Source organism: Anoplophora glabripennis, unplaced genomic scaffold (genome assembly GCF_000390285.2).
Source record: "Anoplophora glabripennis isolate ALB-LARVAE unplaced genomic scaffold, Agla_2.0 scaffold19, whole genome shotgun sequence".
In the NCBI taxonomy this organism is placed as follows: domain Eukaryota; kingdom Metazoa; phylum Arthropoda; class Insecta; order Coleoptera; family Cerambycidae; genus Anoplophora; species Anoplophora glabripennis.
In genome coordinates, this window is record NW_019416327.1 from 469654 (window position 1) to 758011 (window position 288358).

Sequence of the window (288358 nt, forward strand, 5' to 3'; positions counted from 1 at the left end):
CAAGTACCATATAGTCCCGCTTCTTCTTTACCTCGATACCCATCAAGTATCATGCCTTTAAACTCTGGAAACCATAAAGTCTCCTTAAGTATGTCTCCAAATCAGTATATTTCAGAGCAACCACTAGACCTTTCTATTAAAAAAGAACTCAAATCAAACGAATCAACCCCATCTAGTTCTCCACGAAGGCCGTCTTCTGCCAATCTCCACTCGGAAGGCATCGATGAGGTTGTCAATCTCAGCAGAAAGACATCCAGGAGCCCTACTCCTTACATGCATTACCAGAATCACTACCACAGCTCGAATTCCTCCGAGCCCCGCCAGTCGCCTTCTCCTCTGGACTTCAACAGTAGCCGTTTGGCTCAAATTTTAGCACAACCAGCCCACAAACTTGCCTTACCCGGCATGGGTCTGGTACCCATGGACCAATTAATGCAGTTTGGAGCTACGGATCTTCCAAGCCTCTCTCAACTTATTAGCAGTAGGATATCTAGCCTAAGTCCCAACTCAGATAAGAGGGCATGGAGCGAAGGAAGGGAGATTCAAAACAGTATGTCCGAAGATGACATGTCGAATGCCAGTAAGAGGAGTAAAATGTCACAATTCGTCCTGAAGAGCCTCGGCAGTCCAGTGTTGGGAAACCAAGAAGCTGAAGTTGAAGGCCAATTTACCTGTGATCAATGTGATAAATCCTTCTCGAAACAAAGTTCACTCGCTAGACATAAATACGAACATTCAGGTAATTTTTTTTTCATATTTTTAGTTTATTTCTAAATTCCAATGTTAAAAACAATCAACAAAACTCACTATTATTACTTCATTTTAAAGCTAGTTCAAATAAATTCAAAACTTTATCCTAAAAATCCTGTCAAATGAAGTCGAACAATATTCTTCGATACCAAAAAACTCGGTATGTAAAGGATATGTAATTAAGACAAGGTTCTTAACTGAAGGTATTGCGGGAAATAACTATACTCCGCAGTCAAAATTATAGAAAGTGACTCAGACATAATATAAAAACACTATTACCATAACGCGTATAAAATATAAAATGATTTTTATAGGGTTCAATATTATTTATCTTTGTGCCGCTCGCAACGCACATCGATAGAATCTATAATCGCCTATAGACTGAGTTATACTGAACGCCGATCTATATTCTATCTCTGTCTTCTGCACTTGGTAGGGAATAGGGAAATGCTTTTTTAGTTGGGTGTAAACGGACTTGATTTACCCGTCCTGAGAAACGTCATAGCATAAGCGTAGACGAGGGGTCTAATTCCATGGCTATAATAAATTTAAAAATTAAAAAAACACAACTGGAGCATTTTAAAATGCTGTAATAATTAAAATGGATCAAAGTGCCGGTTCTAGCAAACTGTAAAAAATATTAGATGTTATGTTTTATTATCTTTTTTCAATATTTTCTATATCTTGTTGCCTTTTACGCAGACACGCCAATGGATTTTCGTTCCCGGCATGCTTCATCCCCCTTACTAGTCCAACAGCTAGCGATGAGTCACTCTCTATAATTTCTACCGCGGAGTATAGTCTATGGGTTACATGTCCCAACTAACATTGAATTATACCACAATGGCGACTCGCCAGGTGACGCAAGCAATGCACCACTTCATCTAAAACCGTTTGTGCAATTTAAAATTATTTTTAACTTTGTATAAATTTTATAATTTAGGTATAATTCTATATTGAAAATGTATTGTGTTTGTTTATTTAATACGCAGAAATAAACAGAATAGTTATGCGGTGAACGCCTTCTAAAAAAGCATTGCCTTCGTTGAGCGCGAACATCAACCTCGTACCATACAACGTATAGTATAAGCAAGTGACGCAGATCAAAATCAATCTGTATTCCGCTTCTCTTCGTAGCGTTGTTTGAAGTAGCATTGTCAGACAATGTGTACATTGGAATGAATGGTTCTTTAACACCAAAAATTTAGAGCCAAGTACTCATCTAAGCTCCTTATCTGTATTTATATTATGTACTGTAACAAATTTATAATGTGTATATCTTGCGCTCCGTGTTTGCGAACAAGCTGCGCTCCATTTTGGCAATCCGAGCGTCTGTCGGTAAACACTGTGAACACAAAAAGGAGCAGAGCAATAGTGTGGACAGTTCGTAGTATGAGCACAAGTTAGTACAATGCCAGTGTATCAATCAGCGTTGCAGTATTTATTCTGTAAATTTTGGGTGCGATCATGGATTGGAGTGAAAAAAAGTGTTCAGATTCAATCGAAGAGTACAAAAATGCCCCAATTTTGTGGAATCTGGAAAATAAATACTTTTATAAAAAGCATTCACGAGAAGATACCTGGGTGGCTGTAAGTGATGTACTAGGTCCGCCTACAATGGCTGCAAAGTGTAAATTAATATGTTATATGTTCCTTGAGGGCTTGACAAACTTCTGGTATAATGTTTCCTATAGCTTGTTTGGAAATATGAAACAAGTATTGTAAACTTGTAAAAGTATCTCCACTTGCCAAATATCTCAAAGTCACAGCAAATCTGTCTTCACTGAAATAGCTTCCCTAAATTTAGTATCCCTTTTTTGAATTCTTAGTCGCACTAGATTGATTAAATATTCAAAATGCTTGTGAAATTTTTGTAATGGCAGCTGATTGATTGAAATTTCAAATTTTGGAAGTAAAGCAGTCATTTCCAAAATATTCGTGGACGTTTATATTATGTATAAGTATATATAAGCAGCACTTGCTATCATAATAGAATCGTCTAGAGACGACATAATTTTACGGTGAACATTCTTCAAATACTGTGGATAAAGATGATCGCAGTACGATACACGCCTCACATATACATTGTAAGCTGATACTGTATCTGAGCAATGCATGATACAAATACAGATATGGAGCACAGATGAGTACCTGGCTTAGGTATGAAAAGATATCTAACCTCAAGATTCTTTTATTATATCAGGTAATAATTAACGAATTACGAAATAAAAATTGATGGAATTTTTAGAATAATTTATGAATTTATTTGAGTTAGTTTAAAACTATTAAAGTTAAAATGGAGAGCCAATAATAAAATATATATTTAAAAAAAACTAATTTCCTATTATCAAACTTCATTATTTCGCATTCATTCACAAAATAATTACATAAACATTTTTTAAGGTGTTTTATTTTCACATAGCATATTTTTATAGGCTAATATTTTTGTTACAGGTCAACGTCCTCACAAATGTGATGAATGCCCCAAAGCTTTCAAACACAAACATCACCTTACTGAACACAAAAGACTTCATAGTGGAGAAAAACCATTTCAGTGCAGTAAATGTCTAAAGAGATTTTCTCATTCTGGTTCATACAGCCAACATATGAACCACCGGTATTCGTACTGTAAACCGTACAGAGAGTAAATAATGTAAAATTGGTGTGATGTACATAAGCCAAGTTAGTCATTGTACCTACTACTAACTAAAAATATGTCTTGCCAAAATAATATTAATATTACGTTTTGTACATATTGTTTTAAAAAACTTAAGAGAGATTATACAAATATTTATGACTTAAACCTAACAGTAATTTGAAAAAAATATATTTCTTTTTTTTTATAGTAATTCAAATGAAAGTGTTAACTTCTAGAAGGTGCATAGCCATAAATGTGCAATTAGTATGTGTCACAAAAATATTTTCTTAATCAGAGTGTTCGTGCACCTTTTGGAATGAACGGCATTACCCATTAACGTTTATTTTTATATGGTTTTTATGTAAATTTGGACATTCTGATAGAAAGACGTTTTATTAATGAATATTTGTATGAGAGTTAATTTAGTATAGCTTGTAAATAACTTGTCTGGTACCTGTATAAGAATACTCATAGTATACAGTCGAGCAGTGCCAGAAAATCAACCGTCTTCCACCACTTGTATCTGTAGTGGTGTAACAGCAGGCAATGGGGCACCAAGGCAATGGTCGAAAAAATTAATAGTCGTTACGTGCAATTGATGAATTTAAAACAATTTAAATGCCATAAGTTACCATTAAATTAGTCGGGTATATATTATAAAAAAAAGTTTATTGTGATTGGAAGATTTGAGATATTATTTTTTTATTATTACCAGTATGTAGATATGTAATATAATTCTTGCTTTATAAGTGCCATATACCAACGAAATTGTATAGCCCAAATGTAGCAAATTTGGTTTCGATACATCGATAATACCGTAGAATATAAGAAATTGGTAACCTGCCTATATAGTTTGTAAACAGTACAATAAGAGGCGAGCCGCAGCAGCCACTGCATTTAAGGTGTTACTTGACAATACGTAGTGCTGATAGTTTCAACAATACAATGAAAAATGGTGCAAGTCGTTACTCACTAACTTTTATAAGCATTTAATTAAAAGAAATTATATTTGTAAGTTAACGGTGATTTAGTTACCAATTTATTTACTGAGAATATATTTTAGAGTACTTTAAAAGCAAAACATAAATAAGCATCATTCCAAATTATGTACCTAAGATTATTTCCAGTGTGTGAGTTTATATTATAATATATGTAAGGTTTTTTGACAATAACGTAGTCATTTGATATAAAACTATTTACTTAGTACTGCTAATGTTAACTGATAAAAAAGTAGCATTTATTATATAGATATCTCAAGGTATGTGAGAACAAATTCGAATAATAAATATATATTATATATACAATTTATAATATTAATGCATATAAATTTTAATAATTACTTAAGATACTCTATGAATTTCTGTGTATAGGTATTCTGTAAATACTGAATGTTTATTCCTTCTTCTTGTCTAGACTTTCTATTTCCTTTCAGACACGTGTTATGTCTGACATATAAAGTTTATCTAGATTTAATCATCTATTATACAAATTAAATTCTCTTTATTTTTATATTCTATTTTCTGCCAAGATTTAGTCATTTCTTTGGTGCATATTTATTTTGCATCTTATTGTTGTGTGGATTTTTTTGTTAATATTGTATTTTTTACATTGGCTAGTTTTACCAAAGAATCTGTAATATATTTAGCCATAGAGTTTAAATTGAAATCCATTTTTGTTTATTATTTCTTTTATGTTTAAAAGTTTTTTATTGTATTTTTTATATATAGTTGGTCTTGTAAAAATGGTGATTATAAGGGATGTCTGTGTAAATTCTATTACGAAAAGTTGGAAAATGTATTTTATTCAACACAAATAAAATCTAAAAATTCTTTCATGTTTTTCTACCTACTTCCTTTTTCATGTTAAACTAATTCTGATTCTCGATAAAAAAAATATTTATTTCTAAATAACATATTATTTTTCGATAAGCCATCGCAGTTTGTCACTAATTTACATAATACACAATTGTAATACAAGTTTCAAAGTAGTAGGTAGGCTACTTCTTTCTCATTTTCCATAAAATTCATAATTAATAATTAATAAGTTAACGGAATAACTGATGTCCATAAGTACAATTACTCAAATTATTTAAAAAATATTTTTCTGTTGATTATACTCATGGTGTCCAGAGCTTTCAACAACCCTTAAATTGTTAAGCAAGGATCTTCATCATGGTAAGTTTAATATATTTTGAAAAATACAGGGTGGCTAAAAAATCGCATTACAAACCACCGCGGTCGAAATTATAGAGAGTGATTCAGACATAATATAACACTATTACCATAATGTGTATTAAATATAAAATGATTTTTATACGGTTCAATATTATTTATCTTTGTGCCGCTCGCTACGCACATCGATAGAATCTATAATCGTCTATAGACTGAGTTACACTGAACGTCGATCTATATTCTATCTCCGCCTTTTGCACTTGGTAGGGAATAGGGAAATGCTTTTTTAGTAAACGGACTTGATTTATCCCGTCCTGAGAAACGTCATAGCATAAGCGTAGACGAGGGGTCTAATTCCATGGCTATAATAAATTTATAAATTAAAAAAATACAACTGGGACGTTTTAAAATGCTGTAATAATTAAAATGGATCAAAATGCCGATTATAGCAGACCGTAAAAAATATTAGATGTTATGTTTTATTATCTTTTTTCGATATTTTCTATATCTTGTTGCCTTTTACGCAGACACGCCAATGGATTTTCGTTCCCGGCACGCTTCATCCCCCTTACTAGTACAAAAGCTAGCGATGAGTCACTCTCTATAATTTCGACCGCGGAGTTATAGTAACACGTTCAAATAAGGGATACAGGAACACTCTCTCTAATATATGGAGTTGGAGCCACTTCACAGATAAATTATATTTTTTTTATTTTACCACAGCTGTTAACAAAATTCATATTTCAAGACAAATAGAAGCTTCATTAGATACTTTTAGGCCTTAATTCAGAGCATTTATAATAATTCATAATATAGTTACTAGGTTTTGCCATAGTGTGGCATATTCGACTAATAAATTTTATACATGTTTCTAGATTGCACTTTTCTGGCAAATTTGAAGCTTTTCATCACAATTTGTTTATTTTCAACTTTTACCAAATTCTGCTTGAAAATTCGACAATTTTGGACAACATTAAAATAAAAAAGATTCTCTTTTTGGGTATAAATAAATGTACGAGGCACATCCACAAAGTAAGAGTACTCAATTTTTAAAAAATCGAAACGGCAGTATGCAGGGTGTCCGCAAATATCACCAACAACGTTTGACTGCATATTCAAGACCATAAATATCTACGAAAAAAAAGTTAAATAAAAACTCTGGTTTGTGAGTTACAGACCTTCAAAATTGTCAAAAATAAAACTAATTTAATTAATAACTTCATAACCTTCTTGCCGGTCGCGTTAAAATTTGGCACTATTATGGCGTATTATTTCTTAAAGCTTTAGTCAAATCGATATACTGGGTGATAGTTTTCTCCCTTTTAGTGGTCAAAACTTTTACAGTGGTCGTATTTTTTTAAAACTGGCAGCAACGTTGAAAAGGTTGTTTCATTTAAAAAAATTATTGCCCCTTGAGAAAATCGCCTACAGAAAGCCATTCTTGAGAAAAGTGGCATTATTTGCAGGTCTGTACGTTTCAGTTTGCATAGCAGTGTCACGGATTTAATACTATGAGTTCAGTAGGCTTTGAAAACAAGATGTCGGTTGCTGTGGCTACCAGGTAATGTCATTATTGTCGTGTTTCTTTAGGATTCTCATCACTCCACACACGCAGATTATGAAGTGTCTGCAAATTCAATTAAATGTAGGTAAAACTAATGTGCACAAAACTTTAAAAAGCAACTTCCTCGGAGATTTCATTTAACTCCTGCTCAAGAAACTTGAAAATTTAGATCCCAACACACGTTTACAATTCTGCCACTGGTTGGTGAATGGCTTCACAGAAGATAATAATTTGCTTAAAAAATAGTTTTATACCGATAAACCTTCTTTTACAAGGAACGGAGTTTTTTTTCTGGACCTCGTCAAAAATTTTCAAAAGTATCCAGACCACCTAAAATTACTTGCCGACCCCTGCTCTATAAGTTGTGTTTTTGGTTGCTCCGTTGGATTTAACTTTTGTGAATTTTCATTCATTTGAGGTGGAATGTAAAATTATAAAATTGACCATTTTCGACTTACTTCTTTTTGTTTTTATTCGAGACAGGGCTAAAACTGCTCAAACTGCTTGGGAAACTTGTGCCATATATGGTGATGATGTGATAAAGAAACAATAAACGACCTTTCGATGGTTTCCATGTTTTAAAGAAGGTAATTTCAACCTTATATAAAGACATGAATCATTCTGGATGCCTTGGTGAATTTGATACAGAGCAATTGAAAATTCCTTCACAAAATTCCAAGATAATCAACAAAGGAATTGGCTCAGGAGATGGGATGTGATCACAAAACAGTAGTAAACCATCTGCATTCGATGGAAAAAGACTAGGTGCTTAAGTCCCACATATTTTGAACCAAAACAATAAGAATTAACGCTCGGCAATTGCTCTGTCATCGATCAACACGTACTCATAAGGAACGTTTTCCTCATGGGGACGAAAAATGAAGAACACAGAACTCCAATAAGTACGGTGACTCCACGTGGCTATTCAACAAAAAAGGCCTGATCATCTATATGACGTTACAACATGACAATGCATGACCACATATCGCCAATATGACCATTCGGAAGTTAAATTGGGAAGTTCTGCCCCCCACCCGCTTTACTCTCCTGATTTTGTGCCTTCTGATTTTCACCTCTCTCACTCTTTGTCAAACTCCTTAAGTGATATATTCCTTTTAACAATGACAAAAGAGCTTAGTTGGATTAGTTTTTTGAGTCAAAACTGTAGGATTTCTACAGAAGAGGTATTAAAAAATTTGTTGAAATGTTGGGAGAGTTAAATAGCAATAATGGAAAATACATCACTGATTATTAGCCTATTGATAATTGTCGAGTTAAAAATAAAATATCTCAAAAGAATCTACTAAGTTCCCTTTACCTACTATAGGGTAATTAAATTACTTCACTACTATCTCAGAACAATAATTATTGTACCTAGTCAAAAGCCAAATACATTAAAATATGTAGTATCGATACCAGATCATTGGTTTAATAAACCACACTATTATGTTCCAGATAACTTTGTTTTATCCTTATCCCAGATCTAAAATTTGAAACATTTTCTATTGATAGATACTTATCTACTTGTTAAATGGCATTAATTTGAACTGTAAGCAGTACGATATTGCATATGCTTATGAAAGGTTGATGTGATAATATATTTCCGATTTATTCTCGAAAATTACTAAAAATGAAACAAGCAAATACAGTCTTACAATTAAAATCTATCTGAAACTTACTTACTTACTTACTTTTAAACAGGAAAATAAATCATTTAACTTATTGTACCCTTAACTATGTACATAAATTAAATAGATTAAATAAAAAGACAGTGATTAATTTCTTGTATTAGAGAGTAATACATATGTATAGTATGTTGCTTAAATTGTAATAGGAGGAGTGACTACTGACTGCAAGAGTTTAAAATTAAAAACAAGAATTACATTTAGAAATGATTATTTTAGGCTAGTTTACATACCTATCATCAACATCTATTAGTAGCATAATTTTACACCATTTCAGCTAAAACAACTAAAAAATGCTATAATTATTACACTATTATACACTATAAAAATATATACATTAATATTTTGCATTTTACATATCAAGTAAGCTTTCAAGTTTTAAATATCTCCAACATGCAACATAAAATTGAAAACTACGTACCAATACCAACATTGAAAAAAAAAATATGCAGGCTTCAATTTCTATGATCTATTATTTGAGATAATTATTTTAAGAAAAGTATACACTTCTTGAAAATTATTTTTAAAAGCTTAAAAATTGTTACCTTTCTCTTTAAATTAGTTATAAACTAATACCAATCAGTCAAAAATATTGAACGGCCTTTTCAATTCAATAAAAAAAACCGTTTTAAAGAAAATTTCAATTTTGACATTCATACGCTACTTCTTATGCATATTTATAAATTTTGACACGGCCCCATTCAATATTTTTTAAAAATGTAATTAAAATATACTTTTACACTATTAAGTGTGATGTAAGTTACATAATCATACTATTTTCAGATATATGCAACCCACAATGTCAAGAAGTGTATTGTATAGCCTAAAACTCGAATTGATTCTACGTTTTGTGGCGATCTTAACGATTGCTATCAGATCGTGATCGTATTGTTCAGATCACATAACTCTGATCTGAATCTTAGAAGTGTAAATTTATATCTACAGAATTACCAAGAATGGTATTCCGTGGTTTAGACTAGAGACCATAGATCTTGTAAACTAAAAACTAAAAACTGTGCTCTGTGCTAATAAGATCTATGCTAGGGAGCTAGAGACCTATCCAAAAATAAATTATATGCTTTGAGGTTAGGTTCAAACGATATTTTTAATATTGGTTTTATGGGATGTTAATGTTGTTACGTGCTGTTTATTAATTTAATAAAGAACGTGTTCTTTCCCACAATTAGATATATAAATATTTTATGGTGTCATAATACTATAAGGAAGCTTGTATACAAACTTGTTTATTATGGGAAGAAAAACAGCAGCTAGTTTAGCGAAGAGTAAAAGAAAACGCCTTCAACGGAAAGAAGAACAACATAAGCTTCTCCAAGCTAAGGCAGCTGTAGCACAAGCAAACTCTTTGGAGGATCCATTGGCCCCATTTCCAGTTTTTCGCAAATACAATAATAATGGCATTGAAGCCGAATTATTTATTAAACGTTCAATCAGTTTAGATGACTCCATTATTCAATGGGCATTCAATTTGACAAAAACAAATTTAAAACTTAAATATGAACAGAGCTCATTCGGATGGAGTGACGAAAAGAAAATGGAAGAATTATCTGACGAAAAGGCTTGGTACTTGATAGCGAAATCTGTAGATGGTACCTTGTTGGGATTTTCTCACTTTAGATTTGATATCGATGAAGGATATGAGGTTCTTTATTGTTATGAACTACAACTTGAAGCAGCTGTTCAGAGGAAAGGTTTGGGAAAATTTATGATGCAAATATTAGAATTAATTGCCTTTAAAAACAATATGAGGAAAGTAGTATTAACAGTTCTTAAGAATAATCCATGTTCAGTTTTTTTTAAAGTAATGAATTACGATTTAGACGAGTCCTCGCCACAAGACGGTGAAGAAGAATCTTATTCATACGAGATTTTAAGTAAAGTGAATAAAAGATTAGCTCATGCCACAGCATTGTCTGTAGATAATGGGAAAAAATTAAATGAACACTGTTGCTGTAATCATTTTGATCATGAACATTGATTATTTTAAATAAAATATTTGTTTATAACTAACATGCAAGTTTTTAATATAATTTTTTCTTATCGAAAATAAAGTTTGTATTTATTTAAACACTAAAATCCCGTCTTTAGTCAAACAGAAACGATTTTATGTATAAATAAATAGAAATATTGATTTGGAACTATAAAAATGTTCTGTACTTAAACAGTTAATTTTTTTTTAACGTGGGTAAATGTTAAAATGAATACTCCATATATTTAATAAATAACTTAATTTATTTTGAACAAAACATTTACATTTTTTATATAATAACATCAACAAATTTTACAATATAGATAAATGAATAGTTTTATAACATAAAGGTACATAGAAATAAAACAAAAAATTTAATAATAAAACATAATCTAGAAACGTAATTCGCTCCTAATAAATAGGTTCATTACGATTTATGACCTCAATCGTGCCATACCATTTCTATGAATAAATACTTTCCATAATATTACAATTAAAATTATAACTGACTAATTGGGAGCATTTATTTTAAAAGTATTTAAAAAAAAATATTCATGTCACATGTTGTAAAGGATCAGTTCATTACGTTCGTCTCTAGGTAAGTATGTTGCTCTCTTATATTATTTGGATAGTTCATACATAGTCTGTGGAACTTATGTTTTATTATTTATTTACAATCGTCAACATTGAATTTAAATGTTACTTTAGAGAAGAAATATTTATTATTAACACAGACTTAAGTCTAAAAAACTTCTTAATATGCTAGACATATGGTTCAGACCAATATTTTACAGAGCTAGTACTATGACGTTCGAATAAGTTATTAGCCTTAACTTTGGAACGAAGCTTCACATCTTTCGGTTTCAACATACTCTTGTGATTACTTAACAGTCTAGATGGCGTTAATATGGATTTTGAGCTCAATCCAGTGCACTCCAGGAAATGTTCATAAGTGGGTTCATTCTTGCCTCGAAATGAGGAACTATCTTTAATAACTTGTTCCTTTTGAATTTGATTCTTCTGTAATTCTAATTGCTTCTTCAATAACTCTATGGAGTTTCTGTTTAGAGTAGGGGTTAATACATCATTTGTGGCACGAATTAGTTCTACCCTCGTGGATGATTTACTATTTGTTGGAGAATTTAAGCTTTCTGCTCTCACTTTGTCTATATTTATCTCAGAATCTTCTTCGATTTCTTCTTCCACATTGTACTCTTCTATCTCACAGTCATCTAGCTTAAACTCTTCAAAATTTTGACTCAAATCAAAGTTATCAAAATTTGGAGTTTCGGAAGGTTTCTCTTTAATCGAGTTTGATTGTTTATCTAAGTTTTGTAGATCTTCAAAACTAGAAAACATATGTTTTTCAGGTTTGACCTTTTCAGGCTTCATTTTAATTTCAGATAATAGTTGGTGGTTATTAAATCCTGTAATAAGGCTTGATACTGAAGATCCAATCATAATCGGCCTGCGGCTTTGTTCATTACGAGTAGTTTTTAATTTAAAAATTTGAGAATTGTTTTTCACATAGTTATCTTGGCTTATTCGTTCCTCTTTTTCTTTCTCCTCATTTTCATCTGGAATTATTATTTCGGACACTTGGGGTAACTTTGGTATTTCAGGTTCATTCTTTTTTGGAGTCTGTAATTTTATTGCAACTTCAGATCTGATAGGGGTTTGTTTGGCAAGTTGGATGTTTAATTTTTCTACACATTTTTTAACCACCAAATTGTCATTATTAACAGAGACTGGGTCGTAATCACATGGACTACGATTAACTTTATTGTTGATATTGTTTCCTTTATCCACCCTGGGCAATTCATTTGGAGAGCATAATTTATTTAAAACATCTTGGGAAGTTGGAGAATTTATTTCAGCAACTACATTAATTTTCTTAAAGGAAATATTTCTGTTTTGTGGTAAGTTTAACTCCGATATCGAACAGTAATCAGGTTCACAGTCTAGTAAACTATCGTTGCTTTTTTCCGATGGAGTCTTTTTGCCAATATTTTGGATTTTGTATTTCGAAACAAGATTTGCAGGTTTCGGGGGCAATGCTGGAGGGGTGCGTAAGATTTTACTCTTCCTAATGATTTTTTCCTGTTCCCCAGTTTCTACTTTGGGCTCCATATCCATGTAATAATGAGGTTGTGCGATTATGTTTAACTTATTGGTAAATTCTTTGTCTTGTGCCGATTTTGTTAAAGGAGAATTAGAAAATGTTTCGCTGCACTTGCTTAAAATTTGCTCGTAATCATTGCTGTAAATACTTTGGGGTGTCTCATAAAAGTTCGGGGTTTTTTGTATTGGTGTTTCATAATAATCGTGAGTTGATGTACCTTTCTTCTCATTTAAATTTTCTTGAGTAAGTGTGGATTCTTTTACGTCTGGTATTTTATTTTCTTCTTCATCACTAAACTTTACACGTTTATTCTTGACAGATTTTCTTTCCATATTAGGTGTTTTAGGTGGCGAATTTAAAGGATCACTTATGTTTTGTAATAAGATTTGATTCATACATTCCAATACTGGATTATTCCTGTATATATCCCTGTGTTCTTCGTCTTCCTGGTCACTAGCACTCGCATACCAATTATCATTGGTTTCACCGTCAGCCTCAAACACGGGTATTGTTTCAGTGATTTTTGACAGTTTAGATGTACTTTGCTCAATGATGTCTTCACTAATTTCATTTGCTGTATCATTTTTAGTTTTAATTTTACTCAATATGATTTCATTGAAATTTACATCAGAACTTTTATCATTTTCAACCACTGTTGTTATGCTTTTATTGATAACAGTGTCGTTACACTCTGATATGGAAATGTTTGGGCTCGACTCCGCTTCATCAATAATTTCTTCATTCTTTTCAAAAATTAGTTCTATGTTCTCAGACACAAGACTTATTTTATCTGTTACGCTCTCAGATGGTAATGAGTCTAAGTTATCGTAGTCATTACTGGTATTATCTTCGTTCGATATGGGACTAGCATTATCATTTCGCAATTTTAAGACCTCAAAATAAGTTCCTATACTTTTCCGATGTGGGATCTTTCTAGATCTCCTTCCTAAGGAATCCTTGTTTCTATTCTTCTGGTAAATATTTTTCACAGATTCCGTTTCTGACTTAGAATTATCTTCGTTATTGTATGACTGATAAGTACCTTCAGACTTGTAGCCTTTTTCTGATATGGTAGCGTAGGTCTCACTACTACTATCTAATGATTCAAAATTGGATGATTGGTAATCTTGATAATCAGTGACTACGTACTCCGAACTGCTGTCTAAGCTTTCTTGAACTGGGCTTGAAACATAGTACTGGTTGCAGTTTTTGCAATACTGATTCGATAGCAGTTTCTTAATGTCGCTGCTTTGTTTCTTGATTATATAATCTTTTTCGTTAAGCTGATGGCTGATATACTTTTGTTCTTGCTTAAGTCTAGCCTCAAATATTAACAATGCCCTTAGGACTTTTGCCAACTGATCGTCTCTAAGAGCTTTTTCTGAGCGATACTGTACTTCTTTTTCTTGGAGTCGCCTGGTGTATTCTGCAACTAGTTGCCGACATCTCTTTGTCTGAAGTTTTAGAGCTTTCTGTACTATTTCTAGCTCGCCCCTAATGGAGGACATCTCCGACTCCGTATACGCCATCTAAAAAGAAGAAAAAGAAATAGAGAGATATTTTTATGCAAGGTGGGTCTTATTTAATGTCAATTGAAAGTAAATATGGTTTTTCATATGAACCATATATATTTATGTACAGGGTGTTTTGGAAAAATGTACCACAAATTTAAGTTGTGAGAGACACAGGAATTCAAAGAATTTTTTTGTAAATGAAATTTTAGCCATCTTCTCCAAAAAAACTGCATAATTTGTTGAAATTTGGTACAGATTAATTTTCAAGAGTATTAAATGCCTTAATGTTGTTAATTTTTGACCATCTGCTAGAGAACTTTTTGAGGTTAGATTTTTTTATGGTGTATTTTCATATTACAAGGTAAAATTTAATTCCATGTAAAAATTATACTTTTGTTGAAATTGCTGTGCCTATTTTTTTAGAAAAACGCAGGTGACTGATACCCCAAAGTACACCAGCTTCGATTCCTTGGTGTCCGGAAGTAAATAGTCCAGATTTCACAGATATTTTCCTTGCATGGAAAACTACAGGTTTAGATAGATTGCCTTACAATTTTACATATTCAAAAAGTTATTGGCATTCTAATTTTTTTTATTGAATTTTTAACTAATACTGACATAACTTTTTAAGGAAACAAGTCTGTAATAAGGTAACTTGATCTAAATCGGTTTATTTCAGTTTATTTCCATATATGAACACCATATGCGTAAAGTATAGTATACTTCTGGTCACCCTGTATATTACGGAATAGAAGCTGGTGGTTCAACTGAGTTTTTCTTGTAGCTCTTTCCAAAATACTTTATATAAAAAATATATAAAAAAATTTTCAAGTAATAGAAATTTATAAACTTAAAATTAGCGTGATGAGGTAAACTAGAGTATTTTTAAAATTCAGAATAATTTTAGTTTCTTTTTTTCCTGATGATGGCGTAAAGTCGAAACTAGATGAAAAAAAAAACAAAATAATTGTATTGAATTTTAAAATGGTCAGGAAGTTAAATGTAGTATTGTTTTTCAAAAAATTGATTCCAACAAGAAATTAGTTTCATGTTTGACCAAGCTTACCTCATACATTAATGCAAATTAAAAAAATCGAATTGAATTTGTGAAAATACTTTCACAAAATCTAATTACATTTCAAGTTGTTAAGTTTTTGATATTCATTTATTTTCCCATTCAATAATGTATTGCTTTTTGCAACGCCTTTAATTGAACTTTATTTTAATACATTTTGAATGGTTTCACTGATTTCTAATGTGTAATCAAATATTACAGTAGAGAATATCTTAATTTATTTTAATATATATGAACATAAATTGTATTTTGTCCGTATGGGACAAATGCTGCTTCATCATTCGTTTTAAATAATACATATTTTCATATTTGATTCTCATGCATGCATCAGTTACACATCAATGTCGACGATATGTAACTCATGAATCTTAAAAAATCCATAAAAAGTTTGCTCCAGGCAAAAGCCAGGAAACGTAAAACATCATTAAAACTTAAGACGACAGCTTTCCATCGAGATAAGTTGTGGCATTAATTATAAAGTAGGTAATTCAAAAATATCGAAAGTATTGTTGAACCGTTGATTGAGAAATACAGGGCCGGATTGGGCTTAAAATGTCGTTTACTTTGGAATATTATTTATTATTCCTATAGCATTTACATTTTTATAAAAATATTTGTTCAAATTAAATAATAAAGTTTACCGTTGCTCATTTTAAAATTTGTTATAAAAAAACATCCACACCTATTACCACTTAATATTAAAATAACTAATTTTGCCTTACAATTTGTATTTATCTATTTACTAAATTAATTCCTGTTGATTTGGTTTCTTCAATACTTAAAAAATGGATCTATAACTTCAATAGAAGTGGTGTCATACGATTTAATTAATGTTTCTCTAATAATTAAAAAAAATATATTAATTTCTTTATACTAGTTTTGTTCTTATTAAATTCTTATTGTTAAAAAAAAATAAAATATATATCTAGTGCATTTGTTTATTATTTGTCGGTTGCCTTGACCTTTTCTCTGTATAAGTATGTAGTATATTTCATATTTTTGACATATTTAAGAAGTAAATAAGGCGCGTCCGACTCTGTTACAGTCAGATCAGTGACCGCATTCCTTGTAGGTATACAAAGCGAGAAGTCATTTTACCGATCCCAAATTCTTTATAGCTCCCCACTGGCAATAACAAATTATAATATTCGATTCGATCTTGGGTAATTAAAAACGTAGTTTGTGTTCAAAATTCCAAATGGTAGGGTTTGGCGTCAACTGAAGAATGGTAATAATACAGCTCTTTCCAAACTATTGTAATTACGTATAACAAATATTTTCCCCATTTAATGTGTCAATATAGAATTCAGGTATATTCTTACAAACGATTCAGCCTTTCTGAGGTCACTCAAATATCCTTAAACCAAAATTCAGAGAATTAGAAAACTTTCTGCCAATACTTTTGTACTCCTGAACTGAAATTTAACAATGAAACATTTGTAACAATAAAACATATCGAACATAAAAGAGCATTTTCATCATTCAATTTTTTTTCCAGTTTAACACCCTTTATTTCAAGAATAATGGTTTCAATGTATATATTTATATAAAAATTACTCTTTCATACAAATTTGAACGAGGAAATCGCTCCTTTGTTTTTGACGCGATGTAATGTTACATCCTGTATATGTTCATTTTTAAAACAACTAACTACTGCTTACTGTTACTGCTACTGTATTAAATACATACTCGTACCTATTTACCAAATAAAATTGAAATTGGCAATGCAAAACATCTTTAGAGGAATGTCTGTAGGTATTTGTTTAATTTAATTATTTTTAATTACTTGTGCACTGCTGTGAATCAGTGAACAATATTAACTACTTTTTTCAATACTTGTGAATAAATTGATCTCGAGATTGATTTGCAATCGTCATACAAATTTTATTTTGTTAATAAGCGACATCAGCTATATGTAAGATATATTTTTATTAATACATACATCAATTTTATTAAAATAAAAATAGAAAGTGTACGTCATTTAAATACGAATTTGGTACGTAGGTATATCTCGTGGGCTCGTGGGCACCTGTTGGTCCCGAAATTCAGAGACCTTTCGTTCAATGTTGTCAGTTTGACAAAAAATACTCTAAAGAAAGGAGAAATTTAATTATTCGACGATGTATAATTATTTATTTGAAAATATCTCATTGTTATAAGATTACAAATTTTTCGTTTATGAGTAACAAGGATATGCATTTGTAATTTAATTGTTAAAGAATTTTATTTAATTTTAACATGGGTCTAGATCGTATATGATCGAAAGTTTGAAAATATCAGTGTCGTTTATATAGATGGAAACTTTTTTTAACCAAACTGTGACATAGCACTTTCACGACATATTCAATATAAATTATGAGATTTTATATGCTGCATGCTCTTTGTAGATACGTATGCCAATTAACACTTGATTGTTAATGGTAACTCAAATAAAATTGAACAACAAAACTTGCAGAAATCAGTTTAATATTGGCCTAAGTGGTATTGGTACATAGCAATATTAAGAAAATAAAATTAAAAAAAAAACAAATATTTGAATCTTAGTGTATAATTTAATATAGTTAGAATAAAACACCAAATATATGTGTAAAATACTAAAGCTATGTGTCTACCATCATTTGTAAATATAGTTAATACAGAGCCTTTCATAAATGTTTACAACTCATGTGACCGCTGAGCTTAGACAGTCCAACATTGCACGACTGAACAAGAAAATGGGCTGCGTGGGATCCACATTTTCATAGCCACCTTGATAAAAATTATGTCGAATTTTTTTTTGTCTCTTGGAAATAGTTGTAACATGGAATGAATTGAAAAATGTTGCTACAAGTCACAATTATTATCAAGCACGTCAAAGAAACCTGTGATGTTCACCTTCAAATACAAATAAATGTTTTAACCACTAAAAGTGACTACTTAAGATTAATTAATTTGTATGCATTATTAATAGGTCTGGTATAGACAAGGCGAAAACCTCGCATTCGAAGGAAAAATTTTCCGTCTCGATTTTTTTGCATATTCAGATTCGTGAGATGTTCCTTAACATGAATCAAGATGATGCCGGCCGGAAATCTGGTACCCATTTGTTTAATCAAACTTTTCTTAAACAAATTGTAAAAATAGTTTTTTTCACCCCTGAAATTTTTTTTTTTAGGTTTTTTGGCACATAAACCTAAAACAAGTTTTTCCGGAGTGAAAATTGTACAATTTGTTTAAAAAAAGTTTGTTTAAACAAATAGGCACCAGATTTCCGGCCAACATCATCTTGATTCATGTTAAGGAACATCTCACGAATCTGAATATGCAAAAAAATCGAGTCGGAAAATTTCTCCCACGAATGCGAGGTTTTCGCCATGTCTAGTATTACTTATATGTTAAATATGCATTACATATAAAGAAAAATATTATATTTTATTTTACTTTATATTTTTCTCCTTTTTAGATTTTAAATAGTCATCTTTAGTGTATCAGGGACATTATGATTTATATTTACATAAAAAAAACACTGCCGATAGATCATATCCAAGCTGCTACATCGCAAGAAGTAAAAAATAACTCTTAGTTAAAGGTTAAAAAATTAAATTTGCCGCAAATAACCGCAAAGCTATCTAAAGCCGTGACACCCTATTCGAAGTTCTTTAAAAACATGTTGTCATTTCCTGTGCAAAATGAAACAATGTGGCAACATGGCGGGCATGGTGTCTCGGTCAAGAAAGGCGCGCACGCTCCTATCTGATGGCATGGCTATTCGGCTCGCCAGAAATCTCAGGAATGCTGTTCTGCTTAATCAGTTATTAGGTTTTTTTGACGGTAGAGATCATCATTTTAACGACCGTACACCCTTTCACTTGGCGTACACACACAAAATTGTTGGGTGAATTAATGCCGACGGTATCCACCCAAAGAAAAAAAAAAGGGAACGGATGCCTTGGCATTGGCAGACCGATACTTTGTTGCGGCTATGCGGCTTTGTTTATTTTCTATTTTCAGTAATATTTTTTAAGTGGTGGTTGATGCATTGTTTGACTCAGAAGGATGGATGTGTGTTAAATAATATGTCCAGGTATGTCAGGAATCCTACCGCAGGATGACTCATTGAAACAGGCTGCTTAATAGGCAAGGAATTTCGTCAAGAACCGTAAAAAGTTCGTCCAAGAGGATGGACCATCTTATTTTTTATATTTTAATAAATATGTTGTTGGTATGAAAGCAATAATTTTACACCTAGCAATTTGAGGAAAATGGAAATCCTGGAATCAGTTGTATATTTCGCCAAGGAATTTAATTAATAGAGACTGAAAAATGACAATGTCATAACTGGAAAAAATTAATAAATATTAGGGAATTCTCAAATATTCATGGATATTTTTCAATTTTTTTTATTGTGATGCTATCATTGAATATCACGTCATTGGAAAACCAAATTTAATTAATTATCACTACACAACAGAGACCTTGGAAACTATTAGATATACAAAAAGCCACAAAGGACAAATCATTGCATAATTCAATATTTATCAACATGCCACTTACTATTCATATTCATATTCAATTAAATATTATTATCAAAAAAATCTCTCTTTTTAAACATCAGCGGTAGTTCAGCAGTTCAGTTGAAAATATTCTTCGATCTCGCCTTAAATATTCAGTAACTTTTGATATGTTTTAATATTACAACAATAATCCTTTTAAATAAAATCCAACATGGCATCCATCCGAACGAGTTATCTTCTCGAACTGTTTTGAAAAAGACGATTTTTACTGTTTATAATAAAATTGAAACGAAGAGAAGCTACTTAAATTCTGCACTACTTTGCCCAAGTAAGCTTTTCAGTATCCCCATAGTGACAACTAAATTTGGTTCACCCTGTATATCAGTATAAAAATTGACATCAAACGAGACATTTTTTTATACATATTTTACAAAAAGACGCATCTAGTAACTTCTGATCATCAACCTTAATGTACGGGTCAATTTTTTTTTGAAGTAGTGTTATTTTGAACGATTAAAATTAAATGTAATGCCTGAATTTTTTAAAAATATGGAGGTGTAACGGCCAAGTTCTAATACAGGGTGTTAAAAAAAGAGTGTAAAATATTTAAGGAGGTAATAGTATGAACCAAAATAAGCAGAAAAGTCTCAATAAACATGGGTCCGCAAAGTAACGGTTGCGGAGATATGGAATGTTTTATGTTTTTTAGCCCCTTTTTTTATTTTGCAAAAACGTTGTGTATTTTCTTATAATAGTTGGTTGATGTTTAGTGAAATAAACAGTACGTATTTGACAGTTGTTCTCAGTGCACAAGTTTTCTTTCGCTATGGCTGGTTACTCTAACGCAGAATTAACAGACATGCATTTCATGTATGGTCGTGCTAATGGGAACGCCACCGAAGCGCGACGTCTTTATGTTGACGCTTATCCAAATCGCCAGATTCCTTCACAACGCATGTTTGGAAGAATTCACCAAAGATTGCGTGATACCGGTTCCTTGAGCAAACAGTGCCATTTATCCGGAAGACCAAGGTCGGTATCCACTCCTAGAGCAGAAGAAGAAATTCTAGCACTGGTAGAGCAGAATCCAGGTACGAGTGTGCGGAGAATATCAGCCGAGGTAGGAATTAGTGGTCCTCTTGTTTGGAGAATCCTTCACGAGCAACTGCTTTATCCATACCATGTGCAACGAGTACAGGCCTTAAATCCAATAAATGATCATCAAGCACGTTTGGTTTTTTGCCGCTGGTTTCTACGTCATGATGCTGAAGACCCTCGTTTTCTTGCAAACATTCTTTTTACTGATGAGGCCGGGTTCACAAGAAATGGAGTGTTTAATTTTCACAATACGCATATTTGGGCCGACGAAAATCCTCATGCTCTAATAGAATCTGGACATCAGGCACGTTTTTCATTAAACATTTGGATGGGTATTGTAGGTGACAGGTTTCTAGGTCCTGTTGTTTTACCAAACCGATTAACAGGCGCTGCTTACCTCAACTTTCTGCAGAACACACTGTATGAGTTTTTGGAAGACATTCCTTTGAATCAGAGGCAACAAATGTGGTTCCAGCATGATGGTGCTCCAGCTCATTTTTCCATGGCCGTTAGAGAGCATTTACACCAAACTTTTCCACATAGATGGGTAGGAAGGGCCGGACCTGTTTTATGGCCTCCAAGATCGCCTGATCTGAACCCTCTAGATTTCTTTGTTTGGGGATATTTGAAGACATTAGTGTATGGTACTCCTGTAAATAGCCTGGAAGAGCTGCAGCTACGGATTAATCAAAAGTGTCAAGAAATCCAAACCAAGGAGGGTGTTTTCGAAAGAGTTCGAATATCGTTGAGACGAAGATGTCGTGCCTGCTTGGAAATGGACGGAGGGCACTTTGAACATCTTCTGTAACTTTGTTTTTTGTTTGTTAAAAGCTTCCTTTGTCGGTTTATTCCTAATAAAATAAAATGTTTGAAAAACGAATAGTGGTCCATATCTCCGCAACCGTTACTTTGTGGACCCGTGTTTATTAAGACTTTTCTGCTTATTTTGGTTCATACTATTACCTCCTGAAATATTTTACACTATTTTTTTAACACCCTCTATACTTCATTTATTTTTACTAAAAATTGAATTGTACAAATTTTCTATTATTAATTAACATATTTTTCGAAAAATATTTTTTCAATTTTTGTCCAATAAAATAATGACATTTTCTCCCACACTAAAAATCTCTTTCTATATATTGAACATGGCCTTATTTAGTATTCAGTAAAGCAAAAATTATTAAAAGAAAAAAATCTTTCTAAAATCATAAATATAAATATTCTCTATTTGGTGCAAAATTTATATTATAATTTTTTAAATGATCGTACTTTGTTAAAAGATTTGAACATTGCAGGAATTGACAAAATATTTTTTAGAAAATTGTGATAAAAAAATAGAAACTGACAGCAATAAGGGGGAAACTTCATTAAAAATATCTTCTAATAATCTACTTTATTCTATTCTAAATTTGTTGTTAAGGGACTGGTCATTGTGTGATGTCAAGGATTTCAGGTTTGGGTGTGCTGTTATGTAATTATTCCAACGTCTATAAATAATTCCAAGAAATTCTACATATGAAATTAATAATAACTTCTGCAAATATTTCCGCAATTGATTCGACAGATCTAAGGACAAAGCATTCATAACACAGTATTGACTAATAGTGAATACCTGATTAAAAAAAAAATAGTTGACCAAGTGAAAGTAGGCGGCTGGTGGTCCTGTTTTGAAAATGAAGCATACGACCTATAACCGTTCTTTAGGAGATCATTTATTTATATGTTTACAAAGAATACTTTCATGACGAAAGTATTTTTTGGAAACGAGATTTGCGAAATAAAAAATTAAAATTGGGGTTGTCGACCCTGAGATCTTGAAAAGGGTACACATATTTGTTAATTCTTTTTCCAAAATTAAATGATAGACAAACGACCTTTTTTAAAATTTAACCCATTTAAATTTTAATTTCCTGTTATCATTCAATTTTTCAAACTTCATAATGTATCATATATGTATCTGTCAGATTACAAAAAAGATTGTTTACAGGTACATGTGTCAACTTTTTCGACATCCCAAGGTTGGCAACCCTTAATTTAATTTTTTAGTTTCCAAATTTTTCCGAAATTTTTTCATCATGAAAGTGGTCTTTGTGAGCCTATGGATGAAAATATATAAAATATAAAAATTTGTTGCATTTCTTAAATAGCACATAATTCGTAAATTTGTTCAATTAATCATTTCGGCGCAGTGGTTTATTTGCTACGTATTTTTTCTTAACTTGGCAAAATGCTCCAAAAATAAGAAAATATTGTACAAGTATTGCCTGTGTACAAATAATGAGACTATATTGAAACTGTTAATGCAGAAATTAGTTAATATAATTCAATTTCGTAGTCTTTCGAATCAACACTGCAATGTTCAACATTTCAAGATTTTTTATAGCTAACATGAAATAGTAAACACTATAAAATTTCACGGTTTTTTTTTTGTACCATTACCAGTTACGCTTGAAATATTTACGATGAATGAAAGAATGTTCGTCTTGGTGACCATTACAGTAAATATTTATCGCACAACCACAGCTGTAACATTGTGGTCATGGGTAGATCTAGATCCAACTTTACCCAATGATGAGACGAAGCAGTTTGAGGACGCTGATGCAGAAAACCAAGAACAATAAAAACGGTGAATAGCAATTATTGTCGTAACTATGTCGGTTAGTTTAAAATCCTATTTTAAAGGAATGTTTTACAAATGGATCTTTTTATGTGACATTCTGAGTTGTCTAGATTATCAAAAAATATTCGCGTTCCCATTGAATCACAACACACCACATTTTGCTGCCTGTTTTTTTGGATTTTCTGGGTACCAGGTGGTGTAGCTCAGTTCTATGTAATACACAACATACCCGAAAATACGACGATACTTAAAAAATCAGTAGCAAATTGAAAATATTTAAAGGCTATGAAATGACGTCAAACAGTGTTTTTTTTTTAATTTGTTATTTAATTGAGTATATTCATTGCAATCCAATTTATACTATATTCTAAATCTAACATACTACATATTAGGTATATTTTTATGGAATATAATTTTCGATTTTTGTATTTGGGAGCAGCCTTAACCAAAGTTCAATTTCAATGTTGTTGTTGGCTGTCTTACTGAATGTATGAATGTTAACATTGATTCCACACCCACAGAAATTTGAAAATCATTAATCATAGTGTGTAAAGACCATGTACCGACATATGTATACCACTTTAACATTTGTTACCATGGATTTTTAACAATAGATATTAAGATATATTAAAATTTAAAATAATTATAATTGGAAAAAGCGTGCAAAACGAAGAGGCGAAAGGTAAAACACTTCACTGATTCATTAGAACATAACATTTGCACCTTTATAATTTTTAGTAATAACGGTGGTTACATTGCATGAAAATTCGTACGAAAATGTGTTCGTACGATATCGTATGGATTCATTCAAAATATACGATTTTCTGATGCTGATGATAATTTGTTTACGTAAATTTAGTTCGTATGACCAATATTAAATTTGTGACAATTAAAATGGATTCGACTTATGCATAACGAATTCGTATTTACTGTAACCGCTTCGTCCTAACGAAAGATTTTATATGAACAGATTTTGTACGAATTCGGGACCAGTCTGAACACCGCCTACTTCTATGTTTAGCCACTTATTAACAATAAATTTCACAGGCCGACAAAAAAAAATTGTGTTTTTGAGACGCGACCCTATCAATCTTTACTAAAATATTCCGTTGAATTCGAAAATGATTAAAAACAATTTCTGACGTGTGGATTTCCCCCCGCACACTCCCAATTCCCCCAAAAATATTCCTTCCAAAATGTCAAAATATCCAAACTGGCCACTTAACCTACTTAGCTTTACTAAAATTTACCGCTAAATCTGAAAATGATAAACAAGGATTCTGACGTGTAGTTTACCACCCACACCCCCTCAATTGCCCTCAAAAATTAAAAAATCCAACCTACCTATCTTTAGTAACGTTCGCTTAATCCGAAAATGGCAACAATATTGTTTGGATGTGAGGGATCCCCCTACTCATTCGTATCTCTACTTCATCCTTTCAAAAATAAAAATAAATACAAATCAGACGTGACAACCATTATAACTTTTATAAAATCTGTCGGTAAAATCAAAAAATCAAAACTAAAAAATATTTTACGTCAGAATTTTACTAAAGACAGGTGGGTTAGATGGCTAGTTTGAATGTTATAAATATTTGGGAGAAATTGAGGGTGTGTAGGGGGGAATCCACACGTCAGAAAATTTTTGGATTCAGCGGAATATTTTATTAAAGATTGGTAGGGTCACGTCTCAAAAACACACATTCTTTTTGTCCGGCTGTGTTATTAGTCTCTAGGAATTTTTAACATTTAGATTTAAAAATAATTCTACTAATCGTATTTTACAATACAATGATACGGATGAATGCGTTGCTCTCCAGGAACAAAATAAAACAGTCTGCATTAATCATATACATATTCTGTTGTAGACTCTGAAAAACTACGTATTATTTCCAGACCCTTGAAACTGCATAAATAACTTTTATTAGCCGAGCAAGGGGTATCGACCCAGCAAACTCATTAAGTCTTATTTATTGCTCTATATTTAAAAACAACTATTACGGCAAAGTTTACAATGCAAGAAGCAAATTATTAGTTAATGTAACTGAACTAAATGAATGTCTCATTTCTTTGTCTAACGTCTAACATTTTTCTGTACAAAATATTTTTCATCAATTCATATACATGTAGGTATATTGGATGGTTTGAGGAAAAACTATTTTTAAAACTAATAATTTCCTACAAAAATGCAGGAATAGGTCAACTTTGCAAATATATCTATTTTTTTTGAGCTTATACTAAATACAAGAAAAAAATGTTTGGAGACAATAAAATATATATTATTTTATAACTTAATGACAACATTAAATTTATAAATCTTCACAACAATGATCTTCCCTTTTCAATAGCAAGTAGCGTAACACCTTGACATAGTTTGGGCAGGTTCAATGAGGACAACCTGTATTTACCTCAAGCCATATCGCTGTATTGACTAGGGTCAGATAAACTAATTTGAATAAGCAACGTGTTATTTAGCTTTTTAATCACGTTGAAGCGTTTTTATGTGATTAATATGAGGTGAGCTATGACACGACACCACTAGTCATAATGGAAGGTGGTAAACAATGACGTCAAAGAATAGTTCTAAGATTTCTAACTCGCTATTAAAGATAAAATTAAAGTAAATTCAGAATACGAAATTGGCCTCGGGATTTTTTAATTAAGGAAATCGAAATTAAGCCAACATATCTGAAACGAAAAAAGGAATTACAGCGACAAGACTGGATGTCCAGGAAAATGATGGTGATGATGCTTATTATGTTGCTAAGGGAGCAAAAGCTAAATGGGTCATTAGCGGTTAGTTACTTAAATGTACATCAAGAAAACACTAAATTTAATAATTGTATGGAAACGTTATCATAATCATCTTACTCTGTTAACAACTCTTCCTCTGTGGAAGAATCGTCAGCTGATTAAAAAAAAATTGACATTTGTGCAAAAATTTTATTTTATTTTAGTTCTCTTAATTTTCGCTTATTCTAAATAGGAAGGTACCTCACTCGTTGTCAAAGATTGGACTTACGATAAAATATATATGTACCTATAGGTCTAGTACGTAATAAGTACCAGCAAAATAATAATTTCGAACTAATAATAAAAGCGATTGTAGAAAATAATTAACAGTTGTCCTAAGTGTTCCGCGGTTAATCGTCTCCGGCGATCGGTAAATACCCATTTTGAAAAACAAAAATGACCGTTCAACATTTACCGAGGTCACAGGCGCATATCTAAAATAGTCGATGTTTTTAATAGATGCTGTTCTGATTCTAATCCCACTATTCGCGTCACTATTCAATAACATGTACATTGTACATGCCTGCCTCTGATTTGAAGCTTCGCATCGATCAATTTATTCGATAGGTATCTAGCGGCATGACATTAATTCCGACATTAAGCTTTTACAAAAATTTGGGACTACTTTATAATAGTTTCGAAAAATTTTGCGGTGTTGCCAAATTTATTAAAAAATATTAAAATATCGATTTTTGGGGTTGTTTTTGACATTTTCTCTTACTTGTATTATATCATTGAAAAGCCAACAAAATGCTCTATTTGCTCGTAAGCGCCCGTAAGTAAAAAGAAAGTTGATGATGGTTTATCGCAACCGAAACATGGCAATGAAAATCTAAAATATACAGGGAAATACAGTGAAAATATACAATTCTTCGGAAAAGACTTGCTGTGAAAATGTGTTTTCAGATTTTAAAAATTCCTCTAAATAAAGAAAAATACAGACGATTTTCGAAAGCGCCATTAAGTTAGCAACATAATTGTCTAAAATTTTCCCCATTTAACCATTTTCCTATCTCTTACAGTTTCCAAGATACCAATACATGCATCATCAAAATGGTCTACACTGTATACTTTCTTAAATAAGAACATATAGCTCACATATTATTTACCAAAAGACTACAGCAATAGAAAAATCATTTATTTACCTATAAAGTATAATTTATTACTTTTTTTGGAAGTAAATTTTCCGCTTATTTCAAAACGATATTCTACAGAATGTTTCACAGTTAAATGTATTACTCTCAAGAATAGTAACTTTTCCGTAAAAAATTAAGTGTTACATTGTAACAATGTTGAAAACTTGACCCCAGTAAAGGTATAATATAATATTCTGATGGAAAAGATCGTAACTAGCGACTTTAAAAATGTGCTTTCTACAAAAACAACAATATAAATTCTATATTTCTTGTATTAAACTTGTGTAAACAAACAGTAATTTCCAGGAGGATACGTGATTGTTTATGTTTAAGATTTTGTCTCTCTGCCATAAATTATTATTAGAGCTTGCTGGAAAACTGGTCTATTTTTCGAAATTCTAGTACCTAAACACACCAGAAATACCTGCCCTTCAAGCTTACAAATATATATGTTAAACATTTTCCGCAAATCTTTTTAAAAAAATTGTATTAAGATAATCCGAATCGACCTTACTTAACAATTACTTTTCCACGTACAACTGGGTTACAAAAATTGAAACCACAGTCGCAATATGCAAGGAGACATGCCACCGTTGATATTCAGATTGTATTTTGCATAAACAAGCGAGCAGTAATGCGGAGCACGTATTGTTTCCAGTACTTGGACGAATATCATTACAATAACTTTGTTTTCCAAACCTCAGCGCGAAGATAAAACGACGAGCTCCGCTTAAGTGTGACAACAGCACACAATCGGAGAACCCCCTAAGGTACGACCGTCCTACTTCCGTTTCTTAGTCACCTCCATACTGATCGATTCTCTTATTTAAGAAGATTGTAGCAGAATAAATATTATCTCGAATCGCAAGTTACTCATTTATGCGTGGTATGGTGCGTTGTTGACAGACAGACCAACATTTGCGATAGCCAGACGAACGTGAATATTAGATAATTCTGCTTTGATATAAGCGACAGCCTCATTGTAATACAGACACCGCGTCTCTAAAGTTTGGAATAAATTGTTTTAGAATGCTTATTTTTCTAAGAAACGTTTAAATGTGCCCACGTTTTTGACTGTTTCTGCAGGCATCTAATAACAGGCACATACTTTAGGACACTAGTCAGTAATCTACTTAACTGGAGAAAGTCGCCGGAAAATCTAAATAATGTGTCGTCTATGAAGTGCCTAAGACCAAATCATTTTTGCAACACTGACTTCTGTTAAGTCTTTAATCTTATTCTTTTTTCTTTCAATTTAGGTATTTTCCACATTCAAGAAAATTTAATCAAATGAACTCTTTTTCCAAAAGTATCTGTGAAGTGTTGTTTTTATACAGGGATGGCCAGAAGTACGAAATAAAATTCATATCTTTTGAATGAGTTATTTATTTTTAAACGCCGAATCACGTTAACTGATTTTGGTTTTTTCCCATCTTTCGGTTATATAATAATTAATTTTTCTTCAACCCCCTTACCCCCAGCTATCCCTACTTTTCTTTTTCAAATGGAAACATAAGGCATGAGAGGGCTCGTTGAAAAGCTTATAGACAATCGAATCCAACCATACCAAATAAACAAGTTTTATTTTTTCAATAACAAGTTTTTTTTCATCTAGAAATTGAAACAACTAGATAATTTATAAAAATAAACTAAATGTCGCAAATGCTGAAAATGTCCTCCATTCATTATTTCATTCTCCAAGACGATAGTAAAAGCTGTTCACAGCATTCCGAATGACTTCAGCTGGTAAATTATGCATCTCCGCCCTAATCTTGTTCTATAAATTCTCAATATTATCCGGTCTATCCTGGTAGACTCTTTCTTTCAAATATCCCCAAAGAAAATAATCCAAGGGTGTTAAGTCGGGGGATCTTGGTGGCCATTCAACTGTACTCCGTCTACCAATCCGGCGATTTGGAAACATTTCATCTAAGTATCTTCGAACATCAATACCAAAATGTGGGGTAGCGCCATCTTGTNCTCGAATCGCAAGTTATTCATTTATGCGTTGTATGGTGCGTTGTTGACAGACAGACCAACATTTGCGATAGCCAGACGAACGTGAATATTAGATAATTCTGCTTTGATATAAGCGACAGCCTCATTGTAATACAGACACTGCGTCTCTAAAGTTTAGAATAAATTGTTTTAGAATGCTTATTTTTCTAAGAAACGTTTAAATGTGCCCACGCTTTTGACTGTTTCTGCAGGCATCTAATAACAGGCACATAACATAAAAAATTATCTAACCTGGAGACCTTACCATGCTATTTTGGTGCTCTGAATCCGAATCCGTTGTAAGATTTCTTCGGCACCCAGAGGATTTGAATAAATCGCTAAAAATGGCTGAAAATCCTGGAAAAATGATGGTTAACGTACTTTAGGACACTAGTCAGTAATCTAATTACTAGAGAAAGTCGCCGGAAAAATATGAATAATCGCTAGAAATCTGGTTTTAGCTTCCTGATCCCTACGATAGTAATAATTAAAACAAAAAATCGAAAATGGTTGAAGCACCAGTTTGGTCATTTATAATTTGGAATCTTGACTGGAAAAATTCAAACTCCAAATTATTTCTTTGTTGTTATTTGTTTGTAACATACTCTTTCGTCCTAGAACCATTACATTAATTTCTGAAATATTTTTATATGCTTAATATAGGTACATCCTGTATATACAGAGCCAAATTTCTGGCTAACTTTCTGAAAATTTTATCTGATGGAAGTTGTCTCTGCAGAAAAAGCCTGGCAGCTTTATCGTTCTTTCGGCACTCTCCATAAATTATAATTAAATCTAGTTTTTCTTGGTTACTGTAAGCATTCATGTTATAATTAGTTATAGATAGAATGGGTGGGTACAAAATGTCAATTATTTTGAGAAACCGCGTTTAGAAACGTCAAAATTCAGTTGTATCCGCAGCTGGCAATCAATTTTTATAACAAAACTACTGAATGTAAGGTTAATCTTTTTTCTGTTTTTCTAGCAATATTTCTAATGAAACTATAGACTTCCTTACACAGCTGAATGCAGAAAAAAATATCTTCCAGAATTGATAAAAAATATATAGTATGCCATTTGAACAAAAACATTTGACTGTAGCAATTTTGACATATGTTACCATGGAGACGATCTACGATCTAGTAATGTCATTTGATAGAGTTTGAGCAGCGATTTAAAAATATACGGGATTTGTTATAGCTATTTGTTAAAATAAAAGAGATACGGGACCGCGAACACCAAACTTAATCACCCAGTATACTTGAGTAATAACTAGTTTTTAAATTGCACTATAATTCTTGTGTACAATTCTTGCCAACTGTTTTTAAATCAAATTACATTGTGGGCTGTGGTAATGCAAAATAATTTAGTAAAACAGAGTGCATTTGTATAACTTAGCATGGTGTTATATTTTAAAGTCACCATATTTTTTTATACTGTGATACACTGTGATCGAAACTCCGAACATTAAAAACAAAACATTCTATCGTTTCTAAAAAAAGAACTTTTACAATGTTTATTAAATATTAACTAATATTGGTACAGAGATACGCTACCAATTGTAAATAATTTTTTTAATCAACTGTTAGACAAAAAAACTAATTAAACACAATTTTGTGAAAACACTCAATAATACAACGACTTGTTATTTTCAAGTCGCCATATTCTTTTTATGTTAATGTGGACGAAGCGCCGAACACTAAAAAACCGCTGTTCTGTTGCGGTATGCCATTGAAGGGGATAAGCCGACTGTCCTCACACCTGGTGTAAAACAGGAATGACCGAAAACTGCACTATTTTATTTGGTTACATATTTGTTTAGTCTTCAACTTTATTGGTTTGGTAACTATTTATTTCAATGTTCAGTGAGGATATAGTGTAATTTTGTGTTTTAATTTCAAGTTTTTGTACTTTATGAAAAAGCATGTATACGAATCAAGAAAGAGTTGATACGGTTAGAGCCTACTTTTTCTCAGAAACAAAGAAGACGATATCAGATAGATTACGCCGACTTATAAGTACCGAATTATCAGATTGCTTCAACATTTAAAATACTATGGGATCTTTGAACCAGAATTTTTAACGCCATGTAAGAGGATCCTGGTACCAGTACTTGAAGATTCGCCACAAAATGTTATAAAAATCAAGTGAGTAAACAGATTATTTATTTATTTTTTCTATTTTGTTTATTTATTTATCATTATTGATTACTGTTTCAGTTTGCAGTTAGGTTACTTGTTAAATACTGGTTTATAGTTTATCTTATTTAAAAGAATTAAACTTTAGTTTTTATGGGATGGTAGAGCTCGTGATGAACACCCTCCCCACTCAACAAAGGTAACGTGCTAAAACTCACGTCGAGTGGTGTGGAAATTTACTTTTTAATAACCTTTCCTTAAAAAATAATATTTGACAACAATGCACAGCCTATTTTCCAATTGTGCATGCTTTGCGACTAAAGCGCGCCTTAGTTTGAAATATTACGAAAACGAGGATAAAAAAAAATAAATTTTCACGACGGAATTTGAAAAAATAAACTATTGCTACATGTTTCTAAAAATCAAAGGAAGCTTCTGTAATAATATGACCCCCACTCAAAGTTACCCCTGTATAAAGGCAACAGAACAGAAATAAAATCACATTCGAAAAAGTGAATCTGACCTCAAAAATTATTTTTGTGGTTCGTATTTGCAATGTTAATTATTAAACTGTTAATAGGAAGTGCCTAAGACCTAATCATTTTTGCAACACTGACTTCTGTTGAGATTAATTTTATTCTTTTTTTCTTTCAATTTAGATATTTTCCACATTCAAGAAAATTGAATACTTAATCAAATTAACACTTTTTCGTCTGTGAAGTGCCTAAGACCAAATCATTTTTGCAACACTGACTTCTGTTAAGTCTTTAATTTTATTCTTTTTTCTTTCAATTTAGGTATTTTCCACTTTCAAGAAAATTGAATCAAATGAACTCTTTTTCCAAACGTATCAGTCAAGTATTGTTTTTATATAGATATTTTTATGAAACTACGTTTCAGCACCACTATTTTGAGATCAAACTATTAGTATCAGATATTCAATACATAGTTTATGTGAATAATACTATAATTGCCTCAAACATTTATTACACATTTGTTGTTGTGAAGACGATGTAATTTTCAACATATCCTTTTTCCATTTATCCATTGTGTGATAAATTGCAAAACTCCAGACGGCATGCGAACCGGATTTTGTTTATAGACCGTAATGCAATTATCGTCACATCCTGAGTCTAGGGAAAGTTAATAACCATAATGTTTCATGTAATAATGCGATGCAAACGCAATCAAAAATGCCCACCAGGGTATCGTTTTCATACACAGTATACAATTTAATGTTTAGCCATTCCTTCATCTGTCATCATAAGTCATTAATAATTAAAATCCAGGTTACAAGAAAAAATAGGTAGGTAGGGTGTAATTTTACAAATATTTTGTTTCTAGTGAAAACAAAATTGTCTGTATTGAATATTAAATATGATGTGAAAAGTAAATTAAAATAGATAAAACTAATTGCTATAATTATACTAATACGCTGTTCTTTATTAATATGAATGAGGAAACATAAATTAATGATGGCGTTAAAATAATACGTAACAAGTCAAACTTCCTATTTGTATAGAATATCAATTCAGCGTAACGCAAGAACTGTAATTTGAATTATTTGCCTTTGTTCAAAAAGCTTCTTCACTGTTGCAATGGATAGGTATTAAGAGAAAACGGCATATCAATTAAGTACGTTATTAAAAATTAAAACGGCGTTTTAATATAATATTCCGCATAGTTTTGTAATTAGGAAATGTACCGACTGATACAAATAAGTTTGCGTCTGAGACAGCGGCGCCGCCCACAAATGCACACTGGACATGGCAAGGAAAACACTTTTAACCCAAAATTGCCGCGCCCACGTCTTATTCTTTCTAGCCGAATGCGTTCTATCTCAACCCTATCAGCAAACTAAACTTATTTGTATCAATCTGTAATAACACTCTGAAAAAAATATAATTTAAGAATAGCTAATTAAATTTTTTAATTATACCGGGTGCCCGTTTTTCGAGCTGCACCATGTGATCTCGATTATCTTAAGAGACACAAGACTCACAAAAGTGAACTTTTTAACTCAAATATTAACACTTTTTGTGCAGGTGATATTGTTTATATTTTTGTTTTTGCCGAAATATCAAATTACCCGCCTCTACAAATAATATTTTGAAAACAAAACATGCATTTATTACTAAAAATAAAGTTTTAACAGTTTAGTTAAATTTTCATTGACAATGTCAATGTTTAGACAACTAAAATCGCAATATTTACATGAAGAAAAGCAGGGTACGACTCAAATCTATTAATTAATTAATCTGAAATACGTTTAATTTCCTAAACATTGACGTTTCAATAAATATTTCATTATAAGTAACAATTACATGTTTTTGTTTCCAAAGCACTTTTGATAAAAGTAGATAATTTGATAGTAAAAAAAATTAAATCACAGATAAGACATCGTTGCAATCTGAAAAATATCAAGAGTTAAAAAATTCGTCTTAAGAAAATAAAAATTGAATGTCGTTTCTCCGTTCTGATACGGGCCATTGCTAACACAGCTGAATTTTCATTTCAAAATGAAAAAATATAGTTCAAATTTCTCTTCAAACTGAAATATTTTAAGTGATGGGGTTATTTTAAAAATCGAATAAATAAATATTTGAAGATTCATAATTTTTAAGGAAATATTTTGGTATTGAAGTAGGTATCTTCCGATTAATTGTTTTGTTTCGATCAGAAGACACTGTGGTAATTTTTTTTACCCTTTTATGGCTCACCCTGTGTGGCAGATTGACACATTCTATAAAATTAAACGCGTTGAATAGAGCAGTGAAATAAATATAATGTTTCATTTTTATCTATTTTTCGAAATTTTTTAAATGATTACAAACATAAAAATAAAAATATGGTTTTGTTTGTTCTGTGTAGATAATAATGCTAAATTGAATAACATATTTGAAAAACGCACGAAAGGTATGTTGTATGATAGAAACATACTGATATTTATAGTAATAATATGGTACATATGGCGAATTCGGAAATGTACTCACATTTGTATGTACCATATGCATGCATTCAATGTCGTATAACAATTTCTCAGGATATCAGTTACAGCTTCATTTGTAGGAACATATGACGATGTTTTGTCACATGTGAAACTAAATTAAATGTTCACTAATTATAGTCCAGGAATTCTGTTAAATAAATCTTTAAATTAAGAGATAATTAAATCTATTCGAGATCTCTTGAAAAAAACAAATACCTAGTTCTGCTAACTTTGATATTTTGTATTACGGTACTTCTAAATATGAAATCTCACTTTGTTTCCATGTATAAATAAATTTAAATTTGTACCCAATATTTTATATAAAGAAATATAGCTAGCAACCGATTCCTGTTGGTCAACAAAGGATGCCTTCTTTGCCATGAAAACCGCATATAAAAATATAAAATACCACCGATGAGCTAATTTCCTTGTATTACGACAGCTGTTATGAGGCTGATTAATATTAATTAAGACTTTAATTAATTCAATTCAACTTAACATTGCACACGGTAGGTATAAAAACGGCTAGACTCGTGGAAAGTTGTAGAAATGGGTATAGTATGTAACTCGTTTAAGTTGCAAAACAAACATAGCCAAAGCATAATTATCAAGCCGGTAATTTAGTAAATATTTTCATAGTTACATGTTCTTTAGTTCATTGTTTGCATAATTATTATATTCACATGTACACACAATAGAGGCAAGTTTGAACAAGTTACTGCGCTAATGTTGTTTAGTCATGTGTTCAAAAAAAGCGATGACAGTACACAACTATTATTATAGTTTGCTTTTGTAAAAAACTATTTTACTCGTACTTGTCAAATGAACCACTAAATATGAGAAATTGATCGGTCTTACACTGTTAGCAAATGACCATTTTGCTAAAAGTTCTAAATGAAACGTACATGCATGTAGCTTTTGGGAATATTTCTAGCATTCACAAATATTTGTCGAGATAAGTATACGACGTGTTTTACAACGAACTGTGTACAGGGTGATTCACAAATGGCGACCAAAAATGAAACCTCGTGAATTGGTGAATTTTAAGAGGAGTCTTTCCTATAAAGTTTTTATCTAGGACGCTTCGTTAAAAAGATACAGGGTGTTAATCTTCAAAAAATCTTTTTAATTTTTTAAAATAATTTAAAAATTAGTAAGTGAAATAATATTATTTTTGATCACCATTTGTGAATCACTCTGTATTGTAATGGCAGGGTCATTTAGGCCAGAATGATCACTTAAAAAGTTATCTCAGCCAAAATGTGTGCTGGTTGGTTCTATGACAATGTTGGCATCCGCTGTGAAGGGTCATTCAATGAACCAAAATATTGTACAAGCTGTAGAAGCAAATATATAACATATGGGACTGAAAAATTAGACGATTCCAAAAGGTGATAAAATATGATGATTTAAGTTTCACTAGAACTTACTATATACCACTGGAGAAAAGCCAATAGATTGTTGAAACCGTCATTCCAAAATTTCAAAACCATACCTACTGGGGAAATTTCTATTTTGTGACCTCTACAAAAAATAAAAATGTTTTTTTATTCAAGGAAATCAGCTGAACTATAATTATTATTGAAATTTTTTTGTCCAAGATTTTAGAAAATCTAAAAAAGTTAGAAACAATATCTCTTATCTGTACCAGTTATACAATTTTTCTTCAAGGTGCCAGACAACTGACAATACATTCAAAATAAGGTAAAAAGCATATTTTTACCTCGCACTTTTATCTTACGTTTGCTGAAGTTTGCACGCCTGTTGAACGTACAGAAAATTCGCGTACGGTATTATAAACATAATCACACCCTGTATAATGCTTTTAGGAAACAATTATTCAGTATTTTCATAAATACTCACTCACTCCGTGATCTTTCACTAAAAAAAACGTGGCGAAAAATTAAAGGAATTATATTTCAACATTTTTATAGTTTAAATGAATTTTCTTGTTTTATAATTGCCTTGCTATTATCTATAAAACGCCTGTATTAAAGAATTATCGAGTTTAATCCTTTTATTTATTCTTAATGACATTTATGCACTTTAAACAACGAACATTCAATTATTTCTCAACGAGTACTTGATCCTTCCACCGCTAACATGATTTTTAGGTGGTAGGTATTTCTTTTGAGACTTTTTAGGACGATATTGCTTATAACTTTTAAACGATAAGTACTACAGAAAAATTTCTCTAATAAAAGTTTATTTGAAAAAAAAAGTTTTTAACAGGAAAAAAATTTGGGTATATTTCTGGATAAAATATAATTGATGACGTCATTAGTCCTTTCTGTCAAATCCCAAAGATAATACTTTCGATTGAAAATGGAGCTTACCTCATCCCATTTAACACCACGTGTCTCAAATGTTATTTTTTGCATCCTCACAGTAGGCCAGTACTATAGAGTTTGACACACCCTGTACAACATCATTACAGTAAAAATTCAAGTCATTCTGTATATCGCCAAATTTGAAAGATGAAGTATATAATAAAATATTTGCCATTTACAAAATAAATACATATATTAATTACCGAAAAAAGTTGTTATGTTTCAAATAGCAGATGCAACAATAATTGCAATAAATTATTACCAATTATTTCTTAAGACATCATCAAAAAGGGCCTAGAAAATAACAGCTTGTATGATTACTGTCAACGTTACATAGACTTTATAAATTACCTGTAACATAATTAGGTACCATTTTTTTAATATCTACACCGGTTCTTCATGTTTTCATACGCTGTCAATTATCTTTGTATTCAGGTCTAACTGACTATATTTCCATTACAACTATCAACCAGTATCATCTTTTATGATTGCATTTTAATTACTTTATGAGAAAATATTTTGATGACTTTTAGAAACAAAATTGTTCACATTGATTCAAAAAATATATTATCTACAACGATCTTTTCATATTTACACATTGTATGCCTAATTCATTCCTCACTAAGTGGTATCCCAAATTACACACTGAAAAAACTGATTAATAATAATAATTACACATTATACGACTCGCAGGAATTTAAACAGTGGGTGGGAAAACCAGGTTAGAACTATGGAAAGTATTCAAATAATTAGACGTTGCGTAGTTTGAGAATACGCTAGCTTACATAAAAATTACCATAAAGGCAATGCCACACTATTAAGGCGGGTATCCACTTGTGGCAATGCTCCGTAACGTAACAACGAACATGTTACGGCCTGTTGCAAAAAGTGACACGGTTCGCTGCGAAAGTATGTGTGGTTTTGGTCGTATCATTCATTCCGTAACGTAACAAAATAAGGTTACGAGACGACACAGGAACATAAACTCGCAGTATGAACCTGACTGCAATAATGGATTCGTCACTGCAATTGCAGTTAGCAGCAGCGTCATATATTTTTATTCATCATACAATTTTGAAGAATAAGAAACGGAAATCTCCGGAAATATTTTCTTTACTCCATTTCACGGCACAAACACAGAAAAACACACTCTTCCTAGTAACTGCAGAAAACAGACTGACCCCAGACTATATATAAAAGACTGACGAAACAAAAAATAAGACAAAATCACATGTGCAACAGGCAACGTTACGGCCAAAAAGGTAACCCCGACTCAACATGTGGCAGAAAGTACTTTGATGCGACGACTAAAAACCGACAACTGATGGTTCGTCCCAGATTAGTTACGAGTATCAAATTTGTTACACGTACCATGCAACAATTTTCCGTCTCCACTAGCTGTAACGTAACATGTTCGGTGGTACGTTACGGGGCATTTGACACAAATGGATACCCGCCTTTAGATGTATAGGTTAGCGGGTGGCCAGTAACCTACTCGCAAATGGTAGAGTAAAGTGAATGCGTAGAAAATTAGCTATTTTCCGAGAATAATAATTGTTTTTTCATACATAATTCGAACTTGTTGCTGTAGGGAATGTGCTAAAAATAAAAAATCTCGTGCATGCATGAATCAATTATCTGCTATAAGGCAAGAAGGCGCCTTATGTATCAATAACATAAATGAATTATGGAATGTTTTTTAATCGGTTATTTGCATCACCGATTACGAAGAATTATTTCACTGCCACTTGTATGAAAGCAAGAAACAAATACAATAATGTATGTTAAAAATTCACAAATAAACGTTGGACAAAATTATCTTCATTCAGAATATTGGGTCTTCCAATAACTTCAAATTTGATAAGATCTACTATAAGTAATAATAAAATGTAAAATATTTATTTATATGAAATGATAAATGAGTAGTTCTGAACAAAATTAATTATTTGTAAAACATATTTCACAGAAATACATCTGATTCAAGGAGTTTTATAAGAAAATCTGGAAAATACCGTGTCCTTTCCAAAATTCGAAAAAGCTAACCGAGTTCTCCCGGATATGTCTCCTGCAAGACTAGTCACCACTATTTCCTGTCAGCAATTCTAGGAAATGATAAAACAAAATTAACGCAACAACGGGCATTGCAAGAGAATTAACTTAAATGATGATAAGATTGTCTATAGAGTTCGGCGACCTTCTGGAATAATACTTATTAGCATATTTATATAGAGCCTATAATTGCTATTGTGAATGGTGTTTATAATAATTGTCAATCGTCGAATACCGATCAGATTTATAGTACAGGCGACCCCTCAGAAGTAAATGAATGAACTATAAACATGAACAATAATCAAAACGGAAAATATGATGTGAAAAAATCATAATGTGCAATTGATTATGCACTATCGTTCATTTTTTATACCGGTAATTAATATTTTAGAATAATAGGCAATATAAAGTTGAATAAAAATGCAATTATTAGTATTGTTTATTGTATTGCACAAGAAACTTGTCGCAAAAAGTCTTAAATAAAACACGTTTATTTGTGAGTGAAAATCATTTCTCAAATTTATCAGTTATTTACTGCATCTTTTCCAAATGCATGTCAATTTAATTTCAAAAAATGTTATTTGTATTTGAGATTAGTGGTTTATACGAGGACTGTTCAGAAAATAACCGATCTTTTTCTTATTTAGTTTTCGTGATATTGTTATTTGAGTGCAACGTGTTTAAGTGTTAGTGACGATTTTTTGCAACAACGAAACAACGTAAAATTTTGCGTGAAACTAAGGAAAATTTTCACGGAAACGTTTGAAACAAGTTTGCGATGATTTCAGAAAGTTATGTTTTACATCAGAAGCGGTAGAATAATGAAATCCATTTTAATTTTTAATGTTTATTGGTCTAATTCTTGTAACATAATTTAATCTGATTGTTTATATTAAAATGTATGATGTGACATAATCTGAAAAAAGGATAGACTGAAATACAATTTAAATTTTCTTAATCAAAACTGACTATTCTGAAATACAACTTACTCTTTTTGAAATAAGTACATAAGATTACAATAAATTTAAAATACCAAACTGAAATATAATAATCAACGTTTTTTTAAGTAAATCTAGAAAATATGTAATAAAATAGTTAATATTTTTTTACACAGTGACATGTTACTGTGTTAGTTAAATATTTTTGATATAACGTGCACTGTAAGAAAAATTTGACTTATTTTCACTCAATAATGTATCAATTTCTGTCCACCCGGTTGAGTGAAATTTTCCTCTAATAGTGTGAGTAGGTACAACTAAAATTTTATGAGTGAAACTATCACTTTTAGTTCGAATATTATCAAAAATGTGTAAAATTATCAAAACTCACAATGTACTCAATAATTAGATTTAGTTACAGTATGTTATACCCATATATTTGGTTGATATAAGCAGTGTAACACTTACTGGCACTGATTAATTTTGCAGTAACCCAAGTTCTACTAACCCAAATAACGACGTTCGATTTTGACAAGGCTCTACTGCAATTTTACTTGAACTCGTTATCTTAAACATCAACACTTTCAAGTACATCGCAAACTATCAACTAAAAATGTAAACGTAATTCCACTTCTGATTCCAAAAGTAGTGATAGATCTTTGAAGATATTCTATCAATTTTTTGTTAGAACTATATTTGTGGAGAAGGACCACTCTGTTTATAGTATATGCAACATTTTTATAATGGTTTTCCTTCCTTTTAAATTTTCTGTACTTATAATAAATAAAGAGCAAGCTTCTGTACAAAATATGTAAATCAGAGCGCTAAGTCCAAACCAGCTATTCAAATGATTTCAACTTCAGCATCTGCCAATACCAGTAAGTTTTCACAAAACATACATTCCATATGTTATAAAAAACCCAGACGGTTGACCATAATCTACATAAGATGCATTGGTATGAGGTGCCCCTGAATAGTTTAAACATTGCACAAGTTTAAACAAAACTACAATTTGCCGTACTCGATTCCATTGAAATTGTTCGAAAATGAACTTGTGGAAATCGCATTTAACTTTATATGTATATCATTAACCTAAACACCAGATACAAGTAAAAAATGATGAGCACATTTTAGTATGTTCCACACTCAAACGTATCAAGTAAGTGTGAGTTAATTAAACACTTGTTTCAAAATAATTACGTAGTGCAAGTCAAATATGCTGCATTTACGCCGACAGTTTTGTACTGAGAGTCGGAATAGGGTACTTTTTTAGTGAAATTTAATATAAAATGTTAGATAAATATAAAATGTATAAAATTACTTCTTTTGTTTTTAGAAGCTTTTATTTGACTGCACATTTTTTTATACCTATGTTGTTTGTTTTTAGTTCAAATCTTGTAAGCCAAATTTTAACCACTTCCTCTAAACCTACGACTTTGAAATTTTGCATGCTTGTTCAGTTCTGATGATAATACGCTAAAATGATAGATATAACCTGATGATGCAGCCAGGATTTGGGAAAAAAATTAAATAAAAAAATATGAGTATCGACCTGTCATGTCGTCTTGAAAAATTAATTCATTAGAAATAAAATAAGTCGGAACAGTTTAATTTAATGAAATTATATCATTACCTTATATATGTATTTTCTTAAAAAAACTGCTGCGTTTGCAAAATAATAAGGGTCTGTCTCTATTTCTAAGACTTATTAAGTAAAATACAGATTCCACATTTTTCAATGATTTCCATAAAATATTGGACAAAGCCTACGAAAGCGAAACATAGGTACAGGACAATTAAATTAAATAACATACCTCATGAAAAAGAACGTGGAGAAATAGTTAAGTGGACAAGATGATATATATTACCTACTTACTCACTATAAAATTCGTAGAGAAAATAAAATAGTATGGAGTATAATTACACTAAATATGAGAAAATAATAATGAGCACAATAAATATCTCAATAAATGGAGAAGTTGTGCAAGGTAATATTTTACAAAATGCCCAACAAAGGATAATATTAATAATATATCGTATATCAATATTCTAATCATTATGTGACAAATTAGTGACATAAACAAGTTTATTAATTATGTTGTTCTTATTACAATCATTCATAATTTGCATAACTCGTATTGCCGGCTACTACCTTAAATACTTAGACTAGTAATGTTATCAGAATCATCTACGAATGTTCAGACTTCAGAGATTAATTTGTTGAAAAACCAGCAATATATTTTATATACACCGCGTACTTTCGCGTTCGCAGTGTTAATAACAATATGCATTCTGATATTAACAAAGCAAAAGAAAAATAAAAGAAATAAATAAATTATAAGTACTCTAAGTTTGAAACTAATATAGTTTATTGTTTGTATTCAGGGTCAAAAATTATTTAAGTGGAAATGAATGTTCTTTCGGAAGAATATTTGATTGTTAGATTAAAATTCCTGTAATACGTAGTAGATAAATAATAAATATACATCGTAATAGGGATTTTTTTATTAATTGCCGTTAATCTACTGATCCAACTAAAAAGATAATCTCGCATATTTTACAAATGTAATTCTTTTATTGATATCACAGCACTATCTTATCGAAATTCTAAAGAAATTTATGTCAAATAACATAACCCTTAATTGACAGCAGGTAATTTGTAACAAAATATTTTATTAGAAGTTCTTTAACAGATTTCCTTAGGTTGTTCTTAGATTTTTAAGACGGCTTGAATTTAAAAAATGTTAGACATGTAACAATTATCATTTTCTTTCTTTATTTGGGCAAAAAATTAAAACAAAATTGAATAAACCATTGCGCCAAACGAAGATTCATTTGGCGCAATGGTTTATTCAATTTTTTTGACAGATGTCAAGGACTATTTTTATGAAAATAGATTTGGTTAATCAAAAATCTCACGCTAAAAAATGCAGACAAATAAAAAAATACACTCACTGTATACAGGGTGATTCAGGTTTAGTCTTTTGAAATAATAGGTACTATTAAGGATGATTTTTAGTTATTGTGAGTTTTGTTTTTCATGGGTTGCTATAACGCTTCTGGGGCGTTGCACTGTCTCGGATTTTATTTTATTGAATATCTCGGAAACAGGGCCAAATACAGAAGAAAAAAAAAAACAAAAATCGAAAAAGTTTCGAAAATTAATGAGACAAAAGTGGTGTGCAGCTGTTTAATTGAAATTACTAAATGTTTTTGAAGTTTTGAAATACTGTAATACTGTAGGGGGGGGGGGGTAGCACACAAAATGCACTACTAAATGGGGTAGGTGGTTCAAACTTAAGAAGCTTATGTAAGATCATAAGAAGTGTTTGTGTTCCGAATTTCACCTCCATGGGATAAGTTCAAAAGTGAAGGAAAAGCGGGAAAAAAAATCTATTTCAACGCCGTCATCTCCGAAACGATGAAACGATGCGATTTAGGAAATAAGTTTATATCATGAATGAACATTATTTTACCTGTTCTATCGATTTCTGAAGTTATCCAGATTAAACCTGAATCACCCTGTATAACAATTGTAGACGTTTCGAACCTGTCTTCGTTTAAAATTAATCTTTACATTTTGTTTGTTGATATGCCTTTATGGATAAAACCATTGTTGTTAAAGAATTCTGGTTCTTGACATTTGACATAAACTTGACATTTTAGAGGTCTGCTTGATTAGAAAATAATCTGTAACGTATTTTTATTTCTGAAAGATTAAATAGGCCTTGTGTGGAGAAAAAAAAAATGTTTTTGCAGATAAACTGCCTCTTTTGAACAATATATCAAAAAAATTCAGAGGTGAAACCTGTTTTTTTCCCTATCCAAATTTGGAAGCTATCAACCTACTACTGTTTTTTTGAAAGCTTTATAACCTCAGCCTACTATTAATTTAGATACATTTAAAAAGTGCAACTCGCAACCAATTTACTTTTACTTTCTAATGCGACTGACTAATTCTTCCTATACAATGTAATAGATAATATGCGAAAGGGAAAATACATTTATTATTAGTACTTTATTTTTTTTAATTTCTCCATGTCGTGTATGTCAAGCGACATTTTCATGGAAAAGATAGAGAAAAATTATATTAGAAGTTTTTTAGAAGCAAAGTATGTTAATGTTCTAAATGTTGTGACACTCTACTCTTAGTACTACAATTCAAAGATTTATAAAAACAAAATATATCAAAGTAGACCGTTTGAGAATAACTTTTCGCTCTATAAAGCCTACTTAATTTTTCAGAAGTAAAGTATTTTTTAATTATACTTGATCATTTCCCAAAATGCCAAAATTTCTGTTTAAAAATTTGTCTCAATCACACTTACGGTCAAGACTTTATATTGACACTGTGTACTTAGAATAATATGTTTACAAAATGAGAAATACTTATAAAGGTTTTTTTCAACTCTTCCCTGGACACACTGTATGGTCTATTTGTGTCGTAATTTTACATTTTTCATTATTTATTATGTCTTGCAGCGGCAGCTGTGAATATTTAAGGCTCAGCAGATTTTAAAAGCCTAAAAAGAGTTTCAGCTACTGAAAAAACCTCGGAAAAAACTAAAACTAAGAGACATTATTAAAGACTAAAATTCAAATTTAATACTTTTTTGTTTAAGTCATGCTCAATATGTTCACTAATACAGTTAAATTAGATTTAGGGCCAATTCTTATACCACTCCCATGCGTCAAGTCATTTTCCTACCTCTAAAAGTTACCAAGCTTCCAAATGGACCTTTCTAGCTTAGGGTACTTAGGGTACCGCCATAGACAGTCAGATACAGATGGACAGACAATCAACAGCTATGTGCGTACATCGTGATACCACTATAGCCGTGCAGATGCTAACGCATATGTTTTAAACCTCATAGATGTGCTTTAGCCTCTATCTCAACCTGAAGCCTCGACTATCCACTATCTACCCTTAAGCAGCTTGTTGCAGGTGTCGTGTGAAAATCGTGAAAGGCTTTAGAGTAAACTGACCTTTACCAGATATAGATAATCTTAATCAATTTGTTGTGGAATACCATTTGTGGCTAATTTAAGAGTTAAGCATACATTTCTCGAGTTCAAGACATATGCTGACATCGTTTCATAAAGGGACGTAAAAAATAACTCTTGTATGGTGGTCTTTCTACTGGAAACGCAACCGCCTGTTTAAAATTTTAAACAGCAGCAATTAAAACTAATCGCGTCATATTAAACGATGCGGGTAGACCCATTACGTCATCTGTTTGTTAAAACAATTAACCCATTAGAAAGCGGATGTTACTTCCTAATTAATATATCAAATATTTGTGTCACATTCATACGTAAGTGCAAAATTTAACTTAAATATCCTTTAGCCACTACTTTTCTAATAGAATATAATAATATATATTTTTATTAGATTTTTTCCACATTATTTCATTTTATAACATCTGAAAACGCGATAAATCTCCTTCCTATAATTCATATCAAAAATAAATGAAATATAAAACAATACTATTCTTAAAATCATAATTATAAAAACTTAATATAATAATTGTAATTGACAACCGAAAGATATTTTCATAAAATGCAATATAAAATAATGTGATTGTCATTGTTTTGTGTACAAGACAACCTATACAATAGAAATGCAGAACCAATTAATGCAGTTTTTTCCAAGCTTTCGTTAAGTGTTTAATCAATTACCGAAACTGAATGTAGTTTTTAAGCAATTTTTTGCATCAGTTACAATCACTTCTTAAAATAGGATTAGCCTATCAACGTATACACTTCCTGTTGTGTGTGGAATGAATGCATGGAATTTAGAAATTTCTGCATAATCTTCATATTAAAAAGGAATTAACTTTTATATTAAATAATTTCTCAAACTGAGGTCACGAAAAAATCTAATCCAATACATACGTTTTTACAATCCTTTTATTTATTGTATTCTTGAGAAATTAATATCATCATTTCAAGGTGCTTCTACATAAATGGCATAATTTTGCATCCTTAATATTGAACAAGTTAGACGGATGATCAATCCGCAATTCAAGAGGGGAATTTTGAAAAATCGGATACGGCGAAAAACAGAAAATCCAAGGAAACTATGAGGCGTTTCTTTAAGGAAGGGGATCTGGAACTTTACGTGGGTGCTATACAACAACAATCCATTTATTTAAGTTGCAGAGGAACTTATCGATAAATATAAATTTCTATTAATATTACACTTGTACTATTTTTATTATTTTATAATTACTACTGACCGTTTCGTAAATATCTTTACATTAATTAATCAAATTCTTTACAATTTCTAGAGTATTAATAATGTTGCTTTATTCATGAATGTTTTTAGAACTTGTACAGAGGGTAATACTTCCTGAAAACTGCTTCGTTCAAGTTTTCGCTATGATTACGTTTTTTTACTAATTCGTACGAAATTTCTTCAACTTATTTAATGAAATGTTCTTTCTTTTGTGATTTGAATTGTTTTATAAATGAATATAATGTATTTAACTGGTTCTGACTACAATACAAAGAAGCTGATTTTAAAATATAAATAAAGTAAATATGAAACGTATCAATTAAATCATTCCCTCAATTCTAGGACTTTGTAGGTCGTCCATCGTATCAGCGTACTTGAAAATGACAAATTAAGTCAGAAATTTCTATCACAATTACGACTTCATTGCTGTAAATAGTAAGTATATTCCCAATAAGTAAATTTTTAGAATTGAAGGTGGTTTGGTGTTCAATGAATATGCATTATGTTCTGTTAACCTTATTTAATAATCTACATCAAGTCCGCATATAGTATTTATGCCATTAAAGACATAAATGAAGTATATAAAACATTCTAATGAGCCATTTCTAAGTCGTTGAAGACCCAGGGATGTTTACCACACAGTAGTTTCTCATGTTTAGAAGGTTAAGTGATTATTATGCAGACTATAGCACACCTTTTATATAAATCAGCATCCTGCTTTAATCTATACTCGTGCTGTATACATTGATGCAATAGGCACGAGTTATTAATATTTTGAATTGGATTGTATAGGCGGTCAAAAAAAAAACAATTGTCATCCAACCGAGCTTCAAACCTCAAATGAGAACATTTAAAGAAACGGGATCGTCAATCCATTGTCCCACTAACACATATAAATTTTTAGCTCATCTGCTGACATTTGACATACACAATATTAAGATGTAGCACAAGAGGTACAAAAAAACAGGTTTTCCCTAGAAACAAAAATAAGAAAAAAGAAAAATTTCGGAAAAAATTAACGTATTCTTATCTAGAATATAAAAAATGTTTTAGAAGAAAAGAAGAAAAATTGTCATGTCGATGTTCGCTGATAAGGAATATTGACCAAGAGTTGCCCAATGATGTTTTTTTCAGAACGAGATTTTTAATTTTGTTTTACGTTGAAATTCGTTCAAAAAATTCTTTAAGAGTAGATTTTTTTTAGTTATAGAGAACTGGAATTTTATTTCTGTTTACTCATGAAAAATTAAGAGTTTGCTTTTTTGCATTATTTGCCTTTTGATAATTTATGATTGTGCTCTTACTAATTGAGATTTAAAGCCCTCCCCAAACGTATAAATTTTGTTCAAATTTAGTACTTTATTCAATTTTTTTCATATCTTCCAAATTTTTGCTCGAAAAAAAACGAAAAAAGTTAAATTTTCCGTTTTTTTTTCCAAACTTCCAAATCTCTACACAGCACACCCATTCATGGTGATGCAAGATAACAACAAAAACGAAGAAACTGGGAATTACACATTTTTTATGAGTTACTTGCCAACAACTGGCAAAATATTTTAAAGACACTGAAACTGAAGATGCATCGTTTTAGACATTCTAGGAATTTATAATCCATATTTTATGACCACCATCAGTAAAATTGAAGGGAAATTTCTAGGATCCGGGATACTACTGTCTCTTGATTGAATAATTTATAGGGTATTCCCTTACTTTTACATTATTTATTTTTCATTAAATATCTTTAGCAAATTTAGCTTAAAATGGAATGCGAACCTATATATCACGTGCTATTGTTACAATTATTAACAACCGTGTATTGGTACAACAATGCCGGAACATGGTGTGGGCAGGAACTTATCACGATACAGCCATTGTGCTTGCCTATTTATAGGTAATATGATGTGAGAACCCAATTCTTGCGAAAAGTATTTACACGCGGCTATATAAAAAAAAAGATAAAATCAACTTTAAAAGTGAGGTAATTCTTAATTATATTACTATTTCATCCGTGAAATTAAGCAGATAATGAAATTTTAATTCAATATAAGAGATATCACATCCGAGTTTCTTAACTCTCTCTCAACACTCTCACAAAGTGTATGGTACTTTCAAAAAAATTTAAAAAAAATACGTTTGCCTGGTTATTTTGGTACTTATTTCGTTTCTATACACTGTGTCCCAGAAGTAACGCAAAAAATTCGTATTCTATTTTGTGTTGCGTTTTCACAAAAACGCTAAAACACGTCAATAGGAATTGTCATTTTGTCACGTTGCTTAAATCTTTTTTGGGCTATGTTTCATAAACCTATGAATCGAAATTTTTTTTAAATAGCACTACCTAATTTTTTAAGCATAAATGAATGGTCCTTTTGAAGGGAAATACGTGGATATAGGGTTTGGCCTACTTTACTTTGACAGGAGCGAAAAAAAAGTTCATGAATGGAATGGACATGGTTTAAAATGACAACAAAAAATAGGTATCATAAACTGATGCGAGAATTGTGCCACAGCAAAAAAATTGAAATTTGTGGACGTTCTGTGTTTTGGTTGATTGTTGGTACGTTATGTATTCATATGTTGGCATTTTCGGCGATACGACGAACGGCAGTGTGTAGATTTTCAGTGACAGCTGAACATAATATTTTGCCTATCATTTTCTATCACTGTCATTGCCATTGCCTTCCAGATCTAAATAGATCTCTAACATGTCCAGCGTCTTCAATTTTGCGTAGAGTTGTTTCAAAATCTTGTGAGCTTTGACTTTGATATGAGCAGAAACATAATTCCGACCGTCGCCTAAATTATTCTACGTCCTAAAAACATTTCGTCCTTTATTCACAGTCTATCTCGAGCTCTCATAGCGTAAACAAGCCTTTGCTCCGTTTACAAATATAATGAAAGGCTCTATTCTTTATTATTTTAATTTAAGCAATAAAAAAATATATAACGAATGTTCGCCAGTTGACTTTATTGATGCCCGAGCGCCTTAGTTCATTTCCCGTTGTAACGAGACACGTGGTCTAATTCTGAGTCAATGTTTTCACAACGTGCTTATTAGAAGAATTATGTGGATACGCCACGCCTTTCGCGCATTTCGCGGCTCATGAGATTTTGAAACTACTCTACTAATCTGCATACTGTAGACGGAGGTATTGGTTGTTCTGGATACTTGGCATTGAATGATTGACATAGGTACTTCATCATAACTACGGATCCTATCTCCGTATCCAGCCATAATTAGGATTTCAATTTTTTGTTTCTCATTTAAACACAACACCATCGTAATGTAAAGTTATGGTATTTATAACGGTCACAATGATATGAGGCACTATTGCATTCGCTAACTGTCGTCTTCAAAACAATACATAGCCACTGTGATCGGGTATATCTATCCAATCTACATGAAAACATGTACCTACAATCAATCAAAAGACATTTTTTGCTATAGCACTGTTCGCGCATAAGTTTGTGATACCTACTTTTGTCATTAATTCAAACCATGTCCTTTCCAATCGTTGGCTTTTTTTTCGCACCTGTCGAAGGCCAAACCCTATATCGACGCATTTCCCTTCAAAACGGGTATCCATTTATACTTAAAAAAACAGATAGTGCTATTTTAAAAAAATGTCGATGACGTCATATGTTTATGAAACATAGCACAAAAAAGGTTTAACCAATGTGACAAAACGACAATTCCTATTTACTAATTGACGTGTTTTAGCGTTTTTGTGAAAACAACACAAAATAAAATACGAATTTTTTGCGTTACTTCTGGGACGTACTGTATATATTTTCTTTTATATGTACATTTTCATATAAAGAAATAACAGAATTCAAAATTACAAGACCAATAGAAATATTCAAATTGTTTTTATTTCATTTAAAACAGCATTTTGCATACCTGTAACGAAGAATTATCCACCACTTTGAGGGTAAATACTGTCAATATGAACACATTGAAATGTTCCAAGTAAGGATCCAACAAAAAGATATGTACCGTGTTTCAGATTTAAAAGGAACTATTATTACACCATGATTCCCACAAATATCACAACAAATTACATCACATCACATAGGAATACTTCGCTTATCTACGGAGGTTCATAAAAGTTTCCCTATATATAAACGTTTCCACTACGCCGTGACAATATCATTTAGTATATGGTTGCTAATTACAAAAAAAATCCTATCAAAACACTATCGATAATATCCTTCCTGCAGAGATAACATTAATCAAGACGGATAAAACAAACATTTATCTTATTTTTCATGAAATAATCTAAAAATAATAAAAGATAAAATGTAGCAATTTTTTTATATAAATATGTGACCAAATAACAATATCTGTAGGTCACGTGATGATGTTAGAACCTATATTAGAACTGATAGAATAACGACTTCATAAAAAAAACAAAGGTCGAATAAAAAATTACCGAGAGAAGGCAATCCTTTAAATATGAGATATGAGGAAACGCATATACAAAGATTAATTCTTAAATGAAAGTTCTACTAATGGTTCCTTCACGTTATCCACATCCGGGATCAACTGGACTTACTATGGTAACTTAAAAAACTGTGATCACACATACTTGTTTAACAAATCCTCAGTTATTTCCAACTTATTTTTCACAAGGGCCAATAACAATTTTTAATTGTGAAATATCCAAATAAAGAGCTAAACTCAAGATTTATGAAGAAGGGTACTTGACATAATTAGGTGTCAACAGAATTAAAGCCACTATTAATTTTGCTCAAAAAAATGCCATATTCTCTTCACATATTTGGCAGAAATTAAATGCTTTGTTATAAGAGTAAATAAATATAAATCCAGATAGAAACCACGATTAAAGCATCTTAATTTAACCAATACGAGTATTTAATAATGCATACTTCTTTTTTGACAAAATAAACCATTCTTCGAATACAGCCTGATAAGTAATTACAAGCCACGTGACCAGTAATTTTATTTGGAATGCTAATGTTGTTTTCTTCATGTTGGCAATTAAATTTCGGTAAAATTAAAACAATAAGATCAAGATTACACTAAAATACGATACAACGAGATTCTATTCAACCAATCAGCGCTTGCATTATCTCGAGCGTAGACGTAATGGTGTGTCATTGCTCATTGTAAACGAGTCATTGATATTGGTGACGCCAAGTTTTAGGGGATTTTCGGTCACTACGCAGCAACTCGGTATTGAAATATTTGAAAAACTTTCCCATATTTACTTTTACTTCGTTCGTATTTACTTCGTTCGCCATATCCGTTATAGGTCTGGCCGAACTAAACATGGAGGTGGTAGAAATGTTTACGCCTAGTTGAAGAATGCGCACACGGGCAAAAAGCGTCACACTGAGTGACTGGGCCATAAATTTCAGTTGTTGACAGTAATAGTGCAGTGCAGCAATGCGAAATTTGGTGTGATTCAGGTAATTTTAATTTATTATAGGTACCTTCTATTAATCATTCATATTACAATTGCGAAAGTGAGAAATAAGAGGGATATTTTGTTTACTAATATTATTACAATATGGCATTTTGGAGACCTTTTGAAACGGAATAAAACGAAATACCGCCAGACAATATTTAACTAGTAGAACCAGTTGTTGATGAAACAGATTTAGAATTTAAAAATAATGATTTACATATTCAATGTCAGCGTCTCATTTTAAATATTTACGATTGTTTAAAAAAAGAAGAAAATATCAGATAATCAGATAAATTATAAATATAATCATATTAACTAAAGTTTCAGTATCCACGTGTTATTAAACAAGGTGTTATAGATCACTGTGTAGAGAGGAAGCGAAAAGAAACATTTGTCGATGACATAACGAGAGAATTCGGCGGGCAATTTATAATTTATATAAAGGAAATAAAGTATCAACTTTAGAGATGATTAAAGAAAAATTGCATTCTTGCCGAACAGCAATATACAGGGTGTCCCATTGAAAACTTTGCACCCGGTTTATTTTTAACTACGTTCCAAAATATTAAAATTGCCGCGACACGTCTATTTTGTTTTCGAGGGGGACACATTTTAACGTTAAATACAGACTCCCCAGAACAACCCCCTTCGCGGTATACCACCCATTTAACTTTAGAATCTTAAATGGCACTCTAGGTCGAGTGACACCTCATTCGAAAGTGCTTTTAATTCTGGTTGTCATCATGTATTTTTTTTTTATTTTAGTTCATCTGTTATTGGAAAAAAAATTTACTTATGCTTAGAAATAAAAGACAATTTTGTATTAATCATTTAATTAATTGTTCAAAATGCCAAAGGGAAAACTATAAAATGTTTCAATTTATTTTCACTGTAAAAACTGTTTACAAATAAAAGGTATTTCAACAAACATTGTTAAGAATTTCGGGGGTAATGATACGCCGCCTGAGTTCTTCTAGAGACTGAGGCTGAGTAGCATAAATTTTAGACTTTAAATGTCCCCATAAAAAGAAATCGAGTGGTGTCAGATCAGGTGATCTGGGTGGCCACTCAGTAGGTCCGCGGCGACATATCCATTGATTTGAAAAATTTTCATTTAAAAACTGTCGAACTGCAACTGTAAAATGCATGCCATCTTGTTGCACTGTCTTCTAAAATGTTGTCATCGTTTTCCATAGTTTCAACAATCATTGGATAAATGTAGTTATTCAAAAGCTCAAGGTACATATCCCCATTAAGATTTCCTGGCAGAAAATATGGTCCAATAATCTTATTTCCGAGAATTCCTGGCCACACATCAAGTTTTTCCGGATGTTGAGTGTGTTCCTCTCTAAATAATGTGGGATTGGTGTCACTCCAATAACGGCAGTTATGACGATTAACCAAGCCATTCAGATAAAAAGTGCAATCGTCGGAAAAACATTGAATATAAAAAATTTTGATCGTTTGCCAATTGGTAAGTCATCTCTTTCGCAAATTGCAAACGACGGTCAGGATCGTCTTCATTCAGTACTTGAACTAATTGTAGTTTATAACTCCCGAAATTCAGGTAGCTTACGAATGCTCAAATTATGATCCGCTTCCACATGACCAAGAACGGCAATTTCGGTAGCTTCATTTCTAACAGGACTTCGAAATTGTCGTTTTTTATTTTAAACATCGGAGGTGTGTTTATTTGGGTGACGCTGATTAAAAATTGTTGCCGTAGGCCGTGCATTATCATTGTTTTTAAAATAGAGGGAAGTTATTTCAACCCTTTCGTCTTTCCAATAAGTCATTTTTAGAATTAATAATTACTTAACACACTTCTGCTAAACACTTTTCTTTGAGAACTGAGTAGTGACTAAAAGATATTGACTGATAAATTTGTTATCAGTATCTACCAATTATTTTTCATTATTAAAAATACCTTTTATTTGTAAACAGTTTTTACAGTGAAAATAAATTGAAACTTTTTATACTTTTCCCTTTGTCATTTTGAACAATTAATTAAATAATTAATACAAAATTGTCTTTTCTTTCTAAGCATAAGTAAAAATTTTTTTTCAACAACAGATTAAATAAAATTGAAAAACAATTACATGGTGACAACCAGAATTAAAAGCACTTTCGAATGAGGCGTCACTCGACCTAGAGTGCTATTTAAGATTCTAAAGTTGAATGCGCCCCCGGGAAGGGGGTTGTTCTGGCGAGTCTGTATTTAACGCTAAAATGTGTCCCCCTCGAAAACAAAATGGACGTGTCGCGGCAATTTTAATATTTTCGAACGTAATTCGAAATAAGCCAGGTGCAAAGTTTTCAATGGTACACCCTGTATATTAACGAATATGGAAATGTTTTTTGAGGATATAAATAATTAAAATATACAAATTATTATTTTTACCTTTAGCAGAAAACTTTTTAGGGACGCCTATGAAACTCATTAAGTTTTATTGCTAGGCGTTTTCATACATGTTCAACTGACTTCAGAAAGACATACCAGTCGTGCAATGTTAGGTTGCCTAAGCTCGGTGGCTTGTAAACATTTATGAAGGCTCTGAAGGCCCAATCCAGACATTGAAAAAAGGTGGAAAAGGCAAGACACATTCATTTATTTACCAAGATAGTTTGTACAAGCTGTTTTCTGTCAAATAAAATACAATAAGAAATAAGTAGAATAATAGAAACATAAGGCTAATGTTATTTTCTAAGAAATAACTTAATTAAAAAATTCATGTCAACAACTGGTGCTAATTTCTATTAAGCAAAGTACCCTTTTTCAGTTAAACTTAAAATAGTGTAAAAATGCAAAAGTGATTCATGCCCACTTTATTTTTACAGAGTTTAAGGACGCTTGGCGAAATAAAACAACAAACTCTTCAAATGTTTATAGTTCAAAATATAATTGTAAAAAACACGTGCATATCGGCAATGGCAATGGACGCTATTGACACATACTGTATTTAAAACTAAAATGTGTTTCTATAACTATATAATTTCAAAATAATTTGGAGAAAATTACCTACTGCTCTTATAGGAATATCAAGTGGAAGAATTAAAGGGAGCATTTTTATGCGCAATTTTCAGGAACTATAGCAATCTTAAAATCAATCATAAAATAATAATATTTACAAAATATCTTCAATTTTGTATAGGTTGTTTTATTAATAGGCTTAGGAAACTCGAAAATTTTAATATATCGGAAATAATACCGGGCCTCCTGTTCCTATTTACCTCCAACGTGTCTTACTTTTAGATTTTAGATTTTTTTGAAGAAAAAAAAATCATTGCTAGCCAATAGGTTTGCTTTGAATAATTTTGATTTTCCACACAAATGGGGATAATTTAGTGTACAAGCTTGAGTAATATTCGAGTAATCCTTTAGTAATTTAAGCAATTATTTACGTCACGTGTATCCCTACAAAAATTACTCTGATCTAATAATTTTCGAGATTGTGAGTACAAAAATTAGTTGCGCTGATATTCTTTGATTAAATTTAGTGTTTACGGTCACACTCATTTGTTGGAATACCCAGGGGCCAATCCGTAAAATCTACCGTCCAGAGAAGTAGGCCTTGGCCTCGATTTTTCAATGGGAAATTTGCTTAGATGAAACCATTACCAATATTATTGTGATGCATCTCTTTTATATTCAAGAAAAAACCCGCAACTGTTAATAAGTACCTTTACGTAAAGAGCTATCAAAGCGACAATCAGTATATCATTTATTATGCAAATATATGCGGAGAACATAGTTATTACACATTGTTAATGCAAATCTTTTAATTGCAATGAATTTCAGTAATAAAATAAAATGTACATCGGTGTAATGGAGGGTGTAATATAGGTATCTAGGTAAACGTCTTCTATCATAAAATCTTGGACAGACGACAAGGTTTCACCGCAGGCGATTTATCAGACGGTAAATATTTTGTAAAAAAATTTGGTTGAAATTATATTACCTTGTTAAAAATATTTGCATGTGTATAGATATTGTAAACAGTTATAGTACCACTTGATTTAAATGGATTTTATTTGCTATTCTTCGAAATGTTTACACATTTACATAAGGGTAAATGTTGTAACAAACTTTTTATTTCTATTTTTTACCTAAGCTCGAAAACAATTAAAGCGTGAAACTGTCAAAGCGGGTAGGTACCTAAATGCCATTTCTTTGAAAATTAATAAGTATTTGCTCATTACCTGTCAAAGATAGAACCAAAATAGTCGTTAAATTATTTTTTTTTAATTTTAATATGTGGATCTAAATATACAGGGTGTCCTGCATAAGAACCGACACAGAGCAGGTGCATGTAGGGGTGTCCAAAATACCGAACTTGAACTAATATTACTATTTTTCAATTCGGTCAATGAAAAAAAGTTCGGTACAATTTTAGGGGTAAGTCATCCCCAATGAACACCTTGTAGTGCTTCAATTAACTTTAAATCATAGTCAAAGAAGACCAATAATAAACCTAAATCATGTACCAAATTTGGTTCTTCCACGGAAAAGTGTTCCAAAGATATTCATTTTTTTTTAATTTAGGGTCCCACTTTGAGGGCTAATAATAATCAGGGGTGCAACTTTGTATATAGGTATGGTTGGTTAAATTACAAAATTTTGGACACCCCTACATGCACCTGCGCTGTGTCGGTTCTTATGCGGTACACTTTGTACAAAAAAAGTGGTAACTTTAGCAAATAATAAAACCTGAGATAATAACAATAAAATATTAAAAATCATATAAGACACTTTAAAATGTTAAGATAACTGAAAAGGAAAGACAAAAAAAAATTCTGACACTAAACAAAAAGTATAAAATTTTTTACATATTTAATATTTTGTAATGCACATTTTCAACTCGTTTTGTAATGTTTTTCATTTAAATTTAATTATTATTATTAACACATTATCGAATACCGCGAAGTCATTCTGTACGCAAGAAATATTTTATATTTTAGTCCATGTAAAAGATTAAAGAAAATTTCGGGCATTTCCGTTTATTTCCCTTTTTTCCTGGTATTCACTCATATTCCTATTCATTTCCCATATTCTCTTATAATTTTCTAAATTCCTTGTTATTTCCTGTAAATTTCATTTGAAATGGTCATTATTCTTTCACTAGTTATTCCCTCGGAATACAGGGTATTCTCTTCGTTTCAGATTGTTGTTCGTTATCTCGAATATTATTAATTGTAGAAAGAAATTTCATATATAGGGAACTAGACAGTAAAATATTTTAAAATATGTTAACCACAAAATACTAAGCTTTCTTATATTGACTAAAACACCCTGGCAACACCCGATACAATTTTTTCCCTTTAGATCCCTAATCAAAATGCAAATTCTCTTGTGTTCAACTAGGCCATATCGAGATCTTAAACTTTTTGTAAAAAAAATAGTCACGTCATTAATTCAACAAATTTCTTATTTTCTAAAAGTGTTCGTATATAAAAATGTTATTTTTTTTTCCTAAAAGTTTTAAATTTGTATGTATAATTTTGTTCTATTAATATGTAATGATAACATTTGCAAGGAGGCTACCTGAAGAAAAATCCTAATAAAATGTGGAAATAGTAATATCTTTCTTTAATAGCTAGGGTGGAGGTGTTGGTTTTTGTCAAGGGTTAAAACAAAAATACAAGACATTTCTTCGAAATATTACGTTATTTAACAATTTCACTATGTCATTTATGTGCTTTTATATTAATAATATTTTGACATCATTTTTATTTTGGATAAATTTATTAATCATTCGCTATTTACTAGATACTGTTAGCGTAACTTAATGCTATTTGGGGCATATATCCCATACAGTAGTTTCCTGCAATATCAACAGTTAGGAATCTGATCTAGTTTTTTTGTATTAAACATTGTTTGACTTCATTTAATAGGATTTTTTTAGAAAAAATTTGAATTTATTTGAATTAGCTTACTACCTTTATAATAAAAAAAATAAGATAATCACTTTTGGTATATAGTGAACACATTGCACAATATTTCTTCATTAAATTTTTAAAATTTATATATACATGGTGTTCGTAACATTATTACTTTTCTCTATATCTTGAAGCAGCAATACCTCCTTTATGATCATATAAATTTTATCTTAAAATAATAACTTAAATCACTTAGATAAGCTTCTAATCGAATAGCAGAGAAGTAATTCATATTCTCCACATCTACTTCCACCTACCACACCCTCCCACACTTTAGTATCAGAGTAAAGATAAATGGAATTCCAGAGGGTGGAGAAATACTTCATATACCTTTTACATTATATACCCACCTAGCATGTACTTATTAGAGATACTAGCCTTCAATAAGCATTCTTGTGATAAAATAAAATAAATAGTTAAGATAAAACGATACCAGTAGAAGTGACACACACGTTCATAAATCTAATTTACATGTTTTGATATAAGTATCCCACTTTCCTTCAAGTGATTCCTTTTTGATACAATTTTATAACCAGTTAGGCATAGGAAAGTTTTCATCCTCTCATTGAGCTGGCCAAATAAGCCGTTCTTCCGCATACCAAACATTCCAATCAAAAGACATAAAGGCAATTTACCTACCACATATCTCCGGAGCAACAATCGCTGCGTGTATTTTATTTCATCAATATCTGTCGATGCTAAACAATACATCAATCATTTACGCTTACATTGAGATTGAAACAAGTTGAGTCAGATATTAAGGTTATGCATAAGAGAAGGGTGTTTCTCGCGTGACACGAAGGAAAAAAATAGTCCAGACAGAAGTATTTACCTTGTTGTGCGATATATCCATATCTGCATATATAGTTAAGGTAGACTTCTTCCCCTCGCTCGCCAAACTGCTTGTGCTGATGGTGTTGTACTTCATTTTCAATGGATCTGTATCAACACTAGGTACCCAACTTCCAACTTCACTTTCAGTCAAAAGATCACCTCAAGAGCACTCGCAAACAATTACACATTACAATGTTTGGCTGCACACCGAAATTCCGAGGGACACAAACAATTTTAAATTCACGAGACGTAACGGACATGCCGTGAAGTTCAAGACCGGCAAAGGAGGCCACCGGATAAAAATAAGACGCAGTGGTACACGCGAGAACAACTGAGCTTTATTTTACACAGTCCCAATGCCTACTAGATTCGGCACGACGTGGTCTATGTCGCGTTTGTTTGTAAAGTAAACGTTGCATGGAATTCCAAGCTTCGACGGAGTTGATTGTGAACGGTTAGAGTCGTCCCCGTCCCCTCCAAGTTACCTGACCGAAGAAAGCTGGCGCGCAAAGCATTCGTACGAAGGTACTGCACTACGTCAGAACTAAGGTTGAAGTAAGGGCAAGTTTGGCAAGGCCACAGGTAAGTGTTCTACCCTCGTAAACGTAAACCCGCTCGTCCAAATCGACAAACGCGTCTTATATTCGTAAGAGCCATGAAATTTAATAGCCGATGTACTCCTGTTCTAATTGCCTGTGTTAGTCGTTCCGTTGTTTGCTCTAGTTGTATGTAATCAGCTGACTGGCATGAATAAATAAATAGCAGATATGCAGGTATATTTGCCTTTGATAAAGAACCAGCTGCCAGATAAAGTATATGGAGGTACAATGAAAAGACAATGTAGAATTGATAACATATTTATTTATGTATATTACCATAAGGACAGTGAGTCATTAAAAATACAAGCCATTTTTTATACAAGGTAATACAAACTCCAGGAAAATTTATCTAAAGTGTATTCTCCTGTACTGTTAATGAACAACTCCCAATATTGTAGATTTAAATCCCGAATAAGTCATGTAATAAATCAAAACAATCGAAGAGCAATTTCATTGACAAGTCAGATTTTTCGGAAATTATCAGGGAACAAAGAGCGAAATCAAATGAAGAATGAAACATGGAACACCATAAACCAAGATGTGTGTGAACAGAACCTCCTTTATAATACCTGACGTGTTAAAAATGACCATGAAGCAGATGTCATAAATGATAGTACCCAGACTATTATTTTACTAAAAGAAAATATAGCACACTTACACTGAATTTCTTCTAGATCGAAATATGAAACACCAAAAATCAATACCTCAGCAGAACCTCTTTTGGAATATTAAATGATAATCAGCAAGAAAAAATCATAAATAGTATAAAGCTATTATTTTACTAAGCTCTTTTACACACTCACACTGAATTTCTGAACTTTGATCATAATATACGAGTTTGGCAACTATTGACTATTGGTCAAAAACTCACGATATTGATCAAATTGATTATTGTATTGTGAATTGAGGAGTTTAAATAAATCAAATGGTTTGCCTAAAGTGGATTCAGGACACTATGTAGGTACTTTCTTTGTCAGTATGTTTTATAACTACCAAGTAAGTACCTTACATAAAATTCAAAGTGTTATTGAAATGAGAATAAAGGGACTTTGTGTCATGTCTTCATGGGAATATTATAATATTACATTTCCAGAGAAGGTTGTACAACTTTGTTGTTAATTTGGAACATCTTGTTCATTTGAAAAGGGGTAAAGATATCACGTATTAAATAAAATTTGTGTAATATTGTGTAATTATTATATGGGATATCGACTGTAATACGAAAAACGTATGAATCTTACAATTAGAGGTTTTATCAACAGGAACAGAACAAACTAAAAGCTTGTTTACGCCAAAATTGGCACAGGTACAATTTTTGGGAGCGTTTTGCATTTTATGTATTAACAACAAATTTAATATATTTTTTTAAAAAGATAAATCTTGGTTTGGGTAACTCTTAAACCACATAATAAACAATATATTTACATGGAACGATATTGTTGATATAGAACTGCTGAATGTAAAGATGTTTTACGTCAAAAATATATTTCCAATAGCAATTTAAAACAATTCAACAAAAATAAACTTTCGTAGTCTATGAAATTCTGAGATTATATTAATATTTACACATTTAACTCTATTATAGTATGTGTGTCACAACTTATATTTTCTGAATAAATTATAGTCAACAGTGCTTCAATTGTGTAAATTTTTAAAATATATTTTTTCCGTGTTGCTTTACCTGATGTTGAAAATGTCAAAGAAATAATTAACAATATAAAATCCAAAATCATGGGAAAGTATGGATTATGGATGTTCTGGGTGTGAAAAAAATATTTAATATTATTGTATCTATATGTATAAATATGTGACTGTTTTGTTCATTCGAAAAGAAAAAGATAGAATAAAAGAAGAACCTGTCTCATAAATTTGCATTTTGAACGACAATTTTTTTAAGAACTTTTCTTTTTCAAAAAGCTTTTTTTTTGTTTAAATTTTTTTTATAAAACTACGTCTCAAAACGGACAAAATTAAAAAAAAAGTTTATGATATCTTTAGTTTTTGCCAAATTACAGGTAAGTATATGAAATTTTTTTACCTAAAATATTTAAATGCTCATATCTTCTTGAGGGGTTGAAATAAAAATTTGAAAAATTTCATGAAAGCTACTCTAAATAGGTACTAAATAATACCACAAAATGGGGATAATAGTCCAGTCACGACCTCAGTTAGACAAGGCGAAAACCTCGCATTCGTGGGAGAAATTTTCCGACTCGATTTTTTTGCATATTCAGATTCGTGAGATGTTCCTTAACATGAATCAACATAATGCCGGCCGGAAATCTGGTGCCCATTTGTTTAAACAAACTTTTTTTAAACAAATTGTAAAAATTGGCTCTTTCACTCCGGAAAAATTGTTTTTAGGCTTTTTGGAACATAAACAAAAAAGTTCCTATGCACTATGCCACTAAGTTATAAACAATTTAAGTTGCNTTTACCTGATGTTGAAAATGTCAAAGAAATAATTAACAATATAAAATCCAAAATCATGGGAAAGTATGGATTATGGATGTTCTGGGTGTGAAAAAAATATTTAATATTATTGTATCTATATGTATAAATATGTGACTGTTTTGTTCATTCGAAAAGAAAAAGATAGAATAAAAGAAGAACCTGTCTCATAAATTTGCATTTTGAACGACAATTTTTTTAAGAACTTTTCTTTTTCAAAAAGCTTTTTTTTTGTTTAAATTTTTTTTATAAAACTACGTCTCAAAACGGACAAAATTAAAAAAAAAGTTTATGATATCTTTAGTTTTTGCCAAATTACAGGTAAGTATATGAAATTTTTTTACCTAAAATATTTAAATGCTCATATCTTCTTGAGGGGTTGAAATAAAAATTTGAAAAATTTCATGAAAGCTACTCTAAATAGGTACTAAATAATACCACAAAATGGGGATAATAGTCCAGTCACGACCTCAGTTAGACAAGGCGAAAACCTCGCATTCGTGGGAGAAATTTTCCGACTCGATTTTTTTGCATATTCAGATTCGTGAGATGTTCCTTAACGTGAATCAAGATGATGCCGGCCGGAAATCTGGTGCCCATTTGTTTAAACAAACTTTTTTTAAACAAATTGTAAAAATTGGCTCTTTCACTCCGGAAAAATTGTTTTTAGGCTTTTTGGAACATAAACAAAAAAGTTCCTATGCACTATGCCACTAAGTTATAAACAATTTAAGTTGCTAAAAATGCCAAAATAACGATTTTCAACGGCCGATTTCTGGGTTAAAAATTGTTATTTTTGATGTTGCCAGGTACCTGAATTAAAGTTTAAACATCCCTCTACAAGATGCTGAAGAGTTTTTGGGACTCGGTTATTCTAAAGCCTTGTTTTTTAATTGTTAATAAAGCGTTATGAATGAGCCGCTCGCGAAATCAGCCGTTGGAAATCTTCATTTTCGCATTTTTGGCAACTTAAATTGTTTATAACTTTAAAATTATCAATTTTAGAGGCATAGTGCATATTGTGCCAAAAAACCTAAAAAAAAAATCCGGAGTGAAAAAACCAATTTTTACAAATTGTTAAAAAAGTTTGTTTAAACAAATGGGCACCAGATTTCCGGCCGGGATCATCTTGATTCATGTTAAGGAGCATCTCACGAATCTGAATATGCAAAAAAATCGAGTCGGAAAATTTCTCCCACGAATGCGCGGTTTTCGCTTTGTCTAAGTATTTATGCAAATGTTGAAGAAATATCTGATGTCTGGTAAAAAAAATTATAAACAAAGTGAGGCTGTATATTACCACCACTGTTCCCTCCTGTATTCTCCACTGTTTCTTATTCATTTATCTGTAGGAAAGTATTGAAACCTTTATTGAACAATACTTGTACGTCCTTAAAAAGTGTTGTGTAGGAATTAGTTATTACTAATCCAAAAGCAACATTAATCTAGCACAGCTTTGACTCATCTGGGCGATGAGTCCAACGTATCTGACCATACGAAATTGCGTAGTAGTACCAACAAAGAATAGCTAATGGTAGAAATATTATTAGACCCTGTCATTTATTTATTTTTAAACCGGTCAGGTAATCAAGAACACGTAGTCAATTTGTAAACAAAGTCAGGATGATGAAAGACGAACAGCGTTGATGCTAACGGTAACTTTATTACATTACTAATGAAACCATTTTCGCAAGATTCGATTTTAGTAATAAAGAAAATAAGAAAACCGGGGGATATTGCGCGAGCCAGAAGAAGGCTATGAAGTAAATGCACAAGAACTAATTTGCATAGTGATAGAGAAAGTAAGTTCTTCATGTTTGTAGACTGACTGCAAACTGCAGTGTTAAAGCACTTGTTATGAGTAGGTAAGTAAGATGAACTCGTTGCTTTTTTTATTAGTATTATTTCACTATTTAACTGCTACACTTGTAATGGAACAATAATGTACAAATGAATTTATTGTTGTTCTTCGAATAAGTATACTTAGATAGCCTATTTATGGGACATAAAAATTAAGAAAGAATAGTGAATCTATTCGATAGCTAAATGTAACCCATGCTGACAAAACATTTTTTACCGATGTCTCCGTAGTTCCCCAGGCTAATGTAACTCTATGTTGGGAAACACGGAACCAATACATTTTCTGAGGTCAAAAATGCAAGCAACTGATTGTTATATATTCGTTAAATACAAAACAAATATAAATTCGTATATAAAAAATACTAATAATAATTCAATAATTTAATAATTAAAAAGAAATAAGGGATCTAGGTCTTAATGAAACTAGTAATAAGATTAAAACTGGGCAAATGTGTCAGAACAGCTGAGTATAGGATGAACAATAAATAGGATACCCTCCACAAAAGGTTTGTACATTTTTTATTCTATAAGCGTACTTTGAATTCCAAGAGCTACCATATTTTTCGAAATTACGTAATCGAGAACACCTAATTAATTACAATGATATAGGGTTTGGTAAATGCGTGATTTGCGATTTTTTAATTTGTATATACTAAAATACTAAAAGGAAGACTATTGTAAATTATGTATTATTGTTCTTCCAATTACGTAGTAAGAATGTACAAAAGTCGCAATAGGGCCAGGGGATAAGGGTCTTGAGTTTCTGACTATGCGAACGTTAAAGTCTACGAATCTTTGACCTGCCCTTGTTGTTCTCGGGCTAAGCTCCGTGTGGGCAGTAATTATTAGAACCCGCCCATTAGCTCTTTTAGGTTCTTATTGGGTCTAAGGTCGCGACGGACGGAACCGTTTCTCAGATAATGTTGATCCTCTGAGACATTCCACAGTGGCCTCTGCAACTGGCCCCATCCAGTGCTTCCAAACGTGTCGCTGTTCTTCACTTCCGGCATCTTCAGTGGTGACTCACCAAAAGCTTCGCCGCGATTGAGGATCTCGGCGACCAGGTAAAATCACTGTTACAGGATTAAAATAATGCAAACGTCACGTGCTTAAGTTTTTTTGCTAACAGCAAAAGCAAAAATAAAATTGTCAATTTTACTATTTTCTTAATTAAATTCTATCTCTGTTGATAACATTTTAATTGACACATATCATCTATGTGACATCGACAGTTTTGAATGAAACTAGTATGTTGTAAATCATTCGTCAGCAGAACCATCAGACATATACAAGGTTATACAACATATTAGTTATATGTATATACAACTTATTGGTTCTTATCATATTATGCTATAGGTGAAACAAACGACGAATGATCTAGCTATTTTGACGTCTATGTAGTTTCTTCTCAAATGATCGCTGGTATTCAATGCCTGAAAAAGAACGAAAAATTACCCGTTTTTCGACATATTTTCCCTGTAACATTAAAAGTAAGCCCTAAATAAAAAAACGTTCTTTTCACATGCTTGCGTGTATCTGAGGACAAATTTTATGTATATGCATCGTACCATTCCCCTCTGAAAGCTTATTACCTAATTATTACATTTCAATTATTACAACATTTGTTACAATTCAGTGCCAGTTATTAATTTTTAAGAACCACGCCATACCAATTACAACATACTTCTGTCTGCTTAGCCACAATCACTTCTGGGCCTATTAAATATTTATGGAGTGTTCATTTTAATGACTGAAATATTTTAATAACTCGAAAATTAATGCATGACTTGTGTTTAAAAATATGGAGGTACTTTGTATCTTCCACATTTTTCGGTATGTTGGTAAAAAGATACAAAATGCTCTATATTTTTATGTAAGTACATAAATGAAAAATTTTTATTTTGAAAAATATATACCAGGTTTGTCAGAAAATAACAGAACTTTTTGAATTAATAAAGATATTTAATGATAGGCGGTGGGCAGCATTGCGATGCGCATAACTTCCTTTGTAACCACATGCTCTTGGATTGTTGATACCTTATTTATTTTTCATGATATTGTTATTTGAGCGCAACGTGTTTCAGTGTTTGTGACGATTTTTGAAATGTGCGATTTTCTGGAACAACAATGCAACGTAAAATTTTCCATGAAACTGGAGAAAACTTTCACAAACTTTTGAAACAAGCTGACGTTGATGATGGTTTGGGTCGTACGGAATGTTAAGAATGGTTTTTCGCAATTTCAAAGCGGTCGCCAGTCAATTGAAAATGATCCTCGAGGCCTTCGAGTTCAACTGATAACTCCTAGTTTCAGAAAGTCAAAGATTTGGACTTCAGATTCGTAATCAGTGACCCAGAAAACCTAATGAACCATTGGGAATTAGGTGTTTATAATTTAGTTCATTTCTTTGTGTATTCACCTAATGCTAATCAATTTCCAAATATCGACGTGTACGCCAAATTAATCAATTTCAACAAAGATTTTTCGAAGAGGAAAAGAGAAATTGGAAAGTTTCTTCAAAATGGCCTTTGAAGAAGAAAGTAATGCTTTCAGATGCCGCAACGAGTTTTCTGGAGAAAAATTACCTCGAAATGTAACATAACCACAAATAAGTATAGTGAAATACCATTTTCTCACTTTTAGATTAAGATATCTCGAAAATTTGACGTGATGAAACAATTTTTAGTTGGATTCAGATTGAGAGCGTTAAAAATCTCAATAAAAAAGTAAAGTCTGGTTTCCAGTTTGAAATTTTCTCGGTCAGTCTTATTATTGTAGATCTTTGTTAATAGTTTTTCAAATTTTTTATGCAAGTTCTGACTTACGACATTGAAACAAAAGTTCAATCAACACAATGGATTGGCAAAGGATCTTCACGACCCAAGTAACCACGTCAGTCTCGTATAGATCCAATGTCAAAGTGATGCTCACCGTTTTTTTTTCCAACTTTAATAGAATTGTACATTTTGAGTTCTTGCCTCAAGGTGAAACAATGTACTATCAAGGCATTTTACAACGGGTTTCGTCAAAAAAATCCCCAAAAAGAGACCAGAGTTGTGGCGAGACAACTCATGGTTCTTGCACCATGACAATGCGCACATACTCAACTTGGTCAATTCGTCAATTTTGTGTCAAAAATCAGATTACTATCCTCCCTCACCTTCCTTACTTGCCGGACCTAGCTCCTTGCGATTTTTTCTTCTTTCCTAAAATAAAATCAGTGCTGAAAGAACGCCGTTTTCAGGCTATTGACGACATCAAAGCAAATTCGTCACTTTAGAGACCATATCAAATGAGGCTATTCAGGAATACTTCGCGAAACGGAAACACCGCTGGGGAAACTGTGTGAATAGGGGAGGGGAGTGATTTGAAGGAAACAAGGACCAATAATATATAAAATTAGTAATAAAGTTTAAAAAAATAGCATAGTTTGCAATTAAATATTTCAAATGCTTAATAGAAGGTTTTTCGTAAAAAAAATGTCTGTCCTTTTTTATGCTATCGATATTGATACTCGTATAAACTGAGCGAAGTATAAAGAACAGCAATTTATGTTCGAAAATACGACTAGATAAAAAGGTGAAGGCGAAGGTTTTTTTACTTAAATTCGTTTTTACGAAAATAATTTTGTGTTATTCATAATTATATTCCTGTTCATATATTATTCATAATTATAGTGTGAGACTAGATATATTAGACTAGTAAGGAATTAAACCTGTCATTTAATACAGTATCTTTGGCCCTGGGGCCAATAAACAACAATTTGAAGGAATAGCGGGTAACGGTACTACAAGAAATCTAAACGAGTCAATCAAAATAATGAATATGATTGATGGACTTGAATTCTTATAGAAAACATAAAATGGCTGGATCCGTTTTCATAATCATCTATATTTTATAATAGGATGTAACACGGTAATACAGGAGACCTAAAAAATTTGGAAGAATTGACAATATCGGAGTTAAAAAAAATCATTTTTGCAAAATTTTCAGAAAATGGAATAAATTTTAAATTGATACAAAATACACTTGACGTTATTTACTATCCTCTTTTACATTATATTAATACTTAAGTTCTTTTCTGGAAATTTTAAAACATTTAATATGAAGAAATACCCGAAGAATTTAGGACTATAAGCATTTTGTTTAGAAAAATTATTCTAACTTTGTTTATAAACAATTAACATATTAGAACAACACATAAACATTGCTTTCCCAAAATCAATCAAGTTTTCGAAATGGAAAAATAATTAATTATTCAACTATACCACTGACAAGGTCAAATTATTATAATAGTTTTTTTATATTTATGTGTGGCCTTTGAAGTTATTAACAAATGCATTTTTAAAGTAGGTAAACTTAAATTATAGTTGGTTAAACGAAAATAACTTGATTGCTTCACATTCAAGTACTTAATATAGATAAAAAAAAAGTAAAATAATAGGTAGTATATCTAAAAAATAAGAATATTGACAAGGTAGTGTACTTGGTTACTTGGTACAATTCTAGTCTTATATGAGTTAAAATTCATTTGTTTGTTGTTCTCTATAACATTGGTAAAAATATGAACAAACTAATAGCATCTATGAATCAATGTCTTGTATAAGTTACTAATTTAGTAATAATAAACTAATTATTAATACAAAAAATTGTAAATATATGAATATAAAAGTAGACATTCATATAAAAAAAATACTTCATTCATGTTATCGAAGGAAACTTAATTTTACTGAACCTATTGGTATTAAAACTGCTAGATTCACCAAATTACCTGCCCCTTGGCTTACTGATAACTTAAAATATATGATCAAGTTAAAGAAAATACATAGCTTACCTATTTAAAGTATAAACGCTCTAAACCTGAATATAAGGTCCTTAGAAATTTTGTCAACAGATCTGTGATGTTTGAAAAAAAAAAGGATTCTTAAATCATCAATTTAAAACTGATCCTAAAAACTTTTGGAAACTTCTTAAAACTCCCCTTTGTCTCACCCTTCGCTGAATACTAGTACTCTTATTTCGGATAGCTATATTAACAAGTCTTATGGTGAATCAGGTATTTACTGATGTTGCTGTGGATAAAATTGACAAAATCATTCGTAAACTTAGATCTTCTGCTAAGGGCTGTGATGGTATTGATTTTAAAATGATATCTCTTGTAACTCCATATTTAAGCAATCATATTACTTTTCTTATAAACAAATGCCTATCGCGAAAATTAGTAGCCCCACAAATATCTCAAAGTTTCGTCCAATTAGTATCCTTCCTACCTTATCAAAAATCCTGGAAAAAGTAGTCTCTGAACAAGTGAGCAACTATTGTAATAAAGCCAATATACTGCCTGATACTCAGTCTGACTTTCGAGCTCAATATACGAGTAGTACTTGTACTGCTCTGCTTAAAGTTACAGATGATCTTATAAGTGATATCGATAAAAATAAATGTGCCTGTCTTATTCTTGTTGATTTTGGTAAACCATTCCACACTTTGGATCGTACAACACTCTGTATTAAGTTAAAATATTTCGGTTTTAGTGACATTGCTGACGCTTTCTTTAAAAGTTATCTGTTGGACCAGACCCAGAGGGTTACTTTGAACGATGACGTAACCAGATTTAATCTTATCTCTGCTGGAGTTCCCCAGGGTAGTGTTCTGGGTCCTCTTGTCTTTTCTATTTATACTGCTGAGTTATCCGTTATTGTCAGTCCCACCAGTATGCGATGACACTCAATTATAATTTTCTTTTTTCCTTTTGACATTTCTTCAACAGTGGCCCTGATCAATACTGATCTAAACTCTATCTCTGATGTATCTTTGGCTCATAATCTTATTTTAAATGAATACAAAACTCAAATGTTAATTTTTAATTTTTGGATATAAAAGGAACGTCATTGTAGATAACCCAGATTTTACTATTATTTTGAATGGACATACTATTGTTCCTACTGAAAACTGCAAAAATCTTGGGTTGAAGGTAGACAATTCTCTTAGATTTGCCAAGCATGCATGTCAGCTTATCTTACTCAGAAATCTTTTGGCAAGCTGAAAGTCCTTTACATGCATAAAGATCTTCTTAGTACTGAAATTAATTTAAAAATCTGTGATTCGCTGATATTATCCACCATTAAACACTGCATGGCCAGAGAATGTCTCCAAAAAGTTCAAAATGCTTGTATCCAGTTGTCCTGTTTGACTTTTAAGTTATTATTATATCATAAACCTGAATATTTAACCTCAAAGCTCATTACAAATTTCAATGTGCATCATTTTTGCCCACGCGTAACAATTGTAACTTTTGTGTTCCAAAGCATAGGACTGCTCTGTTTTACCGGACATTTTCTTACAATGCTATAAAAAATTATAATTCTTTGCCTAATGATGTCAGGTCCCGCAAGTCTATTCACAATTTTTAAAAAAGTCATAAAATATTTTTTAGTTAATCAGTTGGTTGTATTATTTTTATTACTACTGGATTGATTTTTGTCGTAATATGAATAATATGTGCATTTGGGTGTGTTATGTATTTAAATAATTGTTTTTGTTTCTCTTTTATGTTTGCTACTTTATTTGCTATAGCGTATGTTTGTAATGCTTCCTTATTTTCCTGGATGGTTATATGGAAGAGCACCGTAAGGTGAATACTGCTATGCTTTAAATACTTTGTATAAAAAAATTTTTGTGATAGAAATAAAGGCATTATTATTATTAAACTTGACCAAAAAGATATCGAAAATTATTTCGATTAACTTGCATTTATTGCTGTCAAGTTATTATATTATGTAATTATTATATTATTATCTGCAATTTTATTTTACCGACAAACATCTATGTACCTACACAAACAATATTAGCTTTGCTAATTAAATAAATCATATTTACCAAGTTTATTCACATATACATAGGAACAAATAAATTATGAACTATTTTTTTAATTATGATGTTTTTCTGAGGGGATATATGGACTGTTCTCAAAATTTTTTCTCATTCCGCATATCCGATTTACTAAGACTGATGTCTTCACAAAGTAACTGTTTATAATTATAGTGTATCTAGTTCTTATATTTCTTTGACTTTTTTGCGATTTCCAGTATGCAAAATTATAGACCGTACAAAAAAACTGACATAACTAGCGTTTTCAGCAAGTCTAAGTACATGTATATATGATTTCCTTCCGAAAATAATCATCCAGTAACTTTTTTATTTATGAGTTTAGGAAAAAAGTTTTCCATACAAGTTGTGTGGTCTTTTGAGTGTTTAAAAAAATCATTTTTTAAAAAGTGTTCAAGTTATGTAAACGGAATAAATTTCTCTTTTTTTTTCTATTTTTAGATCTGTACGTTTTTCTGATTTCAAAATACACAGAAAGAAATTAATTGTTTTGAATCAAGAATACTATTATTTAGTGTACCTATTCAAACACATGATAATTTTGAATTAATGAAATCGCTCTTCAATCAAGATTTAGCCTAGTCAAATAATTTTTCTAAATTTTACTTAAATAAATAAATATTGACTGAAGAGTAATTTTTATAAATATAGAATTATGTATATGTTATAAATTTATTTAATTTAAAAAAGCGATATAATATATAAAAAAAATTACAAGTACCTATTTTATTTCTCTCGCATTGTTTAAACACCGAATCATATTTCTTTGTCTCATAACATCAGCCTTCCGTTCTACTTTTTACTTCAAATAATTAACCTGATTCGAATAACCTATTTTGTTCTTTAAACCACATCATATACCTATAATCTTAATATTCTTAGGCGCCGCAGTAGATTATACTATCATGTAATTTAACAGCGTTATCGACATTGCTTCGTTTAAAGCCATAGATTTTTACGTAGAACTGAATTAAATATAGACAGAAAAAAGTTAATTGACGCTAATAACCCTAATGAACGTATTAAGCGTCATAGTGATTAGAACTGTGATCTTGGCTCGATTTTAAAATCACTATAATCACGAGTCTACGATTTATGATGGTAGGTATATGAGGTTTGATGAGGAAAACAGATATACACAATAGACAGATATTCATATTCATAACGCCAAGACAGGACGATTTTTGATTGAAGGGGGACATGTTTTCACATAATTTTCTTGTTACAGGCGGTACCCCCTTAGGGAGGGAGTGCAACCCCCAAAAATTTTAATAGAGAAGGATTAAATGAAATCGGTGAAATTCAAAAAATAAAACAAGGTTGTGTAGACAATTTGAATACCGTTCAAACGATCTTAACCCTCCTTCGCTATTAAGATTTTTCAATAAAAAATCGAAATGTTTTGGCGTTTTTCGGAAAAATAATTTTCCGATAAATAATAAGAGTTATTCGCTGTTTCGTTTTCAAGAGCTCACCCTATACTTGAATATCTCCGCATGGGAACAGATGAATGTTAAAATTTTAGAAAAAAAAATAAATAGGTACCTATATATTTTTACGTATAAGAGTGTAACAGAAAGAAAACTAGAATTTAATATCTATACCATTATCTATAATGTTGTTGAAGAGAATAACGGCTGAAAATGTATTGAATTTCATTTATTTAAATGTATAAATAAATAAATAAACTAACTAGAAGTAGGTGTTCCACCTAAGATGGATTTTTCTTTAACTCTGCAACTGTAAAATTTATATAAAAATGGTTTTAATAAAAGTTGCCTGGAATCATGTGGATCATGTAAAGAAAATATTTTTAGCTTTACAGGGTGTCCCATTTCGCGTGGGCGCTACATAACTATGGAACACCCTGTATATTATTGTTTTTTTGAATTCCTAGGTTAATATTATGTAAAGTTTATTAAATGCACATGGTGTTTAAAACTTACCGTTTTTGAGATATTCAGTTGTTTTTGAAGAAAATCACAATTTCAGCTCTCTAAATGAGGCCAGATAGCGTTTAAACCGTAAGAGCTAGAAACCTGTAGTTTTCACAGTTCGTTTTGGCATAAATTACTCTATCTTGTCATCTGTGAGCAAAACGTGTACGTTATTCAGACTCGGAAATACTGAGACCTACATTTAATAATCTTACAAGTTGAAAAGCTTTTTTTTTTCAAATGGAATGACCCATATTAATTGTCAAGGATGAATGCAAAATTGAATGCCCTTTCGACTGGTATAAGGTTGTCCATACTTATATTTAATAGTTTTCCAGAAAAATCAGGTTCTTTTCTAAAGTCCAAAAAAGTAGCTATGTAACAGCGTCAAGAAGAATAGGTACTTAGACTGCTGATTTACATCAATTGCTCGAAGTGTCCTCCATTTTGATTAACGTAATTTCTTGAAATGCTACTCTAATGCGCTGCCACATATATCCGCGGTAGTTGGTGGTGTAACGTAAACTTTGCTTTTTATAAATAAAATAAGTCGCAACTTGTCATATCTGGATACCTTGAAGGCCAACTCACTGGTCCCCCGCGCCCAATCCATCTGTTGGCAAAAGTTTCGTGTAAAAACTGACGAACCGCAGCGATATTGTGATGTGGAGCACCATCGTGTTGCATCCACATTCTTCGAAGTGTAGCTAAATGCATGTCCCCTAACAAATCTTCTAGAGTGTTTGTTAAAAAGTTTAAATAAACTGCTCCAGTTAGATGCTGGTCAAGAATGAATGGTCCACTGACATGGGTTCCCAAAATTGCTTCCCACACGTTCAAAGACTATCGTTGGTTATAAGTTGTTCGGAATTGCTGAGGATTTACTGTGTCATAATAATGGCAATTATGACTATCAATGAAATCATTTTTATGAAAAGTAGCCTCATCGGAGAACATGACCCGTTTAAAAAAATCATCATCTTGATTTAACGTTTCAAGTGCCCACTGACAAAACTCCAGTCTCCGTTGAAAGTCTACTTTTAGTAACTCTTGGTGTAATTGGATGCGATAAGAATGTGCTGTGCTTTTGTAAAATCTTATGTATCGACATTGTACTAATACAATTGCAAGGCCTTCTTGACGCTGTTACATAGCTACTTTTTCGGACTTTAGAAAAGAATATGATTCTTCTGCAAAACTGTTATTGCGTGTTTTCGGCAAATTATTATATAAACTTATAGAAATTCAAGTCCTTATTTTAGTTCAACCGTCATTAGAGGAGATTACTTGTTTAAATTTGAATAAATTGGAATTTACATATAACGAAGTACCTAATAAAATACACATTATGATAAAACCTCAAATATATTTCTGTGGCTTCCTTGATATTTTTTATAAATATGTATCTGTAATTAAATTATTGTAGGGCAATAAATACAAGGTGCGTTTCAAATTGAACAGGAATTTTCAAAAATAGATACTTTTAGTGAGAGGCAATTACATTCGTCGGAAAGGCGGATCCTTCACTGATGTACTGTAAAAATTTCATGACATTTGGATTACTAGAAGCAAAGTTATCGCGTCTGTGTCATCGTCACAAAAATGAGCATCGAACAAAGAGCTAATATTAAGTTTTGTTTGAAACTCGGTAAAATTTTTATAAAAAAGTTTCAACAGATGAACCAAGTTTATGGCGATGATTGTTTATCCCGTAGAGTTCATGAGTGGGATATGCGGTTTAAAAACAGTCATGAGGATATAAATGATGAGCAACATGTTGGCCAACCGAAATCCGTGATCACTTCCATTAAACTGTGCCTGAAATCATCAAAAATTAGCCAAAATCTTCATTGAAATTCATGGAATTGGAATTGGCATCTCAAAAACATTTGGACTTATCGAAAAGTATGTGCACGGTTTATTCCGCACAAGTTGATTGACGACAAAAAATTGTTCAGAATTCAGCATTGGAAGGGCATCATCAAGAAGACCAAAAAAGGCAAAAACTAATAATATGATCCAGAAACCGAGCGACAAAAATGCCAAGTGGAAGGTGCCAGACGAAACTCAAAAAATCTCTTGCGATTCCAGGGGCATTGTCCACAAAGAGTTCGTTCCACTGAGCCAAACCTTTTTACCTTGTATATGGTTCTGTGAAAAAAATACAGTCCACTGATACATTATTTTAATAATTTTCTGAAAATTGCGGTTTTAAAAATGTGTTACCTATCGTATTATTATTTATATTGTAGTGTAGATACATAACATTTTTCATGGGTATATTTATGAATATCATCATTATTATTTATGGAAATTACTTTCTAATTATTTTTATTTCGACAGCTATGACACTGATGAAACATTTTTTGTATGTGGAAAGGGAACTGGTTTTTCACTTAGTACAGATTCATCATGTTATTAGTAATTTGATACAACTTAAATTATAAAAGCTCTAAGAAATACTTGCTAAATATAATACTAAATTGTATAATTTATAAATAAATGAAACAATTAATTGCAATTCATTATTCTTGTAATCCTGTTATTGCTTCTTGAGAAATTCCCATCTATATAGGTAATGTAACTTTTAGCACACATTAATTACACAGTATACAATTATGTAATATTATTTTATTTTGTTAGTTAATAAGTACATTTTTCTACGAATTAAAATTATTGCATTTCTTACTTTTGTATCCCATCGTTAAAATAAAGTGGTATACATTTTATAAGTTTCGTAACTTTTAATTTTTTTTTATTATTCAGTTTTACTATTTTGATAAAAAAATTTATAAGTCCATCTAATAACCTTCCATTTGTAAAGTATAAACAGAACGGAATCTATTTTAGTTGTAGCCATGACAACATAACGACAGGTAGTAAACAATGTAATGTGACGCAGTATCAATCAAAAACTTGTTATATTGACAGTTATGACGTTATGACGGTGGGTAATTGGGAATAAAATTATTAGTTAAGCAAAATTTATATTCGTGAGTCCCACGAAAAAATTTAGTGATGGAACTAATATCATCCCCCAGTCCACACTTTATTCCAGGGTAAGGCTGAAAACAGTAAAATATTTACATTTTTTAATATATTAGAAAACTGTAAGATGATTTATCAAACTATTTGTTTGCTGCAAATAAATGCGCATAAAAGTTATAGTTTCGATGAAGATATATAAACAAACAACTCATTGGTAGGTACCATTAACCAAATAATTTTAAGTAATTACTGCCATGATGCATATCTAATTACTTCATGCTAAAAAAAATGTTGAGTTATAGTTATTATAATTAATATTAATTACTTCCTTATGATACCTACTTTCCCCAAAACCAACAAGAAACCATGCATAAAACCAAACCATAGATTCTAATGAGAAGAAAATTGCACATACTTAAGTTAACTGTTTGTTAATTGGTTTTGCATCTTCAGATACACTGGCTTTTGCCCCCAGTATAAATATAGATTAGGAGATACTTATGGCACCACAACTCACAAAGTACTTTTGGATCCCACAGTACACCATGCTGAAAAGCTCGTGCTGTCCGATAGGACAGCAGATGATTTTAATGTAAGCAATACAAAAAAAAACTTATTTTTAACTAAATATTGTTATAATTTAAGTCGTTCCGACCATCTATCAGAGACATCGATATAGTGAACGATAGACATGGAGACACCATATACAAGCATCCCATAGTACCTGGTTATGAAGGTAAATCAAGTACCTAACTGTGAGATAAATATCTATAGGCACAACTGTTCGTTGCAGGATTCGTGCCCAAGGAACATGGAAAATTTGGACAAACTTACACCGTCCAGGCCACTGAAGCTTTGGCCGATTTTGAGAAACTCCAAAATTCTAACAGAATCGCTCAGAATCAGATAACAAAAATCGGTTACCTCCAAGATAATAAGTGGGATCCAAAAACATTAGACGACAAAACTGTAAGTATTCTTTAAAATATAATTCCATTTTTTCTTTCTTTACAAAACTGGCTTCGAGATCAACGATGTGTGTGGAGAAAGAGGCGGCGTATTAATAGTTGTAAAAATACTTTCTAGTTGACCACTAGTCAGTTCAAGCTGCCTTTGTTGGAAGTGAGGCCAGAATGTTCAGGGTTTTTGCGAAATTTGCTAGTACCAGAACCTTGTCTAACGCCACCGACCCATTCCCTAAGCCCGTATTTCTCTGACAACACAGATACTGAAAAATACTTGAAATCAGGTGACTATAATAACATAAACATAAGTTAAATTTATACGACAAACCTAAGAACAACCTAATATAAACAATAATGGTAAACCAAACCAAACTGGTAAAAATCCTAAAAAACTGTAAAATTCAGCAACTAAATAAAATGTTGCAAAGGGTGTCCCTGCACAATGCTGCCAACTCTTCGTAATAAAACTGGTATACAATTCAAATTCTGCATTACTTTTGGTACACCCTTTAGTTGTTGAAATTGTTCGCAGTTTGGTATTATTCTATCCAGTATTTAGAGGCTTTATAGTTTTTTTTTACAGATAGATTTTTTTTCTTCAAATGTCAGAAGTGTCAGAATGCCACTTAAATTTTATTCAGTATAACCGTTATGTGCATATATCTAATTATTTTATTTGTTGATCAAGTAAATGCTATATCGAAACATTTAACGATTCACAATGTACGACAGGTTGTATAACTCGTTTTTGCAACAGCACAGATATACAGCAGGCCCGGGAAAACGTAAGTAAATACTGATTAAATGTAGGAAAGAAGTAATGTCAGTGTATCACAAAAATGTAAAAATAATGTGGTTTTAGAATTATTGCTTTCATTAGAATGTTACGTTTCATGATACACAATATCCCACATCTGTCGTTGTCATTGATATTGACATTTCAATTCAATTTTAGTATTCCGTCAAATTGACATTAGCGATTGGGACAATTGAGGACTTAAGAGCATATACTACATGGAGGAAGCATGCTTACGAGTGAAAGAGAGAGAAAGAAATAGTTTGGATAGGTACTATTTTACTCTGTTGTGCAGGCACGTGATTGGCTAACGCTCGCCGCCGATTGGGCGAAGGACGGAATCTCCCCACTCTTCCTCAACGATTAGAGAGAGAGAGCGAGTACCCAAACTATCGCCTTTTCTCTCTACAGCATCTGCACCTTTTAACGTGCGTTGCTTCCTCCATGTAGTATATGCTCTAAGATTAAAGGTTAAAGAAATTAGTGGTGAAAGAAAAAAACATGCAAATAATATCAATGAAATACCAAGGATGATTCTTATGAACTAGTTAGGAAGGAATTGTTATGCTATCAATTCGGCATAATGTTTTACCACCTTATCCAATGCTGATCTCATCTGCAATAAAGTGATTGACGTAGTCCTAACCCTATAGGAAATTTTCGTTTCTTGTGGTCTTCTGTTTCAAAGTAAAAAGTCATCGTAAGCTTAAACTTTCGACATCTAAATTGCACATTTTTCTTCTGTGTTCCTAAGACGTTTTGGCTCAAGAATTACTGTTAATATGGACCCAAAATTTGAAAATAAAAATGCAGCAAAGGCAAAATTTAATGAAGGTAGATAAAGAATAACATATTTTTGCAGGTTTCACCGGACATGTGCCATTTGGTTACGCCACGCTGGGCAAAACCAATCAGCAAATGACAAACAGCGCCCTATGCGATTTCACATCGTCCTATAGAAAGAGGTTGAGCAATGAATGGGCCCCTGTTCAGATTGATAGGCCCGAGCCACCATTACTGATACAGCCTGCTGAAATTTATCACAGACACATAGGGCAGCTCCCCAATTACGGTGGTCACATACCCGGTGCGATATTCAGGTAAAAAACATTAAACATAAATAAGAATTATGATTATGGTCGATAAAATACTTGGATATAGACGGATAGGACGTTCTAAATTGGAACTTTTGAAGACTGTCGATCTGGTTTGGTGGTTATTAAATCACCATCCAATAAATAAGCCTCAGATAAGGATCGATCGTAACAGTTGTTTCTTTTTAGTAGAAAAATTTGTTTATATCTTTTAACTTTGTTTAATTTTTAGATCTTTTGATATTTCTAGATATACAGCGTGTCCCACTAGTGCGGGAAAGTCCAATATCTATGTTAAAATGAGGAATATATGAAATTTTCTTTTTACTGTGTTGCCACATTTCTCGGAATGTACAAATTAAAAATATATTCAACTATACAGTGTGTTCCACTTTTCCTGGACGGACACCAACTTTGGTTTTTTAAATGGAAACACACATTTTTTATATTTTTTCAGATTCTACATCAAAAATAAAGGGTACTTTGTGTAGAATAGTTCTATTCAAATATTCACAGTTTTTGAGATATCTCGGATACAGAGCGTTGCATTTAAAAAATCGAGATTTTTCAATTTTTCAATTGGCAATTTTGACATGATATTTTGGTCACCCTGTATAACGCAGGCCAGTTTTTGGAGCATGATTCGGAAGAATCATCCTTACTAAACATTTGATAAAAAAATGGGCTTAGTAGCTATTAGTATAACCTGTCAGTATCAGAAAATGTAAGCAACCAATATCGACTAGAAAAACCTTTCAAGCGAGATATCTCAAAAACTGTGAATATTTGAATAGAACTATTCTACACAAAGTACCATTTATTTTTGATGTAGAATCCGAAAAAAATATAAAAAATGTGTGTTTCCATTTAAAAAACCAAAGTTGGTGTCTGTCCAGGAAAAGTGGAACACCCTGTATAGTTGAATATATTTTTAATTTGTACATTCCGAAAAATGTGGCAACAGTAAAAAGAAAATTACATATATTCCTCATTTTAACATAGATATTGGACTTTCCCGCACTAGTGGGACACGCTGTATATCGCCTTTCCTCAGAAAAACTCTGAACTTGAAGAAATTATCCAAGCATCTTTAAACACTTTCAAACTAAACTATTTATTTCGCTTTATTTCTTAATTCCTATTTTTTATATAACAGTAAAATGTATTTTTTGAAAGGTAATATAACATTGATTTCATTATTTTTAGATATGGCAAGACCTATGGCAACGACACGAGGGACGCGAAAAGGTGGCTTCGTGGAGATTTTTCTCCATAAAAATTGTTTAAACATTTTGAGATATTTTATTAACAGAATAAAGGTATCAACTGTTTAGGTAGTTTTAATTATTCAATTTTTTCAACAATTCGGCAGCTTTCTCCAAATTTTCTTGTTTCTGAAATCAAAATTATTGTTTTGTAGATAACTTTGATATTGAAACTTGGTAACTCACTTTAATATAACAGAATCGTACATAATTTTCGATTACTTCCTTGTTTTTTTCGTTATAGAATGCTGATGGTGGTATTCCTCCAAGTCCAATGTTTTTTATCAACCATTTCGTAAATCGCTCATCTTTATTCTCACCTTTCTCCGAGCTTAAGTTTATGCGCGATTCTGAAATCACAAAATTATATAATGCTTGCAATTGATGGACAATGTTTTGGATATACATATTTGGAAAACTGGCAAAACAATAAAACACAAATACAGGGATGGCGTGTATAATCTATAAAAGTTAAACTACAACTTCCTGATGATATTTGTAATAGAAAAGTCTTATACGAAAAAGTTTTATCTTCCCGTTTTTTTTTTTGTAAATTAAAGTTCATTTATTCAACGAAAATGAAGGCCGATTCTGTGTTATTTATTAAAAACTTTAGAAATATACTAGTAATACTAAAAAAAGGTTAAGTTACATTGTCAAAAAATTTTTGAAGTCAACTGATTTTGTATTAGTATCTATTGAATTCATTATTCACTTAATTATTAAATATTAAGCATCGTCCATCGACCCATCAGTGTTAAAAAGTGAAATATTCCAGACAAAAGTTTTTATTTTGTAATTCCACGATAGCGACTGTAATTTTTATAAATAAGTTAAAAATAGGAATAGCGTGCCGATTACATTAAAAACGAGATTCTTATTTCTTACTTTGCTTAATTTTTTAGTTTGTACACAAACTAGTTTTACAATTAACCGAGAAAACAATCGTGTCGATATGGTGTTAGTGTATGGTGCAGCCGGAGAAAATGCGCTCTCGGCGACTAGATTTTACGAGGAACGATGGCCACAACGTCACCTCCTATGTGCAAATACAATTCTACGGTTCAACGGCTCCGAGATACGGGAAGTGTTATTTCTCGATGAGAAGGACGTGGTCAGTAAGTGAACCTTAATGTTGAAGATGCAGTGTTGAAAAATCTTGACGAAGACCCCACAATTAGTACTCGACGACTCGCACAGCAAGTAGGAACCTTATCTCGTACCATACATTGCATCTTAAAGCGCCAGCTGTTGCATTCCTATCATGTGCAACCAGTTCAACAGATTTTACCCCCGTATTGTGATCAACGAATCCGTTTTTGCAGACGGTTTTTACGGCAATGTGCCAATCAAGTGGACTGGGTGTGTCGGTGCCATGCCTGTATCCGCGCTAATGGGGATCAATTTGAACATTTTCTCTATAAATGGTAAGTTTTATTTCATTTTGTTCCATATTTTAATGGAGCTTGTTTAGTGCACGCAGTTGACAACTACAGACGCTTACGGGTGTGGTTTTGTTTGCAAACTCTTGCACTAACAGCAATACATTTAAGATAGTAATTACTATTAATTCACAGCCACACAAAAAAAAAGTTGGGTATACTTTTTATTCGACATATATTTTTCGTAGTAATTTGGCCTCCTGAACACGAATCTGGGATCAGAATTGGCCCATCACGTCACAATTTTTTGCTAACCTCAAAAAACTTGTGAAAAATAGTAAAAATTTATGAAAATTTACTAGGAAAATTTGGAAAAATATTTATTTCCACATCAAATAGTACATTTTTATGTAAAAGACTCTGCTGAATTCAAATCCACTGTCAGAATTGAGCTAGAACCTGTGGTTTTTTTTCTAACCTCAAAAAACCGAGCAGGAATCGCTATTTTCAAATTCTGAGCGGATTTTGACCAGATTTTGTATAAAAGGGTTTTTTGGGTCGCTGATTACGAATATGAATTCACATTGTAAAAATTCAAGATAGCTGATCCAATATGACGGGTGTACTTTTTTGAAATCCACCGATTTCAGTAAAATTTGGATTGATCATAAGGATTGCTGGTTGATCTCACCTTCATTAATCACACATCTGGAGCCAGATTTTCATAAATCAAGGTAAAAGATTCCACTCCGTCTAAAAATGTGACTTCGCTTAAAAAAAATGACTTAAGGACTCTACACATGTAATGATGTGTAAGGTTATTTGCTTGTTTCCATGGGACAAGACAAAAAAGTTTCTACTTTATTCTTTCATTTATTTAGTCGTGCATGGGCTTATGGTTTTCCAATCAGATTTTTTTAATTACTGTGCAGTTTTCCTATGGCATTTAGATGCTTTTATTTCTTAATAATTTTAAAGTTCAAGGAGAAGGACACATTACTGCCACACAGCATATCACTGCATCTGCTTATGCCTTCAATCTAAAAATGTGACTTTGCCGAAAAAATGCCGCCTACTCGGCCTAAAATTATGACTGCCTACAAATTTGATTCCACCAGAAAATCTGGCTCCAGATGTATGATTAATGAAGGTGAGGTCAACCAGCAATCCTTATGATGCCAAATTTTACTGAAATCGGTGTGGATTTCAAAAAAGTACACCCGCCATATTGGATCAGCCATCTTGAATTTTTACAATGTGAAATCATATTCGTAATCAGCGACCCAAAAACCCCTTTAAACAAAATCTGCTCAGAATTGGCGATTCCTGCTCGGTTTTTTGAGGTTAGAAAAAAAACCACACGTGCTAGCTCAATTCTGACAGTGGATTTGAATTCAGCAGTCTTTTACATAAAAATGTACTATTTGATGTGGAAATAAATTTTTTTCCAAATTTTTTTCCAAATTTTCCCAGCAAATTTTCATCAATTTTTACTATTTTCACAAGTTTTTTGAGGTTAGGAGAAAATTTTGACGTGATGGGCCAATTCTGATCCCAGATTCGTGTTCAGGAGACCAAATTACTACGAAAAATATATGTCGCATAAAAAGTATACCTAACTTTTTTTTGTGTGGCTGTGTTATTATAAGAAAATATCAGTTTTCTTTAATATCTATTTTTCTTTATATTTTTGCATTGAAAAATTCACCAAAAATTGATAAGTATCTTTCTATCTTTCAACGACGATTTGTTTACGCGGCTGGTCTACAGCAAGTAACTCATCGCACAGCACACGAACAGGACCATTCCAGAGAAAATATTTTGATCCATAATTGAACTTTAATTTACCAAAAAAAAAGCGGAAAAATAGAACTTTTTCGCATAAGACTTTTCTATTACAAATATCGTTAGGAAGCTGTAGTTTAATTTTTACAGATTATACACGCCACACCCTGTATAATAGGTTACCTAATTGAGACCAGTCTGCTATTATAAGAAATCCCCCATCAGGAACTACGGGTTTCATATTAGCTTCACAAAGTTTCTTTACAATGTAGTCTCGTTTTTCCTTTAATTCATTTTGCAACGTGACGAAATAAGAATCTGGCTCCCCAAAACGGGATAATTCCTGTTCCACTGCTATAGCTATGGCTTCCTGAAATAAAAGAAATGTACAACTTTTGCACTAAAGTATCTTTTATCCAGTGAACAAATTCGTTATGATATTTACTTCAGTAGGAGTGCTTCCACCATATACTGAATAGTGATGAACAATTTGTAAGGATCTTAATAAATTAGCAGATCCATATACCCATCCCACTTTCCAACCTGTTGCACAGAAGGTTTTCCCTGCAGATCCAATGGTTACGGTTCTTTCCCACATCCCGGGTAGAGATGCTAAAAGGCACACTTGAAGTTAAAAAGTTTTAAAAATACAATCTAATAGATAAGAAAGAGAAACCCTTATGTTAAAAAGTACCAGTAAAGCGACATTTAAAATTATATACGAAAAAGTATACAAATTTTAAATATTTTTTACATCTAAAAATTTGAAAAGTTAAGTCAGCAAATGTAATTTCACAGACATATATCTTGACTATTTCTGCAGGGAGTAAGAATTGAAAAATAATGTGTATTTCTATTATCTATATACCTATTCTAATATGTTCATTTGGTTTATATACCATAAATTCGTACACCTCATCAGATATACACAGAACATTCCACTTTTTGCACAAATCGGCTATTAAAGTCAATTCCGACAAATCAAATACTTTTCCTAAGGGATTGTTGGGAGTGTTCAGGATAATAGCCTTGGTTTTATTATTAAATAAGCTTTCCAATTCCTTCGGATCAAAAACCCAATCTGCAGAACTAGAAATCCCATCAGATTTTGATTTCTAAAATTAGAAGAATGGTTATTAAAATAATTGCTTCATTCTTTACTTTAGGCTTTAACACAATCACAGACAGAAGCAAATATTTACAAAGCCATATACAATGAGTTACATTTATGCCTTGGAATAATGCAAATAATTATCTTTCTGAAAAAATATGTAAGAATCAGTTGTCTAATACAACTTATACAGACTGTTACAAATTCGCTTCTCACTACAGGGATCTCAAAATGCGTGGTGGTAATAGTTTATATGACTAAATGTATTTCACAGGGTCTAACGACACTTAGAGTGTCGAACAAAGAAATCTAAATAAAAAATTTAGATAAATTTGGAACGAATACAATGAAGACAAATTTTTCGAGACAAAACGTCTGAATCTGGTTCGGGCTGAGGCAGTACAGTATTGGGGGTCATGAAGGCTTGCAAAAAATGTAATGAAATTTCCAGGGTCGTATTTAAAAAAATGATTTTGATGATGGTCCTAGAAAGACGAAACGTTACATATAAAATTTGATTATGCCATTCGATAGAAGGAAAAAAGCATCTCTTACCGTTTTCGAGATCCCTGTAGTGAGAAGCGAATTTGTAACAGCATGTATATTATATAAAATAAATATTAATTTGATACGGGAACACGCAATTTACTTGTTTATTTGTATGTAGATTATTTTAACAGACGATATAATACATTGAAATAAACAAAAAACCTTATATGACATGGCTCATAAACTCAATCATTTCAGAGAAAAAAAATTATTAAAATCTCCAACTTGATGTACAAAAGTTCGATTAATTAAGGAATATTGACATAACTGCGGGCATAGAATACCATAAAATAAAATGGTTACCACTTTTTTGACTCTTTTATGCTTAATTCTAAAAAATAATTAGCGTTGTAATAAAAAAATTTGATAAAATTCATATCGAGCTGTTTATTAACACGAGGTACTAAGGTGTCTAGCAAACACCAAAACGCAATTCAGTTGGTATCTGGATTCGACCGTGTCGGAGTGTTTTTTGCATACAACTATTTCCTTTTCTTGAGGTGTTTTCCAGCAAGTGCGCGAAAATTGGATTCGAAGGTGTCGTGCGTGCATCGAAAATGGTGGTGGACATTTTGAGCATATATTGTAGTTTGTTTTGTACTTGTGCGTTTAAAAATTACCGCATTTTGTTTATTGGTAAGTACCTAAATTATTTTTAATACATACGATTATTTGGACGACGTGAATCTTTGGGTACTTTAACATATTTTTCAAATAGGTAATTTGATTAAAAGTTAAGTTCCTGCTTTAAGAGATTCGTAATTACTAAAATTCAAGCTAAAATTTAAGCACAATACTATCTTCATACTACAAAATCGATACATTTAATTTTATTTATTTAAAAACGGGAAAACAATTGTCTTGAAATTTACTAAATGTTCCACAATAATAGCTGTTTAAATTTTTTCCGTAGGACAAGTCTGCCCCGTGTACACGTGGTGTGCAGCAGCAAATTAAACGCTTCTGTCACGTAGTGGTGAAACTCCCTAATATTAATACTCGCTGTATTTTGAAAAGTGTTAATCTTACGCCCCTGTAATATACTCTATCTCATGTCGAAGTAATGGCAGTCAAACTTCTTACACCCTGTATACATTTTATTTAATTAATCGGATATGATTATGTTATTCAAATTTTACAATTCTTTTATTTCTAATGTCCATAAATTACAGCACATATCTACATATTTTAGAAAACGTAGGTATATCGTATTTCAAACCGATTTTATTCCAGAAAATTTATATTGTAGTTAAGTTATTGTATTTCAAAAATGTAAAATGAGATATGTGACCATGTTCAAGGATTGATGCACTTGTATTATGGCTATGAAAATGATTATGTGAATGGTATTGCTCCTAAAATACACGATGAAAGGCTTGATTTTACACTATTCTAAACTTCCTGAATCTGTTTCAATGAATAAAATAATTGCTCTAACTTTGCAATCACTTACAGTAAATAAAAAAAAATAAGAAAACGCCTACATTTTTTTGAATAAGTCAAGTATCAAGTTGAAATAAACATACGAACAAATAACTATACTCGTATCTCCTTTACCAGAAGAATATTTTAAAAATTTTAAATTATGAACTAATATAATTATTCATACTGTGTTTGGGCAACCGCACGGAAGAAAAAAACAGTAAAAATTTTATCAAAAATATATGCTGCAGTAGATGTATGAAGTTGAAACCTTTTTTTTTTCCTCAATTCAAAAATATCCAATCATCTACTTTGTACTTTGTACAATATTCAAATATTTACTTAAGATATTTAATATTTAAAGATAAACTTTCTGACATAAAGTGCCTCATTTCATATTTCTACTTACAATTAAACATATTTGTTACAACAATAGTTTCTTTTTGTCTACCTCAGGAACATCGTACTTGTATCTTTGATACAACAATACTTTTTGTCTTTAATCTCTAATGTACCTACTTTAAGTATTCAACATTGTATTCGTAGTATATTGTGATTACTTGAATGCAAGTATTCTGGATTCGAGTACGTAAATGGTAGGTCTTTAAATGCTGTATTCGGTACTCATGAATACTTTCAACAGAGTATCAGTATTCATGGACTGAATACCTTTTCCGAATTCACACCCGGCTCTGATAATTATTATTATTTGGTTAAGATCCATCTGACGCTTTCTGAAGTATAAATGATGTTTTCTGACTTTCTCTGTAATATAAAATTTTCTGAAATGGAATAAGATATACAAAATAACTCCTTCCAAAAGTAAATTTACAGTTCCTGAAGTACACATGGAAAAACTGCGGTGTAATGTAAATTTACGAGTATACATACTGTTTACTACAAACCTACCGGTTTCAGTGCAACGAACTTTGGCACACCTCCAGCTATTTTGATCAATGGAACATACACATCAAAATAAGGCTCTATGATAATGACCTCATCTCCGTCGCCAACTAGTCCAGTAACAGCGCAAAATAGTCCTTCACTTGCTCCCAGAGTGATCAAAATTTCTGTTTCTGCATCCACATCTCTCTTCAGCAGTTTGGTATACAACTTCGCGAGTACGTTTACCAGATGTAGGTGGCCCTTTCAAGTTAAAATTATGTAATACAATTCAAGAGAATAAATTTAACGACTTACAGTTGGCCTGCAATACTGATGCAAAAGTGGATCGTCTCTATTCAAAACTTCTTTCAGAGCGTCTGTGACAAATTTCGGAGGAGAGAAATCTGGAAATCCTAAGCCTAAGTTTAGAGGTTTATATTTTTCAGCTAATTCGGCATATTCCTTCCTAGAATTAATTAATTAAATGTACAAAGAGTCAATTAACAGTACTACACAAATTGATACGAGGTCTGTTTAGAAAATAACCGAACTCTTTGAATTACCTACGCGCTAATGGAGATACGTGTATTTAGTGATATGCGGTTGCCAGCATGGCGTTGCGCTTGCGCATAACCTGCTCTGTAACCATATATTCTTGGATTTATTGATATCTCATTTAGTTTTCGTGATATTGTTATTTGAGTGTAATGTGTTTAAGTGTTAGTGACGATTTTTGAAATAGATATAGAAATGGATACAGTGAATTAATTTTTTTAGAAATATTTTTGATAAAACTTTTTAATACAAGAAAAACAAAAAATATTTATAAATAACTAAAAAAATTAAGAAATTCAACGAAAATTAATCTCGGATTTTTTGAAAATTTGTCGACCACTAATAAAATCTTCATGGTTGTCAGAAATAAGCTAAAAATTAAAAACGTTCTTTATTCCCCCTATATAAAATTGGTGCGTTACATATAACTTTAGTTGCACACTGTTAAACTTTTATTCTGAATCCGATAGATAAAAATTTATTTTTTTAATTTAAAATTCCCGATCTAAATTTTTAAAATATGGAAATCTATTACTTTCTAACATAAAATTATATATTTTTAAATTCTTTTGTCAAGAAATATTTATACTAATTTATTACAATTATTGTTTTTTAAAAAAATAAAATAGTGTATTAATTTTCAAAATTAAAGTTTAAGTAAATAAAATATTTTATTAAAAATGTTCAATCTAATCTAATATTTATCTGGTACAATTAACAAAAACTGCTATCAATAAAAACATTTTTTTTTCAGTACCTAATTAAGTACGTAAGTAATTTCTGCAGACTTGAAAAATACCATTTACACACTCCTTTAAATTGCAACACTCGCGTTCGGCTAGCGCCGCGACATTTTCATACAAATAAACAGGACTTTTTAAAAATAAGAACAATAAAAAGTCGGATGTCCTTCAGGATGTCGGTACAAGCCTTTTGGATAGTTTTTACGTCCACATAACGCTTTCCTTTCATCGGCAAAGGCATTTTTCCGAAAAGGTAAAAGTCGCACGATGCCAAATCAGGCGGATACTGGGAGTGGTTGACAGTTAAAATGCTATTTTTGGACAAACAATCGACATTCTGGCCGAATACGACGAATACGATGCACGAAACACTTCCAAACGCCAAGATAAACGTGTGCCTTAACGGTTTAGCCCGATGGAATGAACTTTTTATGAACAATGCCCTTGGAATCGTAAAAGCAAATCAACATTGTCTTCACTTTTGACTTCTCCAAACGAGATTTTTTGAGTTTTGGTTTGTTTGGCGCCATCCACTCGGCATTTTGGCGCTTGGTTTCTGGATCATATTGAAAACACTGCGTTTAATCACGTCACAGTATTGTAACGGAAATTTTTGTTCTTGATGATGTCCTTGGAATGTTGAAATCTGAGCAATTTTTGGTCGTCAGTCAACTTATGCGGAACAAACCGTGCACACACTTTTCGGTAGCCCGAATATTCAGCCAAAATGCGATAAATTGATATTTTTGAGATGCTCAATTCCAATTTCATAAATTTCAGTTAAGATTTTTGTTGATCTTTGATGAATTTACGCACAGTTTCGTTGGAATCTGCGGTGATCACGGATTATAATAAAATATAATTTAATAATAATGATATAATTTAAAAAAATAAAGTTACAATTAAAATGTATGTACATTTTTAAGATCCACTCTGTATAAATATTATAATTATATATATTTCAAAAGCAGAAAAATAGTTATTCTCTTTTCTAAATGCGTTAAAANTTATACATACCAATTTATTACAATTGCTTTTTTAAAAAATAACCTAGTGTATTAATTTTCAAAATTAGTTTAAATAAAATATTTTATTAAAAATTTTCAGTCTATAATATTTTCTTAGCTTTAGAAAATGTTTGTACTTTTTTCGAATTTCTGGAAAGAGGCAGCTGCCCCCTTGGCGGCGCTCTTGGAACAGTGTGTGAATAGGAGAGGGTAGTACTTTGAAGGAGACAAGGACCAATAATGTACAAAGTTAATAATAAAGTCTAAAAATGTAAAGTTCGCTTATTTTCTGGACAGACCTCGTATGTATTATTGTATTCTAAATAAAGTAAAAAGTCTAAAATTTAAATGGAATATCAAATAAAGCCAAAAACCATACAAAAGATATCCAACCCCAACTACTCTGTAAGCTATATACTCCAACTAACGTTGAATTATATCATAAATATAATAAATTATTTACCTAAATAAAAATTTAAAATGATAAATTTAATTACACATACCTTGCATATTGAAATTGTTAAATAATGTAATCTTTCAAGGAAATATCTTGTATTTTTGTTCTAACATCACACTTAAAAAATATCAACAGGTATAGTCTTTCCGATATCAATTGAAGCACCAACAAGATGACAGTATGTACCAAGTTCGGTCGTTGTCACAGCAACTCGGCATTGAAATATTTGAAAAACTTGTTCCCATATTTATTTAGCCATAGCCGTCTGGTCGAACGAAACGTGCAGGTGGTAGAAATGTATACGCTCAGTTGAAGAATGAGCGTGCGGGCAAACAGCAATACGCATTGTTGTTCTGGTTCACTGCGTCATAAATTTCAGTTGTCGACAAGTCACCTGGCAGTGCAGTGCAGCAATGCGGAATTTGGTGTGATTCAAATAATTTTAATTTATTATAGGCACCCTTCTATTAATCATTCAGAGAAAAATAAGAGGGATATTTGATTTACTAATATTATTACAACATGGCATTTTGGAGACCTTTTGAAACGGAACAAAACGAAATTTACCATCAATATAATAAAATTGTTTGAGGACATAAACATATAACAGAAATTTTCTACACATTATATACAAATTATTATAATTTTTTACCTTTAGCAGTCCCTTAGGGACGCCTATGAAACTCATTAAATTTGATTGCTTGTTTTTTTTTATACATGTTCAACTGACTTCGGAAAGACTATAACATAAAGTTGTTTTTCATTCGTGATGTTGCTCTACTTATCAGTAACAGTTTGCGAACAAATATTCATTCAGGAAGAAAACATTTTTGTTGCAATATAACTATTAAAATAAAATTAATGATTTGATACTACATTTTCAATATTTTTAATCAAGTTTGGATAAACTTATTATGAATTTCTATTAAATCAACTGCAATTTCCATTCCTTATTTACATTTGCAAAAAAAATAATTTCTAGCATTCAAACAAGCTGTGCTAATTTTTGTGCTATAAAAAATTAAAATAACACGCCTACTTACCAGATACTTTTTTCTACTCCTTGTAGCCGTGGCAAAATAGCTAGTTTATCAGACATTTCACTATAAAACTTAGTTCATTCCGTTTAAAAACAATGCTGGCCTTATAATTCAATTTCGCTGTACTGTTCCGTACTTTTATTTTGGTAAACAAGAACAATGATAATTGCTTTCACGATAAAGTTATTTAAGATAATTCTCCTTTTTATTTACAATGAGTTTATGAATTAATGTTGTTAAACATAACAACGTTGAGACAATAGTGTCGTTATTAACGATTTGGATTCAATTTCGACCGTATCTGAACTGAAACTGGCTATTTTCAGAACTTTAGATTTCAACATCGGTTGTCGAAAGCCTGAAAGACGTCGACATGGCAGCAGTAGAGATAAACAACTAAAAAACTATCATAAGTTGTACGGGGTGTTTTAAGTTTTCTACGTCTCAGCTTTGCTACGAAGAAAAAAAAATGTATGGTCTCAAATTTGGAATAAAAATTTCAGGCCAAAGTATAACGTCAATGTTGTTTTTCCAAGGAATATTTGTTATGAAAATTTATTGCTCCATCTGTTTAGAAGTTACGTACAAATATAAATCAGAAAAATTATATTACACGTATGTCGAACAAGTAAAAGATAGGTTAACACATTCCAATAATTTTATCGTTAATTATTATCATAAAATTGTGGCATTTTTAAATTTGATCAAAAATTCAATCACACTAAATTGGAGTATTAAATAATGTTCTTTATTTTAGTTAAGTTATCACAAGTAATAAATATTTATCAAAGATTCTTTGTTATTTATTAAAGTTTGTGATAATTTTGTTCTACATTTTTAATAGGTACACATTCTCGTATATATTTCTCAACAATTTTTTAACGTCAATTTAAAACACCCTGTACCTATAACGAAAACAAATTTTGGTTACATTTAGTTATAAAGAGTTCTTCTAACGTTATCAATAATATGACAAAGCAGAATAAGCATGGTAGGTAAAAATATCGTCATATTTCGTGGGGTGCTTTAAAAAATACGAGATAACTACCTACCTTTAGTTCTTTTTTGGTTATAACTCACGCAAAAAGCAACACCGAAAGCTGTTTAGAAAATATATATAATAGAAAACAGTTCTGACATAGAGGTTTTTAGTTTATTGCATGTAATGTAGCCTTTAGAAGTGAATTTAGGAGAGTCGAATTTAGACAAAAACATCTAATTGTACATATTTGGTAATCTTGAAAAATCTATAGATACGTCTTGATGAAACCATCTTTAGCACAACTGCTTAAAATGTATTTATTAGTACGCTGAAGTTTTAAGAATATATAAGTTTTAGTTAACTCTAGTATTAAATAATAATGTAAAAAATTTACTACGCTGTAAAGAGAACAACTATTTTTTTAATGTGAAGATTATGCTACCAAAAATATGTAAGCAAACAAAAACAATGACCGAACGTTGCACAAAAAAAACATTGTTGTCGGCGTTTTAAGAACTGCAAGTTTAAGAAGACTGAAATTGTTTTTATTTTATCTACCTACATAAAATTATATCCTGAAAGTCGTCATTATAATTTCATCTTGTCATCTCTTCCATCATTTTCCCTTGACGTTTCGGACAATAATACCCCAAGTTGGGCGCCGTGTTATCTGTCACCATTTTCCTTTGGCGTTTTGGACATTCGAGCTCACGTTGGGCCCTATCGTCTTTCACCGTCATTATTGCTACTTCAGGAATAACTTCTAATATGGGAGAAACCGGCATATCAAGCTCCTGGTGTATTGCCTACGGAGTTGAGACTCTCGTCTCCCGCTTAGCGGCAAAAATGTAAACGGGGTTTTCGGACGATTTTCTCATCACACCAATCACAATGGACGTTTAGGGGACTAGGGGTGCGGACGTCGCGTTGGCCGATTGTCCTCGAACGGACGAGATAGGTTCCTGGATATTATTTATTTTGTTTTTTTCAACTATTGTGCACCCTCGGGATGGCACAGATTTGGAGGCTTTCAGCTGAACCTAGTTGAAGGTGCCAATTATGTTCTATGGGCACTTCGAGTATGAGTACTTTTATATCTATTATCTCTGGACTTGCCTTGCCTGAGAGAACTTGTGGTTTTGGAAGTTTCTAGGAGCCTGTGTAAGCCTCCTGAGAGAACCTGTGGCTATGGAAGTTTCTAGGGCTTGATGTATCCCGAGAGATCTTCACCGTAGGACAACGCTTTGGTTGTTGGTTGGGTCTATGGAACTTAGGTCTAGGTTGGGAGCAATATAAGCTCGCAAAAACGTGTGAAAAATGTGTTTAACAATGTTTTGAATTGTAAAAGAATGCAAATATTAATTTTGTGTCGTACTCTATATACTGACCAGGTATCTGTCCCTGGTTATCGAATTGCAAAGCACTAAGGTCGACGTTTGATCACCCTCCTTGACGAGTCCGCAGAGGTCCTGTAGTAAACTCTACCTTGGTGGTCTGGTTTGGACAAATGGCCACTCTGGATTTTTCGCATCTTTGCCTTGTAATCTGTTGGAACGGTGAGGACTTGTAGTATGACGTATGATTTTGTATTGCTATTTCCCAGTTCGAATTTCGCATTTTTCGTTTTTGATTGCAAGTTTTTTTTCCCGAAACCCCCTTGGACGTGGGCCTCTACTTTGGCCGGAATTAGCCCTGGGTGGAGTTATTAGAGATGGCTGTGTGGTTTCGATTGAAAATTTCAGCAAAAATTTGGGACCTCAAGACCTACCCCAGTTTCGTTTAAATATCAAATTTTTTTTTATAATATTTTGCCTTTTCAATTTACATTCAAAGTGAGGGGCCAATACATTTGAAAAGTATAATACTGGTGTTTGTTCTGTAGGAAAAAGTGGAACTTCACCCTAAATAAATAAACAATAAAGCAACAATAAAATAATTACTTTCTCTCTAGGAACTCCGATTTCAGGAAATCGTATCAAAAGAATTCGAAATTAGGTTGGGATTACTTGTGGAATAAGAGATTTTAGTGCCACGGAAAAAAATATTTTGGAAAAGAGCAAACCTATTTTTTTCAAACTTCTACTAAAAACAGATTTTAGAAATAAATTTAGCACGGGATAGAGGTAGTCTAGCATAATTTTTTTCCAAACAAATATTTTCTGAAGCTGTTGTATTCCATGAAACTTCTAAGAAAAAATTTTTAAAATATAGAATTGCATATAATCTAGATAAAAACATCTAAACATACATATTTGGATCAATGAAAAATGTACTGGCATAATTTTTTATCTACATATTACGGTTTAGACAAACAGATGAAAAAAATATAATTCCCTTTACCATAATTATACATAAATTAAAAAAAAATGTCAATATGGAACCACATTTTTTTTAGGAATAGAAAACAAATCAAAAGTACGGAGTATTTGTTTTGAATTAATATTTCTCCCTTTATCAAGATATGATATTTCTTCTTTAGTCTTCATTCTTTAATGTAGTTTTTGGAGCTTTTACAAGTTTTTATGAAAAATCGCCTACATTTATATTGACATTTTTAATATTTCTTATTTCTTGGAGTTTAAAATTTAATTTGAAAAATTATTTAAATAAATTTTGAGCATCAGCTAAATATATACTAAAATATATATTATTTTTAATTAGAAGCGATTCAAAAGATGAATATGGAAATTAAGAACCAAAAATAGATAAATAAAATTGTTTTATATTACACACATAAGAAGGCTATAATATAACAAATTATTTTTGGCCATTTTTCCATTTCCTTAATAATTCTGCGGCTTGCTTCAAATTTTCATCTTTCTGAAATTGAAAAACTTTATTAAAAAAAAAATACACCTCAAGGTCAGAGTCCTTACCTTAATAAAACAGTATCTTACATAATTTTCCGCCAGTGGTTTATGTGGGACACTATAAAATGCAGTAGAAGGTATAGCCTGAAGTCCCACATTTTTTGTCATCCATTTTGTAAAACGGTAATCGCGGTATTTGTCCTTCTCAGAATTCAAATCAACCTTGGATTCTAATAAAATATACAAGTAAATACAAAGATACTGAAGAAATATTGAAAAATGCCATTTTCTAATTTATTTAAGAATTAAATCGGTGAACATGGGAGCCCTTAACACGGAATCAATTTGAATAAATAACATGATTTTACCTATGTCTACAGTCTGCATAGGAAAAGATATGTACCATATTAAAATATTTGAAATTGAATCTAGCACATAAAATAATTTTGCATAACTTTTTTAAGTCTATTAAATTATGTCTTAAAGAATATTTGATGACAAACTTAGGGTACAAGCACCAAGATTTTTAAGATAATTCCAATTTAGCGATAAGTTGAAAAAAAACATACTTAATTCTTTTCTAGTTTTTGACTTGTCATAGGCATGTGTGCCCCTTTTCTGTAAGCAAAGCTATTGGTGGAGTCGGCAGTTCCAAAAAAGTTTTCCTCATCAGTGTAGTAAGGTATTAAAAAAAAATTATTTGCAAATATTTCTGTGCATCACCTTTTCCTACCTCAATTTGTTTACTCTTCAAATATACTTTCCAAGTTTGTAAACATTCTATATACATACCGAGAGGAGACCAATCGGCTATCATGAAGTAACCCCCTTCTGGTATCACCGGCTTCATTCCTGCCTCCTGCAGAAAATTGGCTATATAATTCTTCTTTGGCTCTAACTCCACGGATATAGAATTAAAATAACACTCATCATCATTTAGACGTGTAAGTTCTTTTTCAAAAGCAATAGCTGTGGCCTCCTGACAAAAAATGGAAACAATTTGCAATTCACTTAAAAATTACAACTTTTTGTTTACAGTTAACATTTATTTTTAATTCCTATGAAGAAAAATGTATGAAAAAGTATACTGTTCAGTTGTGATTGCTGTTCTAAAAATAAATTTGGTAGTTCTGTTGGGGCTAAAATAAGTCCTCTTGCTAAAATGAAATAAAATATAAAATGACTAATTTTAATTTAAACAACAAAATATCATCCATTAAAGGAATTAAATAATAAGAATAAAATAAAAATGAGAATTAAAAGTTCTTGAGACAATGAAAAATAGAATATATATACGGTACGCGCCTAAAGTATGGAATAAATTCAGTAAAAACGAAACAAATTTTTTTTGGGAAAAATCCTCGAACAGGTCGATTTTTAATTTAAAAAATACATATTTTGGTATAAAAGGCGATTTTCAACCGTCATTTGTTTTCGAGTAATGACGTCATCGACATTTTTTTTAAATAGCAACCCCCTATTTTTTTTCTTGATTCTGAAAGATCGTTTCATTGTCGATCCGACAGTATTAAAATGTTGCCATCTTACATAGGAAAGTTTTCGAGTAAATGACGATTGAATGTTAGAAAACCCAAATCAATTAAAATAAAGCAAAAACGTTATCAAATTTAGTTTTTCGAAATGCCTGAAGTTTTTTATGGATCACGTAGGTGTAAATCTTTACAAAGTGTCACTGTCATACCGACTTTCTAAGTATTGTAAGCGATATAAAAATTATTGTTGAATTTAAAGTATTATGGCACATTTAACTGTCACACAAAGAATTGAAATTTTAATTCTTATCGGATGCGGGGATAAGACTAGAACGCAGCAGGAAGTTTGCGATTTATTTAATGAAAAACATCCAGATCGCCGTATCAGCCAATCAACAGTCAGTAAGATAGAATCTAAATTTAGAGAAACTGGCAATGTTGTAGATATTCCAAAACCTGGACGTCCAAGCGTTAGTGAAGATCACAAACAGAACATTTTGATAAGTATGGTAGATAATCCTCATAATACTTCACGATTGGTTGCATTAAACAATGAAATTAGTCAGACCACAGTGCTACGTATCCTGAGGCAGGAAAAATATCATCCCTACAAAATTCAACTTGTGCAGGAACTCAATGAAGACGATCCCGACCGCCGCTTACACTTTTGTGAAATTATGATGGATTTATGTCAAGTAAATAGAGATTTACACCGGCAAATACTTTTTTCAGACGAGGCCACGTTTTGTCTCAATGGTACAGTGAACCGTCAAACTTGCAGGTATTGGAGTCGGGAAAATCCTCATTGGATGGCAGAGACACATACCCAACACCCACAGAAATTAAATGTGTGGGCTGGAATAGTTGACAACAGAATAGTAGGGCCTTTCTTCTTTGAAGGAACCCTTGCAGGAGAAAGATATTTAGAGTTTTTACAAAATGACCTTGTTCCAGCGCCTGCAGTAATTTTTCCTAACGATAATGACCCTGATATTTCTGATGACACCATATGGCTTCAGCAAGACGGTGTACCTCCGCACTATGCGTGCCCTGTTCGAGATTTTCTGGACAATTGATTTCCTAGGAGGTGGATCGGCAGACGAGGACCGATAGAATGGCCCACGAGATCCCCAGATCTTACACCCCTGGACTATTTCTTATGGGGCTACTTAAAGTCCAAAGTGTACGTTAATAGATCACATAATTTAGAAGAACTCCAAAATTGTATTATAGATGAAATACACAGTTACCCCAGAAATAATTCATAATGTGCAAGAAGAATTTCTACACAGACTTGCGTATTGTCAAGAAGTCGGTGGGTGGCAATTCAAATACTTAATTTAGGTAGAAAACTTAATGAATTGTATTTGCTTGACGTAGGAATTGTTATTTTTTTAAAGAATAAAATTTACGTTTTCTAACATTCAATCGTCATTTACTCGAAAACTTTCTTATGTAAGATGGCAACATTTTAATACTGTCGGATCGACAATGAAACGATCTTTCAGAATCAAGAAAAAAAATAGGGGGTTGCTATTTAAAAAAAATGTCTGTCATTACTCGAAAACAAATGAAGGTAGAAAATCGCCTTTTATGCTAAAATATGTATTTTTTAAATTAAAAATCAACCTGTTCGAGGATTTTGCCCAAAAAAAATTTGTTTCGTTTTTACTGAATTTATTCCATACTTTAGGTGCGTACGGTACATATTTACCTGAATAGGAGTAACTCCAGTATAAACAGAGTTTTGATGGATTATTTGCAAATTAACTAAAAGGTTTGCTGGACCATAGGCCCACCCTAATTTCCACCCAGTCACGCTGAAAGTTTTACCAGCTGATCCAATTGTAATTGTTCTTTCCCACATGCCCGGTAACGTTGCTGAAATCAGCAATATGCAATTATTTACTATTTAAAGGTTAAGAATAATTAATTATACTTAATTAAGACACCCAGTATAAAAAACATATTAAATTACAGTCTGAACAAATTTATAGATGATTTATGACATCTGTCTGTGTAAATTACATTCTACGTTTGAACCATAAAATAATGAAAACTAGGTGCAGTATTATTAAAATTACTATAATTTTTAAAATAATTTGTATCTAGCGATAAATTTTCTCACCAATTCTGATATGTTTGTGGGGCTTGTAAACTATCCATTCATACACTTCATCAGATATACACAGCACATTCCACTTCTTGCACAGGTCAGCTATATGAGACAATTCTTCTTCAGTGAATACCTTACCAAGTGGATTATTTGGCGTATTTAAGATAATTGCTTTAGTTTTGCAATTAAATGTACGTTCAAGGTCATCTTTGTCCAATATATAGTCAGCTGAAGAAATAGATCTTCCAGATACTTCTTCTTTCTAAGAAAAAAAGTATAATTTCTCGAAAGATAAACAAAATTTTACTTTTATAAGACTTACCAATCTTAGTGGAATAAATCTAGGGACACCACCTGCATATTTCACCATTGGTTCATAGCAGTCAAAGAAGGGTTCAATTATTATAACTTCATCCCCATAATCAACATGCCCTGAAATGGTAGAAAACAGTGCCTCATATGCCCCTAAAGTGGTTAATATTTCTGTTTGGGGGTCGATATCCCTACCGATTAGTTTAGAGTACAGTTTTGCCAGAGCAGCAATAAGTCTAGGATGACCCTAAAAAAATCTTGAGTCATGCTTATTTTACTTCATACAAGAAACAAGCAGGTTATAGGAAATCTAACTACAAAAAGGTATATGTATAATTTTTATCATCTAATAATATGTATATTAAAAAAAAATGCTGCGGTATAATTATATTTATGGCATAGTTAACCAATATTAACAAATTATTTTTTTTTCTATAGAGTTGCCTACTTTCCCGAGCTACAGAAAATGAAAATATATTTGCATATACAGAGTGTTCAGTTTTTCCTGGGCAGGTACCAACTTAATTTTTTTAAATGAAAACCTATATTTTTTATGGCATTATCGAATTCTATGTTCTAAAATATTGATAGATTTCGAGATAATCGACTTTTTATTTTTTTTTTCTTATGTTTCGTCACTTCTAGTAGTTGACATAATTATGACTGTATGACAGCTAGAAAATATTTTTTTTTTCAGGAACTGTAGAGTGAAGATGGCTCTTTAAAAACGTATCAAAAGTTGACCTGCGATATACAGGGGGGGGGGGGGAACGTGCCAAACCTGATAATTTAAAATTTGAAAAATCTCGACTTTTTCAAATAGATCACCCTGTGTTTTATGATTTCATTAGATGCCTTTCTGTAGACCCTACAATTTTTTAATAGCTTTCCCCATACCTAAGTTGCGTAGTTGTTGCAAAAAACCCATTTTTATGTAAAATACCGGATTTGCGCCTGTTCCTTTGTCAGGAAAAATATTGCAAGGGTATTTATTTTTATTAAATTTATTAGTTGTCTAGCTACACTATTTAAAATAAAAATTAATAACTGAAAAATTTAGATATTTGAGTTTAATAAATAAGTCTACGGAAAGTTACCATTTATTTGTAAATAAAATCAAAAAACCATAAAATCGCTACAAGTGATTAAAAATTAGCAAAATATGGGAAATGTTTGCTAGTCGCATGTATTTACAAAGCAAATAATCCAAATTTACAAAGATTCCCACTGTTTTGAAAATGTGAAGGAACGGTTTGAATGAACAGCAAATGCGAATTATGAGAAAACTACCAGGAGACATGAAAGTAACAACGATAATATTTAGTTTAAGGTTGTGGCGTCTGCTGTTGAAAATCCAAATATTAGTGCCAGGAAATTAGTAGTAACCTTGGAGTTTTCAAAAGCTTGACAAATAAAATATTGAAGAAGTTTCATCCGTATCATATTGTAAATCAAGCACTGTTATCGTAGTTAGGAAAGTTATTAGTGAAATTGGAGATTAAAAAATTTGGATGAATAGAATTTTGAAAAAAGAATACTCATAGTCGCAAGCTAACTTAAAATAAATGTTCAAACTGTCCACCGTTGTTTTCTACACAAAGCATTAATCTACGATGAAAATGAATTGGACATTTTTTAACATTTGAAGCGTTATATTTAGAAACTAGTTTTTAATATTTTTTTTTTAAGTCTTGAATATCCATTGGTGGTACTTCGTATACATGCTCTTTGATATAACCCCACAAGAAAAAGTCCAGAGTATTTAAGTCAGGCGAACGTGCGGGCCAAGGAACTGGACCACTACGACCTAACCACTGGTTTGGATATACGTGATTTAGGTGTTCTCTAACCTGAGAGATAAATGGGTAATAGGAAAAGTATAATAACAATAAAATAATCACATTGCAGCCAAAGGAACGGGCACAAATCCGGTATTTTACATAAAAATGGGTTTTTTGCAAAAACTACGCAACTTAGGTATAGGGAAAGCTATTAAAAAATTGTAGGGTCTACAGAAAGGCATCTAATGAAATCATAAAATACAGGGTGTTCTATTTGAAAAAGTCGAGATTTTTCAAATTTTAAATTATCAGGTTTGGCACGATTTTTTTTGCCCCCTGTATATCGCAGGTCCACTTTTGATACGTTTTTTGAAAGAGCCATCTGCACTCTACAGTTCCTGAAAAAAAAAAAATTTCTAGCTGTCATACAATCATAATTATGTCAACTACTAGAAGTGACGAAACAAGAAAAAAAAATTAAAAGTCGATTATCTCAAAAAATATCAATATTTTAATAAGGATCATAACACAAAGTCCCGTTAATTTTTCATGTAGAATTCGATAATGCCATAAAAAATATAGGTTTCCACTTAAAAAAATTAAGTTGGTACCTGCACAGGAAAAACTGAACACCCTGTATATGCAAATATATTTTCAGTTTGTGCAGTTCGGGAAAGTAGGCAACTCTGTAGGAAAAAAATTAAGTTATATCTCTTATTAACCTAGATATTGGACTTACGCGCACTAGGTGAACATGGTGTATGTAAAAATATCAAGAAAAGTCCATGTTTTTGATTTGTTAAACTTGTTAATGGTGTATCAAAGGTATCGATATCGATTCTTTGGGTTTAAGTTTAAAGACATAAATTGAGAAAAATTTGTTATTAATTAAATACCAGTAAACTCCCTGTGGCAAGGTAGGCAATATTTGCTTTGCTACCTAGGAGAAATCATATTATGAAATGAATACCTTAAAAAATTGATAATATACATGAAAATTCCTAAATACTTATTCTGCCATCTTATTTAAAAGAAAATAACTATGTATTAAGAATCAAATCCATGAAACACAGTTATCAAAATATGACAATAAAGTATTTTACTACATGCAAATACTGTTATCATATGATTAATTATTTTAAAATTGCTGTATCATGCACTAAACCCCCATAAAATTAAGGCCTAGAAAATACTATCGGAGTCAAAGGTTATCTACTTAATATAACTAACATTGAGAAAGATAAATTTTAATGTAATATTAAAAAAAACTTTTTTGTATATTAAGATCAGTAATCCTTATACATGTTCTTCTTTAGACAAAAACAATGAAATATGATAAGTACTTAATAGTTTCTTTTTATCTTCAATAATATCTTGGAAGGGTTTTACAAACATAATATACTACCCAGATGTACATAATTTTTTTTAAAAGGTATGATTTTTAAAATATAAAAAATGGTCACTTACAAATCCTCTGGTGTATTGATGAACCATACAGTTATCTCCAGTTGCAACTTGGCTCAAGGCATCTGTTACATATTTGGGAGGAGGAAAATCTGGAAATCCCTGTCCTAAATTTAATGGTTTATATTCAAGGGACAACTGAATATACTCATTCCTAAAAATACAAATATAAATATTTGTTAACAACAAATTACTAACTTACCAAACACTTTTCTCGCTTCCTTCGAATCGTTTGGGCAACACAAATTTTTTTTCAATATCAGACATTTTTGTTTGAGACACTGAAAGATTTCTGACACAGCTTTTTCCAAATTTTATTGATTTATGTAACTGTAAGGCACACTCTGTTAATGATTTTGTATTTATCATCTGAAAGGGTAATCAAGTCTATACTTAACAGGCAATTTCAAGGCAGTTTACCTTTTACTTTATTTTTTGTATAGTGATCTAGCTACTGTTTACTGTACTCTATTTATACATATATGTATGCTTACAAAGATAAATTTATGTATTGTTCCAATGACATTGTATTATAACCTTAATTCCTTAAATGCCATTGACATTTTTAACATTCTGAAAATTGGAAATCGCAACATTTGAACTACTCACTCGTTTTTTAGATACCAAAACACTTAACTATTTAGCCTAGCGTACTGTAGGTGCCATAAGTTTAAAATAAAATATCTGGATAAGGTTTGTTTGTATTTGTAAGACCACAGCTTATACTTTAGTGTCAAGGTAATGCGTACTCTTATGATAATTATGTAATATTACTGCAAAATTATGAAAGTATGTTTAATATTTGATGTTGACGCATCTGATGTCAAACAAAAATATTTTAATTTATTTTTTTTTCTTAATTTAGTAATATAGGCAACCATTTATACGAGAATTAATAAGTTATAGCATTGTATAAGTAAATTTACTAACAGTTATAGTAAGTATACTCATTTGTACGTTTAATTTTTGCCAATATATTAAATAATAAAAAAACAAAACACTACAGAAATGAGACAACCCCCAAATTCAAAGCCAAAGGCTGTGCGGAAGGGGGTTACACTTGAAAAAACGCAGACAAACATCCAATATCCATCGACATTGCCAGTGCCAATGCCAGGCACAAAACAGAAAAAAGAATGCCAGGGATCGAACCCGGACCAGAATAGGAAATCTGGCCGAGAAATGCTTGTCACCAGATTCTCGACTGACTATGCCACCGTGGCGATAAATATTAATGAGAAAAAACATTTGGTCAAATGTTTTACGGTATCAGTAAAAAGACACTAATTTTTATTTATTTATTGTAAAAACAAAACAATATTTGCATAATTTAAATATACATTAGTCAATAACTTAAAAGAAGACTTATGCAGTCTCTAGTCAAATGCATACACACAATCACAACCAGTCAATATGTAGTATAATCATGTAAATCTAATAATAATAAATAGGAGGATTTTTTTATTTATTGTTATCAATTTATATAATCATAAATAACAAAATCGTTCTCGGAATACAAAAGAGAAATTCAAACCTACAACAGAGTAAACTATTTTAGATCTAACTGTTAAAATATTAAAATATTGACATTTTGAGATCTGTTGTGCTTACCGAACCTAACAGGCACTTAAATATTACCAGTGCCAGAAGAATAAAACAGAAAATTGCTTGGTCCAAAATTGACTGGAGTTTTAGGACTTGAACAAGTATAAATAAAATCGTCAGATTGTAATTGTGTTCGATTCATGTTGGGCTCTGAAGCGGATCTACTGATTTTCGGATGATTCCTCAAGAAGCCTTCTAGTGATGCATGGATTTGTCTGAATAATGGCCTTTCGTCCCTATTAAACTTTATGCAGTCTTCAGTTAATCGCCTCAAAGCCTTCGGTGTGTCCGACCTCAGCTTTGTCAAGTCCGGCTTCAGATAACCTCTTCCGACCATAAATAAAATTTGATCCTTATTATTAACGTGAGAATAAGGCAACTGTCCCGCTAACATTTCAAACATAACTATCCCGAAAGCGTATACGTCTGACTGGAAACTGTACGGATTGTCCTCCTGCATTCTGATAACTTCAGGAGCCATCCACAGGATCGAACCTGTCGGCTGATGGAACTGCTGGGATCCCGACCACCTCGTCTTCGCAGTAGCCAGACCAAAATCACCTATTTTTACAGTAAGGTCATCGTGTAGGAAAATATTGTTGGATTTCAAGTCGCGATGGATTATATTCTTAGCGTGCAAATAGTCCATACCTTGCGCAGTCTGCCGACCAATCTCGATAAGCGTAAACAGTTGAAACTTAGTTTCGAGGACATGCAAGTGCTTGTAAAGGCTGGAACTCTCGCACCATTGCGTTACGATCGCCAGTTGCGGCTTGCTGACGCATCCCATGAATAAGAGAATGTTAACGTGTCTAGTCTTGCGTAGAACTGCTACTTCATTTTTGAAAGCTTGAAGTTGTGCAACCGTTGGTATTTTAACGTTCAATGTTTTTACGGCTACGGGGCCATGCCAGTGGGCTTTGTAGACTGTTCCGAATGATCCAGATCCTACCCTGGCCCCAACTAAAATTTCATCGGCAGGTATCTCCCAATCCTCTATACTCTCTCTAGGAGCTAATAGCGGTTTACTTTCGTCCGCAGACCGAGCCCTTGGTCTTCGAGGTTGTAAAGATCCTGTGGGAGAGGCTTGTGTGCTTCTGCAATGTGGAGAACAATCGCCGTCTACTCCCCTGGAAATTGATAAAGTAATCATTACATTGCATAGTAAGTTAAAATTTGATATCCATATTTGAAAACGTTACTATTACTTTATCTATGTAATGCAAATCTATAATAAAAAAGGCTTCACATTAAAATTTAGGTACCACTAAAAATGGGCTCCAACAATGATTTTTTGCACACGATAAACTTTTTTTTAATTACAGGTTTATTCTTTGATACCAACACTAAGATAGAAACTGTTATTAAAATTCCAATTTTCAAAACAGGGTGCAAAGAGAGAATAAGTTTTTTTCTTCGAAATTTTAAATATCTACAACCAAAATAGAAATTGTTTACTTAAATCAAACTTTTCCGGCCAATTTTTAATTTATATCATTATGTCTGTTATTAATTATTGAGACATTCAGTTAAAGTATGCCAGTTTATTGTTTATTATTGTAAATGTAAAAACTTCGGTAAAAACCTATACATAATCAAAAACAAAGAAGAAAATCAATCAATACTTTTAATAATGGCCGTATATCGATGACTCATACTAAAAACCAGATTAAATATTTTGGGAAACCACTGATCAAAATTTGTGTACAAAAATATTCAATTTCAAAAATACTCCAGTTTTTCTCAGAAATAATAGAAAAATGTAGAAGACTACATTGTACATGGGACATCAATTTTTTAATACTTAATAATTACCAAATTACACATTTAGTGTCTTTAATGCCTTAGGTATTCATAGAGGCTGCCACATCTAAAGAATTTTAATGTCTAGAACATCAATAAGTGGAATTGGACTAATTTTCATGTTCAGTGAATGTAATATTCTGATTCAATTATTTTGGCGGAACTATGTACCTAAGTGGTGACTCTCTTGATTATATATGTACAGGGTAGGAAAGTACCAATGGTCTGTCTGAAGTTACGTGAGAGCGATAAAGTAAGCCATAGAAATCCATGCGATAGAGAAGGATGGCTATAATGAAGGCCTCTCATAGTCACTGCCCGTTTCGCCCTTCCACAAATAAGAAATGGATCTTATTTGTGGAAGGGCCAAATGGGCGTTGACTATTAGACGCCTTCATTACAGCCATCCTTGTCTATCACATGGATTTCTATGGCTTACTTTATCGTTCTCACGTAACTTCTGATAGACCATCGGTACTTTCCTACACTGTATAGCATAAAAGAAGAAACTGGAAAAAATATGCAGTCAGACTTAAGAATGAAAAAAACTGTGAATAACTATAGGGGAAACTAGAAATATGAAGAATATAAAATAGGGCATGTTTTAATAGGCTTTCTAATGCAAAATATGTTTTTTTTACTGATAAAAGTTGAGAGACAGCACTGCAGAAGACATTTTAATGATAGATATATACTAAACGCCATCCTTCACTTGCATCAAAATGAGGTGTTAATAATTTTATTTTAACACATTTATCACAGTTCTTTAGTGATGCCACTGACTTTACACAAATATCAAACTATTATTGCTATCAGTATTATTACTATTATATTTTAAGTTTTTAAATGTTTCCAATAAACTGGTGAATTTTAATTTAACTATGTAAACAATTATTGATATGATAGAAAAAATTATTATTCATAACTAATTTCAGCTGGCGTACATTATAGATGATTTGAAATTTCGAGAAAAAACATATTTGTACCACATATAACTGAAAACTCATATTTACATAACAAAAAATTAGGTATCTATTAATCCATATCTCAAAAGAAAGACCACCAAAATCAGATTAGTCATTCACGAAAAAATCAACATTCACCAATCAACCCATTTTTAATAGTGCATTAACTCCTGCATTAATTTTGATGTGAAATATAGTTTATGGAAAACTTTCCACAAATTATTCCATTCATTATTGAGTACTATATACATAACTATAGACGTAAACAACACGAATGAAAATAAAAATATCTTATTTTTTATATCAAATTTAAATAGCAATTGGTACTTGGTAAAAATTATTTTAAGTGCTATACTTTTTTAATCTGTTGTGTTCATTTAATCAGTAGGATATTTACATTTAATCTCTTTGGCTTAGTGTATGTAAAATGATTGATTAATATAAAAAAACAACATAAGTACATCTTATCTTCAAGGTTAATAGGTATTTCAAAGGGTCAAATCAAAAAAGGTAGAAATAGTATCTACACATCAATTCCAAATATTCACAAACAAATCATGACCAATATAAGCACACCGGATATCCACAAAACATCCGTAGAGATTCACGGACATCCATTGACATCTTACAGAGACCTCCATTCACTTGTAACCAAAGATTCACTGTAGTTAAAACCTTGTTAAAAATCATTCGAGTACTTGTTTTTACTGTACGGATTGTAATAAATATTATAAGAAATTTATGAAACATTTATTCCTACTAAAGCGTCAAAAACTAAAATCTTACTAATGCAGAAGCAACACAATTTTGCAACTAAAAAAATAGAAGCATTTCCAAACCTGTTAGATCTTGATAAATTACCTATTTAGTGATAAAGACCTAGGACAGTCATCTCCAGAACCTTTGACATTATTTAAGCAAACATTTGGAGCTGAGCTTGATCTGTCATGATGGCCCAGAGTGCCAGGATGCCTGGACTGCCTGTGAGGCAGTCCTAGTTCTGCTTGTCCTGCATGGAGTATTCCAGCACTGGAATCAGGTGGCCTGGCCAAGAGAGCTCGATAATAGGCATCAGCCATTCTCACCTAAAAAAATTGATTACAAAATGACCATTCTGGAAGCAGTTCATTAAAAAAATATATAGGGAAAAAGTGTTATTTATTTTATTCTCAGTCTGTATAGAGGAGGAAACTGCTGACCAAAATTTGTACACTGAAATATAATTGTTGTACTGTTTTAATACTTAAACATCAAAGTGTCAAAGTACCTAAATACCAAAGTATTACTCAAATACTTACTTTTGATACCCATTTTTATTCTATATTCTAAAATTGTTATTGAAAATTACCAAGTATATGTTTATAGATAAGTTTATAGATTTTTATATTTGCAATACATTATATTATAATGAAAATGTTATATGCATAAGAATGTTTTACAGATTTAATGTAGGTATATAGATATTTATTTTCAAAGATTTCTCATTTTTATACCCACATAGAAAAGAGTGTTATCACTAGTGCAGGTGAAAATTAAATTGTTCATATTTTGATATGAGATGAAAACGATATAGTTTTTAGGGGATGACTTCTATGCTCACATGGAGAACTTTTGAGATGAAAACATTTTGAATGAATCTGTGAAATAAAAAGTTAAAAAATCTTGAAAAAGGTTGCGTGTATATTTTCAAAATGTTTTATTTTATTAGCAACTGATGGATTACAGGTATTATCTAATTTTTTACAAAATGTGAATTTTTCTTAAAGTTTCTTACAGCATTAAGTATCGAGTTTGAAAAATTAAATGAAATAATAATAATGAATTATTTGAGGTTAAAATACAGTTTTCTTTTAAATATAATATCCTTATTTTTCAGTGTTTTTATAAAGTAAAACAACAGAGATCCGATCTGCTCAAAATGGAAAAACATGAAAAAATTTAGGAGGTTAAGAAAAAGAGAGAATATTAAATATTTTAATCAAATAATGATAAGAGGCACATCTTATCTATTTACTCTTCATTGTATCAAAAAAACTTATTAATTGTAACTGGTTATTTTTAGACGTATCTACCTATTTCCACTAACTGATCTTAATGTAACAGTAGAGCAAAATAATATATTAAATGGTAAAAAAAAAACAGTAATTTACTGGTAACATTAATTAATAGAGATACATACTTGGTGACATAATGATGGGACTCCTGCAGCACATCTTTGATGAAATTTGTATCCACAAGTCCGACAATAAAATCCTTGAAACAAAAGTCTCCGGCAACATTCACAAAACACTAAAGAGAAAAATGTCTTACGCACAAAATTGTGGGAAATACTTGTTGGAATAGGAAATTTATCTAATATTTTAACAGTAATTTCTTCACAGTTCAATGTACTAATATCCACATCCCAATTCACTGGGATCTTTGAGTCTCCAAGATAAACACAGCACATCTCACACACAAGATTTCTTAATTTCATTGCTTTAGCTAAGGCTTCCCGTAACGTGAGACCTTCACGTACTTGAACGCTGGTTCGTTGCTGGTTAGGCAAGTGAGCTCTCAAAAACTTAGGCCTTGTTAACGTGTCATATAATGGTTTACTAGTTTCATAGTGTGCAGGATAGTAATGTTCACTTAAATCTTCAGGGCTTTCTCTACCATTACTGAGTTGCTCCATTAACCTCCTTTCCTCAGCTTCTAATTCATGTAATTTTGATGTTAGATCTTCATATTCTTTTAAATACATAGCAGGAGGATGTTGAAAGTCGGCAAACTTGGCATTTAGGGCATCAATATTAGCACGGGTCAAACTAATTACATTTTTTATGTTTTTGAGTTCTTGTTGAATGTCCATGTCTTCACTGTCTGTCGACATTGTGTCGCTATAATTACCTGCATGAGACAAAGATACCGTACTTCCATTCAATGTTTTTCTACTTGTATTTGATCTGTCAAAGTCGTGTAAAACAGCCATAGCACTTTTCCATGTTTGTCATTTTTTCTTGTGATTTTATTATTTTCTGTTGGCATTATTAACTTTGACATTTAGATCAGAGAGAAGAACTTGGGAAAGATTCCTGTAATATTCGCCAGCCTTCAATTGCATATGCAACCCGAATACGGAGGCGCAAGTAAGTTTGCATAAAATCTAAATTTTGCGAATAAGCCAGGACCGTACTTTGTAAATCGTATTTTAAGTTCAACTTATTTAAAGTCTATACTTCTGTACCAATATTATAAAGAGGAAAGATTTGTATTTTTGTATGTATGTATGTTTGTTGCGAATAAACTCAAAAACTACTGGACGGATTTCGATAATTCCTTCACCATTAGAATGCTACATTATCCCTGAGTAACATAGGCTATATTTTTTATATCCCAAAATGTTTAAAATAAATGTCCACCCGTGCGAAGCCCGGACGGGCCGCTAGTTATTTATATTTGTTAATTAACTTTTGACCAGTGACGGCTTGTGAAAATTAAAGCGGTTATATTTTTCTAATGAAGAATGAAACTGAACGATTTCTTGGCTTTTATCGACAACTTTAGTGATGAAAGTTCGATTGATAGCGAAGTTAAAAAATTAAAATACTGGTGGCAGACCATTTCGATTGAAAACGAAGTTAAAAAATTAAAATACTGTTGGCAGACCTTGAGAACTCGAAAAGGGTTGAACATACACATATTTACAAAAAGTATATACTGCTTTTATGAAAAATGATAGATGTAAAGAGATGTTTTCTCATTTTTCAGTTTTTATTTTTTTTCAAAATTACATTAATATATGAAGTTTGAAAAATGAAATGTTTATATAAAATTCAAATTTAAATACTATATGCTATGACTACTACAACTATTTCAACTTTAAGACAAATTTTTTGGTTAATGTGAATTATCAACTTCAATTTGCAGTTTTGAGTTGCTGGATTTGAACTGTTCCATGGTTGTCATAACTATTTGCAACAAAAGTAAACAAATAAAAACTGGTGAGATGAATTTTTAAACTATTTATTAAGACAATGACATTAAAATATTTATTATAAAGTAAATAAAATTAATTACTAGGGTATCATATGTAATGAGCAAGTGATAGAGCCATTATTTGAGTAACACTGTCTTAAGATATGTTGAGTAAAAACAATTCAACCTAATCTAATTATCTTAAAATGTAATCAGCCTCAACATATAAATTGATAAATTCTAATACATATCACGTCATATTCATAATTACAAGTAAAAAAAAAATGCAGTTGCGCTACATCTACAATTAATTATTTACAATAAAATAAAACATGGACTATGGTAAAACGTACAATTACATGCTACTAAATAATTTTGATTGCCAATTAACACCATTGTACAAATGTTTGGCACATGGGGACGGACAATAAAAATAAAAAGAAATTACATTCCTTTATTGCAACATAAAAAAGTAGAGCTACTATTGTGTAAATGAAAATTACTCTAAATTTAAACCTATAAGTACTTAACATGAAATATTTTTTCCTTATTTAAATTTAACGTGATATGTTAATCTACCGCTTTGCTCGAATAATTCAGTCTTATGTACAAAAAAGCTTACAATATCCAAACGTAAAGATTTCACTCCTGTTGTAATAAATATAAGAAAAATTGACGAAATATCATTATTTTTTTTTATTAAATTTTTATTAAAACCAATTATGTTTTGAATTTACTACGAAATTATTACAAACCAACTTTCTCCACCTTTTCCTTACAGCTTTCTTAGACCTTCAGTGCCTAATACTTTAATTCAATCCTGTTAAATCAATAAGAAAAAAACATTTCCAAATTAACAATATAAACTATTAATATATGTCTGACTTTGTACATAGTTTGGGAAATAAATTATAATATCACTGATGTTCATGATAACATCTTACATAAGTATGATTCAGAATACTTAAGAAAAACAATGACAACAAAGTAAGAATAACATTGTCCTAGAAGAGTGCTAAAATTTCCACGGCCAATATAATGTCAACAATATTGGGCGAGATAATCATCCAAACGTTTTGAAGACTGATGTGAGTGACCTCATTCTAAAAAGTAAAAATATCTCTTTTCATTCTAAATATTAGCAAGAAATTTGTAAATCCTAAAACCCTTGAAAATTCTCATCATCACTCTAAGCAAAGTTATGTAATTCAAAAAACAGGATTCTATTTTTGAAACTTTAAAAATTAGAAACATTGAATAGCAACATTTCTTTATTGTTGAGATTTAAGAACATTGTACCACCTAATTATTGACAGGAATTTTAACATATCAATGCTTTTGTAACCAATTATTAAATATTGGTAATGTTGTATAATACAATATATAATGTAAATATTAAATTTATATAACATCTTAAAAAAATATTTAATGACTAATTCATTTCATTGATAGTTTAATATTTTTTAAAAAAGGGTTTTATTTACTTGGGAACTACAATTAAATACAGTTTAGAATTACTTTTAAAGTCACAAAAATGAACTAAAAGTCATTCTGAATCATCGTTCGATTTTCTCCTTTTAAGCCAAGTAAAAAGGAATAAGTAATCTCTAACCGAACTAGCTACTCTATTCACAGTGATGTAATCTGAGTACCAAGCTTACTTACTGATTAGTGATTATTCAATTACTCACGAGAGTTGAGTATTCAGTCTAAAATTACCTTAAAAATCAACTACTGTATATTTAAACTATAGCTAAACATTGTTTATATTTATTACATAAATATCTGAAAACTTACTGATAAAAATAATATGCAGTTGCTACAGTAGTATATAACAATATCTAAGTCTTTTTTATGCAAATAGTAAATATTCTTGTCTTGAAAAGATTGAGTGTTTCTTTCACTAAAAATAATGTGATTTTGGTTCAGTATGTTTTTTAACTAAAGATCTACTGGTCATCCCTTCTCCTCAGTGGGTAATACTATAGATACTGATTTCCTGGGTCCATTTCGGTGCACTGGAGCTGGCTCAAAGTTGGTGTCGACTAATCTCTCTTCGTCTGGAACCTGGACTAGATTTGGACTTCTGAAATAAAAGAATATTTGGATAAAATACATCTCTGTACATTTTGTTGAAACAAGATATATGAAAAGTGTTCATTCTAAATCAGACAAGACCACATCAGAGAGTAGTTCTAAATAAATGCAAAAAACTGTTTACTCATGAGAGACATAAATCGGAATTATGAATTTTACGTGATAAGTATAGTGTATTAAGTAACATATTACGCAATGTTCTCGTTATGGAAAAATTTATATTCTTTAAAGAAAAACACTACGAATAGCCATCTCTGGTTTTAATTGATCGTCAACTTAAAACTGTTATATTTTTAAAAAAAGAAATATGCAACTTTTAAAACAAAATACAGAATACAACAATTCATCTTATAAACAGTGTATAACATGAGATCAAAGACTCAAATGTCTGGAGTGACTAGCTAACTTTGGTCATTTAAACTATCTAATTTTATTGTCGTACCTATTACCATTTGAAAATTGTTACAAATTTGAACAGATGTGTCAAGCAGAATTTAAGGAATTGACCAATGTCGCGACAATGAAAAACTGATTAAATCACCATATCTAGAATTCAAAACTAAAATACTATAGTGTTTCACTTAAAAAAACAACTATCTTCTTAACAGCCATGTTTTCATATGTCACCCTATATATTTGAAAATGATTTTAAAATACAGTAGTTCAAGTTTAATCTGAATATTTTTGGTATCTTGAATAATAGCAGAGCTATTGTACTTTGCCACACAAATGGCTGTTCCTAGGTGTCTTATAAACTGGCGCATTTCCGCACCAAAGTTTACATAAGTTTGAGATTCTATATAAAATAATATAAAGTAAGCAAGACATTAAGTTAAACCTAGTAAAAAGAGATTAATTAATCTTAAATAATAAAAAACGTCGATTACATTGGATGCAGTTGCATGAAAATTTATTAGTATAGTCTTTCCGATTTCAGTTGAAGAACCAAGAACTTGACAGTATGTATCAGGCTCGGTCGCTACGCAGCAACTCGGCATTGAAATATTTGAAAAACTTGTTCCCATATTTATTTAGCCATACCCATATACAGGTCTGGTCGAACTAAACGTGCAGGGGGTAAAAATGTATACGCCCAGTTGAAGAATGCGCGTGAGGGCAAACAGCGTTCACCCACAGTTGCTCTGGTCAACTGCGTCATAAATTTCAGTTGTTGACAAGTCGCCTGGCAGTGCAGTGCAGCAATGAGGAATTTGATGTGATTCAGATAATTTTAATTTATTATATGCACCATCTTAATCATTCAAATTACAATTGTGAAAGGAAGAACTAAGAGGGACATTTTGTTTACTAATATTATTACAACATGGCATTTTGAAGACCTTTTGAAACAAAACAAAACGAAATTTACCATCAATATAATAAAATTGTTTGACATAAATAATTAAAATATGTTGTTGGTCAAATGAACATAGAACGAAATTTTCTACACATTATATACAAATTATTATAATTTTTTACCTTTAGCAGAAAACTTTTTTAGGGACGCCTATGAGTCATTAAATTTTTTTGCCAAGCGTGTTTTTACATGTTAACTTACTTCGGAAAGACCATACCTACGAAATCATACAAATACTTAACAAATAATTATTCATACGAATAGAGTGATTACACTTTGTTGTTAAAATTTAAAGTAAAATCAATCCAAATTGTTTAATACTGTATTAGTCCAGGCGATAGAGCATTAGAAGCGTTTGTATTTGAAGTCATCTATTTTGTTGTACAGAAAAATCCCAAATATTATGTAGAATAAGAATTTAAGTTTGCCTATTCCAAAAAACCATTGCTAAATCGAGGAGAACAAATATACAAAAAAAAAAAACGAAAAATAACCCGTTTTTCGACATATTGTTCCCTGTAAAATTGAAAGTAAGTCCTAAATAAAAAAACTCATTCTTTATTATTTGTTGACGATTTTCTATAAGGTTACAAGAACTGCGAATAAGAAAATTTGAATTTTGCATTAACAATGCGTGAAAAATAAGTAAATATTTATAAATATTGATGAAACTTTGTGAACAAATAGTAATACATGTCAATTCTACCATAAAAATTTTTCAGCGATCGATTGCGTGGTTTTTGATTGACAAGATTAAGAAGATTAAGAAAATTAAGAAAATTTCATGTCACTAAGTTTATCGCTTACCATGGGTTTAAATTAAGGTTTAGAAAGGGCACACAATTTTTTAGAGATACTTGTTGTCATAATAAACCATGATCAATAATAAAAATACCTATTTCTACACTTTTATAACCATTTAGATTTTTTTTTAATTTTTCAACATTTTACTCTATAAACAATTATTTATTGCCCAGGGAATTTTCTATTCAATCGACAAAACCTTGAACACATCAAAACTACGTCGTTAATGCAAAATTCATTTTTTTTTATTGATAGAAAATCGTCAAATAAACAAAAACTATAGAATGTTTTTTTTTTTATTTAGGGCTTACTTTCAATGTCACAGGGAAAAATATGTCGAAAAACGGGTAATTTTTCGTCCTTTTAGAATAGGCAAACTCCGATTCTTATTCTACATAATATTTGGGATTTTTCTGTACAACAAAATAGACTTCGAACACAAACGCGAAAGCCTACTTTTACTGCTCTAACGCCTGGACTATATTATAAACGCTCACAGTAAATAACTGTTATTTTAATTTGACATTTTGTACAACCAGATTTTCGTACGAATTGGCATCCAATGTAACCACCGCCTAAGCATAACACGTCACAGCATCGTGAATGGATTTTACATAGTCAGTTTTGATTATGTATGGCATGGCCCTGAATAGAATGAAGCCGAATGAAATCTTTCACAAGGCTAAGTTGCGTAGTTGACAGGCTTCTGACCGTCAGAAGACTCGCACAGGAAGACAGTGAATAGGAGGGACGAGATGAATGAATAGATACCAACCTCTCGAATGTCGAAGGGGGTGGCGTGGGCGTCCTGGATAGAGGGAAGCTAGCCACTTCCCGGCCCGCAGCCAGAGATCTAATCGACCCGAATGGCTGATCCGGCGATTGGGCTACTGGAGCCACGATGCCCCTGAAACAAAATTTTGCCGATTACATGGGCGCCATATAATAATTTTTATTGGTACATAAAATAAAATATATAAATTTGTACTTCGCGTTTTAAATACTTTGATATACTTAAATAAGATGTTATTTTTGTTTAATTTTCATGTTGTCTTTAGGACTTTTCTCCTAATAAAACAATAAAAGCTAATGTATTGCTGTTATAGAAAACAGGAGAAATTAAGGTTTTTAATTAAAAATTGTACATTTTTTATTGATTATTAAGTATACAGTATAGCAGGGGTCGGCAAGTAATTTTAGGTGGGGTCCGGATACTTTTAAAAATTTGTAACGAGGTCCAAAAAAAAATTCATATTTTTTACAAATTTTCATTTGAACTCAAATTTAATCTGCTTACTAACCATTAAGAACTCAAAACACTCACACAATTGTAAAATACTAGAAAAAATGATAAGGTTGGCACTCAAACGTAAAAAAACATTTTTTAAATAATTTATTTGAGTATTTATACTTTCAAAAAATTTTTGGCGGTCCGGTATTTTACCTTCTGCGGTCCGGACCTGGACCGCGGTCCGCCAGTTGCCGACCCTTGCAGTATAGGGTTATATCGGGTAAATGGTCTCCACTGAGTTGCTGGCACATACATATACACTCTTGTCGAAACTTTTCTTGACCCTTTTGCATAAATACGGCTGAATTTCGTTGTTGCAGTGCTTAATTTTCTCCTTCAGGCATGCGTGTTAGTGGGCTTATTAGCATAAACCTTAAGGTGGGTACAAACTAGAAAGCACATACGAAGAGTCAAAGCGAGACCACACGCATATACATGCGTTATCGCTCTTCAATGATTATGGTGACACTTTTCCTCAAACGCATGCGATGTTTCTCACTGTGCTTCATTAATTCGTCCTAAAGATGTCTTCAGATGAAGTAGTTGTTATAACGCAGGCTGCATTTTTTGTTATAAACGAATTTACATACAGTTTTCATGTCCATTCCCATTTTCTCTGCTATAGCGTCCCAGGCCTCGGATTTTTCAGTTTTTGAATAATAAGACGGGTGTTTAGGATCCCATAAAAACGGTATTCTTCATAATAATCTATTAATTGCAAACATTGCTCATTTGACCATTCCTGTGATTCAGACATATTGCACATAGGCTTGCCAGATCTCCGCGTTTGACCCGGAGTCTTCGGGTTTTGATGGTACATCTTCGGGCTCCGGGTTAACATGTCATTTCTCCGGGTTAACGCCCTACCCACCCTCGAAATCCATTTCCTCCAGTCATATTCCTTTTTTTTTAGACATCGATTTGTCTAATTGCAGAACTTAAGATTATATATTTCTTTTTTTTTTAGAGCTCATCCTCTTCGTAAACAATTTCATTTCCAGATTTTCTAAAGACCTTTTTTTAGCCATGAATTTCTCCGGGTCAGTCATGAAATAAATCTGGCAACCCTAATTGCACACATACAATAACGACTCACCTCAGTCGAACGTAAATGTATACTAGTGTCCTAGCACAGCATATAAAACAATTGTTTTATTTGCTGTGGTCATAGTGTCGTCTACACTGAGAACGCATGAGTGAACTTGCGACGTATAATTCCCTTTGAGCGGTGCTCAAAAACTGACAGATTTCGGCTCGCTTCATTCTCGTTCGCAACCTTTCGCGAGCAGCCACGTATGCGATGAGAAGCTGCGAATCAACGGTCCACACTAAAATATGCATGCGTTCTCACTTTGACTCGCCGCATGTGCTTTCTAGTTTGTACCCACCTTTAGACCTAAAAAAGTAACAAGTCCAACGGCTTTAAATATCACGATCTGGGCGGCCCATTGTGATCACCAAAACGGGAAATGACACGACCACGAAATTACCTTCAGTAATTGAACAGTATATCGGTGTATGGCATATAGCCCGTCTTGTTGAAACCATATATCGTCTACATCCATATTTTGCAATTTAAGGCACATAGAACTGGATTATCATGTCGAGATAGTGAGCACCATTAACTATTGTTGCTTGACCAATCGCATTTTTTAAGAAGAATGGTCCGATGACGCCTCTAGGACAAAATCCGCATCAAACAGTGACACGCTGCGGATGCATTTGTTTCTCAAGAATCACTCGTGGATTTTCGGAACCCCAAATGCGACAATTTTGTTGAACGAAGCCATCAAGATGAAAATTAACTTCATCTCTGAAGGTGACTTTGTTCGAAAAATCAGCATTCACTTGTTTGTTCCATTTAACGAACTTTCTTCGCCCTGCGTGGTCAGTAGCCTTCAGTTCTTGAGTCAATTGAACTTTGTAAGCATGGAGATGCAAATCTTTTGTTAGAATACTCTGTAAAACGCTTCTTGAAGTATCCCAATTCTTGACCACGGTGTCGAATTGATGTTCTTGGGCTCTCAGCAACACTCTCACGCACTGCTTCGATTTGTTGTGTTGAGCTACTTGTTGAAGGACGGCCAGAGTGTTTAAGATCACTAATTAGTCCAGTCTCCCTGAATTTTTCCATTTATTTTTTCACATATAAGTATGTATACGGTCGAGTCTGTCCTAAACTCCATTCCAGCGCCACTGGTGTGATGCAACAAGGAGGAAAAATGTGTCGTTCACGTGGTCAAAATCGATATCTTGAAAAAAAAATCTTTCCTGTCGCCCTGGCAGAAGGGAATACATTATCGTTCCGGCGCCGTATCTTGTTATTTTTTCCAGTGGCATGCAAAATGTAGACGTAATAAATTTCCAGCGCCCCCAACAAAAGGTTTACACAAATTCCGTTCTTTACAATAGTTGTGTCTTGTCTATTTTTAGCAGATATAATATACGGCGATAGGTAGAGTAGGTCGAATTTAGTAGAAAAATATTTATATTTACCTTGTTAGAAATATAATAAGAAATCGGTTCAATTTATACTGGAAAATTCACATCTTCTGCAAAAACGATGGTGATGTTTAAAGATTTTTAAAAACGTGTTTCATAATAAATGAACTGATATTTTCTTAAATTGCGTAATGGTAGACGAAATAAGTATCTCGGAAAGTATGCAAAGATAACATAAACATAAAAATGACATAAAAATTATAAAAAATAAACTTAAATCAATAAAATAAAATAGAATTGTACCAATAATGAAAAAAGATAATACATATAGTATAGTTGGTATGACGATAATATTATATATAAATGAACTATATAGGCGAAGTGAAGGAATAAAGTATGAACAAGAAAACGAAATGATGATAGGAAGTAGAAAAAAAGACAAAAGAATGTCAACAAGTGTCAAGAAAATTAAGAAAAGCTATGAAGACTTAAAAAAAATGTTTTAACTACTTCATGTTAATAAGGATAAAATAATTTAAAAAATAATTATTAAACAACTATTCATAATTTTTTATTTCATATAAAAATTTATCAATAACTACTAAAAACAATAATATGTAAATTTCGTCACCCACAGAGGTAATGTCCCTTAAATTCATTCAACACGGATGGAGATTAGAAAATCTATATACCATGCTTATGAAATGTGTAAAGCCTCGCAAGGTACGGTTTCTATAGGTACTTTTTAGAATCCGACCTACTGTATCTTATTCTAAGAATCTATCGCGATTTCCTTGAAAATCACTCAGTTAATATAAAATCACGTTTACAAGTGGACTTTTTCCATACTTTGGACAGTGAATAGTTTGCAATGGGTGTAAACAATAATCGTGCTTCATAGGAAGATTTTTTATAAAAATAATTTATTTTGGACATCTAACCTATGTAGATGTATCCAGAAAATAACAACATTATAATTTAAATGTACCTACATTACATTGTTGACTGCTTGTTAAATATCAAATCAATATAGCGTGTACATTAATGATCTTTATGATGACATGATACCAGAATAGTAATAGGAAAACATTCTCTCACATAAAGAGCTTAGTTCTATGAATTAGCAAAAGAATTATAGTTCTGTCACTTAGCCAACCACAAGTGAACTACAATGAGAGAGAAAAAATTACAGCACAAAATTCCTTGTTATTAATTATAGACTGGCAGGATTACTTTCTATTAGAAAATTCAAAGAAATCCTTGAAGTTATTGACGTAAGAAGAAAAGGTTACTAAAAGACGTTATAGTTAATAAACTCAAATGTTATTTAAAACATGGACAAAATAGCACCACTCTAAACAGCAGTAAAGACCAATAGTTTATCCTGTGGAGTATTAAGTAGTATTTTGCCATATTGTTTAAGTATATCTTGTGGAATTTTTTGTGAAAGTTGCAATGGCAGGTAGTTTTTTGTTCATACGTATAATTTTTACTTAAAGTTCCGCATTTACAGATTAATGAATTTTCTATTATGCCTTATTACAAAGAATGTATTGTTTAAAATCCTCATTTATGTAACCTCATTGCAATTAATTTTAATTAATTCCCCGTGAGTTCCATTAGACTATAACAATTAGTTTCTAGTGAAATTAAATTACAAATTCCATAGTACCTAATAATTCATTAGATATTTATTCTACCAAAGCAGTGGCGGAAGGGGGCCGTTACTCTGCGCCTTCGCCATCTAAACTAATGAATAAATTTGCAAAGGTTAATTAGAAAAGTCAGCCCTCATAAGGGAAATTGCTTGTGCTTTAATATTTCATTAAATCCTTCATCACCTTCAGCTTGTACCCAAGAGAGGGTGGGAAACTAAACGTGATACATCTACCGTTACATACAGTTGTTTGGATGCTAGGTTGCATTCAATAATGAATGAAAAAAAAAAATCATGGTGAAGTGTCTGAAGCAGCAAAAAGTGCAATGTTTGGACTTATTTCCAGAAATGAATCTGCTTATACTTAAAAGATTTTTTGGAATTGTATGATTCTAAGAAATTAAAAAATGTGTGATACTGACATATTTTGAATATAAAATTAATGGTGCAGCCGACAACATTATGGTTTATACAGGGCTGGAAAATCCATATGGTCCATCTGCCTTTACATGTGAGCGACAAAGTAAAGTAAAGAAATCTGTGCGATAGACAAGGATGGCAATTGTGAAGACGTTTCATAATCTGAAGAGTCACCGCCCGTTTCGGGTTAGAAGTGAGAGAGTTATGAAACGTCTTCAATGTAACCATCCTTGTCTATCGCACGGATTTCTAAGACTTTATCGCTCTCACGTAACGTCCGATGTACCATGAGGACTTTCCGAACCAGTTTATTCAATGCTGAAGAGAACACTAAACGTCAAACAAAATATAGATATAGAGAAATATTCCAAATTAGTACCGTATTTGAAAAATAAATGTGTAGGATATCGTCCAAACAAATCAAAGGTTTTAGCAAAAGCTGAGATTGAGAAATTCTTACTCGAGGCACCAGATGAAGGCTTTTTATTAATGAAGGTGAGTCACATTAATTCATTAGTTTTTTTATAGATTTCACCACTCTTAAAAGACGTGCATGGGGGCTGGAGGTTTTCGTTACTTGCAGAGGGATATGTAAATTGGTAATAAAATTGAAAATTCTAATAGTATATCATATCTAATAATCTAATCTAATAATTACACCAAGAAACCATTGCAGTGAGCAAGTTACCATCTTCGAGTCTGTTTTCACAATTGTACAATTATTATGGCTTTAAATTTAAACGTTATAATAAATAAACTGGGAAAATGATTACATCATCTATAATTTAAATGATTTTTGTAGGTGGATGTAAAAGACTTTTACATTTTGTAGACAAAAAATTGTTGTTTTGGCCATTATTAAATATCATGTAAAAGTCAACTTTTAATTACAGTCTTCGAAAAAAATATACTTAAACGTACTGGTAATCGCGAGTATTTGGTTTTGTTTTACTCGAAAATCATTCTAGCAGCAACATAAATATACAACTTCTAAGTAGTACCTATATTTTATTTTTAAACAGTTACAAATTTTCCCGAAATTCCGCTATTCTTGTGGAAATATATTTTCAATAAAAGTTACCTCCTGAAAGAAATTCTACGAGTATTACAATTAAACACAATATTTGGCTAAGTTCCAGTACAATTATTAATCAAAAATATAATTGTTTATACAAAGAAATCAACTAGGTCAAAATTTATAAATATCTCAGTTCAAAATAAGCGACATCTATTAAAAAATCGTAAAAATATAATCTAATAAAAGTTAGAAAAATAATCATCAGGTTGCGGTTGCTCACCTTTATCTACAATGAAATATAAATATTGACATTGTAGTACAACATTTATTTTACTGCTCCTTTAAGTATTAGATATACAAAGTACCAAAGGTTAAATTTGCATTTATGCTGGTTTACTATTGCAGTTCTAAGTTCAAGTTCAAGACGAACGGTTTAGAATTTAGATGCACCTATAACGATATGAGTGCAACAAAACGTTGCAAATGTAAATATATCTGTTAAATTCTCTAGATACACCCCCGTATCAAATGAAAAAATGCAGAATGTTTTATCATGTAATTGTCGTCAGCAACACCATAAATCAATGAATTAGAATTCGTTTATCTCTCTTTCCATACTTTAAATTTAACAAAAATAAATTTAACGTATCACAGGTTTTATTTTTTTTTACTTTAACAAATTAAAATTAAAAAAAATGTTGATATCGTGATAGTATACCTTAATTACTTGACATAATCATATTTTGTTTTTAAAGTATATAACCATTTCGCTTATCTATTGTACATATATGTTAATAAATAATTAACTATATATTTTTTAATAAACTATGTCGACATATTTAAAGAACATAATGTTAACAGTACTGAACATTATTTAAAACGTACCTTACAACAAATAATTAACTTTAATGTCAACAGTAACCGAATACGTAATGTAAGTAAAGTGTCGCAATTAGAGAGATTAGAATAAAACTTGTTGGCGGTAAATTTACAAGTCAAATTGCGACTGCAGAGAACGTGATAATATCACAATGCATTTAGTTGCTACAAATCTCTGAATTCGCACAAAAGATTTGAATGAAATTAGTTGACATTGTGGTATACTGGATCAGCTCATTATCGATTTAAGGCTTTAATAACGCGATCAGATAATATATGTGCTGTGTAATAAGAAAATAATATCTTCGTGATAGTGTCGGTAAAATTGTATGCACGTGTGTTTTTAAAAGTCAAGCTTTAACATCAAGGCTGCAACAATTTATATTAAAAATTAACCATCTGCCGGGAAAATTTTTATTGGATTAATGTATACAATTGAGGTGTAATTAGGTTAATTATACATACAACTTAATTTATTACCCCATTTTGAAGCAGTTACATTACCAATAATTTTATTTATCTGTTTATGTTGTTTGTTATGTAGGTATTGATATTATTTCGAATTTAATGATAAGTGTAGTCATTTTTATTTAATTCAAAGGCTGGTTACAAAAAAATAAACTTTGTAATACTTATTTCAAACATTTTCTAACCATGTATGAATGTGAATATGGAAATAATGTTTAAATATACGTAACTATAGGCACTACAAATATGTCGTATACATGTGGGTAGTTACTTTTTCGTCAACAATAAAAAAAATATTCTTATCATTATATAAGTACCTAATGCATGTGATTCATGAGGTTTATTTATAAAACTGTCATACGTATAATTCATTACGTATAAAAAAGTATTTTGTCCAAATTAACAATTCATGGAGAAATCATGTGTCGTAGCGCGTCGTCAAGTACAAGTTAGTCGTAGTCATTTTGTATTTATGCGTTCTTTTATCCAAATAACATTCGTTTAACCACGGTGTCATTTTCATTAATATTTATAACATGCTTTGCAAATAACAGCCTCCCTATATGTACTTCATTCAGGTTTTCCATTCAAGAATATGGTCAGGATATTTCGTCCTGACGTCAATGCAAAAACAAAATGCAAATTTAACATAGTAGTAAGATAGATATTATAAAGGGATATAGGAAAGGAATAAGTAAGCGAAAAAAGTAAGTAATTGTCAGACTCAAAGTATGTTGTAATAGTACCTATATTAAAACAACAAGTTTAGAAGAGCAAAGTTTTAATAGTATTATATTAGTTATAAAAATGAGTATTGCTACTAAAAATAATTTAGAAAATTGTTCTGGAGACATTTTAAATGCCGAGCGAGAAGCATTTTGGAGCTTATTTCCTTTAAAATTCAAGGAAAAATACGAGAAGGTACATATATGAAATATTTTGTAAGTGGCATCACTAGCACACTAAGAACTGGTGAAAGTGTAATGCTAACATATTTTTTAAAGAATACTACTGTATTTTTTACATATTTTAGTGTTTTTCATACAATGCCTTTCGTTATTTTAGGAAAAATCTCTTAGGCATTCAGTTTATGGTCTACATATTCCTTGTTGAAAAGTACTATACAAATAAACGAAAATATGGATATATCACAATATGAAAAACTACTTGCCTTTTTAAAACATCAAAATAGTACACATGAAGTAAAGAAATCAAAAGTTTTGACTATGGAAAACGTTACTATGTTTTTAAAAGAGACTCCAGACGATAAGTTCTTATTAATAAAAGTGGTACTAATATTTGGTCTAAATGGGGTATGTCGGCGTGTAGAATTATGCAGTTTAACTGTTAAAGATATAGATGACACTGGAAATCCTTGTTGTATTTGTAGTACTATTGGATCTGAGTACAACGGATATGAAAACCAGCTGGTATCAACAGTTTTGCAAAAATTCCTTTGTCAAATTGTTTTTTTTATTAACAGTGACTTTACTATATGTAAGCCTTATTAAAAGACCTTCCTTGAGTCATAATATACCTATTTAAATCAAGTTACCATAGAACAATTTTGCTTCCTTAAAAAGATACCAGCTTTTAAAAATATTTTTTTTTATATTTTTGTTAATGGCGGTAGGAGGACGGTAGTAAGTAGTAGATTTGGGGTAACAGAATGTTAGAATAAGTTTTTTACCTAAACCATAGAGGTGGCTAAAAACATAACACATTTTATCTATGTAGATATTGACTTTTTAATAGAAATACAATTGGTCCATATCGAAAACAATATTTCATTTTATTACAAATTTAGGAAGTTTAATTGTATTAGAATATGATGACAGTAAAACATCTTAAATTATCTATTAAAATCTATTTTCTCTGGAATGGTAGCAAATTTTAGCGAAATTTTTTAAAGTAGTGGCGATTTAAAAAATTATGTATATAGTACGATTGTATATGGTACGATTGGCCGTTAAAATCACAATTGTCCTTTTCACTTTTGTATTTAGAACGTCAATTGTTCTTTTTTTCACATTTGTATTTATAATCTAGTAAGGCTCAGTACTCAATTTTTCATCAGCGCATTCGCCATTTTCCAAAAAAGTAATTTCATGTTCAATGAATGAATAACATGATACGTAATCTCAAATACATATAATATAATACTATGCTTAGATCAGAAAGAAGATACAAAAAAATGTTTTGAACAGTCATTGTAAAGAAATGTTCACACACTAACAGCTTTAACAAATAAAAAAAATCGCTGAGTAGTTTTGATTATGAACAAACTTTTAATTTATCCTTGCTGTTTTTTAATTGTATCATAAAAAAACTTTCAGTGTATTGAAACAAAAAATCCATATTGGGATATTCCAGTTACCTTCATTAAATATTTCACATGCAGAAGTGATTGCAAGAAATAATTGTTGATAAATAGGTATTTTAGATGAAAGGAATGTATGGGATGTGTTAAAAGTGAATTATGCCACAAATAAGCCACCTTAGACACTATTTCAGAATGAGTCTTATTTTTCTTCTGACCTACGTCTCGTAGGGAAAGAAATTTAAGTCAATAAAGTTTACGTATTTCGGCGGTTTTGAAAATAATTAATTTTCGTGTTAGTCCAAATTCGCCCTTTTCGGTAGAACGTCCTGTATTTTAATTGTTATATCAGATTTTAAACATTTTCCTTCAACTTTGTTGTAATGCTAATAAAAATAACGCAGGTAATCTAAAGACAAGAAACTTGAAATTTCAAGAAGTAAATGAGTAACATTTAAAAATAGAATTTTGATTATTAAAAGGATTTCAGTGTAAAAATATTCAAAAATAAACTTTTGTAAATTAGTAATTTGGAGGTCCCAGGCAAAATGAATCATTTTCTATTTTTTAGAAATGAATATGTGCGTTCGTCTGAAAATTATTTTTCCTTAATAGCACATGTATGTAAACATACCTACTTACTCCTAAAAATTATGATCGCTTTTAATGGAATGTAAATATTTTCCTTGTTTTAGCAGATGCAATTTACATATTTCCTGAAGTATAAAAAGACGTTCCATTTTAACCAAATTTAAGGCGAGCATAATAAATGCCTTTTTTGCAATATGAAATTTAATACTTTTTGATCTGACTGGCGTGTATTAAATCAAAAAGTATAAATATGTTTACCAATTTTCTACGAATAATTGTTGAAAATTGGTAAACACTAGCAACAATCTATGTTTATTTAATATTCGGATGACTACTAATAGGTTTATTATCTCAAAATATGCATAAGCAAATATTTAAACAAAATATTTCAACAAATATAAATATGTCATCGGCAATATGATTCTGAAAAATTAATCAAAATTTGATGTCTACTTCATTCTTACCAACATATATTCAACCATAAACCAAAACACATGTGCGTAAATTCCACTGTAATGATTCAAATACCTTATGACAAAATTATAAATAGCCAGATCCATCTATTATTTACACTGTAAGTGGTCCTGAAATAGAACTGATAATATTTCAGCTCAGTGGGCGAGCAGCTTATAATTTTTTCAGTTGTATTCGGCGTAATTAAAATTTTACCAACTCGCTTACGTCAATAATACAAGAAAGTTTTTTTCCCTTGAAGACGGGGTAATAGCCTGTGCGTGATATAAGATGGCAGCTCTACCCTATCCTTGAATATGACACGATTATTTATCAGATATGTATGGAAGGAAAGGAGAATAAGTATAAATTATGTTCCCAAAATATATTCACCTCAGTTTTGAATTATTACGTTCTATAAAAGGGAGAAATACAAGCCAAAAATAATTTTTGAAAGGGAGTTTTCAAGGTTGCTTTTGGCTAAACTTCAAAGCATACGTGAAATGTTAACTGCACCAGTTTTCTATCGAGAAGAAAACTAATTTCTATGGCCATTAACTTTTCCCAATTAAAGCCGGACATAAAGTTACAACTCCCGCAACTTCCAGCTCGGTTTGTCATTAGTAAACCCTTGTTAACTCTCTGGCGTAATAGGAAAGCTTAAAGAGGTTTATGGTTTAAGTCTATCGAAGCTTCTGTGACGCAAGTGAAATAGTTTTGTAGCTTCTGACGTGGCGGATTTTAGTTTGGACATAAAATATAGCTCAATCAATCTCATCTGACCGATGAGATGCGCAAACAGAGTCATCTCCGAACAACTAATTGATCCTTGTCATGTTTAACAACTTATCTACTAAAAACACAAAACTCGTAAGTCTGGTAAAGATTATTGCGAATAATTTAGGCTAAAGAGTACTGAACGCTTATCAACCGATTTACAATAATACAATCAGTAAACAAGAAGTACGTCCTGATTTCTACATAGTCTAGAAAAAGGCAGTCGCTTATCAGCATAAACAACGAATTATTTTACACTTAGGGGTCGTAAAAAATAATTGGTATATCTTGTTTACTTGATTTTGTGTACTAATATTGGAGATCCGACCAGATAAAGTATTTAATGGGTTCAGAAGACAGTAAAATAATATGTCTCTGATATTATAGCAGTGGAATTTTCCAAATGTATAATCAATCAAATGCTTCATCAAACGCTCGAGAAAATACATTTAATCCTAGAGCAGTATTTTGTTGTCATCGCTAGCAGTTGAGTGAACAGCTTATTATGAAATAGAAACCAAGTTGAAATATGCATTTGGACAATACACCATAGACGATCAGAATAACTGAGTAGATTTTTCTCGTTAAATAGATACACTTCTCTTCACGACAAATCTTAGAATGCGTTCTTGAGAAATATGCTCTATTGCGTGACGTATACACCTTTTTATGTAAATATTTTCGCAAATATCAACAATTATGTAATAAACATCTATAAAATATGCAAATCGTAAAGGGTAGTAGCGTATTTTCTCGTAACGTCAAAAAGAATAATCGTTATTTGGCACGCTCGAGCTTGAGTTGGCTTCATCAATCGCGTGAGTACCCTTTATAATCTTCTAATACCGAAGATGATGACCTCGTACGGATTTCCTTCACGTTGTTTGGCTGTCAATATTTCGCAAACATTTCAATACAGAGAATAACACTATATTTAGGGACAGCTCGTGAAAATTAAACTGGTCGTATTTTGATAATGAAGGGACCCAATCGTTTTTTAGGAGGTGATTTTTAGGTTCACATTGAGAACTGTGATGAAAAACTTTCTAACGCAATTTGCGAAATAAAAAATTTAAATAGGGGTGGCCGATCTCGAAAAGGTTTGCAAAATACATTTCTTTTTCCGTAATCTACTGTTAAATATATCTAGGAGTTTTTTTATCTTCATAATATTTTCATTTTTCTTAAGGTTACAGTATTACAAAGTTTTAGAAATCGAATGTTACTATCACATTAAAATTTAAATAGATATCACTATGAACAAAAAAATCACATTAACCTGATTGTATATATTAGTTGATTGCAAAAAAAAGATATTTTGCAAATCTATGTGCCTCCCTTTTCGAGATCTAAAGGTAGGCCACCCCTATTTTAATCGTTTATACCTAAATTTCCTTAGAAAGATTTTCGTCACAAAAGTTCTTCTATGTGAGCTTTACAACATTGGTCCGAATTTTATGCAGGAAACTTCGAGGGTAGATAGATCTCTTTAAAATAATGTGTTTGCCATATAAACATAGGTCTGGAACGGCTCCGTTTCAGAAATACAGGGTGTTGAGGTGTTAAAAAAAATAGATTTTTTGTTTATATCGCACACTACCTCACAGGTGGTCTAGAAAGGAGTGTAAATAATTTTGTTGATGTGCTTACAAATTGCACTTACTTTTAAACATAAATATTCTTGTCATATTATTATTAGAAGTGTCTGCCACAAGGGGATTGTATTGCTATGAATAACTTGAGAACGGCGAATCTTAGGGAAAAAATTAAAGTCACCTTTTTTACGTATTTTGTGCATTAAAATATAAATCAGTTACAATGACATGTAAAAAATGCAGCGGCGTAGTTTATTTTGTAAAAAAGAGGGTGACCCCTGTCCATTTGTACACCACTGGTTGAACCTTTAAAGCTAATATTTCAGGGAATATAAGGCCTACTATCATACATTATATGTACCAAATTTTATTAAGATCGATTAATAGATTCCAGAGATATAAACAAAAAATCAATTTTTTTGACAACTTCAACACCCTGTATCTCTAAAACGGTGCCGTTCCAGACCTATGTTTATAAGGCAAACACATATTATTTTAAAGAGATCTATCTGCCCTCGAAGTTTCTTGCATAAAATTCGGATCACCCTGTACAGTAACTATTAGTAACTATACAGGGTGTAAGAAGTTGGACAGCCATTACTTCAGCATGAGATAGAATAATCATAAATGACCAAAAAAGTTGTATATTACAGGGGCGTAAGATTAACAGTTTTCAAAATACAGCGAGCATTAATATTAGAGAGTTTCATCACAACGTAACAACATCAGCGCTTAACATAACCCTACACAGCTGGTGGATACCACGTGTGCACGCGGCAGACTTGTCCTACGGAAAAAATGTAAACAACTATTATCGTGAACCTTTTAGTAAATTTCAAGACTTTTGTTTTTTCAGTTTTTACACGGTCCAATTGCAGATACCAACTGAATTGCGTATTGCTGGACAGCTTAGTACCTCGTGTTATCCGCCGCGCCATTGTCACATTGCTCGATATAAATTTTATCGAATTTTAAATTTATTACAGCGCTAATTAATTTTAGTTTTTTTGAGAATTAAGCATAGAGTTAAAAAAAGTGATACCTAAACATTGTATTTTATGGTATTCTATGCACGCAGTTATGTCAATATTCCTGAATTAATCGAACTTTTGTAGATCAAGTTGAAGACTTTGATAATTTTTTTCTCGGAAATGGTTAAGTTTAGGACCTATTATGTCATATAAGGTCTTTTGTTTATTTTATTGTATTCTATCGTCTGTTAAAATTAAGGCAGTCAAACTTCTAACACCCTGTATAATTCTCTTTTGGTAATTGATACTTGACCTTCTTTTCCTTCTTTACTTTCAACAATGATAATAGATGGCACTTTCAATGCAATAAGAACTCGCAAACGAGATAAATGCCGAAATTAGATTTAGGAAAAAACATTCTAAGATTAATAGCTTATTCAAACCACATCTGCACATGAAAATTACCTCTTTAAAACATAACGAATAATTAATGCCATGTATTAAAAATAATGACAATAAAATTTGTACTATGTAAAACCCGTTGCAACTAATTTAGAAAGGACGTGTCAAATAATGTTGGAGGATTAAGAAATACTGACTGTTCAGGTTTGGAAAAATGCTCTGGAGATATTTCTTGTTGTCACACATTGTTTTATTCTTTCTTTCGGTATATTCAGTTTTAATTAACACTTTCAATTATTTTATATGAATTTACACAGTTTTCTTTACTTTTGTTGTCACCAAAGGCTAGCTCTTATTTTATTACATTTTGACGCTGCTTCATCTGTCTTTTAGAAAAAATAAATTCTTGGTCTATTTTATTCACTTTGACAAGAAAACAGCAACGAAAATTTATAAATTAATTGGAATAGATACAGAACATGCAGCAGTATGGCATGCATATACTTGTACAATATTTTCAATAAAATATCTTCATTTTCATTAGTTTCATTTACCACAATACAAAGATAAACAACAAATTGGCAAAACAAACTAATTCGTTGAATGTTGAAAATTAGAACCAATTATTTTCGGGTTCTACATATGATAACTTGTTATTTTTTACTTACGAAAGCTGAATAAATAAAGTAGGTACTATAATTAATTGTAGTTGAATTCAAAAAGTTAGTTTCTACAATAATTTGTCCTTATTATTTTCGTTTTCGGACATACCTTGTACAAAGGAACCTAAAGACCTAAGGAACACATATCGTGAGCTATGTTTGTACGAGAGACAATTAACGATGCCCATATTTTAACAATCACAATCGAAGGATATGCAACAGGATGCCACTTCCTTTCGATTGTGAAAAAAACATTAGTATTCATCGATGAAAAATCAATTAAAACATTATCCTTTATATCAGCAACATATCTGCTGTTGAGAATTATTTATTTGACTGTATACATTTACTCAGTTTCCTCTGACGAGTCGCAAAACGTGAGGCGGACAAAACAGAGTAACTGTTTCATAAACATTTTGGAGGTTTCGTAAATTTTCCTAAATGCTCTCTTAGTTATAAAGTCACGGATTCTTAGGACGTTAAAAATCTCCTGGCTTTTCCACATTTTCTGAAGATTGATGTGAATTTTAAGATAATAAAAACAAAATAAAGAGTTTTTGAAGAATAAATTTACTTGCTTTTCATATAACCAAAAGCTATTTATTATGATCTTGGGCTAAACCCCTTTATATCTATACATATATACTTTTTTATTTAACTGGGTAACTCTGAAAAATACATCACACGCAGATAAAATATGCAGTGTGTCCACGGATGGAGATGAAAAGAGGAAAAACAATTTTTTTCTTATTTATGAAATAAGTAAATGACTAAAAAATCCTGCTTTTTTAAATAAAATATTATATTTAATTTGTGCTTTTTTAATTTGAGGTAATTTGCTACATTTTTCAAATTATTTCAACTCTTTCCTTCGGGAAAAACGAAAAAACATTTTTTTTCTAATTTTTCCGTTTTTTCCGAGCTGTTAAATCTCTAGTTACCGGACAAAAACTATTTCCTGTTACTAATTACATATAAATAGGCATGCCCTTATCTACGCTATATACTAAATGCATAGCGATACCAACATTTATAAAATTCATAAATAAACATTATCAGCAAATCTAATACACTACAATTTTTTATATTTAACAGCAAAAGAGAAATCAATAGTTAACCACACACGTGATCGTTATCCGTGACTGAAAAAAATTTTCTCGCAACCACTTTCGCTACCGATAGGCCGTTTGTCAAGTAATGAAAGCAGACTTACCCTACTGACCCAGAATTAACAAGGAATGGTAATGGGGTGGGGCACTGGCTGTGGGGCGAACTTGCTATGGAACTTCTCGTGCTGGAGACCTGGCTGTGAGGGCACTGCGGGGGGCCCACGGCGATGGCTCCCGGGCCCCTTTTGCGAGGAAAGCAGAGACCGCATATGCCGCCTTTCTCTAGGCCGCCTGAAAATAATGAAAAATTCACATCATTGGTTATTTGAAAAATAATTTTTTTTTCAAAAAAAAATGTTTTTTTCCGAAAATCAACTAAAAATTTAGATTTTTTTTATTCCTTAATTTTTGTGACTAGTGTATTTAACTCAACTTTGTAGTTTGTGGTGTAAATACTTTCTATAAATTTGAAATCTATTTTCCCTTTCTTTGGGATAAAAAACAAACGGCCTAATTAAACAATCCTTCACATATACATATATACTTGACTGTTTTTATATACATTCTTTTTATGATGCTTTTCTTTTATAATATTTTCTATGCTATTTATTATCCTAAAACTTTTTGTGCTGTTGTTTGATGATTATCTGTTAATTTAGTGGGTTTTTTCGCCTGTTTGTGTCCCAAATGGTAAATAAATAAATAAATAAAAGATTAAAAGTTCTAGTTTTGAAGAATACACTAATGCAAAAAATTAAAAGGTCAAAAGAATTTCCGAAATTTTTCCGTGATTTTTAACAGAACTGTATTTAGGTGAAAAATGGTCGTATCGGGAATTAAAAAAAAACATTTTGAAGCTCTAAGATTATAGTTTTTAGATCTTTCAGTCGAAATTTTTTAGGAGCTACGGTATCATGCAATTCTAAGAAACAGCACGACAAAAAAAAATTGTAAATTCTCTTTTTTCTTTTCTGAGTCCAAGGACTTGCAATTTTTTTTTTTTCAGCTAAGCCATTGCACCGATCAGATATCTTGTTTATTCAGCTTCAATTTCCTTTTTTTTAATTTTCGATACGGCCATTTTTCATCGAAATATCGGACTTTTAATGGAAAAGGATTCTTTTGTATTTAATCATAGATATCTCGGCGACAAAAGGTCGTACAGAGAATTGAAGGACAGTTTCGAAAACTGGAATAAATTTTCTATAACATGCTGCCGCAACTTTTCGGAAAAAAAGATTTTTTTCATCTTTTACACGAATTTAAAAAAACAGGAAAAAAGGTAATTTATGGTTTTTTTAGAAAATTGACGGCTAAATTAGAAATATTCACGAAATGACTAATGTTAAACATGACTTTTACAATTTGATATACCCAGAAGAACCCTGTGAAGTTTCATCTTGATCTAGCGAACCGTTTCTTTGTTTCAAACAGTCAAACTATGGAAAAAAATTAATGGGTAAATTAAGTTTTTTGGCATTAACTTAAACTTAAACATTTCATAATCATGATTAAAATGGAAATGGAAAATGATTAAAATGGAAATGGAAATGGAATTCCCGACATTGAAGAAAACAAAATCGTTCTATACTTTTGTTCATCAACTTTTAATTCAATTAAAATTAAAGTTGATGATCCAAACCAGATTTCGACTCCGATTCATAGCGTTTTTTGAGACAAATTTCCAATTAATTTCTATGCACTTTTTTTCTTCTCTGAAAAAAAAAAAATCAATTTTTCATCAATTTAAACGTTATTTGCGGTAAAAATGTGAGAATACCTCAAAAAATTTTTTCTTTCCATTTTAATCTTGAGTATGAAGTGTTTAAGCTCAAAAAACGTGACCTTTTAATTTTTTTCAAACGTCTGACTGTTTCAAACAAAGAAACGGTTCGCTAGATCGGGATGAATCTTCACAGGGTTCTTCTGGGTATATCAAACTGTAAAAGTCATGCTTAACATTAGTCATTTCCTGAATATTTCTAATTTAGCCGTCCATTTTCTAAAAAACCATAAATTACCCTTTTTTCCTATTTTTTAAAATTCGTGTAAAAGATGAAAAAAAAAAATTCCGAAAAGTTGCGGCAGCATGTGAGAAAATTTATTCCTGTGTTCGAAACTGCGCCCTTCAATTCTTTGTACGATCATTTGTCGCCGAAATATCGATAATTGAAGACAAAAGGATCCTTTTCCATTAAAACTCCGATATTTCGATGAAAAATGGTCGTATCGAAATTTAAAAATAAAGGAAATTGAAGCTGTATAAACAAGCTAGGTATCTGATCCATGCAATGGCTTAGCTGAAAAAAAATTTTCCAAGTCCGTGGAAAAAATCCTCAGAAAAAAAAGAAAATTTGCAAATTATTTTGTCGCGCTATTTCTTAGAATTGCATGATAACCCGTGGCTCCTAAAAAATTTCGATCGAAAGATCTAAAAACTAGAATCTTAGAGCTTTAAAGTGCTTTTTTTTAATTTCCGATACGACCATTTTTCACCTAAATACATCTGTCAAAAATCACGTAAAAATTTCGGAAATTATTTTGATTCTTTAATTTTTTGCATTGGTTTATAAGAAACGTACTTAAGTTTGGAGTTATTTTCGATAAAACGATAGTTGGGAATAGTTTCTCCAAAACTAGCGGAAAAATTGTTTGGAATTTTGATGAATTATGAAGTATAGCTAACGTAGACATTTTTAGAGGGTTTTTAATAACAGACAAACTAGGAAACAATAAAGCCTATAACTTAATTTTTTTTTCACAATTTTTGCCCCTTAGTTTTTATTCTCTTTTATTCATGGCACAAATTTTCTATTTACCTACTATCCATTCATATGCTTTAATACATCTAATAGAACGAATTTTAATGTGCTATCGTAAATTACATGATAATATTCATAAACATTTACTTCCATTAAAAAGATATCAGTAATGTTCCGAAATGGCGTAATAAAATGTTATGAATTAAAGATAAGGGTTTCTTGAAGGTTCTATATTCTATATTTCTTTCCATTGGCTCTTACCAAAGTGTGTAGTAATTTTTCAAGTTATTGTAAAAAATTTTAAACTTCACAAATAACGCATAAAAACTTATATCTAAGGAAGTATACATCATTTATAAACATTACGAATAGTTCAGTAACACCGAAAATTTAATTGTGCATTTACAGCTATTTCAACTATTACAACATCAAAAATTTAGGTCATGAAACATGTGCAGTCATAAAGTTATATGCTCGTTTCTAAAGCAACTACTTGTGAACAAATATTAAGATATTGAAAAGTTAGTCTTAGACATAAAGTGTGTTTTTGCCATAAATATTTTATAAGTAATTTTCCAAAATATACAGATGTGAAATAAAATATATTTAATGCTCATGTTTACCGCAAACCAGCAATCAAAATTCAAATGTTTGTTTAAAAACCGTTCCATCTAATGAGTTTATCAATATCCTTAATAACATACTTTGTTATTCATTCATGAAAAATAAATATGATGAAAATCCTTCGATACTCAACCATTCCGCAAGGTCTCGTATTTTCTTTAGGACGAGCCTTAGATCAATAAAAACATGAAACTCATCCTCTAAATGATATCCAGTGGAAAATTTTAAAGCTCGTGAGTAATATTCCTGCCAGCTTAATAATACACTCTACAAATTGGCAAAGATATCCTGGGAGTTTAGTTATTCCCTTTTATTGCAAGCAATTTATGAGAAAGCCTATCACATTTACAAAAATGCGAATTTGTTCATACAAATGAACAAATTCGTTTAAAAAAACCTAACAAATATGTGCAATTATTGGATATACTTTGAGATTTTGTTTGTATATTGGTTTAATGTTTTGTAATATGTGCAATATTGAAAAAGTTCTCAAGTTTTATGTAGATTTATTCAAACTTTTCATTTTTAAACATAAATGTTTAATCTAATGTTTTTGAAAAAATTAAAGGCTACGATTAAATATTACCCAATTTTCTTCAACATGCTAAATACACGAACGACTATGATACGCTTATAAATGATTGATGAAAATGAAAAATATATATATATTATATTATATTTAAAGTAAATTAACTAATTCTTAAAATGCATATAAATACTTGTTATCTATAACGTACACCTATTTAGAAATAATAATAACAAATAAACATTCTTTGTTAATTTAAGTTGCCAAAATATTTATCTTATTCTGACAGTCTCTGGACGGTGAAGGTCGTATAACAAGTTCCCGTTGAAAAAATTAATAGTGTAGGTGAATTTGAATTTTATATCCAAAAATAGCTAAATTATTCATTATTTGATTCTGTACAATATGCCTAAACAGTATAAAATAAAGGGAAAACAAAAAATATTTATATTATTATTATTTAATAAAAAAGTAGAAACTTTAGGCTTTTATATCTTCAAAAAACAAATAATATAAGAAATGTTGTTATTTACTGGCAATAACAGTTATTGCCGGCAATAACCTTTGAAGACGACTCAATAGTTTTAAAATAGCGTACAGTACATTAACTAGTAGTAGTTTATGACAATTTAAAATAAGGTTCATTGGCTACATGTCAAAAGGTGTATTTGTCGATGTATTGTCAAGTCAGTTACTGGTATTATTTTTACCTAAGTACATCTAATTGAAAGAAGTAGGTCATTCTATTGAAAGCATTAGGTGTATTAACATTATTATTGTTGTACGTATTAACTATAATAAAAACGAACAGTTTATTTTTGTTTACAATCTAGTGACCTACATTAAATAGCTTTTTGCCGGTTAATAGAAGATCAGTTTTATATTCTCATCGATTTTGTATCCGTTATTTCTGCTAATTCTCAAGTTCTATTAAACATGTGTTCCATATATTTTTTAGAGAAATTAGAAATTTCTTGAGAATATCTATCTGTTCAAAGATTTGCATAAAAATGACTTATACAAGGCGTTATGAATAATTTGAAAGACATTAAACATTAAATGCATAATTAAATAAGTTAAATTACGTGAAGATGCCCATGATATATGCATGGATTCTGTTTAAATTTAATAACCACTGCTATATGATAAACTGTTGGTACTTTTTCCAAAGTAATTACATACCTACTGTTAGAATCGCATTAAAAATTGTTTATTTTAACTTGACATGTTGGTAATATAGACTGATTTGTAACCAAAGGTTCCTAATGAATGGGAGGGCAACGGGGCCACAGTTTGGGTGAGAAGTGTTGATAGAGTACTGGATAGGGGTTTTAAGGGACAGATAGGTTTTGAGCTGCGTAGTGCGCGGTTGAATGTTATATTTTGTTCCGAGTTGTATTAATATTGTTGGTGATTAAAAACCGTATTGTATTTAATTGACTTGGTTTTATTTGTTTCAATCATTGACTCTAACACTACCTATTTCTCATGTGCCGCATTCTGTTCAAATATTATTGTCAAGAGACAAATTTCGGCAAAATTGCAAAGAATATAAAAGCTAGCTGTTAATGTTGAAAGTCAACAGAACCGTGCACGACTGTGATTTCTGTTTGAAAATTAATTTTAACTGTTACACTAAATCATGGGTATAACTTCTCTCGTAGACACACCTTATACATGCTGGAAAAGAAATTCTAGTTCGTATTTCAAGCCAGTTTTATCTCCACCGAAACTTTCACGAGAGATGTAAATTAAAATCATGATATTTATGTTCATTGTAAATGTCGTGAAAACATTTTGAGAAATTTGATCACGCGAATCTAATATTAGATGTTGCGGATATAATTTAATAATATAAGATCAATACGACTGCGCAACAATACATTCATGATTTCGTTTTGTGTAACATATAGGTACAATATTTTTTATTTATTTCATAACAGTTATTAGTTTACAATCTTAAAAGTTGGTGAAATATGATTTGTTGCTAGTTTCACCTTGTTTTTCTTTTTACGAGTTTATAATAATAAATATTGGTATAAACCGGCTTTGTAATATTGTACATTGTACCTATCTAGAAATATTTCTTTGATTGATTATTGCTTTAGAATTTTCTCATTTACATAGACATTATATCTTCAAATCTAACCTTAAAAGACCCATTGATGATACTCACTGACGCCGGCAACATTTAGTACATAGTCCAAAAATTGTTTTAATTCAGTTAACCAAAAAATATGGCATTAGAAAAGCACATGTTAATTTAATTAATAAAAATCTAACAGCACCTGATTGTTAGAAAATGAATCACTCAATTTAACGTTATTAATAACTAGAATAACTAACTACAAAGAGCATATGTATACAGACGTTTAAATATGAAACTATTTTAATTATTATGTTTGCGTATGACCTAGAAATTTATATTTGGCTGCAAATTGTGTCTTATTTTTTTGGTAGAGATTTTTTAACATCTTTTCTTAAGAAATAGTAGCGTTACTTTTCAGAAACATCCTGTACTTCATGCTTTGTCAAGAAAAGTAGTAGATTCATAAATTTTTCACGTATTCTACACTATCATTTGCATACCATAAATTCACTGGTAATTAAATTTATTTCCCTATTAGAGGCCTCTGGCACTGTTGTTCACTTTTATTAGTGCTGTTACTGTTAATTCGGTTATTACTGCTAATTAAGGAAATGGGGTGAATGTCCGAAAACGATATTATATTTTATTTATGGGCATTCTTTACGCGATTATTTCAACAGCTGGGGGAGCACTGTAACAAACGATAATTAAAACTAAATAGGTATATTTCATCACATCGTAGAGTTCAGGGAGCATTGCATTATTATTACTAGATTGGATGAAACAATTGTTGCATGCTGTCATTGTTCTCTGCTAGTCATACTTCGTATGAAAAACGTTCTCTTCGTTGTCTCATCATTACTGTAGCGTAGAATTACGTATTTAAAAGTGACGTTACTGAAATTAAGTACATATAATTGACAAACTCATACTTGCAGCTAATTACTCTACTCAATCGCTAATCAAGGTATTAAGTTAATTCAAACTAATTTATACAATTTTTCTTAATTATGATCAAATAGAGAATAATGACACATATATTCTTGGTGATAATTCTCTGGGTATATTCCAGAAACAGTTTTTTTTTAAAATTTATATCTTACATTATACATATATCTTACACTATTAACTAAAATATTAACATTTTCTTTTATCATGCCACTGGCATTAAATGCCTGTAACTTGAATTTGCCTTATTCGAATTTAACAAACTGTGGATCATTTTAAAGGTTTTTTTCATCTGATTTACTTTTATTCTAAACAACATAAAAGTTAATTTATATACTTAATAACAGGGGTGTTTTTCAAAGTAATGTACTCAGTTGATTGTTTCAAAAAATTACATACAAAGGCATTAAAATGCTGTAACTTGAATTTGCTTTATTCGAATTTAACAAACTGTGGATCAATTTAAAAGTTTTTTCATCTGATTTACGTTTATTATAATCAACATAAAAGTTAATTTGTTAATAACAGCGGTGTTTTTCAAAGTACTCAGTCTGATCGTTTCAAAAAATTAAATGCAATCCTATCACTTTTTTATAGACCTTTAATTAAAAAAATTAAATATGAAAGCAGAAGGTATTTATCTCTTTCCATTTTAAAATTATTGAAAAAGTAGTAGTAATATTTAGGAATAATACAAATATACAGGGTGTTTATTAAGTACTTGTACAAACTTTAAAGGATGAATATTTAACTAATTTTAAGATAAAACGTTCATATGAACACTTATTTGTAGAAGTAGTTTAATCTTAGTTTTGCAAATGAGTACACATTTTTTCACTTGTTTTTAAAAAACTCTTAAGTTACAAAATTCCATGAACGCAGGGTTAACTTTAAACCCGTTTTGTACAAAACGGCTGCTTTCAGCGACAAATACTAAGAGCATCTTTTCTACGTAAAATTGATTGGAGAATAGATATGTCAAAAATGACATACAGAGCGACACAAAAAAGTTATGGTTCAACATTGTATGTGGTGCCTTCTAACATTAAACAGAAAACTAAATATTTGAGTTTCTCATCATCAATACTCCCAGTTTCCCGAATTTCGTCAAATTACCATGTTATCGAACAAAAGTTTAATCAAAATATCAAACAAAAATTTTTTTGGAAGCTCTTAATCTCAAGAATTAAGCCGTTACGGATCCATGTTCATATGAACTTTTTATCTTAAAATTAGTCAAAGATTCACCCTGTAAAGTTTGTACAAGTACTTAATAAACACCCTGTATATGACACATTTTTTTAATAAGAATACAATGACAAAACTCTGTAGTTATTGGAGATCTTAAAATAAAAAAATCAGGTGAAATTCATGACGTTTTGGCATGCATTATTCATTTAGAGCAAGTTATTTGTTTCAGTTTATTTTAATATTTTGTTCTCTATGAAAAAATTAATCAAACATCCGTGCGTCAAAGGGGTCAAGAGTTGTTTTTATGAAATATTTTTGCTAACCAAAAATCTTACTAAAAAAACAAACAAAAATTAAAAAATGTCGACCACTATGTCAAAGCACTTCACTTTGTTAATGTTTCGAAAACAATCTCTTTTCGTTTTCAAAACTATGAATATCTTGTCTTTTGCAAATAGGTTTGGATCTTTAAATTCTGTTTGTTTATCTGCTTCCATAGCGAGAGATAGCGAGATACTAATTGATTTTCGAAAGTGAAGTGTCTCGTGTAGTGATGCGTACATTTTCTCTGCTTTTATCAGTCAGATCTTTTATAAGATAAAAATCGTTTCATTTCACTATGTCAGGAACCTAAGTGTTTTTATATAGATAATATTGTAACCAATAAAGTACTTGTTTTCTGATGTGTTTTGTCTGTAGGGTTAAATATCTGTTTTTTAAACTGACTTTCAACTCTTATTTTATAAAATGAATGACTAACCGTTTATTTAAATATGAATCATGCAACCTGTTTGAAGGATAATAATATATCTTCGATAATCATCATAAAATTGTTGTTTAAGTTTAAATATTAATCACATATAATGAGCAGAATCATAAACTTCTACGTTATTTAAAACAAACAATACAAGCTTTCTAAATGTCAGAAGCAGATTAACTTATGCTACCTATATTGTTGATAAGCACATAAATTCATGTTTCAGTTGGCGTGCAACCTTTCATACATACTTCCGGATACAGTTTACTTCAAAACTGACTGAAACACGATATCCGCTCCAGGCTACGGGAAAGCGTTTATTCGTCAAATTAGTATTACAAATTTATTAAACCTCAGGGAGTGAAAATTCTGCGGATAAAATACATCGAGAATTACAAAATTAGAGGTTAATTCAAAATTCGCATTCAAATCTGTTTAATTAGTGGCTGTCATATAGTGATTCTTATTTAATTTCATTAAAATGTCTGGGTTAAAAAAACACCTCTATGTTTCTAAATAAAAAAAAAAGAGAATCGAACTTTTCAGTTTTACGTCGAATTATGAGTTTTCCATTCAAATTTTTTAATAATCTACAGGAATTTGATAAGAACTGTTTATAAAAATATCGACAAATCTATATTTCTGTGACTGTAATCAGAAGAGGCTAATAAAGCTAAAAGGGATAGCGTAGCTTATAAAACCAATGCCAAAAGCTATTATAAAACTTATTCTATTTATAAGAACTTACTCTGTTTCATCTGTGCGAGCCTAGAGAGTTTTATAAAACCTATAACAAATATTCAGTCTTAGACGAAGAGTTCTATTGAGGCTTTCATAGTTTAAGCTAGAGCTAAATTTGCCTTAAATCAATAATATTGTTTAGTGTTATTTTAATTTATTGTTTTATACCCACAGGTTAATAGTTATTTTATAAATTTTCAATGGGTTTGTAGATTCAAATAAGACGTTGGCAATTTCAGAATTTTCAAACACTTTCAATATTTATAGTGTATTTAACAAAGTAGTCATTGTTTTATTGCATATTTTGAAAAAAAACCTTAAAAGGAAAAGATTTTAAAAAGGGTAAAGCATGAATATTTTTTGACTCATTTTGTACACTGTATAGTACACTAGCAACTGTTTTTTAAACTGTTGTCCACTTGTTTGCCTTAAATCAATAATATTGTTTAGTTTTATTTTAATTTATTGTTTTATACCCACAGATTAATAAAGTAATTTTATAAATTTTCAATGGGTTTGTAGATTCAAATAAGACGTTGGTAATTTCAGAATTTTCAAACACTTTCAATATTTATAGTGTATTTAACAAAGTAGTCATTGTTTTATTATTGCATATTTTGAAAAAAAAACCTTAAAAGGAAAAGATTTTAAAAAGGGTACGGCAGGAATATTTTTTGACTCATTTTGTACACTGTATAGTACACTAGCAACTGTTTTTTAAACTGTTGTCCACTTGAACTGTGACCTTTCCAATATATAACATAGTTTAGACCTTAGACAACAATTAAGTGGAGCAAAAGGTGATGGCCTCTCATAAGCCGCTTCTGCTTGATGCTATACTGTCCGTTCTGCTGCTGAAATGCAGCATTCTAATGCACTTGGGCCGCAATACGGAAGCTCGAAGGACAGTTTATTTATATAACGAGATTAAAGTTATTTCAAGATGGGAAAGTTCTGTTCGATACAACAAAAACCACAGTTCCACCTACTGCGGTGCCATGACCTTACAAATAATTATATAATTATAATTTTAGCCGACATGTTATCGATTGGTATAATTAATGGCAAGTCGTGGTTAAGGGTGTACAATAGACATTATTGGAATCAAAGACTGCCAAGGTCTACCGAACAATAGAAATGTCGTTTATTATTAGACTGCTTCAAGTGTTCTGTAATTTGTTTTGTACATTACAGTATTGAATTTGCATCAGTCAGTGTCATAAACTTGTCAAAGCATAATGAAAGTGCAAGCCAGTATTAAGTTACAGGGGCGTGACCAAGGAGGCTAAGGGGGTTCAACCACCTCACGCCATGAAGAAAAAGGGGAACGTTACTGTTCAAAAGCTGAGGTGTCTGCACATTCAAATGGAATTGATAAATAGATTCATAGAGCTCCTTTCACAAACTGAAATAATGAGGGCGCCTCTGCCTGGTCCATTTATAAATTAATAGAAACAAAAGTTCCGTTGAAAGATTTAAACTAATTTAAACTTTGATTATGCAGAATGCAACAAAAAAGAAAAATTGGTAATTTGAATTCTATATCTTTAGATGAAAGTAATGATTTGGAAAGAAAAAATATGAGACACATTCCGTGAGTCAAGAATTGGACATTTCGAGAAGCTTTACAGTGTATTTTCACGAAAGATTTGCATTTTCACGCTTACAAACTTCAATTGACCCAAAAACTGAGGCCTACCGATCACGCAGAGCGAAGAGAGTTTGTTAAATGGATTATAGAATAAGTGGATGCTGATTTTTTCAACAAAATCATTAGCGATGAGGCTCATTTTTGTCTTGTTGACTTAGATTATCGAAAAAATTATCGCATTTGGGGTTCAAAAAATCCATGAGTGATAGTTGAGGAGAAACAAGGGCATCCACAACGTGTCACTGTTGTGGTGTGGTGTGGATTTTGGGCTGAAGGTGTCACCAGACCATTCTTCTTCGAAAATGTGGCTGGTCAAGCAATAACAGTTAATGCTGCTCGCTATCGCGACAGTTTTTTCGCGACATGTGGTTTCAACAAAACGGTGCCACATACCATACAGCCCGCGAAACAGTTCAATTACTGCTTGATTCATTTCCTGGTCGTGTAATTTCCCGTTTTGGTGATCAAAATTGGCAGACTTTTTCTTTGAGTTTTTTTGAAGTCTAAGGCTTATGCCAACAAGCCCACGGCCACCTACGCCTCGAAGGAGGAAATTGAGCGTCAATGAAATAAATTTAGCCGCATTTATGCAAAACTTTCATGGACTGTTCCCTATACTGTTTATTTTATAAATCAATAAAAAATGTACAATTTTTAATTAAAAATCTGTGTTTTTATCAAAATTACTTCTTGCCTGAATTTTAGGACACCCTCTACAGTTTTATTTATAAATGCTCAAGGAAACTTCATCACAGTAAATAGTTAACACTTTATTCCATTAGAAGCTTCGCATGTAATTAATACTTTGAAAACATCTAAATTACTAGTCTAACATGCGTGACATACACGTGTCATCGTCAATTGCAGCACGTGCATGTAATTTGATCAATGAAACTGGGTCAACTGATGAAAAACTGCAACTGGAAAGGTACTCTGAACAATCAATGTTCTTTTGTTTATTTTGATAACAATGTATGTACAGCTAACTAGACACATATACAGGGTGTTTTTGAATGGAGTAGCATAAATGATACCAGTGAATCTACATTTCAAAAGAACACGATCTGCAAAAAATCGCCTTAGTAAAATGTTCACCCCTGAAGAGATATGGGCCATCAAAGTTTCCAAAAAAATTATGAAAATTGGCTGTAATTTGAAAACCGAACGAGGTACAAATAACAAATTTTTTACAGGTTGTTTACTAATACAGATGCGAGTTTTCAACTATTTTTCGAAAATTTTAACCCCTCGAAAGGGGTTGAAATAACCACCCCTCAAGCCATTTTTTGCCATAACTTTTATATTTCGTAAAAACTCGATATCCAAAAATACGCATTAGATAAACTGGTTCTTTTAGAAACTTTTACCTCTCTAGCAATTTTCCTTTAAAACTTTTCGTTTATTAATAAAAAAATAAAATGTATTACCATTCACCTCACACCGTATATGATTGCAATCAATCAAAGAAAAACTAAGTGTGCTGCTGTCATGCCAGTTGTCACAATTAACTCTTCTGTAAGTTGTCACTGTTATCAGCTAAATACTTTTTGGGTGTAAATTAACAAGAATTATGCCAAATTTTACTAATGATGAATATGTGGACATGCTACAAGTGTATTTTGAATGTCGCAAAAACTGTGCTGCGGCAACAAGAGCGTATAATGAGAGATATCCAAATCGTCAAGTTCCCCACAGACAAACTTTTTCGGCGGTAGAACGAAGACTTCGGGAAACTGGAAAAATACAGCCGCATATTGAGGGTACCGGCCGAAGACCTACTGTTCGTACTATTTATCTTGAGGATGCAGTACTTGAAGAGTTTGACGAAAATCGTCAGACTAGTACGAGAAAAACAGCAATGCACTTAAATGTGTCCCATAGTGTTGTTTGGAATATTGTCCATGATAATTTATTATATCCTTTTCACCACCGGCCAGTTCAAGCTCTACTTGAACCAGACATGCATAAGCGAGTTGTTTTTTGCGAATCGTATCTTAATATTCTAAGAAATAATTTGAATTTTGCCTCAAAGATACTTTTCACAGATGAAGCAACTTTTCAAAGACATGGTTTAACCAATATGCACAATCTTCATTCCTGGGCTCATGAAAATCCTCACGAAGTATCTATGACAACATTTCAACATAATTTTAGTTTAAACATTTGGGCAGGAATTGTAGAAAATGTGCTTGTCGGCCCTTTTGTTTTACCTCATCGACTTGGTGCTGTTGAATATTTGCAGTTCTTAAATGAGCATCTACCACCACTTCTGGAGGAAGTACCATTAAATGTACGTCAGGCCATGTGGTACATGCATGACGGGGCTCCTGCTCACAGCACTGTAGTAGTTAGGCGGTGGCTTAATTTAAATTACCCGAATCGTTGGATAGGTCGCGGCAATGAGGCACCTATCTCTTGGCCTGCACGTTCTCCCGATCTAACGCCCATGGATTTTTTCTTTTGGGGACATATAAAAAGTATTGTTTATGCGACCCCAGTTGACAGTGTTGAAGAGCTACAGGAAAGAATATTCGCGGCGGCTGATGAGATTCGCAACAATCCCATAATTTTTGCTCGAGTCCGTAACAACTTTGATAAACGTGTTAGGTTGTGTTTAGAAAGAAATGGCAATTATTTTGAAAATGTCCTTTAACTAAGTTTTTTGTTTTTTCTCTTTTTGATAATAAATTATTTCTTAGTTTCGTTTTCATTGTACTTCTATTTAATAAAAGTTTCTGCGACATTCAAACAGTTATTTGTGCAACTACTGTAAAGAGTGTGTATTTGTTGTACGATGCATGAAGTTTGCAGCTCGAGACGAAGTTGAGAGCTGCAATCATGTTAAGTGCAACAAATATGCTTTTTGCACATGTTGCACGCAACATTTTTTCTACGATTGTTTTTATTTCAAATTTTATTTAACAGTATTTTACATAATATTAAAATTTTAACTGACAACTGGAAATTAATTGCGCAAATTGTCAATGTCAGACGTTAGGTACTTATGGATATGCTTAGATTAAACTTGTAATCAATATTTTTTTTGTACTACTGTAAAAAAAGTTAAACTTTTGGCACAGTAGGTAGTGCAATAAGTAGTAAATTTTGCACGATCGTAGAAAAAAACACTTGTAGCATGTCCACATATTCATCATTAGTAAAATTTGGCATAATTCTTGTTAATTTACACCCAAAAAGTATTTAGCTGATAACAGTGACAACTTACAGAAGAGTTAATTGTGACAACTGGCATGACAGCAGCACACTTAGTTTTTCTTTGATTGATTGCAATCATATACGGTGTGAGGTGAATGGTAATACATTTTATTTTTTTATTAATAAACGAAAAGTTTTAAAGGAAAATTGCTAGAGAGGTAAAAGTTTCTAAAAGAACCAGTTTATCTAATGCGTATTTTTGGATATCGAGTTTTTACGAAATATAAAAGTTATGGCAAAAAATGGCTTGAGGGGTGGTTATTTCAACCCCTTTCGAGGGGTTAAAATTTTCGAAAAATAGTTGAAAACTCGCATCTGTATTAGTAAACAACCTGTAAAAAATTTGTTATTTGTACCTCGTTCGGTTTTCAAATTACAGCCAATTTTCATAATTTTTTTGGAAACTTTGATGGCCCATATCTCTTCAGGGGTGAACATTTTACTAAGGCGATTTTTTGCAGATCGTGTTCTTTTGAAATGTAGATTCACTGGTATCATTTATGCTACTCCATTCAAAAACACCCTGTATACAATAAAATCGTTTTATATATTTTATTAACTGAAAAATAATAAAAACCAAAACAAAACAAATTTTTAAGATGCTCTTGTTGGAATAGTGGTTTCAAGGAAAAGTTCTTAAGGAATGGTAATGGAAACAGTAATATAATATTAAAGTATTGAATTTGCATTAGTCAGTGCCACAAAATTGTTAAGTTATTAAAAGGAAAACAGGTATTGAAGCACTTATATCGAAGAAAAAAAGAGTAAAGATAATGTTACTGTTCAAAGTCTGAAGTATCTATATTTTAAAACATACTGAAATGATGTACTTTTAAGCAGTTTACAGCGGTATTTATGGCATTATTCTGTTTTATAAGGAAGGTATCCCACAAAAGAAATTTCATAGAATTTCTCCAGATAAAAAAAACTGGTCAACAAACATAACAGTTCTTTTTAAATACCTATTACTTAATTGTAAAAACAAAAGTTAATCTAATTAAAGGATTTAAATTAAACTTTTATTACGTTGGTTGAGAAAGACGAAAAAGACGGTCAATTTGAATTGTAAATTTGTAGATTAAGAACATAGAAGGGAAAAGCTTTAAATAACAAAATTTTTGCGAGTTAAAAATTGTTAATGTTATTAGAAAGCAATGAGGGAATGTCATCGAATGATTGAGGGAATGTCATCAAAATGGATAATCAATGCTCCAGTCCGTTAGAAATTTTGTGTGTTCCGTTTGCGTGGGTTATTAACTTTGAACACATCTAAATAGAAACCCCCACATGTGATAAACATGTGCCACAGCAAATTACAGCATATACAAGTAATTTAATGAACTAAACTGGGTCAACACCTGAAAAACTGCAACTGAAAAAGTATTGTTAATAACTATTTATGTTACCAGGCATACCGAACTAAAAAATGTGAATGATACTTTTTAACTAAATAAAAACTATAACAAGTTACAAAATACTCCTCGAATAGACCGGGTGAATTATTAATTTTCAAGACCAATAAATTTTTCACAAAAAAGACAAGCTTTTACACATTCATAATGTCATTATATTAGGTGGCCAAATGAAAACAAAACAGAGCCATTTTCAGGAACCGAAACGCTCAGACCCGTCGATTTTAGATTAAAGAGGGACATTCTTTGGGTATTTTTTACTCCACCACTTTCACCCCCAAGCAAGGGTAAGCATCACCCCAAAATATTTAAATGGCATTGGGGGTCGAGTAATATTTCTTTTGAAAGCTCTTACAATTCTCTTTACAACAGACTTTAAATTTTATAATTCCGCCCAATACTTATTAACAATTTTGATTTTAAAGTTGAAACTTATGTACAAACAATTAGTAACGGTAAAAATGTCAGTCATTCGAGTTAAGTACGCCAATGGTATAAATTTAGTATTTCTTGCGTTATATTGGTTTTTGGCGATTTGTTATCACTTTCGTAAAAAAAACACAATTGTAAAAAACAGAAATGAACGCTATACACACAATGAACGTAAAATTAGTGGATTCCAAATTATTTTCTAGTATTATTTGGAAGCGTTGGTTGGTAGTTTATTTAATTGTGTTTTTGAAAATTAAACACTATGGTTTATTCCATTGCGGAAAGGGTAGATATCATTTCGCTTTACTGTATGAACAATAAATGTGCGAATAGAACAGCTCAGCTATTTAATGAACAACATCAAGATCGACATGTCAGGAGGAAATATGTTTTAGAGTTAGTAAAAAAAAATCAAGAGACAGGGAACGTAGCCAATAAAAAACGAGAAATTGAAAAACCTATAGTTAATGAAGCTAGTGAAGTTGCAGTTTTGGGACAAGTTCATCTGGATCCTACTTAGGTACGAGGCAGCTAGCATCTGTGTCTGGGATCAATCCAACTAGCATACAAACCATTTTGAAGAAGAATAAATTCCATCCATACAAAATACATTTAGTCCAGGAACTTCATGAGGATGATTATGACCGCCGTTTGCAATTTTGCGAAATAATGAGTGAGCGAGCAGGGAACAATCCACAGTTCCTTTTTAACATCTGTTTTTCTGATGAATGCAGTTTTTTCTTGAACGGTAAATCGTCACAATTGCCGCTATTGGTCCGATTCAAACTCAAGAGTTTTTCACGAGGTGCATACACAGCAACCGGAAAAATTAAATGTATGGGCTAGAATTTTCGGTGACCGGCTGACGCTATTGACCCTGCCTTGACTGATATTATTGAAAACATTACTCAACCCCCAATGCCATTTAAATATTTTGGGGTGATGCTTGCCCTTGCTTGGGGGTGAAAGTGGCGGAGTCAAAAATACCAGCAAAGAATGTCCCCCTTTAATCTAAAATCGACGGGTCTGAGCGTTTATCTACAATCTTGACGCAGTTCCTGAAAATGGCTCTGTTTCGTTTTCATTTGGCCACCCTGTATAGTAAAATATAAGTCGACATTTCTGAACAGTTTTATCAAAATATTTGAGTAGGTCCCAATAATAGAGGACAAGGACTTTACTAAAGAATATTTATGCTAACGTAAATAAACAAAATTAATATAAAAACAAAAATAATACCGGAATACTTGTATAAAAATTATAATGTACTTGTATCTATTATGATTATTCTATGGAAAATTTGAGCAGGAAGGAAAAATTTATGGCAATTAATTTTTTCCCCGGGTACATCTGACAGTTATAGCGACGTATTAGAGTTGATAAGGAAGTTTCAATTTGTTTTTGCAACAGGCCGTAATACGTATAAATTAAAAAGGACACGTCCTCTAGTTCTGCCGCCTGATGCAAGATGTAATCTATGGGACTGTTAGAAAATGTTTAATATTCGTTCCAATGCTCGACGAATAATTTACTGAAATTCATGTAATAAATACTGACAGCAATAAAAAAAAAATAAAATAAACAAAAGCAAACTGATATATTTAAATTCGTATCACGGAGTAGGTATTTTAAATATTAAAACACTGTTGTAATGAGAACTAGGTAAGTCGGCCAAATAATTATGTTCCAAACGATGCAACGCAGCTGAAGCAGACATTTCCTAGAATTGTTATAAATTCAAGAATTAGAAACGAACTAATAATTATTTTCATAACAAAATAAGCACCACACTGAAAAATATGTTAACTTCTATGAGCTTTAATCCAGCAAAATTTTCCAGTTAAAAATAGAACGAAGTTGCAGGTTTACGTTACGCAGAATTTTCATTAAAAAAAAAAAAACACGTTATAAAGACGTGAATTCCCCCGGTGATTTTTTTCGCCCGATTTATTCCGAATCCAATATTCATTCATGTCTGCGTGTACTGCGGATATTTCTGCCGAGTGATGTTTTTAATCTACCCAATCTGTTTGTTCTGTGTAGCTAAAAGCAGCCATCAGTTTAATGCAAAACGTTTTGAGTTGAATGGGCATCAATTTCTAAGGGATTTGGAAGGGCGGCTGATTTGTTCGAGGATTTGTTATCAGGCAACAATCCAACCAAAAAATTACAGAATAGAGTCGTTTACCGTTTTTTTAAATAATTTTCTACAAACATTTGCTTAAAATATTATTCCCCGTTTTCTGACATTCAATTGTTTTATAAAAAAGATATGCGAATTTTTGAGCATAAAACAATTCTTCTTGCAACTGTCAAGACATCCGATTTTATTATTGCGATACGTATAAACAATCCGAGCTATTACTGGTCATTATTGGCACTGCCAACTCAGGAGCGCAATAAGACATTCAAGAATATTTCCAAAAAAACCTCATAATTCCATAATTTACAGTTACTCTGCTTTTCGATAAAATATGATAAATAAAAATATACTTCTGATATTTTTTCTTTATTCCGAGTGTGCACTAAATTTTTACTAAAATATTCTCTGCTATTTCTAGGTTTTCAAAATAGATTTAAAAAAAAATCCAATTCTATATTAGTTTCCATTTTCCAATCATCACTATTACCTAAACTGTTTGTCAATATAGTAGAAAATATTAACAATTACTTACAAAACAATTTCGAATAACGTTATTTTAATCAGTTACAATTTTCGAGAAATATGAGAAATTTTCAGTTAAATTCTTTAAATTGATAGCTTCTTCAACTGATAATTTTGTCTGAAATCAGCAAATAGAGGCTGATACAAATTCGCTTCTCACTACAGGGATCTCGGAAACGGTAAGAGATGCGAACTAGCTTAAATGCTTCTGAAAAATCAAGACTAACATGATTAGTTTTCGAAATATTTAAAAAAAAAACGAAATTTTGGAAATCCGTTTTTGTTTCATTTCAGCCTTGTTTAAGGTGATACTGAAAAAAGAACACTTTCCCATAGCAACTTTTTGCCCTCTATCGAATGGCATAATCAATCAATTTTGTCTAAATAAATTCATATTCAATAAATTCGTTACAAATTTATCTACATTTTTTTTTCTAGATTTCTATGTTTGTTGAATTATCGTATACGCTAAATGACGTTAGACCCTGTGAAATCCACCTAGTAATTTAAACTACAAATGTAACAGTCTGTATAGGTATATTCCTTGGACAAATTATTAACAACGTCCATTTACAATATTGATAAAGTTGTAGTTGTACTATATACAAGGAACGCAAGTTAATCAATGTTAAAAACAAAACAACAAAAAACAGAAACTGATACTTTTGTTTTTCTTCTTATATTGACTATTTCGATCAGGAAATTTTACTTTCATCAAAAATAAATTAATTTTTAAATTTGGCCAATAAATATCCATATTTAAAAAAAGTGTAATTTTATTTTTAACTTGGTCGATTAAAATAACGTCATTTTCTTTTAATTCAGACTAGTGCATTAAACAGTTGTTGTCAACTTTTCAGCAGCTGTTAACGTACGGTGTACCAAGTTTAATTATCAGTACAGAGATCGCAGGAACTATTAGAGATACTGAAAATCTTATATTGACAAAGTAGTGACGTAGTGAAAAGAATTTCATTTAGTTCGAATTTTGTTATAAAAAAGTCAAAATCGCTCTTTTTACAGTTCAGTGTGTTCTTTTTACTGGTGTAGTCTTTTTTTAATGAAGATTTCCCAGAAAATAATCTAATTTTTTTTATGGATGCTATATCGGATTTTATTAAGAAAAAAATAATTGCTATTATAATATTTTTAATATTACATAAATTACACGCTATTTAAAGAAAGGTTTTAAATTTTTTCTGAATAAGTGAAAGTCTGTTTATATTTGAACTACCCCATTATTTTATGTTATTTAGATAGATAACACTGTATATAGAATTTCAAGTATAGAACCTTATATTTAGTAATAAAAAAGCTATAATTTAATTTAAGTCTAAACATTTTTTCTTCTCTTATACACTGCATTTAATCTTAGGATCGGAGTTCCTACAAAAACTACCATAATAAATTGTTTGCTACGTCATTAATGACAATTCTTTTCCTTAGCCAACCTCTTAAGATAAAATTTGCAGATACTACCTTTAGGTGTATACTTAACAAAGGAATATAGCCGCCACCATAAATTGTAGCGGAAATCACTATTTGAATAACAAATGAAACGCAACAAGAAGTCATCTCTTTTGAGGATATTACGTAAATAATAAATGAAATGAGGATGAACTTCTTTATTCGTCAGTAATAGTTGATTTTTGACTACAAAAAATTGCAATAAATTAAAAGTAAACCTTGGTTAGTGAACAGTAATACGCTTATTAAAATATCTGACGAATAAAATCGATTTCTACGCCTATTATGTGAAACTAATCACAGCTGTAATTATTTTCTTTGAAAAAATTGTAAAAGTAAATTTAAGTGAGCAGACATTTTGAGATCTTTAATACTAAGCTTATTTCGTTGAAATAAAACAAGGAACATAATTCCAAGATTCACTTAAGGGGTTAAATAGTTTTAATTAGTGTGTTAATTCAACAAAATTAAAGAAAAGTATAAAATTACACACCAAAATTGATGTTTGTATGACTGACCAATCAAACTAATAACTAATTATGCACCTTTTACATAACTTTATGAAATATTCCTTTACGCAAAAAAATCATTCATTGAAATTCTTCATGTGCGATCTAAAAAAATTGTTGCAAAGGTCGCATGACCACAAATGTCTGCATATATTTGAGACACATGCCAGAACTACCCACCAAGGTATGTTTGTAGTTTCTGATGCATACAATTAACACATATTGAACCCACAATTAAGATAAAAATCGTATTTGTTATGTCAATGTTAATGCGATTATCAACAACAAATTGACTTCAACTAATCAGTAATGATTACTACATTCTAATGACTATTTGTATTGTGATTTCATTAATGCAATACACGAACATTTCACCCGTTTTTATTATCTTTCTAAAAATAGTTGAAAGCTGGTTTTCTGAGCTATTTGAATTTACGAAGATTTAATATAAACATATCCAGGATTTTTTTCAGCAATATAGGTTCGCTGAACATTTAAAATGTTTATTGACAATAAGCAAATAAATGCTACTATTTATTTTTCTTTTGTTACGAGGGAATGCCACACATATTTACTTATGTCCATACTCGTTGTTCAAACTGCCGCACACCTCGTATATAAACAAAACGCTTACGACAGGACTATTGAATACATACATACGTATATGCCCCTATTCAGTGCATTCACATTTACCAAGTCATTCCAGTTTAACGACTAGCCGAGAACTAACAATAACTGTAAATTAAATACAAGAAGTGGTGGTTTTCAATCAGACATTTTTAATGATTAGAACAATTTATGACGACAGGTGTTTTGGTATTTATTGTATTTGCCAGGTAACATTTTTTTAAGCACGTAGTAGTCAAATGGGTTTATCTGACACTTTAGTGCGACAATCTATTTTTCATATAAATGTGTGTAGATTTGCCGAAATACACATATTTATCAAACATAAACAATGGAAATACAAAGACACCCCGTTTTGGACTAATTCAATAAGCGAATGTTTTTTTCAATATGCGATGATCTGTTTGGGAATGGTAAATAACAACAAATGAAAGAAAACAATTAACATTCTTATTATTAAACAAGTTGTGTGTTACTCTAAATTCGTAAAAAAATGACAAGTGTACTACAACACAACAGGCTGATAAGCTGACAAGATATATAAGTATATATACCTACCCTTCGTATGTGGAACGTTAATTTTAAGGGAAGGAAGGGAAAATGAGTAGAATGTGATTAAAAAATTTTAAATGCATATTTACCCTGAAAAAAAAATTCCAAATCATTATGTAAACCCTTTTTCGGGCCATGCCTGACCGCTGATCTACAAACGTTTATCGAGAGTGAATCCTGACCTACCGTATTCGGTCACTAACCTAGTTTTTACTGCGTTTTGAATAGTGAACGACAAAGACAGACATTTTTACCTAAACACATGAATGAATAAGATACAAACACATGTATAAGGGTAATAATGTAATGTTAGGTTATTTAGTATTTTTAATATTGTTAACGTTTTCACAATGTTACAATTGCAAAATTCAAGACGACTGGGGAAATATTTCACCGTTCGAAAACTTTATAATCGAGTAAAATTTTGTTTTCGATTTTTTGTCTTTATTAGGCCTTCCGTATACGCGGCTGAAGTTAATGACATTATGACTGAACCAGTCTGTATATTTACTCTTTTAAATGAAACCATTTGCAAATTAGTACCCCTATTTATCTTTTAGACTAGCTCGGAACAACGAAAAAATGTAAACGGAGATTTGCCAGATTCAGTTTATCATGATATTAACTGCCTGAATCTCATTTGCCTGGCATAACAACATATTGTTGTGGGCCACAGCTTGAATATCTCTGCGAACCATCTAAATGGGCGCATAAAAACAAGTGGGTATGCCGTCTGGAGATATCTAGGTGCGGCTTTAGAATAGCTGGATTTCTCTCCATTTCCATAAAGGCAAGTCTGCATGATATTAATTTAACCCAATGAAACGAAACGGTAATAAATCCAAATAGTCAATGCAAGGGTACCGTTATGTGTTTGAAGCCTGCTAAGTATTTGTCCTATAAGGTTTCTTTTCGAATGTATGTTCTGATGCAGTATAGAAGAAATAACAAATTGGACAAATTTCTGTGAATTTTTACATTCTCAACGTTTCGGCAGAAGTCCTACCTTCCTCAAGGCAAAAATGTACTTGCATTTGAGTTTTCTGTAACTGTATTTTAGTTCTGAGCAATACGGGAATTCTGCCGAAATGTTAGCTAAGTGCTCGAATTCATAGAAACAAGTAGATGGTTCAATTTGCCTTGTTACTTATGCTACATAATCTTTTAAGTATTGTAGAAAATTTAAAATAAATCATATTATTATATTATTTTTGACAGTAATAGAAACTAAATTATGAAGAAATTCAAGCCTCTGTAAGTATACAGGGTGTTTGTTTTACTTAATGAAAGAATAAGTTTTTAGCCAAGATTTTTCTGCTAAAAATAATCTTTCATCCAACCCATCCGACCACTCTTAGCACATATTCATTTACTAGTTCTTGTAGCATGCTATACCACAATCGTAATTCTAAATTTCAAGTTCAACTTGTTTTGTAAACGTAACCGAAACTCACCTATAGTTCGACTGCTGGAAACCGGACTGAGCGGGTAGAAGTCCCCGTGCAAAGGACAATGGAACCCGATCGTCTGTTCCCTCCTGCGCGCTCGTCTTGTGAGAACACAGAGCACACAACCAGCGACTAGCATGAAGAAGCCGACGACGATACATGCTGGACCCAGAATTCTGGAATTTCCTGTGAAGGCTATCCTGTCCTCGTAGTGGTCTGGCTCTTCGTCTTCACCAGGACCTCTGTAGGATGCGGCTGAAACAACAGACAACTTTGAAATGCAATGTCGGTAAAAAAAGGTTTAGAAAAATTCGAAATAAGGCTGTAACCGCATATTTAGATGATGATCAGATTAATTTTAGTTTTAAAGATATTTAAACAGCAACTGATTTATTTTTTTAATTCGTATAAGGATAGAGGCTGATGCAAAATTCAGTACAAAGAATTTAGGGGCGTATATTTGAGGTCGAAATAAGACTTTTTTTCGTATAAACGTGGGTTCACAAATGCTTAGTTTTCGATATAAAGGGCGTTAAAGTTTTTTATTTTCGTAAATTTTTTAAGAATAATTTCCAAACAGATTTGAATGTTGGCATAAAATTTGGGGTACGGGGTTTTATGCTGAATTTAAATATGTCATTCCATTGCTTATGACGCTACTTGTAGAAGGCGATACCTATAAGGTACGCTTGTCCAGTGAAACAGAATTTTTAGAAATTTATGAAGTTACAGCAATTATATTCCCTACAATTTTCAATTCCGTTTCCTATTTTTTCCCAAGCATCGTGCCGCACATTGTGATCTTTGTATTGTTCTAAGTGTGCATTATAATTCTTTATTCTCTATACAGGGTTTTAGAAAGTTTGACTGCTTTAATTATAAGAGACGATAGAATACAATAAAATAAACAAAAAATCCTTATATGACATAGGTCCTAAACTCAACCATTTCCGAGAAAAAAATTATCAACATTGAACATCTTTATGCTTAATTCTAAAAAATAGTTAGCGTTGTAATAAATTTAAAATTCGATAAAATTAATATCGAGCGATGTGACAACGGTGTGGCGGATAACATGAGGCTCTAAGCTGTCCAGCAATACGCAATTCAGTTGGTGTTGGTATCTGGAATTGGACCGAGTCTGAGTGTTTTTTGCGTACCACTATTTCCTTTTCTTGAGGTGCTTTCCGGCGAGTGCGCGAAAATTGAATTCGAAGGTGTCGTGCGTGCATCGAAAATGGTGGTGGACATTTTGAGCATATGTTGTAGNTAATAGTTGTTTACATTTTTTTCGTAGAACAAGTCTGCCGCATGCACAGCCGTGTGCATCAGCGATGTAGCGCTGTTGTCAGTCACGTTGTGAAACTTCCTAAGATTAATATTCGCTGTATTTTGAACACTGTTACTCTTACACCCTTATAATATAGACTTTTGTTCATTTATGATTACTCTATCTCGTGCTGAAGTTATGGCAGTCAGTCATACTTCTTACACCCTACATATAACTCATGTTGTTGTACCTTTTCAATTATAACCTCTTGCACTTTTCTTCTTGTCTACACTCGTATAAGTATACAAAAACAGACTGTTGTAGGAGGTAAGAAAAAGATTTATCACGAAGTAACATGTCGGATACATCCATATGAGTAAATATTTAGTTACACATGTGGATACATCGCTGTGATCCATATTTTAGAAAATTTACAAGATCAACTCAGATTTGGTACGAGTTCTGGTGTACCACAGCCTTGTTTCAGATTATTAATTCCGTAATGACACTTGTACACATGTATTAATGTGGTTTACTTAAACATATACAAGCAAATAAAAAATTTATTATTGTAGGTATAGACAACAACTAAACTGAAAACATGATGATACTTTATTAATTATTATTATTGTAGCGATATTATACATATGTACATTTGATAAATTGTATATCCTGTGTAATAAGCTAAGAGTATTTATGGATATTTCAATTACGGTAATAGTAACGTCGTTAGGTTAATGGATTTTTTTTACTATTCTCATTATGGCAAAGAAAGTTGCAATCGTGTTTTTAAGTGACAAGTGATAAATTCATATGCTTAATATTTTTTATTTAGTAATATTCGTAGTACTTACTTGTATTAATTTTTTATTAATTGTTAGTGGACGATTAAAAAAAATGTCGCTTTTAAGCGGGTATAGATTTGTGATAACTATTAAAACTAAAAGAAAAAGCGAATATTTCAAAATATTGGAAACGGGAAAACAGAATTTTTGTTACAATCCAAGATATAAGGGTTATTATTGCAGCCATTATGTTTAGCAACAAAGGTAATATTATATTTAAATAAAATAAAATAAATCTCTAGAAATTATTTTGACAATAACATAATCGGACTATTTTCGCTTAGAGAAGAAGCTGATAAAAATTTTGAATATGTTCAAGAATAAACATGTGCTTTATAAAAATAACATTCAGACTGTTTTCTTTGTTATATCAATTTTTTTGTTTGCTATTTATCGATATTTTGTTTCTTGTCATTGTTTACTCATGAACAATTAAGATTTCGTTTTTTTGTTGTTTTAAATATTTATATTTACCATTTAGTAATTTGTCCATAAGCCCGACTAATTTGATATTTGAAGGCATCTCAAAATATGTTGCTCATATTTTTGAGGTTTATTCTAGCAAAATATATCAAGAAATATATTTAAATAAGTAGTGCGACAAAATATCTTTTGTTATACGATTGCAAGAACTAATATATGCAAAAGGTTATAAATCAAAAATCCAATTTAGGTTAAATTGACAATGGTTATGATTATTACCAACAAATTGTGTAAAAATTTAGTAGCGATATTTCAATATTTATACCTTTCATGGAATCATAGAAATACATTAAATTATTAACATCTTAAAATAACAATAGTTTCAAGACAGTGTTCACTCTTGCTGAAGATATTCAACAAGTCTTCAAGTTGCCAATTATTGATCCGTAACAAAGCGATGTTGCTAGAGCTTTATGTACCTTTCTCTCCATAAAAACACCAAGCTTTTAAATACAATTTCTTATAATCCTTCTAAATTTAACTAGTTTCAGTTTTATGACTTTTATGATATAGCTTTTGTAGGTATTTACAAACGTTTCTCTAAAATTGCTGAAGTTTTTACGAGAATAACTAAAGTAAAAGACACAAATATACCTTTGTTGACATTAAAAAATGCTTTGCAATGTTGCGTACCTACGTCAAGATAAGACAAATATTTAGACATTTTAATGCTTGTACTTCAAAACACTTAGTAGGTAGTACAAAGTAACGACGTCTTTCTTTCATAGAGTTATTTATTAGTATTTTTTTGGTAATTTTTGAATATACAGGTCTATCAGTTTTATAAATAATAAAAACAATTATAAGCAACAAATGAAGTAAATTTTTGTAACAGAAAATACGAGGTCTGTTCAGAAAATAACCGAAATTTATTCTTTTAAACTATGCATATTATTAATTTTATACATTATTGTCGTTGTCTTCTTCAAAGTACTCCCTTTACCTATTCACACACTTTTCCCAGCGGTGTTTTTATTTCAAGAAGCAGTCCTGGATAGCTTCATTTGAAATGGTCTTTAAAGTCTGTGACGAATTTGCTTTAATGTCATCAATAGTCTGAAAACGACGCATTGTCATGGTGCAAAAACCATGAGTTATATCGCCACAACTCTGGTTGTTTCAATGTCGTAGCCGTAAACCCGGTATAATCCTTTAAATGAATATTTCATCGTCATTGGATTGTTCAAAGAGTTGCCGACAAACGTTCTTCTGTTGTTCGGTCATCAAACGAACAAATTTTGCTGCAACTCGATGCATGTTCAGTTTTTTAATCAAAATTTTTGTGACAGTCAATCGGCGATTTGGACGCACCAAATCATTGATTTTCTGAACGTAGGAGTCATCAATTGAAGTCGGAGGCCTTCTTGGTCGAGGATCATTTTCAATTGACTGACCATCACTTTTAAATTGTGAAAGACATTCGTAACATTGTGTACGACCCAGAGTATCATCACCGTAAGTTTGTTTCAAAAGTTGAAACGTTTCAGTGAAAGTTTTCTCCAATTTCACGCAAAATTTTACGTTGTTTCGTTGTTCCAGAAAATCGCACATTTCAAATATCGACACTTAACACTTATTGTTAAACACGTTGTACTTAAATAACAATATCACGAAAACTAAATAAGATATCAACAATCCAAGAACATGTGGTTACACAGGAGGTTATGCGCAACGCAGTGCTGCCAACGGCATATCACTAAATATCTCCATTAGCGCGCAATTCAAAAAGTTCAGTTATTTTCTGAACAGACCTTGTATATGTATATTGCTTTATCTGTGATATCTATGTATTATCAAATTTGTTTCATTAAACTAGTCACGAGTGTTCTAAATATGGTTCAGAGATCTTGAGGCCACAGGCCTTTTCATACAAGGCCATGGACTTGTCCAGTTATATTTACATAAATTGTTGTTTCGTCATTATTTTCTAACTGAAATTTCTGATTTGCAGAATAAACTTTACTTGTTTAGTCAAGCACAGTTGATCGTCGAATTAAAAAATCAGTGACCAAACTAACCGCATGAACATCAAAATTAAAAAGTGAAATTGAAGCATTGTTCTTCCGTGCTTCAAACCGACAATTAAAACTATCGATGCTATGTTCCATTATGATTTCACATTTTAAATTGGAGACCTTGTTTATAAGATGTCATCTATCATAATGTTCTGTAAAGATAGACGATACTTTCACGCTAATCACAGCTTTCTATAATTACAGCGAAGCCAGAGAAAGTTAGTATACAATTTATTAATTGCGTCATTTAAATTATTTCTGTTGCGCTGCTAAAAAAATACAACAGTTGTCGAAAGGTGAGAATTACTAATTACAAACTGTTTGAGGTGGTGAAAATGCAAACAAATTATACTTGTATCTAGTAGCTAGTATTTCCGGAATTTTAATAGTATGCAAGTATATTTATTTTCTCTTTATAACACGTATATTGTAGGCTGAAGTAATAGCATGTTTACAAACACGGAACGGTATATTTAGAAAAAAGATGGAGCCAACAAGACATCGCAGTTGACATAGTTCTATGTAAAGAGTACTAGACATTTTCTCATTCACTCGCCCATTAAAATACATACAAAAAACACACAAGTGTTGGCATTTCCATAAGCAATTTTTAGAAATGTGTACAAGGAAGTATATGTTAAAGACCATTACGGTATCCACTTCCAAATACGCCGTTAAAAATAATAGGCTACTATTATGTATTTGTAAATATGTTAACATTTATTCTCTAATTTAATTGCCGTTAACAAACAAAAACATACAAATATATTTGCACGCACACTTGTAGTAGCTGACGTTATTATTACTACATCTATATAAATTATTAAAAACAAATCAAATGAGCGCGTTAATGTAATTTTTTTTTTCTTTCTATACCCACACGACTTTTTTTTCTTATGTCAATAATGTAATTAAAATATCATAATCCTGAATTAAGCATTTTTTTCTTCCCTAAAAATTTATTTAAGCGAAAAACATTTTATTTAGTTCAAAAGCACAGGGTGTAACAAACACGAACCAATAAATTTCGTGTACATACAGGGTGTCCCGAAATTCATGCAACAAAATTTTGTCATAGATTCTTAAGACAAATTTAGGGGACCCGTATTTTTTATTTTTACCAAGTGGCCCCATCTTTCGGAGTTACAGCCCCCTGAAGTCCGCCCCTAAGAAAAATCTTTTTTTATATCTCAGAACCCTGTTGTACGAGAATCACTAAATTTGGTACACAGGGGTTTTCTGACATGTGAAATCTGATGGTGCTACGTTTTCTGGCGGGGAACCCCCTTAAGACAATTTTTCGTGGGCCTCCTTGTCTTTGGAGCCAAAAAAATTTGGTAGCATATTTAAATTTCTTAAAAATTATCAGTCCACTAGAAAGCCATTAAATTTAGAAACTTTTTGTCTCTTTATAACTTTTTTCGTAAAACGCAATGTTTTCGAGAAAAATGTCANAGATTCTTAAGACAAATTTAGGGGACCCGTATTTTTTATTTTTGCCAACTGGCCCCCTCTTTGGGAGTTACAGCCCCCTGAAGTCCGCCCCTAAGAAAAATCTTTTTTTATATCTCAGAACCCTGTTGTACGAGAATCACTAAATTTGGTACACAGGGGTTTTCTGACATGTGAAATCTGATGGTGCTACGTTTTCTGGCGGGGAACCCCCTTAAGACAATTTTTCGTGGGCCTCCTTGTCTTTGGAGCCAAAAAAATTTGGTAGCATATTTAAATTTCTTAAAAATTATCAGTCCACTAGAAAGCCATTAAATTTAGAATCTTTTTGTCACGTTATAATTTTTTCGTAAAACGCAATGTTTTCGAGAAAAATGTCAAAAGGTGATTGAATGCATATCATGATTCGCCATTTTCCTCAAAAACATTGCGTTTTTCGAAACAAATATCAAGAGACAAAAAAGTTTCTAAATTCAATGACTTTCTAGCTAACTAATAAATTTAAAAAAATCTAATTTGGGACCAAATTTTTCTGGTTCCAAAGACAAGGGGGCCTATGAAAAAGTGTCTTATGGGGGTTTCTCGCCAAATAGCGTAGCACTGTGAAATTCCACATGTCATAAAACCCCTGTGTACCAAATTTAGCGATTCTCGTACAACATGGTTTTGAGAAATAAAAAAGACTTCTTAGGGGCAGATTTCAGGGGGCTGTAACTCCGAAAGAGAGGGCTAGTTGGCAAATTTGTCTTAAAAATCTATGACCAAATTTTGTTGCATGAATTTCGGGACACCCTGTGTAGAATTCATAAAAATAATTACAATTGTTCCAAATGTTATACCCCCCGAACTCCTAGAGTTTGATTTTCCGTATTTAAGAGTGGTTTATGGGCGACTTAAAAAGTAAGTACATATAAATATAGTCCTGCAGTCAGTTTCAGTAGCTTTTTACAATTATATCCAGTACTGATCCCCCCCAAAGCGAGATTTTCCGTATTTTCTGTACTTATGTGCGGTTTCTCACGATTAAAAAAATGGAGGATAATGGAGCAATTCTCACCTTGAATTTGTTTCAGCGCGTCAAAATACATAAGGGTATATAGGTCTAGTTTTTGAAACAGACCACTTTTCTTTTTTGTATGCCTGTGTAATTAAAACACATCAGATTTATTAAAAAATTTGAAGCGCAGCAATTCCTCTGAGAGTCAGCAAGTCACAATATTACAAATTTAAAATTTTTCGAAAAAAAAAACGCTTTGTAAGAGTTCTAGATATTGTGAAATAATGATATTAATAACAATTTGCGATTTCTGGGTTAATTATTGCGATTAGAATTATTGACTGTCGAAATATCTTCAAAAAATATTTGATCGCTCATTAATTCTGTTGTACAAAAGCAAATAATGTTTTTAAATTTAACGTAAATACATAGTATACTTTTAAAATGACAACCTTCATGTAAATTATCTTACGTAAACTAAGTACAATGACATTGGCAATAAATCCAGTGTAAAAATTGATTATGTCGGTGAGGATATCCTCGGAAAAAATTACCATATAAGTGCTTTCAGGACTTGTATTGAATATCTACATATTTTAATTTTGGTGTACTACACTGATAGACTTCTATTGTAATTAAGAAGGATACTTATTCAAACAAAGAAAAAATTCGTAAATTTATTTAGTACATACATGTAAAAAGTCCAAATATTTTTTTAATTTAGTTTTAGTAAATTTTATTTCAGACAACGTAATTTGTATATTTTATTTCGGATTAGCTAAAAAGTGTTAATTAGATTTTAGAAAAATTATGTTTCAGAGCGCGTAAATTGGTTATCAGAAAATATCATTTGTATAAAAGCAAAAATCATAAAGTTATTAATTTATTAGTATCCGACAGTTAGTTATCAATTGTATTGTATAAAGCCATTGAAATAGTCATTCTAGTGTCAATAATTTTTTGAAATCTAATTTTTATTGACTTTCCTAAAATACTTTTGGCGAATACAATACAAACTAAATTACAATTTACTTTTTTTGCATTAATACTCAAAATCCAGAAATATAATAGATGTTTTCTGAAAAACATATGACTAATCTGGAATTTGTTGAAGTTATGCTTTTTATGAAATAGAATTAGCTAATCAGAATACAGATAAAGCAACAAAGTACGAGTATATACAGGGATGGCCAGAAGTACGGAATAAAATTCATATCTTTTGAATGAGTTAATTTTTTTTAAAACGCCGAAACACGTCAACTGACTTTGATTTTTTCCCATCTTTCGGTTATATAATAATTAGTTTTTCTTCAACGCCCCTAACCCCCAGCTACCCCTACTTTTTCTTTCAAATGGAAACATAAGGCATGAGGGGGCTCGTTGAAAAGCTTATAGAAAACTGAATCTAGCCATACCAAATAAACAAGTTTTATTTTTTCAATAACAAGTTTTTTTCATTTAGAAATTGAAACAACTAGATAATTTACAAAAATAAACTCAATGTCGCAAATGCTGAAAATGTCCTCCATACACTATTTGGCATTCTCCAAGACAATAGTATAAGCTGTCCACACCATTCTGGATGACTTCAGCTGGTAAATTATGCATCTCCGCCCTAATCTTGTTCTTTAAATTCTCAATATTATCCGGTCTGTCCTGGTAGACTCTTTCTTTCAAATATCCCCAAAGAAAATAATCCAGGGGTGTTAAGTCGGGGGATCTTGGCGGCCATTCAACTGTACCCCGTCTACCAATCCAGCGATTTGGAAACATTTCATCTAAGTATCTTCGAACATCAATACCAAAATGTGGGGGAGCGCCATCTTGTTGGAACCAAATTCTTTCATTCGGTATATCTGGATCAATTTCATGAGGGAAAATCACAGCTAGAGCAGGTATCAGGTCAAATGTTAGGAAATCCAGGTAGCGTGCGGCAGTAAGATTTTCTTCAAAAAAGAATGGGCCCAAGATTCTGTTGTTGATGATACCTGCCCATACATTAACTTTTTGTGGATGCTGCGTATGCGATTCGCATGTCCAGTGTGGATTTTCCTGGGACCAAAAGCGATAGTTGTGCCTGTTAACCACTCCATTTAAATAAAACGTAGCTTCATCCGAAAAAAGTACGTCTCGTTGAAAACCATTATTGTCGTCACACCGTCTCATCATTTCCTCACAAAATTGTAATCGCCTATCATAATCGTCTTCCAAAAGCTCTTGGACAAGACATACCTTATAGGGGTGGTATTTCTCTTGTTTCAGAAACATTCGAATTGCAGTTCGAGAAGCATCGTGATTGCGGGCCAATGAAACAGTTGAAGTATGAGGATTTTCAACAAGTTCTAATGCAATGTCTAATTTCTTTTCTTCATTCAAAGCACGTGCCCGTCCAGTTTTGGGCAAAGTCTGTACTGTACCGTGTTCCTCAAATTTGTGAAATATTTTACTAACTGTCCCTTGCGAGATTTGGTTTTCGGGATATTTCGCATTAAATAAATCGCGCACTTCAGCCTGACTTCTTATTTTGTCTCCACATCCAAGCAATATCAAGATTTCGATGCGTTGCCTTTCCGACAATACCATTGCAATTCAGTAAATAACTTGATTTTGACACAATAGTAACGTTTCGAACTCCAATTTACAACTAAAGCGAAAAATTAACCAGAAAGCCTGGCAAGTAAGTGGTGCCAAAAAAACGCAACATAAAAAATATATCTTTTTTGCGTTAGCAGTGATAGGTACAGTTTCAAATTCTTTATTTTATTCTGTGCAAATTCATGGAGGATAACACTGAAGATAATTAAATTTTATTTCACTTGTTAAGTAGGTGTTTTATACAACCCTAAAAACCTTGCTATTGAAAAAATAAAACTTGTTTATTTGGTATGGCTGGATTCGGTTTTCTATAAGCTTTTCAACGAGCCCCCTCATGCCTTATGTTTCCATTTGAAAAAAAAGGAGGGGTAGCTGGGGGTTAGGGGGTTGAAGAAAAATTAATTATTATATAACCGAAAGATGGGAAAAAATCAAAATCAGTTAACGTGTTTCGGCGTTTTAAAAAAAATTAACTCATTCAAAAGATATGAATTTTATTCCGTACTTCTGACCATCCCTGTATGTTAGATGTAATATAAATTAACAGAAACTAAAACACAAACATTTTAAAAATATGAATATATTATAGAGGCAATTGTATGCAAAAATATATAAATCAATTAAATCGCAGCATCCATAATAAAAAATAAAACTATTATAACATCTTTAATATTCAGTAAGAACAATTTGTCAAAAGTAACGTGGCGGATGAAATAGCTCTTCCCAAAGTACTCAGTCATCAGAATTCCTCAGGTGTCAGTTTTCCTCAATTCTATTCAAGATTTCTTCTTCAATCTCTGCAGTTCTTGTTGTACGATGACGTAATAAATCTTAATTTCTCAGGTGAAAACTACAACTCTCGCGAAGGCATTTTTCAACATTTGCAAAGACTTGATGGGAATAGGATATCTTTCTGAGTAAACTGGCCACTGCTCTCAAAATCCGTAAACCAAAAGTATATCTTATCAATTTCAAACACAAACTTTCTATAGTATGAAATACCCATCAAGAATTGACGAATACCATGACTTTTAAAAATCAAACCAAAATCACATAAATAGAAAACTACTATATCACTAGCGAAGACTTCCAAATAGTATTTGTTGCATGAACGCGAAAAATTATGAATAGATAAATTTTAGAAACCACTCTGTATAACACCAAAACGTGTCAATTGAAAGAAAACACCCACATCTTAGGGTTATTAAAATAATATTTAAAATTTTCAGGACTTTGAGGCCATCTAGCGGCCAAATTTGTGGTCTTTCATTGTACACGTACTTACAGACACCCCTGTATTTAAATAAAAATCTGCGACTTAAACGTACTGTTCACAACTCTCTGTTTACAATTCGTGGAATTTAAATTAACTAGCTTTTAGATACCTACTTTAAAATGGTGGCCATTATAAAATCCCCCAGGTCGCTTAGCTTTAAGTTTATTCTATATTTATCTTTTATCTATGTTCTATTCCCACTAACACCATTGTGTCTCTTAAAATATTCACTGACTACGTTACGTTTGACCAGCCGTAGTTACTTATTTCTTTCGCTTACCTGTAAGGACACAACCAACCAAGAGGAACAGGAATCCGAAGATGGGCAGGATAATTTGGCAGTTGGCAGCAACCACGACGCCGGCCACCATGAGGCCGCCTTCTATTTTTTCCACCCTGAGGCGGGAAATTGGGGCCGGACACCGCAGCTTGCTGCCCCCCACTGTCACACTACCGCCACCTCCAGACACTTCGTTAGGCCTGCAACAACAGAAATATAATTTTAGGACAGATACATACAAAAAGGATACCGAAGAGAAACGTGCCTTGAAGTTATACGTTTTGAAACAATATTATCTTCTTGCAAAATAAAACCAATTCATTCACATCACTATCAAAACTACAGATAGTTATTATCAACAATGATTAATTATTCGTAAATACTTTCCATCAACAAACATTAAATTCTTATGTCGCTATCAATGTTACACAAACAGATATACTCGTATGTTCTAAACATGATGGTAGTGCTGAGGCGCCTAGAAAACATCGTGTAATAAATAAATAAAATTTGCTGTAAAATGACAATTACAAGAACAATTATTTACTATTAAATCTCAGTAGATGCAGGTGTCATTACAGTTATATGGATTTTTAAATATCTGACACGTTTTTTATTTAACCATTTCGTAATTACTTTTATCGTGTTTGCCAGAGAAACAACATTTTATAAATAAACATTTCGCTATTTAAAATAAATTAGAATTAGATACAACTAAAATCAAGTAATTTTCTTTGATTTCATTTTTCTTATTAAAATCGTTATACTTATTACGTTATAAATACATTTTCTGTTTACAGAGTGTACCTAACATGCTTGAATAAATTACGTCACAAGTTAACAAAAAAAACGAAATGTTCAAGATAAGTACAGTATATTAAAGTCGTTTCAAATTGGCGACTGAAGCAATATAATAAGTAAATAAAGTAAAATATGATTTTTCACTAATTTGTCAAAAGGAATGAATCTTTTACAAAAAAAAATGAGCATCGCATTTCAGAAATATAGGTTGTATATAAATTGTAGAAATGTTTGTCCTTATGGACGATATTTTCACCTATCTCCTTGCAATACTATCTCAGAATTGTAGTGATAAAGTTTATGGGTATATTATATCGTATATTTCTAATATCAAAGGTAGATATGACAACAAGAATATGTCACACGCATCATTTTGGTTACAAAAAAACATTTTTTTAACCAAAATTCGGTTGTCCGGTCCGTTGTTTAGCAATTAACACTAACCTCTACACATTACGATTAACAGGCTCTGCATATTTACAAAATATTTAAAAATATGCGAGATATTCCAGCAAAAAAGAGTCGATATAAAGGTTGTTTCAGAAAGACCTCCCCTAAATACAGGGGGGAGAGTACGACAAAAAATATGAATTGTTTGTCTTATGAACTATATGTCTATCTCCTCTTGTTTTCGCTATACAGAGCGACAAAATAATTTTTTTAAAATAGAATTTTTACGAAAATTTCCAAACGGTTCAAAATATGAAATTTTATGAAATTTGGTATTCCTGGGTTTTTAAAGATGCCAAATACGCTGGTCTAATTATTTTTTATATATTTCATAGCTAGTTAGCTACATTCGTATTACATTTTAAGTTCTAATTTTTTCGAGGTTAGGTTTTTTACCATTCGGGCTCGAATTTCTAATGTACAATTTTATTTTCTAAAAGTAATGTAGAACTTCCTAATGTGGACGGTTTTCGAGAAAAAAGGCTTTTAATTGAACTCTTACAATATTACGGTGTATAAAATAAGCGACTTTTCTCTAAGTAGGCTTATTGGTGGACAACGCATACATTCTTAGTAATATTTTAAACTCTAATTAATTTTATATCAAAATTTTAGTGACTGTAATTAGTCATTATTAACTACAGTCACTAACAATCTCTTGTCTCTTGTTAAATTTTAAAAAACTTTATGGTTTTCAAGAAAAACCGTATTAACTGAAACAACATTTTAACAGTGTTTATTAGAAAATAATCGAAAAGTCAGTAGTAGGCAACGAATTTATCTTTCAAACTTGTCAGTTAGTAATAAAATTATTTTATTTCAACAATTGCCTCTGATTGTTGTTGAAAAAATACCAATTATAATTTTTATTATTAATTTCTGTTTTTTACTTACAATACAATATTCGCTTATTTAAAAACTACCTAGGTACCTACTTGTTTTCTTTTTGTAGAATTAGGAGAGAAGTGAAGTAAAATTTATTTGGCCAATTTTCAATTTTGAAAGATAAAGCCTATTCTGTTCTAATGAACACTTAACATTTTATGTCAATTAATACGGTTGTTCTTGAAAACCATAGTTTTTTAAAATTTAACAAGAGTAAAAAAATTTTTAAATTAAATTCTGCTGTGAATTGAGTAATATTACTATTTTTCAATTCGGTCAATGAAAAAAAAGTCGGTACAATTTTAGGGGTGAGTCATCCCCAATGAACACCTTGTAGTGCTTCAATTAACTTTAAATCATAGTCAAAGAAGACCAGTAATAAACCTAAATCATGTACCAAATCTGGTTCTTCTACGGTAAAGTGTTGCAGAGATATTTATTTTTTTCGAAATTTAGGGCCCCACTTTGGGGGCTAATAACTCTTCAGTGGTGCAACTTTGTATAGAGGTAAATCTGGTTAAATTACAATATTTTGGACAGCCCTACATGTACTTGCCCTGTGTCAGTTCTTATGCGGGACATTTGAACAAAAACAGTTGACTAACAATTTTGTAATGTTACCATGGAGACGATCCAATAATGTCATTTGATATAGTTTGGAGAGCGATTTAAAAATATATAGGATTTATTAAAATAAAATAGATGACTGCGAATACCAAACTGAATCATCCGGTATAAAAGAAGTGAAATTTACAAAAATGTGTTCTTCTCACATGGGTTGCATTGTTTTCGAAACAAATGGGAATTAATGCTAAATATCATGAAATTATGTTATTTTATTAAATAATGATAAAAATGTATTTCGAAAACTCTTAAATTTCTGTTACAGGAAGCGCAGATGCTGTTTGTATATTATTTCCCTTTTCTTGTTGCAATAAGTTGTATATATTTCTTATGTATTTAAATAACACAAGCAGCCTTGTTGATAATCCATTTGGAATCACGTAAGGTTACAATGGACTAAAACTTAAACAACCACGTAAATATTTACAATCTTACATAACACAACACTTTCTCTTTCCTTGAATGTAACCGCATTTTTGGAACTATCACACCGGAAGTACAGATTAATAGTGGAAACAAATGAGTGCATTTCCGGTTCCACTATATCACAGCACTAAATGCAGAATAGAGATAATAATTCAGTAATTTTGGAAAAAAAAATGAAAATGAAATTACTACATTATCAAACTACAAAACGAAGTAATTTCATTTTAATAATACTCGGTTACACTTCTCAAATATTAGTGAAATACTTTTTTTAGTATAAAATATTTTACTACTTCCATACAACAAATTAATCTTAATCTTTAATAACTTATTATTTTGAAATGATCGTCTTCATGAAAAAAAAAAATGTACGATTAGAACTACTGAAAACGCATATTTTAGAAAAAAACTCAATTGATTATCCCAAAGGCAATAAATTTATAATCCTTCATGTACAGGATGTTGGAAGTGAATGAGCTCAAGATTAGCTTCATTGAATGAAAATAAATTAATTTAAAACTAGGTTTTACTTAATTTTTCAAAAGTCCGTACCTAACTAAAGGAAGCACGATTGTAGCATAAGTAGCATAACTTAATTTAAATTGGATTTATTTTCATCTAGGGAAGCTACCCTTAAAGTGGTACTGGTTGACTTTTTGACAGTCAAAATTTGTGCAAAATCGTAAAAAATGTCATAAAATGTCACTGGGAGACATAATAGCTGGCAATAATTACACAGCCCCACAAAAAAAAACTGTCAGGTTCGAAAGGCAAGACCATGGTATCTATATGGATTTGGGGTCGCTGAATCCGAATCCAGTGTCTGTTTGACACGATTAGCTCTGATTTAAGGTCAGTTCAAGGTCAAATATAGAAAGTTAATTTCAACAAACTAAACCTATGTATCTATACGTTTTTGGGGTCGCTGAATCCGAATCCGGTGTCCGTTTGACGCGATAGCTCTGGTTTAAGATCAGTTCAAGGTCAAATGTAGAAAATCAATTGTCAACAAACAAACTAAACCTACGTATCTATACGTTTTTGGAGTCGCCGAATCCGAATCCGGTGTTCGTTTGACTTGATCAGATCTGGTTTAAGTTCAGTTCAAGGTCAAATGTAAAGCCATTTATATTGTTCGTATTTGATCCTATGTAAGACTATCCTCAAAATATGGCACTCTTGTTTCAATGTGCGTTAGGTTTATAACATCCATGTTGAAGTGATTTATCCAACAATATCATTGTAGTAACCTAAGGAAAATTCTTCATCGTTAGAAAAATATTCCTTATTTCTGTACTGATAGTAAAAAGCTTTCACTTTTCCGGCTTGCTTAGTATTTTTTTATTTTTTTAACCATGATATTAGGAACTTTGCTCCATTCTCTGCCAGGCCCAAATCTTGAACATCATTTACTTTTTTTGTGATATTGTTCCTATCTTTTTCACAACGTGATATGGAATATATTTGTCATCGCTTGTATCACTAGCAATATCAATGATAGTTTCATTGCCACCCAAATTTCTCCCTTCTTTAATATCTTGGTGAAACCTTTCTCTCTGCTCAAACCCAATCAAAATTTTCACTTAGGTTTAAAAACAAAATATTTGTATAAGTATCTTTCTTAAGTTGATTGATCTTTTTCTATTAGAAAGTATTTAATATACCTGATCGCTCCAAACGGACATCAGATTCGGATTCAACGACCCCCAAAACGTATAGGTAGATATGTAAGTTTACTTTGTTTTCAATTGATTATCCACATTTGACTTTGAACTGACCTCAACCCAGATCTGATCGAGTCAAACGGACGCCGGATTCGGAATCGGCGACCCCAAAAACGTATAGATACATAGGTTTAGTTTGTTGACAATTGATTTTCTACATTTGACCTTGAATTGACCTTAAACCAGAGCTAATCGCGCCAAATAGACACCGGATTCGGATTCGGCGACACCAAAAACGATACATAGGTTGAAAAATAGATACATAGGTTTAGGTTGTTGACAATTGATTTTCTACATTTGACCTTGCACTGACCTTAAACCAGAGTTAATCGTGTCAAACGTACACCGGATTCGGATTCAGCGACCCCAAAACCATATGGATACCATGGTCTTGTCTTTCGGACCTGCCACTTTTTTTTGTGGGGCTGTGTTATTATTACCAGATGGTCAAAAACTAACAACAGTGACGCAGATAGCAAAAATTCGTCTTAGTTTTTGATGTTCTGTCACTTCTTAAAATTTTTGCACTCTTTTCCGGAACACCCTGTACCTACATATATTGTTCCATTAAAAAAATATATCGAGAATTGTCTGTCATTAAGGCAGGCTTTTAGAAATAATAATAATAAGTAATTGTATTATTGTTGGAGCCATTAATATTGGATAAAAAAGTAGCTATGTATGATTAAAAGTTTAATATTACCTTACTTGATTCAGGTACGATTATATTTGTACATTTAAAAAATTTTGTTAATGAGCTCTTTTAAACAGTATTTAAGTAAATTATTGGATAAAAAATTATGCAGGTAAACAATAGGCGATTTCATGGTGTTTTCCGGATGAGAAAAATAGATAATAATGCACGACATTAAAGTTCCAGGCTACTCATACTGTCAGATAAGACATGATAAACATAGGATACCGCAAGGATTGTTACGGCTGTCAGATAAGAGGTGGTAAACAGAGGATAACAAACGACTTGGCAATCCAAACAGAAGCCAAAAGCATTAGTTTTGTGCGCAGTACAGTTAATAATTTATTTTATTAATAGAGTCGACAATTCGTTAGATAATGTAATTGCACCGTTTACCCTTTAATTCCGTAAGTGGATTGTGTTCAAGTGTTATTGTCTGGGTTGTAATAGCTTAGCCGCCATAATAATGATTTGTCTACATCCATATCCTAGCCTGGACGCACATACGTGGGTTATAAAAAAAATTGAGTAAGCGGCACCGCACTTCTCTATTTTTACATCTTACCTATACTTTAAAACCTTTTTGTAAACATAATAAATGTTGCATGTTTGTGGAATTTCCAAACTACTACATTTCAGCATCAGTAGCAGGAACTGAGTCGTTATTTTAAACAAATAATTGAGCTTATTATTTTAACAAGACATTTAGACAACTGGTTGGAGATAACATTATGCGATTTGCTCTACTTTATGAACACATTCAATGTTTAGATGTTCCAGTTCAAAACAGATAAATGTAAGTTCTTTTTAAATGTTACTCAATTTGATATTAATGTAAACGTCCTCTACTGAGAGATCTTCAAATTCAAAATTTATCTCACTATTGTAACTTAAATCCTTAAAAAATGGACTGAAGATGAGATATACAATGTAGACCCCGAAACTAGCAGTTATTTAATAAATCGTCAATAAGATTGTAAAGAATTATTAGACTCCCATTTGAAATTTTAGTTAGGTTTTCAATTTTGTTCAACTGGACAAAGTTATTAGCAAAACAAAAATAAATAGATATTTGATTTCATGCTATAACTACAAAATTCTTGAACATAAAAGTAGGTATATCTGATTTGTTAATATACTCCTTAAATTACATAATTACTTATTTGTTCTGCTTATAATTCACAATAATTAGCATATCTGTATTATTATACAGCGTAGCACGTATAATATTTTTGGCAGACTCGTTTATTGCGAGTTTAATTAAATTTAATTCTGTACAGTACACGAAAAACCGCAACTGAACCTTCACTCTCAATTGTTATTGTATATTTTGATAAAGTAAACCCGAGATTACTCAATATGTACCTACAATGAGAAATGGAGGTTAACAAAACAATTTATTTCTGTAAAGATTTGTTGCAACATCGTATAATGATCAATATAGTGAGATGGTAAAAATAAGAAAAAGTTTTAAACGAATGAGGAATCAGCACTTTTAAATAAAAAAAGGGAAAAATATATCGGTAATGGTGAAAATTTATAGTTTAATTATTATTTCTGACTGTTAACTGTTACATTAGAATAGTTAGACAATTTTTTAAATTTAATGTAAATATCATACTTTCAAATATCCTTGTGCTTTGTAAAATATTAATAAGTCGCACAGCTTCTCTGCAAACCTCCAGGTCTCTATTGACGATTTTTTTAATCATTGTTACCCATTATTAAGATTTGCAGTAAATGAAAATGAATCGAAATTTTTAAAAGAACAACTATGAAATTACTTAAGCTGTCCTTGTACAATACTGCTCTTAAGTTCAAATCACCGATTCTATGTCAATAGTTATCTTTTTTATTTAACTAGCAAATATTTTTAATAATATATAATATACCTATTCTCTTTTAATTTTTGTATTATTACACTTATTAAAAATAAATCGTGCAAATTTTGCACATAAGCAATGTCATGTAACTTGACACCAGTGTTGGCAGATTAGGGGAAAAGTCTCTAGATCTAGGGACTTTACAGAATTTTAAAAAATGCCTCAAAATCTAGAGAAAAATCGTATAAATATTTCTGTTACTTCAATTGTTCTGACGACACGTATATTGATTAATAATAATCTATTACAAAAACAGCTTCACTTTTAAAAAACAATTGTCAAGTTCCGGACTATAAACGTATATAAGCTACATTCGTTATAAATAAAAACAAATGTAGTAATTTCTGTAACTTTTATTTTGCACCACTTTGAAAAGATGGCCCTTTGCCTCAACCATAATAGATATATACAAAGCTGCAGCCAATATTACATATTTTCATTATCTCGACTGAAATCGAAATTATAAAATCTAATCTTTCGGATTCGTGACAAGATGAGCTGTATGTATGTATGTATGTATGTATGTATGTATGTATGTATGTATGTCGGAGGGTGGTGGAATTGTTTTTCCACCGCGGCACTTAGGCCTTATTAGCCCCTTGTACACCCTCCTTCATTACTCGAGTACTTTTCTTCAAATCATCCTATTTACTACACGGGTGGCTTAGTGGCAAAGTCTCGTACAGTTTATGTATGGTCTTGAGTTACAGATATTTTCTTTGCTCTGTTCTCATTGCCATTTAACGGGGACCACACGCATGCGGAAAATGTTGAGCGACCCAGATCTCTGGTAGGCTGCCACAGCCACGTCCCCGAGCCTGTCTTAGGTCACCCATCCAAATTCCAGCCTGCGTCCGTGATGCTCACCTTGGCAAATCGAAATCCACTGGCCAAGACACCCGGCTAGGCGGTCCCCCAAGATGAGCTGTATTATAGAAACTGTTTTTTCCTAGAGGAGTTTTTGGGCACCTTGATCGTGATAATTCGATCAATAATAAGTTTGATCTTGTCGCTTGAAAAATCAATCGGTTTGTCATAAAAAGTGCCTGAAAAAAGATTGTTAATAAAATTATGTTAAAATTGAAGTTTTTCGTTGACCATAATCAGCTACCTACTTCATTTCCTTAAAATCCAACAAGATGTTCTGCCTAAAAACTGACAGTGCTACCAATATACAAAAAAAGAATCAACCCGATAGACAAGATACAACACGCGTAATATGAAAGTTCCCATTACATTTTTTTTATCAAACCTCGTATATACAGTGCGTCCCAAAAGTAACGCAAAAAATTCATATTTCATTTTGTGTTGAGTTTTCACAAAAACGCCAAAACACGTCAATTAGTAAATAGGAATTGTCGTTTTGTCACGTTGGTTAAACCTTTTTTGCGCTATGTTTCATAAACCTATGACGTCATCGACATTTTTTTTAAATAGCACTACCTAATTTTTTAAGCATAAATGGATAGCCCTTTTGAAGGGCAATGCGTCGATATAGGGTTTGGCCTACTTTAGTTTGACAGGTGCGAAAAAAGAGCCAACGATTGGAATGAACATGGTTTGAATTAATAACAAAAGTAGGTATCACAAACTTATGCGCGAACAGTGCTATAGCAAAAAATATGTTTTGGTTGATTGTAGGGACATGTTTTTATGTCGAGTTGGTACACCCGATCACAGCGGCTATGTAGGTATTGTTCTGAAGACGACAGCAAATGCAATAGTGCCTCATATCATTGTGATAGTTACAAATACCATAACTTTACATTACAATGGTGTTGTGTTTAAATGAGCAACAAAGAATTGAAATCCTAATTATGGTTGGATACGGAGATAGGATCCGCAGTTATGATGAAGTATGTCAATTATTCAGTGCCAAGTATCCAGAACAACCAACACCTCCGTCTACAGTATGCAGATTAGTAACCAAATTTTAAGACGCTGGCCATGTTAGAAATCTGTCTAGATCTAGAAGGCCAACGACAGTGATAGAAAATGATAGGCAAAATGTTATGTTTAGCTGTCACTAAAAATCCACACACTCCCATTCGTCGTATCGCCGTAAACGCCAACATCAATACATAAAAACATACCTACAATCAACCAAAACACAAAAAATCCGCAAATTTCCATTTTTTGCTGTGGCACTGTTCTCGCATCATTTTATGAAACCTACTTTTGTTGTTATTTTAAACCATGTCCATTCCAGTCATTGGCTTTTTTTTCGCTCCTGTCAAAGTAAAGTAGGCCAAACCCTATATCGACGCATTGCCCTTCAAAAGGACTATCCATTTATGCTTAAAAAATTAGGTAGTGCTATTTAAAAAAAATTTCGATGACGTCATAGGTTTATGAAACATAGCGCAAAAAAGGTTTAAGCAACGTGACAAGATGACAATTCTTATTTACTATTTGCCGTGTTTTAGCGTTTTTGTGAAAACGCAACACAAAATAAAATACGAATTTTTTGCGTTACTTCTGGGACACACTGTATATTGAATATAACTGTGCTTAGTTAACACTAGAGATAACGGCGTGAATCAAAAAGCAAGTTGTCTTGAAAACAAGGGCCTACAGTTTCATACAAGCAGATATTCTATATTTTATTTAGNGACACACTGTATATTGAATATAACTGTGCTTAGTTAACACTAGAGATAACGGCGTGAATCAAAAAGCAAGTTGTCTTGAAAACAAGGGCCTACAGTTTCATACAAGCAGATATTCTATATTTTATTTAGTGCACCCTACAGAGTGTTTCAAAATTACAGGGAAAAACTTAATCTTTCTTGCACATTACTACAGATAATATACGAAATGTTAAAAGTTCTCAATTTCCGTGACTGGTGTTAATTTCCTCGGAAAAAACTGTTAATCTAATAAGTAACGTTCCACTGAGGAACGGCCAAGCAACAACTCTACTCGCTGTTCTGCTGAATCCATTTTAGCAGAACAACAGCTCATGTTACAATCAAAGCATGACCTTAGTACCGTTAACTGTTCTGTTCCAACGCGCCTCACAGCTATGTGGAGGTCAACGTTTCGAAAGTTTTTGAATAAACCCGACTGCATTTACATTTATTTTTTTTTTTAATGGAAAGTCAATTAATTACGTTGTCAAGATAATGATAAGTATGTCATATTTCTAAACGTCGCAACTAACTTTCGTTCGCTAGGCGTGTTATCCGACGAAGCCTGTGTTCCATATTTCGTTTCGCAGTGGATTTTCTGTACCTGACAACGGTTGTTGCGAAAGCAACAGCTAATCTCAATACAAATTGCGGTTTGGAGTATTGTATATAAATGAGGGTGATTCAAGGACCAAATCAGATTTAGAATACCGTGAAATTATGGGTACTTTACCCCACCGCAGAAATGTATTTAGTTGGAAAAAGTTTGGAACCTACCGCAAAATACATATCTAACACGTGAATGTAAATCCTAATAAACAGTTAAATATGAATCGTGTCAATAAAACCACTCCTATGAGAAATAGTTCAGTTATGGCTCAGCCCAATATATGAAGGCGTTTGCAAATCGTGACGTGGGATATTTGTCTCGAAACGAGAAAGTAACAGGTCCTGACGGGACCGTAATCTTTCGTTGGCACATAAATCAGAAAAAAATTGCTCTTGTAATACCTATTTTGATATATCGAATATAGAGTTCATGTTCAATATTTGAGGCAAACAAAGAATATTGTTACTTTTCCGAATATGCCGATGGAATGGTAATGAAAATAATCTATTAGTATGATCAATAATTCAGAACATAAAACATTTAATGATGAAGAACCGTATTTATTTAGTAGTTATCTTTCTAAATAATGACCACAATACTTTAAAAGCTAGATGACCACGATTCTATGATTGATGGCTTAAAAATGGTAGCATTAGTGTTATTAAAAGAGGAAAACCTTGTTTAAAAACAAGTTTTTTATATTTAAGTTACTTACAAATAAATAAATAAATAAATAATATTACAGACAATTACACGTCTCTATTTTGTAATAAAATAAAATGTGGAATTTTTACTCTTGCCAGACACCCTTGACGATTTTTCTACATCAATTATTACTTGAAAGTTGCCTGTTTATAAATTTATTTATTTTCTTAAAAAATTTTATTTGTTATAAAATAAAATAGAAAATACAACCGAAATCTGCAGCAGACCTTCGTGAATGTGTTTTGAAATCTTTTGACCACAATTTTCAATTAAGTCCAACCAACATGGCACATTTTGAAATGACACAATTTTTTGCATTAATTATACAGAGTGTTCTGAAAGTCCGTCAGGAATCTTCGGGAAGTGATTATAAGGACTAAAATAATAGCAGTATATAATGAATTTTTTTTTCGAATTGTCAATAATTGTTTGCAAGTTACAGCTTGTCAAAGTTCAATTTTGTTAATTTTTCTATTTAAATAACTTATTTAATTCAAGTTCTATTACTCTCTCATTGGGCACACCCACTAAGTTGATGAAGCTTTATTGGGCAAGTCAGAGAAAAGTTTCATTGTGTGCCACTAGAGGGCACTTTACCTAGAACTCAACATTTTTTCTCTTGCTAGATATCACAGAAATTTAAACATTATTGAATAGAGAAACAATATTAAAAAAAAATATGTAAGGACAACATTTTTTTTGCCGATAAATGTAACCGTTTACGAGAAAATCGCTATTAATGTGTTATTAAACATCAAATTTTTGATAATTCTTTCTGGAATTAATCAAATTGCCATGGTGTAATACCACCTCTTGTAAAACCAGCTTCGTAAGTAAATAAAATATTACCAGTAAATTTATTATCTTCGTGTTATTTTTCCACAACGCTATTACAGAGCCGAAAAAAAATGTATTATGGTGAAAAATCAAACATACCTGGTTTAAAAAATTTTTATTACAATTACTAATTATATTTATTTGAAGCATGGCAATTAATTCTTGATTAATTACAGAAAGAATTATCAAAATTTGATGTTTAATAACACATTAATAGCGATTTCCTTACATTTATCGGCTTGAACAAAGGGTACACAATTTTTTCTGATATTGTTTCTCTTTTCAATAATGTTTAAATTTCTGTGATATCTAGCAACAGAAGAAAGTTATGAACAAAACAAATTTTGAGTTCTAGGTAAAGTAACCTCTAAATAAAAAAAGTTGACTTTGACAAGCTGATGTAATTTGCAAACAATTGACAATTCGAAAAAAAAATCCATTACATACTGCTATTATCTTAATCCGTAGAATCACCTCCCGGAGTTTCCTGAGGGACTTTCAGAACACCCTGTATAAGTTGTAATTCGTAAAGCCTTCCGTTTGTGTTTCCTAGGAGTCTTGTTTAAGATTTTTATAATAAGAATGCTCTTTAACAATCTACTAATAACATGACTAGTATACCTAGTCTTCCTTTCAATTTTCATTCCAATGATTTCATTCCAAAATATCACGTCAGGCATTTGTCTCAGTATAATTTTCAATATTCGAGACCAAAAAAACCGAAAATAATTTACGGATTTTTTGTAATATTTAATTTAATGAAGATCAATACGTCATTATTAGTTGTTTTTAACTTCCTTTTACAGAACCTTGATTATTTTGTCTAACAATATTTTGCAGAAATCCTTGGCCTATTGAAAAATGAAGGTACAAGTACACATTTTTTTAATGGGTATTTATAGCTTGTTTATTGCGGGCAAAAACCACACAACTGATTAAATTCTACATGCGAATCAAAGCGAAAAACATAAACAAATATATTATAACATATGTAACTTCATTAAAACGAAAATATTTGCTTTGCAGATAGAATATTTTCAAAGAAAAGTAGGAAATGTTTTGTCTTTTATGACTTTTATTTCTAATTAATTTACGAGTATAAACATAAATGTAACAGCGACCTTTGAACAAACTTATAAGTAATAGTTTTTATTGAAAAGTGCAGTTTTTTAATGATGCTTAGATGCATTATGGACTAAGTGAAAAGTTTTTAATTACATAAAACTGTTTTATATTTACATATAACAATTCTTCACGCTATAAATTGGCCAAGTTATATTTGTATGTGTAATACAAAACTTGTGGCAAATTTCCTGGTTTAATCTACGTCAAAGATATTTGTGTTTTTCTAACATCTTTCAAAAACTTTAACACCCCCTATATCAAAAAATAAATCGTAGAGATCTCAAACTGTACAAGGATTCCATCATTCCTTTTTTCCAAAGCAGATAAATGTGGTTCACGCCATTCAACATTCTCGTTTCTTTACGGCTAGTTCATAAATATACCTACGCCGCGCCGCTGCAGTTACTTTCATGAGGAATTGAGAATGTTTAAATTATAGGAAATTTGCGTTACAGAATTAAAGAGTAGCCGATCCTCATCTCAAACATGAATCTATTCTCGGAGTGGTTCGCGACAGAGTCTGTACCAAGCTTAACGTGTATAGCTAACTGGCATAACGCTCTGTGTGGCCTTAGAATTATTCACACCTATCTACCACACACAAACACAGACACACGCAGTCAAATCATATTCATTTGAAATAATATTGAAGTACATACAAGCGCTCGTTTGTGACATCTAAATATAGGCAGACAATTTTGTCGTTTTATATCAATAATTCCGTGATTTTGATAGGACCACCTACGCAAGTGTCATTAAACGACAGCATGTGTCAATGCGATCATATTACAAGTACCACAATTTCAACCGTGGTTAGTTTGTTGACCCTAAAGTTAATATATCTCGACACTTGCACTGTAGCTGCTTTCTTCGGCTAATAAAGTATTATTCATCGGCTATTTATGTCCCCACGTTCAAAATAAAAAGGTTACAGCATGAATAAGGATAATGAAAGTTACCCATTAAGTATCAAAATTGAATAACAAGAGTTTCTTTATTCTAAAGACACAAATAACTTAAATGAAATATAATTTACATTATCTGAATTATTATTGTTATTATTATTATTGAAATACAATTGACACTTACTGGAATAAATCTGGCAAAAGCGTAGACATACATTTTTTAATTTTAAGAAACAAAAAAATTGAGGGTAATATTGGGTAACCAAAAGAAATTTCTTTAAAAGAATTACAAAGTTGCTAGTAATTTTTTAATTTCTAAATGATTTCTCTTCTCCAAAAAGTTACCAATGAATAGAAACTTTTAATGTGGTAAAAATTTTTAGTGGGTTCAAAGGCTCAACGGTAGAGAACTCGATTTCTTAGAAAAGAAACGGTTAATAACCTTCAAAGTAAAATTGAAATTTTTGAATAGTTGGGTATTCTATTTGAGGCGTGTTAGCCCCAAGGTCATAACCTTTTAGGCGCTGAACTATTAGGAGTAATAAAAATGTATAAGCAATATAATGAATAAAATTTGATTATATCGATTTCCCTGTTGTCACGGATTGTGGATAGGGTTGGTTTGTTTGCTGAATATAAATAACTGTGGAAAATTGGTTAAATAATAAGGAAAAACTTGTTTTCATTTCATAATTAACAAAGGCCTTTGGTCTACAGAATTAAACAACCATACAATGCTATGTACCTACATATATAGGGATACTGCTGATAGTCTGATAAATGTGGTATTTTGTATAACCATTACGAAAAAAAAAGAGATGGAGAAAAAATAATAGTAAGCTTCATGCCTTTTTAAAATTAGGTATTTTAAAGTAACTAAGTATGAGAGAAAAGTTGTTTCTGTTTAATATCTTACCAATATAAATAGAACTTAATGATAAAATTTATCTATGAGCTCCCATTAACTGGTATTGCCTGACCAGCCGTATTTTCGACGAAAAATGGTCCGATTATGCCTTCAGTCCAAAATCCGCACCAAACAGTGACACGTTATGAATGAACTTGTTTCTCAACAATCACTAATGGGTTTTCATAACCCCCAAATGTAACAATTTTGTCGATTAACTAAGCCATCTATTGAAAATGAGTCTCATCGCTGAAGGTGATTTTGTTTAAAAAATCAGCATCCACTGTTGCATAATTCATTCAACGAACTCTCTTCGTTGATGTTCTTGGACTCTCACCAACAGTCTCACAGACTGCTTCAATGTCTTGTGTTGAAGGACGGCTAGAATGTTTAAGATTGACTAATTGGTCCACTCTCCCTGAATTTGTCAACTAATCTCTTCACAGTTGATGAAGTTAAATCACTATTCGGGCCGTATTTTGTAAGAAAATTACGAATGTAGGTGCTAAACCTTCATTTTTTTTTAAATATTGCTCAACAATGAAAACGCGTTTAGCGCTCCATTTTTAATAACCCTGAAATGTTAGCTGTCTTTGTTTTCTACGCACAAATGGCGCAACATTCAAATTTTGCGTGAAATTTGGGACACTCGGTATTTGAAAGGGACAAAATAAAAGCTCGCAACAATTGAACAGTTGCAGGAAAATTTTTGTTACACTCTGTGTACCTCTCGGCTTATCTCATTTTTTTTCTGGTTACGCCACTGCACTGTGGGCCAGGAAACTGAAAAAGTGGCCAAAAAGCGATTGCGGAGCAAATGTCTTGTCGTTATCTAGATAAGCTGAACCAGTTATTTTTAAAATGTCATTGAATTTGACCGGCTATTCTCAATGTGGCAACGACTTGAACTTTTAAAATCATGTATGAAACCAGCCATTTTATTTTTCATATATTTCATTGGTACCGTTGTATTTCAACAAATCAAAAGTCTGCTATTGCATCTCATCCATCAGTTTACTTCGATAAATCATTGTAATAGGGCGCAAAGTAAAAAATTGAAAAACAGAAAAAATGGCGGAACTCGTATATTAGTGAATTTCGATGCATAAACCGATGCATAAAACCGAATATTCACATAATTCGAAGAATACATTTTATTTGTCGATGGAACTTTTTTTTAATGTGGCATCAAAGTATTTTCGGAGTCACTGATTACGAATCTGAAGTCAGAATTATAAAATTCAAAATGGCTGATCCAATATGGCGAACCAATAATTAAAAAATATTTTTAATTTTCATGAAAATCAGTACCCGGGGTTTTTTCGAGTCGCTGATTACGAATCAGATGTCAAAATTGTAAAATTCAAAATGGTTGATCCAATATGGCGGACTTCAGAAAAAATTCAGTACTCGGGGGTTTTTCGGGTCGCTGATTACGAATAAAAAAAACCCTCGGGACATTATTGTAAGAAATATTTCTAACTACTTATTTGGATTTCCAGCAGAAAAAATCTATTTTATATTTTTTTATAATATGTAATTTATAGTACCTAAGTAATATCTATTAATTTATAATAAAAAACGACGCTGCGAAAAAATCTGAAAAAATTCTGAAAAATTCTTTAGGGTGTCCCCAGGTAGTGAGACGCAAGGGGACTTTTGCTTTCGCTGTACAGCAAAAATAAAACGCTTTCTCAACGGTTGAAATAAAGTATTTTTATTGAAAACTAAGCTTGTGAAAAAAGACGTCTTGTGGGTTCGAGTGTTTGCTGGAGAGTCCGTCCTCGTGGTGTGGAGTCATTCGCAGAAGTACCTGGTCCTTGGCGCAAATCTGCCGGGGTCGTCTTCCGGAAACCCTGGTGCGTCCGGGATGACATCAGAGTGGCGCTATTGACGTTGTACTTAAAAATAGGTCACTTGCGGCATGTGTACCCACAGGACTCACTCTAATAAAGCACCCCGAATTACCGATACGGTAATTAAGGGGTATTAAACTGCACTGCAACCTCCTTGTGGTAGGCCTTGGAAACTACAAATTTTGTAGGCGAACTCCAGGTGTTTCAATTACATAATCTCTTTTTATAATTTTATAGTCATCGTATTGGATCCGCCATTTTCAATTTCTGAATTTTGAGTACAGATTCGAAATCAGCAATCCCAAAAACCTCGGAGTACCACATTTCATAGCAATTGGAGCACTTTTAGTATTTTGGTTACTTTTCAGGTTCCTGACCCATACTGCATTGCTGTAGATGTATTAACAGTCATGCATTGATAATACACATATTTCTATTTCATCGGTCATTACATTTATAAAACGACAAAACATTTATTTGTTGCAATTTTCAATCAATCCCATTCAAATGATTCAAAATAAAAGAACTGGCAATAAAATGACAATTGCGAATCACCCTGTACATAGTTTTTAAAACTGGCCCACCCTGTACCGTTAACGTCGAATACCATTCTACAGCCGCAAGATGAAACGAGTACCTGTCTGGTACCATTGCCATTTTGCGGTTAGCCGGTCGGTCAAAAGATCATTGACCGTCTTCACCAAGTCCAAGTGGTGCCAAAGACGCCGCCCATCAAAATCTCGTTTAGAGGTCTGTTTGTCTTCTCCAGTTTCTATAAACAGCAAGATAACATCGAAGTTAATGTTTTTCTTTTTATAGTAGCAGTGAGGGCCAGAAAGCTTGATGTAAATATACAAACAGAAAACATGTGTTGCTTGCACGAGTATTGACTTGACATGCAGCTTGTTTATTTTATATTGTAAGCTATTTTTGTTTAGATAAATATAAAAAAGTGGATGGCAAATATTGCTTTTATCACTGACGGAAGTTAACAGGTAAGCATGAAAAAATGTTTCATGCACCAAGATATTTTATCTGAACTAAATAGATTATGGGCATACCTAAACTGAGAGTCTGGGTTATGTAAAACGAGTAACAGGAAGTATAAACAGACGACGAACTAGTTTTTAGCGGATTTTGTAATTAGTGCAATATAAATAACCACTCAGAATTAATTTAATCAATTTGCCAATCTGCGGAAGAACAAATGTTTGGATTTTAGATCCATTAATCTGTTCGATAGTTTATCAAACAATACTGATGTATTGTTAAATTTATATTGATGTAAGTGTATCTGCTTAAACATTCAAACAGAAAAACGACGAGCTATGTTAATAAGTTGTATGAGTCAACCAATTTTTCTGCATCCATAAGCAAAAACAAAAGATTTCGAAACGATTTGCTAACATGCAGGTAGAACTTCCTCGTTTATGAAGATGACTCATTTATTCCGTTCCATATTTTCATTACGCACATCATATGATAGAAACAATTTGTCTTTCGTACTTACGAGCATGTTAGTTATTTTAATGACGTTAAATTTACTTGTACCGTTTATTTGTTGTGAACTTTTGGCATCTCCAAATGGAGATCGTTTCGAAAATATTAATACAATTATAAATACCTCACGGCGTTTCAAGTAAGTTCTAAACAAAATCAGCATCAAGGTATATTATTTTAAACTTGCCAAGATACCACGCTAATGCCTCATTTTATTTATAGTTGCTTCAATTTTCTGTTGTCCATTTAACACGCCTCTCATATATTTTAGTGTCATCGCATATTATTTTCATTACTAAGCTATCTAAGGTTAAACAATATTGTTCTAGATCCTTCCCAAACACCATTATTTACAAATTAAACTACTCATTTTGGGTTTCCAGAAAGAAACTCTCAAATGACTCAGAATTATCTGTAAGTATTCCAAAATTCGACTACTAGTTTCAGAGAATATATGCATCCAATTTTCAGGTCACTTTTTAAAGATTTCAAGTTTTTAAGGAAGTTCAATATTAATTTTTATAAAGATTAAGAAAACATTAAACAAGCGGAAAACACCTAACAATACGCTTGACAATAGACATATCTGCTTTTAATATTTTTGTTGGGGTCCACCATCTTAAATTTCGAAAATGTAATGGTACATTTGGATAATTCTCTTCGAACTGAGGGTTGAAGAATAATTGTTACAGTGATTGCAAGTGTAGCCCCCTTCCACACAGACTTTGGATTTGGGGGTTGGTGTTCGTAATTTGAGTCTCCTTTCGTTTTGAGTGTACACCTGTTTCCTATTCAATTTCGAAATATCGTCGAATACACAGAATTAACCAATTTGAAGAGACGATTTTTCGGAGAGGAAGGAAAATATTCAAAAGATTGAAAATGGATTTTGAGAAGATCAAATGCAGTTATTTATTTCAGTTGCCATATCGATATTTGTGGGGAAAAGTACCTACCTTCTGATAACGCAAATAAACCAAAAAACGTGTTTTTATTTTAACACCTTTAGGTTAGGATATTTCGAAACCCTGACATAATGAAATTCGGAAGTCGGATTCGGATTCAGTGCGTCAAAAACCTTCAGAAAAGTGTAGTCTGGTTTTTGGTTTAAAATTTCGTTTTATTATAAAAGTGAAAAAATAGGAAGATTTCGAAATATTAACTTGTTATAGGTAAAACCACAGTATACTAATCAAATCAGTATGTAATCTTAAATGATTTATGAATGAATTACGTAGGGCAATTTTTAAATACCCCCACCCTAGAAAATGTCGCCAAGAATATGGCGAATCCCATAGAGTAAACATAACCTGTTCTGTTTCGTGGTTTTAATACTTTTAATAACATTAATTTCTGATTAATTATTGTAATCCAAGGTAAAAAGATTGTTAGCTATGTAGCAGTGTTACATGTAAATTGAGTTTTTTTTTTATAAAGAGAAGTTTACATTTTTTTGTTAAATACAGGTTTAGTTATTTGGATTCCAGCAAAAAAATTTAGATTAGATTATTAAATCGGTCTAAATTTTATAAATTTCTTCAAAAAAAAATTACGAAAGCGGATTTATTTGCTAAGCAGATTTTAAAATGCAAGTCTACTATAATTTTTATTTCATTATTATTAACTATTTATCGGGTATGGTATTACTTATAAATAAATAATAAATAATAAAAGACACAAGCACAAGATAACTAAACAACTACTCAATACTCAACATAACATAAAGCTGGGATATAAGAAGGTATACGAATAAGTAATGTTAGTTATATAAACAATAATAAAAACATACCTACTAGATCTATGAATGAAAATATGTAACTTTCCGTACTGATTTGACTAGTATACTGTGGGCAAAACTGCAATGGCTTTTAGCCATTGAAGGTAAAAGTAAGTTTATAAAAACAATTCCTTGCTTTCGGGATGGAAATAATTCAATTGAATGATTGAATTTTTTCAATTTAAAAAAAAAACTGGGAAAACGCAGACTACCGCATGTAAAATTTCTTACTTCTGTACTTCTGAATATACCTACTCTTTTTTAAATTAAATAGGTATCCATGGCCACAATCGTTAATAGATACAATGATAACTCTGAAATACGTGTTTTCTTCATTTTTACTTTGTTTACACATTTCCAATAGTATTTCACAAATTCACAAAACGATCACAAGCAAATTAAAATTTGGACAGACGTTGTCTTGTCGAAATTTCAATAAACTTGTTTGTGATTTTGCATTTTTTCCAGGACCACAACGAAGTACTTTCAGTTTTTCCCGATTTTCCAATTTTCCGGGCAATTTTTCCAATTTTTCTTGCCCTAAAAACCTTATTCGGACTATTACGAACATTTAAAAAATATTTAGTCAAATCGGTCCAGCCGTTCTCAAGTGATGCGCTTACCAAGGAACAAAAAAAAAGTTTCAAGAAATATCATAGGTCCATAAATAATTACGGATAATATAAAGTTTGCTTCCTCAAATGTCTGAAGAAAAAATAATGACCTGTACCATTTTGCAACAAAGGATGAATACGAAACTGTAGAGAACAATAAGCAGCACGTTGACAATTATTGCTAACTAGAAAGAAACCTTTGTTGCATTGTCTGTAACTGAATCACGAAATTGCTGTTAACACTTAAATGCATTATTATTTTCTGCTAACAATGGCTAAGCAGTTAATTGACATAGTTTCATCTGGCACGTAAGAAACGTTTGCTTAAATATTATATTTTCACATCTATTACTTATTGCACTTATTAAGTTGCTATTATTACTGAATAAATGTTTTTGAAGTTTTTGAAATGTATGTCGCAGCAAAAGTGAAAATCAAAATGTAGTATTTTACTTAATGACATGTAAAAGTGACATAGATGATAAAGCATTAAACTAATTATTGCAAATAGACAAACTATTATTATTACTAATCATTTTTATTAATCTGTGACTAAGACGATATTATATTTTTTGTAATAATATCTCCAAAAGATCCTGCCTGAACAAGGAAATATTAGCTATTAATTAATCCTTTGATTGAAATCATCATTGCAACAGCTGTTGTTAATCAAAACCAATAAGTACAATCATAATTAAAAAATAATTTCTTGAGATATTTATAAAAAAATATTAAGATTAAATCATACAATAAAATATAACTTCAAAGACAATCGTGTCTCCAATATAAATTGCGATTAAACGCATTAATATGTTTTTTAGACTGAAACTTGTCTTTATTATGCAAAAGATTTAATTGTTTTTTTGCTAACATACCCGATTTTTCGCAAAGGCTGAATAGTATCCTTTTAATTAACAAAAACCAACACCACTAATCACAATTTTTTCTATTTACATATGTAAAATGTGATTTTCTTACAACTTAGCCGTTATGAAACTGGTACTTTTCTCTTTAGATACGAAAGTATATGTATTTTTTGAGACGATTTTCGTAACTAAAAACGAAAATAGAAGTGTCAAATTTTTTATTTTCTTTTGCTGGAACATTTTTTGCACATGAATAAAAATACTTAAAAAATTTAAATAAAGTGATAACATTTCATTTGATAATATATCAAATAATAATAATTTGCTGTGTAAAGATTTGTTTTTAAATAATCTGAACACAAATTATATGTGAATAGAAAACGAACATATAGGATCTTCATCTCTTGCAAAATATAGTATAACGCAAATAATATTTCAGAATTTCGTGCTATTTTCTATTTGCTATTTAACCGTTAGAAAGTCAGGTACAGTAATTAAAACACCTCAAAAAGTAAGCGATTAGATTAATCATGGAATTTTGAACAGTCAATGTTTGCAGAGGGTAACATCGAACTGGAATATAATTATATATTAGAATATAATTAATAAACAATTCTAAATTTGATGGCAATTTGCTGAAGATAATTACGTTCATCGAAATGTGGATCTATTTCCTGTATCGCGTAAAATTACAATTCAGAAGTTCGTTTAACGTTAACATTCACAAAATTACGTTTTAATTTTGAATGTACCTCATTTCGAAATTAAAACATGAAATACTGTATTAGAAAATATAAAACAAATTGCCCATAAACTAAATTCTAACAGTATCAGGCAATGAATACGAAAAGCCAAAGCATTTCATACTTTCTTCAAAACTAGATTCTGAGTTGCAATAAATACTCTGATCCTTTTAAAGTCTGCGAGAAAAGTTATCACTACAAAAACGCGATTCAAAAAGTGTTTTCCGAAGAAGAATGCTTCATCTGCATTTCACCAAATACCTATTAAAAGAATTTCCATCTAACAAGTGAGTTCATATAGAGTTTTAAGATTCACAGTTGCAATAAATTACTCAGAACGTGATTGATCAATTGAGGCAGATAAACCGCAAAGCACATTACGTCATTTCATCAAATCCTTTTGGAAAGAAATAGTCAGTATATAACCGGCTCGAAGTAAATTCTCCATGATATTATATCATCAGCTCTTATACATATATATTTTTTTAATCTTTAAGACCGAACTTGAATTTTATCACATTCGATAGAATTTTTTAATTCAATTAATTAAAACTAAAACCGGAATATATCAGTTTACAAGTGTTACAGCTCCACAGAAAATTAAAATTTAATTGGCAGATGATTATAATTGACATATTTATGTAAAAGGGGATTATTTTTATTTCGTTTAGGTAATTTAAACTAAAACTACATATTACATTCCCTCCCACTATAGGGGACGAGAAAATGCCTTTAAACATTACCTCAATAAACCTAGGCATATGTTCAGGCATTATCTCCGTTATATATACATATCACAAACCACTAATAAATTAAGTCAAATCTTTATTAATTTCCCTTAACATAGAAGCCGACACTAAACTGCACACTTACTTAAAAATTTCCCACAATATTTTTGCAATAAATTATACAAGTAATAAGATATAGTACAGGTATATTATTAACCTAACATTTTTATGCTGCAGCAGAATTATTTTTGTCTGTACTCTGGAATAATATGGAAAAGCGAAATTATATATGGCAGGTTATGTAAAAAGTGACAGTTGTTTATAACTTTCAGTTATTAACAATAAACTACGTGTATTATAAAAGAGGATCGCCTACAACGGAATGTTTTGTTTTTTTAAGATTTTCATGAAGAAAGGTATAACAAATCTCAAAATAGTGTCCTTAAAGATTTAACAGTGCATATTTTATGGTATTTTTATAAAATTACATATATTTTCTAATATAGTTAGTTTTAGTAATGATCCTTCCTTGGAACTAAAATTATCATGATTTCATTATAATCTGAAGCCGAGAATTTGTGAAATCAGGTCAATACTTCAATTACTTAATAAACAAAATGATGCAGTAATTCTAAACTCATAATGACAAGTTGGACTCTACTAGTTTTTATGGATATAGAGTTCCGAAAGTTGTCATTTAACAATCGGTTTTCCATTGCCTGGCTGACTAGGATGCATTTTTCAGAAAAACGTGTTAAGAATGTTATTATTAAAAAAATAACACCATGGGATTATTCTGTGTTCTCCAAAATACTTATGTACGAAATTTGAGGAAAAAATATCTATTGATTATATTTCTTTGCGAAAAAAAACTTTGATGAAATGCTAAATAGTACTTTGCGTTTGTGATGCCCATCTAAAATGCCAAATCAAAAAGAGAACAAAAGAGAAGGAAAAAATATCCATTAGTTATAAATGAAAAATAGTTATACCATTAATAGAAATTTTATATATTTAGTTACTGTTAACTATTTTTCCAAGCATTATTTGCAGTTCTTATATTTAATTTTTTTTTCTGTAAAAAAGCTTTCAATCATTGAATTAAATTCTTTTTCTAGTTACTCTAGCCAACTGTTTTTGGTTTAGTGGCATCCTAAAGGAACACTTGAAAATATTATGGCGGACACAGAATAATCCAACACTGTTAAAAAATGTGTGTGAGTAAAAGCAATCCATTGTGTAAAATTATTGAGTACGTTTTCAATCAATATTGAGCATTTTGATAATTTTACTCATTTGTGATAATATCTGAACTAAAACTGAGTACTTTCATTCAAATATAGGAACCCGTTAAATAAATTCTGCAGATAAGCTCGTATTTCGTACACTTGTAGCTAAGTCGGAGTAAATGTCCTCATTGTTGAGTGACCCTACCCCCATTCTATGGTTGTCGTGCGTTGTCTTTGTCTATTCCCATCGTCTCCATTAGGTCATCTCGTGGCGTGGTGTATGGTGTGCAGTGCTGGACAAGCGTCCGTTAATTTGGTTATTTTGGTGAAAATTATGTTTAAATAAACGGATAGTAACATTTTTACCTAGTTATTTACTTATGTTTAACTACAATATAGGTTATGGCAATCTATTCGCTTCATCAGTTAACCAATTCCTTTAATCGAGACCTAAAATAATGTCTCTAAAACAGATCTGTGTAGAAACCACTGAGGCTCAGTAGTTTACGACTTTAATACAATGATATTTTAATTAAGATTTAAAGAGAATATAAAGTGCTGCAAAACCACTCCAGATATTAATGAAATGGAAGAAGCGGCTGCTGGTGCGCAAGGGGGGTGTTTTGCCCTCCTTGGAAATTTTCACATTATAAATTCATCATATTAGAGAAAAAGCCAACTCTTAATTGATTTTACATACTAAGAATAGAGTCAGAAGTCGCTCACTTGATAGTTAGCATAAACTCGTATTTGAGTAAAATTCACTCACTTCTGTTGCAATAGTTTCACTCGTAAAATTGATACATTATTGAGTAAAATTGCGTGAAGTTGAGTGATTTACAATGTACAGTATTATTTTTTTCAATAAAAAAATCCACAACTTGTATTTCAGAGAAATGCACACATATAATAGCAGACCATGCGTTTGTTGCAGTAGCTAGTAGCTACCAAATGATAATCTTTCAGGACCCTGCCCATAAAAAAATAGTCCCACTTGATTCCGCCAGCCTACTTGTATTTAAAGGGCTGTTAATACAAATACATACAGGCTGTATATAATATTTTACACTTTTACAAATAGAATTGGGATGCGGTTGTGTGCAGTAATACTTGTTTTGAAAGAAACTATTAAATATAATTATGATGATTATAACCGCATTTAATTTTAATTAAAAAAATAACCTTTGATAGTAACTGTATTACAAAATTCAGAAATACTTCGACCTCGAGTAGCAGCACCTACTTAGTTCACAAACTTTTTCAATTAACTGGTTTTGGGTTCTATTAAACGCAATTACCTCCAACTGTAATATTTTATAAGTATGCTTATTCCTCAAATATAGCAACGCGAAATGCTTACAAATCATGCAACAGACAACAGAAATGAAAGTTTATCGTGTCACGTTTTGTGCAAAACTTTTTAATTTATCCACAATAGAGATCTTACTTATATAACACAAATTACAACATCTAAACACAAAGTCGTCGACACCTACATTTTAACATACCATGCCTGTTTGGTATTGCCAGTCTCTAATTGGGGTAGATTCACTTTGCTCTTCTGGCACTTGGACATAAACGTCATGTTCTAATCACAGCACACAGGCCGATCCTCAAACTACGGCTCAGTTCAGTGAGAGTCCGAGAAAGGATCAGCGGACCAACCGGCGAAAATGTTCCTTTCTAAGGACCTAGGTATCTAACAAAAGAGGTACATTTTGAGAGACACAGCCTGCTCTGAGCTCTGGCCCGGGCTGTACCACACGAGCAGGAACCACGCGAGCGACTGACGGGAACGACGCGCGCGCGCCTGCTAGATCTCTCCTGCTGCAGTTGGGATCGTCGAACCTCCTGGCACGGCGGATTTCGCTATATTTGAATTCACATCCACCAATTATTTCCGAATCGGTGTGTTTGTAGTTGGACAGAGAAGCACAGCGACGATTAGTTCTGGATACGGACGACGTTAAATTAGTTGGAGAAAGTACAGCGACACAATGTTGGAGAAATATTTTAATACAAGGTTATTTCGAAAAGTAACAGCAAACTGACACTGTCTATGAAAGGAAGCGCAGACATTTCTAAGGAAAGCCCCTAATAATCTTTCTATGAAATTTGAGGGGGTAGGACTGGTAGGAGGGAGGTTGACAAAGCCATCGACTACTAAGTTATTTTTTGTTTGGCAAAAATTGAATATTCAGATATATGTAAGTATACAGAGTGGAAATTTTAACTGGAACAAATTCTGTAACTTAATAAATAAAGGTTTGTCGCAAAATTCCTGAAACATGTCAATTTTCAAAGAGGTATTACGTGAGGAGTTGCAGCAACTTTGTTTTAAAATGGAAGGGTAGGTTGATTAATTTTTTACTTTAAAGGTTTTCAATTGCAAATACAATTATTTATTTTTTTGTTACTTTTTATAATAGTCCAGTAATTATGTGCTGTAAATTACCTTTAGTTGGAAAATTTTGCGGAAGTTTTAACATTCTGTGATTTTACATATTTTCATCTTTGCAGCCGGCGCAGCCATATTGAAATAAATTAGAAACAAAAGAGATTTCTTAAGATTTCGTTACTCGTCGCTTTGACAGCAAAAATATTATGTAACAAATTAATGTCCAGGAAATTTTCTACAAAATAGATTCTAACCACTTTTTTCATGAAACCGACCCGTTTTGAATAGGAAACTAAAGGTCACCATTTAACGTGCAGTGAAAAGTCCACACTACCAGAGTATATGGCGCGTTTTTTCTGTGGTTTTCCCAGTAGGCCTAATCCAACATCAATTGATAAATGAAATTTCCAATAACTTCTTGCGCCTTTATATCCCTGAGGGACCAGTTTTATCGATGTTTTTGATAGTTGCAGGTAACGAAGTCTCAGAGTCGTATGAAATCAATTCTTCTAGCGCAGTAGTTTCTTCTCTACTTTCTGTATCGATTTCATTACACAGTGGTTCTGATCATATCAGTGTCTTCATCGTCATCAATATCTTTCATTTCACACCCTTCCTTGCTTTTACAGGAAATTAGTTTAAGAAGAACTTCTGGAGTAGGGGCTTAGAATGTAGTCAGAGGGACAAGACCATTTTTGTTTTTCTTCCATCCCCATTGATCTGCAGGTTTTTCATTACCAATCCATTGCTGTACCTGATGATACGTTCGAAACGAATATTGTCTAGCTGCTGCTTCTGTAGAAGGCATTGAAGCGATATTAAGTTTATTCGTGTATGCTGATTTTATAAAGCCTATAAGTGTTTAGTGTATAAATTCCTTTTTATTATAGCCGCAAAGTCCGAGAAAAAAGTATTCTCCAGCTTTAGCTACACTTTCTTTGTCAGCATCTTTTTCTTTAAATGCTTTTATAACTTCCTGAAGATTATGGTTTTTTGCAACACATTAAGAAATTTTAGCTTGCCCTGATTGAAAAAAGACGACGTCGTCAACTGTTGCATCCGAGCGGTAGGCTTAACACAAATGCGTATTGTTTTACACGTTAAGAACTTGGTAAACTTTGTAATTCTTGTACGTGAAAACAGTTACTTTTATAAAAAAATGATAGAGACCTATTTTGTAGAGAAAATTATGTAGTTTAATTTAAAACAGAATAATTTTTGTTGTAAAATCAACCAGAACTAAGATATATACAAAAATTGGTTTCAAGTCACTTTTTTCTTTGAATAGAGTGGCGCCAGTGGCAAAGATACGAGGGTGCAAAAAAATAAAAATTGAAAAGAACAGTTCAAAATACATATAATCATCAAATATCAAAACTTCCGCACAGTTTTCCAGGTAAATTCACCTGGTACTGGATTATAAGCAATGTGTCGGAAAAAATTAAATAAGGAAATGTTTACTAAAACTTCTTTAATGTATACCTATATGATAAGGCACAATAACAATTCCATACCTTATCATCTGCTCGATAGATTTTTGGCCAATTTGAACTGAATGTGATTGATTTGTTAGTAGTTGTTTGCATTTCAATGTGTATCTAAATTAAAAATCAAAAATAAGAAAATGCCCTATTTAACCGAGACGCATCGTATCGAAATGAAATTTGAAAAATTTTTCAATAAAATTGTAACCGGACAAACATACCTAATTATGCACTAAGATGAACTGGTTCCTACTTTAGCGGTTTTATTCCTCAATAATTTGTATCCCGATTTATTTGACTAACGAATATGGTTTCAATAAGACGGGACACCACCACATTTTGCTCAACTGTACGGATTTATCACGAAGTGTTTCCGGATAGGTGGATTGGAAGAAGGGGCCCAATTGAGTGGACAGCAAGATCACCCGATCTTACCCCATCAGTGTAACGAAAGTTCGGAATGATTTTTATGATTAGGGTATTGTCAGCAACAAGATGGAGGGCACTTAAAATACACCAAACTGTCGGATAAGTAATTTTGAAAACGTTAATCAATCCCCTCCAAGAGGCAAAAATTTTTTGAAGAATTGTTAAAAAGTTGAATGTGCATCTGTAGAAAATTTGTGTAAAGTGAGAATTGTGCATTTTTTCCATATCATTTTTAGATACCTTAAGGGGTTGTATCTCCCAAGTGTTGAACGTTTTACTAAGATCATTTTTGTATGCAAAACATGTTCCTTTTAGCTGCAGCTTCTCTCGTACCATTTGTGCCACTCCTTTGGAAAACACCCTGCAGAATAAGTGTGAGATTTTGTAGAAAATTATACATTTGTATCTCAAAATATTAAATTTGTTGTTACTTATCTTCCAAATAATAAAAATATAATTAACTATTTTCAACATCAAACTGTTTTATGTTGGATCATTTTCTAGCACTCTACTCTTCTTTTTCTTTAGTTGATTTAACCATTATGTTCGATGCTGGCTCGAAAAACTGAGATAATTTTTATTTTATAATATGGTGGGTGGTCCTTTTTCTATTTTATAATATGGTGGTGTCCAGTTATTTTATATGAAAATTGTTTTACCACATTACCATTGGCCTTATTCTAGCAAAATAGATGATCAGTAGTCAAGACAGAAAAAAGGTCTTATTGCATTCTGAAAAAAGTTTACTGAGAGCCCTGAACGTTTGTCGCAACATTACTGTTACACCCTGTATGATTTTGATATGCATGATAACGAAAAGATTTTTTTTTAAATAATATAATGATAAAAAGAAATCATCATTGTAACTTGTGATTAAGAATTAGCTTCAAAGGTCATAAGTTATAAATTATTACAAATACTCGAACAATATTGGAATTATATCAACTTCTGAATGTCATAATACTCATAATCAATAACATGGTAATAATTCAGAACATGTGACAATCTGCTAATGCATCAATAAATAGACATGGACACGTATAACTACTGTAAATTATGGTTTTACTCGAATGTCATACATAAACGACGTTTTTATAGTTTCAATCTTCTATAAACGTTAAATATTGGCCCTTCCTAACGCAAAAATAGCATAAATTTAGTTTAAATTATTTAATTAGTTGCATAGTTAAATTTGCATTGTTCCGTGGCAACTGTCAATCGTTACATCTTCTGGAAAAGAACAATGCCAGTTCCTTTTTTCAGAAGATACTCTGAAATGGAATTTATAACTCCTTGAGGTCTTGCAGACGGTACTAATTTACAGGGTGTGTAGTGTGAGAAAGTAAAATAATTCCCTTGTTACCCATAATACAGAAAAAAGTTTATATAAAAGTTGTACAGAATCAAGAAACCTAAACTACAAAATTAATTTGAAACATACAGGGTGATGATTAAAATTGGGATATGCCAAAGATTACATTTTTTAAATGGAACATGGAAATATTTTTAAACATATGAATTTCCGAGAAAATTCTATATATGGCAATATAAACAGTTTATCATTTTAGTGCGGGGTTGCCAAATTATGTAGAAAATTCTTCGAATTTTGGAAAAAAACTTGACCTCGAAGAAATATTAACTTTCAGCTACTAACACTTGGAACAAAATAATTGACAGAGTTATAGGCAAATGTTAGACAAAGGCTTCTATATTAGCTAATATCGATATTTTATACAGGGCATTTTTTATAATTCAATCATTTTTAGAAAGTTTAAACTTGATTTTCTAAAATTTTTCAAATGGAACATCCTGTATTTTATTCACATATCGGTCCACTTCAACTTTTATTAAGCATGTCTAAAAATTGTTAGTTTTTAACATTTCTGAAAAAACTTAATTTTTATTATTTTATAAAATTAACTCGAAATGAAATGAAAAACTATGAACTGACAAGTTAACACAATGTGACAGTTTTTTCCAAAGCCATTTCATGCAACCGAAAATAATAAAAACTAGTTTTTTCCAGAAATGTTGCTGGGTATATCTTAAAAACTAACAACTTTAGTTGTAGAACATATTTAATAAAAGTTGAAGTGGACTGATATGTGAATAAAATAGAACAATAAAATACAGTGTTCCATTTGAAAAATTTAAGAAAATCAAGTTTGAACTTTCTAAAATGATCGAATTATAAAAACAACTGTCCTGTATAATATAAGAGCTAATATAAGAGTCTTTATATTAGCTCTTATATATATAATATTTTTGCTCACAGTGTTAGTAGCTGAAAGTTAATACAACTTCTTCGAGGTCATGTTTTTTCCAAAATTCGAAGAATTTTCTACATAATTTGGCAAACCCGCACTAAAATGTTAAACTGTTTATATTGCCATATATAGAATTTTCTCAGAAATCTATATGTTTAAAAATATACAGGGTGTTCCATTTAAAAAATGTAATCTTTGACGTGTCCCGTTTTTACTAATCGCCCTGCATGTTGAAATTAATTTTGTCCTTTAGGTTTTTTGATTTTGTACAACTTTTATATAAACTTTTTTCTGTATTATGAATAACAAGGGAGTTATTCTACTTTCTCACACTAATGGCCCACCCTGTATAGTGTACATATAGAGTTGCTAAAACTACTCTTTGAAATAAACCAAGTTTTGAAAATGTTTTCCAGAACTTTGTTCCAATTCCAAATGTTTTTGACTATTTCAGTTGATTCAAAGTCAAAATTAATGGAGATTTAAAAAAAAAATTGTCACCGCTTAACAAAGAAAAAACTCTAAAATTACATGAAGACTTTTGGTTAGCTCTGGAAGTAGAAATTTATTTAATACAAGTTAAAGTAGGAACAGACTACTTTAATTGGGAAATTCTTGAGCTTAAATGAACAAAATACTTCCGTAGGTATTTCCTTAACTGCTGTCTGAAAAGTTGAACTTTAAATATTGGAACTCTTCTAATTTATCAAATGATGCGAAGTACTTTTAGGTAGAAATTTCTATTCGAAAAGAAAAACATGATGTTATGATAAAACCATACCTAATACTCGTATTTTATTTGGCACGGTTTATGTTGGCGGAACTTAGGCTTGTTGTCTGGAGTTTTGGAGAAAATAAATATTATTTGCATCACGGAGCATATTTTTCAAGATTATTCAAACTATATAAATACGATATTCTAGAATGTTATGCCACATGATTTATTAAAGTGCTGATTTATTTATACTTTTGAGTATTATAAATTCTAGCGCCTGTTGATATAATAATAAAGAAAATAAAATGAAGAAAGTATGTTACAAAGGCTTATACTATTTAACAATGGGAAAACTTTCGAAATTTTTATGGTTTTTATAAGTACATGTCGGTATGTCCATCATTTTTTTAAGTAAAAAAATATGCTGCGTTATAATATACAAAAAAAAATTTTGTTATAAAATGTTATATTTACATATACATTGAGAATAACATAATAAATTATAACTATCAGAAGTTTAATATGTCGCTTTGTCTAGATAAAATATATTATAAATAATAATAATAAATACAGCCGCTTCTTTAAAACTATTTTTTATTGCTAATATTAAATTTCTACGCTAAGTCTGGAATTTCACTAAAATTTAAATATCTCACAAACCATAAGTCCTAGGTATGCAGTACCTTTAATAAAGTTCACCTATTTTTTTACAGTGCTCTCAAAAATGCAGTAAAATACATTGTATTCGTTACTGATGGCCCACTTTGTATAAAAGAATTTGAGTTAACTTTTTAAATTTGCCACCATTTGTGGTTTTTGTACTAGAATGTTTGTTTTTTTGACAGCTGTTAAGTAGAAACATGTTGGTTAATAAGTATGGAGAGGTATACCATTGAACAACGCGTCTTTATTGTTAAAACTTGTTTTAAATTGGGTGGAAGTTATGCAGAAGTTGGAAGAAAATATCGTACAAAATATGGAAAAACAAATTGTTCAACAAACAGTACCATTCGAAGTATTGTGATTAAATGTCAAGAAATTGGTTCAATTCAAGTTCAAAGAAGTAAAATTTACAGTCGCAGAGGTCGTTCACAAGAAAAAATTGCAGCTGTCAGTGATAGTGTCACTGCAGAACCAAATACATCAATTCGTCATCGTTTATTATTAGGCATTAAACAAACCACTTTATTCAATATTTTACATAAGGATTTTCACTCAAGGCTTACAAAATACAGTTAATCTAAAAGAAAATCCACGAGTAACATTGGAACAACCACTGCATCCATAGAAAGTAACTGCTTGGTGTGGTTTTTGATCTGGTGGAGTGATTGGTCTTCGAAAATGAAGCTGGAAACGTTTTTTCTGTGAATGGCGCTCGATATCAAATGATAACTTTTTATGGGATAAATTGGAGCGTATTAATATGCTGTTTCAGCAGGACGGTGCAACATGTCATATAACAACGGAAACAATCAATCTTTTGAAACAGAAATTTGGTAATCGAATAGTTTCTCGAAAAGATGTTAGGTAATTTTGTCCACCGAAGTCATGCGATCTATCACCATTAGACTTCTTTTTAAGGTTTTTTTTTGAAGAGCAAAGTTTATGCTGACAATTCTCAAATCACTCAATATCTGAAAAAGGCCATAATTGAGCAAATCGCTCACATTGAACCACTATTAGTGAACACGTGATGGAAAATTTTGTTAAAAGATTGAAGGCTTGTAGAGCTGCAAGAGGTGATCACTTATCTAATATTCTTTTCCATTATTAACAGCAACATATCGACTTTAATATTCAATAAATATATCTAGTTATTTCGAATAAATTATAGTCCGGTCAATCTAGACATTCAAAGATACATAAATTTACAACAAGCTGAAAGTGAGTAAAGTTGTTCAAAACATAATTAAATATAACATATTAAAATTCCTCATCGTTCCGGTACTCGGAAAAAAATTTACTCGAGGTCAAAGGTCAAAAAATGGATTTTTCGCGATTTTCAGCTAAACGGTAAGTTTTATCATAAAATTACCTCGGACAAAAATTATCTATAAAAAATGGATCAATACTTTTTTTCCTAAGAGCCACCGTTTCTGAGATATAACGATTCAAAAAGTTGTTTTTTTGACTTTTGACCTCGAGTAAATTTTTTTCCGAGTACCGGAACGATGAGGAATTTTAATATATTATTTTTAATTATGTTTTAAACAATTTCACTCACTTTCAGCTTGTTGTAAATTTATTCACTCTTCACTTCACTCTTATTTTTTTGTCTAATTTGACCGGACTATTATGCCTTTAGTTAAAAGATTCAAACCTTAAATTTGAACACCCTCTAGAATCAGGTGACGACTGCAGTACAAGACAATATTAGAGTTTTATCTTAAACGCATTGTTTGTTATCTTCATTCTATTTGTACAGACAGCAAACATTTTTAATTTCACGAAATATGATCAGAATATTATAAGTTGATTTATCTGTGTCCGTAATATTTTTATTTTTAATTGATAGGTAGTACCCAACAGACATATCCGGTAAACATTTTTCTTCACAGTTTTCAAATAATTTTTTATTAAAACTTTAATAGACTATTTGAGTTTTCGTATGATATATTGAAATAACATTTTGTGTAAATTCATTCACAACGAACATCTCTAACTGGAGAATTTTTATTTCTATTTCTATATAACGACTATTAATATCGTAACTGAATGATAAATTCCAGTGGTGGATTTACAAAACATTTTTACACTGATGATGTACATTTAAAGGTAGGTTTGAGCAATCAGAAACATGATAAAAATTTTAACGTGCGTCATTTTCTGTTAAAAATAAATGTCTACCTGTGCATTTTCTTATATTACTGGGAATGAATACACTAAGGGCACAATCATAAATAACACGACACAAGATAGAGTCCAATTGGTATCTTCAGATAAATATGCATTGATAACAGTGACACGCGATATGTATTTTTTTACAATGGCTTCCACGAAAATTCATTTTAACTGACGCTGTTAGCATCGAGCCTTGGATAGTTGGCAAGATCATTGAGTGCGAAACGAGTTTGTAATTATTCTACCTCGTGGTATAATTAGCGACACTGAAAAGTAAATTGGTAGGTTGGAATACGAAAAAAGAATAAATATAACAGAATTATATTGACTGGAATTAAAAAAAAACACTTCAGTTTCAAATACCTATTATTCCAGGATTAAATGTGCTGCAGCAAGAAAAATAATAAAAGGTATTTATTTAGGTAGTTCTACAAGCCATATGTAAAACAAGTTTCCTAAGTTTTTATTATTAATTCATAACACATTGTGAAACGAAGCTATTTTACAAAAAAATAACAGTGATAAATAATGCATACGTTAACTAAATCTATTTAATTGAAATTGCTTACCTAGAGTATTTATATCTCGACATATTGATACCAAACTTTCTAACAAGAAGATACATGTATCTAAATTTCACAGTTGACCAACGCTTGGAATTGTAAAAATAGTAAAGGTGAAACTGCTAGTACACGATTATGTTTAAAATTTAAACAAGTCGAATTAAGATAAAAAAAAATAAGTAGATAAAGTAGAAAAAAGAAACAATGCTACAATAAATTATATTTAAAGCTTGTTGATACGTACTATTATTTAAAAATAAATATTTGATTCGCTTATAAAATTATCGAGCTTTAGTAGAAGCTACCTATTAAATATTTTTTTACAGCAACTAATAAACACAGAAAGATTGGGCGTTATCATGGGACATTCAGTGTGTGCAAATTCAAAAAGAGTAGTTATAAAATTTTCCCGGAAACTTATGAATATTTGAAGCTAAATGTTTTAAAAACAATTCAGAAAATGTAAAAATATAAGTTAATATGTTATAATTTTCTTTATTATATTTGTATTAACTCAAATAAATAATTAAAATATCAATCTATATTACACCTCGGCGTTATTCAATTAATAGTAACGTGGTAGTCTTATGTACCTGATAATTATAAAAATATTCTTGCCTGTTTCATTACCATAACCACGACTTATTCTTAGTTGAATATAATCATCAAAAGAAAACTTTTCTTTCATTATTCATGCAATAAATGTTAATGTAAGATACATGCATACAAATTGGGTATGAATATTATGTATGCATGCAACTACAGTGCAATGTTAAAGAACTTTTAACCTTCACAGCACAGAGTCTGTACAGATGTTCATCTAATCATAAGAAAGGATATTAGCTACTTGGTATAAATACACTTACATCCTGTGCTTTATTAAGTTACCCAGAAGACGTCGTTTCTACAGTTTCACTAGTGTTACGTTTGCTTTCAATGTTTGTTCAATTGACACTTTTTGGTTGAAAGAACTTTAACATTGATTATTATTTTTTATTTTTACATGTTATTTTGCAGCGTTAATATGTCAAAAACTATTTTGTCAGCTATTTTATCATTAGAAAATAATATAATGTACGACGAACAGGTATTTAACAATTTACAATCTAGTGATTTATGAAAATTCGATAAAAATTAACTTTAAAATGTTTTTGCAATAGAACCATTGAAATCACATAGACCCTACTATGGGTAGGTACTTTGAACAAAGATTCCCCTATAATTATTAGCTATGGACAATGAAATAATGTGAATTACAGTTAAGATATAGACAATTTAAAAAAACTAGGTTTACGTGTTAAATGAATAGGAAAAGTTTAAAATCAAATAGCGAGTACTTAAAATTAAAGTTAATAGCTGAAATTTAGTGAGAATGTTTAGAACAATATTTCGTTAATGGGGCGAAAAAATGTACTTTTCAAACGAAGTAAGTTAGTCTAAATCACAAAAAAATATTTAATATATCTACAAATTTAGCAAAAAGGTGAAGTTTAATGATATTAGAATATGTTCAAATTCTTAACTCTCCATAAATGAGAGTTGTGGCAAAAATTAAATTCATAATTTTTTTTGGAACAAAACATTATAGAGGCATGCACTAATTGTACCTTTAAAGACAAAACAAAACAAAAGACTGCTTCCATATGATTTAAGTAAGAAATAAGTTGATGTTTGTTTTCTTTGAAATATATAATTTGTATTAAAAAAAATTCTTTGATGGCCTGTAACTGTTTAGAAAGCAAAATTGTTTTAAGGGAATTTGATCTAAACCAGTTCATCTTCATGGAAAAAACAACTCTCAATGTCTGGCTCATTCGCTTCCGGACGCTCCTTTTTCTGATTTGTTTTAATCGATACAATATTTCCCTCAGAAGCACCCACTAGTTAATCCATAGAGTACACAAGTAAAACATATAATGAAAAAATTGTAAAGAGTTTACATTATAACTTTGTGGCCTAAAAGACTGACTTGATTTAGATATCACGACGCTTGAAAGATGTAAAAAAACTAAATTAGAGGGCGATTAGTCTTTTTAGGAGTATATGTATGAAAAAAAAAACATTTATTCTGTGAAAGTGAGGAAGAGAATTACAATTCTAAGGGAGGGTAAAGCCCTCACGATCTAAAAAATTGAAAAGGTAGGTTGGTTCGGGAAAATTTCCTTTTGTTAAAGAAATTCCTGTAACAGCGAATATTATAAACACAATCTTTGGCGCTTTGGCCAAAAGCCAAATTGTTTATTATTCGAAAATTCAATTGTATATAACGTTTCCCGCAACCGACCAAAGAGACCACGTAGTAAAACAAATGGAACATAAATTATGAATCAACAACCGAAAATTGTTTTTAACTTCATAAATAGGCCACAGAGCGTATATTTATTAGCACAATGAATGAATGGTGCGTAAATTCTTATAACAATAATTCTATTTTCAAAAAAAAAAAAACTAATAAGGTAGACTGTTTTACTGTTCCTACTGTCCAAAATTATTTACAGGAAACATTCACAAAATTATCGTAGAACATTAATATAAATTAATAACTAAACTAAATGGTTTAAATATACAGTACTGTATTAGTTTAATATAAAATTCTGGATATAAATAAAACTTTCAAGTTCAAGATTAAACGTTTCGATAATCTCAACCATAGACTATAAATAGGAGAAAATTAAAGATTGGGTGTGTATAAATTTGAGAGGTAACTAAAAATACGATATACTAAAGAGGGCCTAAAAATAAATGTGTAACAGCAGATATATTTTGAGTCTCGCATAATACAAAGTAGTAAAGATTTGCAAACAACATATGGCTACAAATGTTGAAAGACTGTTCATTCAGATTAAAGATTCATTCAAGAAAAAAAAGTATTACAATTACGTTGAACGTTTGTTACGTTTCTTATTTAAATATTATATTATTAAAAATCCGTACCTACTGATAATAACAATCAATAATTTCATAAGCTACGCATCAGATAAGTCAAGGTATGGACTGACGCCTGACCATGTATTTTGACGTTTGTAATACGTAAGGATCTAGGGGGCGTTGTGATCGACGTCCTCAGGTCTAACAAATTAATAATTTACCTCTTTTTAAGGCATGCTTTCTTAGATTTGATGACGTTGATCCTGTCGATCGCAAAATTGTGGACAATGACAACAATTTAGACGAACCCTCTTGTTCTGTACATCTAATGATAATAGTAGGTATTTGAGGACGCAAAAAAAACAATAAGTTTCTAAACGAAAATAAACTTTTGGAATATGAGTAGGAGTGAAAAATACGCAAACCACCCTAACAATGTACAGGGTGATTCACTATATTTTGACACCCCCTTTAACTTTTTTGTTTTGAAAGTTATAAAGAAATGTGAAATATAAAAGTTGCACGAGTTTTTATGAATTTTTCGAAAATAATAGTAGAAAAACAAATTAAGTCCAAACAAAATGGCCGCGGATGTTAACTTTGTTAAGTTAAATGGAACACCCTGTATATTTTTACATAGTTGGATAAAACGTTCCTTGTCGAGCATAGTCATGTAGGGTTTGTTGTTGTTGGGTCCATCGCTAACAATAAGCGAGATACTATTAAAAATCGAAAAGAAGGTTTTTTATTAAGAAAATAAGACATCTTGTAATTGTTAAACCTTTTTCAGGCATTTCTGCCTTTTTCCAATTACGTAAGGATTTACAGATTTAGTTATAATATATTTTGACAGATATGGTCCAAAATGCGTATAGGTATTTTAACTAAATCTCACTAATTAGGCCGTGGGATGCCTAATTACTCATGCACAATGTTATATGGTAGGCCGTGACAGTGACAGGTAATGGCATGATAATATTGTTATTGTTTGACAGTTTGTATTATTATTTAATTAAAATGGGTTACACAGAAGTAGACAAAGTTAACATCCGCGGCCATTTTGTTTGGACTTCATTTGTTTTTCTGCTATAATTTTCGAAAAATTCATAAAAAATCGCGCAACGTTTATGTTTCACATTTTTTTATAACTCTTAAAACAAAAAAGTTAAAGGGGGTAAAAATATAGTGAATCACCCTGTACATACACAACAAACGGTTCCTACGTATAGTTCAAAGTTTTAAACACAGCTCCAATAAAATCGATACGTCCACGTGCCATGTAATTGATGGGTTGTACAAAATTGAATTTTGTTTAGGGATGGATAGTTATTAAGTTTATTGACGTGTGGGCGTAATCATCATTCTGGTAAACTAATATGACGTACGCAAATTAAGATATTACGTACAACTTAAATCTTTTAAATGTTATCCTAAAAATGTAACTACGTATTTGTACCCACGACACAATTTTCCAACATATTTGACTTTTTCCTAAGGCAAAATAGTTTAAATTTTAAAATATTTCTACAAACCTAGTCCACTGATGCATTATGTCATATTTCATTTATATTACACTTATTATTCATTTATCCAAAACTATGTAAAGTATTGTGTGTCTGGCTGTTCTTATAATAAACATAGAATTTTTTCGGTATTGTTTAATCAATGTATTGACGTCAGAGATTTAAATAACTTCAAAACTACATATAATTAAAATAGTATATTAAATAACAGCCAAATATGTACATAAGAGAAACATCTTGTATATACATACACAAAGATATTTTGGTCTATTGCCCGACATTCTATTAGGATGAAACCTCTAATTATTTAAGCATATAGAAATTGATCAATTTCGATTAATACTATTATAATAACGAAATATCTTATTCAAAGATGTATTCTAGTCCTAAATTATGATATACCTATTCATATTACTATCTATTAAAACGTAAGTGTGACACAAATTTCGGACGACACCATTTACGAATAAATGAATTTTGTTAAACAAACACATCCGTGTCAGTCAAGCGTATAAAACGATTACATGTTCGGAAAATGGCTGTAAAAATCCCAGTAACAAAAAAAAATCGTTTCATTGAATGATTCTGTTCAAAGCCCGAATCAGAGACCTACCTAACTACAATCACCTATTTATTATCGAAATTTTTTTATAACATTGTCTTTTTTTGAGTTAAATTTAGAGATGGATACGAATATTGGCTAATTTGATTTGTTTTTTAATATACAGATAATTTCTTGAATTTGACATGTTTCTATTGGCCCTTATATCACTGTTATAAAAAAATATTTAAAAAATGTTTGCTTCTTACACAACTTTTGTTGCTTTACAATTTCGGAGAAATGTCGGTGAAATTTGTTATTTTTTAATGGAACAATGGAACATCCTGTGTATTTTTACGGAAGAATAATTTACTATATTCATTTATCTTTTAAGTCATGAGGACGTTCAAACACTTATGGAGCGCTTTAATTGTTGTTTGTATGTCATATACTTTTTAGTTTGACGTTATAAGTTACATAATTTTACAATTCCGTTAATATACAGGTCGTCACTAAAATGCTTGCATTGTAATGGCGGATTTACGACATAAATTAACAAAAAAAAAATCTTGTATGCGTCCAAAAACGTTTAGTTTTCGAGATACAGGTTGTTCGATTAATGAAAATGCGTTGTATTTCAAGTTGCAAAAACAGATGATTTACCATAATAATAAATAATATTTTATTTTATTGATGCAAATAGTTGCTTGAAATATAATTATTTGTGATAATATTGACGCGCGGGAGAAAAAGTTTTTGAAGGTTAAGTTGACATTTTTGTTGTTGTGAACTGTCAAACTTGTAAGATGTGTGAAGTTTGTAAAAATTGTGCTTAAATAAAGGAAATTCTGTACACTATTTATCTCGAAAACGGTAGATACTAGCGGTATACAGCAAGGAACCATTTTTATAACCTTTAATGGTCTATAATAGTAAGTACAATTTTTAATATCTTGAAATATCATCGAAACTAAGCACCTGTATAAAAAACTGGAGCATGTTCGTCTATTTGTGAATCAAAAACTAAAGCTGACTTTTTTTTTTGTTTATTTGTGATGTAGTTAATAAAGCCAATAAAGTTCAGACAAGTATTGTAGCTACATCGTGTTTATTTAAGAAACACGTGAATTTAACAATGCTATATAAGTATACAGGGTGGTCACTTTTAAGGCGTATACCATTAACATCTCCTGAACTAGAAGATATACAGGGTTAATTAAATTACAAGAAAGTTACATATTTCCATGCCATTTCGGATTTTGAAAAGAAATTGGAGATAAGTTACACCGTTCCTGAAATATCCTGAAAAACTGAAAATTTGGTTTTTATTATTGCTTTCATATACTTTTTTATTATTCAAAGAATAATGAAAATCCTTACTTTTTCATAATCAAATTTTTGATTTTCACATGGAAGCCATATTGAATTTTTGCACCATTAGATGAACAATTACATTTCTACTTCAACGATTTATAATACTTGGGTGAAGAGATTTCATTAAAAGTCAAAAAGCGTCAATTTTATTATTTACGTATTTAATTTAATAGTAGTAGCCATGAAGAAACAAATGAACAGCTTCACAGTTCTATTTAAAAGTAACAAACTATCATTTATTGCTGTAAATAAATGCTTAAGTGTTTTTATTATTTGTTTGTAATGGCACGATATTTAAAAAGTGAAACATTTTTACGTTTTATTACGAAAAATTGACAATAATAGTAAAAAAGCAAACAAATATAAATGACATAAACTGTTCAAATTATTCCCCTCTACGTTCCATGCAAAGAAGTATTCTGCGAGTCATATTTCTTAGTGAATCTTGAATTGTTTTCACTGGAATTGAAGCACTTCGAAGGGATTTAAACAAGGCGACCTTGGTGTACAGCGGATAGGACCATTAGTGATTAAAAGTGACCACCATTTTACTGTTGTTTATTGTTTTACTGTTAGCTCTCGAACTTTTACTTTATTCTAAAGGTATTAAACTAATTCACAATTTTTTTTTTTAAAGCTTATCAAGTAAAGTGAAAAATATATCATCACAAGTGTATATTAGACAAATCAATTTGAAGTGGCATTAATTCTTAATAAGTCTTTTAATTGAAAGTTTCTGCCAAACTTTTCTGCATTTGTTATAAGAACATTTTTGGGAGTAAATGCAAATTCTTCAAGATCTCAAGCTTTTTGAATCCACCGAAAATATACATTGGTCCAAAATATAACGGAGAATGGATAAATACGGAGAATACTTTATACATGCATCAAACTTCATCTGTTAAGAGAATTATTTAAATAAATTTGTTTTCTAAGGGATTAATTTAAGTATGTATTTTTGTGTATAGGAATATTTTTACATGAATTATTTACAAACAAACAGTGATAACAAAGAAATATGTAGTTATTATAGAACAATCACCTGATATATTATGTTTAAAATTCTAAATTTATTTTGAAATAAATTTTGAAAATATTAAACTTCTACCACATCACATATTCCAAAAATGAATATATCCTCCGAGTACTTTCTTTAGAAAAGATATGATCAAGCTCTAATATAAAGACATCGTAGCTTCCTTGAATATTTAAATAGAAAATCAAAATAAAACCGCGTGTTTGGCGCCAGTCCACGAGTTTATGTAATCAATTTCGACACAATTCCGCGTGTATATGGGAACACAAAATCAGTTCAGTATTGGTTCAAGTCGATTAACAATCGACAGCCATCAAGATGTTCTCCAGGTGCATCTGCATCTCGAAGATGACTTTCGCCAAACCCAACACCATGCTTTCAGATATTTTCGATATGAATAAAGTTTTGTGCGTCTTGGTAATTGCCCAGTCGATTCACAAGGTGTTGAGGAATCTGTAATCTCTATTTTTGGAAAACTCTGGAGACAAGGTATTGTTAGTCACAGTGTGGCATCATCCGCGAAAATCATGCCTCTTTTAAATAGATACATGTTATTAACGCATTTTGTAAATATTGTTTACTTATTATTAACTTGACATTTGATCGTCTATTAAAAATATTTTGCATTTTTAACAAGCTTTGCGTTAGCAATGGATATATCTCATCATTTACGTTGCAATATCCTATATCAATTAATAAAATACTTTGAAATTAGCAATAAAGTATTTACTTGTACAATTATGTTAAAGTATAAAAAAAACGAACTATTGTGAGTAATTGGAAATCTAATTAAATTTATTTAATGACTCTTTTTGCCATTTCTAAAAATGGTTTGGTAGATCGTCAGTGCATGAAATCAATAATAAAATCAGCAAAAATGCATGTAAAAATACTATAATAACCATGGTGTCGAATTGGAAATAACTTCTATCATTTTGCGAGGAAAAAGGTTACAAATTGGAAGACAACAATACTGGCCGACATTTCAAAGGACTATGAATTTAAATTTAAAAAAAAACAGCATGGAGGAGATTATAAAGAAGCCGTTATTAAAACAAAATAATTTGTACAACGATAGAAACAGAAGATTCGGCCCCTTTACAGATATCGAATTTAAACCTGCTAAAGGCGCTAAAAACAAAGCGTAAATTACTATAAGAACAATCCCAAAAAGGGAAAGCAGACTTCTGCAATTCTAAGTAAAGAAAAATCTTAGGAATGATAAAATGCTTACGAAGAGAAGCTTACAAAAGAAGTTCTACTACGAAGGAGTGGTGTAGAGGATTTTCAATGTTTAATGCATTAATTTAAAGACCAAAGGAAGTTATAACCCGATAGTTGCAAAAACAACGAAAGATATGCTAATAATAAACTGTTAATTCCAAATATCCAAAACCCTGATTGCTTGGGATAAGCCATATCCCTCAGAATGGTACAAAAATATGCCGATTGGAGTAACAATAATGTCGAAATGGGCCAAGGAATCTAGAGAGATAGGATTGGGTACTAAAAAAATTAAAGTACGAATCATTCCGCACGAACAACTGCAGCACCTCATCTTGCCAAAGCGGGTATTAAAGAGCCGGAAATTACAAAAATTAAGGATCACAGCTCATCTAATTTATTGAAACCTTACTTAGAGTGTGACAATGAACATCATTCGAATTTAATTAATAACCTACGAAAAAATGGGGAAGCGATTACTTTTAACGCAACAATACGAAACAATGTTGCACTTAGGAACACAACTTTTAGAATAATTATATTTTTCACGTTCAAAATTTTAATGCTGTTTAATTTTGATACTCTATTTTGTTTAAAGTGAGTTAAGTAATCTTAATTAAAATAATAATATAAGTAATATTGAAAAAGTGTTTCTGAATATTTTAGTCAATTAAGTTTATAGTCCATCAAGTTACCTTCGAAAGTTTCTAGCTCCATAACAACACCGCATCGTACTTTTGTCTAATAGTGATTATCTTGACAACATATCTCAAAGATACATTTACCTAATGTGAATAACTTTCTCGCAAAAAATAACACGACCAAGTAGTGGATATTTTCGAGAACGGGCACGTAAATTGACACAACTATAGGTATTGGTCAGACCAAAATGCACATTGGTTGAAGTTCACATCCAACGACAACAGAAAAATAATCTGTCGAATACAACACAAGAGTTCGATAAATTAGAAAATAAATCTCCAGAACTTTTCTCAAACCTGTTGCTACTCTGCAATAACCACTCAAGCCTTTCGAGCTCTCGTGTCCAGGCAACAAGTAGTTTTAGAAAAACTATCAAATTATTTTCAATTTAGAGGGAGTTAAATGTATTCGCCAAATTTGGTTATCTTCTATAAGAAATCTTGTTAATACAATAATAACAATTTTTTAACTTAATATCTACAATTTTTATGCATAAAATACTATTCATTCAATTGGGTGTTAAAGAAAAGCGTTAAAAATGTTAAAAGTATAAAGTACTCCAAGAAACAATTTATATCAAGACTATAAATGCCCAAAGACGCTTTGTTTTCAAGAAATAGGGTGTTAAATATTTGGTAGAAAAATTTTGTTATAGTTTATCTTTCAAACGTTTTGATCAAATCAATTCAAATTTGACACGGGATATTACTTAAATAAGTCTTAGACAATTTGAATATGGCGATGATAAATGAAATTGTTTTTTTATCAGTATTTCAAACCAAAGTTACAATATCTTTTCGGGAAAAAAAATCCTAAGCTACAAATTCTGAATTAGGTACTAATGTTTGTATTTAATTTAATTTAATCATGAATTTTACCGGTTTAAACCAAACATACACATTCTAATAATAAGAAGTTGGACTACAAATAAGAATAAATTGAAAATGAATAAAAAGTTTCAGTAAAAAGTCATCATGACTCATTCCTTACAAGTGAAGCCTATTACTAGAAAATAAGTAAACCAGCCCAAGGGCATTTAAAAATTACGGTTTTGTAAAATTTTAGTTATTCGTACAAAAAATAAATCAAAGGAAATGGTACTGGGAAGTGGGTTAAAGTATATTTAAACATGTTTGTAAGTTTTTTTGACAGTCAATTTGAAATTTCGTTAGGTTTGCAATTGCAAAACTATAGGTATGGATACCTTGGCTGTTTGAAATACATTATCAAATCAATGCAAATCCTGTTCGAATTAATGGGTACTTATATTAAAAAAGTAACCCTCTCATTTGTTGCAGATGGACGCGAAGCTGGAGTAACATCAGGAATGGCTGTGCAAATTTTTCAAAATTACTTTCAAAAACACATCCACACCACCAATCAATTAACGACACATCAAAGTTTAACAAAAAACTAAACCACATAAAAGATTTACACGAAAATTGACTTCGATACAAAATAAACGTTCTTTCAAGTAATGATTAATGTTACTTTTTGTAGTGAAATAATAACTGTGCTCTATTTATAATAAAAGTTTCACCAGTAACAATAAAATTGTAAGTATATTTAGTGTTGTTTATTTGTAACCTACTTGGATCCAGACATTGCTGGTTCGGTGGAAGCCTGTGATTTCACTCATGAGATTTCCCAACGGTCTAAATTTAAAGTTTATGCGAACCGCAAGTCATTCAACTTCCAAATCTAAATTAGAGGCATTTCCTGAAACGTTTTAATTATTCATTTCGTTATTCACAGGTTTATTTCAAGATACGTTTCGAAATTAATGACTAGATATCTGGTAGCAGTGACATATTAAAATAAATTTAGATCTTCCCGAGGATTTTCCTGACCAAACCAACAAACTACATCTTTTCAGGATGCATTTCAGAAAACGCCAGTATTATTTCAGGTTACCCAGATAATTTTAATTCAGGAAGCGTAATGTGAATTTCGGTTTAGTCATATTAGTCAGCTTTACTTCATAAAATGTACCTAAATTGTGTTTCAATGGAGTTATTTTTATTTCAGAAAGTGGAAGATCTTGGAAAAAAGTTATAAACATCAGTAATTCCGCGATTAATCTATTATTACGGCTTCATACAATACAACTGTTAACTCTCAGATGCATTAATAACACAAGCATACAAAAAGATCATAACATATACTTTTTAACAGATTACAATACCCCCTCCCCTATATTTTGACCCTCTGAAGACGATGGAGCCATTAGAAATGCTCTATAACGTGAGGACTTTTCCCTAACCTCAAAAAATAACTCAAAATCAGTGGAAATCTCGATTTTTTTGGAGCAAAAGCACTCCAGTCGAATTAGATTTTGAACACACGTATAAAAATTATTAGTAGGAATTTTATTGCACTAAATCAAAATTTTGGTCAACTTGCCTGAATTTTTTATAAAAGTTAGTTTGAGGTATATTATAACAATAAGTGACAGTAATTTTTTGTTCAACCCCCGGCCAAGGGTGAAAAAAGATAAAATAAAGGAGTTTTTCAAGATAACTCAAAAGGGGCAAGAGCTAGAAAAAAAAAGAGAGTTAGGGAGGCTAGAAGTTACGAAAAGATTTCAGAAATTTAAAAAATATAACAAGCAGAAAAACGAATGAATTTTGTATTTTTTTTCAATCTACTCTAAAAAAATGTAAAGAGACACGTATTTTTTTATCGGCGGAAAAACATATTTACGGGGTGAAATACACCCTCAAAGTTCGCCCCCCAAAACAGTTTTTTCAAAATTTCTGAGGTTCTAATCAATATTTTGAAATGAAACAAAATGGAAATTACTTATGATAAAAAACAAATATTTCGCAAGTCTATCCGTGTTTGGGGGTTGCTACCCTTATTTTTATTTCAGAAAAACTATATTTTTTATTTATAAAAAATTTATATTTACTCAAAAATAATTAAAAATATGATTTATGTAAACAAATTGACAAAATTAAATTGACCTGTTTCGAGGTTTTCGTTTAAAATCTCTGTTTAGGGGAGTGAAAAACAAATTTGAAATTGTTATAACTTTATTATTAAAAATTAAAAAATATATCTATTTCTCTGAAAAGAAAGGTTACATTTTTTAGAGCAGATCGAAAAAAAAATTACAAAATTCATTCTTTTTCCGCCTATGATTTTTTTAAATTTCTGAAATCTTCCCTTAACTTCTAGCCTCCCTAACTCTGTTAATTTTAAAGGACACCGGATTCGGATTCAGCGACCCCAAAAACGTATAGATACGTAGGTTTAGTTTGTTGGCAATTGATTTTCTATATTTGACCTTGAATTGACCTTAAACCAGAGCTAACCGTGTTAAACGGATACCGGATTCGGATTCAGCGACCCCAAAACCATATGGATACCATGGTCTTGTCTTTCGGACCTGTCACTTTTTTTTGTGGGCTGTGTATTTTTTTTTTATTTTTGAGGGTTAATAATCCAATTCGACTGGACTAAAGTAAATTTTAAAAGGCTGAACCTCGTACTAAACTTCTCAAATAATCTCTTAAATCGAAAATAAATATACAGAGAAATGTAAGATACATCGAATATTTTTTTGACAGTTCCATTACTGCCTGTAACTGAAACGTATCTAATAAAAAGTATATGTCTGCTGATGACACGATTGCATTAGATTTTATTGGTTATAGATCTATGAAAAATATTGTACAAGTACGCCATGTTTGAGGACAGACAATGCATTATTTATGTAGAGACAGACGCTGGAATCTAAGAATCGATAAATAAATTAGACGTATGAATAATTGAAAGAGAAGCGAAAATCAACCAGGATGTACTCGTATACTGATCATTACGCTGACTATTGAGCTGGCTACACAAAAATTATTAAAATGTGCAAAAAAATTTTACTAGAATTTCAATCTCTTATTTAACAAAATTATTGAATTTATAAAGTAAATCTTATATTTTGACAATGATTAAATGAAAAATGTCGTAAAAATACTTAATAGATATATCAAAAACATGTCTGTTATTAATAATAGGTATTGAAATTAAAATTATTTCAAATTCAAGTTTCTAACAGCGAAGAGGCTAAATTGGATAGGTATTCGTCTATAATTATCTAGCAGCAGATACGAAATAATTAAAAGTTCTATAAAAACCTCATTGTAGCATTAAGAGGATCAATCAGACGTCATAAGATACATCAAACTTATTTTTGTTTACATATAATCCTATTCATAAAATACAGTAACCTGATTTATTTATTGTGACTGCATACAAATTTTAATTGTTTTCATTGCCCAACTGAAAATATTATGAAAATCATTCAGAAACGTTTTAAATCCACGATGTTTGTTGACACGAAAAATATTTTCTAAAGTTTTAAAAATATAAAGGTGATTTGGAAACGGCGCTCAGGATATGTTCTCAATTTTCAGTGACCGTTAGTTGAGATCAAACAGTTTTTGACCTATTTACTAACTTCAAAATACTTTAAATACATCAAATATAACAATAGTAGAATATTATTATATGTAGGTCAATAACTAATGTTGTCGATATATTTTTTTAAAAATTGAGGTAAGTATAAAGACTGCGACTGCTTTGAAGGCTACTGGGAGTACCTAGAGGACGTGGTTCCTGAAGAACCGTTCTTGCAATCACTGGCATACCAAGAGGAGAGACAAGGAAACTTTATATTATTTTAATGTTGCCTTTTTTAGAAGATATTTCATTATCTTCCCTGGGGTATAAAAGCACAGGTAAGAATTTGATTTTGTACAAATCTACCATAATTTCTATTTGAATTCGCCCCCTCTCAAGCTAATTTTCTGGGTGCGCCACTGTTTGCAGTAATATTATAAAAGTTAGTACTCACATGAGACTGGGTTCTTTATTTGTATCACTGATTCCTTTTATAATTTTTTCGGTAAATAATCACAAATGCCTATTTTAAGCCACAGTCTATATTGGTGGGATATTTCAGTTACAATGTCCCGATATCAAAGGTGGGGTCAATGAACGGCACGGCCAACTGCAACTGCATACATGATTTTGACAACAAAACCCGAATATGTCCTGTACTTTGTAAATCAATATTTATAATCCATAGAACTCGTAACTGGGTAACAGTGGCGCGAATATACCTCTTTCACAGGTAAAACCAAGGTAGACTCGGAAAAAATGTCACCCCTCCAGAAAGGGGGTTCTCTACGCCGGACCACATCGACATACAAACACAGAGACACAGTTTTGTAAATGAACCTGGTCCGAAGCTAGCCGTCAATAGCTTGCACTCACAGTACCGGGTTGATAAGCACATTCATTTTTGTTTTCATTGGCAGGCTTTGAGTTAAAAACACTGTTGTATTGTAAATAGCTCACAGAGGATCGGAGGATGCCATGCGTTCATGGCCACAAGTTCGCGCACAGCCATCGACACTGTACGGACAGACCGAGGTGGTGACGTCAGCGCAGCGGTTGCTCCTGTCCCGCGGAACAAGTCAACTATGCCTAGGTGCTTATCGAGGGGATGAAGCCAGGACCGGACTGGCCCAATCAATCGATTGGACCAGAAATATTTTTTTTTAGTTTCAGCATTAAATTGAAACAGAATTCGCTCTTTTCGGTAATTATTTACTATAGTGGCACCCTCTCCAATTTTCATAAAATGTTGTCTACCCCCTTATTTTCGATGGTGCTGAACGCGAATCTGAAGTTTGTTTTGTGCGGTCGAACCTAGTTTTCGAGAAAAAAATTTTTCAAAATTCTAACCTGGATACTTCAGATAACTACCTAGAACGCTGTTAGTCTGGGAGAATTACACGTTGACATGGCTGTTGCTTGACGTAACTTGGATATTAGTAAAAATCGGTCGAAAATAATATATACAATGAAAATATAAGGTTGCGCCAAGAAAAAAAGTTGTGCTATTTGCAGAAAAAATTAAAAACTGCAAAAATACTCAAAAATGTGTTTTTTCTAACATTTTCCAACATAACTTCTTAAATATGCAGTTTACAGAAAAAACTATTACTGGTGAAATTGTTTGTTATAAAATTTGCTACAAGATCAATTTTCTTTTTTTGAATAATTTTTGGAGCGAATTTAAAAGTTAGAAAAATTTTGATTTTATAAACAATTACTTTCGTGAAGCGATTTTGTGGGTTGAAAAATATACCAAAGTACTATAAAACAGTTCTCGGAAAGAGGCTTAACTTGAAAAAAAGAACGTTCAAATCGGTCCTATAAGTTCCGAGATATAGAGTGTCAAAGTCAACAAGCGCTTGCTGCAAAACTATATATAATGTAACAACAATAAAAATTGAATTTGGTAGGTTTTTTCAAGAACTTTCCGTATGTGTTTTTATAAATATGATCGCACGTGTGCTTTTTTTATGAAAATTCAATGAATATCGTCAAGCCGCAAAACCGAGGGGAGGGGATGAATTATAGAAATTGAAATCGCGCGTTCAAAAAAAAGCGCGCGNTTAGATATTAGTAAAAATCGGTCGAAAATAATATATACAATGAAAATATAAGGTTGCGCCAAGAAAAAAAGTTGTGCTATTTGCAGAAAAAATTAAAAACTGCAAAAATACTCAAAAATGACGTGTTTTTTCTAACATTTTCCAACATAACTTCTTAAATATGCAGTTTACAGAAAAAACTATTACTGAAGAAATTGTTTGTTATAAAATTTGCTACAAGATAGAATTATTTTGATACCTGCGCATATCATATTTTTGTTGCTAAATAGCCAAAACAACGTAAGAAAGTGACGAAAATCGAGGTAATTTGGAAGCGTCAACCTGACAGGAAAGAAATTGTCCAATTCTACTATAAATGTAGATGTAAGTACAGTACAGTAGAAAAATTTTGACTTTATAAATTACTTTCGTGAAGCGATTTTGTGGGTTGGAAAATATACCAAAGTACTATAAAACAGTTCTCGGAAAGACGCTTAACTTGAAAAAAAGAACGTTCAAATCGGCCCTATAAGTTCCGAGATATAGAGTGTCAAAGTCAACAAGCGCTTGCTACAAAACTATGCTTAATGTAACAACAACAAAAATTGAATTTGGTAGGTTTTTTCAAGAACTTTCCGTATGTGTTTTTATAAATATGATCGCACGTGTGCTTTTTTTATGAAAATTCAATGAATATCGTCAAGCCGCAAAACCGAGGGGAGGGGATGAATTATAGAAATTGAAATCGCGCGTTCAATAAAAGCGCGCGCGCTTCGGCGTTCAATATATCGGATTCTATGGCTCCGATTTTGATAATTTTTTTTTAATCGATAGATCGAAAGATTTCTTTAAAATATTATAAAGCCCTATCAGCCTATTACGACTACTTAAAATTTCATACATTTCATTGTTGCTGTATATTCATGTAAATAATAATATCGATGATAGATATACATAGTCCATTGTTAATGGTTATTAGTTTTAATAATTCGTAATAATGTTTAAAACCTTGAAATTTTTATTTCATATGTAATTTATTTATTTGATATTTATAAAACGTATCATTGCATTATTAAAGTATTCCGCTCTTTTACAGCATAGTTGCTGTTTTCGCTCTCAAAATTTTCTTCTACAAGCTGTCGTACGGTGACGGCCCATTAGAATATTTCGGAGACTACTTCGATTTGAATTTTGAAAATTTGGGACCTGGTGGTTTTAGAGGTTTTATTTAAAAACAGTTTAAATAAAATAGTGCCATTGTTGTAGTACTTCCGGTTATACCGGTAGTCGCCACCTATTTGCTTATTATAAATGGAACATCCTATATGTTTTTGCATATTTGGATTCTACGCGTAATTTTAGGGGAATTTTATAAAGCTTCCCTATATTCATCTCTAATGGTCTAATGGTCTTCGACCTATTTCAATTNTGAGTATTTTTGCAGTTTTTAATTTTTTCTGCAAATAGCACAACTTTTTTTCTTGGCGCAACCTTATATTTTCATTGTATATATTATTTTTGACCGATTTTTACTAATATCTAATCTACGTCAAGCAACAGCCATATCTCGAAGGTTTTGAGCTTAATTCTCTTGGACTATGTATATTTTATGTAGCTTTCAGAACATCTGTAATAAACAATGAGAAACACATTTTCCCAAATTTGAACTAAAAAAAAATATGTATTTAAATAGTAACTTTATGTGGGATAACAGAGATGAATGAGATTGGGGGAACTCAATGTTGTCATCACAAATTACAAATGGCGGATTCAAACTACAAAATTTTTATTTACTAAATACATTTTTTTTTACTTAAAATTTGCGAAAATGCGTTTCGTGAACAGTGTTAATTGTTCATAACAGATGTTCTGATATACGTTCTTCTACGTAGTGTTATCTGAAATATCCAGGTTAGAATTTTGAAAATTTTTTATCTCGACAACTAGGTTCGACCGCACAAAAATAACTTCAAATTCGGGTTCAGCACCATCTAAAATAGGGGGTAGACAAAGTTTTGTGAAAATTGGTGAGGGTGTCACTATAGTAAATAATTACCCTCTTTTCTTCTAGAGAAACTCTGAGTTTCAAAGTGTCTTCTAAAGAAGAAAGTTAGGTAATTATTTACTATAGCACAAAATGCCCAAATCGTCACAAAAATTTTCCTACGCCCCTATTTTCGAGGGTGTTGAACACGAGTGGAGTTATTTTTGTGCAATCGATCCTAGTTTTCGAGAAAAAAAATTTCAAGATTCTAACCCGGACATTTCGTGGAATACTGCGCACGACACTGTATACTTATACAGCTTTCAGAAACACATTTTCGCCAATTTCAAGTAAAAAAATATGTATTTAATAAATAAAAATTATTTCTTGCTTCAGTGATGATGAGCACAGATGAAGAGGGTGGGAGAACTTCAATGACACTACGAATTGCAAATGCAGGATTGAAGCAAGAAATAATTTTTATTTTTACATACTTTTTTATTTGAAATTTGCGAAAATGTGTTTCAACAATGTTTAATGTTCATTATAGATGTTAAAGCTACATAAAGTATACAGTGTCGTGCGTAGCGTTCTGTGAAATGTCCAGGTTAGAATTTTGAAAAATTTTTTTTTCTAAAACTAGAATCGACCAAACAACTCCAGATTCGTATTCAGTGTCCTCGAAACTAGCAGGTAGGAACATTTTTGTAATGATTTGGGTATTTTGTAAATAACTACCGAGGGCTGTAAGTAGGCCTACCGAAAGATCAAGAAGGCTAGAACGATGACGTTGCAACTAGTCCGGCAATTGTTCAACAATTGACAACTGCCATGGAAACCTACAAACCAAGAATTGTTTTATTTAAGAAGAATTGCATAGACTGGTTGTTTACCTGTAATATTATTTATTATAAAAACGCTGAAAACCCAACGAAATATTTCCCCTCTGTTTTCAAAGGTACCGAAGAAGTTTTCGAGATAAAATATATTAAAAAATTATATTCCTCAATTTTTACTGTATACTCATATATCATTTAAAATCCATGTGATTAGAGATCTAATAATTCCTGCTAAATATATTTTTAGAAATTTTATGGAAAAATATATATTTTTTAATGTATTTACATCTTAATATTCTATTTTCTACTTCCATTTTATGAGGTCATACGTTATACTCTTTTGTCTGAAATAAGGTTACTAAAGTATCGCAAATTTATTTCTGCAATCAGCGAATAGATTAAATATTATCTCAGGTAAAAGGAAATATAAGCATTTATATTTAACTTTTTTGTTCGCTTGGTCCATAACACTTTTACGAGTTAATTCTTAAATCTCTTATTTAAAATTAAAAAAATTTGACTTAAGCTAATTTTATATAGGTAGATAAATTTCTATAAAGTTAGATTGGACCAGGTCAAGTTTTTTACATAATATTGTGGATATATAGAGCATAGTATTCACAATCTTAATACGTTATTTGCTAGATTACATTATGAAAGTATTTGATTTTCCAAATAAACAAAAATGCTAAATTAATATAAATAATTATATTTCTTTTCCCCAGACATAATTTTTAATCCATTTGCTGTTCCAATGAGATCCTCTTTCAGAGAACAACTGATAAATGAGGGAGGGAGAAATTCGGAGCATAACGTATGACGTCACGAAAAGGAAATAATGAATTGAATACCATGGAATAATAATAGATTAAATTAACATATGTTTTCTTCAAATTTCTGAAAATATGCCCTCCACGATTTATTAAATTTCTAATTATGTGTTTTACATTTTTTTATAATAATTCAATCAGCATGGTTGACGAACGTGAAACCTGTATTGATTAATGAACAAGGTAAAAGCAAAAATAAATAACATAAAACATTTCTTAGCAATATAATGCGAATTGTAGATAATTTATAACAAAGTAAGAAAAATAAATAAAATTGCAATTTCATGGAAAATGTTTGGCACTTATCACTTACAGTTGATACTTTCAAGGATAGAAAATATAAAAGTTGCTTAAATTTTCCTGTACCACTAGAATTTTCTAACAGATTTAGCAAATAAACATCGCCTGTCAAAATAATCATGCTTTTATTCTTTATGTAACACCCTGTACATTTTTATCTAATTATATAGAACAATTTGTCTTAGAAGTCTTAGACTACGGATTTGTTCTACACCTTTTTAACCAGATCTTCCTTACTATAAGAGATATAAGTTTATATAACATAGGCATATTAATTAACATTTTTTGTCTCCAAATATAAAGCTGTAGATGGAGTGCAAAAATATAAGAAAACGCACTGCAATTGCAATTTTTTATTGTCTTCAGAATAAAAATAGCCTGTCCAGCTTAAAAATGACGTGACATGATGTAATTTTTCCTTTGTTTATTTCAGACAAAAATTATTTTAACTATTTTTGCCTAACCAAAACTGATTAGTACAGTTACATAATAATGAAGATAGTATTGAAAACTGTTGTTACTAGATATCGGTATAAAATGAGAATGAATGTGCTAATTAAATACAGGGTTAAAGAAATTAATAAAGTATCTGTTTTATTTTTCTAGCAACAAAATATTTTTATGAAATTAATAGTCTCACTTTTATTTTTCTGACAACATAAAATACTTTTTTGTTTAACATATGTAGCATTTAAATAAATATTTGCTAATACTTTTTTTTCTAGATTTTTGTGAAAAATAAGACAAATAATAACACGAAAATCATACAAAAAATATTTATTAATTTTAAATACAATATTTAAAAATGGGAACATTCTTAAAAATATAAATACAATTAGTGCTCTGATAACATTCTAAACATTCTTTTTATCGTCTTCTTCCTCCGGTTGAACATCACCCACCTTTATATCCTCCGTGTGATCCAGGACGTCAGGTTCCTCTTGCTTTTGTAGGTAATTCGGCAGCCAAAAACAAGCATGAACTAGTTTTAGTAAAATATAAGCAACAAATGCTAGTGCTAAGTAAGAACAAGAGGAAAACACCATCTTCCAAACATCTACACCTACTTTTTGTTTACGCATTTTCACAGATTAAATGGAGAATAACGAGTTGTGGGTGTGTGTGTGTGGTGGAGATTCTGGTTTATTCAAAGGCTGGGTAGTTTATAACTATAGAAACGGAACTTTGATGACAACAATAGGGAGTTGGATGGTAAAGTGGAAGTAAAGCAATCAATAGGCTTATGTAAACATTCGTACATGTGTGTGGGTACATAGATGTGATGGAGAGCAGATTTAAACGAACTAAAAATAGATAAGTTAAATAAGACGATAATATTTTTAGAAATATAAGTCTTTTCAGTATTTGGAAAACCTGAAACTGAAATTACCTTTGTAAATATTATTAATCAGGTTGTTATTAAACAGTAAAAAAATTAGAAGAAATGTGGTAAGGGGGAAACTACCTACATAAAAGAAAATGTACTAAACCTACGCTATAAAAATAAATGCCAAAAATAGACAATGCTTAAATCCAAAAAATGAGATATATTCTATATAGTTTATAATAATGAAATCCAATATGTAAATATACACAGAGTATTTCTAAAAAATGGTACCAAACTGGAGCAAATGATGAGACATTTTTTGTAATGAATATCTTAAAAGGTACAAAAAGGTACTTTTGTTCGATGTCAACAATTTGCACTATTTCTGAGAAAACTGTCATTTTTATGCACTTGATGTTACAGATTCTGAAAATTAACTTGAACCGTCTTCAAACTTTACGGATATATTGTACCAATTATCTTTTGTATCAAATACCTTTTTCTTATTTTTGGTATAATGTACCAGCAAGATCAATTCATGGCACGTTCGATTTTCGGAATCTACATAACCAAAAACGTTTAGATATTGCCAATTTTCTGGAAAAAAAACGCAGATTATTGACGTTGAATAAAAGTATTATTTTGGTGTGATGCTCTTTTTTATCTTAATTTAATTATAACGCCACAAACAATTTCTTTACATAAACAGCGTCAACAGAAAGCTCCAAATAAATTTAGGAATGAGAAAGTTCTACAACGTCTACGACAATATTGTCAGCCGACAAAGAAACGTATTGATTACCTCTTCTGAATGTTGGTTGCTAATCTTCCTGCAGAACTCCGCAATGTCCTTCATATCATCATCAAAACCGATGCTGTTCGCCCTCTGCTTCGCCTCAATTTCCTCTTGCATCCTCCTCAGTCCGTCCTCTATCGCATGTAAATTGGTGTTGAAAACTCTCCTACCTCTGATGAAACTGATGAGGAACCAGACGCACATACCAAAACATAAACTAAGCCAAATGCCGAAACCGATCCTAAACAGCTCATCGTCATTCCCCATTTCAGAGAGCTGTTTCCAATGTAAAGTCGTAACAACAAATCGTTTAAAACCCCTCAGTGGCGGTATAACAAGCACGGTAAGAACACGTAAGTAATGTCGATACTGTTAAAACATTTACTGCTGCAATTATAAGGTAGAAAGTGGAACAAAGAGTTCTCAGCATCTAATTCATTATTTAGAGCAAAGTACACGCATATTACTCGCTATATTTATACAAATCTGGAACAGTTGTTCGAAATAATTTGTTTTTTTGCAATATCGATTTTTTTAAGTGATATTTTTAATAATAATTACAATATATCATTACAAGTTTCTCTTTTAATATTTTTTTTCATGTGATACGAATCCAGATCCACCTTATTTTACCTAGGAATTTTTTGAAATCTCTTAGTTATATCATTCCAAGAGATAAAAGTTGACAAAAACCTTCCATAGTTACTTTAGTATCACAATATAGTGAAGAAGAAGAAAATATAGCTCAATAAATGACCTTAGCTAGCTTGTATTGCTTTGGGAAGAGGAAGCGCAAAAGTCGGAAGCAATTTTAGGGATGAGAATTAAGAGTTGCGATGGGTATCATGTGTACATTTTAGTGCCTCATATATATCATATTTTAGTGTCAATATTGTCAATAAAGAAAGCAGAATTATTATTAGCAGAGATCAAGAGAATATCGGAAATGATAGTGAAATTGTACATTTTAAATTGCGTTGTCAAAATTTAGGTTTAAATTTAGAATGTTACAATTTTTTGAAGTCTTTTAATTTTTGTTATATCTTAGATAATAATCAGCACATAATTTATTGAATGCGATGATACAAAGTCCATTAATATCGATTCGGGGGTACCGCACGACTCAAATGTTGGCCCCCTTCTGTTCCTTATATTCATAAAATAAATAACCTTGCAACCAACATTACTTCTTCAATTATTTCGGAAAATTTTCTTCGAATGCCCGGGTTAGCACCTAGGACTAATACACTTTATTTCGGGTTAAGACTTTAATACTAACTTGCAATATACGAACATTAAAATATTAAACCAGTGCAGGGGACTGTATATACAGGGTCGCCAAATGAAAACGAAACAGAGCCGTTTTCAGGAACTGCGTCAAGATTGTAGAAAAATGCTCAGACCCGTCGATTTTAGATTAAAGGGGGACATTCTTTGCTGCTATTTTTGACTCCGCCACTTTCACCCCCAATATTTTGGGGTGATGTTTACCCTTGCTTGGGGGTGAAAGTGGCGGAGTCAAAAATACCAGCAAAGAATGTCCTCCTTTAATCTAAAATCGACGGGTCTGAGCGTTTTCCTACAATCTTGACGCAGTTCCTGAAAATAGCTCTGTTTCGTTTTCAATTGGCCACCCTGTATAATATAGTTTTACAACGTTTATGTGTGAAATATTTACAATATTACTTACTACTGACACTGACAGTAACTGACTCGATCAATCATCAGTAGAGACAGAAACTTATACAACACTACTACCTAAGTAGTATTGCTGTCTTTGCCGAACACCAATGTTCAGTTTTTTTGTTGATGACTTTAATATATTTAACAATATAATTTCACAATAGGAACTTGTACATTTTGTTATCTATTGAATTATTCAGTGGTGTAGGTATTTTTTTGACAGTTTGAAATTAACACACGCCAAAACATAGTGCTGCTTTTTTGGACAAAAAACTGTATTGAAGTATGATTATGATTAACTATTAACTGTAATCCAAAATTTTTAAATACTTGGAAAATTATAAATCACTATACGAGGTCTGTTCAGAAAATAACCGAACTTTCTTTTAATTACTCGATAATGGGGATATATAGTGATGTGCGGTTGACACCATTACAATTGCATTACCTACTCGGTAATATGTTCTTGGATTGGTTCTCATTGAGTTTTCGTGATATTGTAATTTGAGTGATTAAGTGTTAAAGACGATTTTTGAAATGTGCGAACAGATTAGACATATTATTATTAGAAACCAGATTTTTTTTACAAACTCTTGCTCAATTAAATTGGTAGTAGTATGTTTTTAAACAGATTGCAGTTTGTACTAGATTAGAAGATTTTTTTTAAATCAACTCGAAGTACCGTACCTACCTTAAAAACGGATTTGTTAATTCAAGATGTTCATCTTTGTTAATTTTTTTAAATTGAATATTGTGTATTTTATTCAAATAATATTTGCAGTGTTTTAAGAAACATTAGTATAACGTGGAACTTATCAAATGAAAAATATTGGTTAGGCTGTAAAAATTCAACAAGATAGTTCATTAACTAAAGCAATAATTTTGTTACATGAAACGACAAATACGACAATGTTAAGTATTAAAGCAATTAATCGATGAACTACAAATTTAATTGTGGATAAACACTACTTTATTAAATTAAAGGACATAATGTTTTCTCACTGTACCTTATTCGAACTCCCATTTATTTTGTACCCAATTTTTTAATAGTGTTTAATATTTATATGGTCTCCATAAAGGACATGATCGGTAACTTATATTTCAAATTTTAAATAGGTACATATATAATTAGTACTTTTTCCCTTTTGATTTGGATTAGCTAGGTCAGGAAGAGTATTAATAAAAATACTAAAACTACTATTGCACTTTGTCGACGTTACGTCGTTTTTATTACGACATTTTCAGGACTGTATGTGTTGGGATTAATAAGTAAAAAAATGTAATTGTACATTTAGCATAAAAAAATTGGAAATAGTAACTTTCTGTTTTAATAAGAAGCTAGGATTTCATTTTGCTACTTTGCATCCTGGAGGAGTATTGCCCTTGGGCATCTCCAATTATTGATCTAGCAACTCATTTTGCGGTAAGACCTCCACCGACCTCTATTGAACAGACATTTAAACTACTTCACATATAAAAATACTTGATTGAATCACTGCCATAACTATAAAGTTTATTAAGCAATTCAAAACATATAATTTTTTAATTCACAATTTTACAAGAATAGATAACAATTTAAACTGTTAAACATCTGTCATATTTGACAAGCCAATATGTCAATAGTCATGTCAATTTCCAATTTAAAGCATTCCCCGACCTCTGTTGGATTTATATTTAACTAGTTCATGCAGGCATCTACCAAGTACCTTTGAATGCATTATTTGTTAATTAATATCTAGGTTTTAAAATTTTGAAATAATAATTGCATTAGATACGCCCTTTTTTCTTTCGTAAAATAGTTTAATTTAAACAAATGTATAAAATGACATACCATTACAAATACAATTTATTTAATAATTATATCTCACCGATGTAGATCCAGTGGCAGTCTGTAGAAATACTAGTCTTAAATTATAATCATCGGTGAGGTCTGAAGCATCTCGGGCTGGCGTAATGAAATGCACTGGGTTTACAATTTGGTTAATTAAGATTCTGATTTACGATCATTTACCCGTAGATGCGTCTATGACCTTACTTTTGCATTTTTTTATTGGTTAAATAATTTTTTGTTTTAGATGAATTATAAATAAATTAGCATACCACGGGGTGGTCTAGATCAGTGGCCCAAATTTTCACCAGTTTACTACGTCAAACATTTTCAGAAATGGTGATATATTTTTCTAATTTCAATATCGAAAACGAGAAGAACTTCGACCGAACTTGAAAATAAGTCTAAATATTTTCCAAGTTTCCAATTTCACTTTTGTTTATAGTACCTATAAGTATAAGTGTTAATATTTCAATCAAATTATTTACTAGGATTACGCAATCCAAAATGTTAAGAATTTTTGTGTACACGTAAGTTTAAAAAGAAAATTTACAGATAAACGAAAATAATATGTCTGATAAAATGCAAAAAGCGAGGTCAAAGCTGCACCTACAGGTAATCGTAAATCATAATAGCTTGGTTTATCATTTGAAATCAGAGTTGTGACTGCTCACGATCAGTTATCCTGAGATGCTTACGTACCTCACCAATAAACAGCGTTGTAGTATACATATTTGTATGGAAGTTGATGGAGTTTGTATCGGTGACATATAAATTTTAATAAATGTATATTTCTATTGTCTCTCATTATATTCAAACAGATTTGTATATAAATTTCTAAGGCAATATTGAAAATTCAATGGTAATTAAGATATAGAACTATTTTTCATAATATCGTGCAATAATTAAATTTAGTATTTTATACATTCTAAATCAATAGTAGGAGCCTGTATGTGCTATTTAGTGAAAGATACAGAAGATGTCGCGTATAATTCTATGCAGAGCTTATTTGAATTTGAATTTCAAGAACTAGGAATCCAAATAATTTATATACCAGTCTAGACGGGAATTGTCCTTAGGATATTTTTCATAATTAATTATGAATTGATGATTTCTTATAATCTCCAAATAAAGAAATATTGTAGTCGAAAGCTATGCAACTAACATTACTTGTTTTACTCTTCGTTCTTAAGCAAAAGGGTAGTCACGACTGACTAGTTGACTAAGCATTGAATAAGTCTTTTAGGGTTGCAGTCTGAATAATTTTAAAAATGGCCAGAAATAAATATAAACACTGTTTGTTCGTCGAACTTTCGGAAATGTTTATTTCCTTTTTCAAGACATTAACATGAAATTAGTTTAAAAAGAGACTTCATTACAAACAATAAAAATATATATAATCATTGATGTTTTATAATCCGGGCCACCCCTGCCCAAAATTTATTAAATTAAAATATATATACTTTTGAATGTCATTTGCTGTTTTTGAAAAAAAAACAAAATAGCGGCTGAATAGGTCGGCTGTAAGCTGAAATAACATGGTCGAATTTTAAATAAATGTAATTATTAACAGTATTTGGGTTAAAAAAATTTACTAGTCGTTTTGCCGATGTAGAGACATTTAATATTATGTTTTGAATTTTAAGATAATACGTGACATTATAATAATAATTTAAAATTTATTTCCTATTCTTAGAAACTAAATTTCTTATAAGAAGATTCAACTGAGATTTTCGGTAAAACGATGCAGTATGCCGATTTTCCACAAGACCAGTACGGCCCTGTGCAGTGAAAACGGTGAGACTTAGACCCTTGCTTTATAAGGCAATTCTGAATTATTTATTGAATTCTATTTGTGGTTAAAGTTTGATTCACTCGAACTGAGACACCCTGTATAAAGTAACTGTTAAGGATACCATTGATTATTTTTTATATGGCGTATAAAATGAAAAATATCCATAAAAATTCCCAAAATGGCAAATTTTACCATGTCTGTAGTAAATTACCACTCTTCATTGCTGAATTACATTTGCTGATGGATAGGAAGATAAAATTTAATGAAAATTTGAATTTGATTAAAATGGCCAATTCAAAATGGCGCCTTAAACCGCGATAATTTTAGGAACTTTTATTTACTGATTCAAAAAGATATCAAGTGAAAACATGTCGATGTTTATTGAATAAATCAACAAGTTCGACATAGTGATAACCAATATGGCTACCAGAAGGTAAATAGGAAGTTATATTATAATTAACCTACCGGAGTGAATCAACGTAGTTTAACCTATCCGAGGGAATTAGCAAACAAGATTTTTTTTTATTAACTAAAAATAACAACATTATCTTCGACAATTCAAATTAGCTTCTAACCTTTTTAACGTTATTATTACTAATTCTTTGCTTAAAATATACATCGTCGAGAATGAAATATACTTATCCTAAATAAAACTATTACAATAGTACCTACTGAAGTCGTGAGGGTGCTTTTAATCTCAATACAAAAGAGACATGTGCGGGTATTTTCATTTTTCTTTAATTTAATTCCAGTAAGTAAGAAAGTTACAGGACTGTATTAAGATATTTTGTGGTTCTAAGCAAATAATATTTTATAATCACCACAGACGAACGTATGCGGATTTTTGTGCAAAAGTAGTAATCTTTTCCGATACTTTTATTTGTTGCACCAAAAATATTGTACGTCCTTATTAATAATACAAACTGACAATTATTCATAAAGTATGTCTTGGGAAATACCTATGCAATTTCATGCTACCTTTCTAGTTATTTAATTTGAAAATTTTATTGTGTAGGTACCATTATACTATTTTAGTACTATGTGTCAGTTTATAGTAACTAGGCGATAATTTGATAAGAAATGTATTTATACAATTAATTATTTCGAAATCCACATAATATTATCAACAAAAAAAGAATATTGTTCCTGGAACGAATAAATATTTATTGTTTATTAAGATTTAATAAATATTTATCAATATTTTAAAGGTTAATAATGTCATATATTACTATATTACTTTATGCTGAAGTTATCATAATTAATTTTATTTTTTGGGATACTTATTTCTAGCATTCTCAAAAAAATATTAATTAGGTAAACACGTAGGTAATAAACTTGTTCCATGCTTTTGATTTACTGTGTATTTAGACTTTTAAGTTATGACAACGGTTACGAAATCTTGAATTCCTCTCATTTTAATCTGAAAATAGTTAATTGCATTGGATTATGATAAACATAATACTAAATACAAAATAACAGAGATTGTTTTATTTTTATCTAAGCCAATGTAACAAAAACAAATATCTGACTGTTTCTTATTTACTGTCTTAAGTAAACATGTTTTTGGTAATATTAACGTCTGATGTCGATTAACACGGTATATCTTCCTGTGTATGTAGCCTACTTTGCATAATTTACTATGTTGATGAGGTGAGCTCCAGAAATGTAGATTTGTTATGCTGTTTTATCAGTTATTATCTGTTGTTATTTTTAATTCACTAAACTGAAATTAAAACATATGAACCGCGATAATCGCGGGTTTTTCGGATTGCATACTATAGGAAAATCTTATGATTTTGATAATAATATATATTCGGGGTCAAGACAGATTGCATTAATATTAGTTAGAGTTCATGGAGGTCACAGTTTCTAAGTGAAATACTTACTTTAATGAAATTCGGGATTTTCGTGTAAACAAATTTTTTGAATCAAAAGATATTGATACACGTTTCGATAAAATAATTTTGTATTATTAGGTATAAGCATTTTCTGTTAATACAGGACATACAATGGAATGTTACTTAATAACCACATATAAATGAATTATGTAAACAAATGACAAATTATTAAATTGTATTGTTATTCAGTGAACATCTGCGGATACTGCGGTAAAATAAAAAAATATAACAATACTTGGAATTATTAGTAAATAAATGACTAAAGTCAACTAGCTGTTTCTTTTGTCTCAATATGATTAAAATTCAGTATTTTTCAATCAATGATATACAGGGTGTCCCAGTACTTGATACAAAAAACTCGAGTACAAATAGATGAGGTCAAAATAATATCAGTTCTTCATATAATTTTTTTTCATACGGGCATTCGTTAACAAGTTACGGTGCCTCAAAGGTGAAAAATTAAAATCTTATTTTTATTTACAATCTCTAAACTATTAACTTCAGCATGATGTAAATTTGGTGATCGATAACACATGCGTACAGCTTATGTTTGAAGTTATAAGTGAAACTTCATGATGCTCAGAACGCCAGGAACGGACTATGCCCAATGGTTAACAACCCAGAATTTTTGCATAGATGACGATCGCAATCTGCCTATATCAAAAATAAGTTCCGTGAATAATTTGCCAACGATAATACCCTCTTGGTTCAACTCGGTAAACAGTTTAGGAAATATTTATGATTTTATGTCACAGTGCACATCCAGCGGCGTCTCCACTATTTTTTGTTTTTAATTTTCAATTGGACATAATTACTGTGGTAGAACCGCACATATTTTTAAATTAAGTGCCTAGAAAATCTTACTGTCTGCTAACGTAATTTCCACTAACAACATTTGTCACACACACTTTACACATAACACATACCTAATAGAAAAACAAAACAAGAATCAGTTAAGTTAAAAAAAATAATTTGAAAGAAAGAAAACTAAATACATTTTCAATATGAGGACCTCCCACATTCACACACTTCCTAAGTCTACGAATGTTATTTGTTTGTACATGCACGAAAAAGCATTTCTTGGGTAATAATTTAATAATTCCATACGTTTTTGAGGAACGTCTAAATGGACATCGATATTTGAAGTTTCTGTAAAATAATTTGCAGTCACTATTAGACGATGTTCCATTAGACAACCGAAGGAACCTTAGGTTCATGCACCATGGGACTTCTCCCCATTTCAATGATGATGTACCTACGAAATTATTTATCCAATGTGTTTAATAATAAATTTCATGGCCACTACTTCTCCAGACTTTAAACCGATGGAATTCTTCCCTGAAAAATTTAGTGTACGCAACTCCAGTACAGACAAGGGATGAATTGCTACAAAGAATTAATTTCCATTGGGATAAAATTAGACATACCCCAGAAATGCTTTTTCGTGTACAAACAAATAACATTCGTAGACTTAGGAAGTGTGTGGAGATGGAAAGTGTCTATATTGGAAATGTATTTTGTTAGTTTTCTTTCTTTTAAATTATTTTTTTAACTTTAACTTATTCTTGTTTTGTTTTTCTATTTTGTGGTATGTGTAAAATGTGTTTGTCAAATTTTGTTAGTGAAAATTACATTAGCGGACAGTAAGATTTTCCCAATTAGAAATATTATAGAAAAGGATACAACAAAGGATAGTGTTCGATAATGACATTTTTGGAAAATGCTGATTCTGCTGTATTTGGAAACAGATTTCAGATATCTAGGAACCCCTTCTTGACACAAGATACAATTAAAAACATTTATTTAGAATTGAATAAATAAGTTTATAATTATTCTATTAAAAAAATGAAACAAGTTGATTTACGTTTTAGTTTATCAAATTTGAATTTACATTTTACGAGAATACAGGTTATTATTTTGCCAATAACTGTCATTTATGTATGTGTATGACTTTTAATGTAGAAACAAGATATCTCAGATGACAAAGAAATTATCATAAATTTCACATTCATGATTCTGAAAATTACTCAATTTTTCTGTGGTTATTATAATTATTATTGACCTCAGAATATATATACAATAAAGACGTGATTATTTTGAAAATCTGCTGATATATTGTAATCAAGTTTTCATTATATCTTTTTTGAACAATTAAAATACTTCTTATAAGTCGTATTTAACTTTTTTTAATAAAAAAATATTCATAACAAAATAATTTAAATCTGTATATGGATTAATAGTAATAATGTTCAAATATTTTATTTAATTTAGTGTAGTAATGTACATAAATGACTATGTTTCACAGAATCGTGACTAAAATGAGTATTAACTATTTTTACACGTATTTGACTAGACTGCTATTAAATTTGTTGATGTTTGTAAAGTTTCCACTGTAAATAAGTACTTTTGTCTGTAATGTAATAAATTATTAGACATACCTATTTTCATAAAAATGATCCTTTGAGTACAAGGGTTTATTAGTGATTCAGTGATCTTTTCTTTTCTCTCACATGGCAAAATACAAGTATGAGATAAATATCTTCAGAAATATGTGTATAAAATGACAGGCATTCTAAATGTGGAATAAACAAGTTTTATTTGGCTACTGATAATCGAATGCACAGAGATTCACAAAATAGATTCCCTGGAACCTACTTTTTCTTTCTTTCCTCACTGAAAAACTGTTTCAACGGAACACCTTGTCGAAGTTTACCAATCAAATTAAGAGATTTTGTATTAGCTCTTGTTTTCACAAAATAGATTCCCTGGAACCTACTTTTTATTTCTTTCTTCATTGAAAAACTGTTTCAAAGGAACACCTTGTCGAAGTTTACCAATCAAATTAAGAGATTTTGTATTAGCTCTTGTTTTCAAATTACTTTGAAAGTTTATTAAGTGACCTAGCTGTATACAAATAATAATTAGCCTATATTGAAGCAGATTTCTCACGAATTTACATGACATGTTTACCAGATCTCCTGATTACTAGCGGGACAAATTAACAGACGCAAAATATTTCAAACAGGAAATATTAGATAAAAAGGACAGCAGCACACTGACAAAGAGAACACTTGGTGGGAGAACATTTTAGTCAATTATTTTAATTCCTGATGTGTAAGCTCCTTTCAAAAAGCAGAGAAGCCGTCGACCTTGTTAACAAAATCTAAATTCAGAGAGAAACTTTTTGATAAAAGATGAAAGTCGAAACTGTTATTGTTTTCTTGGAAGCTAAAACTGTTACAAGAGAAATTAAATTAACTATACAAATCTAATACAACAAAAAATTAAAACAAGGATATATAATTTATTCAAAAGTAAAATTGTCTGAGTGTTATAAATTTTATAACCTGCAATAATATTGAAGCACTGAACATATGGTTTCTCCAAATATATGTACTTCCACCTTTTTTTTCAGATAAATTTCAGAAATGGCCAATTTAATTTCATAAAGCGTTATTTACATTTCATACCTATCGGTAAATTTATTTTCAGAAAGCTTTATTTGTGTTTCAGATTCATCCCAATTTCAGAGAGTATAAGTGATTTTATATAAATATCATTTGTATTTAAGAAAGCGTCAAAAGTTGTTATTAACTGCATTATTTTAATAATAATTCATTGTAATTTTGTTAAATCTAGTTTGACGTGATTTTTTTTTCTGAAATATATTTAGTACATATATTAGGAAACACAAAAACAGCACAATGGTGGCTAATGGTTACATAATTTTAATAATAATAAGTAAATAGTATCTAGATATTTTTGTATTTTTTTTTTGTTTCGATTAAATTTTATTTAAATTTCGTATAGATACTATTGGTAACAATCTACATTTTTTTAAAAAAAACTTAAATTATTGTTGCCTTAAAGGGCTTAAATGATTTTTATTGATCAGAAAATTTCTCAGAACTTTTTTTGTTTGGGGATCTTTAAAAAATAAGTCACTTAATTTAAAGATTATCAAAAATTCTCACGAAAGGTCTGTTTGTTCCAAGTCCAACTAACCGTTCTTGAAAAAAATACATGTTATGCTCCAAGGCGCACTTAAAAACAGATAAAATTTATGTTTTATGCAATTGTACAACAAAGTTATTATTTTATAACTATCCTATCACAAAGTACTAAATAAGCTTTTCCTTTTAAAAGATTAATATTATTGATATGGAACAAGAAGACCTTTTCGAAAGTTTTTTTATGATCCTTGATATTAACCCACTTATTTTTTGAAAAACCAATAACAAAAAGTTCTGACCAATTCTCTTATTAGTAAGGGCAATTTAAACCAATGAGAGCTTTAGGATTTTGTCCATTTTTCATTCACAAATGTACTTTGATACCAATAATAAGTGTACAGAATTTGAAACAAATCATTTAACTGAAAAAGTCATGGCAAAATATTAATTTTGAGCTTATGCAATTCCCTTGATATCGAGTTTTCGAAAAAAGTGTCAAAGGAATTTATGTTACCATTTTTTATGAACAGTAACTCTCTTAATTTATTATATTTTACTTGGAGTTGACCTGTACAGACAAATCTTAAACTCAAATTTCGCTTTCTAAATGAAAAAATAACGACTGACGACTTTTGAAATACTTCTACAAATATACATGTAGGGGAAAATAGTAAAATTGGATTACTCTCCAGATTTTTGGTCTATAAATAATACATTCATAAGAATCTTGTTTAAAATTTCTATAATATTTTATGTTTTTGGGAAATTATATTGGTCAGATACTAGTATTTCTTCCAAACTTTAAGAAGATATATTTTAAGAAACTAGTTGCCTAAATTATGCTGGTGAATATTCTATGATGGACATAAGTAAAAAACCGAAATAAACCAACTACTATTAATCTTCTATTTTACAATTGTTATATTTTAACATATTTTCGAGCCTATATTCCTGCCATGGTGTGTAAATTTGGACAAATTCCCTGCTAATATAGATTTCTTTTATTTCATAAAGAAGTATAAACAATAGGTAATTAATTTATCTAGAACTGGATTAAAAAAAAACTTTTTTTTGTTCTTCGTTTCGTAAAATAGATTAGAAATAATGGAACACATTATGTTTTCTTGGTTTAAGTTTATGAGAAATTGTATAGGTAATAGGTTACAATCTCGGTTTTCAATTGTTCTATTCAGAAAATGTCAAACTAGGGATGTGTTATCAGTTCAAATTAGGCCACTCTCTCTCTTTCTCTTAAATAATTATGTGTTTTATTAAAACACAGTTAAATATAACTGGACAAATGGAAAAATGAAAAAACAGCTTTTAATAAAGTTAGTCGAAAATTATGTACAATTATCGTAACTTCGTTTACCAGCTTTTTCTTCAAATAATCATCGCCTTGAACCATAGGAAGGTTCAAGAAATCATAAAAGATCCACGGGGAGTAACCATACTGGTAATGTTATTATTGTTCAAGCTGCACACGATCCTTCATGTTTATACAGCATACAAACATTATAAAAGCGAAGACCGCCCAATAACCGGTGTTAGTGCAAGATTTGCGTTCAATGCCAACTGTATAGTGAAATGAAGCTCTTGGCGTTGCTCTTTGTCGTCGCCGTGACTGCCCAGGCAGTTACTGGCAGTGTCTGGAGGTACAGAAGAAGTACTCGAAATGAATGTAAGTACACAAGGCAGGCCGAACACTTTCTAAATGCCTTTGATGTTGTATTATTTAAGAAAAATGTATATTTTTACTCGAATGATCTTCGAGCTTCTCTTAAAAATTATTTCAAGTTACCGGTTTCTGAATTAAGTATTTACGTTTTCAATACAATTTCAAGATTAAATATGAACATATTAAAATGTGATCTGGCACACCTGCATATGTACTTTATTATTATATTCTTTATTTATTATGTTATGCTTCAACAACAGAGTCAAATCTGCTTTAAACATAATAAATATCATTCATAAAATAAGTAGCTTAAAATAATTTGAAATTGAGCACATGTATTTATGTAAACATTGTCCAAAATCTTAGGCCGTTTTCTAAAATTTAGAAGCTTCAGTGGCGGAGATACAGGGTATAGGTGTCATATTTTTCTAAATAAAATAGCACGCCATTGCTTTACAACAATTTATTTGACAATCATTTTCGGATTCGTCTTTCAATTTTCTACAAATTACTACTCTCTGTTTACCAAAAAAAGCACGATTTTCGAGTAAAACTTAAAAAGCGGATTGAAAACACTTTTAATTAAATGACATTTATTATTATTTAATCGAATCAAGAAAATAATAACATTAGTCATCATTTTAATGATTTTATTTGAGTAAATTCTCAAAATTACCTCCATTTCCACAATCTCAGGCGCGATATCTTTTAGTAACGAAAATGTAATTTGTTCGAAATTTATTGTTCTCGAATATGATGAAAAGCATTATTTATTCTTTCTTCTAACTGTCCAGGTGTATTAATTTGTTCACTGTATATTAGCTGTTTAACAGCACCCCACAAAAAGAAATCCAGTAGGTTGAGGTCCGGAGTTTTCAGTTCGTTTGTTAAGTTCTACTCGAAAATCAGGTTTTTTTCGAAAAACATAAAAGTGTAGTAATTTGTAGAAAATTGAAAGACGAATCTGAGAATGTCACGATTGTCACCGTAAAGCAGTGGCGTACTATTTTATTTAGAAAAATATACCTCACATACCCTAAATCTCCTCCACTGGAGCATCTAAATTTTAGAAAAAGACCTCAGATGTTGGACAATATATACATAAATACATGTGTCCAATTTCAAATTATTTCACTAACTAGTTTTTAAATTATTTTAAAAAATTTAAAATATTTTTAAAAGTTTATAAAAACTTTATATGACAAAGAATACGAGGTTTCATTTTTGGTCACCATTTGTGAATCACCCTGTATAGTCGACTTTAACAGGTTCTGATTAACTACTTCTTGGAAAATTTTTGATAATATATTAATGACATGGAAAACAATTTAAGTACCTAATCTATAAAAGTTGTTAAGTAACTTATCTTAAAATACTAATTGCTTCTTGTAAATGATTTTTAATGTACTATTAATGAATTTGAATGTACAATTTTCTGAGTATTTATTTTATTTTCAACCTCAGTTTTCTATTATGATATTAAATCATATACGAGTAAAAATTTAAAAAAATCAGAATATGTTAAACAAATGAATACATTTAATACATACTGAAATCAGAAGTAAGACTTGAAAATAGTAAACAACAACTACAGAAAAAGTTAAAAGCAATACAAGAAAAAATAAGTAAAAGTACCTATATGTCTTTTAACGTTAATTTTTCCTATTAATTCTTGAGTTTTAGAAATTAGGATCAGACAAATGTAAAACGAAACGTCTTGAAAATGTTATATTTTTGATTGTATACATTGAAATACAGGATGTTTCCGAGAACAATGTCATAAATCCTAGGAGTAATAGGACATTATAATAACTTAGACCTTTTCCTATGAACTATGGGTCTATCGTCTTTTGTTTTCAATATACTGGGTGTTACAGTTTAAATTTTTTTAATTAATTTTGTAAATAATGGAATTGAAGTTTAGTAGGTATATCTTTTGAGAGGACCTAACTTGGCTTGACTTGTTTTTTAAGTAAGTTGTAGAACGTCTATTATGCTCCAGACCAATGATATTTGTTGTCGTAGCCATTTTGAGGTTAGGCTTTTTGGAGTCCTTAGGTAATTTTTTCATGTACGTTTTAATTTTTCATAAAAAATGTTCTCTTATCAAAATTCACTTCGTTTTGAGAAAAACTGCTAAAACTAGAGGTGGATCTGCCAAACATTATAATTTATAAAAATCAGACTACTTGAACAAAAACAAAGTTTATGAAAATAATATTTATATTTAGCGAATTTTAACAGTATACATTAAAAAATACTTAATAATGTCGTCCCAAATATCCCAAAATCCTAATCTCAACAAAGTTGTCACCTAAAACATTCCTATTTTGCAACATAACAAAAAACATAGGAAATTATTTTCAATTAATATCAAAGCCTACATTTTATTTATTTTTCCCATGTTAAATTTGACAAAAATTGGTTAGCAACTTTCTTAAACCTGAATGTGCCACTGAATTTTGTATCTTATCAACGAACCAAATTTTATGAAAATATAATCATTGCTCTTTGTAAAATTGACGTTAAAGTTTTTTATTTCCGTTTTTCCTAAAAAGCATATAAAATAAGGAATCATAAATAAACTAAATAAACAAATAAAATTCACACTAACGTGTTTTCTTAACATGCAGTTACAAATAAAAAAGTACAAAGAAGATTATGACTCGATATTTGTGTATGTGTTCATGGTGTATTAAAAACTACCATTCAATTTGGAACTGCGCATTTAAGAACAACATATTAGTGAACATTTTATTTGTTTATTTCATTTATTTATGATTCCATAGGTTGCTTATAAACAAATTGCTAACCAGTTATGTCAAATCTAGAAAATCATGCTATTTTCAAATGGAAACAATTTGGAATGGTAACTGATTATGGTACGTCACTCTGAAGAGTAGCATATATGTATTTACCAGTCAAAATTTTAGGTTTGCAAACGAATACGTATTATGCAGGAACTGGTAAAATATTGTTGTCAATCAGAGGCAGAGTAAATTATTTCAAAGTAATTTATTTTATTAATTAATGGAACAGATAGGCGGTTTGAATTATCCGTTAAATTAGATTTCCCTTTCAGCTGTTTCACGTTATTTCGAGATCGTTTTGAAACATTTGGGCTGAAGTTAAATAAAATTCGTAGCACAGCAAATAACATAAACATTGACTTAAAACGTACAAAACAACTTAAATATATAAAAAGCTAAAGATATGTTTCAACTAAGGCCAAAGAAATCAGGTCTTATACATAAAGACAACTTCATCATTTAGCTACCAGCCAGAGAATTACCGACTTAAAACTTGTTACGGTGTGTAGGTTAATATTGTTATTCAAAATGTTCTTAACATTCGCAATATTTTAGTACTAAATATATGTACTTTTATTTATACAGAAATTTAAATGTGTTTGTTGAATTTGGTTCAAAATTATCTACTTCGGTTATTTTACTAATTTAAAGGAATCTGTAAATAGTAGCAGAAGTTTTCTAAATAGTTTTTACACTGAAGTAGATCCCTCAAAAGGACGATTAATAAATGTATATGACTTTGCTTTGTCCTATTCTACAATAACTATATTAGTAGATATTATATCTAGAGGGCTATGACCCCGTTTCGAATTCTTGCCCAGAAAATTGTAGAATGTGCTCGTTTTTTAATGTTTAATCAGTCATTTTCTTTCTTGATGTTCACTGTCTTTGAGACATCAATTCATTATAACAGCACAAATATATTATAAACTATATTATTTTTTAGTTTTGATAACTTTATCATAACAAAATATAATTGTTTACATTAATTTAAAATAGACAAAACATAACTATTAAATAGGAAGCATAACACTTTAGTTAATATAAATACATGCAGCCTTATGACATAAAGATAACAATGCAATACCCAACTGATAAATTTCACAAGTAAATTAAATGCAAAGTGTTCTGTATTGTTATGTTTAAATTCTTGGATTATAAACTTAATTCTTAGACTAAAAGGTGCAAAAATCGTAAGTTCATCCTTACAAGTTCCGAAATTCTCACAAAATTATGAAGAGGGAATTATATTTAAACCAAATAAAAAACTTATCTGATTTCACAAACGTTTAATTACTAATAATTTTAAAATGTCCTCTCCTTGCTGATTGCAGGCTTATTCTCGAATGTTTATGGATAATTATAATTCTTATTTCCTTTTTGTTTCCTCTTTGTTGTTAGGCAGGTAGGCAATAATTGCCTTTTGAGACGTGAATCTTGTGCGTGCGTTAGACTTTTATATTTATGTATGTACCCGCGGAAATCTAGAGAATTATTATCAGGTGATCTAGGTCAGATAAGCTTTTTGACTAAGATAAGTTTTTATATGGTTTACAAATTTAGCTTTGTTTATTTACTTTTCATAAGTTCATGGGCTATCTTTGCAACAAGTAAAGTTACACTTACTATTTATATGTTTATGGTATTAGAATTATGTTTAATTCAAGAATTTGAATATAATGTAACACCTTCTGCGGGGTGTCCGTTAAAGAATAGGCCAAACATTACCACTAGATACTAAAACGAAAATGAGGTTAAGTCATTTTTAGGACGAAAAACCATTAGGACGCATTTAAACTGCCAAAACATTTTGGTGACACTGTGTATTTCACTTTAGGCTGGAAAAATCTTTTCCCCCTACTTTTCTGCTGAAAAAGGGAATACCTTGCCAATATTTCTAAAGCCAACCGTTTTCAACAAAAAGGCTCTTTAAATTTGTAAACGCATAAAAAGATTTGTTTAAAAATTATTAAACATATATGACAATTAGATAATTGCGTACTATTGATACTGCTTATCAGAGTATTAATAAATTCATCATGTTTTTAAATATTTTTGTTTCTGGGCAAGAGTTGGCAACGGGGTCATAGCCCTCTAGATATAATATCTACTAATACAGTTATTGTAGTATAGGACAAAGCAAAGTCATATATTAATCGTCCTCCTATGGGATTCACTGAAGAGTAAAAACTATTTAGAAAACGTCTGCTACTATTTACAGATTCCTTTAAATTGGTAAAATAACCGAAGTACATAATTTTGAACCAAATTTAACAAATACATTTAAATTTCTGTACAAATAAAAGTACATATGTATATGGTACTAAAATATTGCGAATGTTAAGAACATTTTGAATAACAATATTAACCAACACACCGTAACAAGTTTTAAGTCGGTAATTCTCTGGCTGGTAGCTAAATGATGAAATTGTATTTATGTATAAGACCTGATTTCTTTGGCCTTTGTTGAAACATATCCTTTGCTTTTTATATATTTAAGTTGTTTTGTACGTTTTAAGTCAATGTTTATGTTATTTGCTGTGCTACGAATTTTATTTAACTTAAGCCCAAATGTTTCAACACGATCTCGAAGTAACGTGAAATAGCTGAAAGGGAAATCTAATTTAACGGATAATTCAAAGGAAAACCGCCTATCTGTTCCATTAATTAATAAAATGAATTACTTTGAAGTAATTTACTCTGCCTCTTATTGATAACAAAATTTTACCAGTTCCTGCATAATACGTATTCGGATGCAAACCTAAAATTTTGACTGGTAAATACATATATGCTACTCTTCAGAATGACATACCATATTGTTACCATTTCAATTGGAAACACCCTTGTAAAATAGCATGTTTTTCCAGATTTGACATAATTGGTTAGTAATTTGTTTATAAGCAACCTATGGAATCATAAATAAATGAAATAAACAAATAAAATGTTCACTAATATGTTGTTCTTAAATGCGCAGTTCCAAATTAAATGGTAGTTTTTAATACACCATGAACACATACACAAATATCGAGTCATAATCTTCTTTGTACTTTTTTATTTGTAACTGCATGTTAAAAAAACACGTTAGTGTGAATTTTATTTGTTTGTTTAGTTTATTTATGATTCCTTATTTTATATGCCTTTTAGGAAAAACGGAAATAAAAAACTTTAACGTCAATTTTACAAAGAGCAATGATTATATTTTCATAAAATTTGGTTCGTTGATGAGATACAAAATTTAGTGGCATATTCAGGTTTAAGAAAGTTGCTAACCAATTTTTGTCAAATTTAACATGGAAAAAATAAATAAAATGTAGGCTTTGATAATAATTGAAAATAATTTCATATGTTTTTTGTTATGTTGCAAAATAGGAATGTTTTAGGTGACAACTTTGTTGAGATTAAGATTTTGGGATATTTGGAACGATATTATTAAGTATTTTTTAATGTACACTCCTGTTAAAATTCGCTAAATATAAATATTTTCATAAACTTTGTTTTTGTTCAAGTAGTCTGATTTTTATAAATTATAATGTTTGGCAGATCCACCTCTAGTTTTAGCAGTTCTTCTCTAAAACGAAGTGAATTTTGATAAGAGAACATTTTTTATGAAAAATTACATGAAAAAATTACCTAAGGACTCCAAAAAGCCTAACCTCAAAATGGCTACGATCTAAAATATCATTGGTCTGCAGCATAATAGACGCTCTGTACAACTTACTTAAAAAAACAAGTCAAGCTAAGTTACTTAAGTCCTCTCAAAAGATATACCTACCTACTAAACTTCAATTCCTTAGTCTTGGAGATATTTACAAAATTAATTAAAAAAATTTAAACCGTAACACCCAGTATATTGAAAACAAAAGACGATAGACCCATAGTTCATAGGAAAAGGTCTAAGTTATTACAATGTCCTATTACTCCAAGGATTTATGACATTGTTCTCGGAAACATCCTGTATTTCAATGTATACAATCAAAAAATATAACATTTTCAAGACCTTTCGTTTTACATTTGTCTAATAATAATTTCTAAAACTCAAGAATTAATAGGAAAAATTAACGTTAAAAGACATATAGGTACTTTTACTTATTTTTTTATGTATTGCTTTTAACTTTTTCTGCAGTTGTTGTTTACTACTTTCAAATCTTACTTCTGATTTCAATACGTACTAAATGTATTCATTTGTTTAATAGATTCTGATTTTTTAAAATTTTTATATGATTTAATATCGCAATAAAAAACTGAGGTTGAAAATAGAATAAATACTCAGAAAATTGTATATTCACGTTCGTTAATAGTACATTAAATATCATTTACAAGAAGCAATTAGTATTTTAAGATAAGTTACTTAACTTTTATAAATTAGGTAAATTGTTTTTTCTGCTAAGTCATTAATATATTATCAAAAAGTTTCCAAGAAGTAGTTAATCATAATCTGTTAAAGTCGACTATACAGGGTGATTCACAAATGGTGACCAAAAATGAAACCTCGTATTCTTTGGCATATAAAGTTTTTATAAACTTTAAAAAATATTTAAATGCCATTTTGTTGGCTTTAGCAAGGTTTTTAAGCAGAAATTTTGGGGGTAAAAGATTTTTCCAGCCCTACGTGAAATACACGGTGGCACAAAAAAGTTTTGTTTGTTTTTATGGCGCACTCTAAAAGATACAACGAAATTATCGATATTTTCAAATTTCTCATCCCAAAAAACCCCCGGATACGAAATTTATTAAAGATATTAAAGAAAATGTTATTTATATTTCAACTTGAACACCCTGTATCTCGAAAACTAAGCGTTTATGAGTAACGTTATAAACGACTTTTCCCCATTAATATTCGTAGTAGAATCTAGTGGTAAAGTTTGTTAACGGACACCCTATATACAGAGTGTATTTAAAATGCTACGGATAAAAGTCAGTCACAGAATCAAAAAATGTCTTCCCGTTACCAAGTTTATAAATGAATTATTTTGTAGACCATTTCTTGCTGGTACTGCGAATTCTGTAAATAGTAATTTAAGTGCATTGCATTTAGTCCCTTAAAAGGTGGTGATGGTGATTGATATATTACTGTTTAATTTATGTAAAATAAATGATTTACAAAGAATGGCGAATTCGCCAGTTGCCACTCTAAGATGAGGCATTACTATCAGAAACTTACTCTTCCAAAGTTTTGATTTAAACAATTATATAAATGCCTAAAGTTTAAAAATTATAATCTTTGTTGTCTTTTCATTCTGCTACCGATACTTTGTAAGTACATTACTTAATTTGCTTAAATACACTTGTGGTCAAAGAAATACGTGTGTATATGCGTGGAGTATCATTCTGGATTTTCCTGTAAGTAATATTTCTTCGAATTAAATTAAAGACAATTGTAGAACAAGCCTTATTGTGTAATGTGTAAACAAATTATTTAATTTGTTTTCTATTAACTTAGCCTTGACGAAACAAAATCTAGAGCAATTTGTTTGTATTTATGTAAAAAAATATATAGAGTGAAAGAAAAGATGTTTCAAAAGATAGAAGTTTCCATATTCCAGTATTAAGTATTCGGATAGAAACTTTAGAATCAGTCAAACACTTGTCTAGAATTTCGAATTGAAATACAGACAAATACTGCGGCAATAATGAGTATTGCTATTTTTAACAAACAAATTTTCAAATAAAAATTTTTATACTACTATTTTTTTTCAGACAAAATGTGTGTCCCCGAGGACCTACTCGACCTGTGTAAACAAATGGTGACTGAAGAAACGAAAAGCACAGCAAAAATAATTTGCATTCCAGCAAGGGACAGGTAACTAGATACTGTAAAATTGTAATCATATCGTTCTCATGATTTGCGGAATGTGATAGATTACTTCATATTTATGAACATTAATTTGTTACTTATTATTAACAACACACACACACACACAGATATGTATAAGGTGATCGTATAGTGGGCAAAATAAAATAGGTAGCTATTTTATTATTCAACAAAAAAAAGGTTTAAATAAAAGTTGGAGCGGTTCAAAAATAGTGTTATTGAGAACTGCGAATGTACGAAGTAACATACAGATGCGGCGTTGCCAAATTCTTTAGACAATTCTTTAAATTTTGCTGGTCGGTTATAATTTGTAATAATTTTCATTGTAACAAAATATTTCAGTGTGCAGGACAAAGGTTAATCAAGCACTGCAGATCTGTGAGTGAAGATTTAAACTTTACAAACAAATCAACTTTAGAAACTTTGAACAACACTTTCTCTAATTTTTTTAAATCATCTTTGTTTAATGATGTCATTTTGTAGATTTTAACATCTTTAACGCTCATTGGGTATTTCTGTACATAGTTACTTTCGCAAATTTTGGAGATATTTCATTTTTTTATAAAATTGTTGAAAAGACAACTAGCTTTTAATCTGTTTTTATAATTATCCATATTTTTTACCTAGCCTAATTTACTTATTTTAATTTATAATTTAGTAATTCCGAAAAATTGAGCCATTTATGTATTACATATGGCTAATGCAAAAAAGGAATAAAGAAAATTCATTACTTAAAAACAAATAATTTAATTGTCTTTAGTTTCATGAAAGCTGCAAAATTTTCAAGGTTATGAAACATTCCACAATGAATTCCCATTAAAAATAAAAATCGCTTGCAGCACTTATAAACGAAAATGTGAACACTGAAAAAAAAAGTTTGGTTTTGTTATAATCTAAAATTTTAGATGATACTGCTTTTCAGCTTTTTTTAATGAAATAACTCAAAAATTAGTAAAAGCAATATATATAACAAATGTTAAAAAGAGAAAAAAAGGTGTACATAATGAGACAATTAAATATAGAGCGTTCCATTTTGTTATAAATATCATTTATCTCATATTACCAAATATTTTCAAAATTAGTGAAAATAATATAGAAATATGTACCTTAATAAATAGAGTAAAATGGTGTACAAAAGTTTAAAATTAAATACATGATATTCTATTTAAAAAAAATAAGAGATGTATGAAATTTGTAAAGTTGGTATGTCTATAAAAAGTACCCTATATAAAATAATGAATCTCATCTCAAGCTAACCTCTGTCTTTCACACTGAAATATTGTTTCTAACACCCACTGAAAATTATTTCAAAGTTTAACAAACCATTTTTCACAAAATTTAAGAAATTTTCTAAATAATTGGCAACTCCGCAGTCAAATATAAAATTGTTTACACCATCATATGTACAATTTTACAGAGAATTCAAATATGTAAAGAATATATACCTATGTTTCATATAAAGAAACTATGTAACTTCTTGATGTCTTTAAAACATATTTTTGATTCTTGCCAACTTTCATTTGAACACTTCTTTTTGTATCACAAGTAAGAAAAGCGCTATCGTACTTTGCCACGCTAATGAACTACCGTGTATATAATAATTACAAGATGTTTTTATTTATTCAATTAAAGAAAATGTTTTAATTGGAGATTTTGTAGGTTTATTGAAATTAGATTATTATAGCATTACAGATGTTTTCCATACTCTTTAATTTGCAACGAAACTTATTTGCTTTTTTAATGTAATTCAAATTATCTAAAAATTCTAAATTAGCTTAAATAGCTACAAAATAAAATCAAAATACAAGAACTAACAATAAAACATGTATTATTAAAAGAAAATAAAACTTTCGTTCTGAAATTCGAAACTATGGTAGTTTTTATACCTTACACTTTATGTACACATTTTTAGCTTAACTTAGGCTCAGTTTTCACAAGCCGGCGAGGGAATTTTTTATTTGAATGAGTAATGACTGTGACCTATGCATATTTATTTTTTGTTTACAACAACACCTGCCGACTAGAATAACATTAACACAGTCAACTTTCTTAGAAAGCGATAAATGATAATCTCCAAATTTTATTATGGTGCACAGTGGCGTGCACATGGTTCATTAAATCATTAAAAAACTTTACTTCGAAATTCTATACGAGTAAAAAGTAAAAGTAATATTTATCAATGCAACAGAATATATTATTATAATGATAAATAATTATCTCTTTTAAGATGTTAGATGAGAACCCATTTAGTGTTAAAGTGAATTCAGCGGATCACTTTCTATTGCGGCAAGAGTGCACTCATCAATTAAGATGCTAATTTCAAAATTACACACTTCCAACTTGACGAGATTCATAAAAAAGTTAATTTGTACATTTATGACTGTTTAACAAGCCTTTAATTTAATAAATAATAATTGTTTTTCTAAGCGACTGATTTTTTTATGAAACGTAAACAAAATATATTTTTCAGAGTTGACTGCATTGAGAAAATTAAAGATAAGGAAGCAGATTTTCTTACTGTTGATCCTGAAGACATGTACATCGCCTCTAAGGTGCCAGATCAACACTTTTCAGTGTTCGAAGAGATCAGAACCAGAGAGGAACCTGATGGTAATTATTCTCATATTCATAAATTTGCGATCCATTTAAAATAAGGAAGGAACCGCTGATTTTCGTGCTATTTCAGTCATACTTAGAAAAATGTTTTACAATAGCTAAATTTCCGCTTCCTTCCTTACTACCATACAAAGACTAAACTCTAAACAGATAACATTTAAAAATTGTTAAGAATTGCTTCAATTATTTTATATGAGTAAGTTAACTGAACATTTCTTTTTACAAATTCGTTAAAAGTACACCAACAAGTATAAATTTATGTAAAAACAACATAAACAAACACTTAAATGTATACACTCTATTATGCTAATTTCAAAGCAGTCTCCGAACTTTTACGTTATGACCTGACTACTTATTTGAGTTACATAAATATTTAAAACAAACTGAGCCATTTATGCATGCTAATAAATAAATATTTACCAAACCACAAAAGCGAGTTTTGCATTGCAAATTAGTTCTAATAAAGAGGTTTCTTTTGCTTTCTGGAATAAATTATAGTTCTAGCCAGATTTTGAGTCAATGTCTAACCTTAGACAACAAATAGACATTATCCTGTTTCATTTTTATGTATAACAGACTGGTTTTATTTTAATTTGAAACAAATAAGTGCAAAAATATGATGTCTGACATTTAGATGTACTTAAATTACATAATATTATGAATCTCAAATCTTGATATAAACATGTATGCAAATTATAATTAAATTTAATACAGTCGAAGCAAGTTTTTCGTTTGATTTGAGACACAATAATATTTATGTGCCCAAAAGTATTTATATATGTATATATTCAATGAATTGCGTAATACTATAAACAATAGAATTAGTTTAGTATTCTGCAAAGCTCCTTTACAAAAAGAGTAGTTAATTTAGCATTGGCGTACTACCTATTTTAAGGCGATCTTATTAATGGTCTTGTTAAGCAGCGAATGTAATTTAATTAAAAAAAATAACGTCTTAACAACGCTTAAACAACCAACACGTACTTTGATTTGCTCAGATAAAAATATCTAATTTCAGAGACATTACCAAACGAAAATATTATTGAAAGATTCAAATTGGACCATTAATTTTGGATAGCATTTGCGCATTTTTTAAATAGTTTTTACTTTTTCCATATAAATTAATATCTACATCATTTTTTTCTAATACATGAGCTAATGACACATTACTTTTAGCATATTGAATAAATTTATCGAAACTGATATCTTTGTATTCCTAAGAAAACGTTCTGATGGAATATATACAAATATACAGGGCATTCAAAATAACAGAGTATATCTCTGAAATGCTCGAATTTTTTTTTGGAGTAATTCTTGGTGAGATGTTAATTAATAAGTCATATTTGACTTTTCCGATGTCTTTAAAAATACCGAATTGATGATCTTGCACATTTTTCCTCAAGGACAATATTGTATTGTATTTTGTATATTTTCAGCCGAATTTAGGTACGAGGCCGTGGTAGTTATCCACAAGGACTTGGACATAAACGGCATCCAGGGACTAAAAGGACTCAACTCCTGCCACACTGGGGTCGGGAGAAATGTAGGCTATAAGGTACCTTTAACGAAACTGAAGCAAATGGGTGTCATAGGAAATCTGGCTGATCCAGATCTATCACCGAGAGAAAATGAACTAAAAGCGTTTTCCACGCTTTTCAACAAGGCTTGCATCGTCGGAAAGTGGTCACCTGACCCGAAAATCAATTTGAAATTGAGTGAGTAGTACGAATACGCACGTAAAATATATGTCTGTATCTGTAAGACAATGATTTTTTGTTCATTTAAAATATTTGTGCGATGTCTGTTCAAATTAAAATATGGTCAATAGAAGAATCAAATGATATCTTGATGTAAGAACTTTATACTTTACGTCGTATTAAATTGGCAACCTTCTGTAGATAATATAGATATATTTTGGTCCTTGTTTTAATTACAAAATTACAGAACCTAATACGATAAAACTAAGTATGTAATTAGTTATTAGTTTTACGACGTATTTAATTACATACGTCTAAAAAGGATTAACGTACTAGACTGTAATGAAACAATATGGGAAAATGAGCACAATTTACGACCATTGTGACTCATTAATTAAGTTTAAGATTTAATTACCGGTAATCAGTTTAGTATGTACGTAGAAGTAGTTGCACTTTTCCTCTTTCTACACATGACAAAAAAGGATGCAAGGATATCCCGAGGTTAAATTTCTATTTTATACACTGTAACAACATGGGTAAGGTTAATTTCATTAAAGAGTAATGTAGGAAGAAACGTGACAATTAAATATTTTGCCATTTAGTATTAAAATTGTGTATTGAGGATTTCTAATGATGAATAAAATGCTGTTTTGACATGCAGAAGTCTAAAAATGCAAAGTTCACTTTGCTTTGAGGCTCCTCGCATGCGCATTTCTTATATGACGTAGGCCAGAATGAACTTTAATGCAATCATTTTTACGATTAGTTCTTTTTCGTACTTGTCAAGAAAAACCTAAACCTGACTTATCCTAACTTATCAATTTTTGTGTTAAGTATCAATAAAAGTCTATACTTATACGGGGAACTTTGAAGCAAAGTGAACTGGCTGCCTCTACACACTATTTTTTTATATATATTTTGAAAACAATAGATTTTCAAATTTATCAACAAATAGGGTTTCTTTATCACAAAAAGGGCAGACATCTAGTTCCAATTTGGTGCACTCTTTGTGATGTTTCCTCTCTAGGTACTTTTTCAGCCCATTTTTTCGAAAGAGTGTTGAAAATAAAATAATTATATTTACTTTTCGTGTTCCTTATTTTTTTAAACTATCTTTTGCAGAGAAGAAATATTCAAACCTTTGTGAGCTTTGTGAACACCCCGACGTCTGTGATTATCCCGACAATTTCTCTGGATACGACGGAGCTCTTCGTTGTTTGGCGCACAATGGTGGACAAGTTGCTTGGACCAAAGTTATCTACGTCAGAAAATTCTTTGGGGTAAGCTCGAATACGAAAGATATTTTAGATTTAAAAAAATTGTCTTCAGGAAATAGACTAGTTGTACCTAGAGTACCATTTTTCAATAACCGAATTTAAAACGTTCAAGTCTAAAATCTCGCGTGCGACGAGGACGACGTTCACGCGCATGCGCGGGTTAATAAAAGTTTAACCCTTACTTTAATTATCTCTAAAATCCCGGTATGATACGTCCAATGGTTAATTAACAGTTAACGTTATAAAAAAAAGGTAAATTGGGAACAAAAAGGCGTAGGTGATTTCTCTTTATTTTTTTAATTACCGTAAAAATAAGCTCTATTTAATGCAAAAAGAGCGAATTCGCGAGCGGCTTTTGCCTGACCCTGGGACAACTTGTTTATAACGCTGTTTTGCAAGTCCTACTTTGTTGTATAATTTCAACTTTTTGAAATTATTCTTTTTCGATACCTTTCTTTGGATCAATTAGATATCAACTTCTAAAATTAACGTTTAGTAATTAAACAATTAAACAAAAAACGAACGAAATTAATTAACAAATATCAGGAGCACCAATCGAATCGAATCGGTTTTTGGCAAACGGTCTTTGGATTGACCGTCTTTTCCATAAATTTCATCAACATACATCGCTTTTTGCTGTAATATTGCGCAATTTTCTGATTCTTCCAAGTTCAAAGCAGTTAACAAATTAATGTAACATTAGTTAGTTTAGATAGATTGTAATAAAAAATGACTAATTCTCCTATAGGTCGTCTAAGTTTTCGTGGGCAGTAAAAAAAATGAAAAAACACGTAAATTTGCCACTTATTTGCAATTTGCCAACGTAGCGCCACTTCTTTCGAGTTACGTTTTTGATATTGTTATTCTACATATCTACTCTTCCCCGTCATAAAGTGTAATCAAATATATACTAATAATTTTTTCACGTTCGAACTCGATTGGAATACTAAAGAAATACCCATATCATATGAGAAACAACTTATAGCCTACTAGATTTCGATGGTCAATGAGCTCTGCATTGTTAGAAACTCCAAAAAACTCAAATTTTACCGTTATTTTTACAGATCTTACCTGGAATTAAGGAACATTTTAAAAAAATGTAGCAAAAGTTACTTTACATGAAATAATTCATGATGTTAAGAAAAGTTGTGTCTTATGGTTGTATGCCTATTCTAAATTCGATCTTTTAAAAAGCAAACTTTGCTTCTGGATATTATTAAAAAATTGATAAAAATAAATAATAAATAATGTTGCTTAAGAAGGCATTCTTCGGTTTTAATTTTCTAAAAATAATCCAATATAATTTTAATGAAAATGGGACAATTTTTTTTCTGTTCTCTACTTCATTTTCGATAGCTCTCATTATTTTTCTAATCTATCTCTATTACAGTTACCTGTTGGTATTAGTCCTGCCAGACCAACCAACGAGAACCCAGCGGACTACGCATATCTCTGCCCAGACGGTACCAGAGTGCCAGTGACAGGACCTCCCTGCAAATGGGCTGCCAGACCTTGGCAAGGATATATGGCCAATGCCGACGTGGTCAAAACCGTCGACGAATTGCGCAAGAAAATCGAAAATCTGAACACTGTTGGATCCCAACATCATGCACCTTGGCTGGAGAAAGTTCTAGAGTTGAACGACAAAACCGCTCCCAGGGAAAACAAGGTCATTTCTCCTGGAGATTACTTGGACAAAGCTAACTACACCGATGTTATTGAGAGAGACTATGGTCCTCCTTTCAAAACTATTAGATTCTGCGTCACATCTCAAGATGAGGAAGATAAATGCAGAGCTTTGAGCAAGTCCGCTTTCTCAAGAAATATTCGACCAAGGTTTGACTGTGTTGTTGAGAAGAATGTATACGCTTGTTTGAATACTATTAGAGATAATGGAGCTGACATTATAACTTTGGATGGTAAGTCTGAAAGAACAATGCTACATTAAGTGTAAATTTAACAAATTTTATAAGAAAAATTCGCCTAACGAATAATTAAACCCTTTTGAATATTATTTAGAAGAAAATAAACAAACTGAATGGATCTTTAGAACAAAAATACCGAAAGTACCGGAAAAATAAATTTATTTAGAATGTATTTTAATAATTAAGGGATGAGTCCTTAATTTATTTTGAATACACTGAATAAAACTTTTAAAGTACGTTGCTAAAAGTTCGCTTTCAGAAAATTTAGGACCTCATTAAAACTTTTATAAATTAACGAAGAAAGTGAAAATAAATGCTGAATTAAACTTTAGAGATGCCGCAGAACTTTTCGTTGAAAAGTGGGGTTCTGGACATAACGACTGAGTAGGTTTGACAACCATACAATAATTAATTCATGATACACAAACTTAAACTCCACTGTTTCATAAATAATTAATGTTCTCAGTTCAGCTACTTAGCTTTAGTTTAATGTGAGGGGACATTAACACTGAAAGAAAATCAATGAATTGTTACTTCACAGAATATTTGTACGTATATGCTTGAATAACATTTTCATTATAATTTTACGAATTGAGAACACACTTTGATATTCGAATATAATGCTTTTTAAAATTACATAGTGTGCTGCGATAGCAACTTTGACATTCTGAACATTTACAAGAAAGAATAAATAATGATTTACATCAGATTCAACCAACAATAAATTTCGGACAAACTGCATTTTCGTTACTAAAAAGATGTCGGGCCTGTGTTCGTGGAAATGGAGATATTTTTGAACATTTACTCAAATAAAATTATTAAAATGATGACTAATGTTATTAATTTCTTTATTCGAATAGATAACCCAATGACGAGTGCTTGTTATGTCATTCAAGTAAAAGTGTTTTCAGTTGGTTTTTTAAATTTTACTCGAAAATCAGGCTTTTTTCGAAAGAGAGTAGTAATTTGTAGAAAAGTGAAAGACGAATCCGAAAATATAATGGTTGTTACCGTACCGTTGTACTATTTTATTTAGAAAAATATTCCACCGATACCCTGTATGTAAAAGTCCTCAGATTTTGGACAATGTTTACATAAATACCTACATGCGCGCAATTTCAAATTATTTCACTTACTAATTTCTAAATTGTTTAAAAAAATTAAAAATATTTTTTGAAGTACACCCTGTAACTTTTTAACGAAGCATCCTAGATAAAAACTGTATAGGAAAGACTCCGCTTAAAATTCACCAAAGAATACGAGGTTTTATTCTTGGTCACCATTTGTGAATCACCCTGTATACAATTTATATTTATCTATTTATGTCTTTATATTTTTAATAGATAAATGAACATTACTTAACGAATAGTGTTATTATTCCAACACAGTTGGATGTGGAATCGTTTTAACAAAAAATTGTGTTGATTTTGAGTAAAAATTTGCTAATTTTTTTTACATTGTACATAATTAAATTGGTTTATTCGATGTGTCTTTACCAACCTTTATTAAATATCCTGCACTGTGTTTCGGGAACAAATTGAAAATTTGAATTCAAAATAAGAAAAAAGTCCTGTTCGATATACAGAAATGTATCATATCCTTGATACAGGGTGATTAAATTAAAAAAATATCATGCTACTAAGTACTTCATTAAATACGTAATATTTTTTTTTTTAGAAATTGATTTTAATCCAAAAGTCCAAAAAAATCATCGGCCTAAAAATTTTGCATATTGTTTTAGATATGCCAAATGTCCATAGCAATGATTTTATGGGCTTGAATCAATAAATACAATGTAAATATCGTGTTTCTAAAAAATAATTTTTGCGAAATGAATATATCTAAAGATACTTTCGATTAAATGAAATACATAGTTGTTCACGTAAATATGAGTTAAAAAATAATAGTTCATATTTATGCAGTTTTTTTCTAGAGATGCATGAAATACTCTTGAAATTTCATTCATTCAGTTCTAACTCTTTTTCAACATTCCACCTTTTAAAACAATTTTTAACCCAGACCGATTGTCTTTTTATGTGCAAGTATAGATTTTTTTACAGAAAATAATGACCTTAGTATCTTTCCCATACACATTGTATGGCACCTAGAGTGTTTCAAAAACTTATTTTTTAAAAAACAATTGGACTTTAATCTGATTTTTATGTATACAAGTTGTTTTTTAAATGCAATATCCTGTATTTTTTTATTTTCACGAAATAAGTTTTACTCATTTAGAAAGTTGAGGGGTGTACCTATTCCTTGGATCCCACTTACCATTGAATTCTGAGATACAAGATATGGAAAATAAAAAAATATATAGCACATGTTTTTCGAATATATATGTGGATTCATGAAATTTGGTAATTAAATAATTAAAGGCAAAATGAGCATATAAATATGTAAATCTATGATACTAAAAGGTACTTGTAAATGGAAGCTCCAAAATTTCTACGCCGCTGGTTTTCCACGAAAAAAGCGACCTTCAGTTTGTTCTAAAAACGAGCCATTTTTGGGGTTACTTTCTTTAATTTTTAATTCGGTTAAATACAGCTGAATAAATCGAACATAATTAAAAAATTGTTCATTCACTTTACAGGAATTTTTTGTTCGAAATAAATTTTAAATATGTAGGTATATGTATAATATACCTATATAATCATCATAAGCTCAAAAAGCCATTCCGGCAGAAATTTACTAGAAAATTACTCGTCTTTCAAATAAAATAAATTTCTAAAAAAAAGTCATTGGTTTATGTACCAAATAAAAGAATTTTTCACTTTTAATTAATTAAACCGTCTTCAGAAGAGATGTTTGAAATAATGTATAATACACCCCGTATTTCGTTAACCAGTAGCTTTAGATTTCTCTTTCATTAAAACTTTTTGTCCTAAAATTATTCAAATAGTACTCGCCTGTGCTTATAAAAAATAAGAAACAAAATTACAATACAACCTGTTTTTTACTCAATTGGATTTTTCTGGAGCGTTTTTTATTTCATATTGGCACTATAGATATTCCAATCTACAACTGCACCTTTTCATTATTTCGTATTATCAAATTCAAATTAAATTGTAATAAAAAGGAACTGACATTAGTTAAATTTAAATATGTCCAAACAATTGTTCTGTGTACAGGCTGGTCCATTTTCGGTGGGATTTCAGGGTATCTCAGAAACTACTAAAGCTATGATAAATCTGACAGCACGTTGTCGAGCTCGATTTTCATGGCAAACTCGACTGTCAAATCAGAAAGTTGCTATCTTCATTTGTTTCTGAATTACAGGGCGTTTCTCGTTATTGTGACACTTTTGAACATGTCTGTATCTCAGCTGTTGAATAAGTTAGAGTTAAAGTGAAAACTGCTCAAGACTAATTCTTTGGCGTAGAATTGAATGCCGGTATTAGATTTTTAGTAGGTCTTAAGATTCCGAAGTTATGACCCAAAGTTATATTTTTTTAATGGAAATCGTAGCTGGTCATGACCTAAAAAAATAGAGATTTTTTTTTTTGCTTTTCAACAATATATCACATGCTATAGTTATTTTTCCAAACACAGAAGATACGGGGTGTTTTATATATAAATTCGATAATTTTTTATATGGCTGGCTAAGAAAATACATACAAAACTATAATTCTTCCTTTTACAAAACTCATATCTGTTGCAAAAATATAACATTTATTTAAAATATATATTACAGATAAGAAAATACAGTTTTCAAATTTTTATTCCACTTCAACTGAAGTTACAATATTAAACATAATTTAAACAATAGTAAGTACCTACATCAATAAAAGCTTTCAAAAATGACAGCTAAATGTTCAAATTGCCGTCCCTCAACTGTCACACATTTCACGCATCTTCTGGCAACGCTTCGAGTAGCACTTATTAAATGTATATTTGAAATATTATTAAAAGGAATTTTAAATATAATGTCTTTTAGAAAACCCCAAAGGAAAAAGTCCAATGGACTAAAATCACGTAACCTAGCTGACCATTTGATCGGTCCGTTTGTTTCTATCCACCTATCTCCTATAATTTCGTTAGTATTATATTACACGAGTATATGTTGTGCATTTAAAATAAACGTCATATTTTTACAACGGAAATGACTTTTGTAAAAGTAAGAATTATAGTTTTATCTGTATTTTCATAGCCAGTTATCTTAAAAAGGAAAAATGTATAATTTATTTATATGCATCCCGTATCTCCCGTGTGTGTAAAAATAACTATAGCATGTTATATATTGCTAAAAAGCGAAAAAAAAACTCTATTTTTTTAGGCCATGGTCAGCTACGATTTCCATTTAAAAAAATATAACTTAGGGTCATAACTCCGAAATTTTAAGATCTACTAAAAATTTAATACCGGCATTCAATTCTACGCCAAAGAATTAGTCTTAAGCAGTTTTCACTTTAACTCTAACTTATTTAACAGCTGAGATACAGACATGTTAAAAAATGTGACAGTAACGAGAAACGCCCTGTAACTCAAAAACAAATGAAGATAGTAAATTTCCGATTTGATAGTCGAGTTTGCCATGAAAATCTAGCTCGAGAACGTCGTATCAGATTTATCATATCTTTAGAACTTTCTGAAATATCCTGAATTCCCATCGAAAATGGACAAGCCTGTACATACACAGTTATATTGTATATTCCTTGACAGTACAAACATTATCTTCTTTTTATGTATTATCCGCTATAAAATTGTTTATTATTTTTTCATAGGTGGTCTAGTCGACTTGGCTCAAAGAGAGTACAACCTCAAGCCGATAGTAGCTGAACAATACGGACCATTGGGAGGGTCCTACTATGCCGTCGCCGTAGTTAAAAAGGGCTCTTCTTATCAGTCACTATCAGACCTAAAGGGAGCCAAATCCTGTCACACAGGAATAGGACGTACTGCAGGGTATAACGCGCCTCTTTATCAGCTCCTGAAGCAAAACTTAATCGAGAAAACTAACTGCCCTTATCCAAAGGCGCTTTCAGAGTATTTCTCTGGCGGTAATTGCTTGCCTGGATCCAAAGACACAAGGTGAGAAAAATAATAAAAATATTTAATTTTTGGTACAATTATATCTGATTAAAACACATGAGGTCTTGATCTGCATTTGCAATTTGTATCATTTAAATCACTAAGGAAAAAAGTGTGCGTCACCTGAAGAATTACAACGTAGAAAAATCAGTAGTTGCAAAATACAGATCTACTCGACACGTGATATATGTAACTAGGTACATAATATCAGAACTGTAGTGAAAGGGAGAATATTTCTATCCAGGAATCTACAAGGAAGCGTTCTATTGCTTCCAATAGCAATAGAACTGCAGAAGAATCGAGATAGTTTGAACTGAGATGAAAAGTTAGAACTAATTGAATTTTGGAAACAATTCATCCATAAAAATCAAGAAGGCTATGTCTAGAAACACCATAGACGAGTTTAAATATAAATTCCATTTAAAAGACTTAGTCTCCAGTTTCACAGTTTCTGCTGAAGAAGAGAGCGATGTCTCTAGAAACATCTAGTTTCTAGTTTATTCCTTATATTCTCAGAATTAGTTGAAATATTTCATATCTGATGTCAGAAAAACACAAAGTAAACACTCTTTACATTTAATAGTTTAGACCATACCTATAGCCTCCCGTTAAATGGTTCTAATCCGATATTATCTATTTTTTGGTCCATAAAGTTACGGAAACCACTGATTATTAATACAGATCTTTCTTTGTGTAGATTCGGACTGACCAAAGAAGTCACGGACAAACTTTGCACCCTTTGCGGCGGGAACGTCGATAAGTCCGACCTTTCCACAAAGTGCAACTTTGACACTACAGAAGCTTACAGCGGGTACACTGGAGCTTTCAGATGTCTCGTAGAAGGAGGCGGAGACGTTGCCTTTGTCAAACATGTCACTGTTCCCGGGAACACCGGTAAGAATATAACTCTGTTATGGAGGATTTAACTTTGTGAAAGTTTATGTAAGGATCCTGCATATTTCGATAAACTTTCGTAGACATTGCTTGGAATATACAGGATGTACAGCGACGTTGTGACGAATGTTCAGGATTTTTCTTTCTGATCAAAAACCTTGTCATAATATGAAGTTAATCATTAACATTTGTCGCAATGTCAGTGTTACAGCCTGTAGATATGTAGCGGATTCTTTCAGAAATTCAAAGTGATCAGAGGTTTATAAAAAAGTTGACTAAAATAGATAACTGATTTTTTAATTTAAATTCCTTTGCAGATGGCAACAACAAAGACTCCTGGGCGGTAAACCTGAAGTCGTCAGACTACGAGCTGCTTTGTCCAGAGGGAGGTAGAGCAAAGCCGGACGAATTTGCAAAATGTAACTTTGCTCATGCACCTCCACACATGGTAAGGTATCTACAGGGTGATTCATTAACAATGGGAAAATCGAAAGCTGAAGATACTACACGTGAAATGGTGACCATTGGCGCAAACATGCCTTATCCGAAAGTTGATAGTTTCGGAAATACAGGGTGTTGAAAGTTAAAATTTTAAATCGTTTTTTTGCGATTATTCTGAAAATATGTAGGTTAGGAACTTGAAAATTTGTGAAACTATATTTTTTTAGGCGACGAATAAGATGCGTGTTGTAATTTCAGCATTGCTCATAGAGGGCGCCACTTACGACCAATTTTACCGAAAATTTAGTTAATAACTTTTTACCCTGTATGTCTAACATGAAACTTGATTCAAAACCTGAAAGAGCAATCATTTTTCCATTAATTATGTATTCTTGTTTCATTTCGGTATCTCGATCCGTTTTCGAGAAAAATCGATTTAACGAACACTATGTTTTGATAATACGAGAAATTAAAAGCGAAACAAACCAAGTGTTTCTTCGTGTTATTACAACAATTAACAATAAAACAAATGAAATTCGTAATAATGATTTAAAGTCAGTGTTCGAAGAATCCACCGTTGACATTTACACACTTTACACAACGTTTTCTGAGAGATCTTCGAGTTTGAAACAACATATTGGGATTGCGTTTGACTTCGTTGGCAGCGATTTGTATTCTTTGCCACAACTCTTCACACGAACCAATAGATTCTTCCAAATAGAAAAATGAAGAGGATTGAAGTCCGGACTTCTGGGTGGCCAAGTAAAAATGCTTCCACGGCTTGAAGAAGTTCCACTTTATTTAAGAAGAGACATGTGGTTCATGCACGACGGAGCTCCACCGCATTTTTCTTGGCCAGTGCGTGCATATTTAGATGCAGTTTTTCCAAATCGCTGGATTGGCCATGTAAGCATTTTTGCTTGGCCATCCAGAAGTCCGGACTTCAATCCTCTTGATTTTTCTATTTGGTCTCGAATGAAAGATATAGTTTACAAAGAATCTATTGGCTCGTGTGAAGAGTTGTGGCAAAGAATACAAATCGCTGCCAACGAAGTCAGACGCAATCCCAATATGTTGTTTCAAACTCGAAGATCTCTCAGAAAACGTGTAAAGTGTATCAGTGTCAACGGTGGATTCTTCGAACAATTACTTTAAATCATAATTACGTATTTTATTTGTTTTATTGTTAATTGTTGTAATAACACGAAGAAACACTTGGTTTGTTTCGCTTTTAATTTCTCATATTATCAAAACATAGTGTTCGTTAAATCGATTTTTCTCGAAAACGGATCGAGATACCGAAATGAAACAAGAGTACATAATTAATGGAAAAATGATTGCTCTTTCAGGTTTTGAATCAAGTTTCATGTTAAATATACAGGGTAAAATGTTATTAACTAAGTTTTCGGTAAAATTGGTCATAAATGGCGCCCTCTATGAGCAATGCTGAAATTACAACACGCATCTTATTCGTCGCCTAAAAAAATATAGTTTCACAAATTTTCAAGTTCCTAACCTACATATTTTCAGAATAATCGCAAAAAAAACGATTTAAAATTTTAACTTTCAACACCCTGAATTTCCGAAACTATCAACTTTCGGATAAGGCATGTTTGCGCCAATGGTCACCATTTCACGTGTAGTATCTTCAGGTTTCGACTTTCCCATTGTTAATGAATCACCCTGTATATTACATATGTTAGAACTGTGTTTAAAAACGTTTTTTGCAGGTTGTTACTGGTAACTTAAAGACTGAGAGTGATATTGATGAAATAAGAAACGCTTTGATATCAGCTAGCAAACAGTACACGGACAGGCCAGACTATTTCAAGCTATTCGGGTCATTCAATGGTAAAAAGGATTTGCTTTTCAAGGTAAGACATAAATATCACAGTAAATCTTAAATTAACTAAATATTTGTATATTCTAGTTCAGTAGATTCGTAAATTCATTTGCTAGTAGTACACATTTTCATGAGTTTGCAAAGTCCTTAATAAAATTATATAATACATTATGTACCTCTGTATCTAGATGCCCATTTAATAGCGTCAAGGCACACAGTCATATGATTATAATTTGTGAAAAGGCAGCTTTTAAATTCGTAAACAGTTTTTCTTAAAATTGTGTGCTTATGTAATGTAATATCATAATAATTATAATGCAAGCTTTTTTCTATCTGCATTTAGGTGACCCAAATCAATACATCCTTGTAATACATTTATATCTACATCTTTTAAAAAAGAAATTATGTGAAATATAATATTGAATTAAAATATCGAGTCCTACATTTACAGACATTTGTTTATACATCTTCTGGATTGAAACACGTATTAGCAGTGTTTATTATACAACACACATTGAAAATACTTTCATCGTTACAATTTTAATGGATTCGATTCCTTTTGTGTAATTTTTATTATATTTACATCAGTCGGGCGATGCAACTTCAAGGCTTTTGTAAAAATAAATACGCAATTTCTTATTGCTTTTATTTTATGTCCTTGATAAATTGTTGAAGAATTAAAAGATTTAAAACTTGACTAATTGATTTATGATCAAAATGAATTTCTAACCATTCGTAGTCGTTATTTAACGAATTTAACATAATATTATCCCCATTCTACAGTTATGCACATTATCTACGTTTAAAATAAACCCACCATATTTGCCTTAAGGACATTTGCTGAAATATTGACTGTTATTCGATGGCACAAATGTATTTGATCGGAATAATACCAAACAAGCAAAAACAGTCTTTGATAAAATATATTATGTTTCAGGATTCAGCCACAGGCCTGGTATCCATTAGTGGAGAATCTGAAATACAAAAGGAATACTCCCAAGTCCTGTCCTCTGTGAACGCTTGTAGTCCTTAAACAGAAAGTTGAATAAATACTGTTAAGAATGTTTACATATTAAATCTAACAATACACAAAATAAGTACCATTTGATTTCTCTGTTATGTGTAATATTTGTTCCTAAAAGAATGTAAATATATTGTTGAATGTTTGGCTATGAAATAAAACGTAATAAAATAATTTTTGCGTTATTAATTTTCCAGTTTATACAGGGTGTCCACAAAAAATTGTGGGGTGGAAAACATTGTTAACAAATTCATATAGTGTTTGTTTTTTCGAAAAATTGATATTACTTTTAATACCTAAACGATTTTTTCACATTTCGAACATTAAGATATTCCTTTCATAAGACTGGAATTTTATGTAAATAATTTAGAGAAATTGAAAAACCCTAAATGACAGAAAGGGCATTTGATAAAAAAAAATGATATTTTTTGTACATTTTTCAAATTTGAGTACATTTCATGAAAAAAGGGAGAAATATCACAAAACGATGCTCTTGTTTGAAGTCCAGAAAGTCGATAGCTTTCGTAAAAAACGACATTTTAAATTTTGCAGGGTACTGATTGTTACTTATTGTACGATATAAGTGAAGTGTGCTTTGAATACAGTGAAACCAGTTTTTGAAAAAAATTTTATCTGAACTTGCGTTACTATTTTTTCCAACAATATCACCCCTCGAATTTTTTGTGCGGAATCTCCGGACACCCTGTATAGCAACAGAATGTGAGAAGATGTAGATAATAACAAAATGTTAACTTTCTTTTAAGTTATTTAATGTACCTATAGTGAAATAAATATAATATAGGTATACATCCTGCCTGTAAAATAAAAAAATGTATTAAGTACGTTAATTAATTCTACAACAGTAGACAAATTAATTCTGGCACGCCTTGATGATAAAATTAGTTTATTTTCGTTCCTCCATTCTTCTCATAATCTCAAAGAAAGTTAGTTCAAAGTAATAATTTAATTTCTGCAAAGATGTGACTTGGTGTCCATTGAATATTTTTTTTTCTTAGTTGATAATTGTTAAGTATTATATAAATATGTTGATAATTGCAGGCATCGTAATTTAACATAGAAGGTAATTACTTTCACCTATTTAACAACTCAAGCGGAAATGTAATGGATTCCTGTTTAGTGATGGATATCTAATAAAAAAAAACGATTATCTAAATTGCAATTGTGTAACTTACGTAATACATCCAGGGTGTGGCTATTATTACAATAAAGTGTGTAAACTTTGATATTTTTAATTTTTGTAAGGTACGTAGTATATGCGAAAGAAGTACTTAACTTTGAGTTGTTTTGTCTTATAATACCTGGTTGTTAGCAGTTTATTATTAAGTACCCGTACGGTGATCCTCAAATACGTTCTGATAATGAAGAAACTCTTTAAATTATTTTAAGAAAAAAGTTCTATTGCCAGACTAAGCAGTCTAGATTTCGAGTCACAGGATACTAAGGTTTTAAAAAAGCAGTACACGCACAGAGATACAGAGTATACAGAGAACTGGACACCTTCCGACACTGATTATAGAAATACATAGTCCTCGAGCTGACTTTCGATCACTCACGACAGGTTTGGCCAAATTAAATTTTGGAAAAGCATTGCTCTCTAGGTGGTGGCCTTCTCCGAGGAATTGTGGTGCTGAAAATCGTTTGTGTTAATGTTGACACTAAGGCCGTTTTGAAGTTCGAGTTTCGGATTTTCGAACCTAATAATTTTCGCCGAAATTCGAAACATACTTGAAAATCTTCGTAGTATGTCTATGAATCTTATCGCTTTGGTGGGATCTGCGCCTGGTATGGAGCTTTTTGAAAGTATAATGAATTCCTTTCGAAGTTTGGGTGAATTTCTGCACACTACGACAATATCTGTGCATTTATGACACTTCAATAATACTTGATGTCAGTGATATTTACAACTAATTCACATTATTCTGTACAGGGTGTCTCATAATTAGTGCCCAATAATTTACCACTTGATTATATTGTCAAAAATAAAAATATTTTTTCAAATAAATATGGGTCGAGAAACGATTCCTAATGGAGCTACGCCCCTTGAATGGGGCCTCAAAAAATTCATTTTTTTTTTATATTTTCGAAACGGGTTGAAGGAAAATTATGAATTTTGATACAATGAACGCTGATTAAAAGTGGAAATAGAGCATCATAAAATTTTTCAAAAATTTTAGTCAGGGGTGTCGTCGGCTAAAATTTGCTCATATTTTTTTTTACTTGTCGAAATTTTCAAATTCAAATGCCAACATATGATGGATCTTAATTTTCTTTACAAAAAGGGTACTCTTTATTTCTTTGGATAAAATGAAAATTTTTGAAATATTTTATGATCTATTCTTTTAATGAGCGTTCATGGTGTCAAAATTCATAATTTTCCTTCAATCCCTTTCGAAAAAAAAGAATTTTTGAGGCCCCATTTAGGGGGCGTAGCTCCCTTAGGAAGCATTTCTCGACCCATGTTTACTTGAAAAAATATTCTTATTTTTCGCAATATAATCAAGTGGTAAATTATTGGACATTATTTATGGACACCCTGTATACATAAAATTATTTCTTATGAGAATTTGCACGATCGATAAAAAAATGTTGTAGAAATTTTAAACTACGTTGAGAATTACGATAATACTTATAATGTTTCAACTAACGACACATCAATATTTTTTGACCAAAATATCTGGGCTCGTCCGGGATTTGAACCCGGGACCTCCCGCACCCTAAGCGGAAATCATACCCCTAGACCAACGAGCCGATGACTTGTTTAAAAAAAATAATTTATTTCACGGAGTAGGTTAATAAGTAATAGTACATCACATAAATTATTTTGCTCCTATATCTACTTAAGTCTTATCTTGGTCTCTTATGTTGATACAACTGCATAAAAAATGTGGCGACAGCAAGTCGAGTTTAAGAGGAACATTTTACATTTCATTTTCACATTTTATATTTTATAGGATAAATTTTAAAAGTCTAAAACTGGAACACCAGTTGTGTTGTTAGCAATAGAAGAAATTTAGGGCATTAAAAATTGGGTCAAAGCAAAATTAAGGAACGGGGAGTCAAGTAATAATTTAATTTACTTTAATTTAATCAACATAAATTGGTATTTTCCATATTATTTATCATACTAATAATCTAATTAGTTTATTTTGTGTTGCAAATTCCTTAAAACTTTCTCAGTCCTCTTTCAGTACAAATTACTGTCACTTTTAATATATTCCATTGATTTTTAACTTTGTAATCGATAAAGATAAAGAAAACGTATTTCCATAAACACTTACTTACCTCATTTCTTTCAAAGGAAATGCAGTGAAAAATCATAGTTGATCTGAATTCAAACATTCGATAAATTCTTTAATATTAAGTTGTTCCTTTTTCCTTTTTTTGTTCTGAATTAAGTCAGCAATTATAACAAAAAAAAAATATTACACTTTGCCAACGTTTCGCCGTCTTTAACTATTAACATTTACAGGACACTATGATGGATTTTATCTAAAATGAAAAATATTATTTAGTCAGGAACCCTGGTCAAGAATTGGACATATCAAGAAATTATTTACAGTGTATTCTCACAAAGTTCAATTGACTCAAGAACTGAAGTTTTTTTGTGCATAAATTGCAAGATATAGATGTGGACGACATGTGGTTTCAAAAAAACGGTACCACATGTCATACAGCACGACAAACAATTCAATCACTGCATGAGTCATTTTTTGGTAGTGTAATTTCCCGTTTTGATGATCAGAATTGGCTTCCCAAATCATGCGATTTAATGCTGTTGAACTTTTTTCTTTAGAGTTTTTTGAAGTTTAGGATTTATGCCAACAAGCCAACGCTCACCCACGCCATGAAGGAGGAAATTGAGCGCGTACTGTATCAACGAAATTCAGCCGCAAAGCCGTGGAACAATTATTTGATCAAAAAAAATCAACTGGTCGAAATTTTGCATTTTCCTAGAGATAAAGAGCCCAGCAAATTTCTACGTTAGTGATTTTTTTTTGGTTCTGCGTATTACTGGCAAAATTATCAATTAAAAAGTAATAATTAATAATTTGACAAAATTAATCTAAAATTGTTCACTGATATTTTCGATTAAAGATTTATCTTTAAGTGTTTCTCTTAAAAACCCAATTAAATATGAGATGAAAGCAATCATCAGATTTGTTGTAAAAAAAATTTTGATTAAGATACCGATTAAATAAATACAACTCTTGAAGTGAATAATGTTTTGAAATTCCACCAAAACTAACTGTTAACTTTTTCTGCTGAATATGGAATATACAAAATTTGTGCTACTCTTGCAATTTTTCATTGTTTTAATTTGCGAAGTAGATCTCCTTGCTTACACATTTTCGTTAGTGAAAGAAAAATGTATGGGCTCGTCCGGGATTTGAACCCGGGACCTCCCGCACCCTAAGCGGAAATCATACCCCTAGACCAACGAGCCGATGTTTAAAAAAATTATACTACGCAACAGGTGAAAGTGTCTTCTGGCTATACTATATGTGAGTTCTATGCCACTGGTTGTGTATAAATAGTCTATTAGTTACAAAACTTACATTAACCTAATATATGTGTGTATTTTAGGACTAGTATTCCAGTTGTTGGTTAAAGCTTATTGTTAGCTTAAAGTTAACCATCACTTTATTTTCTTATATTTTAGTCAACAAGCAACAATTTTCTTTAAAAATTACGGTATCTTAACCAAAATTCCTATGTAAGTTATTAAGTTCATCAGAGATTAACAACTTAGTCCTCAAAGAAAGTTCTTGCATATTGTCGCCAAGACAAGAAACAGGAGACAAAATCCTGAATAAATTGATCAAGTTTTATATATAAAAAATATATTAGGATCCCTCTTACTGAAAATGTATCAGAATATTTCAGTTTAATGTAACCAGTTTTCAGTTAATGCAAAAAATGTCAAGTTTAACATAATCATCTAATTTTGAAAATTTCTCTTAAGTATAGAACACGTTTGCGCAAACATATTAAAGAGTAATGTATTTTATATTAAAACAGACAGTTTTATGAAATCTACAGTGTAGGAAAGTACCGATGGTCTATCAGAAGTTACGTGAGAGCGATAAAGTAAGCCATAGAAATCCATGTGATAGGCAAGGATGGCTATAATGAAGGCGTCTAATAGTCAACGCCCATTTCGCCCTTCCACAAATAAGAAGTGGATCTTATTTGTGGAAGGGCGAAACGGGCGGTGACTAAGAGACGCCTTCATTATAGCCATCCTTCTCTATCGCATGGATTTATATGGCTTACTTTATCGCTCTCACGTAACTTCAGATAGACCATCGGTACTTTCCTACCCTGTATAATCATTTAGCCACACTTGAGCTAAGAGAATGGATGTTTAAATGCTTTGACATCAAGGCAAATATTTCTACTAAAAAAAAGAAATAAAAGAAATGGGCTCGTCCGGGATTTGAACCCGGGACCTCCCGCACCCTAAGCGGAAATCATACCCCTAGACCAACGAGCCGATGATTTGTTTAAACAAAATTAATTTGGTGCCGGTGAAAGTATGTCACAAAAATGAACATATGCTAGCAGTAGTGTTTCGTTTGTACCTTCACATTTCTGTTGATTCGAGCACATATTTTCGATCGGGAGATATTCGTTACTGTGTCTATGACACAGATGCGGAAAATATTCAGATATTGTTTGTTAAATAAACTCTCATACTGAAGGAGATGTATAGAAAACAATTGATTGTTATATTTCAGAAATATAAATCAAACTTGTGTAACACCTTGTATATTTGTAGTTTTTTAGAATCCTCTCTTTTTTCTAATTTATAATTACAATGTGCAATTACGATTCTAAAGTAAATTTAATCGATTGTTTTTATCAATTACGTGGTTTAAAAAATTTATTGAAATCAGCAACGTTATAATATAATGCCAAATTGCAAAAATCGACATATCTCCACTGAATTCTAAGTTTTCTATTTGAAAATTCAAAAGAATAACACATTTCCACTTTTAGACGTTTTATTTTAAAAAAAATAAAGGCTGATATAAACCAAGTTTTTATAGGAAGTCAAAAAAAAAAATAACAAAAATTTCAATTTAAATCATGACGAACATAATTTCCAGTTGACCCATTGAATAGTAAACCTGTTAATATCAGACTACGCATCATAAATTTCAGGCTAGGTTGTTTGGAATTATTGTTAGAGTCAACAGTGAATATTAATAGAAAAATTAATACTGCCACAAAGTAGAAGCAATTAGGTCTTAAGTGGTCTAGTTCCCTAACAATTTATGATCAATGTTAATCTCGATATCGCTTAAAGTGTCCTACATAGTACCACGAATGGCTTTTCACTGAATAAACAAAATAAATCACTCATTTAGAGCTGTTGAAAGCATTATTTACTTTAAATAGATGTATAACATTTAATTTATAATAATTCATATTTAACTAAAAAAAATTTAGAAAATAATTTAGAACTGAATAAATCTAGGAAAACTTAATTTAATTGTTTTAAACAAAAAACGTTCATTACTACAATCCATAAAAACTTAAATACCTATTCAAAATATAGAAATAACTAAAATTTATATAAAAACATCTAAATGTATTTGGACCCGTCGAAAATGTAGGTTTCTCTATACGATATAGTTTGTCAGGATATCTAAAAAAAAAGTAATTAATTTTTATACCATAATTATGGACAGGTTGAACGACTAAACATTAATACTCTGTAGACAATTGGCTTAAATGATCGGGTGCAAGGAATTCGATTTGACCTTTATCTGCCTTTGAGGTTTACGCGACCACAAGAAAAAATTTTGAAAGAAGGTCATGTCTTCTTCCCTGAAACTTTAGTTGAAAAAAAATGTGAAAATGTTCAAAATATAAACAAAAATATCCAAAGTAATGTACGAGTATCTGGATCTGTTTAAAACACATGGAGGTTAGTTTTTCTCTACGTTGTATAGTTTGCCAAGAAATTGCAAGAATATCCATATCCCGCCATATTTAAATGACCTTGGTTTGAGAGGTCAAATTTAGAGGTAATTTGGAAATCAACTTTTGAATTTCAAAATAGAAACCCCATTTGCTTTTTATATAAATGGAAAGAGCAGGAAATTTTCATTCAGCAATTCAAAGATGTAGATATATGATCTTGGGTTTCCCATCTTTGGATAGAAAAACCAAATCCAAAGTTAACCCTCAAATGACCCCTAAATTTGACCCTAGGACTCAAGGTCAAAATCATAATTAGACCATGAAACATGTCCAAGGTAGTTTGAACGAAATTTGCCTCAGAAATTAATCAACCTTTGCCACAAAATGTAAATATGTCAGTCGGAAAGCCGATTTGACGTTCAGAGGTCGCCTGGGGACCAATCTAACCCACTATCAAATATACAGGTCATCTTTAAACGTAAAATTTCCAGCTCTTTCCATTTCTGAATAAAACAAATGGGGTTTCTATTTCAAATTCTGAAGTTGATCTCCAAATGACCCTTAAGTTTGACCTCTTGGTCAAAACCAAGTTCATTATCGTACAGTCCCCTTAAAACCTTACAACATTTGTTCTAAAAGTTTTTCAATTGGGGGTCATTCTGCAAAGTTATTCGGTGTGATCGATTAAAATGAGACACCCTGTATACTAAATTCAGACAATATTTTTTTGTAATTTTTTGTTTCAATGTAATCTTAAATTCATTTAGTTTAGCAGGTGTATTTTTGAATCTAATAGTCATACAAAAATAATAAAGTAAATAAATAAATATTTTTATTTACTATGCTCATTCGTTGTACAATATTTTCAATTATATCCAGTAATAATTGTCCCCTCAAATAAAAGAGAAATAAACCAATATCGTTTTCAATTCCACCTCTGGATGAGGTCAGGGGTTTGCAACCCAACGAATAACAGAATACATTTAACACGTAAACTTGGTTCGTTAAGTTAATACGGCAAATAATTTTCTATCGCTCCCATTGACGTCACAGACTGCCTAGGACGTTGCACTCTGCTGCATGTTGCTGATGGGGGTGGAGATATCAGTCAGTCTGTAGGTGTCAGGAAATAGAACGGAACAGAGAAAAATATGTTAAATATGAAACTAATTTTTTGGTTAACAAATTCAGTATAACGACAAGGGAAATTTTTGTCGTTGAGCATGGCGTAATGAAAATAGTTTTTTCTCATAACTATCAGTGAAAAATTGATTCTAGTGAATTTGAGGTTTTCGAAGAGTTTTTATCATTATTATTATGTTTTAACAATAAGTTTAGGAAACGCTGTTTACCCTAAATAGGTTAAAAGATTTTTCAACCACAGAATATTAATATGCCTTTGCTTCTCCACACAATTCAATGCTTTTGGTACTTGTGGTTAAAACGAAAGGTATCTGCAGAAAGATAATTCAGGACAAAAATTGGCTGATTTGTGGAGGATATTAGAAATAATACTAGAAAATGACTTTCTTTGTATATTTGAACATTGTATATAGGATAATAAGTATATTTACATGAACAGCCATACAAGTTATACATCAGGGCAAATAATAACGTTAAAAAAAAATGTAAAAAAGTCTTATTCTTTCGAATACTATTGTATTACGCTTTACATTTTAGAATACATTTAGTTTTGACAATAATTTAACTATCTACATATATTGGTATATTAGTAACCAACGAGTAAGTTCTTCAAAACAGTGCTTCGTCTTGGAATGTCTAGGAAACGTAAAATTAAGTTGATTGGTCCATAGTACTTTATTCTTCGTCTTCAACATGTTTTAATGGCTTTCAGCGAAACCAAAAGAATGCGTCTGTACTCCCTTCTCAAATAAATCAAATAGGTAGAAACGTTGATTGGCGTTTTCTCTACCTATCGTAGAGAAGATGGAAGTTTTTATAAATTTAATATTTTATAATCCGGAAAATGTTCCTTTGTACACCATTTCTATTTTACTCATATTTTAGTCACCCGTTTACACAGTTTCGTTATGATTCTCGCTCTTCTCGCTTACTGAATTAACGATGCTTTGCTTTTTGACGGTTTTCCCAGAACAGTTGAATTTACCACTTGACGGCGTCGCGGCGTCTTGGATATCCAATTTGCAGGTGCTCCTGCAACACCAAATGCGCGTAAGGCAAGTCCTAAAACTGTCAGAGAGCAAACCATAAAGCAAAGGATTCACTACGGTGTTCAGCAGAGCAATACTTAAAGCTACGATGAAATGGCGAGATTTCAGAAAGTAGTTCTTATCCTCATTGGCTCGTCTTCCGTCTATGTAAATAAGAAGCATGATAACTGTTATGGGCAGCCACATCACCAGAACCACCACGACGTTTAAAAAAAGCACTCGCACTACTTTGATGTGCTTATTCAGTCTGATTTCTTCGTGGTGCGACAGAGATCCGTGTCTACCCACGTTATTTCCATTCGGAGACGTCGCGAACTGCGCTGAAAATTTCCTTGGCCAAGGTACAAATATGTCGGATAAGCTGAGTTCGCTCTGACGTCTGACTTGTGCTCTGTTGCAACCTTTGATGTCCACTGCACTGATCATGACACATGAAGTGGCCCAAGCGTTTTTCGTGGATAGAATCTTCTGGAATATTTTCTGGTAGTGATACACCAGCAGTCCCATAGGTAGCAGACACGCGAAAAGAACAACTGGTACCACGAAACAAATAGAGTAGTGAATGGTGTTTGACTTTGGAAATATCATTGTGCAAACTGGTACATTGTTTACTGATCGGATTTGGCGGAACCAGAGTGCCACTGGAATGAAGATGATGGCGGTGGAGATCCAGATTAGTAACGATGAGAGGGTTGCTTGGTGGGGAGTCATCTTTGATCGGTAAGGGGGTACGACGATGCAGCGGTGGCGGTCAATACTGATCAAGGCGAGAGTCCATAACAGGACGATGCCTGAAACAAACTGAAAAGAAGCGTTTCAATGTTTTTGTTTCATAAAATTCGAAGAATATAAAGTAGCAGTCAATATGTAGCAAAGATGTTGAAACAAACTTTAAGGACTGATTTCTATTAACAATATTTTAAGAACCAATTAAACATAGACTTGAAATTAGCACAGTGCAGTTAAGATAATATGAGGAATCTCAACGATCAAAACAAAAATCCTCTAATGATCTGGGTAGACTATTCTTTTAACAATCTTCTGACTTTTTCTGGCACAACATTTTTTATTAGAAATGGTTTTTCTAAATCTGTGAAAAACATTCAACTGTCAAATAACCTTTTAATAATTTTTTAACAGCTGATCAGAAGCTGTCCTTGGAAAACTTAGGAACAGTTTTAAGAATTTTTTTCTTAATTTAACAATAACCCCTCAAAGTTTGTCATAACATCGCTGTTACACCTTATATAAGTTGTGGTAAGTAATTATAAGTGTATGTAGGAACTTTTTTTTAAATAGTGTCCTAATATTAACTCGATAAGAAAGTAGAATCTTTCGATTGGTTCTTAAAAAAGTTTAATCTTGTTTTTGTTCTTTCATTGCTAATAGCTCTTATTTCTGCAGTGTAGATATAAATAGTTTTATTTGGAAATATCCAATCAAATCAACTGTGAAATAATTACTTAAATTAAGGATTTGTAATTAGAAATCAGGAACAGACCTAAATCATTACTCGCTTTAGATCGCTAATGTCTTCAGCAATAAAGTTCCTCAAATTGGAATCCTGCAATTAAACCAGCAGGAGGTTACCGCAGTTTATTGAACTCGTATACATTTTGCGAGTGTAAACAAAACAATCTATCGAAGGAAAGCCCAATAATTGTGGAATCAATCACTTGAAGCAGTCCAGAACTAGACATTAATTTCCTACATAATATATACCGTAAATAAGAAAAAACTTTCTCGAATCATAATAACAGGCAATTCTCCGAGATCTATGGAAAATTTATCCGTCCTTAAGTACAGAGATGAAAAGGAAGAAGCGAGATTAATCGAGGTGGGTTTTGACGGATGACCTATATTTTCTTTTAATATATTTCAGTTACTAAAAATATTCCTTTATCCATCAGCTACAGAAGATGAAATTCAATTCCAGCCGCTTAGATACTTTATGGTAATTCTGGAACATAATCATTGTTTTTTAATTTATATATTTTCTACTATTAGTTCAAGTGCTTTTACTTTACTTTAAAAGTATTAGTCTAAGTTAACTCTAAAACTTTTCGCAAATTCCCTCAAATGACGTTGTTTTACCCCCCCCCTATTAAATAAATGCGGGAATTCTAAAGTCAACAAATTGAGCCAAAAGTGCGGTAATACAAATAGGATGTCAATGTAATAAAGAAGGAATTAGGTAATAGGTAATTCCTTACTGGTTGAACAAATATGATCTAAAATATTTTGTTCTTCACAGATCGATTATTTGAAAAAAAAAGATTATATATGCTTCCTTTCATTAAATATAATATATAATTGAAAATGAAAAACCTATTATTTAGATAGCTCAAGACACTTGGTTGCAACAAAACAAATTTTCTTAACTGTATTGGAATACGGAATTTGTTCAGAAAATAACCGAACTTTTTGAATTACGCGCTAATGAAGATATTTACAGTTGGCAGAATTGCGTCGCGCATAACCTCCTCTGCAGCCACATGTTCTTGAATTGTTGAAATCTCTATTTTCGTGATATGGTTATTTGACTGTTTAAGTGTTAATGACGATTTTTGAAATGTGCGAACTTCTGGAACAACGATGCAACGTCAAATTTTGCGTGGAACTGAGGAAAACTTTCACGGAAGCTTTTCAACTTTTAAAACAAGCTTACGGAGATGATGCTCTGGGTCGTAAGCAATGTTACGAATGGTTTTCACGATTTAAAAGTGGTCGTCGATCAATCGAAGATGATCGATGGCCATGAAATTTTGACTGAAAAATTGAAAATGCATCGAGTTGCAGCAAAATTTGTTCCCCGTTTAATGACCGAACAACAGAGAAAAAATCGTGTGGACGTTTGCCGACATCTGCTTGAATAATCTAATGATTCAAAGACTAATAACGAGAGACGAGAGCTGATTAATCAGATTAATGTCCTCCTTCAACCTCTTTACTCGCCAGACCTGCCTCTTTGCGATTTTTCCAGGATCCAGGACTGCTTTATGAAATGGAAACACCACTGGAAAAAGTGTGCGAATAAAGGAGGGAAGTACTTTGAAGGAGACAAGGTCCAATAATGTCTAAAACTAATAATAAAGTTTAAAAAATAAAGTTTTGTTAATTTCTGAACAGACACCATTCTTAGTGTTAGAATATATCAAAAATGAAAGAAAATCGTTCGAAACAAACTTCATGTTAATGCCCCTATTCAGAATAAAACGACATGAAATATCACTTTCATCTCAGAAATGATTGGATTTTTTTCTTTAAACTAGCATATAAATTTTTGTCAAAATTAGCTTTCATCCCCTCATACAATTTGTCGAAATATGAAGCATGTCCAAATTATGTATGACTGGAACGGAACAAAAATAACTGCTAAAATTATTATCACATAATATTCAAGTTTTGTTTAACAAACTTCTTGAAAATGTACGTTTCTATGCGGTATATGTATATCTAAATAATGTTAACGAGCTGTTTATGAATTATAGAAATAAGCAAAGTATGCGAATGTTTCACTATCATACAATTTTTTCCCACCCTAAGTAACTAACTTAACAGAATTTAAGTAAAAAAAAAATATATTATATTAAGAATTAAAGGTCTTCGAAAAGGGATATTATACAATAGTTGTTGTTTTTAACGCACTTCATTAGCCTTAGCTAGGAACTTGACCTGCTTGAGGTTGTTCTCGGTCTAGGCTCTCTAGGGCGGAACCCCTTGGCCAGAACTTATATTGATTTTATTCTTGTTGCTGATCTCTGTAACTAGTTGCATAAAATTCTTGCAAACATTCCGTCGTTCTTCAATGTCGACTACATGTTTTATTTTGTTTTAATATTTTTTTTAATCTAATTTTTCACTTGATCTATGTGTTATATAAATCTAAACATTACTATTTCTTTGGTACTAATTTTCGATGTGTGAAGAACAAAACAGTTTAAATCATATTTGCTTCAACAACAAGATGTAATAGGAAATCGTAAATTTTCAAGGGGTCATTTGACCCAGCATGAATTACTTATAATTTAATACTACCACATATGACAATAAGTTTAGAAACTATGCCGTCAATTCTTGTTGGTACATGTGAGTACACAGGTAAGCTAAACCTGTCCACCAAGGGTGGGTGGTTTTTGGCAAAATATTTTTCTACGGCATTTCTGAAGTATACAGGGTGTCCGGTAAGTACCTCCTAATCTCTCGGGAGTGTATAGGGGAGGTCAAAATAAAACTAGTCCTTCCTATAATTTTTTTAGAAATTAACGTTTAGGGTTATAACTTTGAAACCACCCGGTATATTTTAATAAAATTTTCGTACGTTGTATTACACATGGAGCTCTACGATTTGATGCTAAAATCAACTTTTTGCTATTATCAGGTGTCCAGAAACGGACTGGCCCTATCACAATTTTTCTCAAAATTTTGACAGAAGTAATTTTATCAAACTGAAAATATTATTATTAGATACTCTGAAGGTTTTTCTTTAAAAATGGTACTCTTTATTTATTTCGAAAAAATGAACGGTTTGCGAGATAAATCGGTTTTGAAAAAAATTGGTAACCCTACATTTTCATATTTCCAACTTCTGTTACAATTGTTTGAACAATTTATTTATGCAAAAATTGTGATGAAGCCATTGGCATACAATATGTTTAAAATTAGTAAAAATAATTTAAAAGTACATTTGTTACAAAAACAACTTTAAGATTGTCAGTTATAAACATGAATAAAACCACATAAAAATTTACAAGCCGAAAAGAAAAAAGAGACAAAGAAAGAAGATGTTTCGATGGCCAGCTAGAATCTCGAAGCAGTAATTTTAATTTTAAAATAAAAATAATTCCAAATTTTTTAAAAAATATTCGAATGCAGATTTTTTTATTGATTTTTTAATAATAATTTTGAAAAAATTTTACCTAACATAAATCTCCAAAACCGGGGCCAAAATTTTCGGAAAATAAAAAATTTTCCTGCCTCCCGGTATTGCTATTTTTGTACGGCATTAGGTCGAGGTTCATTTTTTTTGTATAACTTATACACTTTAGAAATACCGTACAAAAATGTTTTGCCGAAAACACAGGTTTAGCTTACCCTGTGTAGGTGACTCACCTGTACCAACAAGAATTGACGGCATAGTTTCTAAAGTTATTGTTATATGTGGTTGTACTGATTTATAAGTAATTCACGCTGGGTCAAATAACCCCTTGAAAATTTCCGAACGGCTTGTACTCTATAAGTGTAACCCTCTAACAATGACCACAAAATGTTATTTAGATATTAGATGTCCTTAATAAATATGACAGTGGAAATTTTCCACTTGATTTGCAAAATAATTTTCAAAAATTTCCCAAAATTCTAAAGAACTTTGACATCCCATAAACTGAATTTTTACGTCAGTAATCATATGTGAAATTCTTAGTAAAACATCTTGTATAATACTTTTTGATACTAAATATCTAAATAAGCTGCAAAAACAAACTTGTCGTTCATAATGGCATAATGTGAGGCACGAAAACAGTGGTTATTTACAAGTCAAGTCACGAAATTTATCCATTACAGAATAAGGAGGCAAATGCAAAAAGGATCAAGTTTTTCAATTTGGCTCTCCCCACTCACCTCGTATGCATTACATCATAAATCGTTTTGTTACATCAAACTTTCACGCAAGTCCCTTGATTCCGTAAATGTGTAGTTTATCAATGCACATGTTTATGTTTTATTCATAAGGCACATTTACTTTATGAACTATACAGTATACAGGTATATTAGGGAAATAATTTCATTTATTTAATAATAATCGATTATTTGCATTGTTTTGACTGTATGGCCATTTTCGAGAAAAATAATGTAATTAAAATTCTAAGCAAAAACAGAAAATCATGTTTATTCCAAGTATATATTTTATTTAACTACAAATTAATTAAATATTTCAATTAAAATTAAGACATGAAATAACAAACGACAAAGTGGCACACCTGAAAATCATATTTATAAAACATAATTTGCGTTCTTTCACTTTTTATCATTCGGTCCATACAGCAAAGTATTTTTAATTTTAGTAATAAATTTTCAGAAATTGTATTCTGTACGTGGATATCACGTATTGCTAATTATTTTTGAAGCTCATCGGAATAAGCTAAACGTATCGATGGCGAACGTTACCCTAGACTTGTGGATACGGAAAATGTACTTCCTGGATTTCAATAACGTGGGCGGTAGCAAGAAGTCAGTCCGGAAGCGGCAGAACAAATTTTATACTTTTTTTAAACATATTTTACTCGCAGAAAACATCGTCATGGAAATTCGCACGATTGTACAAGTACAGGCACAAATTGTTCAATGTTTCGTACATTACTGTTTGACCATGTGCGAAAATATATTATTAGTTCTAAAAATAATAATCACAATGTATATGCCATCCAATTGTCACACAAGTTGTGCTTGTCCACAGTTTAGGAACAATTTTGTGAATTTTGATGACAATAATTTTTAACCTTTAACTTAACCCTGAAAAAATAGTACTTATGTACAATGAGTATAAGTACCTACTCCTACTCAATGACTTTCCACCTACATGACATTTTTGTATGTGATTTCTCTAAGACCACAGAAATGCAAATTTATTTTCAATACTTCAGCAGCAGATAAAATCTATTTCACAGGAAATGTAATTTGGAATATTATCTGTTACTTATTTGCGGTATAGGTTTGTGTTTTTCTGTTATTATGGGGTAGGTATATTGTGAATCAAAATTTAAAAAATTAATTAAACAGACCCTTGTGCCAAAAAATCAGTCAAGGATTATTTTTTATGAAATAGTATGCCTAACTAAAAGTCCTGAGTAATTATATGCTGTTCGAAGCATTTGTTCGCAAACTAGTAGTTTCACTAGTTTAAAAAATATGTCAGGCTTGTTTAGACACAAACGATGGTCATTTTGAACATTTAATATCATAATAAAGAAAACAATTACAAATTTATAGATGTGACGAGAATTGTAGAGAAAGTGTTTATGTGTTAATTAGTGCTAATTATTTTTGACAATACCACAGTGAGTAAGCCTTTTTTATTTTCGATAAACCAAACTTGCTTCAGTGCGTTGGCTATTTAATGCCATGTTTTTTATTTGAGAAATAAATAGTATCTAAGAAGCCAAGGACAATAAAAATTTTGCGTTTACAGAATTCCATTGGAACGCGACAATCCAAGCTGTTGCGGTGTTGCCAATTTTAATAAAGGTTTAGAGTATTTTGACCTGTTTTTCTCGAAAATATTCTTTATATATATAAAGTTTTCAATATATTGACATTTCTTGGTCAAAATTATCCAAAAAATCGACTATTAACCCTCAAAAGGCACACTAGTCCGAATTCGTACCTCCGTTTTTTTTTTTGAACAGCTGGCATTTCTCAGGTAGCAGCTGCCGAGGGTTCCTCTACCACGATAATTCCTTCTATCGCCTAAACAGTTGAGCCGTACCACAGCTGGTCTCATTCTGTTATTGTCGGCCAAACTAGAGTCTGAAAAGTCCGAACGGTGCAAATTCACACTAGTATGACTTTAGTGTGGGCAAAAGTCTGGCTGAATTTATATCATATACCTAATCTAGAAATAAAGTGAATTGCAATGTAAACTTCCGATTTTTTTCATCTCATTTTACGTGTCGAATAGACTAGAACATTGTTTATTTAGTGATTGTTAATAATTTTTTCAAACATCTTTTTTTTAATTAATAGTTTAATTGCAACATGTATTTGTCAATATTTATGGATAATATTGTTCAAATTAATATTTTTATACAAAAGAATTCAAAATAAATCAATTTACAGAAAAGGAGTCACAAATCACAACTTCAACAAATGCTTCGAGATACCGGGAAAAATCGATAATATCATTTTACAAAATGGGGTATTTTTTCTTAAATATAGACTTTTTTCAATCGCATTTTTCATTAACAAATTATTTTTTTTTTCAAAACTAATTACACGTTATGACTTCGTTAACAATAAAGAAGATATAAGGTTCAAAGCTGGCAAAATCCCAATTGGCACTAGTGTGACCTTTAAGGTGGCCCACCCCAAGTCTGACCTTTGAGGGTTAAATTTATAAAAGCCATTTTCCTAACTACTTATAAACTGACATCGCATTATAACTTGACTCACTTGAATGTAAGGAATTATCCTGCAGGTTACGTCCCCCAGCTGCCAGGACACAACTATCCTCGTGTAGGCTACGGCCGGTATGGTCAGCGCAAACAACAAATCCGCAGCTGCCAAATTCAAAACGAAGCAGTTTGTCACCGTCCGCATATCAGGGTACCTGAAACCAACAAAGAAAATTTGGTTAAGAGAACAACCACCCTAGGAAACAATGGATTGTGACGGACGCCCTAAAGTGGACTGTAAATGTCAAGCAAATAGCAAAGTTCACTGCTTCTGGTAGCAAAGCGAATACCTACGGATATAGCGATGTGTAATATTGAATACGGAACAAAATTAATGAATGTTTATTCTGTCTCGAACAGCGTTTTATATACAGTGAGCGGCAAAGTATGGAATATTTTTATTTAAAATGTTCGTTATTTGAAAAATCGCTCGGATCCGTCGAATTATATTTTTAGCTGCTCATTTTCTGCAGCATTTATACAGGGTGGCCCAAAAAAAGTTATGAAATCAAGGCCAACTTTTTTAAATGGAAACCCCACTTTTTTGTATTTTTATTTAATTCTTCATGGAATTCTGATAAATTTTTATGTAACATAACCTATACCTATCTTTAACCGTTTTCGAGATAATGGCGTCTGAATATAGAATATGGAAAATTTTCAAAAATTACCATGATATTTACCTTGCTGGTTTTAAAATAAAACCACGTTCACTTCTCCATCTTAGATTTGTGTGGTTCACACAAAGTTGCTTCAAATCAGAAAAATCCATAAGAAATAAGTGGTTCGGTGATTTATTTTGATCATTAGGACGCAATGACTTGAATGTTAAAAATATAAGTGAGGTATTTAGGTATAATTTAATTAAAAACGCATAATTTTACTATTTAAATTACGAGCTAGGTTATTTTGCAAATTTTTAGCACCGTATCATGTTTTTTTGTAAACAAAAAATACAAAAACACAAAATGTATTTAGCAGAAAGTACTCCAGTTTCCACTGGCTTTGACGTTATCCTTACGTATCGAGAGTAATTTTAATTTTGATTATTTCTACGTAATGCTTTATAAAATTTCAGCCAGAAATTCGCCACTGAATATGTTATTGAGACAAAAATTAATAAATAAATAAATGTAACTAAAATCTTCTTTCACATTAAGAACAGGATCTAACTTTATCATTGAAATTCATTTTCAGGAAAATGAAAGAAATAACAAAAATATTTATCACTGCAACCTCGTAGAGTTTTCATTTTCACGGGAAATATACAAAAAATTATATACAATGTTTTCAAGCAGCCGGATATTTACATGGCGAAATAGTTTATCATATATCTAACCACAAATTCGTTATTTTGATTTACAGGAAATTTGTGGTTAGACCTTTAGCATGTTATATATAGAAGTACATACATACATACAAATACATACAAAAGATGTCAAGTACATTTTTATGTAACAGAACATATTTATTATACCAACACAATTTTATCATTAACTGAAGTTTTATGTACAGGATTTCAAATTTCGAATGAAATTAATAAAACTGAGCTCCAATATAAATTTTTCTATACCATGAATATGTTGTTTATTAAATTAGGACTGTTACTGTTTGTTATTACTACAGTTCCAATATGGACTACGCAATTTTATTGAATTTTAAACTGCTGCTTCTTATTTTTATTTTCACGTGTGTAAACACTTGTGAAACAATCGTATACACTGTAGCAACACGAGTTATTATATATAAAAATCAATAAACAAAACATAAAAATGTAACGTACTACTACTAACGTCGATAATAATATTGTTTGTTTATTATAGAGGACATATTTTATGTCTTATTTATTACAGGGTGTCTCTCAAATAAGTACGTTCCTTCAATGAAGTAATAGAAGTAGAGACCGACTGAATGTGATTTTTTTGGCCGAAGCCGGAGATATTTTTATTAACTTGAAAATTTTAATTAATAACAAAAATATGATAACATAAAAGTAGGTCAAAAGTAAATGCATAATGTTTTGGAAATATAATATATATAGGGTGTTAATTAAGTATGTACGATAAATTCAACAGTAGATTATTTAAGTGATTTTAATACAAAAAGTTCATATAAACATTGATCCGCAGATGCCTCGTTTTCAAGATTAATGTTAATCGTTTATAAAAAAAATGCTATTTCGTAAATAATTTGAACACCCTTTACCCAATTTTGTTGTAATTTGGCAGTGTTACTTGTAGTGTTAAGGGGCTAATTTAACCCGAATTTGATTAGATTTGTTAAGTCAGCGTCGTCCCGAACGGTACCTTCGGCTTCGGCGAAAAGTTCGGCTTAATTTTGGCCGAAGCCGATTCTTAGCCGAAGGTTTAAATAATAACCGAATGTGGCCGAAGCCGATGCCGAAGCCGATTAACCGGTCGGTCTCTAAATAGAAGCCGTGAAAATATACAGTTTTCCAATTAATGGACCTCTAAAGTGTCATGTATCCCCGAAAATTAATCAAGAATTATGAGTTTACAGTGTAAAAACCAGGTCAAGTTCAGTGTGGTTACTTGCATGGCGTAAACGCAGCATGTCTTGCTTGCTGTCGTAGGCTGTGGATTGATTTACTTTATTTTATTTCAAAATGGCTTATTCTAATCAAGAATGAGCGGTTACTGATTGGTGGATTGTCGTTTGTATATGAATTGTTATACCCAATGATAACACAACACCGGTAGATTGAACAAAATCTATGAAGATCGTGGACAAGAAAGACCGCAACGTATCTTAAATAGGGAAGACGACATTTTACGTATACCTGAGCCGCGATATTGCACACGAAATGTTTGTTTCAAGTATCACTCTCAGGCACATGGTACGAGAGCAGTTACTGCACCCTTATCATGTGCAACGTGTGCAGGCTTTGGGTTTTGAGTGCAAGTGATTTTAAGCCGAATGTAAAATTTTATCAGTGGTTTCGATAGCAAGTGGCACAACCAAATTATGCAAACGCAGTACCCTTTACAGACGAATGCTGTTTTACGAGAGGCGGTACACTGAATTCTCATAACATATTGGTGTAACGCAAATCCTTAAGATGTAAAAAAGACACAGCCAAAAAATACCTGGCTATGTCCAGGGTAAGCTTTCACCTGGTGGCGGGACCGGACACTGCTGGCTAAGGAAACACCTCTACAATATGAGAAAGTGCGAAACACCTCTCTGTAGAGGTTGTGAGCAGGAAGACGAGACATTTTTTTTTTTTCACATTAAATATTCATAAAAAATATCCTACCCGGTACTGTATAGAATTTACTCTGTGCGTAGGTGGTGAATCATCTGCTTCGCCCTACGGCTTTATTTGATCTGTGTGTTGGATGATACAAAGTTAAATATATACCTCGGGTCTTTTATGTTACAGTCACTTTATTATTTCACTGAATTATAAGGCCCAAATGGAATTGTACTAAATGTCTGTTTATCAAAAGGAACTGCCTAATCTAAATTTAGGTATCGCGTGAAACAGCAATATGAGAAAACTTTTGTTCGGTAGGTGCTCTGAGGAACCGTCCATATAATAGTGACAGTTCGCACTTTGCCTGGAAATACAGGGTGCCCGAAATTCATGCAACAAAATTTGGTCACAGATTCTTAAGACAAATTTAGGGGAACCGTATTTTTATTTTTGCCAAGTGGCCCCCTCTTTCGGAGTTACAGCCCCCTGAAGTCCGCCCCTAAGAATATTTTTTTTATATCTCAGAATCCTGTCGTACGAGAACCACTAAATTTGGTACACAGGGGTTTTATAACATGTGGAATCTGATGGTGCTACGTTTTTTGGCGGGAAACCCCCATTAAGACATTTTCTCGTGAGCCCCCGTCTTTGGAGCCAAAAAAATTTGGTCGCATATTTAAATTTCTTAAAAATTGTCTGTCCACTAGGAAGCCATTAAATTTAGAAACTTTTTGGTCTCTTTATACTTTTTTCGTAAAACGCAATGTTTTCCAGAAAAATGTTAAAATGTAATTGAATGCATATCGCCATTCGCCATTTTCCTCAAAAACATTGCGTGTTACGAAACAAATATCAAAAGACAAAAATGATTCTAAATTCAATGGCTTTCTAACTAACTAATAATTTAAAAAAAAAATCAAATTTGCGACAAAATTTTTCTGGTTCCATAGACAACGGGGCCCACGAAAAAGTGTCTTAAGGGGGTTTCTCCCCAAAAAGCGTAGCACTGTGAGGTTCCACATGTCATAAAACTCCTGTGTACCAAATTTAGTGATTCTCGTACAACATGGTTTTGAGATATAAAAAAGACCTCTTAGGGGCAGATTTCAGGGGGTGTAACTCCGAAAGAGGGGGCCAGTTGGCAAAAAGAAAAAAATACGGGTCCCCTAAATTTGTCTTAAGAATCTATGACCAAATTTTGTTGCATGAATTTCGGAACACTCTGTATAGTATAGTGTATCTACAATTTGCTAACCCACGTACTGAAAAAAGGTTGCTGAATAAATCTGTTGAGTTTTTTAAAACAGATTTTTTCGAATTTTAGAATACTATCCATTTTGTTCCGTGTAACTGGTTGATGCTAATGGCTGTAAAATTTGGATCACATTTCTTCAGAATAGCTGAGTGTAATGGATGTAATACGGGATGTTTGAGAAAGTACAAACAAAGCTAAAATTTTATTAAAATGAGAAAATAATATATCATTTATCAAATCTACATCAATAAATAAGTTTCTTGTTACACGTACACATATCAAGTTTTAGACAGTCTGCATACCGGAAATTTCATTTAAAACTCTTCGTCCGATACCTCGAAATATTTAAGGTGAAAAATGATCTACGTGAAATACTAGTACTACCTGTATTATATTCTGAGCAACATTTATGATATAATTTTTCGCAAAAATCATTAGTTTCCAAAGGCTTTAAAACTACATATTTTTTAAGGAGAAACTTCTAAAAAGTTAATGTTGAGCCATAGACATTTTAGAACTTTCTTAATATTAAGTTGCGCTAGTTAAATTTGTATTAAGATGTACTACCGACTTTTTGATTTTTTCTTTTTATAATTTTTATTTAATAACTTACATATTTACAAAAATTACACGGAAAAAATACTTTGTAAAAAATTGCTATAATATTGTGGTCCTCAATTTTATTCAAAAAGCTGTCACAATCGTATAAAAAATCTTTCTCCAAAATAATGTATTACTTTTATCGCAGTAAATTTTAATAATACAGAATTTTTGGATTTTATAATTTCCCTTTAACCTCTATGTTTATACAGGGTGATTCACAACTTGTCCAAAAAAATTTGGGAATAGATGCGGCATGAGAAATGGAGTCAATATTGTAAAAAAAATTTTTGTAAAATCCTTATAGTTTCTGAGAAAAAAATTATTGAAGTTATAGTACATTCAACCACTACATAGCTGGACAACTGTAGTCTCTAGCGTCATTCGCAATACGCGTGGAGAGCCATGTGACTCCTAATACTGAAATCCGTCGTTGCGGTAGTTTTTACCTGTTATCTGTGGTATTTACATCAGTTTTTTAGTAGTTAGTGTCAAAAATGGCTTGCGTGTATAGCAACTCAGAGTTGATGGATATCGTTTTAATTTATGGTGAAGCAAGACAACATTTGTATTATGGTGAAGTATTTGTGTTATGGTGAAGCAAGACATCATTTGTGTTAGTTCGTAGAAAGTGAGTAAGACGGACCCAAATGTGTTTACACGTGAGTGGATAAAATTTTGAACAATTGCTGTTGCAGCATCGGGTATGTCAAATGATTTTATTATTTAAAAACACAAATTAATTTGATTAATAATTAATAAAGGCAAAAGCATTTGAATTTGCCGATATAAAATAGGTGCGATAAAATTCTATTTACATATTTCTTTCCTTGCGAAAGTTTTTGTCCGTTTTTATCACGCCGCCATACCGGTCGCATTGTGCGAGGTCAGGTTTTACAGTGGACCAGTTTCCAGTGCCGTGCAGAAGTGTATTTTTAAATCAATTTCGAACTGACCTTTTTGATTTTTTCTTTACAAAATTGTATTTGTAAGAGTCCCCTGTACATCCAGAATTTTTTTTTTGGATAAGTTCTGAATCACCCTGTATAAGACGTAGTATATATTGTGAAAATCTTTACTAAAATATATTTTATTACAATGTCGGCCAAAGACGACTTTTCACGTTGAATAGGAGCACCCTATTTTGTCCTGTAGCAGGAATATCAGGTATAATCTTGCATCAAAATATTCATGCCTAATTTTTGGAAAACTGCTCAAAAATTGTATGAGGTTTAGTTCGCATAACTTGCCTCTAATAACTCTTTTGAACGACAACTCTCGAAAATTACATCGTTAAACTTAATGACATATCCGGAGAAGGATCGATTAATCTATAACTCTTAGAACCTTCACAATAGTCAGTCTTCCCACTTTTTGTTAGAAAAAAAAATCTTTATTTACCAACCAAACTTTATACGAAAAATGATAAAAAGCGCTTATGACCCAAATATAAATTTTGAAGAATTTATTACTTGTATAGGTAGTTTCTGTTTTAAATATTTAGTAAAACAAAGATTTTTTCCTAGAGTTCCTCATAATTTAATAGTTTTCTACGTGAACTATTTTTCATTATTTCTGTTATCCAAAAATGTCTTTGGGCCTATCTCTCTCTCTAAGAATTAAAACCATGTAAAATCATAATATTTGAATGAAAATAAAATATGTTTTTAGTTTAATGCATTATACTACACGTTTTGCAGAACAGAACACGCCATAAATATTTATATATCATTTTCATTTAAATAAAAGAAATGAATATTGTGAAAAATGAGAGCTGTAGATCATCTAACAGTCAATATGTATACATTTAAAGGTCTTTTTCATGTCCAAAATATGTTGTTTGTTGTTTATATTGCTGCTTTTACAGCTCTTCAAAACGCTAATTGAAAAACCTGAATTGTAAGCGATTTTAATCGTGATAATGAACCGGATACGTCCTGGGTATACCTATGTGAAATGGACGGTGCACTACTATTTTTGAATCGAGTAAATAAACTACAAATGACCCAATTTTTACAGGATGTGTTATAGTAGAGAGCAGTTGGTATTTCTGGCAGATAAAAATGTTCGTTAGACATATAATGGAAACATTTATCTAAAAATAATCCGATTATTTACATATTGCTGACGAAGTAGAGAAAGAGAACACTATAATCAAGTACTCTAGTCAAAAAAAAAATACGTAAACGCACTATATAAAAATCAAATGTTTCTTTAAAATGTCTAAAGTATTCTATTAGATTTTCCCATTATTTTGATGTGGCGTCAATATTATCTCCAATTCAAATAACAAATGGACGTTGTAAAATTTTTTTTGAAGAGTAAGAAGAAACACAATATTGATACTTTCTCTTAAATAAACAAATTAACAGTTATAATAAAGTGTAATAACTAAATCAATGGTCAGAATTGTTTATGGAATAGTCGTTGCGGAAATACAAATATATCACACAAATTGAGAACGTGAGATTTGACTAACAAATAAAACTCAAATTTCAAGGAACCCTGATAAATTTTGACCCGCCGCCTACTTTCCCTTTTTCTTGTTAGAATATTTTATTACTCATATTTCAGGAAGCTACCTTTTCGGTTTCTTGAAATGACATACTATTTCATCAGTCTCAGTATAATAATCAGTGCTATATGTGCTTTCATTTCAACAGAAAATGAATAATGGAAAATAATTTGTTATATAAGGCCTTAATATAAAGAATTTCATTTCTCATTCAGAAGGTCATTGATCGGCCTTTTTAAAAAGGCACAATCGTTACAGGAGCGCAACATTTCCGGACTTTTAATGAAATAACAGGAACACACCCACTTATTCAATATAAATATATACGGCGAACTTAAAAATAGAATTCAATAGCAAAATCGTGTATAGGATATAGAACTATTTTTACATGCGAGATTTCAGATTTGTTTATTTTTCTCATCATATCCATAGTACTACTATTTAATGACGGACATTGTGTAATATTTCAATACTATTAACACTAATTTCATCAACAAATCATTTCAAATGATTGCATTATTGGAAGTCTACCATTTTAAAAGTCAGTGATAAGTTAACAAAAGAAAGTCGTGTAATAGAAAATTTACGAAATAAAATAAAGAACTGTTAATCTACAGGGTGTCCCTACAAATCACAGCATAGATTGGGAATAGTATATATGAGATCAAAATACCGACAGTGCTTCATATTATAACTTTTCCCTTCAGACCTTCGATACTAAATTATTGCCCTTTAAAGTTGAAAGTTAAAAACTGATTTTAATAACTCCCCAAGTTTTCAAATTTGGGTGGTTTACGTAACAAACTAACAAACTTTAAAAAATTTTATAGAAATATTTTCGATTTTCAAAAAGTACAATATAAAAGTACACCATATATTTTGAAATCACTATGGTCGAAGTGCCGAACTCTAAAAATACTTTCTCTTGTTTTAGAAAAAATAATAATTTTTACATGATATTAAATATTAACTAATAATATTGATTAGTACATAGATATGTTACTAATTGTAAATAACTTTTTAATCAACTGTTTGAAAGCGAAACTAATGAAAAATAATTTAGTGAAAATATATTACTTTTGTATGACAATGACGTGTTATTTTAAAGTCACCATATTTTTCAATGTGGACGAAGCGTCGAACAATATTAATTGTTTTTAAAAAATTTAAAAGTTCCACATGATTTATTACGTATTAACAAATATTGGTATGTCGATACGTTACTAATTCTAAAACTAATTTATGTTTTAAAATAATTATTTTTCCTGTTTTAAAAAATTAACAATAAAAAACAATTGAAAATACTAATCTGATTAATATGAAATATATTTTTAAAATCGTTTCTAGATTTTACAAACATTTATGTGTTACTATTTCTCTTTAAGCAGTGTGAGTATTTAATTTCTGAATCTCAGTGCTAATGACCTCTGACATTGACATATAACTATACTATTGTCATTACGTACAGTAGCTAAGGTCGCGTATGTTAAGATATGCGGTATGTTTTCTTTCTTTCTTCTTATTAACCACTTTAGCAGCGAATCGGTGGTAGATTATAAATTAATCCAAAATAAATAAAATTAAACTGTGAATAGTTTAAATTTAAATAGAATGCGACCCTTTACGGCCGTTAATCTCCGCTGCTCTGTTTACATGCTACATATTCCCTTTAAAAATCGGCTACCGTCAATTGTCTTCACATGTGATATGATATGACGAGATGGTAAACGCTTTGAAAACAAATCGTCAAATAAATTCGGCGAAAAGGCAATACCCAAATACATCGTCGCTGTTTAGTTTTCTACATTATCGGTTTAACAGAGGGTGTTTGTGAAATGTGTTCAACATCTAAGAAATTATGGAAACCTTGAACTCTAATGTTGGACGAAATCAAATTCAGAGATTAAGAAATTAGGAACCAGAAATTAAATTTAAATTTCTTCGGACTGAGAAAAAGTATCTACCTTTTTCGTATCAAAATGTTTGGGAAATCTAGCTGTATTAAAAGTCGGAAACATTATCCTTGTGAATTTTAGTTATTAACCTGACTTTCTGACTTCCTAGAGAGATTTAAAGCCCACAAAGTACATATTTAGATATTATGTAAACAGTCTAAAATTGACTGAATCTGAAAACATAGATGAGGCTTTACAAATTAAAAAAAAAACTGTTTTTAATTTTCAACTTTAGAGACCCGTCACGTAGGTAATAATGAAATTCCGCAGGGGAAAACTTGTATGTACTGACATTACTCCGACCCCAGCTACATTTCTCTGAGTTTATACATATAAAAAACACTTTTCACACTACTAAAACAAATATTGTATCTTATTTATTCATCCACTTAACCTTCGTACCAAAATATTCGAATTATATGACTTTTTAAGCGAGTAAACAAAGTATTATCAAGTACCAGCAATTGTAAAAGCGATTTTTCTGAAGCTCGGAGCTTTACGTTTTACTTTATTGCAAACGGGGGCAAACAAGACATACACGTCTATTTGTTTTTG

General features: G+C 31.2%; 11 protein-coding genes, 1 long non-coding RNA gene and 3 other non-coding genes across 20 annotated transcripts in view; 5 read left to right on the plus strand and 10 right to left on the minus strand.

Annotated features, from left to right (window-relative positions):
- The window catches only part of LOC108915028 (zinc finger E-box-binding homeobox protein zag-1), a 33196-nt gene extending 27979 nt beyond the window's left edge, over positions 1-5217 (plus strand). Inside the window, exons 5-6 of the mRNA XM_023454118.1 lie at positions 1-739; positions 3205-5217. The exon at positions 1-739 is cut by the window's left edge and continues 1290 nt beyond it. Of these exons, the coding sequence (XP_023309886.1) occupies positions 1-739; positions 3205-3398 (933 nt within the window). The 3' untranslated portion in view covers positions 3399-5217. The remainder of the gene's footprint in view (positions 740-3204) is intronic.
- A 4614-nt stretch (positions 5218-9831) lies between these two features.
- Positions 9832-10858, plus strand: LOC108914822 (N-alpha-acetyltransferase 40). The gene has a single exon (XM_018720718.1). It carries the CDS (start codon positions 10058-10060, stop codon positions 10802-10804), a length of 747 nt encoding a protein of 248 aa, XP_018576234.1. The 5' UTR covers positions 9832-10057; the 3' UTR covers positions 10805-10858.
- Positions 10859-11086: 228 nt separating this feature from the next.
- LOC108915052 lies at positions 11087-58919 on the minus strand. Its single transcript, XM_018721005.1, has 2 exons — positions 58531-58919; positions 11087-14446 (listed from the first exon to the last, which is right to left on the minus strand). The coding sequence occupies exons 1-2, from the start codon at positions 58624-58626 to the stop codon at positions 11558-11560; spliced, it is 2985 nt and encodes a 994-aa protein (XP_018576521.1). The 5' UTR covers positions 58627-58919; the 3' UTR covers positions 11087-11557.
- A 4435-nt stretch (positions 58920-63354) lies between these two features.
- On the plus strand, positions 63355-79441 carry LOC108914773 (UPF0605 protein CG18335-like). Its single transcript, XM_018720656.1, has 7 exons — positions 63355-63447; positions 75709-75847; positions 75901-75991; positions 76049-76224; positions 76342-76504; positions 77879-78116; positions 79317-79441. Exons 1-7 carry the CDS (start codon positions 63440-63442, stop codon positions 79384-79386), a joined length of 885 nt encoding a protein of 294 aa, XP_018576172.1. The 5' UTR covers positions 63355-63439; the 3' UTR covers positions 79387-79441.
- On the minus strand, positions 79399-90488 carry LOC108914763 (kynurenine--oxoglutarate transaminase 3-like). The gene is made up of 8 exons (XM_018720646.2): positions 90315-90488; positions 86825-86975; positions 86534-86770; positions 83411-83657; positions 82988-83154; positions 82726-82912; positions 79562-79725; positions 79399-79504 (listed from the first exon to the last, which is right to left on the minus strand). Exons 1-8 carry the CDS (start codon positions 90368-90370, stop codon positions 79451-79453), a joined length of 1263 nt encoding a protein of 420 aa, XP_018576162.1. The 5' UTR covers positions 90371-90488; the 3' UTR covers positions 79399-79450.
- Positions 90489-93995: 3507 nt separating this feature from the next.
- LOC108914953 (kynurenine--oxoglutarate transaminase 3) lies at positions 93996-101746 on the minus strand. Its single transcript, XM_018720889.2, has 8 exons — positions 101472-101746; positions 101273-101423; positions 98035-98271; positions 97725-97974; positions 97311-97477; positions 94896-95082; positions 94170-94333; positions 93996-94113 (listed from the first exon to the last, which is right to left on the minus strand). Exons 1-8 carry the CDS (start codon positions 101636-101638, stop codon positions 94051-94053), a joined length of 1386 nt encoding a protein of 461 aa, XP_018576405.1. The 5' UTR covers positions 101639-101746; the 3' UTR covers positions 93996-94050.
- An 807-nt stretch (positions 101747-102553) lies between these two features.
- On the minus strand, positions 102554-108625 carry LOC108914944 (raf homolog serine/threonine-protein kinase phl). Its single transcript, XM_018720877.1, has 3 exons — positions 107822-108625; positions 106504-106727; positions 102554-104004 (listed from the first exon to the last, which is right to left on the minus strand). Exons 1-3 carry the CDS (start codon positions 108611-108613, stop codon positions 102897-102899), a joined length of 2124 nt encoding a protein of 707 aa, XP_018576393.1. The 5' UTR covers positions 108614-108625; the 3' UTR covers positions 102554-102896.
- A 1006-nt stretch (positions 108626-109631) lies between these two features.
- On the minus strand, positions 109632-215226 carry LOC108915062. 6 transcript variants are annotated; one of them, XM_018721055.1, is made up of 7 exons: positions 215079-215226; positions 165743-165942; positions 154536-154784; positions 140558-140596; positions 131017-131203; positions 114633-114764; positions 109632-111685 (listed from the first exon to the last, which is right to left on the minus strand). In XM_018721055.1, coding segments are annotated over exons 1-7 (939 nt in total). In that variant the 5' UTR covers positions 215081-215226; the 3' UTR covers positions 109632-111555. The 6 variants fall into 6 exon arrangements, with proteins under 6 accessions (XP_018576571.1, XP_018576548.1, XP_018576564.1 ...); XM_018721032.2 differs by lacking the exon at positions 215079-215226 and adding an exon at positions 200965-201041; XM_018721048.1 differs by lacking the exon at positions 215079-215226 and adding an exon at positions 200402-200445.
- LOC108915100 lies at positions 208566-211791 on the plus strand. The gene is made up of 2 exons (XR_001964698.1): positions 208566-208789; positions 211525-211791. It is a non-coding gene; the product is annotated as an uncharacterized LOC108915100 (long non-coding RNA).
- A 6207-nt stretch (positions 215227-221433) lies between the features above and the next one.
- Positions 221434-226988, minus strand: LOC108914838. Its single transcript, XM_018720744.2, has 3 exons — positions 226959-226988; positions 222752-223114; positions 221434-221566 (listed from the first exon to the last, which is right to left on the minus strand). Exons 1-3 carry the CDS (start codon positions 226986-226988, stop codon positions 221477-221479), a joined length of 483 nt encoding a protein of 160 aa, XP_018576260.2. The 3' UTR covers positions 221434-221476.
- Positions 226989-235428: 8440 nt separating this feature from the next.
- LOC108914864 (transferrin) lies at positions 235429-261124 on the plus strand. The gene is made up of 11 exons (XM_018720783.1): positions 235429-235583; positions 244088-244190; positions 246673-246812; positions 248255-248533; positions 249638-249795; positions 251183-251711; positions 256445-256751; positions 257449-257645; positions 257963-258093; positions 259817-259960; positions 260867-261124. Exons 1-11 carry the CDS (start codon positions 235490-235492, stop codon positions 260960-260962), a joined length of 2178 nt encoding a protein of 725 aa, XP_018576299.1. The 5' UTR covers positions 235429-235489; the 3' UTR covers positions 260963-261124.
- A 2523-nt stretch (positions 261125-263647) lies between these two features.
- On the minus strand, positions 263648-263719 carry Trnap-agg. The gene has a single exon. It is a non-coding gene; the product is annotated as a tRNA-Pro (tRNA).
- A 1624-nt stretch (positions 263720-265343) lies between these two features.
- Trnap-agg lies at positions 265344-265415 on the minus strand. Its single transcript has one exon. It is a non-coding gene; the product is annotated as a tRNA-Pro (tRNA).
- Positions 265416-266393: 978 nt separating this feature from the next.
- Positions 266394-266465, minus strand: Trnap-agg. Its single transcript has one exon. It is a non-coding gene; the product is annotated as a tRNA-Pro (tRNA).
- A 2971-nt stretch (positions 266466-269436) lies between these two features.
- Positions 269437-288358, minus strand: part of LOC108914812 (somatostatin receptor type 5-like) — a 94205-nt gene continuing 75283 nt past the window's right edge. Inside the window, exons 3-4 of the mRNA XM_018720707.1 lie at positions 278260-278416; positions 269437-270894 (exon numbers count right to left, since the gene is read on the minus strand). Of these exons, the coding sequence (XP_018576223.1) occupies positions 269938-270894; positions 278260-278416 (1114 nt within the window). The 3' untranslated portion in view covers positions 269437-269937. The remainder of the gene's footprint in view (positions 270895-278259; positions 278417-288358) is intronic.

Excerpts from the sequence above, each read along its gene's own strand:
- LOC108914773 (XM_018720656.1), top strand. Across the intron at positions 75,992-76,048 it reads CATAGTACCTGGTTATGAAG|GATTCGTGCCCAAGGAACAT; the intron begins GTAAATCAAGTA and ends TGTTCGTTGCAG. Across the intron at positions 78,117-79,316 it reads ATACCCGGTGCGATATTCAG|ATATGGCAAGACCTATGGCA; the intron begins GTAAAAAACATT and ends CATTATTTTTAG.
- LOC108914953 (XM_018720889.2), bottom strand. The coding sequence starts at position 101,638 with ATGATAAATACAAAATCATTAACAGAGTGTGCCTTACAGTTACATAAA. Across the intron at positions 101,424-101,471 it reads GGAAGCGAGAAAAGTGTTTG|GAATGAGTATATTCAGTTGT; the intron begins GTAAGTTAGTAA and ends TTGTATTTTTAG. Across the intron at positions 97,478-97,724 it reads CCACAAACATATCAGAATTG|CAACGTTACCGGGCATGTGG; the intron begins GTGAGAAAATTT and ends TGCTGATTTCAG.
- LOC108915052 (XM_018721005.1), bottom strand. The coding sequence starts at position 58,626 with ATGAAGTACAACACCATCAGCACAAGCAGTTTGGCGAGCGAGGGGAAG. Across the intron at positions 14,447-58,530 it reads TGGATATATCGCACAACAAG|ATGGCGTATACGGAGTCGGA; the intron begins GTAAATACTTCT and ends TCTTCTTTTTAG.
- LOC108914763 (XM_018720646.2), bottom strand. The coding sequence starts at position 90,370 with ATGTCTGATAAACTAGCTATTTTGCCACGGCTACAAGGAGTAGAAAAA. Across the intron at positions 86,771-86,824 it reads ATCAGTATTGCAGGCCAACT|GGCCACCTACATCTGGTAAA; the intron begins GTAAGTCGTTAA and ends TTAACTTGAAAG. Across the intron at positions 82,913-82,987 it reads GTGGAAGCACTCCTACTGAA|GAAGCCATAGCTATAGCAGT; the intron begins GTAAATATCATA and ends CTTTTATTTCAG.
- LOC108914838 (XM_018720744.2), bottom strand. The coding sequence starts at position 226,988 with ATGTATACTACAACGCTGTTTATTGGTGAG. Across the intron at positions 223,115-226,958 it reads CAACGCTGTTTATTGGTGAG|TATCGACATTACTTACGTGT; the intron begins GTACGTAAGCAT and ends ATGTTTTAACAG. Across the intron at positions 221,567-222,751 it reads GCAACCAACATTCAGAAGAG|CAAGAGGAACCTGACGTCCT; the intron begins GTAATCAATACG and ends TACCTACAAAAG.
- LOC108914944 (XM_018720877.1), bottom strand. The coding sequence starts at position 108,613 with ATGGCTGTTTTACACGACTTTGACAGATCAAATACAAGTAGAAAAACA. Across the intron at positions 106,728-107,821 it reads TCCCATCATTATGTCACCAA|GTGAGAATGGCTGATGCCTA; the intron begins GTATGTATCTCT and ends CAATTTTTTTAG. Across the intron at positions 104,005-106,503 it reads AGGTCTTTATCACTAAATAG|GGGAGTAGACGGCGATTGTT; the intron begins GTAATTTATCAA and ends ATCAATTTCCAG.
- LOC108914822 (XM_018720718.1), top strand. The coding sequence starts at position 10,058 with ATGGGAAGAAAAACAGCAGCTAGTTTAGCGAAGAGTAAAAGAAAACGC.
- LOC108915062 (XM_018721017.1), bottom strand. The coding sequence starts at position 191,846 with ATGACGTTTATGTCCAAGTGCCAGAAGAGCAAAGTGAATCTACCCCAA. Across the intron at positions 165,943-191,757 it reads CAGGCATGGTATGTTAAAAT|GCCTAACGAAGTGTCTGGAG; the intron begins GTAGGTGTCGAC and ends CTGTTGTTGCAG. Across the intron at positions 114,765-131,016 it reads GTTAATTCTGGGTCAGTAGG|GGGCATCGTGGCTCCAGTAG; the intron begins GTAAGTCTGCTT and ends ATTTTGTTTCAG.
- LOC108914864 (XM_018720783.1), top strand. The coding sequence starts at position 235,490 with ATGAAGCTCTTGGCGTTGCTCTTTGTCGTCGCCGTGACTGCCCAGGCA. Across the intron at positions 235,584-244,087 it reads AAGAAGTACTCGAAATGAAT|ACAAAATGTGTGTCCCCGAG; the intron begins GTAAGTACACAA and ends ATTTTTTTTCAG. Across the intron at positions 248,534-249,637 it reads GAAAATCAATTTGAAATTGA|AGAAGAAATATTCAAACCTT; the intron begins GTGAGTAGTACG and ends TATCTTTTGCAG.